The 268,592-nt window shown below is 43.0% G+C and overlaps 7 protein-coding genes, 4 non-coding genes and 1 pseudogene across 16 annotated transcripts; 5 read left to right on the top strand and 7 right to left on the bottom strand.

Moving 5' to 3' along the window:
* Window positions 1–17,759: 17,759 nt before the first annotated feature.
* On the bottom strand, window positions 17,760–41,896 carry LOC131895910 (cytochrome P450 2C44-like). The gene is given in 10 exon segments (XM_059246464.1): window positions 17,760–18,293; window positions 20,116–20,242; window positions 25,656–25,837; window positions 27,027–27,168; window positions 28,259–28,435; window positions 28,928–29,088; window positions 29,811–29,960; window positions 37,679–37,767; window positions 37,769–37,839; window positions 41,705–41,896. Coding segments are annotated over 10 exon segments (1,458 nt in total). The 5' UTR covers window positions 41,885–41,896; the 3' UTR covers window positions 17,760–18,114.
* A 12,696-nt stretch (window positions 41,897–54,592) lies between these two features.
* On the bottom strand, window positions 54,593–91,599 carry Erlin1 (ER lipid raft associated 1). 4 transcript variants are annotated; one of them, XM_059257651.1, is made up of 12 exons: window positions 91,497–91,599; window positions 91,086–91,209; window positions 89,381–89,462; window positions 84,497–84,543; window positions 83,306–83,367; window positions 80,230–80,355; window positions 77,544–77,617; window positions 70,678–70,736; window positions 69,065–69,156; window positions 62,286–62,375; window positions 60,897–60,976; window positions 54,593–56,820 (listed from the first exon to the last, which is right to left on the bottom strand). In XM_059257651.1, the coding sequence occupies exons 2-12, from the start codon at window positions 91,196–91,198 to the stop codon at window positions 56,599–56,601; spliced, it is 1,047 nt and encodes a 348-aa protein (XP_059113634.1). In that variant the 5' UTR covers window positions 91,199–91,209; window positions 91,497–91,599; the 3' UTR covers window positions 54,593–56,598. The 4 variants fall into 4 exon arrangements, with proteins under 4 accessions (XP_059113634.1, XP_059113644.1, XP_059113659.1 ...); XM_059257661.1 differs by lacking the exon at window positions 91,497–91,599 and adding an exon at window positions 91,364–91,490; XM_059257676.1 differs by lacking the exon at window positions 54,593–56,820 and adding an exon at window positions 58,664–60,008.
* On the top strand, window positions 57,914–59,691 carry LOC131895110 (zinc finger matrin-type protein 2-like; annotated as a pseudogene).
* On the top strand, window positions 72,719–72,825 carry LOC131902831 (U6 spliceosomal RNA). The gene has a single exon (XR_009377117.1). It is a non-coding gene; the product is annotated as a U6 spliceosomal RNA (small nuclear RNA).
* Window positions 91,600–96,748: 5,149 nt separating the features above from the next.
* Window positions 96,749–135,822, bottom strand: Chuk (component of inhibitor of nuclear factor kappa B kinase complex). 3 transcript variants are annotated; one of them, XM_059257636.1, is made up of 21 exons: window positions 135,644–135,822; window positions 131,851–131,945; window positions 129,882–129,996; window positions 128,137–128,206; window positions 125,844–125,932; window positions 124,655–124,744; window positions 124,398–124,522; window positions 124,109–124,216; window positions 123,352–123,487; window positions 117,594–117,788; window positions 115,478–115,580; window positions 114,658–114,781; window positions 113,845–113,996; window positions 111,313–111,374; window positions 108,740–108,849; window positions 107,374–107,423; window positions 103,346–103,442; window positions 102,728–102,875; window positions 101,341–101,457; window positions 99,321–99,420; window positions 96,749–98,075 (listed from the first exon to the last, which is right to left on the bottom strand). In XM_059257636.1, the coding sequence occupies exons 1-20, from the start codon at window positions 135,746–135,748 to the stop codon at window positions 99,352–99,354; spliced, it is 2,160 nt and encodes a 719-aa protein (XP_059113619.1). In that variant the 5' UTR covers window positions 135,749–135,822; the 3' UTR covers window positions 96,749–98,075; window positions 99,321–99,351. The 3 variants fall into 3 exon arrangements, 2 of the variants coding, with proteins under 2 accessions (XP_059113619.1, XP_059113608.1); XM_059257625.1 differs by having other exon boundaries at window positions 101,324–101,457; window positions 135,644–135,821; XR_009378207.1 differs by lacking the exon at window positions 96,749–98,075 and adding an exon at window positions 100,524–100,754 and having other exon boundaries at window positions 101,324–101,457.
* LOC131902821 (U6 spliceosomal RNA) lies at window positions 127,698–127,804 on the top strand. Its single transcript, XR_009377107.1, has one exon. It is a non-coding gene; the product is annotated as a U6 spliceosomal RNA (small nuclear RNA).
* A 1,462-nt stretch (window positions 135,823–137,284) lies between the features above and the next one.
* On the bottom strand, window positions 137,285–165,843 carry Cwf19l1 (CWF19 like cell cycle control factor 1). The gene is made up of 14 exons (XM_059257641.1): window positions 165,736–165,843; window positions 162,975–163,059; window positions 162,034–162,112; window positions 160,954–161,055; window positions 158,314–158,528; window positions 156,665–156,783; window positions 155,211–155,295; window positions 153,369–153,509; window positions 152,374–152,485; window positions 151,037–151,116; window positions 143,251–143,460; window positions 142,393–142,512; window positions 141,617–141,714; window positions 137,285–139,399 (listed from the first exon to the last, which is right to left on the bottom strand). The coding sequence occupies exons 1-14, from the start codon at window positions 165,756–165,758 to the stop codon at window positions 139,255–139,257; spliced, it is 1,614 nt and encodes a 537-aa protein (XP_059113624.1). The 5' UTR covers window positions 165,759–165,843; the 3' UTR covers window positions 137,285–139,254.
* LOC131903224 (small nucleolar RNA SNORA12) lies at window positions 142,697–142,841 on the bottom strand. Its single transcript, XR_009377468.1, has one exon. It is a non-coding gene; the product is annotated as a small nucleolar RNA SNORA12 (small nucleolar RNA).
* Window positions 165,844–168,502: 2,659 nt separating the features above from the next.
* Bloc1s2 (biogenesis of lysosomal organelles complex 1 subunit 2) lies at window positions 168,503–176,615 on the bottom strand. Its single transcript, XM_059246456.1, has 5 exons — window positions 176,536–176,615; window positions 176,105–176,221; window positions 172,939–173,058; window positions 171,505–171,609; window positions 168,503–168,958 (listed from the first exon to the last, which is right to left on the bottom strand). Exons 1-5 carry the CDS (start codon window positions 176,588–176,590, stop codon window positions 168,927–168,929), a joined length of 429 nt encoding a protein of 142 aa, XP_059102439.1. The 5' UTR covers window positions 176,591–176,615; the 3' UTR covers window positions 168,503–168,926.
* Window positions 176,616–177,898: 1,283 nt separating this feature from the next.
* Window positions 177,899–209,910, bottom strand: Pkd2l1 (polycystin 2 like 1, transient receptor potential cation channel). The gene is given in 17 exon segments (XM_059246447.1): window positions 177,899–178,129; window positions 178,617–178,672; window positions 178,675–178,696; window positions 179,299–179,422; window positions 179,671–179,789; window positions 180,626–180,752; window positions 182,216–182,337; window positions 182,554–182,652; window positions 183,885–184,005; window positions 184,296–184,477; window positions 184,636–184,806; window positions 186,186–186,414; window positions 186,580–186,804; window positions 187,832–188,085; window positions 188,464–188,591; window positions 209,085–209,198; window positions 209,694–209,910. Coding segments are annotated over 17 exon segments (2,532 nt in total). The 5' UTR covers window positions 209,908–209,910; the 3' UTR covers window positions 177,899–177,904.
* A 22,595-nt stretch (window positions 209,911–232,505) lies between these two features.
* Window positions 232,506–232,611, top strand: LOC131902847 (U6 spliceosomal RNA). The gene has a single exon (XR_009377132.1). It is a non-coding gene; the product is annotated as a U6 spliceosomal RNA (small nuclear RNA).
* Window positions 232,612–238,777: 6,166 nt separating this feature from the next.
* Window positions 238,778–259,843, top strand: LOC131906815 (acyl-CoA desaturase 3). Its single transcript, XM_059257613.1, has 6 exons — window positions 238,778–238,865; window positions 248,373–248,655; window positions 252,540–252,670; window positions 254,110–254,315; window positions 256,182–256,414; window positions 259,535–259,843. Exons 2-6 carry the CDS (start codon window positions 248,373–248,375, stop codon window positions 259,732–259,734), a joined length of 1,053 nt encoding a protein of 350 aa, XP_059113596.1. The 5' UTR covers window positions 238,778–238,865; the 3' UTR covers window positions 259,735–259,843.
* The last annotated feature ends 8,749 nt before the right edge of the window (window positions 259,844–268,592 follow it).

Here is a 268,592-nt window from a genome sequence, read left to right as displayed (position 1 = left end):
TAAAGAACTTGGAAAATTAAATCTTTGCTGGAATGCACTGGCACACACCTATAATTCTAGTACATAGAAGCTGGAGGACTGCTAGAGTTTGAAGTCAGTCTGGTCTATGACTTCCAGGCCAGCCAGGGCTAGCTGATCAGACCTTGTCTCAAAAACCCCAAATAGGGGCTAGAGAGATAGTTTAGCAGTTAAGAGCAAAGGCTACTTTCCAGAGGACCCAGGTTTGAGTCCTGCACCCACATGGTAGTTCATAACCGCCTATAACTCCAGTTCCAGGGGACCTGACAGCCTCCCTGGCCTCCATAGGTACCGGTCATGGTAACAGACAGACATGTGGGCAAAATACCCACACACATAAAATTTAAACAACAGTGTCTTAGGGTTTCTATTGCTGTGAAGAGACATCATGACCATGACAACTCTTATAAAGGAAAACATTTAATTGGGGGCAGCTTACATTTTCAGAGTGTTAGTCATTATCATCATGGTGTGACATGGTGGCGTGCAGGCAGACGTGGTGCTGGAGAAGGAGCTGAGAGCCCTATAGCTTGACTCAAGGCAACAGGAAGTGGTCTAAGATACTGGGCATGGCTTGAGCATAGGAGACCTCAAAGCCCGCCTCCACAGTGACACACTTCCTCCAACAAGGCCATACTACTCCGACAAAGCCACACCTCCTAATAGTGCTACTCCCTATGAGCTTATGGGGATCAACTACATTCAAACTACCACAAACAGCAACAATAAAATTAAACATAAGAACAAGTAGTAATCAATGAGTAAACGAGCTGAATAGACACTTTTCAAATCAAGATGTTAACATCTTTAATCATCGGGAAAATGCAAATGAAACCAAGACGGAAAGTCTGTCTTGTAGATGAACAGTTTTATTAAATAAGAAACACAGAGCCAAATGCAGAGTTAAAAGCCCCAGAGGTCAGAGCAGTAGTTAAGAGCTGAGACTAAAACCCTTTCTTACCCCTCGATGCCGCTGCTGTCTGTCCCCTCCGAAAGAGGCCTACTTCCTGTGTATCTGTCTTTTTATTGACTTTCTGTTCTGCCTTCTCATTGGTTGTAAACCCAACCACATGACCTCCTCATCATTGCCTGTCTATATAGATCTCTAGGTCTTCTATGGTTGGTATTGAGATTAAAGGCGTGTGTCTCCATGCTGGTGGTGTCCTTGAACACACAGAGATCTGCCTGTCATGTGATCAGGATTAAGGGCGTGTGCTACCACTGCCAGACTTCTGCTATGGCTTGCCATTAGCTCTGACCCCCAGGCATTTTTATTTATTAACATACAAATAAAATCACATTTCAGCACAAATAAAATATCACCATACTGTCTCACTCCAGTCAGGATGACTAACATCAAGAAAAGAGCAATGCTGGTGATAACATAGAGAAATATAAATCAGTCCCCAGCCATTCTGGAGATAAGTATGTGTTTCTTACAAAAAAATTAAAATCATGTCATATGACCCAGCTATCACACTCTTGGGTGTATGTCCAAAGGAGTCTAAGTCAGCACAATAGGGTGAAACTTTTACACCTGTGTTCACTGTGGCTCTATTCACAACAGTCATGTTGTGGAGTTAGCCTTGGTGTTCAGCAACAGATGGATGGATAAAATGTGATAAACATACACACAGTGGAGAATTATTCAGCCATAAAGAATAAAACTATGTTGCTTTCAAGAAAGTGATGGGCCTGGAGATCATACAATGTTAAGTGAAATAAGCCAGATTCAGAAAGTCAGTTATTATATATATTTTTAAATCATGTGTAAAATCTTATTTTAAAAAAGACGTTAAGCTGGGCAGTGGTGCCGCATGCCTTTAATCCCAGCACTCGGGAGGCAGAGCCAAGCGGATCTCCGTGAGTTTGAGGCCAGCGTGGGCTACAGAGTGAGTTCCAGGACAGGCTCCAAAGCTACACAGAGAAACTCTGTTTCAAAAAACCAACCAACAAACAAACACATTAAGTAGAAGGAGGTTATTAGAGAATTGAAATAGACATTTTACCAAAGTATGTATGGTCAGTTTTTTAAAATGCTCAATATTATTAGTTATTAAAATCCAAGGTTAGACCAGATATCCCTTTACCTACCCCAGAATGACCCTAATATAGAGGAATGTTAACGGCAGGGGTAAGGATAGGGACAGCAGGGCCCTCACAGTGCTCATGGGAAAATCAGGTGGTGCAGACATTTTCGAAAACAGTTCAACAGTTTCTTGAAGATTAAATATGCATTTCCCATATAACCCAACAATTCTATTCCTGGGTATTTACCCAAGAGAAGTGGGACCTGCATACCCATAAAAGCTCGAGTATGAACGTCAACAGCAGCCTTACTCAGAGTGGAAGTCACACCAGGGGATGTTGTTGGATGATAGAAAGCCAAGAGCTGACACCTTGTGCAATGTGGATGTGTGTTAAACGCTATGTCCCACAGGGAGGCTCCACTGTGTGTGAATCCTTTCACTTGAGACGCTGACAAAAAGCTGACATCAGTGTGAAGAAATTGGCTGTGGGTTCCAGACTACCCACAGCTAGGCATGGGGTGAGGGGCAACTGTAACTAGACACAAGGTCTCTTTTTAGAGTCATAAAAGTTCTAAAACCAGATTGGAACGATGGTGGCTGTGGGTGTCCAGCTGGAAATGTACTCATATGTATCTTTTAAAATTTAGATGTATTTATCTAGTTAGTAGGGGGTGGGATGCTCGCATGCCATGGCTCACATGAGGAGGTCACATGACAACCTGTAGGAGCTGGTTCCCTCCTTGTACCACGTGGATTTCTGCATCAAACTCAAGTCATCAGTCTTGGCAGTGAGCACCTTCAGCCACTGAGCCAGCTCACTGAACCTGCGCGCGCGAGATAGGGTCTCATTGTATAGTCCTGGCTGGCCTCAAATGCACAGAGATCTGTGGTGATATTTTGTTGTACTCTAATAAAGCTTGCCTGAGGATCAGAGGACAAAGCCAACCACTAGATTAAACATAGAAGCCAGGCAGTGGTGGCACACACCTTTAATCCCAGCACTCGGGAGGCAGAGATCTGTCTGAGCTACATGAGATGGATCCAGTCTAGGACAGAAACAGAGCCAGGCAGCCGTGGTACACACCTTTAACCCCAGTATGTGGGAAACACACACGCCATTAATCCCAGCACTAGGAAAGTTGTGATAGGGCAGAGAAAGGCATATAAGGCGTGAGGAGACAGGAACTAGAGAGCTTTTGGCTGAGGACTCAGGCATTCAGTTAGAGAATTTGTGGAGTTGGCAAGGTGAGAAGTGGTATGGCTTGTTCCTTTGCCTTTCTGGTCTTTCAGCATTTACCCCAGTATCTGGCTCCAGGTTTTTAATAAGACCATTTAGGACTCATGCAACAGAGATCCAACCTGCCTCTCTTATCTCCTGAATGTTGGGATTAAAGGCATGCACCTCCATGCCTGGTTGCACTAATATTTTTGTACTCTCCACTTAAACCAGGTGAGTTTATGGCATGTGAATTATATCTAGTATAGCTATTTTTACAATGGTAATATAAAAGTAATTAGGTAAACTCCTCCCCATAGAAATAAATACAGCTTACCTTACAATTCAGTGGCTCCATTGATAGGCTTCTGCTCAAGAGTGTAAAGGTTTGCACTCAAGAATGTTTATGCTAGAATCATTCATAATAATTCATAAGTGGAAACTACACAAATGTCCATTAATTGGAGAGTAGACATGTAAAATGTTAGCTAGACATGGTGGTACACACTCAATCTCAGCACTTGGGAAGCTAAAGCGAGGGATTTTAGAGTTCAAGGCCTGCCTGGGCCACATAACAAGAAACCATCAGACAGGGTTGGGGATGTGGGAAGCAGGGCATGGAAAGAAGGGAAGAAAGAATAAAGGAAGGAAGGAAAGAAAAGTGAAATGTATATAAATGCAATTGAATTCTATTTATCAATCAAAAGGAATAAAAGCCTTGGTCCAATGTGGAGGGACTTTAAAAACATTATGCTACATGAGAAAAGAAGGATGCAACATTGTACAATTCTACTTACATGAAATATCCTGTGAAGGCAAGCTGAAGAAATTAACAGTGTTTGCCTGAGGCAGGAGAAAGGAATGGGGATGGGCAGGAGAGACTACTGGAGTGATGGGGTGCCCTAAGACAGGGCGACATGCATGGGTTCATAACTTGGTAAATCTACTAAAGTCATTGACTTGCCCCTTGAAATCCTGGGCCTTGCTCTGGTGGCCCATCACAAAACCTCCTCCTTCCAAGCACACATCCTTGCCTGAATGCCACTCCCCTGGGGAGCTCAACTCTGCTCCAAATCCCTCTCCGACCCTGAGAGTTGCTGCATCAGCCTCCTACAGCAGTGTTCATGCCTCAGCCTGGTGTACGTAGCTCACATGGAGCCTGAGGGGTCAGGACCAAGCACAGGCTTGCCTGGCCCACTGTTCTGCCAGCACCACTGTCTCTGGCTCCACCCAGGTGACTGCTGCAGGTGGCATTTGTTGAGCAAATGAACAAACAGGTCCACTCACTGACTTCCCTTGCATCTCCATGCTCTGCCCTTAGCTAACGTGCTCAAGGGACTCCCACGCTCTACAACCCACCGATAAAGGTAACACTTCCCTCTTGGATATTCTGTGTGGACAGCACATAGCCTGGCCAGTGAGGCTCACAGATGGCCCCAAGGGTGGCCCCAAGGTCAGTGCTAAGTTTTACCCCTGGACATCGCTGATAAAATGTGATAATTTTCCGGTGTGATCTTGTCACCCTATATGGTGAAGGAAAAAATCCAGAGAAAAGTTTGAGAGGACAGTCATCGCTACTGCTGTCACACACTGGCCCTTGATCTAGGGTATTTACTGTCACTAGTGAGGGTGTGGCTTGGTGGCCCCCAGATAGCTCCAATTATTCCTCTGTAGGAAGACTCTGCCTCTCTGGGGAGTGTGCTGACAATTCTTTATGCAGACTTCAATCATGTTAAATAGACGGCCCCTGTTCTCTAGGAGAGGGAGCCCCCTGATTTTTTATAGGGAACATTCTTTGTTAGCAGATTATTAGGGCTGAATTTGGGATAGCTTCCCCTGAATCCCACAGAATTTTAGAGTATGTGCCTTGAAGCTCCAGGGCCTACAGTGTCCCTCAAATCCACTAGAAGCAAGAGGAACGTGAACTTCAAGGGTCAAAGGTTAGATGTGAAATCTAACTCTGGTTCCTTTCTTTGCTCCTTTGACCTTGAGGAAAACTTCTCTGAACTTCAGTCCCTTCAGCATAGCACGAGGAGATACAGTTCCTCCCTCATGGACTGTTGTGTCAATCAACTAAGATGATGGATGTATTCACCAATTTGATTACCACGGTAGGCCAGTTCAGGGACCCTCACCACTGTTGCTAGTAGTCTAATCTGAGGTCATCCTTGTGGATTCCTGGGAATTTCCCTAGCACCAGGTTTCTCTCTTACCCCATAATGTCTCCCTCTATCAAGATATCTCATTCATTGCTCTCCCACTCTGTCCCTCCCCCCACTCGACCACCCTGTTCCCTCATGTTCTTATCCTCCATCCCCTCCCCTCTATTGCCCCCTCATCCCCAGTTTACTCATCGAGATCTCTGTTTCCTCTTCCCAAGGTGTCATCACAGAGCCTTCATCCAGTATGTGATGGAAGCAGATGCAGAGATCCACAGCCAAGCACCAGGCCGAGCTCGGGGAGTCCAGTCGAAGAGAGAGAAGAGGGATTACATGAGCAGGTGGGGGTCAAGATCATGATGGGGAAATCTATAGAGACAACTGAACCAAGCTCAAAGGAACTCACAAACTTTATACTGACAGCTATAGAACCTACATGGGACCAGACTAGGCCCTCTGCATATGAGAGACAGTTATGTAGTTGGGTTTGCTTGAGGGGCCCCTGGCAGTGTGATCAGGATCTATCCCTGGTGCATGAGCTGGCTTTCTGGATCCCATTACCTATAGTTAGACACCTTACTCACCCCTGATGAAGTAGGGAGGGGCTTGGTCCTGTGTTAACTGAATGTACCAGGTTTAGCTGTCTTCCCATGGGAGAACTTACCCTGTTTGAGGAGGTAATGAGAGATAGGTAAGGAACAGTGGAGGAGAGTGGGAGGAGGGATGAGAAGGGGATCTGTGGTTGGTATGTAAAATGAGTAAGAGAAAAGAAAAGAAAAAGATGACGGATGTAAGGCCCTTTCCAGAACCTGGCATATGTCAAGTGCTCAGAAAACAGTAAATGGCAGCAAGAGATGGCCAGAACAACAACATCAGTAAGCATCTGATCTATTCGGGATCCTGTACAGGCGATGGAGCAGTTCACCATGCATTCCACAACTGTATGTGGAGACTTCGCTGAGCCAAAGACTGCATGTGATGTCATTTTCCACCAAGGGACAAACCAACTGAGAGCCCTGTGTGTGTGGTACTTGTAAACTTACAAAGAGATGGGCACAGTCAAGTCAGAAAAAGCACTCTAGCCTCCCAGATGGGCAAGCAGGTTCACAGCACCCAGTTTTGGGGGGGTCGAGAAGGGATTTCTGGAGGGTGTGCAAGAGTTATGATTTCTAGAGTTCTGTCCCTTTTTGTGGTGGGGATGGGGCATAATAAAGGTGTCCAGTTCCTGGCCTGTGTGGAAGCTGTGTTTCATGGCAGGGGAATAAAGTTTGCAGATGAAAATAGATTGCTAATCAGTTATCTTGAGATGGGGAGACTGTCCTAGGTCAGCCAGATGGAGGCCCCTGTAATTACATGTGTCCTCATAAGTGAGACAGGGAGTCACTGTGTTTGTGGTTATTGTTTTTTAACCAAAGCAATAGGAAATGAATATTTTCCACAAATATCTTAAGCCTGAGCTAGAATTCGAGGTCTTAATGGAGAGATTAAGTAGAGAGCTCAGTGGTCTAACATCTTCTCCAGACCTTGACTCAAACCTTGGGAAGAAAGCTTTGCAGATGATTGTGTTCCCAAACCAAATAGTGCTTTCAGAGTTCCCGCTTCTCTTCACCCTAATTTCAGACATTTCCCTCTTCCTAGATTCTCAGTGTTCCCAAGGTTGTCCCTGTCTAGACCTTTGGATCTCCAGCCAACCTTAGACATGCGTCACACATTGCCTTACAGGTTACTAAACCCTTCCACATACATCCCTCACAACAGACCAGCAAAGAAGACACTGCATTTTCCATTTTAGAGGAGGAATCTGCTCAGAGTTACATAAATAGTAAACAGGAGAGGGAAGTCAGAGACTCCGTGCCCTCTAGCACAGTTAGAAAAATATATCCTAATTCAATAGATCCCAGTGAACACCAGTATAGAGCAGAGTCAGCAAAGCACCAGAGAGACCAGAGCAAAGGGAGGATGCTCCAACTGCAGAAGGCAGAGAGGACACCTACCCTTAGGGAGAGAGGCCAGAGACAAGTATCCTCTTCTGCAATCCTTCCTAGAGTCTACAAAAGAGAGGAGGCAGGGAAGGGAGCTGTGTAGGAAGTTGAATCAACTGTCCTACTTCGTTTTCTGTTGTGGTAAGTATCATGACCAAAAGCAACCTGGGGAGGAAATGGTTTATTTAGCTTACAGGTGACAGTGTATTATCAAGGGAAGCCAAGGCAGGAACCAAAGACAAGAACTGAAGGCAGGAACCAAAGGCAGGAACTGAAGCAGAAACCACAGAGGACCCCTGCTTATTGGTTTGCTCTCATGGCTTGCTCAGCCTGCTTTCTTATACAACCTAGGAGCACCTGCCCAGGAATGTTACCACCCAGAATGGACCACAACTTCCTCCATCAACTAGCAATCAAGAAAATGCCCCCAGAGACATGTCCAAGAGCCAATCTGATGGAGGCAATTCTTCGATTGAGAGTCCTCCCTAAATGTATCATGTTGACAATGAATCTTGGCTAATTTTCACATCAGTCTTGCTTAATCTGACTCAAGGCATCTTAGTTTTAAATATTCTTTCTTTGTATCCTCCAGCAGTGACTTGTGGAGCAGTCTCAACGCAATTTAACCCTGATCAATGGGCGTTAGTGAACTGGACCTATAAATGAATCAAGAGTTTAGTCAACTCCCCAATCACTCTTTTTGAGAAGTATGTGGGTTTTGAGTGTCATGAGAGTGAAGGGCTAGGGTAAACTTGTACATGGGAAGGGATTATTGGTTCTTCATTGTCACCCTGACCTTTTGGAATCAGCCCTTGAACCCGCCACTGCCCCATCCCTCACCCTGTCTGCTTAATGTGGCTGGCAACTCCCTGATTTTTCTTTCATACTTCAACTTCTCTGAACTCAGAATTGCACTTCCAACTTCACATCCCACTAGGATTTGCCAATGGCACCCAGGACTAACTGTCACTCCCACGGCAGTCCTCAGAAACAGAGTGGAACCTTACCAGACAGGATGTGCCAGGCTTTCTTGGGAGACCATCATACCCCATTTTCCTGTGTGTGTAAAACTGCTGTTCCTTGGGTGTGGGTTCTGAACTATATAAAAAAGGAAGTGAGCTGAGCACTTGGAAACATCCATGTCGTCACCTTTCTCTTCTCTTGACCGTGGATATGATGTCACTGGCTTTTGAGGTTCCTGCTGCCCTGACTTCCCTGCTGTGACAGATAAAACCTGAAATTGTAGCCAAACTAAACCTTTTCCTCCCCAAGGGACTTTTTGTCCGGGCACTTGATTACAGCCACAGAAATGAACCTGGGATCCACTAAAATGTATTTATTAGTATTTGAATTGTATTACATTTAAATTTATAGTGTGTGTGGAGCAGTGTGCATGTGCCATGGTGTGTGTGTGTGTGTGTGTGTGTGTGTGTGTGTGTCTGTATAGATCAGAAGACAACTTGGGTAAGTTGTTCTCTCCTACCATGGAGGCTGCAGGGATTGAACTTGGGTCATCAAGCTTGGTGGCAAGTGCTTTTACCCAGAGAGCCATCTCCCTCACCTCACACTAAAGTTTGAATGATTTACCTAGATCATATCATTTTATTCAGCAAATATGGAGATAGTTGGCCTTCTGATTCCAAATCTGAGAGTTTTCTATTGTCTTCCCAGGATGTTGACTCAAACATCACATTGTGCCTATTAGCATTTAGGATTATTACTCGTCAATGAGAGATTTAGCTGCATATAATCTGCATCCTCCTACTACCTTGAGGCTGGTTACATTGCTTTGTCATGGTTTTATTTTTCTCTATTTTTTGCTTAGCTCTTCTAATTCAACCCATCTCCTTTGGATGATATGTGTCTGAGCTCATTTTCTGTTGTCTGGAATAATTTCTCTTCTGCTGTATTTTTCTCTAATAATCTCCACATGCGTCCCGTTCTGGTTATTGCTCGTGTTCTGACAGCATGGGTTATTTAAAAATAGGGCAGATAGGGTTAGGGAAGTGAGAAGGCATTGTCCCAAATTCAGCTCTCAGCTATGTCAAACAGCTCCCTCCAGACGTCTCACGCACTGCTGCATCTTTTCTCAGAGCTCAGGAGGACAATGTGGCTCAGGATGACAGTTGACTCACCACTCAGTATTGTAATCTGGTGGTTCTGAATTCCTCCTCATCAGCCAGCTTCACAAAGACCGGCCTTTTAGAAAAATAACGATGCTGTCTGCGACAGGATGGATGACCCTTGGGCACAGGTACAGATAACATACATGTTGTCTGTCTCTTCCTGGTCCAGATCCTCTGTGGGTTCCCCCTGTGTCAACAGCTGCTCTTTCATTCTATACAGTGGTCACCACGCCCACGGCCACATACACTAGGGTTAGATTCCGCTGCAAGCGACAGGAAACTCTGACGAAGTTGGGAGCCTGTGTTGGCCTGACTCCAGCTAACCTGATGTTCCTCCACTCTCAATGCGCATTTCTTCCCTTCTTGCCCAGGACAGTTCCAAACTTGTCTTCTGTTCACATTCGGCCCCCAGGAAGGAAGATGCACTCTCTCTTCACGAAGAAAACACCCAGCCTTGCACTGTCAGTGCATGAAAAGAGACTGAGCGTCAGCTGCCGAGCTTATTTCTGAGACTTCCCCCCACTTCCTCATAGAGCCATATCATAACCTTACCAACTAGCAGGTTTACTCTGGGATACCTACCCAAGACTCATGGGAATGTGTCCACCCAAAGACTTGTACATGAACACGGTAGCATTATTTGAAACAGCACCAAATCAGAATCCAGACAAATGTCCATCAACTAACGCTTAGATAAATAGTGTGTCCTATCCAAACAACACATCATAAGCCAACAAGAAAAGAAATTAACTTTAGGCAACAACACAGGTGAACCTCAAAAACATGCTGAGTAAAGGAGTCAGACAAAGGGGAACACTTAGTGGATGACTTTATTTACAAGAAATGGTCAACACAAGCAAGTCTGTAAAGCCAGAGGGTGGACTAGTGGTTATCGAGGACTGGGGGTGTTGGGGATTGGGGAATAGTAGATAAAGGGTACAGCATTTCTTTTGGAAGTAATAGACATGACCTAAGATTGTGTTGATAGTTACCTAACTCTGTGAAAATAATAAAAACATAATTTGTTTGTTTTGAGACAGTCTCTGGGAACTTGTAATTCTCCTGCCTCATCTTCCCAGGTGCTAGGATTTTAGGCATATGCTACCATGCCTGATGTCCCCCCTAAAACCGTGCTTGTTTAAGTGGCTAAATTGAGTGGAAATTATATTTCAATGAACCTTTAAAAAGAATAAACCTCAGAGTTTCTGTTTATTTTCTACAGGTTCAAGCTTGGTCACAAGGCCATGCCTACATGTAAGGAAAGCAGATATATTCACAAGTTCCAGACAATGATGTGTCCAGTTAATCAGAGAGTCTATCATGAATGAGAGAGCAGACATACAGGACACTTGCCACCTCCCCCCATCTCGGTAGGATCTAATACCATGTCCATCTCCCCATCCACCACAGAGGACCACTCCACGAAACCATCAGGAACACGACACTTGGTGTTGGGGAAGATGGTCTGTCCTCCAGCATCTGTAATTGGATGGGTTGGCTCTGTGTCCTCACATATTTTGAATTGAATCCACTTCATTTGGCTGGCAGTTGTTTTCTTGGTTTTGTTTAATAACAAGTTTTTTTTTTTTATTTTATAGAAGGCAGAAGCTTCTCTTTTCTTTGTGTTTCTATTTTGCTTTCAATTGGTTTCAAGAACCGAAGCAACTCACATATACATATATATGTGTGTGTGTGTGCATGTGTGTGTGTGTGTATGCATATATATATATGAAACAAGCATTTTAGAATATATATGTATATGTATACATTATCCTTGACACAAATTCTCTAAAGTATCTTTGTAAACCTTCTCTTTTAAATGCTTGCTGTTGCCATCTCAATGTGTGACATCCTCGAAGTTTGTTGTTGTTGTTTTTGCATCCAGCCCAGCTTCCGGGCTGTGGTTTCCAAAGCTCTCTCTAAACAGCTTGCTCCTCTCCAGATAACAGTCCCTGCCACTCCGCCCCCACACCACCTGTGTCGGTCGGTCGTGTCTCTGTTTCAAGAGAAGTTCTGTACAAACTGTGGAATGCTGTGTGTGTGTCAGTTCTGCTGCTTAATGTGGGGGCTGAGATGTTTTTCTCTTTTGCTGCTTCTTCAGGGACCTCAGCTGTGACCGTTTGAAATCTGAAGGTGCCCTCACTCCCTCTATAGCTGCTCCTCTGGGGAAATGGCACCACCTGTTGCCCTAGTCAAAACACTGGAGCCATTCCAGTCCCCGAACCTCTGTGCATCTGTCTGGAAGTATTCACCGGTGTCCCTTACTTCCCCCTCAAGGGTACTGACTCTTTCTGATTCAGCCTTGCCTAGATCATGATGACAGCCTCCCACTTACCTTGTGCCCAGGGTTCCACTCCCACCGACTATACCATGCTCTCTGTACCTTTTCCACTGTTCAGACCCTTGCCTCTTCACTGTCCCAGGTTAGGTCTAGAATTCTTTACTGGTAGAGGCCTTCCAGGACTGGAGCTGTGCTGTATTACCTTTCCACCGTCAGATTGTCTGACTCCCCTCAATATCCAACATCTTCCAAGCCTTTAAGGTCCTTTTGAGTGTTAGGACCACTCTTCTCTCTCCATTTGGAAGTTAACACCTATTTGTGTTAAATAATAATAATAATAATAATAATAATAATAATAATAATAATAATAATAAACTCAAGCATTATTTTCTGAAAACTAGCCCTATCACTTTCCTGGTCTGGTTTCAGTGTCCTTCCCTGGCATTCCCACAGAACTCTGTGGGACATGTCACAGACCCTGGCTTCTGCTGTTATTGCTGGCTTGTTTGTCTTCCTCAGTTACAACACAAGGTGCTTAAGGACTGTTTCTGGATCCCTAGTTCCCAGCCTACACCAGCATGTTACCAGTCTTCAAAATGAAAAGCAGTCAAAAGCAACAAACTCATCTCTGCTTTTACACTGTGTTAACTTTAGAGCCGGCTCGAAAATGACTATGTGGAAGTTTAGAATCCAAGGCTCTTCCAGCTGCCACCACCAACCCTGCTTCCAAGATTGTGATCTTGTCTGTCTAGCCAATGGGAAGCTTGTGTGGTATGGACTCTGAATCCATTCTGTGTACCAGGCTTGCCTAATCTGTAAACAGTCTGTCCTGCAGTAATCTTCTCTGTCAGGGATAAAGAGCTTCTTTCTGACTTTGGAAAAATGAATGTGATGTATGTTTACTGATTTGACCTCAGTAAGGCTATCAGGGTATCAGGTGGAAGGTTAATGAAAAACCAGGACCATAGCTCTAAATGGTCTGGTCATTTCAGAGAAAGGGGCCATTACGTGCCAGACTTTGAGTTGTCCTATTAACTAGAGTAGGTAAATGGATCTCATTGATTCTAAGATGCTGTTTTTATTGTTGTTTGACATTTTAATGTCTCTGAAACAGAGGTGTGTCTTTAAATAGTTGCCTCCCTCAGCCCAGAGAAATACAGTATTCTATTAATTTATTATGTATCCATTGTTCTGCCTGCATGTATGCCTGCATGCAGGAAGAGAGCTCCAGGTCTCATTACAGATGATTGTAATGTGATTGCTGAGGATTGAACTCAGGACCTCTGGAAGAGCAGCCAGTGCTCTTAGCCTCTGAGCCACTTCTCCTGCCTAGAAATACAGCATGCTAATAAGAAAGTACAGAAACCAAAATTGTCTAGACGTCTCTATGGTTGGGGGATAAAAGGCTACATGGGTCATTTATATAGTCTCTTAGCAATTTCCTGACGAGTCCTGACCCCTAAGGCAGGACAGCCCCTAAAAGCCATGCTGGACTTGGTTCACAAGCTTAGATTCAGTGCATTTGGATTCCAAGGGGACTAAGGGTTCAGGAGCAGCACCCTGCAGGGCCAAAGGAGAGCTGGAGGTGACATGTCACTTCTATCCGACCTAACACAATAGCGCCTGCTCTGGGTCCTCTTGCCAGTCAGTCCTTTAAAATTAAAGAACTCATGTCAGCTGGGTGTGGTGACACACATCTTTAGTAACAACACCCAGGAAGCCAACGAAGGAGAATCACATAGTTGAGCAAGCCTGGACTTCGTGTTATGACACCCTTCTCCCCCAAAAAGAAAGACTAGTGTCTCCTGACTTGAGAAGATCTGTGGAATGGATCTCCGGAAGTTCATTCAACAGCTGAGGACTGAAGTCCTCTTGGCTGTATCGTGGGCTGGAGAGCAGAGTGGGCAAACCCTGGGGCTTTGTGTCAGCGTCTGGACTTTATGCCTGAGATCTGCGCAAACCTGGTCAAACTCCTTACTCTCTGGGCATCAGCGTTTGGTTTTTTTTTTAACCTTATATCTCTCATAGCATTTTGGGGGGAGGTGTAAGAGGCTGACAGCAACCTGCTTAAAGAGTGGAAGATGCTATTTTTGACAGACCCAAACTTCCCTGTGGGAGAATGCTTTCAGGATCTCTTGAGGATGTTACGCTGTGTCACAGGACATTCTTTGGAGCGAAGAGGCACTGTAAATGTATGGAATAAAATTAACTCTCCAGAACTTTATAATTACCCCTGACTCGCACTTAGGGAACCCATTGTCTGCACTGTCTTATCATTGCCTCTCTGTTCCGCTGGGATGTTTTTCATGGGGAATTGGGATAGGTGGGAACTAAGAAACCAAACTACCTGACCTAAAAGGGAAGAAGAAAAGGGGAAGGAAACAGGAGAGGAACGTCAGCTCGGAAATAGGGAACTGGATGGGAAGGGGCTCAAGTCAGAGAAAGAGAAGAGAGAGCCTGAATTTTTACAGGCTCTGTAAAAAATTTTAGCTTTGTGATGTGTGGTTATCCTACCCTTCCGTGTGTCCAAGAAATCTTCACATTAGGTCTTCCACTGGCCTGAAACTCACTAACTTAGGCTAGGCTGGCTGGCCAGCAAGTTTGAGGGATCTACATGATCTGCCTCCCCAGGACAGACATTACAGTGCCATCACCACATCTGGCTTCTTTAGACAGGTTTTGAGTTAAACTCAGGTCCTCATGCACTGCTAACACTTTACCAATCGTGCTATCGACCTAGCCTAACTCACGTTTTGAAGCAGATTTTGTGCTTTTGGAAAAAAAAAATGTATCAAGTATCATGTATAAAATACTATAAAATACATGTGGTTTTTAATCTGTTGATTTAAAAATTGATTAGCAAAAGAAGAAGAAAAAGTTTTGTGTTTGTTTGTTTTGTTTTGAGACAGGGTCTCTCTATATACCCCTGGCTAACCTGAAACTCACTCTGTAGACCAGGCTGGCCTCAAACTCATAGAGATCCACCTGCCTCTGCCTCCTGAGTGCTGGGACTAAAGGCGTGCGCCACCACGCCCAGGTGAAAAAGTATTTTTTTATGCACAGTGATGCTGAAGTCCAGTTAAAAGAAAAATGAAGGACTTGATCTCAGAGAACTCAGTGGCTTATTCTAAATGTTCAAGCACATGGGAAGAGAAGAACCTGAGGGGGAAAGGCAAAATTCCCAGGAGCTGAACAAATGATGATAGGAAGAAAGGAAGGAACATTTATGTCAGCTACTGTAATAGCCTGGCCAGGTGCGTGTGCTGTAATCCCCAATCCCAGGATTTGGTGAGGGGTGGGGACAGGAGGGGCAAGAGTTCAAGGTCATCATCATTTGCCAGTTTGAAGCCTAGCTGGGCTACGTGAGACCCTATCTTAACAAACAAAACAAATACACACAAAGCCACAGTGATCACTAGATCCAAAGTGTGCGGTTTCAAAATCTCACATTTACCACTTAAGTACCTCAGCTATACATTTTTACACACGTAAGTTACACACAGCATAGCATTTACTATCTCCACCACGGGAAGCAGCACTTCCCAGTGACATTGTGTCCATTTGCATTATTGGGCAACCATTGCTCACCACATCCAGCGGGAACGTTTTCATCTTCCTCCGAAACTCTATTCCCAATAAAGGCTCGCTCCGTTCCCCTCTTCCCACTTGCTGACCACTAGCCTAGTTGGTCTATGCCTAAGTACCTCTCTCTCCTAAGTGTAATCGTACCTTTGTCCTTTTGCAACTGGCTTATTCCCGTTACCGTCCTGGAGGTTCTTCTGCGCGGTCGAATGTGTAAGAATTCGTTCCCTTTTGAAGGCAGAAAGGAACGAACTGCATAGACGTGACACATGGTGTCCGTCTGCGTTTCTGCCGATGAACATTGGTGCTGCTTCTACCGTTTGCTGTTGGGAATAATGAATGGAGCTGTGAGCAAGAGTGTGCTAGTAGCTCTCCAGGTACTCAGGCTCAACTCCTTTCCTTATATGTGCCTAAGAACTCAGCTTTGCTTTAAAAAAAAATACACTACAAGATAGGGGCTAATGTTATTTTCTTTTTAAATATGTGATTTCTGTTTTAGATTTGTTAAACTTTATGTGTATGTTTGAGTGCCTGCATGTATGTATGTATACCATGGACATACTTGGTGCCCACAGAGGCCAGAAAAGGGCATCAGATTCCCTGGAACTGGACTTAGAGGCAACTGTGAGTTGCCATGTGGATGCTGGGGACTGAGCATGGGTCCTCTGAAGAGCAGCAAGGGCTCTTAACCACTGAGGCATCTCACTAGCTCCAGATTTAATCTTCTTTTTCAGAGGGCTCTTAGGTTCACAGTCAACTGGAGTGGAAGGTAGAGCAACTTTCTCCACGCTGCTCGTTCCTACACATGCATAGTCCCCCACCTGCACCCTACCACCATTCCTCACCAGAACAGCACACATAATGATCCTTCATTGTGGCATCACCATCACCCAGCCAGTGGTTTTCGTTAGGGCTCACTGTGGGCGCTGCACATTCCATAGTTCTGGGTAGACCTGTAAAGTTCTAGCTCCATCATTAAGTATTACACAAAACAAAGTTCTCTGTGCTTTCTCTACCCACAACCACTGACTTTTCACTGTCTCCAAGGCATTCTCATTTCGTGTCTTGTATAGTATCCCATTGTATCCCAAACAGCATCCCAGTGCTGGGATGTACCAAAACTGACTTATCCATTTGTGTGGCAAAGAACAGCTGGGTTGATCTCAAGTTTTCACAGTTATAAATTCAAGTTGCTAGAACTGTGCACAGGTAGGTATTTATTCATAATTACGTTGTATGTCTGTGTAGGGGTATGCGCATATGTAAGAGCAGGCATGTCCACAGAGGCCAGAAGGGGGCATCAGATGCCCTGCAGCTGGAGTTGCAGGAGGTTGTGAGCTGCCTGATGTGGGTGCTGGGAGCAGAACTCAGGTCTTCTGCAGGAACAGTGGGTGCTCTTCACCACCGAGCCGCCTCTCAGGCCCCACACGCGTGGTTTCGATATAGCCAAATCTTTTGGATCATAGCGACGAAGGCAGTGTCGGGCCATAGGCTGAGCACACGCTTAGCTTTCTAAGAAACAGCTAAGTTGTCTTCCAAGGCGGCTGCGTAATTTTGCCTTCCAACCAGCAGGGGCCGTGCTCCAGGTTCTGACCTCATTGGCATCTGTGGTCCAGACTTCAGCATTTATGACTGCTGTGAACTGGGACTCATCTTTACTGCGTTTCTTTGATGAGGTGCCATGTGGCACAGCTTCTTACTGGCTTACTTACCAGCTGTGTCTTCGGTGGGGCGGCGGGGGGTGGGAGGTATCTGTTCAGCTCTTATGCCCCGTTTTTAACTGTTTCAATTTCAAATTGAGTTTCCAGAGTAGCTGGGGTAATCATCCTTCATGAGATGCATCCTTGGAGAGCATTTTCTCCAACCTGTGGCTTGTCTTTTCATTCTCCTGCCTCAGCTTTATCTTTATAGTCTTTCCAGTGTCCCCAGATCAGTCGGGTCTGCTTGTTGGCTTTTGACCCAGTGGGTGGCAGCTGCTGCTCACTGACCTCATCTCTAGGGCAGCTGTCATTGCTGGTGTCCCGTGCAGCCGCTGTTCCCTTGAAAGGTATAGTCTTTTTGCCCCCAGTCCCAGCCCTGTGACTGTCAGGAGTCCTAACACTAGGTGTGGTTTAACTTCTTACAGATGCTCTCTGAGCCACATGCAGACCAATGGCTGCACACAGATGGAGGGGGACCAGGAAGAGCTTTGTGACAGCTGACCTATTTATCTCATCTTTCTAGTGGATTATCTACAAGTCAAGAAGAGGGATTTTTTTTTTTTTTGAGACAAAATGAAGTCAAATATGCAAAGAAGCTCTATCATTGGGGTGAAAATTTATTTTGCAGATGTGGTACAAATCATATAAATGCTTTGAAGTGAGAATATAAAAATGTATGTAGGCCATTATATTAATTTCTCTGTTGTAAAAGTGACAGAAAATTCGTTCATTTCCAAAGCCATACAAGAAGCTCTGCTGCTTGCTGATGGGTCTGACGAAGGCCTTCTGGGGCGACAGTTCTGCTGGGGCCTGGTTTATAGAGGAGGTGAGGAACACAGACACACGGCCTATGTCCCAGAGCTTTCAGGACCTAGACTTCTATGTCAAGGAATTTGTAGACTGAGACAAATGCCCATGTGGTTTGAATGAATAATGTTTCTGGCCTAGACAGTACTTAGAATAGAGACATTAGAAAAAGGGACCAATTATTTCAATTTAAATGATTAAAAGGACAAACTCTTATCTAGGAATGAGACACAGCTTATAAGGTGGTGGAAGATTGATAAGCCTAGTAGCAACAGGCTTGATATCTAGGTCCCGAGGCTCCAGAGACATTAGGGAAAACTTTTGCAGAATGGTGGTGAAGAACAGGAACAGCTCCATACAGGCCAAACTCTCGCCGACACAGGACCGCTTCCCTGGAAGGGGAAAGCACCACATTAGCTCTTTTCATGTTCACATGAGACCTGCAAGCCACTGAAATGCCCATCAGAATGCTCCGGAGGATAGTAAATTAGCACTTATCAAAGTACTCTAGGGGCTGGAGAGATGGCTCAGTGGTTAAGATCACTTGCTGCTCTTGTAGAGGACCCAGGTTCCCAGCACCCACGTGGTGGCTCACAAACAACTCTAACTTCAGTTACAGGGGATCCAGTGCTCTCTTCTGACCTCCTCAGGCCTTACATGCACAAATATACACATACACATAAAATTTTTTAAAAAACAAAAATTTTGAAAAACACTAAAGAAACAGTCATCTTCAACGCAGTAACACTTACAAGGGGTTATCTGTAGGCGCTCGCAAGGTTTTGAGGCCAGCACTTAGGTCATTATTTATGACACGATGACACTGAATGACACCTAGCCCTGGCTCTATAAAGGATTAAGCAAATCCTTGTGGATCTGTTATACAATGCAGCCGGAAAGCATTTTCACGGAAGATTAGCATCTTTTATCACAGTGTACTATGTGAAGCAGATTATTGCAGATTGTACAGAATAAACCAAGTTTAGTATAAAAACCTACACATTACATAAACCCTGATACTGTTCGAAGTGTCTGTAGTGAGAGAGCAAGAGATGGTCTCTGTAACGGGAAATTCCAAGTAGTTTTTACTTCCCTCTCTTATTGTGGTTTCTTGAATTTTTATGCTGAACACTCATTATCATTGTAATTAGAAACAATGCATATTAAACTTACTGATTGATTGATTGATTGATTGATTGTAGATGTAACCAACCGTCTTATTAAATAAGAAACACAGAGCCGATTCAGAGAAGAAAGCCAAGAGGTCAGAGCTAAGAGCCTTACCCTTCCTGCTTCAGCTATCCTGCTTCAGCCAATAGAGCTCTCCGAAAAAGGGGCCTACTTCCTGTGTGTATGTCTTTAAATAGTCTAGATGTTCTGCCTTCTCATTGGTTGTAAACCTAAACACGTGACTGCCTTGTCACTACCTGTATGTACCGCCCTCCAGGTCCTTAAAGGCGTGCGCCACCACCGCCACGCACTTGCTATGGCTCTAAAATTCTGACCCCCCAGGCAACTTTATTTATTAACATACAATTAAAATCACATTTCAGTACAAGTAAAATACCACCACATTTGATTGATTTTTGCAGGCCTAGAAATCAACCCTCGGGCCTTATATACTGTAGACAACTGGTTTACCATTACAATCCCAAGCTCCCCAAACTGTTTTTTTTTTTTTTTTTTTTTTTTTTTTTAATGCTAACCAAACAGATGCACAGATCAACAATGAGAAAGAAGACCTGCTGGCAATGCCAAGTCGTTTTCATGACCTAGCAGGACATATAAATAGAGGCCAGACTTTGAAGAAAGAAGATGGAGGGGACTGAGGCTCTTTGATGGACTCTGGCTCTGAGGATCAGAAGATTAGTAATAGTTAACAGTTAAAAACGAAGACATCTGCATCTGTGTTTTGGAAAAGTTAATATTACAAGAGGAAATCAATAGATAAAATCTGCAACAGTGAGTTACTTTATCACCAGGCAATAGGTGACATCTGAATTTGAGTAATGTTTGTTTTCTTTAAAAACCTGCCCTCCCAGCCCACAGAATAGTTCCTGGAAGACTTACCTCATGTGACTGGCGGATAGACTTAAACGTCCCTCTAGACTTGGAACATTGTGACAGTTTGATCAGTGGACTTTGCATCAGTGGATCACTTACTTATGGCATAATTCAGTGAAGCTAAAAATTGCCTGAGACGTGTGTATTTACCAAGGGAGAAGGGAACAAAGTAGTCTGTTTTCTTGAAGCAGCCATTTTTATTCAGAAAGTGTCCTGGGTTGGGAAACTCCTTATGATTCAACAAGATGGAGGACAGTAACGGGAACACAGCAGTGGCCTGGAGTAAAGGAGGGAGATCACAGTGATGTTTTGCCACACGTTAGCTCAAAGCAAACACTCCTATTAACAGTACATCTAGTCGGGAAAACACTCACACGCTTCCCTGAAGACTGTCTCAGGTTATAGCTACTACACACTCTTATCTATTGACAGGATAGCTCTTTGTGGTAAGAGTGACAGTCAGTGTTCAATAATAGTTGGTGAAATCTGAGGCTTGCAGCTCACATTGTCCACACACGTGCTTTAGTGGGGCTTCTGCCTCAAGCTGAAAGAATCACTTTTTTATGTTTACTTTCTTTTTCTTTCTGGATTCAGACACAAGTGAAAGGAAATGAGATCCTGAGCCTGGGATCTATATAGACTCCATTTTTCCTCACTTGTAAAATGCAGTAATAGAAACAGCCTTCCCTCCTCACCTGGTAAGATTTTTTGTGAAGCTTAGATTTAGATTCCAGCTTCTTTTTATTATTTTTTTTTCTCTCAATATAGGGTTTCTCTGTGTAGCTCTGGCTGTCCTGAAACTCCCTCTGTAGACCAGGCTAGCCCTGAACTCAGATATCTGCCTGCCTCTGCCTTCCGAGTGTTGGGATTAAGGGTGTGTGTCACCACAGTCTGGCAGATTCCAGCTTCTTAGACTGTGGGTTATGATCCCATAGAAAGTCATAAATGTACGGGTCCTGGTTAGTCTTTATGAGCTTGACACAGCTAGAGTTATCTGAGAAGAGAGAACCTCAACTGAGAAAATATTCTCATCAGATTGGCCTGTGAGCAAGCCTAGGGGGCGTTTTCCTGATGAATGATTGATGTGAAAGTGCCCAGTCCACTGTGGGGGTGCCACCCCTGGGCAGGTGGTCCTGGGTGTAGGAGAAAGCAAAAACTGGACAAGCCAGGAAGAGCAGGCCAGTCAGCAGGATCCTTCATGGCTTCAGCTCCTGCCTTAGCTTCTTCCCTCAATGGACTGTAAACTGAATATAAATAAACCATTTCCTCTCCAAACTGCATTTGGCCACAGTGTTTATCACAGCAATATAAAGCAAACAGTGAGGGTGGGCACTGTACATGATTTGGCAACAGTGAAGGGCTTCTGAAGACACAAGGACCAAAAGCATAATCAAAATCGCACATGTAAAGAATCTGAGGCATGCTGGGCAGCTTGGCACACGCCTTTAGTCCTAGTACTTGAGGGGCAGAGCCAGGCGGATCTCTGTGAGTTCGAGGCCAGCCTGGTCTACAGAGTGAGTTCCAGGACAGGCTCCAAAGCTACACAGAGAAACCCTGTCTAAAAAAAAAAAAAAAAAAAGAATCTGAGGCATTGCAGGAAGTGCTTATGTGTGCTGCATCCTGCAACATCATGCAGCCATGTTCTGAACACAGCATGTGCCCTGCACTGAGCACGCTGTCACACCACACAACAACAAGGAGCATGGCCCCAAACACCTCGACTGAGATGCAAGACTACTGTATGCTATGAACAGCAGTGTTCTTCTTATACACCCAAGGTTTTTGTTCTTACACAAACAATGGTTTAATTATGGAAAACAAAGTCTTTTCAGGTTTTTCCTTCTGTCCTCCTTCAGCCTGCAAGTCTAAACTTAATGTATCTTTAAGTTGTACTGTGTTAGAAAGGATGTTTGGTTTTAAAAATTGCTATTTAAGCCACTGACTTGAGTGCCATTAAGAAATTAAACTAAGCTGGGCAGTGGTGGTGGCGCACGCCTTTAATCCCAGCACTCGGGAGGCAGAGGCAGGCGGATCTCTGTGAGTTCAAGGCCCACCTGGGCTACAGAGTAAGTTCCAGGAAAGACACAAAGCTACACAGAGAAACCCTGTCTCGAAAAACTAAAAAAAAAAAAAAAAAAAGAAAGAAAAAAGAAATTTAAACTAGGGCTGTTACACAGAGAAAACTTATCTTGAAAAACAAAAACAACAACAAAAGAAATTTAAAGCAGCTTTGGTTTGGGTTTAGGGCAGGATTTTTCAATAACTTCAAACGGCACTAAATATCCTGCTGCCTTTTGTGTGCTGTCCATTTATGCAAAGTGGCATTCTCAGCATTGACAATTATAGAATCAAAATACCAGTTAGCTCTGAAAGTCACCAGAGATGCTCTCCTTCCCACAGTATCAGATATTCAACCCATATTTCAGTCTTTATCTAAAAATAAACAAGCACATTCATCCCATTAGTGTGCAAATTTGGCTGTCTTTCACACATTGTAAAATTACATGTATAGCAAAAATGTTTTCAAGTAATTTTCTTTATGATTTATCACCAGGAAATGTTTAATATGGGTACCTATGTCATAACCCTATATATAAAGGTCAGTCTCCCTGGTAGAAAGGGGGTGTGAGTGGGGAATGTTCAAGAAGCTCCAGCTTAGATGACAAGATGCTGATGGTGACGACTCTTTATTCTGGGACTCTTTATTCACATCGGCCGGACACTGGGCTGAGATGTTTATAAGTCTCCTTCAACTCTCGTGACAACTAAGGACAATGGACGGATGCTTTCTGGCTCACTCCTGTAAACAAGGAAGCTGAGGTTCAGAGAGGGGAGAGAGATACTTGCTGGAGGCTGTACCTGCGGCAAGCAGCACAGCTGGGTCACGTTCTACCTCATCATGGAGTACCCGACTTAACCGAACGCTTGCTCTTTCTGCAGTTACCTGGTGCTCCCTTGAACATTTGTGCAAGAGTTGGAAATGATACTGCAATACCTTGTGTGCATGTGTGTGGGTTCCAGCACTGAACTCAGGTCATCACTTGGCAGCCACCCCAGCCGCCTCTCCCTCCTTTCCTGGACTGACTGTAACTGGCTCCTATATTGATGTAGTCACTGTCACCAGGTTATGATTGTCCTCAGGAAGACGCCTTATGAAGTGAAAAAGGTCATACACGCTCCCTACTCTTTCCACACAGCTCTTGTGGTGTTCTGTAGCTTGCATGAAAAGTAGCAGAATTTTTAACTGTCCATTTTTAGTGAGCATCTTTTAAATGAAAAATTTCTAATGCTCAAATATAAAATGCATTCTTTTCAGTTAGTTCTTTGAGCCGGGGTCTCAAACTCACTATGTAGCTGAGACTGACCTTGAACTCCCGATCCTCTTGCTTCCATTTGCCAAATACTGAGATTTCAAATGTGTGCCTTGGCATCTGGCTTTTAAATATATATATATATATATATATATAAAAGAAATTCTTACTTCGAGGAAAGTCTACACAGAAGGTAGGTTCTCAACAGCGGGCATGCTCACCAGGTGCTGTCACACAGCCTTCTGTAGTGGTTACCCTGGTTACCACTACCAGCAAGAATCCCATCCCTTACAAGGGCAGAGCTCCGCCAGGTGAGGCCAGCCTGATCCACAAGAGAGTTCCAGGACAGCCAAGGCTACACAGTGAAACCCTGTCTCAAAAAGAGTTTTCTTAAACATCCTGTCAATATACTATGATAAGTTAAAATATGAATCTTTATAATTTTTATTTTCAATCTATTCCATTCTGTAGGTATATTTTTATATATTCACTAACCATTCATAATTACCACATACAAAAAAAAATAAAATGTGTAATAAATTAAAAGAACTATGGTTTTGTGTTTTATCATTTTGTAGCATTTATCTTGTTTGTTTTGTCTTTGTTTTTTGATACAGGGTTTCTCTTGTAGCCCTAGCTGTTCTGGAACTTGCTCTGTAGACCAGGCTGGGCTCAAACTCAGAGACCCACCTGCCTCTGTCTCCCAAGTGCTGGGATTAAAGGTGTGTACTGCCGCCACCACTGCCCAGCTCCTATCATTTATTTTTTTTAATTACATATCAAAATTGGAATCTGTTAGTTTGGTTCCAAAAAATACAAATGGTTATTTTTATATATGTAATATGCATACATTTTGCATATGTAATGTAAACTTGTAATTTTATTTGGGAATAATTTGTTTTCCTGGTCTAATACAGAATAAGTCTTTTAATTTATTCAAAAATTGTATAATCAGCATTCTAAACTTAACAAAAAAATCTTTCTTGGGAGGTAGGGGAAAGGAATGGAAGAGTGGGGAGGAACTACAGCCAGATGTAAAATAAATAAATAAATTTAGTTAAAAAAAAGAAAAGAAAAGAAAACCAAAAACCTTTCCTGCCAGACATGGTGGTGAGTTCTAGAGACTGAGTTCCAGGACAGCCAAGGCTGTTACACAGAGAAACCCTGTCTCAGAAAAACAAAAAAACCCTGTCTTTAAATCTTTTTTTTTTTTTTTTTTTTTGGTTTTTTGAGACAGGGTTTCTCTGTGTAGTTTTGCACCTTTCCTGGATCTTGCTCTGTAGACCAGGCTGGCCTCGAACTCACAGAGATCCGCCTGGCTCTGCCTCCCTAGTGCTGGGATTAAAGGTGTGCGACACCACCGCCCAGCTGAATCTTTAAAATTCTGCAAACTTCCTGCTTACCCTTGAGTACTTTTTTCTTGCAATTTTTGTTATTAATGTAAGCTTTTTCTTAGCTGGTTTGGTGGTGTATACCTGTAATCTCGGCACAGCAGCGACTGAGTTAGACGGAATGAAACATGGAGGCCAGTTTGGACAGTCTATCGAGAACTTGTTCTATTGAAAAGGAAGGAAAGGCCCAGTGATCCTCCTGCCTCTGCCCGCCACAGTGCTGGGTTACATGTGCATGTCATGTCCGGCTTTTTACATGGGTGCTGGGATCTGAACTCAGGTCCTTGTGCTCATCCAGCTCTCGCCCACCGAGTGTTGGTTACATGGCGTTGCAGGTTGGTGACGTAATTAAGGACATAATCCTTACACCGAGGCCCTTGGTTTTTCTTGTGATGTGTATCTTGGTTTTGGATTACCACCGAGTTTCTGCTCCTAGGCCCATGTCAGCTATACAGTATTTGTAGACTTGCACTTTAGCAGACTTTTGGACTCATCTTTTTAAGACTGGACGCTGGTTTGGGCCTGGCAGTGTTTTGGTCACATTTTGGTAGATTTTCTCCACGTTATGTGCTACAGAGCCATTACATGTAGATGCGGCAGCTTGCTGCATCCCTAGCAAGCACACATTAACTGTCAGCCACAGCGACAGTCCAAATGTCTGAGTAACTGGAAATCAAGATCCAAGACAACGACGTGGCTTAGCGTTAACACTGCTGCACCTTCCCATTGGCACCCTTTCTCAAACACACTCGAAAAATCCGGTGAGCTTCTTACTCATCAACGCCACTGCTCATCTCTACATGGGACAGGAAGACAGGAAGGGGTCTGGGAAGCTTAGGTCTGCCTCCCATATTCTAAGTAATCAGAGACGAGGCCGAAGCGGTGACAGAGTCCCTGTGTTCTTCTGGTGACTCCCTGCACAGAACTGAGAGCGACTCCCCAACAGCTCTTCCTTCCCAGTCAATCATCTTTTCCAAACACATCTAACCTTGGGGATGACGTAGTGTCTGAATTTCGTGTCGTTGACCACAGCATGGGGCAGACTAGAAGGAAGGAGAGGGATGTATCTTTGAACCTCATGCAACACAGCATCGGTGTAGGGCATCTTCACTTTGTCCTCCATGCCGGGCGTGGGGGCAATCACACGATCGATTTCTTCATGAACTTTAGCTGCAGAGACATTGAAAGGGCTACTCAGGCCTATATTACTTCCACGGAGTGATTGAAAGTGGCCCAGAGAAGGCTTTGTGGGAGTCAAAAGTGTGTTGCTAGGCATCCCTGTTTTGCAGCAAATCCCAAATGTTGGAAACAAAGGCTGGGGCAGTAATGTGCACAGATGTATTGTGGTTAGGAAAAGACCCAGGCATTCCCAACTGATCACGTGATTCCCAGCAACTCAGCCATAGAAGGAAAATGTTTGCTCCTTTTTGTACTGGTAGACTTTATCAGCTTCTCTCGCTTTCCTGTTATCTCCTGTGGAAATGGTAATTGCATTTTGAGCAGTAAATACTGACTACCTATAGTTAATATCTGAGAACAGGCATGAGATTATCCAGCTTCCCTACAAACTATAAAATCGTGTTTGTGACCCACCTGATGATCTATAAGCAGTTAGTGGTTGCTGTAGAAGGGAGATTTTCCTTCAATGGTGCAGCTACTGATAGGCTGCCCATTCTCCTGTAGTAACCCTCAGCCTTTTCTATAAGTAGCCCTAACTAAACTCATTGGTACACACACACACACACACACACACACACACACACACACACACACACAGAGCCAAAACCTAACTCAAAACATGAAAATAGGGGAAACTAGGGTCTACCTGGGAAAAGGAAGGGGATCAACAGGAGGAGTGGGAAGTGGGAGAAATGAATAGGATCTAAGTACACTATATACATGCAGGTAAAAGTTATAATGAAACCCATCATTGTAAGTACTTAGTGTATAGTAATAAAAAGAAACATAAAAATTACATCGGAGCTTATAATCCCCCTTGGGGAGTTTGGTGCACTTTAAATGTGGGAGAATAGAAGCCTGCAAGATGAAGGAACTCACATGAGGTCAACACACCACGTGTTAGCAGGTCCAGTGTGGTTTTATCATGGAGCCCATTACATCTTTTGCTCATTATGGCTTGGGTTTTGTTTGTTTGTTTGTTTTGGTCTCTTTTTCTAACATATGAGGTTTGAGATTCATAAGTCCTATTTTTGAACTTAAGTGAAAGTCTTTTAGTTCCTAAATTTCTCTCTTTCTTGTCGACACCATGGGACATAATTCTGTTCCTCAAAACCAACGTCCTTCCCAGAAAGCGTCACAGCCCCACCCTCCTTCCTACACCATGGACTTATCCAGGCACCTTGCACCTTGGGGTACTTCACAAGGAGCAGAATCCCAAATCGGAGGGTAATACTGGTTGTTTCAGTGCCTGCTGTAAACAAGTTGGACCCACAGATTGCCAGGTTCTCCAGATCAAATTCAGATTTCAGGTTGTGCTTCTCCTGTGGGTGGTAGAGTTATGGGCTCTGTGAGTTCAAGAAAAGGCAATGGTTTCTTAAAATCCCCATACATAAGATTCCTTTTGTTTGCTGTACTATTGTGAATCGAGCAATCAATCATGAAGTTGAATCTTCTGGGCTCAAATCTCAGGTTAGTCAAGACACAGATGTGTGCCCCTGGTGCATTACTCCATCTCTTCCCTGTGTTTCACAAAGCTTTAACAGAGACTGGAGCATTAAAGGAGGAAGTTCTCGGAACAATGCCTCATACACAAACACTTGGTGAGTGATAAGTTCTTATGCTGTATTTAATGAAAGAGACTAGTTGATAAGCTCTGTTGGAGGCCAGTGTAGGAAGGTCACTGGGGCATGACTAGCCAGCTTCCCTTTTTCTACCCAGTGCTATGGCTCTTCTGTGACTTGTTTGCTATGTGGACCAGGCTGGCCTTAAACTCACAAGAGATTTACCTGCCTTTGCTTCCTGGGTGCTGGAGTTAAAGGCGTGTGCCAGCACACCTTGATAGTTTTCTTTTTTTCCAGAGAAACACATGGTCCCCTAACATTCACCAGAATGAACAGGCTGTTGCAATGAACCTCTTTGGTAACTGGAGTAAGAACTAACACAGGGAACTCTGTGATCAGTAGAAGGGACACGGTATTCTCTCAGACATCCTTTCTAGGGAACCTGGCTATACAAGTCGTGTGTGTGCTTACAATACAGTTGAGTGGGGTTTTCCTCTCATCTATACAGCTGGGGGAACTCTCACATGGACAGTGCTAATTTTCAGAACTCACAAACTGTTTTTCAGATTTGGAGCTCTAGATGTGATTTTAGAATCGTGCTATTTTCTCCAGTCACACTGTGTTTCATGCTCAGGCATTCCAAGGACCAATGCTATGCAACGGCTGATACTAAGTACACATAACATCGCTTACAGTTCATTTATAGCGTATTTGCTTTCAAACCCTTTATCCAGCAAGCCATAAAGCCCCAGAATTAAAACAATTACCTTCATATGTGACTGCTTTCCTGCATCTTCATGGGGGGCTAAAACACATAAAGGAAAGAGGTCCCCCTCCCCAGGCTCCGCACCTCCTCAGTCTTGCTGAGGAAACAGTTAATGTAGTCCGGGGGGTTAGCAGGATCCAGGGACTCCTGGTGCCCTTTCACTTTCTCCAAAATGAAAATTTTAACATCACCAAGTCTTTTTAAAAATCCCTTATGCTTTCCAGGGATATGCTTCATAAATGTTGGCCATAGATTGTACATCTAAAAATGAAAGTGAGCAAAGACAAAAACTCAAAACTTCACCTGTGAGGAGTGGTGTAGCGAACAGAGGGGGGTAGGGGGGTTAGCACAGGCAGAGAGGAGTGACCCCTCTGTCCACGGCTTGTGCTCTGCTCAAGCTCCGCTCAACCCGAATGCACCGAGGGGGTTTCTGTGGAAATGCCTGGGAGCGGATGCCCTTCCTCTATCCCTCCTCCCCGCTTCTTTCTCTCTTTAGTTTACAGTGCTGGGCCTCACAAACATCAGACAAGTGCTCTACAACTGAGCCGCACTCCCAAACTATGAATTTTTCTGAACAGACCGGTTGGAGCAGGCAGAGGGCAAACTTCCGTAGATGCTGGGCTAAACACAGCATAAAGAGAGGGAAAGGCACTGTGCTCACAGGTCAGGGGAGCCCAGGGCCTTGGACTTTGTAATAGGCTTCGAGTCAACCAATAAGGACAGTGACAAACAAGGGTAGAAGCTGGGTCTTACCTGGCACCATACAGAGTTCATTCGGTGAAAATTTTTATTTAAAAGGTCCACGAGAGTGAGGAATGTCTTATTCTTGTAATGGAAACGCTCATTGAGGAGGATGGAGCAGATCACGTTGCAGGGAGCACAGGCCAGGATGAAGGTGGGATCAAAGGGCTGAGGTGGTGGGGGAAAGAATTTCAACACTGAGATTCATTGTTTGTGGTGCTCAGGATTGAACTCAGGCCCTTGCCCATGCCAGGCAAGCCCTCTCCCACCGAGTTATAGTACTAGCACCTCAACAATGAGCATTCTATTCATCCTGTATTAGGATTTCAGGAACTGGCCTCTCTTTCAGATTTATACATATGGTTTATTCCTCAAAGCTTCCTTTATTAGGATGTAAGGATCTTATTCATGTTAATTACACATGTGTATGTTAGCATATACAGTATGTATGTTGTTAGTATACTCCATTATTCTCATTATAGCATGAGATACTATACACTCTATATAGTGTAATACTATAATAATAACAACACATTTTGTTATTATATGTATAATAATAGCAATGAGCAATATTATGGAACATTTCTAATATATTGGGTATTATGCAAATGGTTTTTACTATGTCATTAAATCTTTCTATTGATTTTGACTTGTAGCCTGATTTTTTTCAAATAATGAAAATGTATCTTAGAAAAGTTTAGTAATTTGTCCAAATATACATCTAGTAAAGTGCTGTGGTTAGAAACTGAATCCAGCTGAAAGCATCGTACAGCCCTAACTAACAGCTTGGGGATGATGTTCCTATTCTGGCTGATGTCTTCACAGATAGGGCAGACCTTGGGCCAAGGGACTCCTAAAGGAAAAGCAAGGACTAGGGACAGGCTACAGGGTTCACCTTCCATTTGTCGTAATTCCTCCACAAGGCACTGGGCATCCTCCTGCACCCTCTCTTCCAGGCTTCTCTTCCCCATCCCAAAGTTCTTCATGGTCATGAGGGAGAAGCGCCACAGTACCTTCCACCTCTCTCCACTACTGAAAACTAGTCCTAAAAAAAGAGACAGAATGTACATCTAGGGAACATGTCCTGTACCACAGAGGCCAACTTCCCTACAGCTCTTCTCTTGCCTACCCTGACTGCTGGTGCTCCTTATCTGGATTCAGAGCTGGCAGTTCGAGCCACGTGGAGTACAGTTCAGCTGAAATGTCTGTCATAGAAATGCAAATCTAAGCAATGGTCAAGAGGAGTCAGAAATGAACAAAGAGGGTTGCTGGTGGATGAGGAGCAGTCCCAACTGTGGGAAGGACTTTTGTCTGGCTCTGTTAAAGGCAATCAAAACCATCATGTGATCTCGCGGAGTTCTGTTTTGATACTTAATCTGTCTCTAACTTGTGTATGTTCTGTGTGTACTTTTCTATATTAGAAGATAAATACATCTGAAATAGATCAACATAGGAATTACGCTTCTGTCCTCTGAATTTACGCTCTGCAAATGTTAGCCTTATTGACGGAAGAGGAAACCAGGCTGAGTGGTGGCTCATGGTTAAGAGTGCCTGCTGCTCTTTCAGAGGACCTGGGTTCAGTTCCCAGCACCTGCATTGGGTGGCTCACAATCCCCTGTAACTCTAGTTCCAAGATTTAGTGCCCTCTTTTTGGCTTCTGCAGGCATGCTGGTGATGCACAAACACTCATACAGGCATACACACACATAAAAAACAAATACATCTTTTGAAAAACTAAGAAGAAACAAGGATCTGGAATGCAGCATGGTCCATGACAGTAACTTTTCAATTTCTTCCTCTCATAAAGCCAGGTGAGTATCCTGATTTCCCACTTTAGTTGGGGCTGGCCAATCTAAACCTCAGGGGCATCCTCATGTCCTCTCTGCCCTTTGCTACACTTGACTTTGGTAAGCCCTGCTGATTCCAGCTCCAAAATGCCTTCCTTATCTTTCCCTTCTTGCCAGATCATACTACACTATTACACTTTAGGTTTAATATTTTTAGAAAATTTAAAAGTTCCTATCAATTATGATTAGTCTGTTTAAGGTTACTATAAAGAGATGATACCTGAGGAGTAGCTGGGGGTGTAGGTCAGTGTCTTAGTTACTTTCCTAGTGTTGTGCCAAGGTACCATGACCAAAGCAAGTTCCAGAAGAAACCGTTTATTAGGGGCTTACAGTTTCAGAGGGTGAGTCCATGATCGTCATGGCAGAGAGCATGGCAGCAGGCAGCAGGCAGCAGGCATGGCACTGGAGCAGGAGGGAAAGCTCACAGCTTGAGTTAACAGCCATGAAGCAAAGAGGGAGCTAACTGGGAATAGTTTCTGAAACCTCAAAGCCTACACCCAGTGACATACCTCCTCCAATAAGGCCACACTTCATAATCCTTCCCAAACAGTTCTGCCAGATGGGGACCAAGTATTCAAACATGTGCCTATTGAGGCCACTCTCATTCAAAGCACCACACTAAGTTTCTAGACTGTTGACCTAGAAGGCACGAAGCCCTGGCTTTCATAAAACTGGACACAGTGGCACTTGCCTACAATCCCAGCACTCAGAAGGAAGAAGTGAGGAGAGCGGGAGTATAAAGTCATTCTTTGTTACAAGCCAGGGCTGGACACTGAGGAGAGACAAGAACGAGGTATGCAGGGGGAGAACACAGTCCTAAGGAGAGGCTGTTTGATGGGAAAATGGGGTTTATTTAGCTCATGTTTCTGGAGGTTAAGGGGCATGGGGCCAACATTAGCTCAACTCTGGGATGGCCTTGAGAAGGATGAATCCCATTGGAAGGAATGATAGAGGGTCTCTTAGTTAGGTTTTTATTTCTGTGAAGAGACACCATGACCATGGCAACTCTTACAAAGGAAAACATTTCATTGAGGTGCCTGGCTAACAGTTTTAGAGGTTCAGCAGTCCATTATCATCATGGTAGGACATGGCGGCATATAGGCAGACATGGTGCTGGAGAAGTAACTGAGAGTCCTACATCTTACAGGCAAAAGGAAGTGGTCTGAGACACTGGGTGGTATCTTGAGCATATATGAGACCTCAAAACCTGCTTCTACAGTTACACACTTCTTCCAACAAGACCACACCTACTCCAACAAGGTATACCTCCTAATAGTGCCATTCCCTTTGGGGGCCATTTTCTTTCAAACCATCAAAAAGGGAGAAATCACCTCTTCAAACAGGAGGCCAAAGACAGACTGGGTCCCACCATCCTTTTCTGGGGGCACACTCTCAACTGCCGTAGGGTTGAGATCTCCTTCCAGGCTGTCTTAATAGTCCCACACAGCTAATGTGGGAGCCAAGTAGAGACTCATGAACCCTTGAGAACAAACCGTATCTACACCATAGCAACCTCCAGAGTAGTTTCTCCCCTCATTGCTCTAAATCTACAGAGTTTCTGAATTATTCAGAATCAAACTTTGAGTAATACTAACACGAAAGTCTTAAGCTTTCTCACTAAGTGTGCCTGTGTTGTTCAGCACCCATTTCCCCATTTTGCTTGTACTTCTGTTCCTGGCCTATTTGTGTATTCGATTCTCTAGCTGGTTTGAATGTATTGCTACCGAGGGAACCCAGTCTCATTACTGTGAGAGCTTCTCTAGCATTGCTTATCTTCTGAGTACACAGATGGCAGAGGGTTGGATTCTCCTGGGCTGGGAGTATATGACAGGAAATACGGAAGAGGCAGAGGGCCAGTGCACTTTCTAGGGACTGGCTGTAATAATGAGCTATGTGAAGGACACTTGGGTTCAGGGTACTATCTAACAAAATTCAAGGTCAAGGCTATAGCAACGCTCAGATCAGAAATCTTCTATTACCCTATCTTCAGATTGAATGTAATCTATGATAAACCCATGCTTTGATTGAGCAGTTGGTGACTATCACCCTAAAGAGGCTGGAAATTCTCATACTGCATGTCTATATATAAAAAAAAACCATGTTTATACACAAGTGGTACACAGATACACATTCAGGCAAAGCATACACACACATAAGATTTAAACTTATAAAATTTAAGGCTTTTTTTAAATTATCAGAATATGCTGTTTGTGGTGGTACACACCAGTAGAATTTGCTGGAGGAGGAAGAGATAGGAGGATCACAAATTCAAGGCTAGCCTGAGCTACACATAAAAATAATTACCAGAATATCACCCATCGTTGTGAAATCTCTAAACCTCTAAGAAGACAGCCATTTATTTTAAACTGTGAACTTATTTTTATTATTACTGTGTTTATGTGTGTATGATGGGTGTGCATGAATGCAGGCACATGCATGCTATGTATGCATATTGTGAAAGGATAACTCTGGAGTCTGTTCCCTCCTTCTACCACAGGTTCCTTATAGCTTGTTAGACTTGGGTGGCCCTTTTTCCCCATGAGCCATCTCGCTGGCCCTTAACTTTACAGTTTAGTGAACAAACAATAACACCTAATTCCAGGGATCAAATGAATAAACTAAGGGTTTGAATGGTTGCCATTAGCAATGGTATAAACGTTTAAGGATCAAAGAGGTAGGCAAAATACTGAGTAGATAAATGCCAGGAAATATTTCAATAATTTGATTAGCTGCACACACATTGCAGCAATCTGCAGTAGTATTATAGTTGTTCAAAGGCATCAGAAAGCCAGTTAGTATTTTAGCAGATATTCCATTTAGCAAAATATTATTCACTGACTTGTTCCCCTCCCCCAAAACACTTTGGTAAGATAACCCCCAGTATCGTGAACATGACCTAACTTAGACAGGGTCTTGTTTTTGTTTTTGTTTTTTTGGTTTTTCAAGACAGGGTTTCTCTGTGTAGCTTTGGAACCTGTCCTGGATCTTGCTCTATAGACTAGGCTGGCCTCAAACTCACAGAGATCCACCTGGCTCTGCCTCCCAGGTGCTGGGATTAAAGGCATGTGCCACCACCGCCCAGCTAGACAGGGTCTTAACAGAGGTAGTCAAGTTGAAATGAAGTCATTGGATAGTCCTTAACCCAACGTGACAATCCTTATAAAATGGGGGCATTTGCATGTGCACACGTGTACACACACATGGTTTCATATGAACATGAATGCAGAGGTTAAGGTGATGTAACAGATTCTCTTGCACAGCTCATAAAAGGAACCAACTTGCCGGCACCCTGATTTCATACTTCTAATCTCTACTATGGGACAAGGCTCTTTTGCTTTAAGCCACCCTCATGTGGTGCTTTGCTATGGCAGCAGTAGGGAGCTGAGACAGAAGGGAAAGGAAAACATTAACGCTTTGTCCATTTTCTCTCCCCACACAAGGTGGGGAAGGAAATATTCATTGCTTCCTTCTCACTGCATGCAGGTAAGGCACAGTAAGGAAAGTTTATAAACTCGTTTTCTCAAAGTTGCAAAAACTGCAACTTTCCCCCATCTCAGCCCAATCAAGCCCAGCAGCTTCCACATCCAATCAGAAATTAACAGAGACACCAAGAAGGCCCTGAGCTGAAACTGATCTGAAAGTTTCTTCCCTGAGGACTGACTTTCATGGTACTAGAAAGAACCATGCAAGCTTCCAAAGGAGGGAACCAATCAATAGTCCTACACATCTATGGTGCCTATGAACCACAACAATGACCAGCACGGAACGATAACCTCCTGTGGGATAATGCTTTTGTACACTGGTTTAATAAAATGCTGATTGGCCAGTAGCCAGGCAGGAAGTATAGGCGGGGCGAGCAGACTAAAGGAATGCTGGGAAGAGGAAGGCTGAGTCGGGAGTCGCCAGCCAGACACAGGGGAAGCAAGATGTGAAGGCAGAACTGAAGAAAGATACCAAGCCACATGGCTAAACATAGATAAGAATTATGGGTTAATTTAAGTGTAAGAGCTAGTCAGTAATAAGCCTGAGCTAATGGCCGAGCAGTTATAAATAATATTAAGCCTCTGTGTGATTATTTTATAAGCAGCTGCGGTACCATGGGGCTGGGCAGGACACAGAAAATCTTCCAGCTACAATAACTCTATAGATGCAGTAGTGACATACACACCTTGGCAATAACCAAGAACTCTCTAATTGGGTGGAAGACTATTCAACAGGAGGGAAGCATCACTGGTACTAGAAAACTCACCAGCTACTCAGGGCTAGAGAAATCATGGGTGCTGGAGGAGACTCTACAACTGGCATTTCACTAAGTCAGCATAATCCCTAACAACAATCTAAACATTTGTTCTTACATCCACAGATAAGTGTAGCCCTCACCTCTCATCAAGGAAACTTCTTTGCATCAGACAGAGACCATTACAGAAAACCACAACCAATTAAAATACAGAGTTGCAGAGCTCAGTCCTAACTGATACATACCTACAACGCAATTCTGTACCTAAAGCTGAGGGATCATTTTGGAAGATGGAATAGAACAAGGAGTTTTCTGTGAGATTGTATGTCCTAGGGATGTCAGAAGCTACATCCACAAAGTTTCACCAACATGGCTGATAAACATGACCTGTACAAGGATAGCCCCAACAGACATGCTAACATGAAGGGGAAAGACCATGAGGCTCAACCCTACATAAAGAACTACAGGCTGCTAAGGAACGCTGAGAATGGGAGAAATAGTCTTCCCCAGGGAAGAGCACACCAAATGGCTATCCAATACCAAATGGTCAGCTCTGAAAATATATACAAACGAGTAACATTGTTCAGATTGAGCATGTTGTATTTATGTATTTAGGCGTGCATGCACACACACACACACACGCACGCACGCACACACACAAATGTATGTAACAACAATTAATGAAAACGGGGTCATGAATTTGAAAGAGAGCAAGGAGAATTATATGGAAGACTTTGGAGGGAGGAAAGGGAAGGAAGAAATGATGTAATTATATTATAGTCTCAAAAAATTAAAAATACTAACAGAGAAGGACACAACAGCCAACGCAATCAACTTGTTTTGACAAAGGGAGGCGTGGCTGCTGCTGCAGTTGTACTTTGACCTTGAGTGAGAGTGGCCCCAAGTCACTCCCCTTGTACGACTCATAGTGTATTATATATAGTTAGGGTTCACAATATACTTCCAAAAGAATCATTTCTATTTATCTGGGATTCAAAGTTTATCATTTTAAATGGCTTGAAAGAAACTCTTGGTTTTTCCTTTCTTTTCTTATTTTCTTTTCTTTTCTTTTTTTTTTTTTGGTTTTTCGAGACAGGGTTTCTCTGTGTAGCTTTGCGCCTTTCCTGGAACTCACTCTGTAGCCCAGGCTGGCCTCCTTGAACTCACAGAGATCCGCCTGCCTCTGCCTCCCGAGTGCTGGGATTAAAGGCGTGCGCCACCGCCACCACCACCCGGCTTTGGTTTTTCTTTTATTGTGGAACATTTGACACATAAAAGGAATGTCTAACACATGTTTAAGTCTTGAATACAATAGTAAAATGAGTTCTCTGTGCATCTGTATCTAACAGAGAATGGAATGTGACTGGGATGATCATGTCTACTCATTCGCTCCTCCCCCATCTTCCTCTCTCCTTCAGCTTCCAGTAGCTGCTGTATCTGGTCACTATTTGCTGTTGTGGCCACTGTGCTCCCTTTGCCCCATGGGAAACTGCACTCCACTGCCTCTCTCCAATACTAGACCTGTGCGTAACGACTCCTGTTAGAAAAGCTTCTTATGTGGTTTCAGCTCAATCCTGTGCACAGAATTAAGTTACAGGTGACTTCATCTGACTTGACGCTCGTCTCCAAGGAGCTAGAGACTGTTGTATAATGAGATGATGTTAAAGCTCTTCATCGGTTTTTCTTCTTTTTCTTTTTTGAGCTTCTAAACCCCATGAGTGTCCTTTGTATAAGAAGCCCCCCTTTTTTATTCACTGCAGATTTTCTAGATTATGCCCAAGTTTATTATAATGAACTGATTCATAATGAGCCCTGAATAATTCCAAGATGAGGGCTAGCTATGCCAGAAGACAAGACAACTAGGTTGAATCACTTGATTGAGTCACTTGATATCCTGAACTTCCAACCTCAAGGTAATTTAGGGGGCTCTGGAGATAAGAGTTATAAGCTATGTGACAAAACATTTGTGAACTGGAGAGATGGTTCAGTTGGTGATGTGCTTATCCCGCAAGCATGAGAATTGAGAATCTGAGCTTAGATCTCCAGTACATAAAAAGCTGGGTGTAGCAGTGCACAGCTATAATTCCAGCACAGGAATGGGAGGGGCAGAGATAGGAGGATTCCTGGGGCTTGTTGGCCAGTCAGCCTAGCCCATTGGCAAGCTCCTGGTTCAGTGAAAGATGCTGCCTCAAAAAATAAAGTGAAAAGCAAGGACAACACATGACCTATGGCCTGTAAATGTACACACACACACACACACACACACACACACACACACACTCCTCCATCAGTCATGCTCATGTAATGTTATCTCAGGCTACACTCTGCACACCAAGGCTAAGGTGAGCATCCCAAATGTGCTTCATCCTTTAAAAACCTCTGCATTTGGGACCCTCCAAGATCTGTCCTACACATCTGCTCAGTATGTAATGAAATTGTGACCTGGAACCTCCAAGTGTCTGTCTGTCATTTGTAATGTGGTCAGTCGTGTTGGGAACTATACCTATCGCCTATGGAATCTTTAATAACTCTGGGCATTGGAGTCCCATTGCAGCGTTGCAAGCTTGTGGTTAGCTGCTAAGTGCAAAACAGACATGGAGTAAGTTAGTAGTCAGATCTCTTTCCCCTAAATATCCAGGTATCAAGGGCAGTTAGCCTGCAGTTTGGTTTGAAACATACCATGTCCTTTCTGGCTATCTTCAACAATGGGAAAAGGTCCTCTCCCAAGAAATTCAGCACCTTGGTCGAGAAGAGCTTCTTTTACCATTGTATCCATGTAGGACCACAGTAGGCCAGGATCCAAAGTACAGAGTGTAAATAGGTCCGTACTCTTTGGCCAGCTGGAAGAAGAGAGAAGCCCTTGGGTAAATAGTATTGTGAAATCTTTCTACTGGACACTTGTAAGAGTTTTCACAGAGCTTGGCCTTTGCTCCATCAGTCTCATTTTAGAAATTTAACCTTAAGTATGTGGTCCTTTCACTCCTTCATTGCACATGCAACCTTACTAAGTAAAAAAAAATCTATTGAGTGTGTATACTACATCTTTAGTTTAATATAAATGATATCCCCTTCTAGATCTTTCCCCACATTTTTTATTAAGTTCTCCTTTGGCATCCAAAACTATACTCCTTATCACTGTCCTAGAATTATGCACCATTCGGATTTACAAATGTCATTTATTTGGTTGTTTCTTTTTTAAACTTTTCACCATGTATATTTGCTGTACATAATACTGTTATATAAGGGGATTCCCATTCATGGATAGAATGCATGTTGAATATATCCTGCTCCAAATATGAATGTTTCCTCCCTCTCACTTCCACTAGATTTTAAATTCTGTAATTGCTCCTTGATGTGTGTCTTTCATTCCTTCACTCATCTCCCAGCTTCCACTCAGACAGTGGAAAATTCTGTCACCCTAAGCCACCCTTTTCTATCCCCAAAGACACAGCCTGCCAGTCCTTCTCCTCCCGACCCCTGAGTCAATGGCCCTTCTTCGTATCTTCCAGAGACCTTCCACTGCCACCACAGCCGCTGCTCACTCACCAGACCTGTGCCCACGTGCATAGTTTTCTGTTTCTACAAATGACTCTTTATGCTGGGGGTGGGCCATTTCCCAGCTTGTGCACTGGATTCTAACCCCCTCAAGCTACAGTGCAAAGCACAGTTCTTCAGAGCATAGTTCCAAAAAGCTGTCAAATCTGCTCTTTACTTTCTCTCCCCCAGTCTTTCTTGTAACCTCAACATAAGCCCTTACCAAGATCACTGTGCTGAAAACTTATTTTCCAAGGCTCCCTTAAAAGTTCTACTTTGCTACGTCTCATGTTATTTTACCAGCAATTGGTGTCTGACATGATTAAAATATTTCATTTAATGTATCCTTCCTTTGGGCTCCAGGACACCCCACCCTTTGGTGCTTCTCTTACCTCACTGGTTCCTCCTGCTTAGTCCCCCTGAGACTTCTAAGTATCTGGGTGACTCCTTTATTGGGTCTCTTGAGATTATGCCTCGGTCTACCCATCCCAGTATGATCTCATCCTATTTCATGGCTTTAAGTACATTCTGATTTCCAAATTTTAAAAATGTAAATTTGGGCTCAGCCCCTGAATTTCAGTTTTATATGTTAAATTCCCTGCTCACATACTCACTCCAATAATTAGTAGGTCTTTGAAATAACATGTCTGACTGAGCTTTTTGTACACTCTACCCCCCAATACCAAATAAATGAAAAATACCTGCTTCCAGCCTCTCCCATCTTATTCTGTAGCAACCTGCTGAGTGGAAACTTGGCAAGCATTCTTCATTGTTTATCTTGTACCTCTTCTCAAACCTGTCAACAGGTCCTGTTGACTCTGTCTTCCAGGTACAGTTAGAAATAGGCACTTTCCTTACCTCCTCTGTTCTCACACTAGTCTGAGCCACCGTCATCTCCCCCCAGATTATTGCTGCACAGGTAGCCTGGCTCTTTCTTAGCATCTTTACAATCTGCCCCTAACTACAAGTTTGCAGAGCCACGTGGTTAAAACATAAGTCATATTATGTCACTTCATCCAAAAGCTTTGATGTCCTCTCTTGGAATAGAAGTAATGTTCTTATAGCAGCCCTGAAAGTATCATGAGATCTACTCTTCTGAATCTCTTTAGCACTATGGTCCACTTCTGCCCATTTTCTTCTCTTGTTTATTCTGCACTCACCCCTTGATACTCCTTGACTCTACTAAGCACCTTTTGCTACAGAGTACTGGATCTTGTTCCTTTTGCATTGAATATACTTTTCTCTGCTTTCCTTTATGGCTTTTTCTGTCACCTTACGTAGCTGGAGTTTTCCTGCCTGGCCCACAGTCAGGACAAATCTCTGTCACCAGCCAGTCCCATAGCCACTCAGACCCAACCAAGTAAACACAGAGACTTATATTGGTTACAAACTGTATGGCCATGGCAGGCTTCTTGCTAACTGTTCTTATATCTTAAATTAATCCATTTCTATAAATCTATACCTTGCCATGTGGCTTGTGGCTTACTGGCATCTTCATATGCTGTTTGTCATCGTGGCAGCTGGCAGTGTCTCTCTGCCTCAGCCTTCCACTTCCCAGAATTCTCCTCTCTCCTTGTCCTGCCTATACTTCCTGCCTGGCCACTGGCCAATCAGTGTTTTATTTATACAGAACGATATCCACAGCAACCTTATTTGGCAATTTTTTCACAAAACTAAGCATATGACCCTGCAACCATATGTCTCTCAGTATCTCAAAGAAACTGATAACTTAGGACTACACAAAACCTGGATGTTTGTAGCCATTTTATCTGTAGTTGCCAAAAGTGCATAAACACAGAAACTGTAGTAATTCAGACAGAAATGATCTGTTAGCCATGAAAAGATGAGGAGGAATTCTTAGGTGCTTATTATTAAGCAGGAGAAACCAACTTGGAAAGGTTACATGGTATATGACTCATGTACATGACATTTTAGAAAATGCAAAACTAGGGAGACAGTAGAACTGTGGTTGTCAAGGCAGCACAGGGGATTTCTGGGACAGTGAGACTATTCTGACATTTTAAGGGCAGATATGCACCATTATACATTTGTCCCAAGTCCAGAGAATGCATACAGGGAGAACTCAAACATAAACTCGGGACTCTGGATGATAATGATGCATCAACGCAGTTCCTCAATTATAAAAGGTTCCATTTGGTGTGGGATGTAAACAGGTGATGCCATGCATGGGAAGAAGGAGCGTTCTTTGTATCTGGAGCTCAATTACTCTTTAAAACTCAATGTGCTCAAAAAGTAAAGTTGAGCTAATGAGATGGTTCAGCAAGTAAAGGTGCCTGCCGAGTTTGGTGACCTGAGTTCAATCCTTGGGATCTACATGGTGGAAGGAGAGAGCTAAAGCCTTCAAGTTGTGTTCTAGCTTCCACACGTGTGCCATGGCATGTGCTCTCAAGCACATAAACACATATATGCACACATACACAAACTAAATGTCATAAAACAGTTTTCAAAGTGACGTTTATTACAATGTTTGCTTCTTTCCATCTCCACATTATCATTTTCTCTAGTGACGTGCAAAGACACGACTTGTTTTCATCCTGAGTCACTCGTATTAGAAGATGCTTGTCAAGGACGGGGATTTTTCTACTGTTATGCATTAATATTTCCAGATCTAAAAGACATCTTATCATAAAGCATGGACTAATCTGTTCATCTAATAAATATTAGTGCAACGATTTATAATCAGAAAAATCCTTATACAGTTTCTCCATTTTGAAGAATGTATTTTTGCACAGTGAATTTAGGAAGATATTATTTCTCCGACTAGCCAGGGCAGACAAGCTGTGTTAGGAAGAGAATGGGTCCTCTTTAGAAGGAGAATCACAAAGCTTCCCTCAGATAATCTTGTATAAAACAATAATATACACGTTTACATTTGTCAAATTTGCCTTTGGTATTATATGTTAATGGCGTCAGCCTTTCATTTAATGTATGTTCTGATCCAGAATCTTATTCAGAAGCCAATCTCTCACTACCTGCTCTAAAGTGATCCAACCCTAAACAGATGAGGATTATTTGCATTTCTGTAGCCCCCCAAAGGAACATCCCAAAGGGCCTATGTGGTGAGCAGAATTAAGGAAGGAAGCCTCGAGAGCAGAGTGCAGAGGTGAGCATTTAACCCAGAAGCAAACAGCCAAGGATGAAAGCACTTACCTTGGAAAGAGATGCAGGCATGTCCTTGAGGTTTAACTGCAGTATATTCCCAACAATGGGAAGTGGGGTCAGGCCAGGGGGCAGTCTTCCCTTCGTGCGTGTTTTTGGCCACACTGAAAGCAAACCAAGGCAAATCAAAGAAACCACAAGAGCAAGGGTTGTGACTCCCAGCAGCTCCATTTCAGCCCTGGGATGTTCACCACCTTCGCTTGTAAGGAAGCAAAGCTTATGCAGGGGGTGTTCCTTGTTGGGCAAAGGCTGCTCTGAGTTTTGGACTTGGAAAAAAAAAAACCCGGAATGGGGTTGGGTTTGTTTGTTTGCTGAAGCCTGAGCTCAAGAAGGGCTGTTAATTTTTACTTTTACTAAGAAAATCACTAACTTTCTTTCAGTTTTTGTATGTTTATGTGTGTGTGTGTGTGTGTGTGTGTGTGTGTGTGTGTGTGTGTGTAGGTCAGAAGACAATCTTAGATGTCACTTCTCAATCCCCACCTTGTTTAAGACACATTCTTCATTGTTTGCATTTGCATATGCCAAGCTATCTGGCTGTTGAACTTCCAGGGATTCCTGTTCCTGCCTCCCATCTTGCCAGCTGACCACTGGGACTACAGGGTGCATATGACCTCACCCAGCTTTACATAGACGTGGGGTTTGAACTCATGGTGTCTTACTTGCACAGAGAAGGCTTTCTTCTCTGAGCCATCTCCCTGGCCCTTTTAATTTTCAAAGACTCAGTACTGCATATTCTTTTTCTCAGCTCTGAGAGTTCATTACATACAAAGTTGCATTTTACTTTTCATAGGTTTCTTAAAACTGTTAAGTAATTACATTCACAAACTATGAAAAAAAATCTAGGTTACTTGCCCTGAGATGGTTTGGAAGAGTTTCCTCGGATATCAGGTCTCTCATCAGTTAAGTCTTTTGCGTCCATCAACAAGTAATTGAGCAAACAAAACACGGTATAAACAAAGGAATGCCATTCGTCCTTAAGAAGGGATGAAATTCTGATATGTGCTACAAGGTAGATGGACCATGAAAACTCTATGCCAAGTGAAATAGCCGGATACAAAGGGCAAATTCTTATATGATTTCACATGTATGAGGTATCTCAAATGGGCAAATTAATATGCAAGAGAATAGATAAGAGAGGTTACTGTGGGTTGGGAGGTACAGTTTTTTTTTGGGATGTTGAAAAGCTTCTGAAAATGTTGGTAACAGTAATGGTCATACAATATTATGCGTGTGCTTAATGCCACTGAATTACATACTTTAAACCTGGAAAAATGTTTTTTTTTTTTTTTTCCTTTAGATGAGGTTTTGCTATGTGGCCTTGGCTGCTTGAACTTATGGTAACTCTCCTGCCTCAGACTCCTGAATGCTGGAACTGTGGGTAAATGCCACCATACCAGACTAAAATAGTAAAATTTATGTTGTTGTGTATTTTACACAATAAATAAATAAAAATAAAAGAAAGTGTTAATAGCTGAAAAGTGCTACCTTGTTTTTATTTGTATCTAAAATAATCAATCTCTGTTGAGCCCAGGCTGGCCTTGAACTTACCTTCCATCGTAGCCTTCTGAGCACTGGGATTACAAACATGTATCCATCTATGTTTAGCTCTTTAAAATAATAAATCTTTTGGTTATTGTTTGAGCGTATGGCTGTTTCATAGTCTAATGTATTGTTTGTTTGTTTGTTTGTTTTTCTGAGACAGGGTTTCTCTGTGTAGCCTTCTCTGTCCTGGAACTAGCTCTGTACACCAGGCTGGCCTCAAACTGGCAGGAACCTGGAGGCATAGATCCACCTGCCTCAGCCTCCCGAGTGCAGGGATTAAAAGCATGTGGCATCACTGCCCAGTCTAATTTACTGTTTTTAAAAATCTAAAAATCACAGTCTGCAGTAAAAATAAAAGCTATATGTGTAGCACTAGAATTCTTGGTTCCAGCTTGGCTCACGCTCGCCTCACAGCCAGCTCAGTATTGCCCACAGCAGATCATTCTTTACTTTCAGCTGACAAGTTTGTTTGTTTGTCTGCTGAGATAGTTGATTCGACAGTGATAAACATGCTTAGAAAAAGCTGTTTTAAAGCTATCTAATCTATCAGGCCCTAACTACACTCTTGGAAAGCCTTGTTTCCAAGTTTTCTTTAAAGTCTTTGGAAGAACTCAACAAGGTATGACAAGATTTAGGAGGCCCGCCATGATCTATGCTGCCCTTTCCTCCTGACCCCTGCCTTTGGGGCTCCTTTTTGGTGTCCCCATCCTTACCTGTACTAGAGTTTACACTGAATTGTTTTCAATTCCTGAAAAGTTTTGGCACTGGGGTTTTCATAGTATCAGCTTAACCTTCTCGTAAAAAAGGTTACAGCTCGTGATATACTTCACACACCACACAGCTTGTTCTTTTATACTGACTAGCCGTTTTCAGTACAGAATAGTCATTAAATGAAAACTTAGAATGCTTTCATTACTCCTAAAGGAAATGTCACTCATTTGCAGCCACTCATTTCTCCTCTCAGACTAAGGCAACCAACTTACCTTTATGTGTTTTATGTGCATAGATCAACATAACATCGATTAACATGTTTGAACGTTTTATGTAATTAGACTCTTACAGAATCTTGCCTTTGGGGTCTACTTTCACTCAGCATGCTTTCAAGGTCCATCCACACTGCAGTGTATGCCACTGCCTCACTCTTCTTCATGACAGGACAATGATCTGTCCACTCCTCAGATGTAGGATATGCTTCGGTGTTCTTGGATAGATAGCCAGAAGTGGAATCACTAGGACATATGGTAACCATTTAACATTTCGAGGAATAGTCCAGAAATATTCCAAAGTAAATTACAACCTTACCAGCAATGTATAAGGATTCCAATTTCTTGCTATCTTTTCTTATTGTCATTATAGGTAGCCTAGAGAGCATGAAGTGTTACCCTATTGTACTTCCCTAATAACTAATGGCACTGTCTTATTTAGGGTTTCTATTGCTGTGATAAATGTTGGAATTCCCGGCCACTGCTCCAGTTACATGACCGCACATGCGCAGTTCAGTAGCCCAGCAAGGGGCCTTACATCCTACGTCATCTGTGCACTGCGTGATCACGCAATCTGCGCATGCGTGGCATAGCTCCATAAACCCATGTGCGCATGTGCAGGGGAATCCATAAGAAGCGGGACTCAGACCCCTCCCCTTCCTCTTCTCCTCCTTCTCCTCCCTACTCTCTCTCTCTCTCTCTCTCTCTCTCTCTCTCTCTCTCTCTCTCTCTCTGCACATGTCTTTCATGAGCCTGGTCACACTATCTTCTGTCCCTCCCCTCTCCCTTCTAATAAAACTCTTGATAGTGAGTTTTGTCATGCCTCGTGACCTTTCTCGCACGGTAACAGCACCACTTATTAAAACCAACATTGGTGCTGTGACGAAGCAGGTTCTCCCGGCACTCTGCATCCGGGACCCTGTACTGAGGTTTCTTCGATCTGTGACTGCCCACTTTTTTCATTTACATGGCCACTGGACTGCTACGCACCACACATTGGCTGCCCAGATTGGTGAGTTTTCCCTTTCCAATCTCTCACCTTTTCCCACGACTGTAGCCTGAGATATATTTCTCACGTTGGACCCCCGGGGGTCCTCAGGCTGTGTACCATGGCTCATTCTCTCTTGATGAAGCATTGAATGCTGTTGGACCCCCGGGGATCCTCTGGCTACGTACACCTCTGGCCCTTGCTCCTCTCTTGACGAAGATCAGGGTAACTTGTGCCAGTAACTTGTACCAGTCCACAGATCTTTCCCTACTCTCGGGGATACCTGAGATGGGAGTCTTGGATCCCATTTGTTATTTTAATTTTTTATTTTTTTTTCTCTCAGCTGAAGTCATGGGACATAAAGGCTTTCTCCTCTTGGTTCCATTCCTCCTCTGACAAATGCCTTAAATATCCCTAGGTACCAGTAAATATGGCTGTGTAATGGCTGCTTGAACCCTGATATTTCACAGGAATCATCTAACTTCTGCCAGCGAATGGGCAAATGAAAAAAGTTACCTTATCCTCACGCTTTTATCTAAGCTCTGAGCCCTCCCTTTCTGATTCTCTCTCCTGCCCACGTACATTCCTGAGCCTGAGGAATCTCTGAGTTCAAAGAACCTCCGCCTGTCTGACCTCTGCTCTGCTCTCTGGTACCGGGCGGGCTGCTCCTGCCCGACTCTGGCTCCCACTTTCACTCTTACTGTCACCCATTCTCAGCTGCCCTGAGAAGCAGACAGGTCTGGAAGCAGGCTAGGATGCATGCAAATAAGTTTACTATCAGGACCCACATTGGGATTCTAATAATCCGGATGGCTCTCTAGCCAGAGATCAGTTTACAACCTGCCTCCTGGCGGGTCTTCCTAAAGCTGTCCTCAAACCAGCAAATTATCAATAAATAAATAAATAAATAAAAAGTAATTCAAGATACAGAATAAAATCCGTCTCATGTCTCCCAGAGCTTCCCGACATTAGGGCTAACTTAAGCATCTGGAGAGGCAGAAGTCTCAGCTGTGGCATTTAAGGTACCATGGGAGAGATGAGAAAGCCCATGAACAGAATTGCCAAATGCTGGCACATGCTATTTGAGTGGCTGTGTAAAGGCTTCCAGGTCCCTGTTTTAAATGTGGTAGAGAAGGCCAAACAGGCTAGTGCGTGCCCTGCCCCTCAGGTCATCAATTGAGCCTTGTTCAAAGTGCCACCTAGAGGGATATTGGTCAGCTGACTGCCCTTGTGCACCTCATGGCACGGGGACATCAAACAAAGACCTCCAGCAGACCTCCTAGGCTTGGCCACAGGCTCACAGGGAACCCAGGATGCAGCATGGGGTGATCCGTTTCTTCCTTTTGGACACCAAGCCACTTACTCAATCCTGAGGGAGTTTTGGGGTCCCACCTCTCCTTCTCGTTTCCCTATTGTCAGGGTAGGGGGACAGCCTTTCCCACCTCACCAGACCCCACCATTTAATTGTACTTTCAGGGGTACCTAATGGGAAGAGAGTTTCCAGCTAAGGTAGGAGCTTTCATTTCATTTGCTCCCTCCATGGGCCTCACTCCAGACCGGTCAGCAGTGCTTCTCCTCCTCATGCACATAGACAGGGCCCCCGATCTCTCTCAAGTTCCAGAGGACATCAGGATCCACTGCCTTGTCACCAATTCCAGAAGAATGTGGTCTAACCCCACAAGCTTTTCTCTTCCTGGTTCTCTCTTGTAATTGACCACACAGTTAATTGTTACAGGATCACCATAGAGCTGGAGTCCAAGGACCATCAAGTATACCCAGGTGGTAAGGAATAGTAACAGTCCAAAGGTATTTACACCCCCCAGACCCAAAAGGGTCTGGGCTCTGCAAAAAAACAGATTTTAATATAACAATCCATTACTGTTAGCCCTCAGCAATTGATCACCTGTGTCTCCTGGATGCTAAACTAATAAAGGAAACAGGTGCCTTAAAATCTGTCTCAGCTAAGGCTTATCTCAGGTAAAAATTAAAAACATGTTCCAAATCTCTCTCTCTCTCTCTCTCTCTCTCTCTCTCTCTCTCTCTCTCTCTCTCTCTCTCTCTCTCTCTCTCTCTCTCTCTCAACACTAACCAATATAAGCAGAGTACTAAACACTACAATGTCATAGTCACCAGCCCAAGATTAAATTTCCCATGGCTGCTTCTTAATATGTTTAATTTTTTTTTTCTAAGCTCCAGAAACCATCTTGAATCCATCTGGACAGGTTGGATCTGCTTCAGATAAGTGCAACCCAAACTTTCCTGGTCCCAGACCCCTCTCCCCCACTCTGGGACCCCTCCCCCACCCTGGGACCCCCACCCAAAAAAATAAAAATAATAATTCCTTTTTTAAGCTTTTCTCCGCCTCACCAGCACCCTCTCAGACACAGGCGGCCAGAGTCTCAGGCTGAGAGGGATGATGGACAGCTCCAAGGCAGCAGATGACAGCCCACCATCCCAGGACACCTGTCTATCTCAGAAGCCCCCTTCCCTACTCCCCAAGAGTTAACTGACACCCACCGAGTCAGCTGGAATCAGTTTTAAGAGGCACAGCGCCCCTATTCCTGTTCACCCACCTTTTTTTTAATAGTAAGCAAAAAGTCTGGAATGTTGGAATTCCCGGCCATTGCTCCAGTTACATGACCGCACATGTGCAGTTCAGTAGCCCAGCAAGGGGCCTTACATCCTACGTCATCTGTGCACTGTGTGATCACGCAATCTGCGCATGCGTGGCATAGCTCCATAAGCCCAAATGCACATGTGCAGGAGAAACCATAAGAAGCGGGACTCAGACCCCTCCCCTTCCTCTTCTCCTCCTTCTCCTCCCTACTCTCTCTCTCTGCATGTGTCTTCCATGAGCCTGGTCACACTATCTTCTGTCCCTCCCCTCTCCCTTCTAATAAAACTCTTGATAGTGAATTTTGTCGTGCCTTGTGACCTTTCTTGCACAGTAACAATGCTGTTTATTAAAACCAACAATAATACACCATGACCAAAAGCAATTTGGGGAGGAAAGGGTTTGTTTCACCTTATAGCTTATAGTCCACCATCCAGGGAAGTCAGGGCAGGAACCTGGAGGCAGGCACTGACACGGATGTCATGGAGCAACACTACTTACTGGCTTGCTTGCTGTGTCTTGCTTAGCTTGCTTTCTTACAGTATCCAGGACCACTAGCCCAGGGGTGACACTGTCCAGTGGGCTGAGCCCTTCCACATCAATCAAGAAAATGTACCACAGAAATGGGGGCATTTTCACAATTGAAGTTCCTAATTCCAAAATTACTCTATCCTGTGTCAAGCTGACTTAAAAGTAGCCAGTGCAGACATTCAACACTTAAAAGAAATGGCTTTATGTGTATGAGCATTTGCCTGTATGCATGTTAAGTACACACATGTACAGTGTCCACAGAGGCTAGAAGAATGTCAGGTCTCCTGGTACTATAGTTACAAATGGTTGTGAGCTGCCATTTGGGTGTTGGGAACCAAACTCAAGTTCTCTGGAAAAGCCATCTTAAGTGCTCTTAACCACTGAGCCATCTCTCCACCCCCAACACTGAACACTTTACATGCTCTGTGTACGTTCTTAAAGAAGCATGGATTGAGATAGTTTGCACATTTGAATATTAGGTTATTTTATTCTTGGTAACCCAATGTGATTAACTTGTGCTTCAGTGATCTGTTTTTTCACTATTCTAGCACTATGATCTTCCCATTTAGGTAGTCTTATCTTTAAAAGTCCACCTTCCCACAAGACTGTTGAGTCTAAGAGAGCAGAGACTGTCTTATCACTGGGTTGACTGTAGTGGGTGGCTGTTTGAGCCACGCCCTGAAGCTGTTACACCTGCCTATGACCCTGAGGTACCTGCCCCAGGGGCGTTGCCACTGGGATTCTTAAGACCTGATGCACATAAGCCCCCTCTCTTGACTACCTTGTGGTTTTGGATGCTGAGATCTTGGACCAAGCTGTTCAGTGTGGGACATAGCTCAGCTTTCCTGGATCCTATGATAAATCTCCCATGGTTTTGAGTTTACCCCCAAATAAACTCCTTTGATCATTAAACAGACGCGGTGGATTAATCACATTACCTGGCCCCATGATGGGCACAAACTGTAGCCAGATGTTTCTCTGATCCTGCCCGGCCCTGAGGTCAAGGTCCAGATGAATCTCTCCCACCCACAGTCCCACAGCCACTTATGAAATAATTACTCAGAAGCTTATATCAGTCACAAACTCTATGGCCTATGACTCAAGCTTCTTGCTAGCTAGCTCTTACAACTTAACCCATTTCTATTAATCTGTCCTGCCATATGGCTTTGTGGCTTACCAGTACTTGCACATCTTGCTTCTCCTGGCAGCAGCTGGCAGCATCTCCTCCAACTCCACCCTTCTCTCTGTATCTCTGCTTGGATTTCCCGCCTGGCTGTAAGCTTTCTTGCCATAGGCCAAAACAGCTTTATTATCCAATGGGAGCCACACATATTCACATTACACAGAAAGATATCCCACAGCAGTTGACTGTTGATCTGTTAACTTTTTCTTTTTTGGTTTTTTTGAGACAGGGTTTCTCTTTGTAGCTTTGGTGCCTGTCCTGGATCTCACTCTGTAGACCAGGCTATCCTCAAACTCACAGAGATCTGCCTGGCTCTGCCTCCCAAGTGCTGGGATTAAAGGCGTGCACCATAACCGCCCGGCTGGTCTGTTAACCTTATTTTACATTTAGGTTTCCTGACACATGCAAGGTTATTTTCTACACTTATGTTGGAATTTAACTTCATGTTCAAACTGTTTCTTCTGTTATATCAGGAAGGTTTCTGTCTCCACTGAAAAAGTTTTCTTGGGGGTCACCCCACAGAAATTATTTATGCTCATTTCTAACTGGCTAAAGGTTGTCCCAGGGGGTATTAACTCTTGTGCATACCTGGGTTGAGCATATATGGTCTTGGAGAATTCCTAAAGTAAAAACCCTTGAGGTGCTTGCATGAGGTGAAATGCAATCAGGGGAAAGTGAAGTGGTATTTGGCTGAACTGTCAAATAGAGACATAACTCAAGTTCAAGAGGTGCGGCTGAACAGCACTGACAGGCACAGGGGGAATCAACATGCAGTTTGTGCGAATTTCCCTTATGTCTGAATTCCAACTCAGCTTACTATATAACTATTAAGATGCAAATCCTGGCTGACTAGCAAATGGAGAAATTTGGAGGGCCATCTCGTTCAAGCAATTCTTCCAGTCTCTCAAGTTGTGCACCAAACACTTACTCTATGTAGGTTGTCTTCAGTGAGAGCTACGACCTGGCCAGGGGACTTTTTCAGTTAAGGTAACATTACGATACTGGCAACAGGAGGACCACCTACCTGAATACAGGTGGTATGCCACAGTATCCACAATGCCCGTTTTTTACGCTGTTCAGTTCCATTTGGTCCATATAGAATGCTGCTTTTCCAGGCTCCAAAAGGCTCATGTTTCTGCAGTCAGCTGTTATTTTGACCAGCTCCTTTAGAGAGCACTTTTTCCTGGCCCTACAGAGGGCAGAGAAAGCCAACCCATGGGTCACAACTTAACAAGTTAACTAACCACTCATCATTTTTCCTGGCCTCCATTTAGACTATACCCTCTGAAATCTCTCCTAAATTCAGAGCCTCCATCGTCCCAATTGCTTCAATGAACAAGGCTAAGTACGGTGGTAATGGCCCTGATCTATGGTATAGATCAAAGCTTTGCTTTGCTACTTATTTTTGGTTTTGTTTGCTTTTTTGAGACAGGGTTTCTCTGTGTAGTCCTGGCTGTCCTAAAACTAGCTCTATAGACCAGGCTGGCCTTGAATTCAGAGACCCGCCTGTCTCTGTCTCCTGGGTACTGGGATTAAAGGTGTATACCACCTCTACTGAACTTACTTTATTACTTGTTATTCATGTGATTTTTGGGTCCAGTGACCCTTCTAAACCCCAAGTGTATGATGATAGCAGAACCCCTTAAGGTTGTGAGGATTCAGAGAATGCCTGCAGATGAGGACCTGTGCCAGACAGTAAACAGAAACTGTTATTGACAGGGGCTTGCAATGAGAAGGTTCTCATGCTTCCTAGTACTGCTGAGGCAAGAGAATCCAGGAAATTGCATTTTAAATTTAACACATTACTTCCCCCTGCCTCAGACATTGCATAATCACCATTTCCAGCTGGCAGCCTTCCATCCACCCTTTGAAACGGCTCAGACCACACATTGTTTCCTAGAAATAACCAGATTCTGTTGCTCTTCACTGACCTGCCATGCTACTCACCACTCTTATACTTGTGCCTGTTATCTGAACCGACCCACCCAACCTCCAAAACTAGATGCCTTTTTTGTTGCTTTAGCAGCATAGTAGGCACCTAATACTTATATGAGAGTGCATTTTTCAACATTAAAAAAAATAGAAATAGGTTAAAAAATGGATTACAAGAAACAATGGTGGGCTGGTGAGGTGGCTCAGTGGTTAAGAGCACTGGCTGCTCTTCCAGAGGTCCTGAGTTCAATTCCCAGCAACCACATGGTGGCTCACAACCATCTGTAATGAGATCTGGTGCCCCTTCTGGCCTGCAGGCAAAACATGCAGACAGAACACTGTATACATAATAAATAAATAAATCTTAAAAAAAAAAAAAAGAAAAGAAACAATGGCAAAGACAGGTAATATTTCCAAAGAAATATGGTTATCATGGTCCCTTTGTGCTGTAACAATATCTGAAACTGGGTAATTTATAATCAATATAAATTTATTGGCTCTTGGTAATAGAGACAAAGAAGTCTGAGGGGACAGCAGTTGCTTCAGCAAACATTGGTTTTCTCTTGTTCTTTACAGGTGCTAGGCTAAGGATTCTTCAAATCCTTAAGTTCTGTTTCCTTTTAATATCCCATCTTTCTATCAGTTTCCTCTTGCATTTTGCTATCTGCAGCTAAAAGAAGCCATGCAGCTGCTTCAAGATTATACACTGAAATGTTTTCAAGTAGGGTATTTACTCGCATGTGCCGGGCTCTGGGTTCAATCTCCTGTACAACAAAGAAAGGAAATAATTTCTTCCACTAGAAATCTCAGAAAACAATCTTAAGATTCATCTTCTAAAATGCCACCTTGCCACAGACATAGTGCCCTTCTTTTCGCTTGGAACACTGATAACCTTTACCCCAGCTCTCAACACTCAGTTCCTATTTCTGCTTCCTCAGAACAGTCGTCAGCATTCCATCTGTGGTGTCTTAAAAGCCACTTTCCCTACAGCTCTCCTTGCTGAGCCCTCCTGAGAACTTCCCTTGACATTCTGCTCACACAACCCAGGCTGTTTCTAGCCTGCTTCTCCAAACCCCTTTCATTACCCAATTCCAAAACGATGTCCACATCTCCAGATATTTATTACAGCCACACTCTCCTCCTCTGGAACCAGTTTCTTCTCTTTGTTCATCCTGCATCGCTCTAAAAGAACACTGTACACTGAGTAATTTATGACAAACAGCAATCTCTGACAGTTCTGGAGGCTGGAAATCCAAAATTGAGGACAATACCTGGTGAATGCCTTCTTGCTGTACGTATCATCTCACAGCAAAAAGCAGAATGTAAGAAACAGCAAGAGGGTGAGAGGGGGAAGGGAAGAAATGGAGGGAGGTAGCACATTCATGGGGACAAAGTCCCCCTTTTAAAAAATGAACTCATCCTTGCCATAAAGGTCTTCATTCATTCACTGCCCCCACTGCTCAGTCTCCTCTCTGGGCTCTCTCAACACTGGTGACTGGGGGCTGTTCTTAAACCGTAGGACACAGTAAGGAAACAAGTAAAATGTCGTTAGGAGTTATGGTCCGTGTAATAAAGGACACTAGGAGTGAGAAATTGACAGTTTGTTTTCCAGGCTTACACAAAGACAAGAGATCAAGAGAAAGCTAAGACACTGGCCAGGGCTATTGGAATGTTCCTCAAGGTTGTGACTGATGTTTAGAACTAGTTATCTTACCTCAGCTCCTGAAGATAAATATCAATGTAGTTTATTTCACACTCACACTCATCAGGTACTGTGCTTATTCTCTACTGTGGGGATTTCTGGTCTACTCAGATGGAAACATATTGATTTCTACAGATTAGATAAACTGACATACCCTAGCAGTTACCATATGGAAATTACTATACTAGGTACAGCAACTTACTTTGCTAAAGATCTGACCTGCAAGGATGAATAAATAGTTTAAGAGAAAGTTGGTAATTTTCCATGATTATTTCATAAGTCTTCATTCACATGAACTTAGCCCAGCTTCTAAGTCCTTTTGTTAAGACTACTTATTAGTTGATCAAGTCTTAAGGATTAAGCATCATCTCAGGGGTTAGCAATAGATACCATCCCCAAGCAACAATACAGTCCCGGTCACTGCCCTTATAGAGCCTGAGTTTTTATGTGATAACAGACTCTAAGCAGGTCAGGAGGCAGGATGCATGTTCATGCAGGTTAAATACAAAGTGCTAACTCTGAGCACACAGTTCAGGGGGAACTCTCTGAAGTGATGAAGAATCATTAGGAGTTAGCAAAGGAGCGCTGCTGCCACCAGAGAAGAAAAGTATGCCAGGGTAGAACAAAGGGAAATAGGGGGAATGCACATTCATGGACCTTAGAGGTGAGTGGCTGGGAAGGTCAGCAGGGCCAGATTGTAAAGCTCCTCACCTGCATACACTGGGTTTAATTATTTAAATGCAAGTAGAAGTCACAACTGCTAACTCACACTTTGTCACAGGAGAGGGCAGAACTCACCTTAATGCCAAAGCCTATAGGATAACAAGTTCAAATTAGTAGCTACAGCTTCCTGGTCTGTGGCAGCTAATGTGGGATAATAAGGGGGGTGGATCCCAGAGGTGGAACAAAGGGACTCCTTCCTGGGATCTCCCAAATAGTACCTGTTGTCCCCAAAAGCACTGTTACAACTGTGTCCACAAGAGATGTTCCCTGGGAGAGAATCTAGGTCCAACCCCAACTCTGATAACCTCCTAACTAATGAAGTTAGTTATGCCACAACACTACCACTTACAGTGTATACAAGCTGCCTCCTCCCGTTAAGGTAAAACCGTTTTCCTAGTACAGGCGCTAAGGGGCACAATGGCTGCCTTCCTTCTTCAATGCCCTGCTCTTGACTTATCCCATAAACAATAGTAATGCTTATCAAGTTCTAGGAGTGAGGAAATTATTTTAAAAAAAATTATACCTGGTAGGCATTATTTTGGAAAAAGCATAAGCCTCTAAAGTAGCTCAATCAGCAAACAAACTTGCTCTCTCTAGTTGAAACGGGCAAGAACAGTCTTAGAAACATGTTAAAACAACAGAAAAGCATGAACACATACGGGGGAAACAAAATACAGTCACTGATAGGAAAATAATTTTATTTAGGTTCTTATTTTTAAAAAGGTAGCTTTCACATATAAATTTAGACTTAAAGAGTACAGTGTATATTTACCAAAAGGAACATCCCTGAAGGATGGCCAGCCTTAGTTCACTGAGTGGGCACAGGGAAGCTCACTCCACAGGGAGCTCAGGTGGAAGTGCTTTCTTTAATCTTTCACAATGGCACTTCCCTGTTCCTCAACCCGGCCAACAGGACCTGCGGCTGGTATGAAAACCCACAGCCATCACTTTGGGGCAATAGCATTTCACTAATGGGAATAAGAAACATCTTTAGAAATGAAAGCACAAAGCTCAATGATCCAGATATCCCACAACAATCATTATTTATCTGCAGCAACAATATGACAGGTATATTTATATAGTTTAAAAATTCTTGTAACAAGGGCTAAAGAACATAAACTTCATGTAAGGGTAATTTATATAATTAAATGAAAAAAATTATTTTATCCATATTACAAATGCCTCTACACTGTAAGGCCTAGGGAAAAGACCCATTCAAATCTGGGCTTTCGTTTTCCAAAAAAATGTTTGGCACAACCTTTCAGCCCAGATCAATGGCTGAGAGGTTTCAGGAAGTGGCCCCACTGCTTTTCTGTCTGGCTTCACACAGTATACACAAGAGCTGTCAACAAGTTTGGCAGACTCAGGCCTACCTGTGCAGCATAATGTTCCTGGAAAATTAATGATAGGGGAAAAATGGTCTGGATGAAGTAGATCTCCTATAGCCACAGGTTAACTTTGTCATCTTCTCATGGAAAATAAATTCAATGGCTGTCAAGGAAGTCAATGGAATTCTGATCTCCTAGAGGTGAAAGTTGGAAAAGCAACTTTGATATCAGCATCCCAGGGTCAGAGGGGAAGGAGACAAAGATGACCAAGGATGCTTTCTAGGTTACTTGGTTCCACACTTTGTGAACTACTTTAAGGAGAATCAGTGTGTTAGCAACCATGGCAGCCCTAGAACCTTGGCCTTTAGACAGAAGTGCTAGGGCAAATAATGTACCCCAAATCCAGTTTTAAAAATAAAAACTTCCTGCAATTATGATATAATACTGTGCAGCAAATTAGGGATTGCACACTGCTCCTATTTCTGGTTAAAGCCTTGTCCCAGCTTTGGTCAGCCAAGACATCTAAGCAGTTGTCTGTGGCTAAAACCAGGCACTTTAGTCACACATGGGCTGAGGCAATGTTGTTGACATCATACCCAATGGAGGAAACACAGGGCCCCACAGCTTTGATGCAGTGCAGGTTTTTATCTCCCTTAAAATTCAGCTGCTTTCTCTATCTCTGAGTTTACTACTGCAATAAACCAGTGATCAGGAATCTCTGTGAGAAACCTCTGGTTGGATGGCAAAGTGCATGTCCCTGCAGGCCACCAACCTGACTGTAGGAAAACAGAAAGGTACAATTTGTATCAAGTAAATGGTTGCTCAACTGGAAGATAATTTCCTAGGAATCCAGAGATCTGGCTGTTAATCACATGAAGGAATGCTGGGACTGGACATTCAAGAGAGCCTGGCTCCCAAGTGTCATCAGTCTTCTTTAATTTACCATCTTCTGGTGGTCTTTTTTCTGGCCTCCTGGCTCTTGAATGTCTGAGCACACATGTCCCTAGGAGCCAATGTAAACATTATTCAATAGACCTCAGCTTTTGAAAAAAACACAGCTTGTTATATAGTGTTTGACATTCCAGTGCAGGCAGTATCTTAGCGTCACTTTCCCTCATTCATGAGTACTGGTTTACAAAGGAACACACACAGGATACTTGATAAAACTGTGGCTGAAAAGACCATTTGAGTGCCAGACAGCTGGTCCTATTCTGCAGTCAGCTGGCAAACCAGGACTATGACAAGAGAGTCACAACAGAGCACAAATTCTCTGTGAATCTGAAGAGTCCATATAACCACTGTTCCCACTTAGCCCCTTGGGTCACATCTTGATATGGGAGAACATTTCCACCTCTTGCATCAACCTGTGTTCTCCTTGTTTTGGATGGGGCTCTCTCCAGAGGGTTCAAGAGCCTCCTCAGGGGGAAGGGAGCCTTCTCTTCCAGTCCTAACATCAGAATATTTCAAAGCACAAGAGGAGTCCACGAACATGTTAGGGATGTTGCTGCCAAAGTAGATCTTACTGTTAGAAGCAATGGCCTGGTACTTCTTGAGCTCCAGATATTCCGGGGTCAATTTGTGCTGTGTGGGGTAAACAAGAGCAATGGAATTAGAATAGTTTGGTGCAACAGTCATCTCTTCTTCCCAGTTGTTCTCCTGAGTAACATGATTCAACTTGGAATGTTTGCCAGTGACCCTTATTTTACTTCGGAGTGTGGCTAAGTTCTTAACTAAAATTCCTTTAACAAGCTCTCATCTTAATGCAGGATAAGCTGTATTTTTTTTAATAGATTGGGGATTAAATAATATGTATTTCTTTTGTGACTTATTAAATGGTTTACATGCATTTTCTATCTCATGTAGCTTTCCTCAACCAGGAACTGACACAGAATTTCTACTGATTCTCTTGAGAGAGGTACACAAGTCAACAGATCAGTGTTAGGGCTTCCAAGGAAAAGCCTAGGTTCACAATAACCAGATGTCTTAGTGACTCAACTTTTTCAACCAAATTTGAGAATTGGAATATGTCAAACAATCACTTAATCAGGCACCCTGACTTTATCCAGAAGCTGGCTGCTTAAATCATTTGTGGTAAGACGGATGTCTGTCAACCACCAGAACTGCTCCTACCAACATTTAATTTTTGAAACAGGACCTCACGTATCTCAGGCTGGCCTCAAATTCGCTATGTAGCTGAAGATGACCTTGAACTTTTAATATCCCTGTTTTTGCCACCAGATTACTGGGATTCCAGACATCTGTCACCAAACCCAGGTTTATGTAGTGTTCCCAAACCCAGAACCAAGCATGCCAGCCAAGTACTCTATCAACTAAGCTATATCGTCTGTCTCATTGTCAGTACTTTGTGTAAATCACAGTGCAAGATATATCCAACCAAACTTGTTTTTGGTTTACAACCCTTTCCTTGTTCCCCAGAATATGTGCTCTAGTGTTCCTCAGGACCACCCTGGTAGTCCTGTCTTGAGTCTTTCTTGTCCTTTGCAGTGCCAGAGCGCTCCCTCTCAGCACTTTAACATCTTTCAGTCCCTGCACTGCTACCCTCCAGCTGATTCTTATCCTGTCAAAACATTGCAATTAAATCTAGTCACACTGTACAACTAAATTACTTCTTAAAGCCCTTTTAATACATGCTATGTGAGTGGCATTTCTCAAGATGGCATACAATGACGACCCATTTCAGAATAAGTTTGATCTTAAGAGTAAAGTCTTTTATTTTTAAAAAGACACTTTATTTTTGTTTATATGTATGTTTGTATGTGCATATGTGTAGATGGCTGTGAAGGGCAGAAGACAGATCTGACCTCCTAGAGCTGGAGTTGTGAGCCACTCAACATAGGTGCTGGAAACTGAACTCTGGTCTCCTGGAAGAGCAGCAAGTACTCTTGATCACTCAGCCATCTCTTCAACCCCAATAAGAAGATCCTGATGCTTCTGTCTGGCCAAATTCTCCTACCACCAATATGAACTGTTAGATATGTGAATTTCCCATCTTGTTTTTATCTTGACAAAATTCCATTCTGTTTCCTCTGATATTAAATCTGTTTCTAAATTTATACTGGCTTCCAAAGTTCTGACAATGTACATTCGGCCAACCTATCCTTTTTTTAATTCCACTTTTTCTAATTTATGTCTTTCCTTTCTAAATTGATTTTAATCCTTCAAATTGTATGATCTACTTAGCAATCTCAATATCACACACATATGAAAATGTGTGTGTGAGGAGGAGGTGTTAAGAGACCAAGTACGATAGGCATGCAGCAGGAAGGGCTAGGAGTGCAAATGTATCATAACACACTGTAGCTAGAGTTTTCCTGCCTGGCCCACAGTCAGGGCAAATCTCTCTCACCTGCCAGTCCCACAGCCACTCAGACCCGACCAAGTAAACACAGAGACTTATATTGGTTACAAACTGTATGGCCATGGCAGGCTTCTTGCTAACTGTTCTTACAGCTTAAATTAATCCATTTCTATTAATCTATACCTTGCCACATGGCTCGTGGCTTACCGGCATCTTCACATTCTGTTTCTCATCGTGGCGGCTGGCAGTGTCTCTCTGACTCAGCCTTCCACTTCCCAGCTTTATTCTCCTCCTTGTCCCGCCTATACTTCCTGCCTAGCCAATGGCCAATCAGTGTTTTATTTATTGACTAATTAGCAACACATCTGCCATACAGAACATCCCACAGCACTTCCCCCCCCCCCTTTTTTTTTTCCAGTCAGGGCAGAGATTTGCCCTGACTGTGGGCCAGGCAGGAAAACTCTAGCTACAACACACCATAGTCTTCAACATGGAAAAGTATCTTGCACTTCGCTGGGAAGATGGTGTTGGGCAGCAGGACAAGAGAAGTGGACAAAGATGAATGAGAAGCTCTCAGAGAAGAGGCTCACAGGAGAGAGAGAAGAGGATGGAAAACCAGTGCTGGCACTCAAGCGGGAGCTTCTGTGGCACAGGACTACAAGGTGAACTTGGAGTCAGAGCTTGGGAAGACAACTGTCATTAACAAGATGACCCCACAGTCTGAAATGGGAGGCTACTACTGCAATGTCTGTGGCTGTGTGCTGAAGGACTCCATCAATTTCCCACATCACATTGATGAAAAGAAAAATCAGCAAAACCTGGGTATGTCTGTGGGTGGAACAACATTCCACTCTGGATCAGGTGAAGAATGTTTTGAGGTCAACAAGAAGATGGAAGAGCAGCAGGAAGATTATGATTCTGAGGAAAGGATGAAGGAACTCAGAGAAGAGGAGGGAAAGGCCAAGGCACACAAGAAAGAGAAACAGAAGGAGAAAAGGAGGGCTGAAGAGGACTTGACACTGGAGGACGATGATGATGAGATGGCAGCTGTGATGGGCTTCTCTGGCTTTGTCCACCAGGAAGAATTACTGAGGTGTTCTCTTTGGCCCAACTTTGGCCTATACTGGACCTAACTCTGAGTGTGTGCTGAGGTGGGGTAGGGTGTCATTTCGTTTTTTGGGGTACTGGAGAAAGTCCTTAAGAGTGTTAATGGGCAGGGTTAGAGGGTGGGTGTTTGTGGTTTCCCTCTGTGTGGGAGAGGGCACAGGATGTAGAGGGGATGCTGTGGCAGATCCTGTCAGACTCAGTATATTACTGGAGTCACAGAAGCTCTGCCCATCTGCTTGCCCTCTTAGAGGCCTCTTTCCCTCGTCATCGATCCGACCTCTTGTCTGAACATCCTCCTCTGTCCTGTGTTCTGCGTGTGTCTTCATCTTGACTCTTGTGCAGCCTGGAACAGAAGGGCTGTCTGGTGTAGCCGTGGCCAGCTCCCCCTCCCATCCTGCCCAGCGGTTCTCTAGCCACCTGTGCATGCACGTGACTTCTGCCTGGGTCAAGGTGTGTATGGGTATGTGTGCATGAGATGTCACAAAGAGGGGGCCCGAGCTAGAACCTCAGAGCATTGCTGCCCTGGGGCCTAATGTTCTTGGGTTTCTTGGTGCATGTAACAGGAAACTGAAGGAGAGGAGTGTTTGGTGTGGCTTGTGTCTATGGAATTTTAAACCTTGTTTCTTCTGTTTCACTTCACTGAGGATTTCTGTTGTCTTCCTAGGAAACAGGTTCTAATGAAAACAACAAAACAAAACAACCCTAAAACCAAACAAACTAACTTAGTCTGGTAAACCCTGGTTCTTAGACACTGTTCAACATATACAATAAAAGACACCGACTAGGAAAAAAGAAAGAAAGAAAAAGTGTCTCATTCCCCAAATTGCAAGTATGTCTCTGATGGGAAACCCTGCTCTAAGTTCAGCTTCTATCCTGGAAAGCTATCTATCTGGAAAGCTAGTCTAAAGGAGTTTCCCTCTTGTCATTCTCTCAAAAGATCTTCAACTTTTCAGAGCCCTTATGTAGAGTACAAATGAACAGTTTTGTGACATCTGACCTGTGCTTATGCATCTGCTTATCATTTATTCCAGCTCTTACTTTTAAAATAACAGAGAGCATTCCCTCCCTAACCCATGGGTATCAAAGTGTCTTGCTAAGTAAATGGTTGATGATGGGTTGTCCACTACCTTTTTCTGACACTAAATACAACTACTTCTACTGCATTAGAACCCATGAAAAGTGAATGCAAACCAGCAACAGTCACTAGGGAAATGGCATGCAAAGCAGTTACCTTGTTTGAAGTGGCATATTTGTGTGCAGCATAATACTCAGCATCTGCTTTCGCCTTCTCTCGGGCCAGGAATGCAGCATCTAGCAAGTAAGAGTCATGGCAAGTGTGAAACAAAAGAGAATTGCCACTCTACTTCCTCATCTGGGTAAGAGTACCTTTTCTACTGCTTAATATTTCAATTGTTTGCCTCACTTTAAGTTATAATATTAACAATTTTCAAAATCTCAATCTTCAGGACAGCTCTTTTTCAAGGGGAATATGTTCAGCACTGTTAAACAACAACTTTCTGAGTTCACTCATTTTCTGCTCTAAATGGTTCCTTTTTCTTCTACCTCCCTCCAACTTCCAATCACCCAAAGCCTTACCCTCCATCCAGGCAGGGTTCAGGCATAATTACCATGTCTAGACATAAAAGCTCCACTCTATTTATTGCATTATTCCCATCCTCACCAAATTTCATCTAGAATCAATTAACACAGAGATAAACAGCTGTATTTTTGAACATTAAAAAATTATTTTAGCCGGGCGGTGGTGGCGCACGCCTTTAATCCCAGCACTCGGGAGGCAGAGGCAGGCGGATCTCTGTGAGTTCAAGGCCAGCCTGGTCTCCAAAGCGAGTTCCAGGAAAGGCGCAAAGCTACACAGAGAAACCTTGTCTTGAAAAACCAAAATTATTTTAATTTGTGTGTGTGTGTGTGTGTGTGTGTGTGTGTGTGTGTGTGTGTATCCATGAGAAGAGTGCCCCCAGAGGCCAGAAGAAGGTATCTGATCTCTTGAATCTGTAGTTACAGACAATTGAGGACTACTTGACATGGGTCTTAAAACTGAACCCAGGTCCTCTGCACAAGTAGTGTGTGTTCTTTATCCACTGAGCTATCTCCCCTGCCCTTACCTTGCACATTCTTAAATTTTTTCACTTTATTTTATGTACATGGGTATTTTACCTGCATGTATCTCTGTGCATTATGTGTATACAAGAGGGTGTTGGATCCCCCTGGGACTGGAATTATATAAACGGTTGTGAGCCACGAGGGTCTGGGGATTGAATCTGAGCCTCTGGAAGAAAAGCCAGTGCTCTTAACCACTGAGCCAACTCTCTGGATCCTTGTTTCATAGATCCTTAGCAAATGATTTTGAGGAATTCTTATATTTCATCAGAGAATAAAGTGAGAGCTAATTAACTCCACTGTAAAAAACGAAATGAAAGGCTGAGCAACTAGAGTCACAGTCTAAAACAGAGCTAGATTATAAAGTGCTTTTTGTTTTCTGTCTGGAGTATCTGGCCAGCTACTTCCTCCAGACCAGAATATCCTACAGCTTTCCCCGACAAGACAAGAAAGCACTGGTCCTGAAGCAGAGGCAGTCCAGACACTCAGACTCCAGCCTTACCTTCAATCTCAGAAATGCGCTTTTCGGTCTCCTTCTCCATCACCTTCTGCTGAAAGCGGATCTTTGCCACTTGTGCGATCTTCTCTGCTTCTACGACAACAGAGACGCACACTCGGGGTCAGCAGCACAGCGGCTAACGCCTCACGAGGCTTTATGGCTAACGGCTGCTGAGGTGCTGTCTGTTCTAGAAATGGGGGGGGGGGGGTCCTTTCTTTCTCTATTGTCCTCTTGGTAGTGAACGCTTTGTGAGAAGGAGGTTACAAAAGGGTTAACAGTTTCGGTCTTTCGTGAGTCTACAGCAACGGTTCACTAACTAATGGTAAAACAATGGGACAAAAATGGAGCAATCAGCCTCGTGGCGATACATGGCAAGTGCATCAAGTGGCAAGAGAACAACAGGACAAGGAACATTCAACCAAGGAGGTGTTGAGTAGGAAACAACACAACCTGGGAGGGATACGCCAGGAAGCATGAAGAAGACACACAGATACAAATGAAAAACTACAGGGCCAGACAACAAGAGAAGACAATGAAGAAAGCCTGTGTTCTGAGTGACAGGCTAAATAGTTCAGTTTTAATATATTCAGGATCTACTATTAAGTTGCCATCAAGAATATGATATAAGGAAAAGAATATCAAAGAAGGAATAGTCTTACTGCTGTAAAGATAAAACAGAAATTAGTTACGTAAAGAAACAAGTATTCATAATGAGCACAGTGGCTGCCACACCCAAGTACTCACAGGAAAAACGAAACACTTTTAGTAAACCTCTCTCCAAACCAAAATTCCCAGGACCAAACAAGAAAGACTAATTACACTTGACATTCTATCACTGTAATTTAAAAAAAAAATCTCAATTTTCCCTTTCAGCCAAAGATGTTGAGGACATGTGGTCCTCTGTGGTCACAGGTTTCTCATCTGAAGATTCAACCAAATGCAGATTGAACATACTCAGAAATGAAACAAAAACGTGTATACTGAACATAAACATTTGTTCTTGTCATCGTTCCCTGAATGGTACAGTATAACAACTGTTTACATAGTACTTGAATTTTAACAGGTAGAAGTAACCTAGAGATGATGTAAAGTGTATGAGAAAATGTACCCAAGTTAGATGAAACACATTCCATTTTCTATAAGGGACTTTGTAGACTGTGGTGTGGAACCCCAAAGGCCCCAGGAGATACTTTAACATATCTTATCTCTGGCTTCTGGGGAAAAACATGTAACAGAGAGAAAAATTCCAAATAGTTTCCCTTTTTTCAGAAGGCAGTATCCTTTAAAATTATCCCAGAACCCAGTAGAGTGAAATCAGTCTGTATTATACTAACTAAAAAATAAATTACAGGCTGGACATTTAGCTATAAGCATAAGCTCAAGATACACCACTCTCCATTTCGTGGGAAGAAACCAATGAACAGCACAACCAGACTTGGGAGTTCCAGAAAAGTCGGAGTAGACAAATGAGAAAATTCCTTTAGGTAACACCTTAAACTATTAGGTAAAACATAACAAATTTGTCTTTAACTGCACAGCAAGTTTATAAGACAGAAAGAAAGCCCTCAAGTGACACAGCAAAGGAAGAGCTGAGACTCTGTATGGTAGCAGCTCTGGGGTGGTTATTTCACAAGAAAGAGAAGCACTTGGGCAATGCTCCAAACAGGACCAGATACGGCCTTGCACATTCCAACTGACTTCCAAATAAAGCCAAGACCTCTAGAGACTGCAACTCTAGGGGAATGGGGACTAAAGAACTCCACCTGCTAGCCTCAGGAGAGCTGGAGAACTACTAAAGTTACTTAAAAGCAGGAGGGTTTTAAAAGCAGAAGAATGACTATCCAAAAAGAATAACTGGTTCAGTGGCATGCCTGTAATTACATACAAGAGGCCAAACAAAAATGTAACATACTGCCAAAATGATAAGAAAAAGTAAAGTTAGTTTGTTACAGAACTGTAGTCTCAAGTACCATCCGAGGATGAAATGTGAGCACCTTTGACCAAGGAAGACTGAACAAGCTTAGCCTTCACCAGAAAAAACAAAACAACAACCAACTAGCAGAAAAAAAGGAAACTGTCTGCAGCAGAGGAAAAGGTCACTTAACACTCTCGAGTTGAATGAAATGTTCACTCAAAGAGTCCCTCCCGAGTGGTGAGGAGAGTAAGCCATGGAAAGAGAAACCACAGGAAAAGAGAGGACAGAGCAACAAGAGCACATGAGACTGGAGAACAGGAAGGAGAAGCAAACGGAGCATCTCCAAGGACTGGTCAAGAGGAGGGCAGAGAATAGCGTTCACTTTGGTTTTTACTGATTCAGACAGACTTAACATCCCACAAGTGATGACCAGTTGTACATTCCAGAAGTAGAATGTAAACCTTCCAGTGAAATCAAAGAAGAAAAATGAATAAAGACAATTCACAATGAAAAAAGACGTAGAGAAAAGATGCATGGTAAATAGCATATAATTGAGTGATAATATACAAATCTAAATACAGTAGCAACTACAATAAATATAAAAAGACTACAACTCACCAGTTAAAAGACAGATTCTCACATTGGATAAGATAACAAAATCCAGCTATATGCTGTTATAAGAGACACACCTAAAACATAATGACACAGAAAAGTTCAAAGTAAAAGAACGGGAAGACATACCAAGAAATAGCCAAGAGAAATCCAACATAGCTATGTTATCATCAGACAGCATAAGTCTTATGCCACAAAATATGTTTAGAGATAAAGAATGTTATTATAAACCAATAGGAAATCTCCAGAGATTAACAATCTTGAGTGTAAATGCCCTCAATGATAGAGACTCAAAGAAAAAATTGTAAGTCAACAAATATTGTAACAGGAAAATTTAACACAATGTTCTCAGTAAACTGACAGTACCACAAGACAAAAATGAGAAGAACATAGAAGATGCAATCAATCACCATAGAAACCTGAATCCAACAAATAGAGACTATATACTCAGCCCTTTTCAGCACAACTAGGTCATTTACGGAAAAGGGCTGCAGAGCAAATTTCAACACACAACAACTCATCCATACAACAGACGTTATCTTCTGACTGTAAATGACACTGAAAATCAAATGGTAGACTCTCAAAATTCACTGAACCAAAAACTGAAAAAGTAATACATATAACTCATGGATTAATGATGAAATTATAATGGAAATATCTTAAAGAAAACTGAACACACATAAGCAAAGAACAGCCACCAAACAAAACCCCCAAGACCAAAGCAGTACTCAGAAGAAAACTGATACTCCTACAAGCTCCCACTAAAAACAAACAAAAAACAAAAAAAAGAAAAAACTGAAAGTCAACGAATTAAGCATCTAACTTTAGAATTTTTTTAAAGAACTAATGAGTAAATTCAAAGTATGCAGAAAGAAAAAACTAACAAAAATTCATAGATACCACTGGAAAGAAAGCATAAATCAAGCAAGCCAAAACTAAAAAGCAGTTCTCTGAAAAATAAATAAATAAGAAAGATCGAAACCAATCCAACAAAAAAGAATATACAACGGAACAACGTAAGGGAAGGCAGACTATGGCGAATGTGCTCAAAGCCACAGTGGATTCTGTGAGTCCATTTCCCCATCTGAAGTATTATATAAAATAGACAATTTTCAACAAAAATACAATTTCTAAACCTTAAAAAGAAATGTAATAGAGAAATGAAATTAGGTTGGATGTTACCAAAGTACAAGCAAACAAAACAGCACAAACAATACTAAAGCAAAATGTTTTATGTATCCCATGAAACCCATGAAAAGGAAACAATATATATCATATACAAAAATGTTCTAGTAAATAAATGCTCTTCAGGTTATTCTGAGGTTGGAAGAAACAAGGCACACAACAAAAAGCAAACTCCTAACCCCCCAAACAAAATACAAATAAGCAAAGATGATAGAGTATATAAGAAAACTAAGCTGATCTCATTTATAAAAAACAAAAGTAAAAATTCTTTAAAAATTATCAGCAAATCTTACAAGAGATTAAGGTGGACCTTTCATATCATAACTGAGTGGGTTTAACAGAGTAACAAGAAAATTCAGTAATATAACATCTAACAATACAATCCATCATATTAACAGCCTAAAAATCATAGGTTCAACTCAATATATACAAATAACTTAGTTTTAATAGTAATTCTTAACAAGGGCTCTTGGCAAGCAAGAACAGAAGGAAACTTCATTAAACAGTAAATGTTAAGACAACAATTGTTATTGGAACTATTTAGACATAAAACAAAAAAGCCTGCTCTTGTGTACACTGTATAGGAGGCCATAGCTTAAAGCACTAAGACAAGAAGAAATGAAGGGTGTGATGTTCATATATAGAAGAAAATAGGATTATTGATATCTAAAGACAACATGATTACTCACAGGGAAACCAAAGACACTGTTAAGAATACTAGGCATTTTCAACAAAATTGCTAATTAAAAACCAATAACATATCTACAAACAAAGAAACAAAAACAAAAAACAGACAAGCGAGAACAAGTGCCTTTGTAAAAGAGCCTACTTATTACAGAAACAAAAACTTTAAAAAGCTACACAGGAATGCATTGCTTTCTTCAGAGACAAGGTTTCTCTGTGTAGCCCTGGTTGTCCTGGAACTCGCTTTGTAGACCAGCTGGTCTTGCACTCACAGATCCGCCTGTCTCTGCCTGCTGGAATTAAAGGAGTGTGCCACCCCACCCAGCACCAAGGGAATGCATTTCTAATAAATCTCAGGGACTTTAAGATTACAGCCCTTCCCCCTTTCCAGTTTTCATGTGTGTGTGGGCACATGTGTGTGGGCACACGAATGTCGGTGCACAGGCACGTGGAGGCTGAGGCTGATATTAGTAGTCATCTTTGGCAACTCTTCCATTTGTAAAGGTGGGGTCTCTAAATGACACCAGAGCTCGCCTATAAAGCTAGTCTTGCTAACCAGCTTGCTCTGAGGATCCCGTCTCTGCCTTGTGAGACTGGAATTAAAAGTGGGCCATGAGGCCCCCTCCATATTTTCATGTGTTTCTGGTATTCAGAACTGCAGTCTTCATGCTTACACTTTACACCCGAGTCATCTCCCTAACTTTAAACTATGGTACTTTTAAAAAGACATTTCTCATAAATAGAAATATGAGATTTGTAAGACTCAGTATCAACTATTTCCATTTTCTCCAAACCAGTGTACATTCAATGTAATTCCAACAAAAATCCAGACAGAGTATTTCACAGAATTGAGCTAGTCCTTGTAGTCTCATGGCTGAATACAGGGCCTAGTATAGTCCAAGCTAACAGCAGGATTAGTTAAGAACAGTCAACAATTACAGCCAACAGGAACAGCTAAAGAAAACCTCCAGATAGCATGAGGAACAGGAAAGCTACAGAACAAGGAGTTAAAACAAAACAGAGACCTTAGGATCAGAACAAATTATATGTAATATCTTACTGTATAACATAAATGACATTCAAAAAGTGGAAATAAAGAACTACTCAATAGTATGAGATAACTGGATTGCCATTTGGAAAAAGTAAAGCCGAATCTCTGTCACATTAAACATTAACATAAATCCCTTATGGATTAAAGGTTCATACACAAAGAAGCAGAAATTTAAATATTTTGAATAAAATTGATACCTGTGGAGGCAAAATAACTTGTAAATAAGATAAGGCACAAACCACTGGATTTTTGATGAACTAGACTATGTGAAAATCAAATTTATATACCTCAAAGATATCTCAGTTCAAAGATAAGCCACAAATCAAGAAAAGATAATTTGCAATGCATAAATATGGGGAAGGATCAGTACTCAAAATATATAAAGAACACCATAAACCAGCTCAAAAAAAAAGCAGTCAAATAACTGGTTTAAGATACTAGAAGGATAACAGACCTTAAGGGGAATAAAAACCCAATAAACCATTTTACCACTAATCAGGGATATTAAAACTGAAAGTATGTGATACTCTGTCCATCACTGAACTGACACGAATGTTTGTCATCTGGTAACTCCAAGAGGTGAGGAGGACATGGAGAAAGGAGAATGCATTACAGCAGTAGAGAAACCAGAACTCAATGCTGAAGACAGGGAAGACGGAGGAACCAGGGAGAGAAGAACAGTTTGGCACCAAGAGAAACCTGATCATATGCACACATTGTGACTCGGCAGTTCTGCTCTGTGGAATGTTCTCTACAACAACCTACCCCAAAGTACCTTTTTTCCTTGAATTACAATCTAGTAGGAGCCAACAGATTACAAACTAAAATAAAAATGAATTATTAGAAAAGTGAAATTTAAAACAAAACATAAAATTATAAGCTCTAAAATTACTAGATTCAACAAACAAAAAAACTGTGCGAAGATGCTTTAAGAACGTCTTAAGTTCTCTCAGTAGACAGGCACTGTCCCACGCCCCCATGCTGACCCAAGCTATCTAGGAAGACTCCTGCATGTGTGCACAGAGACGCTGGAAAGGACAGTCACACAGCGGTGCTACAGCAAGAACAAACGAGAAAGGAACTCTTCCTCAGGAGTTCACAAGAATGAAATTATACTACAGACTGAAAAGTAACTAGGCTAGGCTTCATAACCTACTAGCTTCACTTACTTTTAAAGGTTTAAGGACATCTGGATATATAATGAAGTTTCCAGAATTCTCCACTACACATAATGCTGTCTTGAGTCCCCTCATTATCCAACAAGAAACTGATAAAGAACAGGACCAAGTCACAGTAGCTACAGTCAGAGACACTGATCACAGAGAAATCAAGTACCTATAACCGCCCTTTTCCTCTCGGTCTCAGCTTCCTTCTCCACAACCTTCTGTTTCTGTGCAGCTATAAGCAGCTTTGTTTTCTCTGCCTCCCTGCGAAGTAAAACATCATACAAATCAGAAGAGGTGCTGTCTCTCCCTTCCCTCCCTCTCCCCTCTGTGCGGTACTGGGGATAAAGCACGGTAACATGCAGCTTTGAGAGTGTAGCTCAAGCTTCTCGTGTGTGGCCTTTTGAATAAGGATAGAGAGGGGAGAGAAGGAGGAAAGGAGACAGGTGGGACAATGAGAGGTGGAGAGGGAAGGGGAGAACCCACATAATTCACTGATTAGTAGAAGCAATCATATCTAAAGTTTAAGACTTCCTGATCCTTGGATAACATTTCTATTAGCAGCTCAGATTCATAACCTACCTCCCAGCTTGATACGTTATGCTTTGTACTCTTAAGTACAGCTCTACAATGAAACAGGAGAGACAAACTGCACAACAGAAGACAGACTAGGAACAAAAAGGACTCAGGTTTACTACACCACAGAGCAGTATCACTATTCCTCTGGATCCTGAATCTATACACCTGCTATATTCTCTGTGTGTGTGTGTGTGTGTGTGTGTGTGTGTGTGTGCATGTATGTACTAACATGCTTGTGTGTGCCCTGGGGACTGAACTCAGCCTTGTGTATGTCAGGTAAACAGGCACTTTGCCACAAGTCACATCCCCAGCCCTCATCTATTGTATTCCTGGTTTTTGTTGATACTTTAAATTTAACATCATCTCTTATTTCTTCTCAAAAGCCAAAATTTCTAAAGATGTTTGTCTCTTCTTTTCACCCTGAGAATATTGCTGTTTCAAATATTTTAAGTATTATAAAGAGATCCTCTAAAACACTTAGAAACTAATCCTGTATCAGGTAAATAACTTCTTTCTAGCCAGTTCTGGAGACATAAAAAAGAAAGATACCCTGAAGACAACTCAAACTCAGGCAAGATCCCTCTACAGGCAATGTGTAAAGACCCAGATTTGATTATCACACGCACACACAAAAAAAAATCCCTAAGCTTTATACCAAGTTAAGTATCTATTCATTAAAAAAAAAAAAAAAAAAAAAAAGGCCCCTTTAAAAAAATGTGTATGGGTGTTTTGCCTGCCTTCTTGTGTGTGTACCATACATCTGCGGTGCCCATAGAGGCCAGAAGAGGGCGTTGGATCCCCTGGGACTGGGCAGCCAGTGCTCTGAACTGCTGAGTCATCCCCCATTCTTACCATTATATAATAAGGTAACAAGAAAGGCGTTCTTTTCAACATTAACAGGCTTCCCTGTTTTATTAATATTTCATTCAAGGCTCTATTCATAAATAGATTATAGCTCCTTCTGTCTCAGCAATTATTTCACAGCAAACTGCATCTTTGAGTACTGTTCTGGAAATGTCCATACATAAAGAGAAATCTAGTATTTACTGGGCATTATGATACAAAAGGTAACATTACTAAAGTACAGAAAACAGCTATTTATCCAATCCCAGATTGAGCATTTCCTTCCACGGTTTCCCTAGACTGCTATATTAATATGTAAATAGCTCTAACAAGAAGTATTAGGAGCCCATGAGTGTTACTCACATTAACTCAAAATTTCTTCTTATGGCTTCTGGGATTTTGGGTTTTGTAACACGCACAGCCTTTAAAAAAAAAAAAAGAAAGAAAAGTTAAAATATATATGATAAATAAGTCTTCAAACCAGACATGGTAGCACACATATAATCCAAGCCCTTAGAAGATGAAGGCAGAAGGATCAGGAGGGAGTTCAAGGTCAGACTGGGCTACACAGGCAGACCTACCAAAAAAACAACGAAACTCCAGAGTCAATGACAAGGCTTTAACCATACCTCCTAAAGATGAGGTCCTCAGATCACACTAGCTTAAATAACGCTAATTTTCGTAGGGATCCCACTAGCAAATCTACTTTGAAGGCTGTCAGACCAAGAGTCAAAGATAACTACCTGCTTACTTAAGTGGGGTCTGACCTCAAGAGAAAACCACCTTACTCATGGAGGAAATAAACCAGTTTTCCTTAGAAGACCGTTTACAAAGCTCTGAAGTTGGGTAATTTTGCTTTCCATTTCAAATTTGCAAACAAAGAAAAAGAAGTCAGTCAAAGGAGCAAGGTTGAGAGGTAAATTATGTCAAAGGCATATGAAAATCTTGTGTCCGGCAAGCAAATGCTCATCACTTTCTAAAGTTGTAATCTGTTGGTACTAGGTGTAAATGCAGCTCAAAGCTTTAGGACAGGGGCTCTCAATCTGTGTGTGGGTTGTGATATCTTTAAGGGTCACATATCACATATCCTGCATATTTGTGATTCGTAACAGTAGCAAAGTTATGGAGTAGCAATGAAATTATTTTATGGTTGGGGTCACTACAACATGAGGAACTGTAGTAAGGGGTCATGACATTATTAAGGTTGAGAACCACTGCTTTAGGATAATAAATAGCAACTCAGAGCTTGCATTCTTTCTTTCTAGAGTCTCATTTAGAACAAAGTTTACCTGTATTTGTAGACATTTTTTACTGATACTTTGTTGTTCTAATCAAAGTGAACTTTGGCCTGATTAACAGTATCTACTTGGAATGTGCTGCTTTTGAAGGCTGACTTTCCTACACTAAGAACTTATCTCTGGAAACTTTTGCATTTACTAACTAAACATCCTGCACCCACCACTGATACTGCATACTCGTAAGTCACGATTTAATCTCCCTTTGAAAACTGGCTAAATGTTGAAGTAACAAAGCATTTAAGAACATGAATCTTTTTTTTTTTTTTTTTTTTTTTTTTGTTTTTGTTTTTGTTTTTCGAGACAGGGTTTCTCTGTGTAGCTTTGCGCCTTTCCTGGATCTCGCTCTGTAGCCCAGGCTGGCCTTGAACTCACAGAGATCCACCTGGCTCTGACTCCCGAGTGCTGGGATTAAAGGTGTGTGCCACCGCGCTGCCACCACTATTTTTTTTTTAACTTTCAAAACTTCCAATTTTTTGAAAGACATTTTTACACTTATTGCTGAGTCATTTCACCAGCCCATAACTTTCAACAATCCTTTCTTTCTCAATTCACTCAGGGTTAATTTTTTTTTTAACCCTGTCTACAGAAAAAACAAAACAACAACAAAAACACTCCATCAGTATCTAAGCTGGTGGTACAGACCAAGTAAAGACTGTTTATTTTAAAAGACTAGAGGGAAAACCCGTAAGTATTTGTTTAAGTATTTTATAAAATGAAGGAATTCTTTATTGTAGAAAAAAAAATCACAAAGGGATTTTAGTCCCTAAAAAACAGCATCAAGGGTTGGATTCTCAATACCATAAAAACAGAAACAGCATTTGTCACACTCTTGATGACCTAAAAACCTCCAACTCTGAGGCCTGGAGAGATGTTCAATGGTTAAGAGATGCAGAGGACCCAGGTTTGATTCCCAGCACACACACAGGGATTCAGAACTGGCTGTAACTCCGGTCCCAAGGCATCCAGAAATCCTCATTGTGGTGCATAGACATACATGTTGGCAAAACACCCAAATACATAATTTCTTTAATTATAAAAACAAATAACCCAACCTTTGCATGGCCTTAGAAGAAAACCACTCATTTCCTCATTTAAAAACAAAACTAGTGCCTGCTTTGGCAGCACATATACTAAAATTGGAACGATACAGAGAAGATTAGCATGGCCCCTGCGCAAGGATGACACGCAAATTCGTGAAGCGTTCCGTATATAAAAAAAAAAAAAAAAAAACAAAAACAAAAAACCAAAACTAAAGGGGCTGGAGAGATGGCTCAGCAGTTAGGAGCACTGGCTGCTCTTCCAGAAGACCTGGGTTCAATTTCTAGTGTGGTGATATATTGTGTACCCTAATAAAATTTGCCTAAAGATCAGAGGACAGAACAAGCCACTAGATTAAACATAGAGGCCAGGCAGTGGTGGCACACGCCTTTAATCCTAGCACTTGGGAAGCAGAGATCCATCTGGATCTCTGTGAGTTCAAAGCCACCCTGGACTACCTGAGATTGACTCAGTCTAGGAGAGAAACAGAGCCAGGCAGTGGTGGCACACATTGTTAATCCCAATACTTGGGAGTCACACGCCTTTAATCCCAGCACTTGAAATTTCACACCTTTAATCCCAGTATTTGGGAAGCACATATGCCATTAATCCCAGCATGTCACTGTGTGTCGCTGCAAAGGTGTGTGGGTTCACACAGATTTGTGAAATGAAGACTCAGGGGCACCTTAAGAATGGATCTAGCCTTTTATGGCTGCAGAGGGGGGAGAGGGTCTAGCCTGGAAGGACTGAAGCATTTTCCCTTCGCCTAGGGCAATTTTACTTCTTTCTCCATTACAGTTTAACCAGTTAATTTCCATACGCTCAAAACAACCTGAAAGGAGCTCCCAACAATACAATGCCAAGTGCACATCCCTCAATTTCTCAGGTACCATGGTTTTCTGGGTTTCCTGAACCAAGTTTTGCATAGGACTTTGTATCCTTGCGAGACTCTGAGACAAGATTCACATAGAGGGCAAAAAGGGAAACAAAAGGTGTCTTGCTAAACAAAAGACGGATTAGGGCTAGGTGCTACTCTCTGGAGCCAGGCTAGGTGCAGTTCAGCAGGAATGCAGCCACAGATTCCCCTTCTTATGTAAAAAAAAAAAAAAAAAATCAATTATCTTGAAGGTTATGCAGCCTCACAGTAAATCTAGCCTTCTTTCTATCTATATGTCTTACAATATTACGTAGGAAGGAAGTGATGGCTGGGTGGGAAAGGTATATAAGGTGTGAGGAGATGGGAACTAAAGTCTTCTCAGGCTGAGGAGTCTTAGAGGTAAGACGTGGCAGTGGTTTGTTCCTTTGTCTCTGTGATCTTCAGGCAAATTTTATTAGGGTACACAGTATATCACCACATCCCAGCACCTACATGTCAGTTCACAACTGTCTATAACTTCAGTTCCAGGGGATCTGACGTCATCACACCAATGCACATAAAATAAAGTATTTAATAAACAAGCAAAAAAACCTAAAGACCAAACAAACACCACCTCTCTTCTCTGCTCAACCTCCACCACTTACTGGTGGAAACTCCTCAAAAAGAACAGGATGAAGGCAAGCAACTTCTTCAGTCTGTGAAAACTCACATAAGTTTCCTACTATATTTGACTGCACCTGTCTTTGGGAGAAGTACAGGTATTCTGGGTTAAGCAACATCTGCTTTGGTTGAGTTCCTTATTTTATTCTTGCTTAGAGGGCTCAGAGAGATGGTCTAAGGCAGTGGTTCTCAACATGTGGGTTGAGACCCCTTTGGGGTTGCATATCAGAGATTTACATTACTATCCCTAACAGTAGCACGATTACAATTATGAAGTGGTAATGAAATAATTTTATTTTATGGTCGGGGGTCATCACTACATGAGGAACTGTGTTAAAGGGTCACTGGCATTAAGAAGGTTGAGAAGCACTAACATAGTGGTATTTGCTCCACCCATGACCTTGGGCTATACACCCGAAGAAGGCGGTGCTTCTGGCCAACCTACTTGATCGCTCTTTTTTTTTTTTTTTTTTTTTTTTGGTTTTTTCAAGACAGGGTTTCTCTGTGTAGTTTTGGTACCTGTCCTGGAACTCTCTCTGTAGCCCAGGCTAGCCTTGAACTCACAGAGATCCGCCTGGCTCTGCCTCCTGAGTGCTGGGATTAAAGGTGTGCGCCACTGTACTTGACCTCTTAAAAGGAGAGAAGAGAGGGGTCACATGTTTCCTTCTTCCTTTTTTATTTTATCCTGGTGACTGGCTGTGTAGCCCAAGGTCATGGGTGGAGCAAATACTACTACACATTGGTCTAAGGGGATCTACAGTTTCTGCCTAGGAAGGGCAGCTTGGTTCTTGGTGGCTGTCTCTCTCTCCCTCCTTATACAATGTACTTAGGAACAGGGAAGTTTTTCAGTGTCTTCATAATTGTCAAACACTTTAGTAACAGCTCCTCAAAAAATGCCTTAGAGGCCAATGCCCCTCAGAGCAGGGGTCACAGCTCCTAGTGAATGGGCTTCTTACCCGACTTCTGTAGCAGCTCCTTGGCTTTAGAAAAAATGTCTACATCCAAAGAACCCCCAGTACACCAATAATAGGGAAAGATGAGCAATATGTAGGACATAGTGCTACTTGGATGATATACCCTTCTGAGAATAAGAGCCTCAGACAAGGCTATTCTGGTTCTGATTCAGCCAGGAAATAATGCACGGTGAACTGTTCCCAATCCTCCTTATTGGAATTGGTTTCATGGGTCCTGAACATTATGAACAGTTGAGAAGGACATCTTGTCTGGCTCACTTAGACAAAACTCCATGGCCAGGATGAACCAAACCATTTAATGTCTGCAGAATGCAAAATGTTACCCAGGCTGGGCAAATACAGATAGCCAGTCTTTGGATGCTAAAGAAGAACTCATAAATCCATGATATGAGTCTTGACCAGAATGACAACCACCTTAACATCTTTCATACCATGATTTGGGTCCATGAGAAGATCTGTTGCAAAGATGGATAAAACTGTGCTTCTTTTACAATAAATCCTATTAGCTTTGCAAATACAGTTTCTCAAACTTTCCAGTGAGATAATTCTTCTCCCTCTCACCAAGGCCAAAGGCATTATTACCCACTGTGATTTTGTTCCTCTGGATGTAGAATGGGTGCTTGGGGGCTTAGTGGGGAGGAAAGTGGAATGCTAGGCCTCTCTTTAGACTGCCTGGGTCTTCTTGGCCCTGCTGGGCTACAAGGGGTGGCTGCAGAGGTGGACAATGAACTGCATAGGTCCTTTTTAGGTATCTATAGGTCACCCAAACCCATGGCAAACCTTGCTGAGCTCCAGTCTAGAGATTAGTAAGGTACAAAAAGTAAGGTGGCTGAGATGCATCCTGTGAAGGATTCCATGGATTGCTCACTGAGAGAATTAACATTGTGGAAATGGCTGTGTAACTAAATCATCTACAGATTTAAAGCAGTGCCTAAATTTCATATGGAAGAAATATCCACCCACCTCCCTTCCCGCCACCACCAACCAAAGGAATTATTAGTAGAAACAACAAAGCTGAGTTTGTGTATAAAAATATCCAGAACTTATGCAGAAACACTATACATCAGTAAGAAAAAGAAAATCCACCAGAAAAATGAGCAAAGGATGTGAAGCAGACACTAGCTGAAGTTGACTATTGAAAAATATCAAAAGATGTTTAACTTCATTAAATATAACGAAAGAAATGCAAGTCAAAGAGAGAGAACCACTCATTTATCTATATGGAGAAAGCTTGCATATTTCATTGAACCCAATGCTAGTGACTGTATCATAGGAACACTGATGATAATGATGTGTATGTGTGCAATCTCCTTGAAAGACAATTTGTACATAAGGAGAATGTGTCATGGTTCATTATACTAATGCTGATTAATAAAAAAATGGGAACAGAAAAATGGCTAAGTAATATGAGGAAAGGAATTCTATGTAGCTACTGAGATTTCAGCTGCATCTGAGTAACATCATGCCTGGCATGAAATATTTTTCTCCTTTTTTTCATGTAAATTTAATGAACATGTCAGGATTACCCTAGAACCTTAATTGAAATAAAGTCCTTAGGCATGCTCTCCTGAAATAGCCTCTTGCTGTGGGATGGTCTGTATGTTAAATGTGTTGCTCTGATTGGTTAATAAATAAAACACTGATTGGCCAGTAGCCAGGCAGGAAGTATAGGCAGGACAAGGAGAGAGGAGAATGCCGGGAAGTGGAAGGCCAGCAGCCGCCATGAGAAGCAGATGTTAAGGTACCGGTAAGCCACGAGCCACATGGCAACTTATAGACTAATAGATGTGGGTTAAGATGTAAGAACTAGATAGCTAGAAGCCTGAGCCATCAGGCCAAATAGTTTATAAGTAATATAAGTCTCTGTATGTTTACTTGGTTGGGTCTGAGCAGCTGAGGGACTGGTGGGTGAGAGAGATTTGTCCTGACTGTGGGCCAGGCAGGACCAGAAAAACTCTAGCTACAGCCTCTTATTCTTATAACACTCTAATAGCAATCACTGCCCCATGGATTACCTGTCAACTAATACTCTGTGACATCTATTCGTCTAGAACTGTTGTTTAGTTCTTCAATTTGAACTCCCTTTTCATGTTATTGAAGGCAATGTAGACTTTTATAATGGTTAATAACCATTACTGTGTTTAAAAAGAACTCATACTTAGTTGAAATATAAACTTAGTTCTTCATAAGAGCTTTGGATTATCCTCCTAAAAATTGACCAGAAAATACCATTCAGCACGCTTCTCATTTTCACAAGGATGTAAAGTCACCACAGTGATTTGATTAAGGAACTGCATAACCAATCACATGAAAGCATTCAACTGGAAGCTCTAGAAACACCCCCCCCCCCCCCAGAATGTCCCTAGAAATTCCTGAGCTTACCTGAATAGTGAGACCTGGGGCCATGATGTTTAAATCCTTCTGCAATGCCTGCTTCAGGTTTTCATCTATTTGATCTGTTTTTGAAGCCAAGAACAACAAATCTCATGATATTTGGTTATTTTTAATTAACACCAAAACAAAACCAGTCAGGAGAGACGTTGATTCTAGTCTTACTCTTTCACAGAGCTTAAACAATTTGATAAATAAAGTATATATCAAGTATAAGTGAGATGAATACAAAGCAGTTTTCTTTTTGAGAAATAACCTATTAAGGAAGAAATATGACAAACAGCCATTCGAGGTTTACCTGCCAAAATGTTTATTCAGTAAGTTCAATTTAACTTTGGATCAATGCATTTACTGGATAACTTATACTTTTACTAGATTAATAATCATTGGCTAAAAGCAGTTTTTGAATAAATGAAGAAGTCTTTAATTTGTTAACGCATGCCTTATTCCTTTTATAAAAGCTCAGACTGGTCTAAACTTACAATCCCCTTAGTTTCTTAGGTGCTGGGATTATAGATGGGATTATAGATGTACCACCACATCTGGCCTATATATCTTGATTCTCACAATAAACTTTTAGTAAATCTTTACCCAAATGCCCAAATAACTAAATGTCTTTTCTGTTGATTATCACCTTCCTATCACTTTGGACTTAAAACAAGAATTTAGAAAGAGAGGCAAGTGTTTGAAACAAAGGTAAGTTAGACCATAAGGAAGCTGTAACCTGACTTGATCTTACAATGGTTCAATTTTTAATCACCTCAATGGTAGTTTCACCATTACTAAAGCAGCCAGCCAGTGATGTGATAAGTCTGGCATCGCAGCAGTTGTCAATTATCAAAAGCGAGCATTTAGTTTAATTACAGTTTATTTTTTTGTGTGTTGTTGGTGCTTTCCTTCCGATACGGGGAGCCTGGGGATTGAACTGAGATCATCAGGTTTGACTGCAAGCCCCTTTACTCACTGAGCCATCTGGTCAGTCCGTCAACTGGTAAACTTTATGTTGATTAGCCATTCCCATACCTCACGCGGAGAAATAAACTAAGAATTCCAGGAAGGAGAGGTGAACACCAAAGGTGACAAACCCAGTTCTCTGTCAGACCTTTCATTACCTCAAGTGAAAACTTTTACAGAAGAAAGGTAACACAGCAGGCCTGGTACTGTAGCCCTTTGTACTTGGAAGTTTGGATCTGGGCAGGACTCCCAACACCATGCCAGAACTGGTAAAAGGTGCCACACTGTGCCTGTTTATACAAAGTGGTTCATGCTGAACACTAGCTTTCCTCAGGGAACCTAGACGTTTGCTATGTGGTTGGCAGAGGGTGTCTATATGATCAACCTCCAGTGAAATTGCTAGATGCTGAGTAGCTAATGAGTTTGCCTAGCAGTCAACACTTCACATGTGCTTGTACCTTGTGACTAAGGGAATTAAGCACAGCCTGTGTTGACTCCACTAGAAGAGGATTCTATATGTGGTTTTCTTTTGACTTCACCATTATAACCTTTTACTTTTGCTAGTTTTTAACTGTATCCTTTATGTGTAAGAAAGTGAATACAACTACATGCCAGGTCCTGCCTTCCTCCTAACAAATCCTGAATCCCAAATGCATGGAAGTGGATCTTAAGAAACACTCCTGTCTTAGTGTCTATTGCTGTAATAAAACACCATGACCCAAAGCAACTTGAGAAGCAAAGAGTTACTTCACCTCACAGATTACAGCCTATCACTAAGGAAGTCAAGGCAGGGCAAGAACCCGGAGGCAGTAATGGAAGCAGAAGCTACAAAAGAACACTGCTTAGTGGCTGACTCAGTCTGCTTTTATATAGCACTCAGGACCTTGAGCCCAGGAGTGGCACCACCCACAGTGAGCTGTGCCCCCTCACATCAATCAAGAAAATACTCCACAGGCTTGTTCACAGGCCAATCTGGTGGGGGCATTTTCTTAACTGAGGCCCCCTTTCCCAAATGACTCTAACTTGTGTCAAGTTGATTATACAACTAGGCAGCACACTCCCAAACATATACTTCTAAGGTTCAACAAAATATAGTGAAAACAGAATATAGCATGTGAATAAAGATTTTCTAATTGCTACCAAGTTATATAAGAAATTATTTAAGTGGAGCGTGGTGGTACACGCCTTTAATCCCAGCACTTGGGAAGTAGAAGCAGGCTTATCTCTGTAAGTTTGAGGTCAGTCTGGGCTATACAGTAAGACAATATCTCAGAAAAATAAACAATAAAAAAATGAGAGCGAGAGGGAGACAGAGAGAGAGAGACAGAGAGAGACAGAGAGACAGAGAGACAGAGAGAGAGAGAAGAAAAAGAAAAACAAATTATCACTAGATAAAAAAAGAGTATTTTTTTTGGGGGGGGGGGGTTTCGAGACAGGGTTTCTCTGTGTAGCTTTGCGCCTTTCCTGGAACTCACTTGGTAGCCCAGGCTGGCCTCGAACTCACAGAGATCCGCCTGGCTCTGCCTCCCGAGTGCTGGGATTAAAGGTGTGCGCCACCACCGCCCGGCCAAAAACAGAGTATTTTAAAGATGCTTGCTCTATTAAAAATTCAGAGAAAATGCTCAAATGGCCCAAGGTTTACTAACATTACAGCATTAATACTTAAGTTAATAAGATTTCTAATCACTGTCTACTTATACATTTAAAACAAATTAATACTTACCAAATAATTCTATGTAAACTTCTTGAAGTGTGTGGGCACTACAAAACTGGTTCAGCTCATGGTGGATTTTATTGAAGATTAAAGTCTTGTCATAATCTGCAGTGTAGTTCCTCACAATGTCAAACACTGAAGGAGAGTACAACCCATGTTGAGTGACACAAACCCATGTTTGTGTCACTCAACAATGACCCAAGTATCTTCAAATTCAGCAATGATAAAGTGTTGTATTATCCATGAGGAAAAGTATCAACAAAATAGTGAAAATGTAAAGCACAACTCACAGACCTTATACTTCTTGGGCTCAATTTAACATTTCCTTACATTCATAACATTAATAGAAGATCTCAAATTCTATACTAAGGAAAGGATAGATTGTCAACACTAAGGAAGGAATGAGTCAGATGTGTACTTGTGCAGCAGTGTGAAGATGAACTGAGAAGCAGGAAAGTACAAGCAATTATTGCAAAGCAAAACTTTACTCAAGAGATAACTGAAGGACAGCAAGAGTAAAAGCTGCTGTAAATATAAACATATGTGATTTAAAATATATAAAAATATGTGTATAATTTTTTAAAAGGTGATTTTTACTTGAGCAGACCTTATGGAGACCAGTATGGAAATTTTTAACTGCCACAGAACTCAGCTGTCCCACTCCTTAGGTATATTCCTGAAGGACTCGACTTCAACTTCCATACTTATTGTTGTACTATTCACAACAGTCAGAAAATGGATCTAGTCTAGGTATCCATCAACAGATAAATGGATTTTTTAAAGTGTAGTAAATATACACAATAGAATTTTATATAGCTATGAATTAAAATGAAATCATGACATTTTCATAATGGATGGAACTGGAAACACTATGTTAAGTGAAACAAGCCAGATTCAGAAAGAAAAACACTTCAATTTTCTCTCATACTTAGAACCTAGATTAATATTATATGTGTGCATATCATACAACTAGAAAGAAGATGAGAGGTGAAGGAGAGATCTAAGGAAGGGGAGAAAGAGTAATGAAATACACATAACATAAAGAAGAGAGGATTATCTGGAATAAGGGAACCAGCCAGAGGAGACAGGGGATATGGGAAGAGAGCCGAGGAGGATGGATGACATGCATGGAAATGCTGTAATGAAATCCACTACTTCATATGTTAACTTAAGAACTCTCAAGCATAGTTTTAAAGGCTTACACTAAAGTCTCCGGATACCAGGGACGGAGCTAACGTTTACCAAGCTTTACATTAGGCGACTTATACACACTGGTGCTTATTTCACATGCCTCCCCCCGCCCCCCCATTTTCCATCTTAGGAAACTAAGAACCAGGAACTTTTAGAAATATCCCAAAGGTACATACCAGACCGTGTCAGAACCTGTGTTCTATCTATAAAACATGTTGCTTTCTGCATCTATTTTCACTCCCAAAAACTTGCTCCAGTGGCCTTCCTACATAGGATATTAGATGCAATTGGATTCTAGGTCGTAGTTAATGGAACAGTTGTTGATAAATAACTCCTAAATACATGCTTCATCATCTTCCACATGAACCAGTGATCTAAAAGTGTGTCTATCTCTAGGGAGAGAGCCATCATCAGCTTTCCTCTTTTTCAATTCTGAATCATAACTCATTCCAGTGATTTGTGATCAGGGAACACATAGCCATCTGCTGGTATCTGTGGGGGGATTGGTTCCAAGATCCAATGGAGATACTAAAATCTACAGATGTCTAAGTCTCTTATATTAAACTGAGTAGTATCTGCATATAAACTTCATATTCACCTGTATACTTCATCATGTCTAGGTGATTACATAATATCTAACAATATCATTTACCACATAAATATTTACTACACTGTATAGTTTGGGGACTAATGACAGGAGAAAAGTTCATATATGTTAAGTATAGATTTATCTTTTCTCCTGAATATTTTTGATATGTGCTTGGCAAAAGCCACAGATATAGAAAGCTGATTGAAGATGAAAAACCATGAGGAAAATAACTTCTAAAAAATACCATTTAAAACCACTTGACAATAATATACTTGCAACTCTTTACTCTGAATTTTTTCCACTATCTGTGTGTGTACAAGTGGTGTGAAACTTAACATGACCCTGTATTTCAATATCTGTTTCCCCCTTCCTATCACGTCCTCTAAAGAACAATGAAAACACCTTAAAGGCAGAGGCTGCATTCTTCACTTTTTCAATGCTCTTGCAAAACACCTGGCATAGCTTTACTTGGCATGAAGATTCGTTAACAAGGATGAAGACCAGACACTCAAAACTTGTAATTAAGTTTCTTGTGTGTATGTACATGTGATGCACATGTACCTCTGAGAGTATGTACACACACACACACACACACACACACACACACACTCACTCATGCAGGCCACAAACCAATCTCAGGTGTCATTCTTGGGTCTCTCACTAATTAGGCTAGACTGGCTAGCCACTGAGCCTCAGGGATCTTCCTGTTTTTGCCTCAGCACTGGAATTACACGTGCACACCACGATGCTAAGCTCTTAGGTGCTGATGATTGAATTCAGGTCTTCATGCCTGCATAGCGAGCATTAACTAACTGAGCCAGCTCCCTCCACAGCCCTGAGTTTTAAAGAACATGTATTCACTTTATCTTCTTTTACTAAGAAAATGCTTTCTTATACTTCAGACTTTCAGATTGCTTTGCAAGTTATGGCAAAGCTCGACTAGAAAAGATTTTTCTACAAAAGAGTGTGACCCAAGGAAATCCATCAGTTATAGATCTTTAGGATACAAAAAATTCTTCCTCACTATAATTGGATACAATGCCACTTTCTTTTTCTAGAAACACTCACTTTTAGAAACAGTAAATTCAGAGAGGAGTCGCTCTTAAGACTACGAAAAACTAATTCTGTCCATAATTTCTGACATGTTTCTACCTCTATTTTCTGGAAATATTTTCATGACTATTCTTTTATATTCATCAGTAATCACTGAGGTGGCAAAAACTTAAAAAAAGTACCTCCCTACTCCTCCCTCAGTTATAAATATCCTGGTTATAATTATACAAACACAGCAGATAGGTAACATACCTGCATAAGGAGCCAACATATTAACCACTTCTATTCGGTCAATATAGATCATGACCCCACCACTAAAACAAATGAACAACAAAAACAGAATAAGTATGAGCCAGAGCTACAATAAGAGCAATGAAGTACAATTAAGAAGTTATAGATAGACTTAGGGAGAACTTGATAATCTAATTTAAAACCTAGGGAGAACTTGATCTATTAACTTAAAACATCAGAGAGCTTGGTCCCTTTTAAATGTATCTGCCTTTCTACAGATGTCAAAGTTACCCTTTTAAGTTTGTAAAAGCAATACTTTAAAGTCATTTAAACTAGGCAATTAAAGAAATGCCTGTACTTCACATTCCTCACTTGATACAATTTAATGTAGTAAGTGTATTTTAGTGATACCCAAGCTTTGTTTCCTTTTTTGCCCTCAACCTTTTTAGGGCAGCAATTCTTAGAGGCCTTTAGGCCAAAAGCATTACTCAGGGACTTCATTCGAAACATAAATTCTATTAAAGACCTACTGACTCAGAAACTCATTTAGATGACATTTAACATTATAAAGTGAAGTGGAATGATTTTGTTTTAAGTAATCTTTTATTGAGCATCAATTCAGAGACAAGTTCTGGGCCACATACACAAATTCAAATTCTTACAATAACTGTAACATACGTCTTACTCCCTGACTTTAGGGAACTAAGCTTAGAGATGCTAATCAAGGTACCAGCGGAGGGCGAGGGCTATGTGAAGCCTATACTTTCTGCTTCATTTTCCTGTCAATTAAAAGAGTAACACAGGTGTGGTACTGCTCACACAGTTAGTCTGCTAGCTCTAAAACTCCACTCTTCTCTAATACCCTACGAAGGAATGCTCCTCTTTACAGCTTCATCCAAGTAATTCACAGCACAGAAATCTAAATCTCCATTGCTGCCATGCCTATATGGAAGTGTCTTAGCCAGGCATGGTGACATACCTATAATCTCAAGGTTTGGGAAGCAGAGGCAGCAGGACTGTTTCAAGTTTGATGCCAGCCTAGTCTACATACTAAGTCCCAGGCCAACCAGGGCTACATAGTGAGAGTCTGTCTGACTCAAAAACAAAGCAAAACAACAAACAAACAAAGGTTTCTAAAATGACTACTGCTCTAAAAACTTCATTAGAACTAAAGAAAGTAAAGGGTGATGGGTCACAAAGGAGGAAGCTTACCTTGTTCCACAAGGCACATTTTTAACTTCATCTGTTTGTAGTGTTGTCTGGGAAGGAAAAAATAGCTCATTAAAACTTGCACGCCTTTAATCCCAGCACTAGGCAGGCAGGGGCAGGTGGATCTCTGAGTTTGAGGCCAGCCTGGTCTACAGAGCAAGTTCCAGGACAGCCAGGGCTACACAGAGAAACTCTGTTTCGGAAAACAAAACAAAACAAAACAAAACAAAACAAACAACAACTACAACAAAATACTGCTGATCTGGCCAGGCATAGTGCTGCATGCCTTTAATCCCAGCACTCTGGAGACAGAGACAGGTGAAACTCTGTGAATTCGAGGCCAGGCTGATTTACATAGTAAGCTCCAGGACAGCCAGTAATACAGAGAGACCCTGTCTCAAAAAAAAAAAAAACAAAAAAAACAAACAACCCTGCTGATCTCAGAAAGGAATCTCTGGAGAGCTGCTGCCTCCAAAGATCAGTTATCTAGTTAACCATTTCTCTCTGTATCTATAAAGACTTGAGTACTACATGTTTTATTAGGAAGGCTAGACTCAAAATGCACTAGGAAATATTCAATGTCCTATCAACTAGCAGGCAGGAAAATTTTTTCTTAAGTATCTTATTGCCTAGAGCTGGCTTGAGATCGCAAACTACACAGCTCACAAGTAACACTATGACTAAGGTCTGTGCTCTGAACTTTGCTTCTTGACTATTACTGTTAACAGTGATGATAAGTAACTATTTTTGCACACAAGTAATTTACGAACCAAAGCTACCCTTGAACTCAACAGCAAAGCTACAGTCAATGTTTTGCTTCAGGACCTATTGCTCTCTCACATGTTCTGTTCAGTTTGCCTTTTAATATAAGTGCCAACACCAACACTGCTTCCTCCTTAGTGAACCAATAATCTGGTTCTTAATTGCTTTGCCACATCACACCTTTCTTTGTATCAGAATGACCTCATATTGTGTATTCTAAGGTTTCAAATAGTTAAGCAGTGTATTTCAGACACATTACACCTTGTTAAGCACACAAAATATGCTATTTTATGGAATATGGTCCCTGTTACCTCAAAGTCACAACTTAGCATAGGAAATAAAATTCTTACAAAGAAACCTATCAGTAGGTACAAAAGTAACTGTATAAATTGAGCTCTTAGGTATTGTTACAAGGAATGAAATACTAATTTTAAAAGCTCTTAAGAGAGATAGATAGCTTGGCAATCAAAAGTACTTAACACTCTTTCAAAGGACCTGGGTTTGGTTTCTAGCACCCACATACGGTGGCTCACAACTGCCTCTAACTCCCATTCCAGAGCATTCAATGCCTCTTCTGGCCTCTGCAGACACCACAGCATGTGGTGCACAGACAAGTAGGTAAACACAAATACATATACATTTCAAAATAAAAAATTTAAAAGATCTCTGAAATTAAGTATTAACAGGAAGATCTAGCCGGGCGACGGTAGCTAACACCTTTAATCCCAGCACTCGGAGGCAGAGGCAGGTGGATCTCTGTGAGTTCGAAGCCAGTCTGGTCTACAAAGTGAGTTCCAGGACAGCCAGGGCTACACAGAGAGACCCTATCTCGAAAAACAGAAACAAACAACACAGACCTAGAAATGGAGAAGTAAAGAACTTAAGAGGGACATCTTCAGTTTCATTAATGTCCTATTCAAATACACACTGCAGAAGACAGAAGCACATACCCAAGGCAGACTGGTCTGCCTGAAGCAGAAGGCGCTACTCAGATGAGTGGTAAACTCTGGGAAAAGAACAGTGATATTAGGCTGAGGCCTTGAATATTTGCTGAAGTTTAAGTGCTCTTTAATCCACGTTATATACAATCATAAAATGAACCTTTCAAAAAATCTGTCCGAGCTGGGAATGGTCACGCAAACGAGCTATGTGGGAGTCTGAGGCGGGAGGAGTGCAGGTTTCCCACTACCTTGGGAACAGCAGGGTCCAGTCTGGGGAAAGAAAACACAAGACACAGGCGCAGCGGTGGAGACCCGCCTAGAATGCTCAGGGCTCTGGGTTCAAGCCCTAGGGTTGATCTCTTGGCACTGGAGGGGGAAAGGGTGTTTTCCTTAATTCCTCTGATCATGTTATACAGTTGTTACTCAGCTTACTGAGAGGCAAGAAAACCACCTAGAACACTAAAGAAGTGACTTGTCTAGGATTAGTTAGTAAGGCCATGAAAACTGAAGATGTCAATCTTGGAGACATAATAAAGGAAAGATGTGGTCATTGGTTGAATATACAATTCCAGCAGAGAAAGAATAAAATGTAATTCTTCGGTTGAAAGATTAGTGTAATGGTAATATTAGAGATAACGCCAGACAAAGTGAGGGGAGAAGGCTGATAAAGACACGAGTTCAGTATATTTTATTTCTTTCAAAGCATTAAACTAAGGCAATTTTCACTATTTTGTACCAACTTTCAAACCAAGAAAAACTAGGAGTTAAACAGTAACTTTTCAATTTAATATCATATTCTATGCACTTCTATACATCTAATTATTTTCCCAATATGAAAGAAATATTATGGGGGCACACTGTGGAATCAGAGCCCTCAGAAGACTGAATTGCGAGTTTGGGTTTAGTCTGGCCTAGGCAGCAAATTCTAGGACAGCCTTGGCTACACAGTAGACCATGTCTCAAAAACCACAAGAGGCGAAAAGTGAACATTTACTTTATAAAGTATAAAAAGGCTGAAGATTTAAAATAATTTCTCTAAACACTGCTTTGTCTCCGTACCTTATACATGGGATTTCACATTCATGTATATTAGTCCTTTCAATTATCAATTCTGTTACACCGTTTGTTTAAATAGACCTGTATCTTCTAATATGTTCCTCAAATCCCAAAACACAAATTTATGACTGTTCTTAAGAAAAGTTTCAGTTTCTTAAGGGGCCGGAGAGATGGCTCAGCAGTTCAGAGCACTAGCAGTGATTCCAGAGGACCGGAGTTCAATTCCCAGCACCCACATGGCAGCTCAACCTGTCTGTAACTCCAGTTCTGGGGCTTCTGACACTCTCACACAGACATACATGCAGCCAAAACACTAATGCACATAAAACAAAAATAAAATAGTTTCTTAAAAAAGTTTTATTATTCTTGCCTAGAATGCTACTTTTTTTCTAACACAGAAAGAACATTCCTATTTTGTTACACTGACTCTAACACTTAATTTTCAATTAATTAATAATAATACTTTATGTTGAAATCTTTTTATTAATTTCACTTCATCTCTGACAACTGCATTACTATCATGCACAGTATATTTGCTTTGTACATATAATTAAAAATCTATTTACTATTATTGTCTATATCTACTTTATTGCTGCACCATACTTCTTAACAGTGAGTTTCAGAAAGGCAAAGACAGATTTACCTGGCTTTGAATAAGACCTGAAAAGACCCTGATTTCTGAGTCTGATGATGCTGTTGCTAACTTCAAGACTATTAAGAGTTTCTGGTGAGCTAAGATCAGAAGAGGAAAGAGACTGGGAAGAGCCTAAAAAAGGCTGCAAGATTAGGGCAGGACAGAAAGGGGAAGAGATGGTGAACGAAGAGTGACAACATTAACCAAGACATGAAGGAATAAAAAGTACAAGAGGAATTAGGCATTACTAGTCACTGGATACATCTGTCATACCAACACAAAATAAAATGTTTTTCTAGGGGAGAGGTTTTGTAACCTAAAAATTTCCCTTTTTTCTTTTGTTTAAAACTGTATTAATTCAGCCAGGTGGTGGTGGCGCACACCTTTAATCCCGGCGCACACCTTTAATCCCAGCACTCGAGAGGCAGAGCCAGACAGATCTCTGTGAGTTCAAGGCCAGCCTGGTCTACAGAGTTAGATCCAGGACAGGCACCAAAACTACACAGAGAAACCCTGTCTCGAAAAAACAAACAAACAAACAAACAAACAAACAAACAAACCAAAACCACCTGTTTAATATGTAAATTGTATTGCTGTACATAAAATATGGTTTTAAATTAAAACTCAAAAAAAGTTATGAATGAAATATGGGAAGTCAATCTGGAAATCACGGTGACTAGGGAAAGAATATCATGTTTCGCATGTTTCACTTTAATAGGTACAATTCTTCCCTAAACCCTAAAAAGGGACTGGAAAGAAATCTGGGAGAGTTCGGTATTCATGATTACTCTCACTTAGCAGAAAGCTGAAAATTTAAGTGATAATATTAATAACATTGACTTCTCCTGTTTCCTGAAAATGTGCAGCAGATGGTAGATAAATTCAAAGATTTATGATCTCTCTGAGTTTGCAAAATTAGAGCCCAGTCCTACTCTGCCATCTTGTTATATCAAATATATTTATTAACTATGTCATATGGCCAAGATACTTTATGCAAGAGTCAGACACTTATTTCAAATATTCTGAAATGCTGTTGAAGTACCACATTCACTCAGGTTCCTCATAAATTTGTGTTTAATGCACCAGGCAAAGATGTGAGGCTGCAAAGCTGTGTATAAAAATCCATTCTTCCATGTTAACAGGAGCCTAGGAGTCTGCCTCTATGGAAACCAAATAGTTCTAAACCAAGTAATCACTGATTTGTATTCCTAATTATGTCTTCAATTCTTTTATTTTGAATAAAGTAACATAAAACCTGCTGACACCATTATACAGATGACAGAAGTCAGTGTTGACAAGCTGCCTAGTCTACACTTCATCAAGGCAAGGAGGTTTGAAATCATTACTTGTGCTATGACAGTTGTACTCTGAACTTTCACTCCACATTTAAGTAAATACCAACATTTGCTTAGGCAATAAGGAAATCCATCCCCACCCACAAGTGTGGTAACTCCAGTCACACCTGTCTATCTGGAATCCCTAGGAATCACTCACCTGCACAGATCTGAATGTAGTAATGAAAGGCAACATGATATGATAGCCTGGTCCACTGGGGCTAGTTAGTAAAGCTCCTCCCCTGCAAAAAGATGTTTCAGTTGACAAATAAGAACAATTCTCTTTCCAACTCTAAAATACTATAATAAACATTCACTATTATTCAAGTTACTAACCTACTAAACTTACAACAGTTACTCAAGACAGACAACTGCTCCTTAAAACATCCACCACACTTAAAAATGTGAAAATGCATCAAAGTCAACTGCCAATATTGCACCTTGTTTCATAAGCTCCACCAACCACACCTCTGGGTCTCCAGCACGCTCTTGGGCTCAAAAATCCTCTCCGGTCCTTAGCTTCCCGACAAATACTTATGGAAAAATTCTAATGACTCTCAATTAAAGTACCTTAATTGCACATAACAAGAGGCAAAGTCAAAACAATACATTTAATCACTAAGTTTTTAAAAAGAGGAAAACAACCTTTCAAGGAAGAAGAAAATTTCTAAGGTTAATGGTTCTTTTGATATATCATTAAAATTCTGGGAACAGAGTTTCTGTATAAAGGCAACAAAAAATAGCATGGAAAGATGGACAGCAAGAGGGTTGAGAGTACAAGTGAGATGTAGACTTGTCCATCAAATTCTGGAATATGTGAACTATGAAAACACCCCCTGGCAATCATGAAGAGTAGGTGTTAGGGACAAATACATCAAAAAAGTTCTATTTTACACAATGAACAGTAAATTCACACATTAATCCTTGTCCTGAACATACGAACAGGATTGAAAGTCATAACTAAAAAGATAAACTGTTTCAGGTTCATCACTTAATTTTGGGGGCGTGGTGTCTCGATCTATTCTTTGTGGTTTTCCTGTTGTAAGGACAATGACAAACATGTGGTCCAGGCTGGCATTTCTCATGCTAGAATTCCATCTGTTAAGACATACCACCAAAATTGTACTTCTTCTAGAACTCAGGATGGATCTAAAAGTAGAAATACCAGCTTGAGGTTGGGGGGAGGGGGATGATGGAAATAAGCAAAATCTGCTTTTTTTCTGAATAAACCGCTATCTCAATTTCTCCACAAACTGGCTTTTCTTATCAGTCTATACCAAAAGGAGCTGGTGTTAATTTATACCAAAGAAAAGCTAAGCCAAATCAACTAGACGGCAATATAGCCCACGCTCTTCCTCACCTTGACTTGGGAAAAGTGAGAAAGGTGGCCTGTAAGTGTGATTTTTGTCTCTTGACTTCACGGACATAACACTGTCATGGTCATTAAGACTTTGGGAGACATAACGAGATACTGGGAGGTTTTTAATTGGGGGAAAAAAAAAAACTTAGGGAGAAACGTCCTAAGTAGGACCAGCGATCCCGAAAAGCATCTACAGTGGCAAACTAAACACCTGTACAGTTGTACGGTCTATAACGAGTTAGAATTAGTCATCTTGGTTGCTGTGACGACTTCCTTCCCTCCTAAGGAGTCTCCACCTCTGCACAAAACCAACTTGGCACTGAACCGCCCGACACCTGAAGGGTGCCCTGCCAAAGGTCAATTCCCAACAGCTGGGATGAAACCACTTCTAGGGTTGGAAGCGCTGCCCTGACGCTGCGGAGGGAGCCACTTCCCAGACTCCAGGGTGACCCCCGGACCCGTTCTCTGCGCCCCGGAACCCGCGCTGCCTCTGCACGGCGCTCACCTGTAGTACACGGCCAGGTGTCCCTCCTCGATCTTGTGGATGGAGGCGTAAAGCAGGACCACCACCAGCCCCACCACTGCAGCCACCAGCACCCGGGCTTGAGTCATATTCATCCTTGTTCCTCCTGGGCAGGGGAAGGAGAGGAACCTTCGTCCCCTGAGTGACAGGCCAGTCCCCCACCCCGTGAAGAGCCCCGCGTCCCGTCGCGGGCTGAGGCGGGAAGGAAGCCCCGCGCTCCGGCCCCTGGCTCTCCCTCAGCCAGCGCTCCCCTAGCGAACCTCCACGCCGGCGGCCGCGGCTCGGCGCAGGTCGTGACACCCCTTCCCCGGCTACCCCGGCGGAAGGCTCCAACTGGGGGACAGCCCTGGCCTCAGGCACCCGGACAACCGCGACCCCTCGGCCGCGCCTCACCGGTCAGTGACGCATCGCCCCCGCCCGCACGTGCAGCCGCCTCCCGGCTCTGCCAACTGCGGCCAACAGCCGGCCCCGCCCACCTCCCCGGCACTGCGGCTGCGCGGGGACGCACGCGACGCAGCCCCCGCCCGCGACTCGTGAGACGGTGAGCGGGCGGGACAAAATTGGCCTGGGCGCACACAGTGCGGCGCTTCCTAGCCCCTTACCCCCATGGGGCTTGAGCCCTGGGACAGGGGCTGGTCCTGGCGCTCCAGTCCCGAGGACTCAGCCCGTCAGCGTAGGGGCTGTCTCTCCATCCTTTTGTGGTTTGTACGTAGCCTGACTGTCAAGGTACCCATGTTCTTCAGGTACACATCCTGCACCGAAGAAACCACCAGGCCAGTCTCAAGGAACGGGGTTCAGTGGAGGAAGCTATTCGATCTGTGTTAATCATTCGAGCTTGGGTTGAATGTTTTGTGCCGGAACGCTACACCAGAGTGCTTCCTGAAGGCCACCCAGAAACAGGGACAGAATGATCTATGTTGAGTGTTGAGGGGGTTGGGATTGTCCTGTCAGGAGGCCAAAATGAACTGAAGCGCTTGATTTTCCATGAAGCCAGCATGGTGGAAAGGAGTTGTATGGTAGGCTAGGCTAGAACCAGATTTAGGAAGTCTGGGATGCGTTTTTCCTGCTGATAGAAGAACAGAATGGCAAAGAGGCTATTTTTATTTGTATGGGTGTTTAGCCTGCAAGCATGTCACCACGTGTGTGCCTGGTGCCCTCAGCAGTCAGAAGAAGGCATCAGATCCCCAGGAACTGCAGTTACAGACTGCTGTGAACTGCCACATGGGTGCTGGGAATCAAATCAGTGTCCTCTGGAAGAGCAACCTATGCTCTTAACCTGAGCCATCTCTCCAGCTCTCTGAGACTTTTTTCTCACTGCGAATTTTAAAATTCCATACCACATGGACCTGGTGAGATGGCTCAGTGGGTAAAGGAGTTTGTGGACATGCCTGATGACTTCATTTCATCCTTAGATCCTACATAGAAGTGAAAAGTGGAACCGACTCCATGAAGTTGTCCTCTGATCTCCACACATAAAGCCCTATGCTCCACGTCACACAAACAGACACAATAATAACAATCATATAAAGTTTAGGGAAAACCCCACACCATGTGCATGTACTACAAAACAACAAAAAAGAGAAAGGAAATGGTAGAGTTTAGAGCTATATAAACACATGGGGAATAAGGACATCCCATTTCACTAAAGGCAGAAATGAGACAACTGGACAAAGTCGACAAGGTTGAAAGGAATTCTGAACTCTGGTGCAGGAAAATACCAGAAAGCAGTCTGGCTGAGAGTGAAGACAGACAGAAAGCTGGGAAACAAATGGTTAAAGAGCAGCAGGCCCAAGGCACCCCAGTCATGCCCATAAAAATGGACCTATGGCAAATGCTTGTACCAATGATCTCATTTCATTTGTTTATTTATTTAGGTTTTTCGAGACAGGGTTTCTCTGTGTAGCTCTGGCTGTACTGGAACTTGCTCTGTAGACCAGGCTGACCTTGAAATCACAAAGATCCACCTACCTTAGCCTCCCTAATGCTAGGATAAAAGGCATGTGCCACCACTGCCTGGCCAACCGATGATTTTGATACTTAAAAAATGCATTATTTCTGGGGAAAAAAATGAATAATAATTACATGTTCAAAGTCCTAGGTAAATACCTTTAATGAATTGCCTGAATGAACTTTCAAGTCAGCTAGGTGGGGTGGCACACTCCTATAATCCTAGCTCTTGGGAGACAAAAGAAGGAATATTACTAAAGTTTGAAGCTAGCCTGGTCTGCACTGGGAGTTCCAGGCCCACCAGGTCTGTGCAGTGAGATCCTGTTTTAAAACAACAGAAATAAAACCAAAACACTCTCTGATCTTTCCATGTAGGTTAATATCTTCTGAGCAAGAAGTACCCAATAAATGTTTATTATTAAGAGCATCCAGACTCTAGAGCTACTGAATCCAGAGATTGCCTATCATTCAGTGGACAGGGATAGAATTACCATCTTTTAGGAAACATTGATACCTGATAATTTAAAAGACAGAAGATAGCCATGCACATACATACCTGTAACAGAGACTGTGCAAACTGGGGCAAGAACAAGTTTGGACTAGGCTAATAGTGAGACCTTGTCTGGAAACAAAAACTGAAAGATAAAAGACAGCTCCAAGCTTTCAGACTTGGATGACTAGGAAAATGACAGACAGCATTAATAAAACAGGGATGGAAGGACTATGTCATCTGTTTAAATGATGAGATCTTAATGTTTTGAGACACGGAGAGTAATACTAGCAACTCTTAGGGAAAAACATTGCAGTAAGGAAGTTACTCAATACTTTCCAGTAAGTCTATTTAATCCCAGAGAAAGTACAAGGAAGGCCGGGGAAATAGCTCAATTGGCAGGAGTTTGATTCCTCAGAACCCATGTAAAATGATAGGCATGATGGTTAGCTGGCTTTCTTGGACCACAAGCTCCCAAATCATGACACAGACTTATTATTAATCATGAAAGCTCAGCCTTAGCTTAGGTTTGGTTCTAACTAGCTCTTTTTAACTTTTTTTTTCATTCATTTTACATACCAACCATAGATCCCCCTCTCATTCCTTCTCCCATTCCCCCTACCTCGATCCACCCCTCATCCCCTCCTCCAACAGGGTAAGTTCTCCCATGGGTATATTCAGTTGAGGCAGGACCAAGCCCCTCCCCACTTCATCAGGGGTGAGCAAGGTATCCGACCACAGGTAATGGGATCCAGAAAGCTGGCTCATGCACCAGGGATAGATCCTGATCACACTGCCAGGGGCCCCTCAAACAGACCCAGCTACACAACTGTCTTCTGTATGCAGGAGGTCTAGTCTGGTCCCATGCAGGTTCCACAGCTATCTGTCTAAAGTTTCTGAGTTCCTCTGAGCTTGGTTCAGCTGTCTCTGTAGATTTCCCATCATGATCTTGACACCAAACCCCCCCTTCCCCCCCCCCGCCCCCCCCCCCCCCCCGGCGGTTTACAAGAAAAGTAAACTCCATATGGAGGTTCTTCAATGCCCATCATCCTTTTTAAGTAGATTGGTGCTGCCAGGAACAGATGTGTCTTACTGTCGTGAAAAGCCTTAGGTTATTAAAACATCTTAAATGCTATGTTCTGTGGGTCTCTGAAGTGTTTGAAGACCATCTGTCTATCTAAAATATATCTATTTGACCTTGAAAAGAACATGGCCACAAATCTGATTGTTAGATGACTAACTACTAACCTGTACTTCTTAATTATCCTAGTTTGTAATTTCAAGGACTAGAAATTTACATTAGTTATTAAATGGGCAGCATAGGTACAATACCTTAAGCAAAAGTAGAAACATACATTAAGCAAAAATAACAAATTTGTATCAGTATGCAAAAATCCATACCAATGTATTTAATAGTTGCTTTTTAGTTTAGATTCAATAACCTACCCTTTTATCCTATCATTCTTATCTCTTTTTCTTTTTAGAAAGAGGTTCTTGATTCTAATCTCCCTTACTTAGTTTCCTCTCTTACCATGAACAATAACAATTTGAAGCCAACCCCTCTAAATGATGATAAACATCCATAACCCACCAAACAACTAAAAACCACCCACCTCACCACTTGGGAATGTGGGAGTCATATTCTTAAAATTATTCCTGCTAAACCGGGCGGTGGTGGCGCACGCCTTTAATCCCAGCACTTGGGAGGCAGAGCCAGGCGGATCTCTGTGAGTTCAAGGCCAGCCTGGTCTACAAAGTGAGTTCCAGGAAAGGCACAAAGCTACACAGAAAAACCCTGTCTCGAAAAAAAACAAAAACAAACAAACAAACAAAATTATTCCTGCTGTCTGGGGGCCACGGCATCTTTAGGGGATCCTGAGATAATGGTCAAGTCCTGGGAGGGCTAGCTGTATTATTTTTTGTTTAGTCTTTGTGTGATGAGAAAGTATAGAGCTTATCTGAGGTCTTGACTGGACAGTCTGTGAGGGTGGACCATCTCAGCTAACAGCTTCGAAGCTGTTCTGGATGCAGAATTTTGAGGAAATTGCAAGAGGCATTCTGAGAGGCTGGATCACCTGGGCTAATTTTCATTATTGGTGTCTGGCCCTTTTTTCTGAAAACACACAAACTTGTAAAGGTTATATATATATGTGTGTATATATATATATATATATATATATATATATATATATATATCTACGTTAACACAAGTATGGAATGTGTGATGTGCACAAGTCAGCTAAAGTTTTTTGTTCGATGTTTGAGCAGGTAAAGGCATCTGTCAACTTTATAAGTACGTTTGACTGCATAAGCCAGTAAACTGTCATGAGGACTCTGTAGCCAACAAGATTTACCATGTCTCATCCAGTCTCAGAGCTGTCCCCATGTCGAGGGACCAGTATATGTGTCACCTGTCCTTTAGTCTTTCTTCGTTTTTTTCCTTCATGTCTGTAGCTAAGATCCTCAGGAGGTCTCCTCCAGTTAATCTGATCTCTTATTTTTAAATTTTTATTTATTTATTTTATGTGTATGAGTGCTCTATCTGCATGTACATCTTTATTTCAGAGGAGGGCATCAGATCCCACTATTAATGGTTGTGCGCCTCCATGTGGTTACTGGGAATTGAACCCAGGTCCTCTGGAAGAGCAGTCAGTGCTCTTAACCACTGAACCATCTCACCAGCCCTGATCTTTATTAATTTTGAAGAGAACCATAACTTTTTGTTTCTTCTGGAAACAAAGGCATAACCTCATCCCCAATGAAACATATTTTTTGACTTCCATTTTGAAGTTAAGACATTTTAAAAATACAAAGGCTGGTTTAATTTAGGAGTTTCCATAATCCAATGTCTCTCAGCAGCTATTGTTTTTTTTGTACGTTAACATTTTCAAAGTCAACAAAATATCATACAGGATCCAGACAGCCTGTATATTTTTCATCCTTACATGCTTTTTTTAATATTACTTTACTCTTTCTTGAAAGATTTCACTTTATTATTTTTAAATTATTTTTTTTCTATGACTGTACTCTTTTTTTTTTTTTTTTTTTTTTTTTTACTGTACCTGTTTAGAGGTTTTTCCAGTCTGGACTGCATTACTGAAGGCCGGTAGCCTTCTCTGACCACGTGAGCCAAACCTATCTTATCACATACCCTTTTACATTTTCTCAATATGTAATATGCTTTTTAGTAATGAGTAGTGACTCAAAAAACAATTAAAAAATCATTTAATATGCAAAGTGAAAAATTAGGGATATAAAAGCATTTCACATTTTTTTTAAAACAAAATAACACCTTCTAAATTATTTAACAGAAGGTAGAAATCCACAATCTTTTATCTGAAATCCCTAAATCCAGATGTTTCAGAATTATGAAATTTTTCAGATTTTAGAAAGGTAATTCAGTGCATATACCAGACTACATTAACCCTCAGAAGAGTTTGTGGCAGCACCCCCCAATAATCAAACACATTAATATTTATGCAGCAAAATAAATGAATATTCACACTAAATGGGATAAACAGATTCAGTGTCAAGTCAGCATAGATCCAGAAACAATGAATTTTGTTAGCAAGCTTAGGAAAACCTTGTTTTCAGAACTTCTTGGATTCTGAGACTATAATTACAGATAAAGGAATGCAGACCTTTTGAAACTTGTATGACAAGACACAAAAGATTGTTTAAACAAGTGACCCATTTTTACAAATGCAAAAACATACAACCTTCAAATACAGTATAAATTAACAGGCATCTCCTCTTTGATATTATTAAATGTACACCTTAAATACATATACATATAGCACACAACACAAATCACTATGGTCAGTTGACATCAAAGGTACACATGCACAATCCCTTATGTAAGAAAAGGACACTATTCCATGTGTGGTTAAAGAGAGGATTCATCTAACTCCTTATGACGTCAGGTAGAGCACTTGCTGAGAGCAACACAAGGAGGCAGGCTAGTCTTCAGGAAGCACAGTTTTTCTTGTGAGCAGTCTCTTCCACAGAAGCGCGAGTAGACAACCTTTACTTAAAATGAACACTGGATTCGGCAGGGGTGGTGCACGCCTTTAATCTCAGCACTCAGGAGGCAGAGGCAGGCAGCTCTCTGAGTTCAAGGCCAGCCCGGTCTACAAAGCAAGTTCCAGGACAGCCAGAGCTGTTACACAGAGAAACCCTGTCTCGGAAAAAGGGTATTTTTCATCAGCTAAACAAATAGTATTTTGTCAATTTTAAAGGTAAGTAAGTCACTAATGATCTCCCTAGATAGCTGCAGTGTTAAAAATAATTAGCTTCACTAATTTGTAATAAAATTCTATCTGTTCAGAGGTCACAATCATTATAAAAAAATTAAGATTCCGTGCTTGTAAAGTCATTCGTGGTTTCTGGTCACAGCCATTTCTTCCACTGACTGGATGTGAAGAATGGCTTCAGGGAACAAAGATGAATTTCGAATATTCGCAGGAACAACTTTCATGGCTTGAGGGCAGTGAGCAAATGACAGGTCATTCTGTTAACCAGCTCCAGTCAAGACTCTAAAAGCAGGCATGGAAAGAAACAATCAGACGCTGTTTGAATGTAAAGTTCACTTTTTAAAGTTGTTTTAGTATTTGGACACTTTAGAATCAAAATTTGAAAAGTTAAAAACTATAGAAGTTACAGTTTGATTAGCTCACTTTATCTTCTGGTAATATCAAAAATATTTCTTTTCTTTTTTTTTTTTTTTTTGGTTTTTCGAGACAGGGTTTCTCTGTGTAGCTTTGCGCCTTTCCTGGGACTCACTTGGTAGTCCAGGCTGGCCTCGAACTCACAGAGATCCGCCTGGCTCTGCCTCCCGAGTGCTGGGATTAAAGGCGTGCGCCACCACCGCCTGGCATCAAAAATATTTCAAAGTTCTCATAAAAATTTGAGTAAAATATTTATTCATAAGTGGAAAGAGTTGGCATCAAGTCCAAATGCAGCAGTGAATTTACTAAGATTTTAGAGTAGTTTCTCCCAGTTTTAACAAAGCAATAGTTCATAGCAACTACATCTTGATACAACCACTTTTATTAAGTATTAGCATAACTGATCTTATATGCATCAAATACAATGATAGAGTAAAAAGGTACATTCATTCCATTTCAGTAGTCACACTGTGAAGAAAACTTCATCTGACCACACTGCTACGGTTGATATTCACTGATGATACAATGCTACTACATATCAGATGGTTAGTTTTGTGGATTTGGCACAACCAGAATCACCTGGGAAGAGACTCCCAATAACAGTCAGATCAGGCTGGCATGTGGGCATGTCTACGGGTGACTGTCTTGATTCCATTAACTGATGTGTAAACACCTAGCCTAAAAGTGGGCAGCACCATGTCAAGGGCTGGGCCCTGTCCTGTATAAAAATGAAAAAAGTGAGCTGAATACTCTCAGGAATGCAGACGTTTATTTCTCTCTGCTCTTGACTGTAGACATTATGTCTAGCTATTTCTAGTTGCTGCTGTGACTTCTCTACAGTAGTGGTATGTAACCTGTAATTTTAAGTTGAATAAACCCCTCTCCTCTAAGTGGTTTTTTGTAAGGCTAATTTATCACAGCAACAGGGATGAAACCAGGATAAACGTCTCTGCATAACAAAAGATGGAAATTTGAGGTCCAAAATATTTCTCAAATGTTCTTTCCTCTGAGTTCTATTCCCTATATATATCCCAAACGCCAGACACAGCCAACATGGAAAATTAAACCTTTTGTATCCAACATAGCTAAGACACATATTCGTACAAAACTTACCATCATACTCCTGCTCTGTTCCTCATTTGCTTCATGAATAATAGTACTTAAATGGCCAAGACAGTTCAGATTTTCTTCTATCATTTGTGCTAAGGTCTCTCTGATGGACAAAAGAACAAAACCATTTCAAGTTCAGCAAAGAGCAGCTGAGTGTTGCTTCCGTTCTGGTCCTCTAGGTCAGGATGACCACTTTCTGCACCTCAGCACCCCAGCAAAGCTGACTGAGGCAATCTTCAGTTTCTTCACCCCTCCCACTCAGAGACAACATCCTGCTTCATCCACCCACTTCATCCACCCACTTCTGCCTACTCTAGGAAGTCCCCTGTAACTTATCAGATTTCCTTTGGAAACAGGGGGCACTGGTAACTCCTCACCTCTCCCTAAAAATTAAGGGGAAAGACCCCCTTGGTCTAGACAAATGACATAGCATTTTGTTGTTTTGTGTATTTTCTGGATTGTTTCCTTTTCCTTTTACGGACAGTAAAACACCAGCATACTCACTTCACACACAGACAAAGGGGAGAGATTCCTGGTCTCCAGAGTTCCAGGAAAGAGAAAAACTGACTGGAAACCACAGACAGTAGCAATGAGAACAGGCCAGCTGACTGCTGAGAAGGACAGAGGGAACCCGTGAACCACAAAATCCTCTGGATACTTGGACTTGAAGGAGGCTGATTCCAGTTTCTCCCCTCATGCTTTCCTCTCTCTTAGGTCCTGTCATCATCCTTCACCAGCCCACAGTCCCTCTTCTACCACACCATAGGTCATGGTTAACAGCCACTGTTAGCTTAGAACTAAATATTCATTCAGTTATTATCCAACAGAAGAAAATGTCATGGTAACTATTTCCTAATCCTTGGTAATTACATACCACAGGTACATTATAATTAAGATCAGCTTTCCTTTATCAGAAAATATATTTTAAAAACACATTACACCACTGCAAACAGCTACCTGCTCATATTGGAAGTTACCTACAGAGCTGAGATTTTGAACTAGCATCCCTGCCAAGCCTAAATGCCTTTAATGAAAACAAAGGGTTAGGATGTACTAAATTTTACTTCCTTCAGTTCTAATAGAGTATTTCCTGAAGTCTACAAGTCACAACCTCTGCTATACTTGTATATGTACTCATATTGAGCCACATATATAGTGACCCCCAAGACATACACTGCAACTTGCTTTCTTTAAACAATAAAATACCTGATATCAGCTTGCCTTCCTGCCATGTGCTTTTTCTTTCATAAAAGCAGAGTACAGAATGTGCAACTGCATGACCTCCTGAGCAGTGATGTAACATGGGTGCACTTCTGCAAAACTAATTATGGGCAGACTTCCGGGAAATGCTTGGTGCTGTGGAGGTCTCCGTGAGTTGTGAGAAAAGCGACAATACACAAGCTAGCAAAGAGCCACTTGAACACGGCACACCTTATGCTGAGAAAATAACAGAGATGGACAGTCATTCAGCTTTTAGCAAGAGAGTAAGAACTAAAGACAAAATGCAGGGCTGCAAATCTGAGTTCTTATTTGCAAAATGATTTAAAGCACTAAAAATATCAGATTTAAGAAATACTAAGTTAAAAAATAATCTCACTACTTTATTAAAAGAACTCAAGAATCAAAAAAATAAAAACGGCAAAAAGTGTAATTTCTCAGAGATATGGTTAAGGAAGGGGAATGGTTTAGGTAAAGGAAATTGATAAGCCAGGAACAGAAATGGCTTAGAACTTGAATTGAACTAACAGTTATTAGCAACACTTACTGAAATTTATTTCCAAAGCATTTTACATACACTGTCCAACTGAATTTTCACATCAGTCCTATAAGACATCCTTATTTTAAAGTGAAAATACATGAACATTAAAAAAATAAATAAATTACTCAAATGCTGAATTAGTCAAAACTGAGCCCTGTTCGGAAGGCACTAATAACCACCATGCTCTACTCTCTTGCTCCTACCCGACTCTGAAATACAACTATCTGTTGTTACAAAGTGAACCCACCCATCTTGAGGAGTTACCACACGTGTCAGAGGATGTTCACGGTCTGCTAACATAGGGGGCATCCATGCTGAGGCTGGAGGGGTTACTGTGCCTTCTAGACTGGATCCCACAAGAGAGCGGGCAGAACTCTGTGTCTGAAGGGGAAGAAAACAGCACACACGTACAATAAATTACAAACAAGCAACCTTGATTCATACCATTTTTTAAAAAGCACACACGTACAATAAATTACAAACAAGCAACCTTGATTCATACCATTTTTTAAAAAGCATACTGTTAAGACATATACTTCAATCATTATTTATATGCACAACTGACTACTTGTGAACAAAACTATTCTCTCCACTACTAACTATACCATCACTGGCCCTTTTCTTCACTGATTAAAACTGAGTGTATCTAACATTGACTGAATGAATCTAGTTCCTCTAATCCAGCTTGGGTTTGGAACAGCTGAACAAGGGTCGACTTATCAAGTCAGATGCATTTACAACCACAGCAATCCAGGGCAGGGAGAACTATAAAAAAGAGGGACTGAGCTGGGTATGGTGGCTCACACTTATAATCCCAGCACTTGAGAGGGAGGAAAATTACAGTAAGGTACAGCCCAGCTTCCAGCCTACACTAGAGTGAGCTCTTGTCTCAAAAGAAATAAAGCCACACACATACCACCAGCACCACCAGGGTTGGAAAGGTGAATGAAAATACAAAATTCCTTGTTGTGGAATAATCTTTGTACACTGTAAATATGTATTTCTCTCATTGCTTAATAAAAGAGATGACTGGCCAATAGCTGGACAGGTAGAGGTCAGGTGGGACTTGCAGACAAAAAGAGAGCACCAAGAAGAGGAGTCTCAGAGAGAAGAAAGATGAACATGCTGTGTTGAAAAATGGTACTGCCACATGGCAGAGTGTAGGTAAGAAATATGGGTTAATTTAGGGTCTGGAGAGATGGCTCAGAGGTTAAGAGCACAGGCTGTTCTTCCAGAGGTCCTGAGTTCAGTTCCCAGCAACCACATGGTGGCTCACAACCATCTATAGTGAGATCTGATGCCTTCTTCTGGTGTGCAGACATGCATGCAGACAGAGCACTGTATATATAATAAATAAATAAATCTTTAAAAAAAAAGAAATATGGGTTAATTTAAAATGTAAGAGTTAGTTAGTAACAAGCCTGAGCTATTGGCTAGCCATTTATAATTAATAGTAAGTCTCTGTATGGTTATTTGGGAACTGGCCGGTGGGACAGAAAAGTCCACCTACAAGTCCTACCTCTATAATCACTCAGACACAAAACAAGGAATATGTGCACCCAATGTAAAATATAAATATTCAAAGGACATAGCTCAAAGTAATAAAAACCACTCTGGCAAAAGTGCTGAGTATTATTCACTAATTACTTACACAGGCAATTTTAAGGAGATGCCATATTTCTTTCTGCCTCTTTCCCTGCATAAACATGACAGTATTGTCAGCTTCTTTGATGTTACTGAGGGCCACTTCCACCTCGGGGAGTAGATCAATAATCTTCTGTTTACAGCCCAGCAACTTGCTGAAGAGAGTAAGTCAGTGTCAAACAATTGTCACATCTCTCAAGACTGTATAACACACCCCCCCAAACCCAGAGGAAAAGAACCTCAACCAGCATCATGTCTATGACTGATCTCAAAAGCAATGACTATAGGGGCTGGAGAGATAGCACAATGGTTAAGGGTACTGGCTGCTCTTCCAGGGGATCTGGGTTCAATTCCCAGCACTCAAATGGCAGCTCACAACCATCTGTAACTCCAGTTCCAGAAGATCTGATGCCCTCTTCTGGCCTCACACACGGGACAAACATGCAAGGAAAACACTCATGCACATAAAGTAAAAAGTAATGCATATACTCAGGGCTTATAAATGGCTATGTTTTCCAAGATACTAACAGAACTATTATTTACCAAAGAAGAATATTATACTTTAAAAGGAACACAAACACATTTAGGCATTTGGCATTTCGGAGGAAATAAAGCAATTTTCTACCTCAGGTGACCAAACAGTTCCTTGAGAACACGGTCCTGACTCTGCACAGTGTGCACAATGATCTTCACCATCTCTGTGCTGTCACTGTAGGTGTGATCTAGAAAAGACTTTAGTTAGTGCAGTTATAACCTCTCTTTTGCAGAACACATCCACTTCCAAACAAAAGATTCCTTAAAAAACTTAAAAAGGAATGCTGTCCTTGAGGTGTGCTACTGCTGTTGTCTCGAGCTCTCAGAAGCTGTGAGATCTACAGAAGACGAATGGTTCTGTCATGGTGCAGAGAGGGGCTCCTGAGACCTTTCCATGATTTATCCTTCAATCCCCCAAAGATTTATGAGCAGCTAACAGCTGCTGGGGTGGGGTGGGTGGCAGCTAGGAGGCCTTATCCCCCTGGAAGGATCTAAAAACGGTTATCAGTTGCAGAAAGACAGAGAAAAGACGGGAGAGATTTTTGTTTAGAAGTGTACTGAGCCACTGAAGCTCCTGTAAGTAATCCTAATGAAACTCAGATTCACCAAACAAGACTATGGTCAAATTATTACTTTGTCTGTCACTGGTGTCCTATCTTGTGTGAGTAGACTGTTCACATCTCCCCATAAAAAGCTTATACAACATCATTTAAATTAAAACTTAGATTTAAAATTTTAAGGTTATCTATAAAGAAAATCTAAGGGGTTGGAGGTATAGTTCAATGATAACTATACACAAAAAGCAAAGTTATGGGGCTAAACATAGTTGTCAAGAGCCCTTGCTGCTTTTCTAGAGGACCAGATTCACATCCATGTTAGGTGGCTCACAAATGTCTATAACTCCATCTCCAGGAGAATCTGATGCTCTCTTCTGGCCTCTGTGGGTACCCCCACACATGTAGCATACACCCACACCCACAGACATAAATATTTTCTAAAAGGTAAATTTATTCATGGTTGTGTGTGGTTATTCTTTAGAGACTCATGTTGCCTGTGTTTGAGATGAATAGCCTGGTTGATCTTTAACCTGTACTAACCCCAATTCAGACAGAGATGGCAACCTTTGGTCAAGAGACTAGCTTTCTTACATGATTAACACTGCTTTTAGAACAGTGGGACAATCAGGCTTTCACTGCCTGTTTACAGCTCACAAAAACTTCATCTGAGAAAAAGCTGACTTAAACTAATCCTGATGTACTAATAAAAGGGATCAGTGGACACCCAGAAATTCACCCCAAAGCCAACTGTCACCTGGCAGATGTCCTCAAATGGGATGGTTGTTGGTTACACTGAGTTCTATACTTTATAAATGACACATCTCAGTTTTTTAAACTACTATCATTAGTTGTTGTATTTCAAAGTATGACAACTTAAGTTTAAAAGGGCAAAAAACTGATGATGTATCACCCTGGTATTTTCTTCGGCAATAAGCCTAAAATCAAAATACCACTATTGCTAATACTTGCTATTAACTGCACAAACTTTCTCATTTAATGTTTTTCTGTGTTACACCCAAAAGGAAAACTATAGGAGTTTCAAAAGAGATTTGAAAGGCTGTGGGACTGGAGCTTAGAGGTAGAGCTAGGGCCTGCCAAGCATATACAAGGTATATATATTGGATCCCCAGTACTGCAAGAGGAAAAAAAAAATCTGTACTTTTTAAAATCATTCCAGAAGCCATTTCCACAGCTCAGCTTCATTCCCAGAATCTCTGTCTCTGTCTCTATCTCTATCTCTCTCCCCTATACCCTCACCCAAGCAGATACAGGGCTCCAAAAACACTTTTCTCCAAACAGTAGTCCTTCATAAATTCTACCAACCAAACCCAAGAAGTTCTCCAAAGAATTAGCTCTTTACTAGTAAAGACCTCAGAACTTCAGCCTTTGCCAGAAGAGGACAAAGAAAATCAGTTTCCAGCCAGGTGGTGGTGGTGGCGGCGGCGGCTGTGGCGCACGCCTTTAATCCCAGTACTTGGGAGGCAGAGGCAGGTGGATCTCTGTGAGTTCGAGGCCTGCCTGGGCTACAGAGTGAGTTCCAGGAAAGTCACAAAGCTAGACAGAGAAACTCTGTCTCAAAAAAACAAAAACAAAACAAAACAAAAAAAAAAAAAGGAAAGAAAATCAGTTTCCACTGTCTTCAGATTCTACCTCTTGCAGGAAAACACTTCTAAACAACCTGACCACCAATAAAGTGAAGTGCCTTTCTGACATGTATTTCGTGAGTATTTGTAGCAATAAGACAAGCAAATTCTACTGTAAGAAAAACTGGAGAGATGGCTCAGCAGTTAAGAGCACATGGCCACCTATAACCCCAGGTCCAGTTTTCCAATGCCCTCTTCTGGCCTCTGTGGGAACTGCACACACATGGTGTACTGACAAACAGGCACAACATTCACACATAAATTAAAAATAAACTCTCAAAAAAAAAAAATTAAAACCAGTGCTTGAGAACATGCTGTTTTTTTTAAAGACAGTGTAAATATTATATAAAGTGTCATATGTTGTTATATGTTTATAAATCTTCAAGTGTAAAACTTGAAAACTATATAAGTTATATAAAACTTTTTAAAATACAATACATACATTTGGGAGCATAGATATCCCTTTTTATTACTTATGTAATCCTTCAAAATAAATATGTTTTTAAGTAAAAGTGTTTTGCATGTATATACTACCTTATTGTCTTCAAAGCATTTCATAAACACTCTCTCAAATATACTGCCAAAGCTTACTGAGTTAGAAGGCTAGGTTTTGATTCATTTTGCACAAAAGGGAAATAGAAACAGAGAGAAGTGTTGGAGATTATTTGGTCAGTAAAATACCCAATTGAGAATTCAAAGCTTCTGGTTTCCAACCAACACTCCTTCCAGCAGACAACGCTCTGTATTTGGCAGATGTTCAGTACGAATTGTTGCCCCAAGGACCTATGAGTGACCTGCGCTGGTGAAGGCATGGTTTTTCAAGACAAACTGCTTCTGAAGAGACTATGGACTTCTTCTCTTACTCCACCCAGAACCCATTGTATTGAATTCTTTCCAACCTCCCTAACTTAAGCAGTATTTCCCCCATCCCTTTTACACATTTTTTTGACTGTTTTTTTTTTCCTTTTTGTTAGGGGAGGGTATGTCTGTATGGAGACCCAAGGTCACCTTCAAGTGTCTTCCCCATGGCTTTCCACCTTTCTTGTTGAGCTAGGGTAGCTCACTGAACCTGAAGCTTGCTGTTTCAGCTGGCCTGGCCACTGAGGCCCAGGAGGAATCCATCTGTCTCTACTTGCCCAGTACTGCTGGGATCGCAGGGGTGTGCTACTATGTGTGGCTTTTATGTGAGTGCTGGGAATCTAAACTCAGCCTCTCAAGGTGGTGTAGCAAGCACTTTACCACTGAGCCATTGCCCCAGTTCCTTCCTTTTCTTTTTTGTTTGAGTTTCTTTTTTCTCTTCTACTTTTTTTTTTGAAAAGATTTATTTATTTATTATGTATACAGTGTTCTGCCTGCATGTGTACCTTCACACCAGATCTCATTACAGATGGTTGTGAGCCACCATGTGGGTGCTGGGAATTGAACTCAGCACCTCTGGAAGAGCAGCCACTGCTCTTAATTTCTAAGCCATCTCTCCAGCTCCGCCTCTACTTTCTTTTCACTTCACTTCAAAAACTTTTCTACTTCAATATCCTTATTACCTTTCTGTTCTCTTAAGTTCTTATAAATTTAAAGCTATTATGACATAATTGTTGCAATGAGAATACCAAAACAGGATCTTACTCTGAAGTGTAAAAAAATAAAATAATATAAAGCTGCACAGCACGCCTTTAATCCCAGCACCCGAGAGGCAGGGCCAGGTGAATCTCTGTGAGTTCGAGGCCAACTTGGTCTAAAATATGTGTGTGTGTGTATATATATATATATATATATACACACACACACACACACACACACACACACACACACACACATATTATATATATACACATATATATACATATAGATATATCTATATAGATATATCTCTATATATATCTATATATATATCTTTAAATACTGTGAGCAAAGTGTCTTACCTGTAGGTCTATGCTTTAACTGCTTATAGAGATCAATGGCACGCTGTTCCCTACAAAAGAGAAAAAGAAAAACTTCTCTGTATGTGGAAGTAACTGATAATACACAACTTGAATATTGGTTATTGAGACAAGATCCAATTTTTAAGCAAGTACGGATCATCAATGAGTATTTTACAGAACATTTCATTGTATAGTAAGAATACAAGTCCTTAAGTCAGGTGGTGGTGGCACAAGCCTTTAATCCTAGCAGTTGGGAGGCAGAGGCAGAAGGTTCTCTTGCGAGTTTGAGGTCAGTCTGGTCTACTGAGCAGAGTTCCAGGACAGCTAAGGTTACACAGCGAAACCCTGTCTTGAAAAACAAAGAATACAAGTCCTTAAAACATGGAGCTTAAAAGAAAAGAAAAGAAAAAAAAACAACTGTGCCTGTGTGTGTGTTTGTCTCTGTGGTGGGCATGCTTGCCTACTCCATGGGAGGTGGTTAGAAGACATCCCGGCGCGTAAAGCCCTGCTGTCTACCTGAGACAGGCCTCTGTGTGTGCTGCTGCCAGTGCTAAGCCAGCTGGCCTGCAAGCTTCCTTCTGCTTCTGTCTCCCTCTTCTGTGGAAGCACCGGGATTGCAGACATGCTCCTGCACCTGCCTTACAAGTAGGTCCTGGGGATTCAAAACTCAGGGCCTCAAGCTTGAGCAGCAAGTGCTTTGCCATAACCTTAGTCTCCAAGACATACAGTTTATATACTGTGTACTGCTCTGGCCTCCCACCACAAATGGAACATCCATACCAGAAACATTTAAAAGGGAAAAAAATTACGGCTTGGGAATAGAGAAAAAAATCTGAAGTTTCAAATCTAGACACTTAGAAAATTAACCTCAATAGGAGTTAAGAGATTATATCTTGGACCAAAAGGGTAGTAAACAGGAAATAATTTCTAATTTAAATATACTTTTTAAAAATACATGAAAAAGAGACTTTTTTTTTTAAACAGTAAAGAACAATTCAGACAGTTATTTCCCAAACTCACTATTACTAAGAAATAGCTTCCTTTTAAAATATTGTAAGGGCTGGAGAGATGGCTCAGTGGGTAAAGGCACTTGCTGTCAAGCCTAACAACCTGAGTTCAATTCCTGGGCCCACCATGATGGAAGGGGAGAACCATCTCACAATTTTGTCCTTTGATCTCTACACGTACACACTGTGCTGTGTGCATTTCTCCATGAAATAATGTTATTAAAAAACCATAGGGATATATTAGGAGTAAGAAAAACCATGAGCTAGACCATGCAGAGGCTTAATCCTACCAGATATAAGTAGAAAGAACAACACAAAAAATTATAGAATCAAGACCAACAGCACAGATACATTCTTACAGAGATTCCATCAAGTCTCCCTGGCGTCTTCCATAGGGGCTCTTCTGAAGCTCCATGATTTCAGTGTGCAAAGACATAATTTGATCCTCAAGGTAGCCAATGACACCAACCTAAAATATGATACAAAGAAAATGCAGTCTTATCACCATATAAAACAAGGCTCAGTGGTGCCACACCTCTCACCACAGGCCTGAAAGAGCTGGCCCTGAGGGCATGGGCCTAGGAGAGCTGGCTTTGCCCCTCGTCTGAGGGGGTGGTCACAATGGCCTGGACTGACCAGCTCAGCTACCACCCAGACCCACATCCTGGGCCTTGGGTTGGCCCACCTTAACAGCTGCCCCATCTATGACCTTCTGGAGTGCGCAAAGGGACTGGTCCTATGCACCATGACTCGGGGCAACAACAGGATAACCGAGAGGAGTTCCAGTGAGGGTCGAGTGATGAAGGTGTGCCAGAGGCCTTGAACCAGACCAATGACTCACTGCAATGAACATTTTGCTGGTGGGTCTGTTTGGACAAAAGGGGTACACTGCATGACACACTGCAGCTCCTGATGTCACTAGGATGAATGAAGAGGTGTTGGAAAGATGGAGGAGCAAGGTGGGATTTTGTTTATTTTGTTTTTAATTAATTTGGGGGACCTAGTGCAGGGATGAGGGGCAGATACGGCGGGACTAGGAAGTGAGCAGGATTAGGGTGCATGATGTGAAATTTCCAAAGAATCAATAAAGAATTATGTTTAAAATTTAAAAAAAAAAAAGGCCGGGCGGTGGTGGCGCACGCCTTTAATCCCAGCACTCGGGAGGCAGAGGCAGGTGGATTTCTGTGAGTTCGAGGCCAGCCTGGGCTACCAAGTGAGTCCCAGGAAAGGCGCAAAGCTACACAGAGAAACCCTGTCTTGAAACCACCCCCCCAAAAAAAAAAAATTTAAAAAAAGGCTTAGTTCTTAAAGGTAGACAATGATCTGTTATGCCAGTAGAACTGAATATTTTACTACAACAAAGCAGTTTTGTTAAATCGTTTATTTAATGAGACAGTGGCATTATGTAGCCTAGGCTATTCTTGAACTGTAAATTCTCCTGTCTTACTTTCCTGAGTACTGGGATTCTAGTGTAAAGCACCACACTAGGCAAGACAATATTGAGTAATTCTTTGAGAATTTCATAGGTGCATACAATGTATTTTGATCATATTTACTCTCCATTACTCCTCCTAATTCCTCCCAGATCTAGCTCCCCTTTCACCCCTCCCAACTTCATGTCCTTTTCTTTTTTAAAATAACCCACAGGGTCCAATCTGGGGTGCTCATATACTAATGAGTGTGAGGCCATACAGTAGGGCATGGTCAAATTACTGAAGGCCACCTCTTTAAAGAAGACTGACTCTCCCTCTCCTAGCAACCATAACTGTTAATAGCTTCTCAACTATGGTGAAGGCTTTTCTATGCTTCTGAGAGTCTTTCATATAAGAACACCTTATGCCAGGTACAATGGTGCATACCTTTAATCTCAGCACTCAGGATGCAAAGGCAAGTAAGCGCATCTCTGTGAGTCAAGCCAGCTTGGTCTACACAGTGAATTTCAGACCAGCTGGGGCTACACAGTGAGACCCTACCTCAAATAATAATGATGATGATAATAATAATAATAATAATAATAATAATAATAATAATAATAAATAAAAACATACTTATTCCTGTGTTTCCCTTCTGACCACAGTCAACTAGTACTAGTATTTGCTTTGGCCTCTGGAGAAGCAAAATAGTCTAAGCGCCATTCACAAGACAAATGGCCATTAAATCACTGCCATTTCTTACATATCAGCCCCACGACACCAACTGCCCTACCCACATACTCAGTGTAAGTATGAACTGGCACCAAGGAAAGCAACAACAGTCCAGGACCACGGACACACAGGATAAGCAAAGAATTTGCCACCTAGGGAACAATCTGTAATTATGGAACAACATCAGCTATAAATAGAACTGACCCATTTAAACTAGATGTGAAGTCATCTTATCTAAACCAGTCAGAAAAATAATAGTAATACATTCCATTTATTACTGATTTCCATTTAACGTTCATAAGCCTATTAGAAAAGACCGCTGCCCTGCTGTGGGATGTCTTTTTGTATGCTGTGAATATGTGTTGCTCTCATTGGTTGATAAATAAAGCTGTTTGGCCAATGGCGAGGCAGAATAAGGTTAGGCGGTACATTCAAACTGCAGATGGAGATGACAAAAGTGGAGCCATGGGCAGATACTTTGAGCCGCTGCCAGGAGAAGCAAGATGTGAGAGAACGGGTAACGCCACGAAGCCACGGGGCAAAACACAGATTAATAGGAATGGGCTGCCCCTGCACTGCCCCTAATACATTTAATATGGAAACTGGAGTTCAGTGAAGCTAAAAAGTTTGCCCAAAGCCTTTGGTTTTAAACCCCTACCTTCCTCTATATAAAGCACATACTAAATATTTGCCTAAATTTCAGGAATGATAAATATTCTCTCTATGCCAAACCAAAGATAATTCCTAATGGAGACATTAAGTACACAGGGTGAGATCAATGACTTTACCTCAGCATAGTGAATGGCCTTTTCTTCCATTTCTTTCCATGCTTTCAGCATTTTTTCTGATGCTTAAAAAAAAGAAAAGAAAAAGAAACATCAAGTCTAAATTGGTTTTTTCTGAAACAACTGTGTCTTGTAAACACTAGCCTGGCTATTTCCTTGCTGTATCAGTATCAAAGCCACATAATGGGTTGAAGTGTGTCTCCCAAATGGATATGCTGTACTCCTAAGCCCCGATGCCTTAGAAGGTGAGCTCACTGGAGACAGGGTCATTTACAGAGCTTATCACCTGTGTCTATGCTCACACGGAACTAAGCCAGGCCCTTACCGCAGTGTGACTCTCTCCCAGTGCCCTCAGAGAACAGACTTGGGGAAGAGGGGTACACAGAAACACAAAAGGAGAATGCAAGGTGACAACTAAAGCTATAAGCAAGAGAACACCAAGCACGGCTGATAATCCCAGAAAGCTAGGAAGGAATCTTTTTTGCAGGTTTCAGAGGAATCACAGCTCTGCCAGCACCTTGATTTTGGATTTTAGCCTTGAAAAATCTGAGTTTTTACATCTATGCTGTTTTAAGCCACAGCGTTCTAGGAGAGTAGTATATAGTTTTTTATCTGAAAAAAATTATCTTTAAGTAATACATAAACATGTTTCAGAAAAGTTAAATGTGGGATGTAGCTCAGTGGTAGACTTGCCTAGCATACACAAGGCTCCGAGTTTGGCTGCATGTGGTTGTGCACACATTTAATTCCAGCACTTGAGAAGCATAAGCAGACAGATCTCTGAAAGTTCAAGGCCGGCCTGGTCTACATAAGGATTATGTTCCAGGCCAGCCAGGGCTACAAAATGAGACCTTGTATAAAAAACAAAAAACAAACCAACAATATTAGGGTCAAGGTTCAATCCTCAGTACTGTAAAAATAAACAAATAAAAACTATAAAAGTATATAAAAAGAAAAGACTCTTCCCTCTACTCCAAGTGTTCTCACTAATGTAACTGTTAGAAGAAATAGTCTCTATTCTCTTATAAATAAGACAGTCTATACATGTTTTTCCCCACAACTTAGTATCTCTATGGGATTTAAATGAGAATGGCCCCCAAAGGCTCATATATCTGAATGTTTGGTTCCCAGTTGGGACTGTTTAGGAAGGATTAGAAGGTGTGGGTGTGGCCTTTTTTGAAGAATTGTCAGTGGGAGTGGACTTTGAGGTTTCAAAGGTCCACGCCAGGTCCAGTCGTGTTTTCTCTCTGCCTCCTGCCTATGGATCAAATGTAAGCACTCAGCTACTGCTCTGGAGCCATGCCTGCCCGCCAGCCTGCCAGTCACCATGCTTCCTACCATGATGGTCATGGATTCACCCTCTGAAACTGTAAACAAACCCCCAATTAAATATTTTTTTTTAAGTTGCCTTGTTCATGGTGTCTCTTTATAGTACTAGAACAGTGACAGTCACTGTCAAACACTCCACTGATATTTTACTATCATCACATCTAGATCTATTTCACCGTGTTAACAACTGTATAGTATGCCTCTGACAAGTCAAAGATGCTTCAATGAAATAATAGGGTTTATCATTCGTCAGAATGCCTATAGTATGCCAACACAGAAATAGCACTAGAGAGCAAACATATTCACTAACTGGACACTCTGATCACTTATTCTGAGATATCCATACCGTTTTCAAGTACATATATAAACAGTATCTACTTCCTTAAAAAGATATGTCTCATGGAGTAAACAATTCAGTTTATTTGAATTTTAACTCTTTACAAATCCTGAGCACATCTAAAGGCAGATAAGGTTGGAGTCAGGAGACGGCACAGTAAGAAAACAGTAGCTAGAACTCCACAGCAGATGGATAAGGAAAAAACCATAATCTTGGGATTATCTGAGTTTTTTTTACAAAAAGACTTTTTACAAATCCCCTGGCTGTGTTATTCCACTTGAGTTGCTACGCTGCAAGAACAAAATCAGACACAAAAACCATTACACTCTAGGTGGCAAATAAACAATGGGAATTTATCTCACAGTTTTGAAATCTGAGAAATCCAAGATCAAGTTCTGGTTCCTAGATGGCTGCCTTCTGTGTCCCTTATGGCAGAAAGGGTGGGAGAATCTGACTCAGGCCTTAGGTTCCACCATGACATAATCATTTCCCAATTCTCCCCATGATCTTAGGGATCAGGAATTCAACATACAGGCTGGGGGAAGCAGACACTTCAGTACACAGCACTGGCTGAGAAGTCATCTCAGTACAGACTCTGTATGCATTTTTAAAATAAGACTTGAAATTCAGAGTCTTAAGTCACTTCTGTATTATTTAGCTTTTCTAGAGTTAAGTAATTTTATTATAATTTTAAAATAAGCTGCTCAACTAAGGGATTAAAACAGCTAACTAACCCTAAATACAAAAATGGTTTGACAACTTAAGTTATCTAGTGTGTTGTTCTGGTGTGAATGTGTCAACAAGATAAAGAGCAGATGATTTCGAGAGACTAGACATTCCTTACAAATACATTATAGCCAGACACTTACATATCCCATAAGTCATCTGCTCACTATATCTCTCCAAGTCAAGCTGAATGCTTTTGTGAAAAAACTCCAATTTAGCTTTGAGTTGCTGTGATGCTGAGATCAAAGTATTCTTCATTTTTGTCAAGTTAGCATTATATCTAAGAAGACTTAACCTAAGCCATAGCAAAACAAAACAAAATTATCAACATTCAGAAACATTGAATAACAATTTGCAAACATACAATATCCAAACTCCAAAACCTAAGTTTCTATTATCAAGTCAGGAAAAACAGCTGACCTGCTTCCTGCCTGTGATGTCTGTGATAAGCAATCTTCTACTAAGGCACTCAGGAACTACTATTTTCAAGTCATTGTAGCCGAATGATTTTAGATCATTAATAAGAAATCTGAGTCTGGTCAGAACACTGCATTTCAGTGGAGTCAGGGTGATGGTCCAGTGGGCAAAGTGCTTCCTTGCATGCCGAGGACCTCAATTTAGTACATGGCAGTGTTTGCTTGTCACATCAGTGCGCAGCGGCATGAGGAAACAGGCAGCTCCTAGGAGCGCATGGGCCATTCAGTCTAGCTGAAACAGTGAGCTCCAGGTTTAGTAAGAAGAGATCTTGCCTCAAAAATTAGGTGGGAAAACAATAAGGGAAAGATAGCCAACATCAACCTCTGGTTTCCACGTGTGCATCCATTCACATGCACATAAACACATTATTAAAAAATGCTCAATATTTTAGCCTTGTCCCCAGTCCTGCTCAATGAAAACTGGCAAGAATACTTCTTGAGTACATGATACACGTATCTTAAACCACAGAGCCCACTTACATGGCTGCTCTCTGGCCCTGAAAGAGTCTGCTGTAGTCCTCCTTTAGCCCAGACACATAGTGCACTGCTTCAGCCCACACTTTCCGCAGCTGTATAACTGGAAGCTGTATCTTGCTGTCTTGAACTATAAGCAAAATGGTAATAAGGGAGGTAAGCTCCTTTCAAAGACATTATGGTTCATTCTTGGTTACTTCCTTTCCAAACACTATTCCCATAGATGTTAGAAAGGATCTACTGCCTGGCTCTAGATAGAGGGCTGTGTGTGTGAATGATATAACCACTTCCCTCATAGAGCTTGAGATTAATCCTGTATTTGCTTCTCTCCAGCCAAGAAGTTTCCTTTCCTCTTTGCTAATCCAAATTCTATTTTTCTTTCAAGCTTTGGATCAAATTCCATCTCCTCCATAGTCCACCAGTCTATTCCACTCCTGAAAAGTATCTACCATCTCCTGAACCAGCTCAGCTTCATCAAATCTGCAGGTAAGCGGTGTGGACATGTCTGAGCGCACATAACAAAGGACAACTAAAGCTAAGCGGTGTGGACATGTCTGAGCGCACATAATGAAGGACAACTAAAAAGCAGGTTTGACCACAGGGGCCCCATTCTCCTCTCTTGGGCTCAGGAAGGGAAGCCTGTGCCAAGCGAAGGGTCTGGTGGTAATTGAAAGTCCACCTATACACCTTCATACTACACCAAATCCATTACCACCACATACAGACACCTCAACCAGGAGACACGGAACAAAACACTAAAAGATCATATTTACTAATCATGTAATTTCAAGATTAAAGTTCAGCCAACTAGCTGGACTTTACTTACCAATATAATTTACACAATCAGATAAACTTCTGGATGCAAATGGTCCTTCATATACAGTCTTACTTTTATCAAACAAATAAACCATGTAGCTATCACAGCCTCTCTGAAAAAAAGAAACAATTAAAATGAAAAGATTCTTGAAAACTCTAGATTTTACAATTACTTACACGCCAGATTTCCTTCTTTGAAATGCAATGAACAAATCAATGTGCATTCGCATATAATTTATAGACATGAGGCCTAAGGGTTAGTAAAAAAATATATCGGGCCAAAGTGAAAAGTGACCACCGGACCCAAAAGGATAAATACAGCAGGTGTGGAAAGAGGATAATGGGGTTCGTGTGACAAGGAAGCAGGAGGACTGTTTGGGGATAGGAAGACCAACAAAAGAAGGGCAAGATGGATGAGGGAGGAATAAGAAATACTATGGTGAATACACATGCATAAAAATGCCATAATGGGGGCTGGAGAGATGGCTCAGAGGTTAAGAGCACTAACTGCTCTTCCAGAGGTCCTGAGTTCAATTCCCAGCAACCACATGGTGGCTCACAACCATCTGTAATGAGATCTGGTGCCCTCTTCTGGCCTGCAGGGATACATGCTGTATACATAATAAATAAATAAATCTTTAAAAAAAAAAATGACATAATGGGCTGGAGAGATGGCTCAGAGGTTAAGAGCACTGGCTGTTCTTCCAGAGGACCTGAGCTCAATTCCCAGCAACCTCATGGTAGCTCACAACCATCTATAATGAGATCTGGTGCCCTCTTCTGGCATGTATATACATAATAAATAAATTTTTTTTTAAAATGCCATAACAAAACCCATCATTTTGTCTGCTAACTTAAAAAGTTAGGAAAAAGAGAAAACAATAAAGTTTTTCTAGTTTTAGCAACTAAAAGCCAAAAGAACAAATACAAAAGGTCATATCAGTGAATGAAACACTCTGTGGTTACCAAAAGGAAAAGATTAGGTACCAGAGTAATCAAAACACAGGGAAGGGTGAGGGGCCAGCCTTGGCTACACAGCAAGACTCTTTCTCAAAAGGCCCAACAAGAATGAAACAAAGTGTTTACATACCCTGTAACACTGATAACACTAAAAACATACTGCTAGAGTTGGGGAAACAGTTTATCAGTAAACACTTGTTATACAAGCATGGAGACCTGAGGCCAATCTCCAGAACCCACGTTTAAAAAAAAACAGTTGCGTCTCATGATTCCACCAGCTTAGCCTAATCAATAAGTTCTAGGTCAATGAGAGAGACTTTCTCAAAACAAAGAAGATGATTATTAACAAGGAATGGTGACTGAGGTTGACCTTTGGCCTCCATAGGCACCTATGTCCATATACATCCTCATAAACATATGCACCTACACAAACACATAGCTATACACATACATGCATGCAAATCTACAGAGATCGAAAGTAGATTAATGGGATGGGTAGAATGGAAATGTAAGAGTTAACGGACATGAGGAATAGAAATAGTTTATACTGATTAAAATTTATTTTTGTAAAGTTGATGAATTAATTTGAATGAGTAAATTATATGGCATGCAATATATGCATCTATAAGAAGAAAGAAAATGAAAGGTTATAAGAAATTTTTTTTTGAGACAGGGTCTCTCTACATAGCCCTGGCTGGCCTTGAACTCACTATGTAGACCAGACTAGTCTTGGAACTCACAAATGCTGGGATTAAAGGTATGCACCACTATACCCAACTGTGTATGTGTGCATCTAAATTTTTAGCCACAGTTTCTACAGCATAGCAGAGTAACTACAGTCTATAGAAGAGTTATATATTTGAATATAAGTAAAGGAAAAGAGTTTGCAAGTTCTAACACACAGAAATGGTAACAGTCAGGGGGATGAAATGCTTAGCTCAGTTTAATCACTGCACAGTGTACACATGTATTGAATTACTATACAGTGCTCCACAAATAAGTACAAATGTCAGTCAACTGAAAACAAAACAAAAACCTGTGCAGGAAGCTCAGGCCTGTGGTTCCAGCTCCCTTCGGCAAGAAGACTGTGAGTTAGAGGCCATTATGGGCTATACAGCAAGACCCTGATCCACAGCCCTCCCTCACCCCCACAAAAAATCTCTTACAACTCCATCTAGAACACACTGAGAGGCTGGTTTCCGAGGATCCAGAGAAATTCCTGTCTCTGACAGAAGTTCTTGAGAACCGGTACTTATTCCCGTTTCACGCTCAATACGAGACTGCAGTGAATGAAAACTTTCATCACATGGTAACAGAAAAGAAATGATTTTTGCAGAAGTCATATTTAGGATGTGCACTATCTGTATAAGTAAGAAAAAAAGTGTTTATTTACCATTTATTACATAAACAAATAAATAAAATAAAATTGTTTATTACATAAACAAATAAATAAAATTCTGTAAAAGATACTAAAGGGAGAATCTAAGCAACAGGCATTACTTCTGTACTAAATAAGGTTTACTCCTCCAAAGTAATAAAATCTTCTTTAATTACAAAAATGACATTTTACAAGACAAAGACTTGAATTTGTTTTTCTAAATATATAAGGTTTGGTTTGTGGGTTTTTTGTTTGTTTTACTGTCCTGGAACTTATTATGTAGAGCATGCACCTGCCTCTGCCTTCCAGTGCTGGGATTAAAGGTGTGCGCCACCATGCCCAACCAGATATTAGTTTTATCTAATAAAATCCCCAAGTTCTAAGGATGCACAAAATCAAGAAATAGAAATGTTAGCTTAAAAAAGTTACTTAACATTATTACAGATTTTTATCAAGTTTCTCCTAAATGCCAACCAGAGTAAAGCACTTTCACACAGCACCCCCAATACTTACATCTTCTAATCCCCCTTTTAAAAGAAGGAGAAATGAGGCTTCTAAGGTGAAAATTTTGTTAGGGACCACACAGCTGATAAGTGGTAGAGCGTGGATCTGAACTCTTTTTTTTTTTTTTTTTTTGGTTTTTCGAGACAGGGTTTCTCTGTGTAGCTTTGCGCCTTTCCTGGAACTCACTTGGTAGCCCAGGCTGGCCTCGAACTCACAGAGATCCGCCTGGCTCTGCCTCCCGAGTGCTGGGATTAAAGGCGTGCGCCACCACCGCCCGGCTAGGATCTGAACTCTTAACTACCTCGTGTTGCCTCAAAACAATCATCTGACAGAAACGATGGGCTTCTCTTTCAACAGAAATAAGCATTATTATTCTCCCAAAGCAACCAAACCCTAAAACTGTAGTCTGCCTAAGGGCCCAAAGACAAAAAGGACAGTCTCATACTCACTTACAGGCTCAGTCAAAGAAATGGATGAGAAATTCTGGCATAATTAATGGTAACAGAAAAAAAGCGCTCTCTCTCTCTCTCTCTCTCTCTCTCTCTGTGTGTGTGTGTGTGTGTGTGTGTGTGTGTGTGTGTGTGTGTGTGTATGTGTGCGTGCACATGTGCATGGTTGAAGAGAGTGCCTAAGAATGTGAGCATGTGCGAGTGCACTCGGGCTAGAAGAGAGCTTCAGATCCCATGCATCTACAGTTATGGGTGGTTTGTGAGCTGTCCAATGTGGATGCTGGGAACTGAACTTGGGTCCTCTGTAAGAGCAATACATATCCTCAACAGCTGAGCTATCTCTCCAGCACTGAAGAATAATTAAATACTTCTGTTTTGCCATTATTTTTATCTTTAAGCTTTTCATAATAGTTGGGAAAATGCTTATCTACTTAGACTCTCTGAAATGTTTTCTTAAAGAAAAATATTTCAACAACTATTTTGTTGCTATGAAATAAGACAGCATGTCTTCCTGGTACATTGTATCTCAAGATACCTTAGGAAAATGTCCATTAACACTCAAGTGTTTTATAGTTCATGCTTCTGTGTTTTGTTCATTGTATCCCCCGCCTAGAAATCTCCTATTCTTCTCTTTCCCCTATTAACTCCAATTCTATAAAATCCAGTCCTAATTCCAGCCAAGGAAATTAAACTTAAATCCTCCCAAGTTTTACAAACAGTACTCCAGTTTCCTTATTCTGCACAACCTCTAAGATTGATGCTTTGAGAAATATCAATTTACTCAAAATAAAGAGAAGGTAAATACTCGCTCAGGTTCACTGACAGGTAAACAGTGGTGTTGCAAACTGTAAGTTTATGAATCACAAATAACATGAGATGGACTCAGATCCCTTCAGACTAGAGAAGATGATGAGTACTAGGCACCACGCAGATGTTGCACAGACATCTGAGCAAAACACTCATACACATCAAATAAAATACGTAAGTCTAAAAATAATTATTTTAAAAAGCAGGGATAATGTTACAATTACTATAAGTTGAGTAGATCAGTTATGTAGAACCAAATATTTTTAGAGACAACACAGAACTAAGAGGCTCACCAAGCCCTGTAATGTGTACACACCAAGGAATGATTTTTCTTTGGCACAATACAAGAAAACCAAATCAAGAAGCCAGTATCAGGCCAGGTGCGGTGATGTATGCCTGCAAATCCTAGCACTCGGGAAGCAAAAGCAGGCGGATCTCTGAGTTCAGATGAGCTGGTCTACAGTTCCAGGACAGCCTGGGCTACACAGAGAAATGATTTGGAAAACAAAAATAAAAAAGAAGCCAGATCTTTTCAGAGTCAGTTAAGAATAGTATCAATATGCCCTCAAAATCCTACTGAATAGGGCATGTCATTCGTCTCTACACATTTATAAGTTCTCAATCTGATTTTAAAGCCTGACTATGGATCTTAGCTCCTTAAATCCCATATAGGAGCACAGAGCTGAATGTCCAGGTCATGGAGAATTTGGCACCATAAAAGGTTTCTGAATGCACAACTGTTAATCCAAAATCAAATGTATAACCACTCCGAAGCCTTCTTGGCAGTTCCCATCAGCGCATGACTTCACTGGAGCCTTGCATCTGAATATAACAATGCGCAGTTTGCACTGCGCCTGCCCTCCCTGAACATGAAGCCAATGAATGCTTCCTGAAATATCTCATCTGAGATCTTAGGTGGCTGCATGCAAATGGACTGCAGCATCTTTTACTGTACATATCATCTTCTTATACAAAAGCATAATGGTTTAATTACAGAAAACAAAACTTTTTAACATTTTCTACCATTATCCCTCAGCAAGTAAGTATTGAATTAATGTATCTTTAGATTGTATTTACTACAGACCGTATCATTTTTTTAAATTGCTGTTTCAATTTGATTTTAAAAACTATTAAATGAATTTTGGTTTGGGATTAGAACAGAATTTCCAATTTCTGCAATGTTCATCAATTACTTCTGCCCCTTTGTACTGAATATTTATGCGAAGAAGCATTCTCAACAATGACTATGAAACCAAAGCATCAATCAACAGAAATTGTTGATGAAGTTCTCTGTCCATCCAATCAAGATTCAATTTTTTATGTAAAATAAGCAAATCCATCTCATTAATATGCAAATTTTCTTTAATCTTTAATAAACGATAAAATTATATATACATATCAAAGAACTGTTTTAACATAAAATTCTTTATGAGTACATGTCTGAGTTCACATGTATTGTGTATACCTATATTCTCTAGCCAGGAAAACATTTCTCAGACAAAAAGTGTTAAAAGTTTAAGCAGCTCTGCTGTACTGTCAGTAGGAAAGCAATGCTGACGGAGCTGTTTCCAGGCATATGGAAATAACAGAACTATCTATACCTCCCATTCACATCAATAAATATGTACCGAGAACTGATACATGCCCTCTCAGTCCTGAATGCCAGCATATGCAACTAATAATAATACAAACACAGCATTGAGGAAGAGAATCTAAGAAGAGAGCTGTAAACAAGAGATGAGAAATCTTAGAGAACACAGAAAATATTACGTGACTAATTGTATGGCCCTGATTGAGGAGGGAGAGGTTGAGAGAACAGGTATGAGGCACGTCGTGCTGGTTACAAGCCGATCAGTTTAAATGTAACTTGGCAAGCAAAAGGAAATGTGTTAGTTTCTTGGACATAGAAGTAAAAACGCCTTCTCAGAAGACAAGAAGTTCACGTTGCATTAACTGTAGGATGATGAGAAAGCATTACCGGCGGCCATGTCAGGGGCTCAAGCTGCAGTTAGTAATGGAACTTATGGACTACAGCCCAGAGGATAACCAGGTCATGATGGGTGCATCCTGGAGAGGAGGCAAAGCCCCGGGAGGACTGTCTCCAGGATGCCCCTGCTTCTGCCGTGCTTCCTGCTGCTGCTGCAGTCGGCATGGTGCGACTACTACGTGAAAGGACCCATTGCATCTAGTACAGTGTGACTGTTCCTTGGGAAAATCCCACTCCTCACTGGGGATTTTTTTTTTTTTTTTTTTTTTTTTTGGTTTTTCAAGACAGGGTTTCTCTGTGTAGCTTTACACTTTTCCTGGAACTCACTCTGTAGACCAGGCTGGCCTTGAACTCACAGAGATCCACCTGGCTCTGCCTCCCGAGTGCTGGGATTAAAGGTGTTCACCACCACTGCCCAGCTCTCACTGGGGAATTTACTTGTGGATCATAATGAAGATGATTTTTACACAAGCAATGATGATTAGTTAGATCTATGATTTAATTGGACTTTCTGAGTTTGCCTAAAAGATACAGGTGGTTAGGACAGTTAGTAAAGATGATTAAGGAAATGGTTTAGGTTATTCTGCCAATTACTCCAATAAGAATACAAAACAAGCTAAAAGTCACCTTCCCCTTTGGTAGATGTGAGATTTGCAGAAGATGGAAAATAAGAACAAAGACGTTTCATACATTATAGACTCATGAATTCTGCCTGTGGAAAAACAGGCTGATGACTAAAAAGAACAATTATGTCCCTACATCCAAGGTTAGGTCTGAGTTCCTTGGTCATGTAGCTTACAGAACTAATCACAGGCCCCAGTATGCATCTTGAAAAAACAAAGTTGTAAAAGGAAATTAAATGATCCTACTGTGTGCAAAGAAAAGCAGATGGTTACCTAGAAGAGCACTTGGTTAAGGTTCTGTAGAGTAGAAATAGGACAGGAATCTGCTACACCGAAACCACAGACAGCTGCCTGCCAGTGCAAAGGAACTGGCTCAAACAGACTGGGCTTGCTTAAAACCTTGTTAATCAATTATAAAAGAATCACTGCTTTCGGGTGAAGATGTTATGGTGGGAAAATTAATACAAATAAAATGTTTTTTAACTACTTGTGGGCTTCTAAGAAAAACATGTAACTTGTGATCATAATTTTATTTCTTTCTGTGTAAAGATTTTAATTTGTTTTTGGAAAATATGTAACTTGTGGTTGTGAGGTAATCTTTTCTTTCATAGAAATCTTTGTCTCAGGAGGTATAAAAGGGGTAAGAGAAAAGTAAGAATAGTAGAAGAAAAGCACCAAGGAAGATGTAGAAGGAAAACACCACCATAAAAGAACAGAACAGAGTAAGAACAACCAGCAGAGAGAAAAGTAAAGTGAAGAATTAAGTTTTGGCCCTCAGAAAAAAGTCTCCCGTGTGTGTATGCAGTTCTGCTGACACCACACCTCCTTTGCAGTTTCTCTGACCTGCTGAAAGCTGGCCTTTCAGCAGCAGAGTACAGACATGAGCCACGTGGGAGCCTTCCTCACCAAGCCCAACCCAGTACAATTCAATCTAAATGAGAGATGCGGTAATGGCACCAATGGATGTAGTACAGGGAAATCCTAAAACACTTGAGCAGGCTAGACCATACGAAGACACCTGAAAAACCTAGCTAAAGAAATAAAGTATCCACTCTAAGGATATAATGTTCATTTTTAATGGACACCAGGAAAAGATTGCTAAAGTAAAATTCATGCTCATTTTCAACCTGTTAGGGCCAATGCGGGTATTCTAAAACGCACCCCGTGAAAACTGACCTTTAAGTTGAGAATGTGATCCATTAATACAAAACATCTTGGCTGCTTCAAAGTAAGATCAATAGGTCCCCCTCTCTGCTGTGGGTCCCAATTCAGCATCAATTGTAGCCAGCTTTCCATGGGCTCTACAATTAAACTAAAAAATGAACAAAAACTGTGTGAATACCATTATGTTCCAATTAAACAGGGAACTTCACAGGTTGCCCATTTCCTTGCCCATGACTTATCAGTACCATTTATATCTTACTTTCAAATAATTCATGTAATGACAAGGAACAAGATTTCTTCATAAAAACGGTCCCAAATCCCCATGTCACTTTATGACTGGCAAATCCAAAAAATGAGTCTACCTCCAATCTTCAGGAAAGCCACTTACTTCTTCATTCTTTGGACTTTTTTAGCATCTAAGGCAATCCATTGATTGGCAATGGTTCTCAGTTCCACAACGTCTGTGCTACCCAATAGGATAATCACTAATCACGGTGTTATTTATATTTACGACTCATTTAAAATTGAGTTCCTCTATAACACTAACCACTCTCCTCTCCAGCCCAGGCAGCATTGGGAAGCAAAGCCAACAAGCATGCTAAGCGAGCACTGTACCACTGAGCCATCTCCACCCCTAACTACCTTTCACATGCTCAGTCTCACGTGACAGACAGACAACACTTTCATCCTCAGGCAAAGGTCTACTGGATAATGCTACTTGAAACAGGTAACTAACTATTCTCAAAACTGCCTGACCTTCCACACTTACCTACAAAGGTTGTTTGGTTGAGGTAAATGGCTACTAAACCTAACTTCTCCAGTCATCTCTTCACATGCAAATATACACTTTGGATCTTTCTTCTTAATCTTCTCATGCCTATAAAAACAAGACACCTTAGTTGATAACTTGATTCTCACAGATACTCTCAAAGTTTCTTGCCATTTAATTTTATTCAATTCTGTGTTAAAAGACAGTTTCACCACTATAGAAAGAGAACAGGAAACAACTGAATTTTTCCATTACCACTAATTATGCCAAAGTTCTCATCATTTCTTACCAGGTAAACGGCTGCAGATGATGCAAAAAAGGCCTATATCCAGCAATACATTCAAACACCATGGTCCCAAAGCTCCAATAATCCACAGTGGCTGTGTACGGCTTATTTTCAAAGAGCTCTGGGGCCTTAAAATAGAAAGTACTTTAAGTGCCAACACTGAAAGAAAAGACTACTACTGTTTTGAACTACTATAGTCATTGCCTTAAGAAAGAACAATGAGAATTTTAAGTAATCAAATCAAAGAAATTTTGTCTCACCAAATACTGTAATGTTCCCACGAAGGATGTACAGAGACTTCCTTGATCAACATCTTTGGCATAACCCAAATCAATTATTTTATGCATTATCTGTGAATATTAAGACATAATACACATTAAATTGTTGAAAAATTTGCAAAAGAGAGGTAGGTTGGGAGTGTAGCTTAGTGACAGATTGCTCCCATTGCATGTATAGGGTCAGGGTTCAATCCTAAGCACAGCAAACAGTAAAAAGGTGAGCCATTGAAATGGCTCAGCTGATAAAGGTACCTGTCACCAAGCCGGATGACCTGAATTTGATCCCCAGGACCACACGGGAGAAGAACAAAGTTCTCCCATGACCTGCACACAGGTCACAGCACAGGTATGCACTCATGCACACAAAATAATAAAATAAATGTAATGGAAAAAAGAAAGGCAATAATGTTTTTATAAAACTGAAAGAGATGGCAAAGAACCTGGGCTCTGGAACAATACAAAAGTGTGAAGTCTGATAGCCTGATCACTATTTAACTAGTTGTGTTAATCTTTTTGTTACTGTTAATTTTTGAGGCAGGGTCTCCACTGTAACCCAAGCTGGCATCAAACTTACAGCAACCCCCCTGCCACAACCTCCCAAAAGCTGGGATTACAGATGTCAGGTAATATGCCTGGCTAACCACATCATCTTAATCAAGTTAATTCACCTCTGGCAGGTTCCTACACAATTAGATCAACATTCCTAGTCCAGAGATGAGCAAGACAGAAGCGTCTCTAAGGAGCCATTGTTCTGTAGAGAAGACAAAATCTAAGCCTGAAACTAGTTGAGGGGCTGAAGAGTTGGTTAAGCAGTTAGGAGCACTGTTGTTTTTGCAGAGGACCCGAGTTCAATCCCAAGCACCCACATAGCGACTCACAACATCTGTAATCCTGGTCCCAGGGAGTCTGGTGCCTCTTCTTGTGCCTCCACAGCACATGCGGTACACATACATATAAAATACAATAATAATAATAATAATAATAATAATAATAATAATAATAATAATCTAAACGTAAAAAGCCCCTACAGTTCAATACAGTGAGGACCACAATAGAAAACTTATACAGTACTGTGTATATAGAACTAATAAGGACACTAAAATCTCTAAAGACTTAATATATCAGGAAGACTATAACAACAGGCATGAAACAGTCTTCAGGTTTCACTTACCTTCCCACCAACATCTTGAAGAACTATATTTTCAGGTTTTAGATCTCGATGTATAATTTTGTTTTCATGCAAATATCGAATCCCAGATCCTAAATAAAATTTCAAGTGTATTATGAAGTAACAGAAAATATTGTTTAGAAAATCATCTCACATTTTGTTTGTTTTTACTGTTAGTGTTTGTGAGACAGGGTCTCGTGTAGCCTGTTTGGCATGAATTCCCTATGCAGCTGAGGATGACCTCCAATTCCTAATCTTCCTATTCTACCTCCCAAGTGCTGGAACTGCAGATATGCACCAGCACACTAAGCTTTTTTTAGACAGGGTTTCACTAATAGGCGTACTGGTCTTGAACTCACAGAGATGCATCGGCCTCTCTTCCCAAGTGTTAGAATTAAAGGTGGGTGCCACCATGTCCAGCCACGTTCAGTTTTTACCTCACTTTTTGCACAGATCTACACTGATGCACAAATTTGTATGTCCAGAGGCTTGGAGATGGCTCAGTGGGTAAAAGTGAGTGCTCTGGAAAGCATGAGGACCTGAGTCCAAATCCCCACCCCCACATAAAAAGGCAAGGAAGGCTGTGTGTAACAATAACCCTAGCAGAGTTGAGAGAGGGAGAGGCTATCTCAGGAGCTGCCTGGCCAGCCAGCCTAGTTAAAATGTTAAACTTCGAGTTGAGTCAGAGACCCTGTCTCAAAACAATCAAGTGCAGAAAAACAGAACACCTGACATGCTGCTCTGGCCTCCACATGCATGCTCCTGTGAGTGTGCACCAACAATCACATCCACGTACTGCACATACAACACCACACACCCACACACATTAATATGATCCATCAAAAGTGCATCACCAACATTAGAATAGTTCAGGTTTTCTTCACCAAATGTTCAGTAACATCAAATAAACACTGAAAAATTACAATATAGACCCATTTAATTTATTGAAATCAACATTAAAAGCAAATGAAACAATTAATTCTTGAGAAACTCCCTGTAAGCCCTATAGCCTTTTCCTCCAACCTAAATCACATCCCTAGCCTCTGCTGCCCGTGACTAGGAAGAACAGCAACACCAGACACACACACAGAAGCTCATGTCTGGCTTTTGAGGTTTCTCAAAGGTCTAAATCTACTTACTTTAGGGATTTTTCAGTATTAATTCTGATTAAAAAGAGAATTTCAGGCCGGGCGGTGGTGGCGCATGCCTTTAATCCCAGCACTCAGGAGGCAGAGCCAGGTGGATCTTTGTGAGTTCGAGGCCAGCCTGGGCTACCGAGTGAATTCCAGGAAAGGCGCAAAGCTACATAGAGAGACCCTGTCTTGAAAAACTAAAAAAAAAGTAAAAGAAAAAAAGAAAAAAAAAAAAAAAAAAAAAGGGAATTTCATCCCAAGATAACCTGAGGACCTATCCCTCAAAAGATGTAACTCCACTATAAACAAAACTACTATGAGAGTGTTGTGGGGAGGTGTGAGAGGGGATGAAATGACTGCTATTTCATATCATTTTGTTGTTGTTGTTCTCATTGGAACATCTATTAGACAAAGATACATAGCCAAAAAACAAAAACAAAAACAAAAACAAAAACAAAAAAACCCACCCAAATAGAAACAAATGCCAAAAATATATTACTTTTAACTAACATCATTAGAAATGGATTTTTCTTTCTCTCTTTTTTTCTTTTTTCTTTTCTTTTTTTTTTCCCCGAAACAGTGTTTCTCTGTGTAGCTCTGGCTGTCCTGGAACTTACTCTGTAGACCTGCCTCTGCCTCTTGAGTTACTGCGAGTAAAGATGTGCACCACCACTGACCAGCTTTTTGTTTTATAATTTTTTATAAATGTTAAAAATCTACATGTGTGCTCGCTTCGGCAGCACATATACTAAAATTGGAACGATACAGAGAAGATTAGCATGGCCCCTGTGCAAGGATGACACGCAAATTCGTGAAGCGTTCCATATTTTTGATAATTATGAGTTGCTTGTTACTTTTATTTATCTTGCCTAAAAATTGATACATTTCCCACACATACTTGTTAATTTGAAAATTAGATTTTATACATAATAACATTTTAAATTTTCCTTTTTAAAGCTTAAAAAACTTCTAGCTAAGAGGCAAACAAATGTATGTATTTTATATTTTTAATAAATTATGCTTCAATTGACAAAAAAAAAAATCTACATGCTTTGTAGACTATACAGACAGTTCTCCTTAACTTCTAAGCAGTACACAGAAGTTTTTGTGGACCAAAGGGATATTGAATAAATAACAATGACATTTTAATATTAGTTACATACCTATGTCACTCAGTAAAGAAAGTATCTGGCTTTCTTTAAGTCCACAACAATTTTCTGGTTTGTTGAGTAGCTAAAGAAAAACAAAAATAAATAAACAAGTAAGTCTACAATTTTATACTATTGCTGAGTAGCAATAGCAACACATATTAATCGCTTACTGTCAAAGAATATTCAAATGAAAAAATAAGTCACAATAAAGGAATTATAAGGATTGGGGCATGTGGTACATGTCTATAAGGCCAGCACTTGGGATGGGGCAGGAAGACCATGAGTTCAAGGCCAACATGAGCTACACTGAAAGTCTGTTTCAAAAATAGTAACAATGACAAGAGGTGTAAGAAAAAAATAGTCACCAAATCCATACTGAGGTTGAGTGATTTCATGAGAGGCTCATAAAAAGTAAATAAAAGGGCAATTGCACTTGAAATTGAAAAATGCTGACAAAGATAGATACATTTAAAATTAAATAGAAAGAATAATTGTAAGACAGCTCTTCTGTTGTTTTCTTTCCTTTGCTTGTCCCCCTTTCTTTCCTTCCTTTTTCTCTTTTTTTTTTTGAGACAGAGTTTCTTTGTGTTGCCTTGGCTGTCCTGGATCTCCCTCTGCAGACCAGGCTGGCCTTGAACTCAGAGATCTGCCTCCCAAGTGCTGGGATTAAAGGCACTCACTAACACCACCTGGCAAAAGACAACTTTTTAATAAGCCTCACAAATGTATTTTTATTTAAAAAGGTCAACATAGTCCCACCTTGGAAACAGCAATAAAAAAGCATGTTCCAAGCCAGGCACAGTGGCACATGCCTTTAATCCCAGCAGTCACAGGCAGAGGCAGGCAGATCTCAAGGCTAGCCTAGTCTACAAAGCAAGTATCAGGCCAGCCAGGGGTACACAGTGAGACTTTGTCTTGAAAACAAACAACAATAAACCTGGGGTGTATGTAGTGATTAGTTTGTTTGTTTGTTTGTCAAACGGCACAAGCTAGGTCATTTGGAAAGAGGAAACCTCAAAAGAGACAATGCCTCCTTCAGAGTGGCCAGTAGGCAAGTCTATGGGACATTTCCTTGATTAACAATTGATGTGGCAGGGCCCAGGCCACTGTGGGAAGTGCCACCTGGGCAGGTGTTGATCCTGGGTTGTATAAGAAAGCAGAATGGCCGGGCGGTGGTGGCGCACACCTTTAATCCCAGCACTTGGGAGGCAGAGGCAGGCAGATCTTTGTGAGTTTGAGGCCAGCCTGGTCTACAGAGCGAGATCCAGGAAAGGTGCAAAGCTACACAGAGAAACCCTGTCTCAAAAAAAAAGCAGACTGAACAAGCTATGGAGAGTAAGCCAATAAGCACTGTTCCTTCATGGTTTCCACTTTAGTTCCTGCCTTGGTTTCCCTCAATGATGGACTGTGATCAGGACATGTATAAGCTTTTATTTTCCCAGGGTGCTTTTGGTCATGTCTTTATTACAACAATAGAAGGCACTAAGGCTGGGTTAGCAAGTATTTACTGGAAAGAGCCAAACATTAAGTACTTCAAGCTATGGAAGCCATATAACCTCTGTCACACTACTCAATTCTAGAGCTGTACACAAGCAGCCATAAACATGCACAGTGCTGTGCCCCAGCTAAAGTGTATTCACAGACCAGGTGGCAAGGACAGAGTTGTCTATCCTTAGACTCAATGGTCGGGCCACAGGATTCAGACACTGCTAATGCTTGTGATGTACTACTTCAGTATCTCCAAACATCCACACTACCTTCCGGAGATCTCCTCCAGAACAGTACTCCATTGCCAGAAGAGGCACGTCATTAATTAAAAAATTCAATTCCTCTGGAACATCGCAGGCCTTTACGACATTTGCATGGTTCAACCTAATAAGGAGAAAACATTACAATAAAAAAAAAGTTTTCCCATGAAGAGGGACTGGATTTGAAATAACTGGGGATTAACTAGTGAGATAAGACTGGTTTTATTTACAAAATTCTAAATTCTGATTTACTGCATTTAATCTTAGCTAAAAGGCTAAGATGCTATTAATTTCTGAATTGTCTGATTAAAATAAACAAGTTTTACAAGGAAAATATACCTCAAAGTACCATCACTGTTACTATATTTCTGTGTACCAAACAGTATGTTCTTTACATGTATCAACTGATTTACTTGTAACAATAATCTTAATACAAGTATATTTGTTAACAGTATCATCCGTGAGATAAAAGAAGCACAAATTGGTTAGTCAACATAAGAAGACATGGCAAGTCTGTTATCAATGATGATTTAAATCTGACAGTCTGGGCACCAAAGCCTACATCACACTGCCTCTTCCACAATCACAATCGTCACCCTAAAAATCTGGACATTCCCTTCCAGTTTTAAATGTAAATACAAATACAGTTTTTTCAATAAATATGACTCACATTATTTACTGACTTCAACCATTCTTAAAATTTTTTTTTAAGGTCAGAAGAGGGCACTGGACCCGCTGGAAACAGAGTTACAGATGGCTATAAGCCACTGTGTGGAGACTGGAAACTGAGCGTGGATCTTCTACAAGAGCAGTAAGTGCTCTTAACTGCTCACCCCTTTCTCCAGCCCCATAGTTCTTTTTGTTTAATGTAACAATTTATTATCATCTTTGTGATCATCCTCACAATGTAATGGAGCCCAAAACAGTAGCGTCTCATGTCCCAGGAACTAAAGAGACAAGTGCATGAGGGTTTGATAATTTATAGTAAGTTTGCCTGGTAATTCCGCCACAGAGCCAAGTGTGAAAGCCAAAATAAAATGAGTTGAGCACAGACTAAAGTCAGAAAATGCTTGTTTCAAATCCAGCACCAGCTGTATGTGTGTTTCATCTTTCTCATCTACAAACCAGGGCAATATTCAAATACCCAGCTGTGATGACCACCACAGGATGGTCTGTAAAGTAGACTACTTATGGAAGCACACCGTTAGAGTTCAGATCCACTGTCCCCTCAAAAGTTCCATTCTGTTCTCCTCAAGCATACACACTATTCTTAGTGACCCACTGCTAACAGAATGCAGTGAGAAAAATGAATATGACTTCCAAGGCAACTTCCTAAGTGATATATCAGTTTTTTTCTTATTCTCCCCATTCAGACCATCGTTCTGGGGAGAATAAGGTTGTCATGCCATTAAAGCATGGGCACTTCCCTGTGGAGAGACTCCTTTACTGAGGAACTATTGCCTCTGGCCAATAGCCACGTGAGTGAGTCTGGAAGTTAATACTCAAGCCTTTGCCAAGCCTTCAGATAACTGTAGCTCTAAAGTCAACATTTTGAGCTGTCTCAGGAGAGGCCTTGAGCTCAAACCCCAGTTAACTCAGCCATAAACTAGATACTAAATAGTCACAGTTTAAGCTATGAAATTTTGGAATAACTGTCTATAAAATAATAGACTCACTATTATTATTAATAAAAGTTAAGTAGAAAAAGAAATGAAGATTTATATACTAGTCATAAAGTTGCTCAATATTCAGAAGAAAAACTTAAGGAGCCAGGTTGAGAACGTTATTTGGCTGATTTAAACTATAACTTTCTTAGCCATAACGTGATAAAACTATCTACAGTAGAACACATACATTCAATAACAAAATCACATTATGAAAAAGATCTTGAGAAAAGTCAACCCCTGGTCTCTTTCCCTACTATTGAAAATGGAGTGGCTGTAGAACTGAAGAAATCGAAGTCATGGCACACACTTACTTTTTCATGATCTGGATTTCATGGCACCATCGTTCTCTGTTTTTGGTACTTAACTCTAGGCGACAAGACTTAATTGCGATTTTGATATCAAGTTCCTGTCAAAATAGAAAAATTGATAGAAAATATGAATAAATTAGGTTCTTGTACAGATTTACTTACAATCAAAGAAATATCAACCCAGGAAAATAACACTCCTTTTAACTTTACTAATTAAACATATGATCCACAGCTCTCCTTAGCCACCATTAGTTACATGAACCATTATACTATTAAATCAATGATTTGAAGCTATCAAATACACCATAGTGTATAAGCAAAAACTGACTGCGGCAGACCCTCCAACAGGTCTCTTCAGAAGAGTATATACTTTCAATAATTTAGAACTACTGCTAGACCAAACATACTACTAGAAATATACGATTCCATTTCTCCAAGATCTCCTTCTCCAAGCTTAGTCAAGACAAGAAACAAAGACCCCAAACTCTAGTATAAACAGAAAGAAGAAAGTAATTCAGGGCCCCCTAACCTTAAAAAAGCAAGAAATAGTTTTCATATCTCCAGTTTAATGCAAAACCTCCAAAACTAGGTCCTAACCTCTGCATTTCAAACGACATGGAAAAACATCCAAGAACTGTACTTCTGTTCGAATACCTATAAACAAACCTAAGACCTCTTGCCTGTGACTAGTCATTTCACCAATTCTGCCCGAAAATAACACTATCCCATGCACATTTCAGAAAACAGCCAGCCTGTATCATATTCTAATACAGTAGAACCAAACAGGCTATACTGCGTTAAGAGCTCAAAAGAGCTTCACAGACGTGACATTTCTGACACCAGCCAAAGGTGTGGTAAAAGCTGTATGAGTGGTGAGAGCAGTTTCCAGGGGCTGAAAGGGGAAGTGGGGAGCAAGGCTTAGCTTGGCTAGGAGAGTAGGAATTAGGAAGCAGGAGGAGAAAGAAGTCTGAAGGCAAGGCAGTTTCCAGTGCAGGGGTTGGGGGCTGACGGAGACTAAGAGCTAGCTTTACCACAGAGCTCACTCACTTCAGCTTTCGTTATAAGATAGGTATCTGAGAGCAGTTACAACCTATATAAAAGTTTGCCACCATGGAGACTCCAGCACAGCTAAGACAATCAGCCCCAATTTCTAACAGGAATAAGACAGGAAGTCATCTATTCTATATAGGTCCCAACCACGAGAGATCCTTCAATGCCTTTATATTCCACCTACTCCGTGAAACTCAATCTTCTCACAGAGAATATTCTCTGGGGAAGTTTGTAGTTGCCTAACAACAACAAAAAGACCCGTTTTTTAAAAATGAAACTAAGTTGGGTGTGGTAATATGAATCTATAGACCCTGCTTTTTGGAAGACTGGGGCAGGAAGAAAGTTTATAAACACTAAGTTAATTTCTTTACTTTTTGGAGCGTTTAAATTGGATTCCTAATTTGCATTATGATTCTCCAAGCAAAGGACTAGTATATGCAGTGTTTACCCAATGTATCTGAACATTGTGAAGTTGCTCCTCGGTATGCAGGTAACAGCATCTAGGACTTCCAGAGGATGCAGAAATCTGTAGATGCCCAAGTCCATTACATCAAATAGCACAGTATTTACATATAACTTACATACATGCTCTCTGTCTGTATATATATGTTTAGTAGATGCATTCCCTGTGATCCCAAGTCCTACCTGATCCGATTATGTTTAGTGTATGGCAGGCTGAATATACAGTACTGAGGATAGAACCCAGGGCCTTGGGCATATACTTTACCACTGAGTTACATCTCCATCCCATATACACTTTTTTTAAAGAAAGGGTCTCTCTGTGGCCCATGGTGGCTTTAAACTGAAGGCAATCCTACTACCTCAGTCTCCCAAGTGTTCCTACCATGCCTGGCTTCTACATTCTTTCTTTAATGTATTCCATGGAACTAAGTTTCTCAAACACCCTTGAAGTTCTACCCTATCCTCTAGGGAAAGTTTTCCAGCTAATCACATTGCCAGTACTTTCAGGGTCTAGGGTCTTACACTGAGCTTACGTTTATTTCTGAGACAGTCTTTTCCTACATAACTCAGGCTGGCCTTGACCACAATATGAAGCCCATTCACGCTGGCCTCAGTTCAAAACCCTCTTGCCCCGGACCCTAGGTGCTGGGATTACATTTGTTTTTTTGTTTTGTTTTGTTTTGTTTTTTGTTTTTGTTTTTTTTGTTTTTTTTGTTTTTGGTTTTTCGAGACAGGGTTTCTCTGTGTAGCTTTGCGCCTTTCCTGGAACTCACTTGGTAGCCCAGGCTGGCCTCGAACTCACAGAGATCCACCTGGCTCTGCCTCCCGAGTGCTGGGATTAAAGGCGTGCGCCACCACCGCCCGGCTTGGGATTACATTTGTAAGCCACCAAGACCATCTGTGCTTTGTTCTACGTCCATCCATTCCTGAAAATGGACATTTCCTTCAGGGTGGAAAATACTGCTTTTGTTGATATGGGCACCATCAGTGCCCAATACAGAAACCAGCTAAATCATTTCACGGCTTTTCTCCTGTCCTGAGAGGTACGCATGAAATACTGGAGCATCACTTCTACAAATGAGCTTACTGAAAGCAGTAAATACACCCGGAAGATGTTACTAAAACGCCTGTACTCGGCTTACTGTCTTTCTAATTAAACTTATTCCTCACATACGGTTTTCCAGAACACCATTTTCTCTTACAGTTCCTTTTTTTAAGTCCAATTAGTGAGTGATAACTACAACAACATAACCACAGGACAGTGGAGAGCTATTTCAGGGCAATTACAGTACTTACTCTAGCACTTACTAAAGATCTCTATTACTATCTCACTTAACTCTCAAACAGACCCAGGATGTATATACATTCTTCCATATATTTTACAGACAACAAATCCTATACTTCAATGATTAGTGTTCAAAAATCTGTATGTTACAACATTCTTCAGGAAAGCAAAAACCCTCAATGGTAATGCACTGCTTTGTGTGGGTATTAATTTTCTGGGGAAAAGATCCATAGTTTTTATTGTATTATCAAGAGACTCATGACTGAAACATGATTACCTGGGGCTGAGGATGTAACCCAGTGGTAGACCATTTGCCTAGCATGTCAAGGCCCTGTGTTCCACTCCGACCATCAACAACATTAAAATAAGCAAGGTGACTGTTAGTTTTAAAAATCTTGTAAAAGTACGAGTAACTGCTGTCGCAATGGTTAAATGTTTTTAATTAAATCAAAGCAAATTTCCCGAGCCTGATGTTAGCTGTCTTTTACAGAACAAACCCCATAGTCTATTCCCTTCCCTTTGAAGCAAGATCGTTTTCACCACCTTACCCGCACACTGTTCCTTGCCTGGGATGCTCCAATTCCAAAGTCGGTCAGTGTTTCCAAAGGTTCAACTCTGGACACCAGGAAGGACCTTCCTTGTTTATTCAAGCGTGCGCGTACACACACGCACACAGAGACACTGGACATTCATACCTACATCTCGTCACCACACACACACACACACACACACTCACACACACACACACACACACACACACTCACACTCACACACTCATACATACTCCTCGCATACACAGCTGCAACCGCTTCACCTCACTCCCTGTCCAGGGACCTCAGCCACCCCTGCACTCGGCCACCAGGCTCACACGCACAGGATCTCACCGGCCCCTAGCACTGCCCAAGGTCTTCCCGACCACCTCTCCCACCTTGACTGACAGCCGGGGTTCCAGGGACGCCCGGACTGATCCAGCGCCACTGCTCCCGCCCCCCGCCTCACCCGGTGCTGGTACAGACAGACGTTCCCGAAGCCGCCGGTGCCAAGCCGCTCCCGCATCTCCCAGGGGCCGCCCGCGCCCGGCCGCAGCCCCGGGGGCCGCTCCATGGGGCGGGAGGGCCAGCCGCCTCAGGTTTCGCCGCCGGTCCAAGGCCGGTTCCGGGCCGCCGAGGCTCGCGCGTCCTTCTCCTCGCGAGACCTCCGCGTCACTTCCGATAACTTCCGCAGGAAAAGTCCCGCCCCGACCTTCTCCTGATTCAGGGTTCTGGCACCACGCCAGGCTGAAGCCGGCGATGCTAATAACCCCAAAGTGTAAGACTCAGCGTAGAATCAAATTCTCCGTGTCTGTATGCAAGCCGATGTTGTGGGTCACTGGTAATGAGTGGTATTCGATTCGTTGGTTCTATTTTCGTGTATTCCATGGAACTGGAATGTCAGGCTTGATGGTAATAGCAAATGAGACTGAGCACACATCCCTTCTGGGATTGGTGCTGGCGAATGGGCTGGGCACCAGCGGGCTGCACTGTGCTCTTTTAAGTACCCTGGGCATCATCCAGGCTCAGAGGACCTTCGTGTGTGGGATTTTTATTTTATGTTTTGTATACGTATTTAAATGAGTTTTGAGGGTCTCATACGTGTTTTTATTTTAAAATAGATCTCTCCAAACCCTAAACTTCCTATTTGTCCCTACTTCGTCCACATTTCATCTTTTTCAGAGCCCTGCCCTCTGCCCCTCCAACCCTATCACCTACTGGTAAAGGCCACCATAAACATGGAAGAAAACTGCGCTAACCGGCCGGTTGATTCATTGGCCTTCGAAGTGCACTATGGTCTCCTGCACATCTGTTCAGAATCTCTTCTATAATCCCAACCACCCAAGGATGTGTTATTCCAGAGTGAAAACTCTTCTCCTGGACTTGTGAGTTTCCCTTTGGACCTCGCGGATCTTGATGCTTCTCAGCCTTGCTGTTTCAGATTTGCTGAAGCAGTGGTTCTGGGTTGGAATTGTTACTGAGGTGCGCTACGGGCTGCAAAGACAAGCTTGGGGTGGTCTCGGTCCAATAAGGCATACTTCTGAGTAGTGCATTGCTGACATTTGAGTGGATTATCTGCTTCATGGAACCTAGGTGTTTTAAGACAGGGTTTGATATAGTCCAGGCTGGTCTAGAACTTGCTATTCCTCCATCTGATTCAGGCTTATAGCACTTTACCAGGCTGAAGCTAGGGATGCTAATAACTCAAAAGTGTAAGCCTCTGCATAGAATCAAATTCCCGATGTCTGTATGCAAGTCAGTGTTGTGGGTCACTGATAATGGGTGGTATTCGATTAGCTGGTTCTCTTATTTTCATGGATTCCATGGAATTGGAATAGCAGATTTGATGGTAATAGCAAACGAGCCCCTGAGAACACATCCCTTAGAGCAGAGCAGACTGCCATGTGTCAGTATGAAACCTCATTTGCTGTGTATGACAGCTATGAGTACTAGGAGTGTCCAGTTTCCACAGGTGGGATGTAATTTCATAATTCATACTCAGAAGTGTGAGAGATATTAAAAACTACAGCCAGGATAATGTTGACTGGACAATCCAAGTTGGTTCCTACAGTTAGTTCACTTTTTAAATATTCTATTCTTAAAACACAACTCAAGGTTTGTTATTTTATTTTTGTTTTTTGAGACAGGGTCTCTATATCCCTGACTGACTTGGAACTCACTATGTAGATCAGACCTCAAACTCACAGAGATCTGCCTGCTGAATGCTAGGATTAAAGGCTTGGCCTTTTATTATTTATAACTGTAGAATGGTTTATCCCAGGCTCCATAATCATCAGGTTTCCAAGACTGTTTTTTGTTTTTATATACGAAATGGAGGTCAAGAGATTTTTGAGAATTAAGTGAAAATGTATCTGGGCCTTAAATGGCCCATAAATAAGAACAATTATTCTCTTCTGGCTTCTGATACGCAGCATTCTCCAGTGGTCACACTGCACCTGCTCCATGGACTTACTGGTCACTGGATCACTGTTTCCTTAAATCTTAGTCACCTTTATTGGGACTAACTGTACTTGCCCTATCTTATTTTGTAATTTCACTATGGTCTATACCCTGATGAACTCTAGAGCCCTGTCACCAACCTAGATCTGCATGAGTTTGAGAATTATCTAAGAGCGCTCTGGATACATCTGTTAGATAAGTCAGCTGTCTTAAACATCTAAAATGCATGCATAGCTCCAACACCAATCCTGATCTGCATGAGTTTTAGAAGTACCTAATGGCAATCTGGACATATTTACTGGATAACTCAGGTATCTTAAACATCAAAAACAAAACATTCAAAGAAAAACTCATTTTCTTAAATCTGCCACTTCCTTCCCCAATTAGACTATAAACTCTGTACAATAGGTGCCATGTTGGGGCACTCACTGGCTATACTCTTGGAACTTAGAAAACTTTCTAGCATATCAGAGTTAAATATCTGAAAGATGGAATGGACTTTTATGTGAACAAGATGATGGATGCTGTGAGAAAACAATAGCCAAGGCCATGCATTTCCCTTCCCCAGACTGAGCTGCCTGTGTTATTCTGGGATAACTGCTAGGCATAAACTCTGGTCTCTATTATACACACACACACATAATTTCATTTCAGTGGTGATAAACAACATAAGACATTTGCTACCCTTAGAAAAGCTTTCCTTTTTATCATTTACAAGATTTGGGGAAGGTTATTTTTGCTTTTGGAGGTAGGGGTTGAGATGGGTCTATGGTAATATTTTATTTGTGCAATCCAGTAAAGTTTATCTGAGGATCAGAGGAAGAAGCCAGCCACTATATTAAACATAGAAGTCAGGCAATGGTAGCACACGCCTTTAATCCTATTGCCTGGGATCTGTCTGGATCTCTGTGAGTTCACGGCCACACTGGGGAACAGAGCCAGGCGTGGTGGCACATACCTTAAATTCCAACTCTAGTTAACCATGGAGGTCTGTACAGACAGACAGGAAATGACAGCTGAGCAGGAAGAGGAAGTGATGTAACTGGACAGAGAGCAAATGAGAGCAGAACAGAAAGGCATATAGGCGTGGGTATACAGGAAGTAGGTCTCTTTTGGAGACTTAGGTGTTGGTGAGGTGAGGTTAGCTTGTGGTTTTTCCTATTCCTCTGATCTCTCAGATTTTCACCCCTATATCTGGCTCCAGGTTTTTATTTAATAAGACCATTTAGCAAATTCGTCTGCATGGGTCTCACATCATAGCCCAGACTGGCCTGGAACTCACTATGTAGACCAGACTGGCCTTGAATTCACAGCAATCTTCCTGCCACAACTCCTCAGTTTCTGAGATTACAAGCATGAGCGACTACACCCAACCTCAAAGGTTCAAAGAGTTGTGAAGATATGAACAAACACAGCTGTTCTTAGAAATATGTAGCAGACATTCTTTTAACATACAGTTGCATCTCAGAACGATTTTTCCTAGGCCTCTTGCTGCAAGCAGGTTCCATGGGAATATCTGGAAAAGAGGCAGGGAGGCAGCCCCCATGGGAGACTGCAGTTTCATTGTAAAAACAGGCTATAACAATTTCCTGTGACATCCACACAGTGCCTTCCCTTTGCCTAGTCATCCAGGGTGAAGTCAAAAGGTTCAAAGTCTTTCCGGAAGCGGCGAGCCAGGGTCTCCTCCTCTTCCTTACTGACTTGGCACTGCCTCCAGTCAGCCTTGTCAGGAATATTGAGGATGGCTTCACTGGCCAGCACCTCCCTGCAAAGAGCACAAAGAAGAGAAAATTCGAGTAGCAACTGAAACACACCATTCCTTTGTTCCTCTCCAGCCAGCTCTCCTTGGTCGCATCTAAAGAGTATGCAGATTTCTTACTACTCATGCTGGTCTCTGGCCCTGACTGACATCTCTGCCGTCCTATCTACTGAAATCATTGCCATATTAAGTGACCTCTCCCACCCCATTTATTTCTCCTTCCCAGGAACAACTTGGAACCACGATATAAGTACTTAGGGAAAGAATACCACATACAAACTAGACGACAGGCCCTGGTGTCAGAAAAATCAGAAACTGAATTTCATTCCAAGCTCTGTGACTTGATGTGTGACTTGAATACGACTGCCTCTCTTATCCTTGATTTAAGGCTCACTTACAAGAGCACCTTCCTTACAGGATTTGGTGCAGTACAGAAGCCATACAACCAAAGCACATTCCCAGCAGCTGTTGTATCTTTTCTTAAACTGTAGCTTGACAGTCTGACTGGACAGTGAGTTTGCTGAGGACATGGTTCAGTCACGTCAGACCATTCTGACTTAAAATTCCTCTACCTGTCCTTCTAGGCGACTCTCATTTGTATGAGTGCACCAAGAGAAGTTCAATGTGAAGAAACAATTTATACAGATACATATACATGCAGCTTCTAATTTCTAATGGTTTATATTACTACTTTTAATTTATTAGAAACAATTCTATATGGCTCATCTCAACTTTGAAGGTACAATAAATAAAAAAGTGAAAATGAATCACAGTAGTCCTCTGAAAGTCAAAGGATCTAAGCTCAAATTTTGATTTGCCTGGAAACCTGGAACATGTTTCTTCATATGTAAAATGAAGATATAACCATTTTCCCTATTAAGTATAAAAGGTATCAACTGTATATTACAGTGTTGAAAACATAAACAACTACCATTATCACAAACCATTTTGTGTACTATACATGGCTGTGTGTATTGGCATCATATGCTTATGTCCCTACTGTGCCTATCTACATCTGTTGCTAAGGCAACAAGATTAAACCAGATATTTGGAGCATTTAACATACTTGTTCTCATTTATCCACTATCTATTTGGAAATAAAAAAGACTCTTATTTGCTGGACTTGTCCAATGGGGCGAGGCTTTCCAGATCCATCTAGGAATGGCTAAAGGCTTACTCAAAGCCCGGGTCAGACCACTGGGAGTGGCTGGAGAAGAGCTGCAAACCAGAGCTCAGCATCAGATCGCCCACTGTGTGCATCTTCTACTTCCCTCCATACAGGCTTTCAGAACAATGCAGAAGAACAAGGTTATTCTCATCTTGGTGTTCACCAGACTAAGGTTTGAACCTTCAACTGTGTGACCATGGCATGCTACTTAACTCATCTTAAGGTACAATATCCAAGAGTAGCCACTAGCCAGATGTGGCTATTTAAATTTAAGCTCTAATTAATTAAATAAAATTAAAAATGCAGTTCTTCAGTTCCATTTTCAATTTTTTTTACTATGTTTATTTATGTGTATGGGTTCATGCATACTATGGCACCCATGTGGTCAGAGAACACATGGGTAGGAGTCAGTTACCTCCCACCATGGAGGTCCCAAAGATCAAACTAAGTCACCAGGCTTGGCAGCAAGCCATCTTCATCTCACTGGCTACTCAGTCCCATTTTCAAGTATCCAACAGCTACATGTAACTTGTGATTATTGTATTAGTGCAGCTTTATGGAGCATTTTCATTTTGTATGAAGTTCTGCTGGGCACTGCTCCAGAGCATTATTCTTCACGCTGGCAACTGGGATTACAGGACATAAACAACAGAACTGGAAGGTTAAATGAGATAATGCATGTGAAGTTCTTGCCAGTGTCTGACCCAGCACATGCTCAATGGTAGCACTTCGTTCCAACAGGAGTGCTCTCATCCTGTCTTTTCCCTCTTGGGTCTATCTCTTAAGCTCACTTTCAGGCCTTCCATGGCGCCTTACATTTAGCAGAAATAAACCCTTCTTTCTCTGAGTTTCTAAAGTACAATGTTCCTCAGGATTCAGTCATGGTACTGTTCAAATTCTACATCACACACTGTTAACACTGATCTGCTCTAAAACCGCAAGCTTCTTGGGATGGACCATTCCCTCGTTGGTTTTTCTTCGACTGTCCATGCAGCCCATCACTGTGTTCATTATAGGTCTAATGAAATACACTAAAAAAGTAAAAACAAACAAACCTTCCAAATTGCAAAGGAAAATTCTTTTTAATTCTGTGGAAAAGCTTTTCTCCTGTGTCGAGTTCAACATAAAAATACGCTGCTCCTGGCTGTGCAATCTGAAGTAAACAGAGTTGTATGAGGACAAATAAGATCAAATTTAAAAAGCTCACTCATCTCCTGCAAACTCTTAATTTAGCAAAGAAATTGGTCTAGAAAAAAAAAAAGTGAGACAGTATAGGAGCTAGAGTTTAAAAAGCCAATATATTCACAGTGGTTGGTACCCATCCGTCTAAATTCCCATTTTAGAAGGTGTCTAATTTGTTTAATTCATGTGTGTTTATATATGTGTGTACCTATTCTCATGTGTGTGATTACATGTGTGGGTGTATCCACGTGCCTGGAGGCCAGGTGACACTGGGTGACTTTTTCAATTCTCTCCACCTTATACTTTGAGATGGGTCCTTCACTGAGCCTGCAACCTTTCAATTTGGCCAGAGATCATCTTGTCTCTACCTCCTCAGCACTTGACCTTTACAAGGCTGCTAGAGATGAAACTCAAGTCCTCACCGAGCCATCTTCCCAGCTCCATGAAATGTCTAATCCCTTATTCCTAGGAAAGCACTAAGACTCTTATAATGACGTCTTCATCTCTAGTCTTATCAACATCCTGTATTCGAGTACCAAACAGCCCACTATTCAGTATTTTTGGAATAGCTTGGCAGTACCTCTGATTCTACTTGTCAAAACCCAGATCTTAACTACTCCCTGAGCATCACCAGCTCTTCCTGCTTCACCTGCTTGATGTCTGAGTGCTCTGGAATCTCCAACAGCTCTATCTGTTGCTCCTGGGCCTGGGTAATGAAGGCTTCTTTAATGTCATCTGTAACACAGCAGCTGAGGGGCACAGGAATGACCTGGGTTGGTGTGGGAGGAATAGAAGAAACTCTTTGAACTGATTCCAAAGAAGTTATCTTTAAAGTCTCAGAGGAGTAAGAAATCCATCACTGGGGTGGAGAAACACCCCTCAGCATAGACTCTCCTCAGGCCACAAAGCCTCCATCGGCCTGGCTGTAGGACTTAAACTTATGAGAACTAGTCACTTATGGGAGCCAATCTGTCATCAGGAAACTCTCAAGAGAGACTCTTTGTCTCTAAGACTTTGCTGGCTCCTGCATAATGTATGTGGCAGAGTCAGGCCCATTTGAACACTTAACAAATGTGCCAGAAAGACACTACCACCAAAGAAACAAATCACTCAACTCCCAATGTACCAGCCCCATGCTAGCTGGACACTTATTTCCTACTGCTAAGCCTTCATTCATGCTGGACTTCCACACAAAATATCCATGTCTTACCCAGCATGTCTTTATCTGCCTTGGAACCTTTCTTAATTACCCTCTTTTTCTAAACAGGGCATACACCATCCTGCTAGTCACTTACCCCCAGCATGAACTTCCTGATGATATCTCTGGGATTATCAGCAGACACTCCTAGCCCTCTAAATGACCACTATTTGAATATTATCATGAAAATAAGATTAAATGCTCTAAGTATTAAATTAAAATTCAATACTGAGGTAATAATTATTTAAATATGTATCAATCTCAAGGTCCCCATGGTGATTTCCAAGTTCTTGGGCAGAAAACACCTACCTGAAGCTGGAGGTGATGGCTCCTATAATTTCTTTCAAATAGAACACAGCGCTTCCCTCGACTCTTAAAGAAGCGTTTCAGAGTAGCCTTATACTTCTCCACCTCTTCCACCACCTCTGCCGAGAGCTCCACAACTGACTGGTAGTGTCCAATAGGCAGGATGAGGACATGGTCATCAGACAAGCCTCCTTTAGCCAGGGCGAGGTAGCACTAAAGAAGAACCACAGAAGCAAGACAGCAAGGCTACATAAACATGTTCTTCCAGGGAGAAACACCTGTACATACACAGTGAGCCTGATGTACAGGAGAAAATGCTCAAGATGTGCCCCCCACTCACCCACCAGACAGGATGACGGGATCTTGCTGTGTTGTACAGGGCAGCCTCAAACTCACAATCATCATCAAGCATCCCAAGTACTGAGACTATAGCCCTGTATCACTACACCCAATCCAAGATATGCTTAACAAAAATTATATTTTAAAAGATTGATTTTTAGCTGGGCGGTGGTGGCGCACGCCTTTAATCCCAGCACTTGGGAGGCAGAGGCAGGCAGATCTTTGTGAGTTCGAGGCCAGCCTGGGCTACAGTGTGAGTTCCAGGAAAGGTGCAAAGCTACACAGAGAAACCCTGTCTCGAAAAAACCAGTATATATTCATATATTGATTTTAAAGGTTAGACCAGGAGCTGAAGAGATGGCGCAGTGGTTAAAAGTACTGGCTGCTCTTCCAGAGGACCCAGGTTCAACTCCTGCCATCCCACTGTGGCTCACAGCCATCTGTAATGCCAGTTTCAATGTGCTATTTGGCCTCTGCAGGCAAGAGACATACACATGATGCAGCAACATATCCACATTCATACATACATTATTTTTAAGGGTTAGAACAACATTCTTAAATGTCTTCTGAAGAATGGGATCAATTCTAACAAATTTCCATGAAAACATCAAATCAATCGAAGGGTTTTAGCTTTAAACACTAGAGTTCAAAGAGACCAGAACCAGGATCTAAACTTTAAAACAATTTTCAGTTACTTTCATCTTCAGTTACTATCTCTTCAACCACAGAAAGATACTACTTCTTATTTGAAAATGACTACTTCCTCCCCCGCAGGAACATGCAACCCCTTATCTCTATCCCCAATACTCTCTCAGGCTCACAACGTTGAGCATGTGTGTTCCCACAGCTGCTAAGTTCCACACGGTGAAAGAAGAGCACACACACCAGAATGGTGTGTGAGGAGAACCCTCAAGTCAGACATACCAAAGAGGCAGAGCACTCTATTTTCCAAGGATTGCCAGTCTTTAATAGCAACACACACATACATTTCAGCACACAAAATAAATCTCTAGAAAAATAAAACTCTCCCTGCCCATCAATGCCTGAGGCCCTAAGAGTAGAGAGCTGCCCCTGTCCCCCACCAGCTGCAACACCCAGGAGAGCAGGCCCTGTACCTCCTCTGGGCAGCACAACAGAGCCAATCCTGTCGGTGGAAGTATGGGTGAGCCAGCCCCTAAGTTCTGAGCATGGGAGAGCTGTCCCCATTACTCATTTGCCATGTGGCCACATGGGAAGGGGAGAGATGCCCTCCCCTACCCCCACTGCCCCCACTACCCATCAATGCCTGAAACAGGTGGGAGAGCAATCCCTGGCCCTCATCAGCTGTAGCACTCTGGAGAGTGGCCCCTGCACCAGGCTTGGGCAAAACAGTAGAGCTGGCCCTGAAGGTGTAGGTGTGGAAGAACCGACCCTGAGGGTGTGAAAGCAGAACTGGCTCCGCCCCCTGTTCATCACTGCAAGGGTAGAACTCCAGGGCAATGCAGGAGAACTCATGCTGGTGGTGAGGACAAGGGGGATAGCGGGCTGACCAACTCTGCAACTACCCAGGCCCAGAACCAGGGTTATGAGTTGGCCCACCCCAACATCCACCTCATGCATGATCTGCTGGAGCATGTGAAGGGGCCGGTCCAGCAGATCCAAAGCTGCAGGATCTCCATGACACAGGGCAACAGCAGGATAACCAAGAGGAGTTCCAGTGAGAGCTAAGCATAGATAATGTAGCAGAAACCAGAGGCTTCAAACCAGACCAATGACTCTGCAATGAACACTTGCAAGTGAAGATATATGGATAAAAGGGTGTGACTTACTGTGTCCCACTACAGCTTCCATATCAAGACTGATTTTTCCTTTTAAATTTTACTTTATTTTGGGGGAAGGTTACAAGGGCTGAGGGCAGATAGGAAGGGACGGGGAAATGAATGGGATAGAGATGCATGATGTGAAAGACACGAAGAACAGATAAATCAAGAAGATTAAAAAAAATTAAAGTGTTGATGGGGAGGAATGGGAGGAGAGGAGGGAGGGGAAACTGTGGTTGGATGTAAAATGAATGAATGAATGAATGAACGAACGAATAAATAAATAGTATTACCAAACTCTGTCTAGGTGTGATGATAAATAGAAAACAAACTGTAGTGTTTAAAGTAAATAAATAAAGATAAAAACTAAAATGTAAATCAGGTGAGGTGGCTCATGCCTCTAATCCCAGGACTTGGGAGGCAGAGGCAGGTGGATCTCTGGGTTTGAGGCCAGCCTGGTCTACAGAGTGAGTTTCAGAACAGTCAGGGTTACACAGAGAAACCCTGTCTCAAAAAACAAAAAAAACAAACAAAAAAGGTAGAAGATTAGTACAATTTAGCCTCAGTCCAGGCAAAAACCAATAAGAATAAAACAAAAACCCAAATCATCAAAAACGCTGTACTGTTCTAAAGCCATTGTTTGAAAGGAAGATGCTCTGAGCAGGAAAGGGCCGAGGAATATCAACACATGCAAATACGTAAGTACTTAAAAATATACTAGATATAAACCAAAGCACGCTCATCCTTGATTTATCCAACAGAGAACTAAACACATCCACAGCTGATTTCCCACATGACTTAAGTTCACCAAAACCTCAAGGAGCAGGGCATGGTGAGACACACTTGTAGTTCTACCTACACAGGAGGCTAAAACAGTAGCATCTCAATTTGAGGCCAGCCTAGGTAATGGAGGAGGGACCTCATTACCAAGAATCAAAACAACACCCTCCCCAAATCCTCAGAGGCATTAAAAGTTTTATTAATCCCCACTTTTGATTGCTTTTGTTAGAAAGGGTTACTCTAGAAGCCCTCATCTTCTAGCCTTTTCTTTATGTCACAGGTCAATGTCATGAACATCGGCTTTTACATTGTGAAGTACATTCTTTAGCTATTTAAAGTCTAGACTAAATAGCTGCCATAGTACCTCCAGTTCTTGTGAACCATTTCCCACTTTCCCAATCTGTGCCCATGCTTTCGAGCTCTCTAACTGTCCTATACTTGAGTGATCTCTAACATTGTATAAAAGTACAGTGGATACATGTAGTTATCTGTATAGATGTATAAATGAATGTTTCTCCTGTAGGATACAGGGACTTGCAATAGCTGTTCTGGACTCAGCACTCTCCCCTTTACCAGTCTGTGGCCACACCATCAGCATACTTTACATACATCCCTGAAGGAAGGAAGTCACAGAAAAGGTAGAGAAAGCCAAGAGGAAAATGTAATAAAAGACAAGAAGAACGGCTGCAGGAAGAGACTGTAAGCCCTCTGCTAGAGACTCAGAAGCCCAGAAAAAAGAAGACAGTGCAGGGTAATGGAGGTGACCACTAGGCAGGTACTAATCTAAGATAAAATGCTCATGTGGCCTTCTACTTGGGGCTCGGGCTCACTCAAAAGCACGACTGAAGATGTCTTTTGCTGACTTCAGACAGAGGAACAGGTTTCCATCATCATTCCCAGGCCCATTTCCTGGGTCCGAGAATGTGGAAGAAAAGAAAGGACATTTCTCTCCAAGGTCTGGAAGAGCATAAGGCCAAGTCACCCAGCCTAACCCTCCTCCTCTACCCAGGCTCTTGAACTTTTAAGGCTTCCCAAACAAAGGGCAGTTCAAAGCCTGCCTCCCTACAGGCTGCGTGAGAGAAGAATGGCATAAAGTAATCTAACGAGGGGGAAAGCCCAAAGCCGATCAAGAAGGGCACATCTAAAAAGTAAAAACCCCTCAAGCTTGCTCCCAGCATTCATCCTCAGGCCCCAAGGGCCAACTGTGTGCATCACAGACCTTGATTCCAGAATACCTCCCTAGACAGTGCCAACCGTTAAGATGCAAAACATAAATGGGAAATTCTAGGCCTCCTCAGTGTGAAAAGAAGTGAAAATTCAAAGTCAGGCTCCAGCTGTTCTCCAGGAGGCCACAAAGAAAGGCGCTTTCAGGCTGTCAGGATGCACTGAGGAATGTCACCTTTAGAAACCCAAACTGGAAGAAATCAACGAGAAACAGATGAGCACCACCTGTCTGCAGAAGCTGTACACACTAAGCAAGCCTTAGGAAACATCCAACTCTAGTCATGGGGGCTGGAATGCAATTCTAACTCTGCTGGTTAAGCGGGCTTCACGGTAAGTCAAAGAAAAAGACAATCATCTTTACAGACCCTGAATATTTAATGTCTAATTGAGCCTCTGAGGAAAAGGATCTGAGAAATGTGAAACTGAATGACTTCCCTAAGACACAAGATTTTCGGTGGGGATTTGTCTAGCCTAGTCACCATACTCAGGATCATCAGCTCCATAGACTGAGTCAATGCGCTCTAATCATGTGACTAAAATCATTATCCTAGATACATCAGGCATGGTATATAGTTACAAAGCTACATAGTTGTGATGGCTTGATTGGGAACTTGACTACATCTGGAATTACTTAAAACCCCAAAATGAAGGGCACACCAGTGAGGGATTTCTGCTTAATTTGAAGTGGGAGGATCTATTTCTAATTGGGATCTTTGAGCCGGGAAGACACAACTTTAATCTAGATCTTTTTTTTTTTTTTTAAATCTACTTATTATGAATACAGTGCTCTGCCTATATGTATGCCTACACGCCAGAAGAGGGCACCAGATCTCATTATAGATGGTTGTGAGCCACCATGTGGTTGCTGGGAATCGAACTCAGGACCTCTGGAAGAGTCTGGGCCATTTCTCCAGCCTCTAATCTAGATCTTTAATCCAGATCTTTGGAGCTGGGAAAACCCACCTCAAAGCTGGGCCACACCTTCTGCTGGAAGCCCACATAAGGACCTGGAAGCAGGAAGCTTTTGTTCTTTGCCTGCTTGCTCTCCCTTTGCTAGCAAGTCCATTCCTTCACTGGCATTAGAGCCTACTTCTTCAGGATTCCAGTGTACACTGAAGACGAGCTGCGACATCCAGCCTCATGGACTGAGCAACTACTGGATTCTTGGACTTTCTATTCATAGTTAGCCATTGTTGGATTAGCTGGACCACAGTCTGTAAGTCATTCTAATAAATACCATATATACGCGCACACACACACACACACACACACACATATACACACATACATACATATACACATATATACAGACATATACATACATACCTATGTGTGTATATATAGATATAGATAGATATAGGTATAGGTATACAGAGAGATTCATTCTATAAGTTCTGTTACTCTAGAGAACCTTGACTAATAAAATCCTTGAGTGCCAAACTGAATTTATCATTTTAGTCTTTTTTTATGCTTAATGAACTTCAGTTCCTAGTGGCTTTGTTGTATTTTTTAGACAAACCCTCACTATGAAGGACAGCCTAGCCTAGAACACATTATGTAGTCCAGGCTGACCTTAAACTTGTGACAATCCTCCTTCCTTAGTCTCCTGAGTGTTGGGATTACTGGAAGAACCAGAACTCTCATAACGTTATTGGTGGGAGCATAAAATAATATCATTTGGAAATCAGTCTAACAATTTCTTAAAAAGTCAAAACAGAGCTGGAGAGAGCTTAGCAGTTAAGAGCACATACTGCTCTTGCAGAGGACCAAAGTTCAGTTTCCAGACTCATATCAGGTGGCTCACAACACTGGGTTAACAATATCAACGTTTTAAATCTTATATGTGTAGATAAGCAACACGTGACTCCCTTCTGTACTTACTATTTAAAGCAAGGAAAACAGTGAGAAATTAAGAAATCAACTCAATACTCTAAGAAACATAGATTAATCTAAGAAATATACAGAAGATTCATCCTATAGAGGGAGACAGGAATGAATGAGTGCTTGTGAAACTGATTCCATAAAACTGTAACGTCTATAATCAAAAAGGCAGGACATGGGCGAATGATGTATCTCAGTAGCAGAGTTCTTGCCCAACACGCACAAGACCACGCACAAGACCCTGTTTCCATCTCTGACACTATCAAGAAAGGAGGGGAAAGACTTTAGGCAATATCAAATGAGATGTGGAAGAACCAGAACTCTCATAACGTTATTGGTGGGAGCATAAAATAATATCATTTTGGAAATCAGTCTAACAATTTCTTAAAAAGTCAAAACAGAGCTGGAGAGAGCTTAGCAGTTAAGAGCACATACTGCTCTTGCAGAGGACCAAAGTTCAGTTTCCAGACTCATATCAGGTGGCTCACAATTTCCTGTAGTTCCACCTCCAGGGGATCCAAGGCCTGAATCCTCAGGCACCTGCACTTACATGTACATATACCAACAAACACACACATACACATACTTAAAAACAAAATATAGTATAGGCAATAGTGGCTCATGCCTTTAATCCCAGTACTTGGGAGACAGAGGCAGGTGAATCTCTGAGTTTGAGGCCAGCCTGGTCTACAGAGTAAGCTCTAGGACAGCCAGGGCTACATAGAGAAACCTTGTCTCGGGGAAAACAAAACAAAACAAAACAAAAAACTAACAACTTTTAGGTTTAAACACAGATTTGCCAAATTAAAACATGATTTCATGTTTTCCATTCACAAACATGTGCAAAAATTACATTATTCCTCAGAGTAATAAAATGGTAACAAACTAAATGTCTATCAAGTGATAAGTAAATAGACAAAAACAGTATATCTATAAAACACTAATTGGCAATAAAAAGGAATAAAACATTTATATATCAAACACAATATGAATGAACCTTAAGAATATGCTAGTCAAAGAAGCCATACACAAAAAACATGCATTATATGATTTTAGTTAAATGTAATGTCTAAACCCCACAAACCTTAAAAAGACACAAAATATACAAGCGGTAGCCAAGGCTGAGGATGGAAACTGAGATTACTGTAAATGTGTCTAAGAAATTTTATTGCACTGATGGGAATGTTCTAAACCTCTATTTTATTTTTTATTTTCTTTCTTTGAGACAAGAGTCTCTCTGTGTGGCCCTGGCTGTACTGGAACTTGCTATGAACCAGAGCAGACTGGCCTTGAACTTGAGATCTACCTACCTCTGCCTCCTGAGTGCTGGAATTAAAGGTGTGCACCATCATACCTGGCATCTAAACCTCTATTATGTGATGGTTGCATAATTTAATAAGCTTACTAAAATATCAATGAATTATACACTTAAAATGGGTAAATTTGCTGGGTAATGTTGGGAGACAGAGGCAGAAGGAACTCTGGGAGTTTGAGGCCAGCCTAGTCTACCCAGTGAGTTCCAGAACAGCCTGGGCTATGTAGAGAGACCCTAGGGAAAAGAAGGTGGGGAGGGGAGAGGAAGAGAGAAAGGAAGGAAAAAAGGGAGGGAGGGAGGGAGGGAGGGAGGGAGGGAGGGAGGGAGGGAGGGAGGGGGAGGAAAAGAAAAGAGAGTAAATTTGATAAGCAGATCATATACCATGTGCAATTAGTAAAAACCAAGCAATAGGCATTTTCTTCTCTGCTACCTGTCTGTGGAAGTAACTCACATGTGTGCCAATGTTGACCACCAAATGCTTTTCCACTTCAGGGCTGGCAAGGCAAAACCAACAAGGTCCTGGAGGCTGAGCTTCATATGAAAGAAAGCCAAGTGTTATTATGCTCCAATCACAACAGGCATAATCAACCTACAGAATTTATCCTGGTGGCTGGCGAGATGACTTAGCAGGTAAAAGTGCTCGCCACATGAGCCTGACAACTTGAGGTCCATACCCACACCCACAGTGGAAGGAAAGAACTCACTCCAGAGCTGTCCTTGCACTTCCACATGCACGTCACAGCAGCCGTGCATGCGCACTCACACATGCCGACAATATTAATAACTTTAAATAGAGAACTCATTGTTATCCGTCATTGTCTGATCTATACATACCGCAAAGACTGCAAAGCACTGCCCCGGTGGGCTGGACTTGTGCTTCTCACTGTGTCTGCCCTGTGTCTGGCACCATTTTCAATGAAACTAACCCACTATTTGAAGCCTTCTGAATTGATAATCTACAGGTACGTGATCCACAAATAGATCACACTATCTGATCTAAATATTGGGAAAAAAAAGCAGCAGGAAATTGGCAATAGGCTACAGTAAAAGAACACTGACCTGGGTGGGGGATTGTCAGGCACCCCAATTCTAGTCCCAGCCATGACATCATCTAGCCACATAACCACAAGCTGACCTTCCTAAGGTCAGATTCACCTCTTTAAAATAACAGAGGGAAGAAAGAGGACCTCATGAAAGCTAGTCTGAAAGTCCTTCCTCTCGGTTTACTGACAGTTCTATTACTTTACAAACTCTCCTCAGTTTTAGACACTCTTACCATGTTTTACAGAGACAAAAGGAGCTTCTTCTATATTCTTTTTTTAAAAATAATTTATTTAGGGCGGGAGGGGGGAGAACAAGGGAATCCATGGCTGATATGTAGAACTAAATTATATTGTAAAATAAAATTAAATTAAATTAAAAAAAAATAATTTATTTAACTTTATTTTATGTGCATTGGTGTGAAGGTGTCAGATCCCCTGGAACTGGAATTATAGACAGTTGTGAGCTGCCATGTGGGTGCTGGGAATTGGACCTGGGTTCTCTGGAAGAGCAGTCGGTGTTCTTAACCACTGAATCATCTCTCCAGCCCTCTATATTCTTATAGGAAGAGTCTCAAACAGCCTCAAAGTCAGGCCATTTTCATACTATTCTATTTTCACTTTGCTCCTAGTAGCTCCATAAACTTTTCTTTGCCAGAAGATGCTCTTAGCAATGCCATGTTCCAACCCCCCCACCCCCCCTAACCCCTGCAAAGTTACTGCTCCCAAAGGAGACCAAGGTACTTACGAGGTCTGCGAGGCTGCTTGGCCTGAGGAGGCTTGTTATCTCTGCCTGTGGATGACCGCTTCCTTCCATGCTTTTCATTCAAATCGAAGAAGAACTGACAGGCAGGTTCTTCCTGGAATGGCCAGTGGGGAGGAGTATGCTATTCAGCTAGCTTTTACACAGTAACCAACCACCAAACAAAAGAGAACTTTCCTGCCACTCACATCTGTTTCCTCTCAGCCCTTCCCTGACTATTCTAGGGAAGAGAAGTATCTTCCCAGCTCTGATGTCTGGACTCCCACCCAGTCCCATATCTCAGCACACCTATCCAACCACTACCACATTTATCTCTTCTGAAAAAAAAAAAAAAAATGTATAGAGCAATTCTTCCCCAAAGCAGAGCAGTATAAACCCAATTACATTTTCTCCTTTCTCTCCCAATAATGACACACAGTAGCCCTAAAATTTCAGAGATGAAACAAGTCTGAGCCAACTTCAACTAATGAGATGAGAGGGTCAAAGAGCCATTAGGAGCAAAGGTAGAAAGAGGAGGCAGAACGTGGTTCTGAGAGGACAGAGAAGTCCAAGAAAGCAGACCTTGCGTCCTACCATGAAAACGTGACTGCCCTTGCTTTAGTCAGGGAAAAGCTAATTTCTAAAGGTCTGCTACTAAGAAACTTCTTCAAAGTAAATTTCTCTACTAGAAATCATAAATCTCTGCTACCAATGGACTCTTGCCTGAAAAAACTGAGAATAATCCACTTCAGACAAGGAAAAAAAATATGAGTCAACTTAGGCAAAGACTCAACATTGAACTGCTAACCTCAAAATACAATTAAAAATTTGAGCTTAATTACAAACTATTAGGATCTTCTAAAAATTATCATGATTTGCCAAGAGGAAAAACATTTATGAGTCTAGAACTGAACTTGTTTGATGTATGAAACTATAACCAGGAAAAGCATACATACAGAGGACAACCTGGCCCTGAACCCCAGCCCACAATCAAAATTCACCTGAGGGGCAGGAATTTGTTTTCCTACAGCTGCTTCCTTTCCAGATTCTCGGTAAGGATTCTCAGTGACATCCGGAGGCTGCTTTACCAGTTCTGCTACAGCCATTAGCTTCATGGGAACAATACTGAATGCATAAAGATACTCCAGGAGAAAAAAAAAAAAAACACAGAATAACGTTAGAGAAAGTACTGTTATTGTCACTGTGATCAACCCAGGTTATGATGACAATTTCACAGAAAGTCTCCGACATAAGTAAAATCACAAGCCTGCTTGTGGCTCTGAGAATACACAGTAGTGTAGCAAATGCCATTCTGGTGGCTTCTGCAATGGCTAATGAGGGCGGGCTCACACAGTAATGAGCAACCAATCAAAGGCCCAGACCTTAGACAGACACGGTCCTTCACTTGGATAGGGGACTGTGACAACCCTCACCACAAGGCTCAGGGGGACTTGTTTTGTAAGCTTTGAAGACACTCTGTTCCTGTCACTGCATCTTTTGTTTATGTGAACTTTGTCAACAGAATCATCTTCTTAATGAACACACCAACTGGACAAAGTAAGCTTTCTCTCTGACACTACACAGTTCTCACATATGCTGATTCATTGCCTTGGGGATGAATAGCAAACAAGAAAATAATTCATATATACTTTATAACTCTTGGGCTAATAGCATAAGACAGAAAACTTTAGGCATAAATATATGCTTTACCTCAACACAATATGGAAATGAAACTTGAAGTTACAGGGATACACTATCTTCCATTTAACTGTACTGGGGAAAACTGATACTACCCAATCAGAGTACAAGAAAAGGGTAAGGAATAGACTGGGACAAAATGTTGAGGTGAATGGTGCTTGTCAAGTTAAAACTGCACTTTTGACTACGCGACATGAGCTGCATTGTGCATCTTTGAAACTAAGAACCTGAAATCACAGAGCACTGCTCAGCCCGAATGGTCAGCTTAAGACATCACAGTCTAGACCTGCCAAGAACGAGCTTCAAAGCTTAAAACATAGAGAATGAGCACGAGGTTACTTATGTTTAAACACTGTCGATAACATGCTATAGAAAACAACTGCTTAGAGAGGAAGGTTATTCTGTCTATTTTCTCAGTGGATATTAGCTGTCTCAGTCAACAGTCTAATTTTCAGCCCTAGCAAAACATTCCCAGAGAAGTGAAACATACTACCTATTTGCCGATTTATTTCCTTTCACCATCTGCACTATTTTCTAGATTTCAGGTAAAACTAATAATTCAGAAAGCCAAGGAAGGCTTAATATACATACACACACACACACACACACACACACACACACACACACACACACACACATACATGTTTCATTTTGTTTGCTGCTGCTGGTGTTGTTTTTGAGACAGTGTCTTACTATGTAACCTTGGCTACCCTGGAACTCACTATGTAGACCAGGCTGGCCTCAAACTCAGTGATCTGTCTGTCACTGTCTCCCAAGTGCTGGGATTAAAGGCATGTGCCACTGCACCAAGCTTTAAGAATATTCCTGAGAGGATTTTATTATTTCAGCTAAATGAAGCTGCTAGAAGCAAGTAAGCCTTTCATCTGAGGCAAGCACATGTAACAACAGAGGCAAGCACGTGGATGTGAATGGAAAGGAACACCGTTCTAACTCTGCCTGTCCCACTGAGCCACGCCTTTCTCTAAGACCTCCGACAAAGCCACCCAGGACCCCTGGCTTTACAAAGGAGTCACTGAAGCTGCTGGAGCTTCCGGTTGGAGGCCAGAAGGTCTGAATGCCAAACTAGAGGAAAAACATTTCCACGCAGACAGTGAAGAGTAACCCACAAACACTCAAATCTTTACCTTTTTCTTTTCCAGATTCCCAACATTCGCCAGCGCTATGAAGCGGGTGGCATGCTGTGCGCTTTCTTGTAGAACAACATGGTTTCTAGATTGTATTTGAAAGATAACAGATCTCGGTCACTTTATTTTATTTTACAGAGCAGTGGGTTTCATTATGGCATTTCCATATAGGAACCTTTATACTTTGCTTTAATTCATGACCCTCCCCTTGCCAACCACTCTGGTTCTCTTCCTTCCCTCAAATAGTTCCTCCTCCTTCTTTCAAGTCATTCTAACAGGGACTATAGAGGTGGTGAGGGTCGGGGAGAGGGGAACCCTTAAATGCTGCTGGTGGGAATGTGAAATCATGCAGCATTAGGGGGCCTCTCACATACTAAGTCAGAGCCACCATATGACCCTGATGCACCACTCGGCTTCTAATCAAACATGTACATCCATGGTTACTGCTACACTCTTCACTTGGAATAGTGGAACTACTTAACTGTGCAACAGATGAATGGATAAAATAGTGCACACACACAATGGAATTTCCAACCATAAATAAAAACAAAAGCATGACAATTGCAGGAAAATGGACTGAACCAGAAATCATTATGTTAAGAGAACTAAACTACTCAGAAAGACAAATATTACACATTTTCTCTAAAAAAAAAAAAAAAAAAAAAAAAAAAAAGGAGGGGGGGTGAGCCAGGCAGTGGTGGCACACCTTTAATCCCAGCACTCCGGAGGCAGAGGCAGGTGGATCTCTGTGAGTTTAGGGACAGCCTGGTCTACATAGTAAGTTCTAGGACAGCCAGGCCTACATAGAGAGACTCTGTCTGAAAAAAAAAAAAACCCACCACCACCAACAAAACAAACGAACAAAAACAACAACAAAACAGGACCTAATGATCTACAATGATCACCCAGCACTGTAAAGATAGACCCTAAACTTTTAAGGAGTCTTATAGTCTAACCTCTTTTATTTCAAGTTAGGAAACAAACTCAGAGAAAATGAGTGACTTATGAGTGTGGTGTCTCAATGGGAAATGTCCTCCAGAGGCTCATGGGTTTTTTGAACACTTGGTGGTGCTATGTGGGGAACCCTTGAGAGGTGGAGCCTTGTTGAAGGAAGTATGTCATGAGTTTTGAAGGTTTATACCTTGGCCCACTTCCTGCTCTTTCTTTCTCTGTTTCCTACGTATAGATAAAATGTGATCAGCCAGCTTTCTCCTCCTGCTACCACGCTATGCCTTCCCCTCCATGGTGGATTCTCCTGGAATTATAAGCTAAAAGAAACCTTTTTTTCTTCAAGTTGCTTCTGGCCATGACATTTTACCACAGTAACAAAAGTGGAGCTAATACAGTCAATCACTTGTTCCGGTGCCTTAGTACTAGAAGGAACCAAGACACATGACTGAAAGTGAACAAGGTGATGGGAAGTTTGTAGAAAAGCCCCCTGAGGTGTTACTCACCGGTACGGAAGTCTCTCGTAATATGACTTTTCCAAAGCAGCAAAGTGATACCTTGGTTTCAAGCTTGCAGCAAGACTGGAGACCAAAGCTGAGCCACATTTTTTTGTATCCACTTCTCCCTAGTAAATGGGAACTTGGTTATCCACACAGGCTCAAGAATTATGAACAAATGCAAAGAAACAAGAAAGCATTTTGAAATATCTTTCTAATTCATACACAGATACAAATGTGGACTGCAGGATTTGCAGTGAATTACATACCTAGGGCAATGAAACACATAAAAGTATTGGACTATTATAATTTCAGAAACAGCACAATCGTTGGAAACCAGTGGGTACAAGGTAAAGCAACCCTTCCATAATGACCTCTAAAATACACATTAAGAGCTCTTTTTGAAGACAAGTCTCTCCCTACAGCCTATAAATTATGTCTCCATAAATAAGCTTTAAAGTGCACCTATGTATCTGATAGAGTAGTAAGTCATGGTCAATGTAGAAAATAAACTGAACTGTTACATTCAGAGCTCCCAGGGCCCAGCAAACATTCAGGGACCTCATATGCATATAAGCCTTCCTTTTGTTTCAGTCAAGGAAGTGGCACAACCACACCTTTGTTAAAAAGCTTATAAACACCTTTAACCCCAGCACTCGGGAGGCAGAGGCAGACAGATCTCTGTGAGTCTGAGGCCAGCCTGGTCTACCTGGCAAGTTCCAGGACAGCGAGGGCTACATAGAGACTCTGTCTCAAACAAAACCAAACAAAATAAAACAAACAGAAGCTTGCAAATAAAATATTTTGTCAGGGTAGACTTGCTCACAGAACATTCCTAGCTTTTGTCTTATGCTTTCCTGCTTCAAGTTTTTCCTAAAAGGCAGGTGACTGACCTTGAACTTAGCTGTAACATCGCAAAGATTACCTAACTATATTGTTTTCTTTCCCATAAAAATCTTTTATGGGCCAGGCATGGTGGCACACACTTTTAATCCCAGCACTCAGGAGGCAGAGGCAGGTGGATCTCTGTGAGTTTGAGGCCAGCCTGGTCTATAGAGTGAGTTCCAGGACAGCCAGAGCTGTTACACAGAGAAACCCTGTCCAGAAACAGTATTCTGGAATGGAAAGGGGAAAATAAATGCAACTGGGGAGATGCCAATAGCTGTAAATCTTTCCACTGAGAATTAATAAACTTGCAAAATATATAAAGAGTAAGGTAAACGGAGGATACTTATACAGAACATAATTTCAGGAACCATTCACTTATAATTAAGATTCAGCAATCTCATCTATAAATTACACTTTTATGAGATCAACTTCTGTTTTTGTCAGCAGATGTAGCTTTTAGAATCTTGAAAGTTTTCATGAAACATTTTTTAAAATTTATTTATACAGTGTTCTGCTTGCATGCCAGAAGAGGACATCAGATCTCATTACAGATGGTTGTGAGCCATCATGTGGTTACTGGGAATTGAACTCAGGACCTCTGGAAGAGCAGCCAGTGCTCTTAGCCACTGAGCCATCTCTCCAGCCCCCATAAAACATTTCTAATAAAAGATACTAAGAGTTAAAATAGTCAAAAGAAAAAGAATGTTAAAAGCCCAACTTAAACCAGTGCAATTTGCTTTAAAATTTTCAACTGAACAAACACTACTCACAGAAGAATTCCCAAAGCTCCCCACATACTTGGGCCATGGGGACGTGAGCAAGATATCAACACCCTTAAACTGGGATGCCGAACACAGCATTGTTCTCAGAGAAGAAACGTCCTTGGAACTAAAACTGTAACTTGGGACTGGTTCATCTAAGGACTCTGTCCCACTGAGATACGCAATCTGCAGCCCCGAGCTTCCAGTGAAGACACCTTTTCGACCTGGGTTCAAAGAAAAATGAAGTTTTAGTCAAAACTGCAGAAGGAAATGTAGCACGTACTCTCTTTCCCCATGCTTCCATCTCCTGGCTCTCTGTCTTTCTACACACCTGAAGGAGTGTAACTCCCACAGCCCCACCTGGCTGCCAGTGACCCAGGCCCTGAAGGAGTGTAACTCCCACAGCCCCACCTGGCTGCCAGGGATCCAGGCCCTGAAGGAGTGTAACTCCCACAGCCCCACCTGGCTGCCAGGGACCCAGACCGCCTGATTCTGACAACATTCCTGTTCCATAGGTTGGAACAGCTCTTATGTGGTGGCTGCTGGTCACAGACTGAAACTGCCTGTGGCCTCTTACCCTTCTCTCAGATTCTGTAAAGCTGATGTCTGCACACTGAACTGTCCTCCAGTACCTGTTTCCCCCACCCTGATGACAACCTCTCACCAAGATACTATCATCTCGACTGAAAGATAAAAGAGAAGCATTTTTGCCTTCTTTAGGATGATACCTCCCCGTGTGTACCACTCACAACTGAACACACACTCTTCCCAAATTAAATAATACATAAACTATTTGTACACCAAACATCATTATAAGCTTCTAATTAACTTTTTCTGTCTGATTCACACTATGGAACACAAATAAAAAGCAATACATATATGCTTATCAAATTAAAGCTTTCTGAACCTAAAAAAAAAAAAAAAAAAAAAGATACTATCATCTCCTTGCTTCCCCTCACTCTATTTCCTTAACAACTTGACCTTTTTCTTAGCTTTATTTTTCATCTTTATAGTACCAACTCCCCAAATTTTATACTAATGGATCTACTCTAGAAAGAACTATCAAGTTATATACAATTGTGATGCGTCAGGCTATCACAGGTCCACCAACAAGATCACTGTGGAAAAGACGTGGCTCAGTGGACTTCACCTGACAAAATGGTTGACAAATACAGTGGTGTTCCTAATACAAATGGAAAACCACACAGATTGTGACAAGTCAGACCCATGTTCATATCTATAACAAACGCATTTCAAAATGTCTGTCTCACAGCTGTAGCTAAAAATCACTAAGCAGAGGGGCCAGAGAGATGGCTCAGCCATTATTCAGAGGATTTGGGTGTGGTTCCTAACACCCAGATGGTGGCTCACAAAAATCTGTAACTCTTGTTCCAGATCTCCAACAGCACTAGGCACACATGTGGTACACACACATACATATATGTAGGCAATACACCCACACAGAGAAAATAACACTAACTCCTGTTTAAAAAGCAGGCCTGGTGGGATGACTCAAGGAAAGGCGCTTGCTTTGCACATCTAAAATCTGGAGCTCAAGCCTTAGAGCCTACATAAAGGTGAGAAAAGAGAACCAACTCCACAAAGTTGTCCTCTGAGCTCTACACATGCACTGTGGCAAATGTATGTACACACACACACACACACACACACACACACACACACTGATGAAAATATGTAAAAATAATAAGCACGGGGACTATAGAGACAGTTCAGTGGCAGAGCACACACTTAGCAAATGTGCGAGACCCTGGGTTTAATCTCCAGTAACACAAATAATAACAAAATAATACATTTTAAATCATATAAAAAATGTTTCCTTCACTTTGCCTAAAGGAGTTTCATGTGACTGGAGAAAGCGGAAACTGCTTCTACGGGGACCACACTGGCATGTAGGACTAAAGGCAATGACGGGGTACTGTGGGAAGGGTAAAGAAGGGCACTTCTGACCAAGGAAATACAGAAGCTTTCTGGAGACACAAGAACAATGTGAAGAAGCGTTGTAGAAAACAATGACTTGATGGCCCGAGACAGTAAGCTCGCAGCAGAGGTGGGAGGGAGGGAGCAACAGGAGAACTTGACCACTGCTTTTATTCTGACACTGAAGAAATGCAGGGGCTGTGAACAGCTTCAACCTATGTGGCCCTGAACTAGGAACGAGGACAAAAGGAAAGAAAAGGCTCAGGGATGATCATGAAAAATCTGAGCTGCCAAAGCCTTAGACTGAAGCCTAGAGTAAAGCTAGCCAGCCAAATTAGCAAGTAAGGTATATGCATGCAGCAAGACCTACAATAAGGACGCACTTTCTTTTATTTGAACGTAATGTACACCTTAATACATGTTCTCCATGTATTGTGGGCAAGGTCACTCTAGACGGTTGAAAAACTGTGTACAGGGCTACAGTAACAAAGGAGACTGAGGGCAATAGAGAAACAGTAAAGAAGAAACATCACTGTTCAGAGAGGTACAGATGCAGACTTTGAGGAAAAAATCTTCCCCAGAGGGAAAAACAAAACAAACTCCTATTTTCCCAAGCTTTAATGGCAGAAGGATCCAATCAAAACTCCTCCTGAGGGACCAATCCCTGGAAATCTTTTACTAAATTCATTATAACAACGAATATTAACTCACCCAGGTAAGTGATGTTTTCAGCTAATTCATACCCATCAGCATCCTGGAAATACTGTACTGTCTCCTGGTTGTTGGCACCAAGTACATACGTCTGAATAGGAGCTAATGAGGGAAACAGATGTGGCACCATATGGTTACTGGATCTGCTCTGAAATGTCTCCTCATGGGTCACATAGTCATAGCAAGAGTAAAGAGCCTGAGTTCCTTCCTAAATGTAGAGCCCCACCACTAAGGAGTCCTAATCCAACCCTGTGGCTTAACTACTAAGTGACAGCACTAGGCCAATGAATTATCATCTTAAAGTATAAGGTCAGTGTATATACAAATGAAGAAAACAGCCTAAAATAAAAGCACTTGACAGGGATGGAGAGATGGCTCAGCAGTTAAGAGTACTATCTGCTCTTCCAGAGTACCCCGGTTCAATTCCCAGCACCCACATGGCAGATCACAACTGTCTGTAACTCCAATTCCAGGGGATCTGACATCCTCACACAGACATACATGCAGGCAAACACATCAATGCACATAAAAATAAATCTTTTTTTAAAAAAAAAAAGTGAGCTAGGAAATCAGCTCTCTGGAAATAAAGAAAATAAAGTATTTTTTTAAAAAGCACTTGCTGAAAAAAAAAAAAAAGCACTAAAACTGAAAATAAATGAAAGGGCATGCTCAGTTGCACTTATTCAATTCTTGCCAGTCTAAATGAGTATTCTTTTGGTAGAACGAAACTGGAAATTCAAAATGTGAAAAAAAAAAATGGATTATACATATGTATTCTTTTCAGCTCAATGCAGGGCTCAAGAGGGACACACCACTCTTCATTATTTGTTCTGTTTCAGACAGTCTAGCCATGTAGCTCAAGCTAGCTAGTCATGGATCCATGATACTTCTACCTTGGCCTTTCAAGTGTGCGCCGTAGGCATGTGCCGCCAGGGGCAAGAGAGAAATTCTCTGAAAGCAGCTCTGCTCACCAATGCATGAGAGAAATCTTCAGCAACTAATATGTGAAAAGCAACCCAACAACTACAGCCCCTGACATTTTGTTAGAAATCACACATTAAATAAAAATAATTCCTGTACCTTTCTTGTGGCCAGTCTTATATTCCTCCCACTCAGCATCTTGGGTAGAGCCAAAGAAATTTCCTACACACAACAGCAGCTAAAATGAGTTTTTTAAAAATATATGAGATTAAAACAAAACAAACAGTACATTTTCAACTGTAATATTCAGTTAATTACTCTATTTAGTAGTCTCAAACCAAGCATTTACTCTTCATTTAATTTGTAGAATTTTAAAACATCCTTAAGAACAGTTAATTAACTGGTAATTCTATGAATTACTAAACTTTGGTGCACTGACAATCAAATCTAAGTTGGAGGGATGGGGAGAGAGTGGGGGATATGAACTTTGAGAAGGCAGAATTTATGTGCTTTCCAAAGACTCCCAGGGTCTCTCTATCATTTCCTTCCTGGGAATACACAGCAGTGTTGAAACAGACATGTAAAGAATCCCTCTGTGAAATACGAAACTTAAATATTAGACTTCAGAAATATGGAGCATAAGAACACATTCACTCCCCACTGTATTTACTAACCTTTAACACAATGAACAAATTCTCCCACACCTACAATACTCTTCTGTATTCTATGGACTCATAATCTACTTGGCAACCATATACAACATTCATTTCCAGTTCTTTCTTTTGTGAAGCATCTGCACGTGTTACCTGATTTAATCCATAGCACACACTCATGAAGTAGATCTGTTTACCAAACCCAGGTGTTTGGTTTGGTTTGGTTTTTGGTACAGTAAGAAAGTAACAAGATTGCAATTCAAACAGTGTAAAGTGGACAGTAAATAGCTCTCCTTTCTCCCATCAGTCCATAGCTACTAAGTTCATATTCAAAAAGAAAATTCAACCTAACAACAAAATGGAGAGTCAATCACAAAATTAACAAAGGATCCCACACTTTAATGTTTGACTACAGTAATAAAATGTGAGTAGAAATTGTCATCTTACGTCAAAGTTCCCACTTTTCTTCTGAATTGTTCGAACTCTATTGAATAAAACATCAAACTTTCCTTCAACATCGCCACAAGCCAACCTGTAAACAAGAGAGAAGCATTATGGCAATTCAGGAGACACAGATGGATCTGCTAGGCTTGTCTTCTTGATTAGCGATAGGACACAGGCTTTGCAGTCTGCAGGTATCTTCTATTTGGGGACTATTTCAAATATTACTAGCCACCAGGTAGATTTTCCTGGAGATCTCACCTACACCTCCAACGCACCATATCTAAAATTTAGCTCTTCTTGTCTTCAAAATTGAGCCAGCTCTTCATTCCCAAGATTTGTGGCTAGGTTTATCACCAACATGGTCACTAAGTCAACAAGTCCCTTATTTAATCTTTTCTCCAAACATTTTTCATAACCATTCTGTTCTCCTCACTTCCACGGCCTGTGCCTACTGCACAGCTCCAGGCATCCACTGGTAAACACAAACCGAACAACTACACTATGCAAAGTTCAATGTGCCAAATACTACCCCAAGGACATATTAGAATTATAAGAGGAGGAAGGCTCATTTAAGCAGAGTTTACAATAAGGGAAGCTCCAATCCTAATTTATATGGAAGAAGCTATGAGGGGAGGGGAGCATCGTGTTGCGGAGCTGGAAGGAGAAAACATTACGAGCTGAGGTTGATAATGTGGACTACACCAGGCTGGGAAGTAACTTGTCCTGACCTCTAATTTATGACCTTTAGAATTCTGACTTACATAGTCATTTGTTTGTTTTTATTTGGGGGAAGGTATTATACTGGGGAGGGCATATGTAAGCCACAGTACTCATGTGGAGGTCAGAGGACAATCAGAGTTAGTTCTCTCCATCCACCAGGTATGTCACCAGGCTTGGCAGGAAGTGCCTCTACCCACTGGGCCATCTCACCAGCCCTTACTTATTGTCTTAACATGGTTTAACTCAAAGTACTATAGTCTCTATTGTTCTGTCAGTATGTCTCTCTGGTGTTCTCTTATTGGTCCTACCACTGAACATTTTCAAGCAGCATAATGATATGATGATGATATGATTATACAGACTTCATCAATACTTTTAATAACAGTGAATGATAGTCTGGAGGAACAGTTAACTACAACCAAAAGTGTAAACAAGGGCAATGGCCAATGGAAACAGGAAGAGAAAATCAGGTGAGAAACTTAAAGAATTTGAACACAAACTAAGGAGAGAAGTAGAATGGGAAAGGAGAGGTAGGAATGGAGGACAACAAGGCTGAGCAACTGAGTTCTGCTAAGGCAGACTCAGACAAACCTAGTTATCTAGTCTGGGATACAAGGCGGACTTTACAGATCCTCTCGTGCCTTCTCTTCTTTCGATTCATTCAACATACAGCCATCAGTTTAATGTTCCTTCCTCAAAATCATCACCAGGCACTCATTTCCTGTAGAAACAGTTCTCCTCAGGTCCTGGCCCGTCTTTCCAGTGCTTCCAGTTAGTCTTCCTAACTGAACTCTTCCCAAACTGCCCAGAGGTCACTCTCTGACTCTCTATACTCTAGGAAAGTTCTCTCTCCTAACAGCTCCACTGTATTCATCCTCAAAGCTTTTTCCACCCATCAAGGCCTAGTCAATCTCTGGAGCTTTCCCGGTGAGCTGAGAAAGCCACTCTTGCTCAAAATCTCAGAAACCCATGTACCATTTCAGAACAAACTCTGTCATAACTACTAAGCAATCTGATTTATTCTCTAAGCACCTCTAGAAATCTTTTCAGCCCTGCTCCGCTAATTATCAATTCCCAGGAGGCACATTCAATATTCATTATCTGGTGTGGGTCCTTTTACCATGTTTCCTGATCCCAATGATTTTAGACGGAAATCTGTGACCTTACAGTGGGAGTTCCTCACAACTAAAACATCACCAAGCCCTGCCGATTACACTTGCTTAGTAAACCATCAATGCTGAACTTTTTTCCCTCTGCCCTCACGCTAACTAATCCTAGCTTCCTTCTACTTTGGCTCTGATTTGTTTCCCACCTTTCAAGCAGGATCACTTTCCACAACGAAAATTGGATCACGCTAAGGAGCCTTTAAACATGTCAATGACTTCTCTGGGTTAACGACAATATTTACCAGAGTCAAATCTTCATTTTCTCAGGAAGGCCTTAATTCCTTCCATTAAGCCAAATATCATCACATATCCTCCAGAACCGTCAACCTTTTCTCTACATTTTCCGCATTCGTTGACACTTGTTCTTCTGGTCAAGACTATCAGCTATCAAGGCGGGAACTCGTTTGGGTAACGCTTGGCACCATGTATGACACACTGCCGCTACTCAGTAATCTTTCTAAATGAAGTCTTATCTTCGCTAACCGACCACGCCACAAAAGCACGCCGAGGCAGGGGCAATAATTATCCTGTCTGCCAATACCCATCATTGCACCTGATGTCTGCAAGTATTCGGCTAATCAATAAAAGCCACGAGGGGAGAAATGAAGGGGAGATGGTGTGTCGCAGGTAGGGTAGGCCTAAATGAAAAAAGGAAGTCTGGCTCCGCAAGTTTTTATCTCTCCGGAGAGACTCTGAAGATACTAGGGTGGAAAAACGACAGGACAGCAGGAAGCCTCGACTCCAGCTCCCAGCAGCCCCGCGACCTCCCCGCCGTCTGCCCCTTCCGGTCTGGAGAACGACCCCCGCATCGCCGCCGCGTCTCTCCTCCTTTCCTTTCCCCACTAGGTTCCTGAGTCTTCCGATGCAAGGTAACTCACAGACGCAGCGGCTGCTGAGCCATCGGCGATGACAGCCGGCGCTGGAACAGCCACTCAAAGCTGGAAACAAGAACACGCGCTGAAGGTTAGAACGCCAGAGCGCGGAGATATGACGTCACGCAGAGCAGCCAATGAGAAATCACCTATCTACAGGGAGTGCGGAGGAACGAAAAGTCTACGCGGCTTTGCTTCAAAAGGAAAACCAGCCGAGCTGTGGTGGCTCACGCCTTTAATCCCAGCATTCATGAGTTCGAGGCCAACCTGGGCTACAGAGTGAGCTCCAGGACAGGCTCCAAAGCTACACAGAGAAATCTTGTCTCGAAAAACATACATACATACATACATACATACATACATAAATAAATAAATAAATAAATAAATAAATAAATAGACAGACAGACAGACAGACAGACAGATAGAGAGAGAGAGAGAGATAGAGAGATAGATAGAGATAGAGAAGAGAGATAGATAAAAAAAAATGGAAAACCAACTCTGGAAAAAGTGAAAGGGATGGAGAAAAGAAAAATTAGGTTTTTGCTTTGTTTGTTTTTATTTTTTTTGTTTTAGAAACATTTAGAGTTAGTGAATTGGTGGTGTGTTGCAACTTTTCTGTAGATTCAAATCTATTTGAAAAATGAAAACTCACCCATAGGAATAAAAAGTAGCTGAAGATGGCTTAACACATTCTAAGCGTAGGAATCATAAGAAATAGATTTTATATATACATATATATACATATATTTTATATATACATATATATATATGTGAATTCTAGTTTTTGGGGGCTGGAGAGATGGCTCCACGGTTAAGAGCACTTTTGCTTTTGCATAGAACCTGGATTCCATTCCCAACACTCACATGGTGGTTCATAACCATTGGTAACTCCAGTTCCGGGGGATTCAATACCCTCCTCTGATCTCCGTAGGCATCAGGTACACATGTGATGTACATAAATACATGCAAACAGAACATGGGTACACATACATCTTTTCTTAAAGAAAAGGGCCCATTATAGAATTAAGGATAAATGATGATGGTCTACAGCAGTCAGGAGGTGGAGAGAGAACTAATCTCTCTTAGTGTCTTAGTCAGTGTTCTATTACTGTGAAGAGACACCATGACCAAGGCAACTCTTATAAAAGGAAGCATTTAGTTGGGGCTTGCTTACAGTTTCGAAGGTTTGGTCCCTTTTCATCATGGTGGGAAGCATGGCAGCAGGCATGGTGGGCATGGTGCTGGAGAGGTAACTGAGAGCTACATCCTGATCCACAGGCAGAGCTATGGCTTTTGAAACCTCACAGCCCACCTCCAGTGACACACTTCCTCCAAGGCCACACCTCATAGCCCTTCTAATCCTTTCAAATAGTGCCACTCCCTAGTGACTAAACATTCAAATATATGAGCCTATAGGGGCCATTCTGATTCAAACTACCATATTTGGGAATGACATTGAGAACATCAGGCACCTTGCGAGCTAATAGCATGCTACTGTAGATAAGGTTACATTTCTTCCCAATCAGACTGGTTCTTTATTAACCCGTATCATCTGATACCTTTAGGCAACTGAATTCCCCAAAATTCCCCTCCCCCTCCACAGATACTAATAGGATACACATCATAAAACACTTTATTATATGAATGCTATTCCCTCCCCTCCCCATCTAACACACAGGCACTGTCTTAGTTAAGGTTCCTATTGCTGTGAAGGGACACCATGACCATGGCAGCTCTTATAAAGAAAAACATTTAATTGGGGCTGGCGTACAGTTCCGAAGTTTCATCCACTATCATCCTGGCAAGAAGCATGGTGGCACACAGGCAGACATGGTGCTGGAGGAGGAGCTGAGAGCTCTAGATCTTGATACACAGCAGTAGAAGGAGACTGTATCCCATACTGAGTGTAGCTTGAACATGTAAGACCTCAAAGCCCACCCCCACAGTGACACGCATCCTCCAACAAGGCCACACCCACTCTGACAAAGCCACACCACCTCCTAACAGTGCCACTCCCTATGGGCCAAGCATTCAAGCTCATGAGTCTATGGGAGCCAAACTTATTCCAACCACCCCAGGCACACATACACATCTTGTCTATCACATTTCCAAAATGGAACAGATGTCAGGGTGTCATCTCACCCCCACACATCTGACTCAAGAAGAAAGAGATAAGAAACTGAGTCTTGTGGCACCAGCCAATGAGCTCAGCTTCTGAGGAGGCTGAAGCAAGAGGGGCCAAAATATAAAGCCTATTGAATACCTCAAAGCAGGGGTTCTCAACCTTCCTAATGCTGAGATCCTTTCCTACAGTTCCTCATGTTGTGGTGATCCCCCACAACTGTAAAATTATTTCATTGCTACTTCATAACTGTAATTTTGACACTCTTATGAATTATAATGTAAATATCTGATATGCAGGATATCTGACATGTGACCCCAGAGGGGGCCAATGACCCACTGGTTGAGAACCATTGCCTTAAAAGAGACCCAGCCTTAAAATAAAAAGTAAAGGGGCTGGGGAAATAGCTCCCTGGCTGAGCACTTGAGTAGGCATATTCAAGGTCTAGGTTCGATCCCTAATTGAGGTAGGAGTGGGGTGGAGGCAACCTCTCATACACTAAGTTATAAAAATACTCCTTCACTCCTTCTAGTCCATCTTTAAGACTAGGCTTGGAATTAGTTTAGGAGTTCCTGTTACTTGCAGTGTTATGAAAAAGCAAATTACTGACACACAGATAGTAATAAGTTGCAATAAACACATTTGTTTTGTTTTCCTTTTTAATTTAGAATCTTATTAACAATACATTAGCATCATCAATAAACAAAACACCCCAGCCATTGGGAAAACAATGTGCTAACTGACCACTACCAGGGAAAGCTCTCTCACTTGACTGCTGGCAAGCCCAGGACACCCTGAACTCTAGAGTCTCCCTCTCGAACGAACGGATGATGAAGCATTCAAGTCAAAGCTGAGGAGGAGGAGTTCCAGGTCTGAGCTTGTGAGGTGCCGCCTCGGAGGAGACCCGGGAGCGGCCACAGCCCTCCAGTTCATCCAGCATCGCATGGCTTTGGGATTCACCAGCACAGAGTTCTTTTGAGGAGCTGTGATGATTCATCAGCCTCAGGATTTAGTGGTTATAAGACATTCTTCCATATTAAAAAAACAAACCACCTGATCCACATGAACACATTTTTCATCGCTTCTCCAACTTCTTGTACTTGGCTTCTGTTTGAGGAAAAAGAGGAGTTATATCTTTCAATCCTAGCTCTCACAAAGACATTTATTAGGTCTTCAAGCAAGTTCAGATATACCTACTATATTCTTAAGAAGACAGCGGCTTCGATCTCATCATCTACCCAAATACAGAGATCACAGACTTGCCCAGCTTGGAAGAGTCAAATGTACACACCCTGACTGAGAGTCCAAACCACAGTCACTAGGTCCTAACTGTGCCAAGAGCACATGCTTCTATAGCTCAGGCAGAATGAAGCAAGATCTATTGGCGATCTATTGGCACTTGCCCTATTGGGAGCCTTACTAAATCTTGAAACTGCCCTTCCAGAAACAATCCCTGGTGCCCTCTAGAACCAGACTGGAACACCCAGGAAGTATAAATATACGTTTTTGCTTTTATGTTCATTTCGCTACTCTTTTCCCTACCCCTAGCCCCACATCTACCTAGCCTAGACAGGTCACACAAATCCCAAGCTGAGCCGGGCGGTGATGGCACACCCTTTTAATCCCAGCAATTTGGAGGCAGAGGCAGGTAGATCTCCAGACTCGAGGCCAGCCTGATCTACAGTGTGAGTCCTGGAGGACAGCCAGGGTTACACAGAGAAACCCTGTTTCAAAAAACCAAAAGCAAACCAACAAAAAAAGGACAAGAATAAATCTCAAGCTGGCCTCAGACTCACTGTGCAGCCCAGGCTGACCTTGGACTTCTGATTTTCCTGCCTCCACATTCTGAGTGTTGGAGCCACAGGCCCACACCAATGTGCCATCTGTCCAGTGCCGGGTATAGAACCCAGCACTGAGCATCCATCCCTAGTGTTCTAGATAGAGGTCAGGATGTGGTGCTCTTAAACAGAGGACTTCATACATGGCAAGCAAGCATTGTACCAAGTGAGCTGTATTCCCAGTCCTTTCATGTTTTTTCTTCTTATATCTCACTTTAGGAAAGCAGTTTGCAAAAATACAAAAGCCTAAAGATACAGAGATTGAAAATGTCATCAAATAAGCCTGATGTTTTTGAAAAAAAATTTTTTTCATTTACAAATTTTCAGACAGCCTGAGGTGGCTCATCTTGAATTCCTGATCTTCCTGGCTTCACCTCCCAAAGGATTAAGGCATATGCCACCACACCCAACACTTTTTCTTGTCTTTTAAAGCCTCAGTAGCTCTTGGGGTGATGCCTTCTACGTGGTGAGGTTCACAGCGAACACTTATTAAATACAACTGTGAACGGTGAAACTGTTGATAACTACTGTTAAACAGCCACTGACAAACCACTGTCTTGAAGCAGTCAGCAAGTGCAATGATAAAATAAAAGAACCCACAAAAGCTATCTAGGATGAAAACACACTCAGTACTTTTTACCAAGCAGATAACAGCCAGAGCCGGCAAGCAACAGTGAACGTACCAGCCTTCTCCTCAGAGAAAAGGCAATTCTTCAGGAAAACACAAAGAACCAGTAATTCCACTTTTAAAAGGCATATGTGTCTACATTACTAAGGATAATTCAGTGTGGTGAACCACAGTTAAGATCTTGTCACTAGGGGCTGGAGAGATGGCTCAGTGGTTAAGAGCACTGACTGCTCTTCCAGAGGACCCGGGTTCAATTCCCAGCAACCACATGGTAGCTCACCACTGTCTGTAACTCCAGTTCTGGGGATCTGGCATCCTAACACACACATACATGCAGGCCAAATACCATATGCATATAAAATAAAATTCAAAACCTACAAAACAGAGCTTGGCACTGTAATCAGACACCTGATGTATGGCTCTCCCATGTATTTTATCATCTTTGTACACTTAAGGTACTTTGTCTCTTAAATCACATTTTTCTTCCCTAGAGGATGGGAATTTTTTTTTAAAAAATTGTGGGCCTGGTGACAAATGCCTTTAATCCTAGTGTTCACGAGGCAGAAGCAGGTGAGTCTCTGTGAGTTTGAGGCCAGCCTGGTCTACACAGTGACTTCCAGGACAGTCAGAGCTATCTAAGGAGACTCTGTCTCAAAACAACATCAACAACAAAACCAAAAATCACCTCATAGATTATTGGGAGAATAAAGAATATAATATATGTGAATCATTCAGAACAGTGCTTGATAAATCAGTAACTACAGAAAATGCTATTTAGTAAATAATTAATTCCTCAAGTTTTGTTTGTTTGTTTGGTTTTTTTTTGAGACATGCTTACTGTATAACCTGACCTGAATATGAATTTCCAATCTTCCTGCCTCAGTTTCCTGAGTACTGGGCTTATAGATGTGTATTACCATGCCTAGCTGAGTACTCTTTATCAAATTAAAACAAAATGACTGGAGAGATGGCTCAGTGGTTAAAAGCACTCATTGCTGCTGCAGAGGACACAGGTTCAGTTCCATGCATCCACATGGCAGCTCCAAACCATTTGTAACTCCAAATCCAGGGGATCAGATGCCCTCTTCTGACCTCCAGAGGTACTGCATGCACATGGTGCACATATACACATGTAGGCCAAACATTTATAAACCTTAAATGACCAAAATACAAGTAAAAATAATTACCCAGTTTTTTTGAGTAAGCATCCAACTTGTAGGCTGCCTGCTCGAGAGCTGCCACCTGCTCCTCAATCACAGTGATCTGATCCAGATACGGCTGTAGTCCGGCATCTTGAGAAACAAACCAAATGTCCGTATACAGCGTCAGCAAGTATAGAGAAAAGAGCAGAAAGTAAGAAAGCTAGCGTTTCCCCTGCTACGCCCAACGAAGACCAGGGTGGGTGACATGAGTGTCATTAGCAGAGCAGATGCTCTGGAAAGACACAGCTAGCTTATCAGTACATCAGTGACCCAGCCAAAGTAAGTCATTCTCCTTTTCAGATTCTCCTTCTCTGTCAAGTTCTTATTCCTTAAGCTACTGTTCTGCTCCGGAGTCAGCATCTTGAGCATGCCCATACTAAGGATGTCCTAGTGACAAAGAGCATTTTCCAGTGGAAAAATGTCAGACCACTCTAAATTAACATTTTCAATTTATAGATTTTTTGCTTATAAAGTAGTCGTTTGGGGCTTTCTTTCTTTTTTTTTTTTTTTAAGATTTATTTATTTGTTATGTATATAGTGTTCTGCCTGCAAGTATGCCCGCACACCAGAAGAGGGCACCAGATTTCTTTACAGATGGTTGTGAGCCACCATGTGGTTGCTGGGAACTGAACTCAGGATCTCTGGAAGAACAGCCCGTGCTCTTAACCTCTGAGCTGTAGATATAATGGTCTTATTAAATAGGAAACACAGAGCCAAATGCAGAGTTAAAAGCCCAAGAGGTCAGAGCAGTAGCTAAGAGCTGAGACTAAAACCCTTTCTTACCCCTCGATGCCGCTGCCGTCTGTCCCCTCCGAAAGAGACCTACTTCCTGTGTGTCTGTCTTTTTATTGACTTTCTGTTCTGCCTTCTCATTGGTTGTAAACCCAACCACATGACCTCCTCGTCACTGCCTGTCTATACAGACTTCCAGGTCTTCTATGGTTGGTATTGAGATTGTGTCTCCATGCTGGTGGTGTCCTTGAACACACAGAGATCTGCCTGTCATGTGATCAGGATTAAGGGCGAGTGCTACCACTGCCAGACTTCTGCTATGGCTTGCTATTAGCTCTGACCCCCAGGCACTTTTATTTATTAACATACAAATAAAATCACATTTCAGCACAAATAAAATATCACCATACTGAGCCATCTCTCCAGCCTGGGGCTTTGTTAAATCAATTCTCTAGACTTTCATCTGCCCACTTTCCTTCTAGGAATATACTGACTAAAAGCAAGGTTTAGGAGCAGAAATAACCATCCCACCGAAGCACACTCTCTTCAGAATGGAAAAAATACCCCTTGGTTGGTAATGCTTTTTGGAACAGGAGCTCCCAGGAGGCAGGAATACCCTGTTCCCCAAGCATTGGAAAACATTAAGTACAAGCAGTACTTATTCGTGTGATGGAAATTAGTACTCACATTTCTGGTTTAAGTCCTTTAGGTTTCTGCTGATGTTTATAGCAATATCTTTCATTTCAAGGTACTTCAAGCTTGTTAGCTTATTCATATTTTCCAGGAGTTTATAGTCTTCACTGGTGGCTTTAAAAAATAAACAGAGAATGAGATGCCTTTAGGGTTTGTCTGAAATTACTGGAATACAGAATTCTAGGTCAAAAGAGTTCAGGGAGGGAATGTAGAAGTTTAAGGGAGGACCCCCAGGTTACTTTCAACCTGTGACATTTATACTTAGCTTATACCCTGAATATCTAAGTAGAAACTGAGGCAGCAATCAACAAAATAAACTAAGCAATGTCTAGAAGAGTTTGTGTCATAGTTAGAAAATGGTAAACTCATGTCAAAGAAAAGAGAGGGGAAAGAATAGTCTTGGTACTTCTATAGAATAAAAAATATATACTGTGGTGGCACACACCTTTAATCCCAGAACTTGGGAGGCAGAGGAAGACAGATCTCTGAGTGAGTTCCAGGACAGCCAGGGCTACATAGGGAAACACTGTCTCAAGTTAAAAAAAACAAAAAAAAAACAACAAAAACCCCAAATTATTTATATATATATATATATATATATATATATATATATATATATATATAATTTAAAGGTTTTCATCATATTATATACAGCATCAACTAGAGATATAAACCTTCTATGCACATATGTGTATGTGTATATATGGCATCAACTAGTGTGTGTGTGTGTGTGTGTGTGTGTGTGTGTACATAGGTGTGTGCAGGCTAGAGGTCAATGGGTCTTTCTCAATTGCTATCCACCTTATTTCTTTCCTACAAGATTTCTCACTGAAATGGAAGCTCATCAATTCTGCTAGACTGGCCAGTGAGTTCTAGGAATCCTCCTACTTCTACCTCCCCAAAATTCAGGTCTTCATGCTTTCAAAACAATCAGTCCCTGGAACCCAGATGGTGAAAGGAGAGAGCTGACTCCCAAAAGCTGTCCTCCGACCTCCACACATGAACTACGGCACGTAACTACATACACATGCATGTGTGGGCTTGTGACATGCATGTGCATGTGCACACAAATTAGTAAATTAAAATCTTTCTTCTCAAAAAGCATTTGTACAAGTAAGAATGACCATAGTGGAGAAATAACACTGGCTTAACTTAGTTTTATAATCACTTAGAATCTTTGGAACTTTAAGTAATTATCTACAAAAATTATTTGGGGCTGCAAATGTAGCTTACTAGACAGCAATGGCTTTGTATATGCAAAGCCCTGGGTTCAATCCCTAGCAACTCACAATGAACTGCTCCATCTCCTGATGTCAGTCTAGGCCCTTAAGATGTCCACCAGTAAGCTCTTCCTTGGCAATCCTGTTCTGCATAGCCTCCACCTCCACATGATGCCTCCCTGCAAAGATCAGTCTCTGAGCTCTGGACTCACATGCACGAGGCACCTGAGTATCTTCAGATAACCCACCCAAGCATTTCAGTAACAGCTACAAACAGCCAAGCCCAAACTGAAACAGTTTCCCACATAAACATGGTTCCTCTTTTCAGCTTCCGTATTTTGGTTGATGGTCCCACCCACACTGAAAACCTCACAAGTATCTTAGGCTGCTCAATACCCACCTCAACATACCTTGTGAAGTGTCCTGCTGTCATGTGCTCACACCCACACTCTCCATTTCATTCTTGTTATTTCTTCACTTTGCCTCAGACTCCCACTGCTTTCTGAACAACTGCTCCTCTGTTCCTATTCTCCTCCACATCTGCCCTCTCACTGCTATCAAATAATAATCTCTAAAACAAGGGCCACACACTTGGACGCCAGCAAAAGAATGTGAATGAAGTGATGCAAGAGTTTATATAATAAACACAAGGAAATCATTCACTTCCACCGAGGAATATGTTCCCTCTCAGCCCAGCACCCTGTTTACTAATTTTAAGGCACTGGTACAGAAAAATATTTCTAAACTGCAACAAATGAAAAACAACAGTAAAAGAACATGGCAAAGGACACTCAGTCACACTAAAGGAGAGGAACCAGTGAGTAGTGAAAACAAACCAAATCATACGGTCTTTTTAAAAGTCTGCTAAAATAGGCTGGGATTAATGGTGGGCCCTTCCATGTGGGCTCCTCATAGTGGACCCACGCCAAAATAAACTAGTCTTAAACCACTGCCACAGGTAGGTAGGTACCTGTGGGCTGTGAGCACTGAAGAAGGTTATATAGTTTATAACCATAAAGGGCTTTAGTGGCTAGTTAGATAGATTTAAAAAAAAAAAAAAAAAAAAAGTCTGCAAGAAATGATTAAGTTACTATTGCCAAATCTTTAGAATCTGCAGAGATAACCCACAAATCTGAATTTGGTTACTCGGTTCCTCTTGTTCAAAAATAAATGAATAATCAGGCTGATAAATCGGTGACTTACAACCCCTCAACATCTCTATTAAGCCTTTCCTTATAGACTCTGGTTCACAAATTAAAATCCCAGACAATTTCTGGGGTTGGGGCCTGTGAGAAGGCTCAGCTGGTAAAGGCACTGGCTATGAAGCCTGCAGTTCTGGGGGTGGTACTCCTGACCGACATGGTAGGAGATAACCAGCCCGCACAAGTAGTCATGTGACCTTTGAGTGCGTGTATACACACAAACACACACAAACACAAAGTAAGTGTGATTTAAAAAAAAAAATCTGGAGAAGCAAAACCATGTAAGTGCTTACAACAGACTCCACTTTCTAACTCTACCTCATACAGACACAGAGTGCAGGCACACTGAACTGAATCTAACTGTGTCCCAAGAGCGGATCACCAAATCTTCACACTAACCTACTGGCCTAATCAAATTGCTTGCTGATCCCAACTCTTTTACTAATTGTATCGTTTCCCCTTTTCCATTTCCTTCACAATCATGCTTAAAACACACCTCCCCTACGGAGGCACTTCTTGACTAATAGTGCAGAATTTTTGTTGTTAGCTGTCGTTAGCTACATTAGAAGAGGCCTGCGATTTGTGTTTCTAAAGTGGGTCCTGAGCTACCCTAGGGAAAGAAGAGGTGGGGCTCTTTTCCTCCCATTCAACCACTGACAGGCGCCACTAAAGCACCTCTCAGGTTTCTGCAGAGAAAACGCAACTGCACGCCCGGGATCAGCCAGGATGGCGTCTCACCTGTCAGCTCTCCAGTCAAGTATGTGGCCATTTTGGAGAACATGTCTCGGCAGAGCTCATTGATGTCAGCTTCGGCGGGCTCCTTTGCTTCCTCGGCTGTCTCCACCGCAGCATCATCTGGTCCAGGGAGTGAAGGAGGGCGGGGTGGGAGTGTGTGTGTGCGTAAATGTTCTATACCCAGACCTAACCCAGCCAAAGCCAACTCTTCCTACGTCCCTCCCGACCTATGCTCATGCCGCCTTCGCTCTCCACCTGCCGTGATCTCAAGCCCTCCCCCTCGCACTCGTCCACCTGAATCGCCAACTCCATTCCCTTGCTCAGGGGCCAGACCTTCATCTCAGTGCCCCGACGAGGCCGACAGGTGCACCCGCGCCTGCATCCGGACCCAGCCCCCCACTAGCCGCTTCATTTCCATCCACGCCGGGTAGTACCTCTAGCCGGCTCCTCGCGTCGCGTCGCAGGGACGCCCTCCGCAGCCGCCGCCATGCCCGGCCCAACTCCGCTTCCGGTTCTGAAGCGTCTGCGCGTGCGCACCGCGAGCGCCCCGCCCCGCCCCGCCCCGCCCCGCCGCGCGCTCGCACCCTCCCGGCTTTGCTCTTCTTGACTGAGTCACGCCTCAAATAATGACCTTTTATCAAAGGGCCAAGCATGAAGGCGAAAGTGAAGCTAAGCCAGGCTATTGTGAATCAACCCGCTGGTGAGAATCACAGTACCTGGTGTTGAAGATGCGTTCATGTCTACGGCCATACCCTAGAACGGTCACCTGGCTTCAGCCTGTCTTGGTGGTGGCCCCACAGCGCACCCATAATTTGTCAGCTGGAGTTATTGAAGATAGGTGCCTCCTCCCAAGACTCTAGCACCCTGACGTGTTTCACTCACCAAAGAATGGCTCAGGGAATATCCATGCTTTTGCAAGTTGTCTCCCACAAGCTTTCAGCCTTGATTCCTGATCCTAAATATTCTCTCCTTTCCCCTTCCCACAAGCCTTGGATTAATATCAACTCTCTGACTCGTGTTTCTTAAACTGCAAGCTAGTTCCTAACGCTGTTTAATTGAAAGCGCCTTTCTTGAAGGAAGTGTTCATCATAGTTGACACATTGGTTATCTTGATTGTATTTAGTTTTTGCACAAGTCTCTTAGGTTTATGGAATACTCAACGGGATGTGAGAACAAGCATGAGTGAAGGGTTTGAATGAGAAGACGTACTGAGGAGCAATGGGAGGTGCAGGAGAAGGGCTCACAGGAGAGGGAGAAGCGGTATGAATTTTCAGGATGCAGGCTCCTGAGCATCCAAAACCTTGGTGTAAGAGTTTCTTGTCTTATTCTTAGTTATCCTCCACTGACTCATGCTAGCACACACACACACACACACACACACACACACACACACACACACACACACACATACACCACAGATACTCCTCTCCCCAGCCTTCCTAACCTATCTCCTCTGCAGGACTCATTCTCCCTAGGTGCTTCATCTCCACTCTTTTCTGTGGTAATCATGGTATCTTCCATTTCAAGCATTCCTATGAGCCAGAGCTTCTTACTTCAAGACTCCTGGGACAGCCAAACTCCTTGACATTGATTGGCTCCCACTCTTGTACCTTCCAGAGAGTGCACTCGAGTAGCTTACGTTTCTATCCTCCTGTCTTCTCTCTATAACCCCAGAAGCAAATGCAAAGACCTGTTCTCTAAAGGTTTTTATTGATAGTAACCTTGGAACCCCACATTGTCCTATGATGAACAGAATCAGAGACCACCACATAATATTAGTCCAACGATCAATGAACCCTGACGTCACTTCCTTCCCTGACTCCCTTTGGGTTCTGTTTCCAGGTTTGAAGTCCTCTTGGTTGGTTCTATGTGTTCAGTGGAACATCGGAATCGGAGGGTGGGCTCCTCCAGCAGAGCCCGAATTGACTTCACCTTTGAGGGTGTCCCTCTTAACTCCTCTGTCGGAATCTCACCACACAAGAGTCTACTTTCCCCCAGGGCTTCCTTTCCTCTCTTACAGGGAAACTCCATAGGGGAAGAGAAAACCCCCTCCACACACCCATGCGTGCCAATGGCAGATCTCTAGACACACATAGGAGAAGAGTGTGACTGACTGCAAAGTAGGGAGACATATCCATTGCCTACTCTTTGGGCTTCTACCTTTTGACCAATCATGGCTGTCTGAGTTCTTTAGGAGAGTCATTGCCATCTCTTCCTTTTTGTTTATATTGATGTTAATCACTATGGCAGAAGTAAATGCACAGCAAGTGAGAAGCCAGGTAGGAAATGCTACTTTTCAGAGCTGTGTGACTACATATAGAAACACCAAGGGCCAAGCCTATACATGCTGCCCAGTTACACACAAAAACACTGGCTCAAAAGGACAGATACAGGGTGGGACTCCACAGCAGCTGTCATGAGACATGATGCCCTAGAAGTGGGGGGTACATGGAGAAGAGGCTTCTGGGAAGGTATATAGAGAGAACTTGCTGTCTGATGTTTGGGGATCTCTTCCATTCTCCTGCCCACCCTGGACTCCCAAGGGGGTTGAAATGACAACTAGGACTATAGGTTCTTCCAAACAGCTAGCTCCTCCTGTTGGAAGAAAAAGGAATAGCTCATTTGAAGGAGTGATTAATTTTTCTCTGAATCTAAATACAGAGAATCTAGATTGCTATAGACTAATGTCTGTGTCTCCCCAAAGTCTTATGCTGACATGATCAATCCCCAGTGTGACAGTACTAGGAAATGAGGGCTTTGCTGGGTGATGAGGTCATGAGTGTGGAGCCCTTATAAAGGGGATTAGTGCCCTTTTTTCCTGCCGCCGTATGAGAACCCTTCAAGAATTGAGCAGTCCATGAAGCATGAAAGAGGCTTTCACAGGGTTCTGAACCTACTGTTACCTTGTCTTAGACTCCTCCCACCCTCCCAAACTCTGAAAAGTGCATTTCTGTTGTTTATAAGCAATCTAATCTTTGATAGTTTATTATAACAACTGGAAAAAAACTAAAACAAAGGCCCTCCTCAAAGGTCAAAGAACTTACGCAACTTCTGGGCCTGCCCTCCACCTCCGCTGATCTATGGCCATTGTGAGCATTGCTCCCTAGGTCTTTCTAGAATGTTCTCCCTAACTGAGTGGGAAATAAGATGGATTCCAGCTGTAAAGAACTCAGAAGATGCAGTGGAAGGGTACTCACCATTCCTGGGGAGGGAGCCAGGTCCCCTTTCCCCTCCAGCATTTTCAGCTTTGAACCCACAGCATCAACCCGGGACACAATTCCTTCCAGAACACTCTCCACTTGCAGAACTCTCCTTGTGAGCCTGTGTAGGATTTGAGAGAGACAAAGGAAGCAGAAATATGTGTCTGGATATGCACAGGGGTGTGTATTGGAGATAATACAATGGTGCTTGTCTGGATGGGAATGAGGAATGTGAGGCCCAACCTTGAAGGGAGAATCACAGGGGAACAGAAATCCCCCCTGGACTAGGAAAGGGAATTGGGAAGGTGTGGAAAGATTCTCAAGCAGAGATGTCACAGCCAGCCATCCCTGGACCCTGCCTCCACATACTTGTAAAATTCTTCTCCAGAAACCCAGCATCCTCCTCTCGTAGCTTCTGTGCCCAATTCACCTGCTGGGCTACATCCAATGGACTGGCCTAGGTTCTCAATCTCAGCACTGAGGGCCACCTGATTGGGAAGATGGATGTTAGAGAGGATAAGATGAGTCTGGGAAGCTTTTCTTTATACATAATTTATTTAAATTTATTTTATGTACATTGGTGTGAGGGTGTCAGATCCTCTGGAACTGGAGTTACAGACAGTTGTGAACTGTCATGTGGGTGCTGGGAATTGAACCCAGAACCTCTGGAAGAACAGCCAGAGCTCTTAAGTGCTGAGCCATCTCTCCAGCCCCGATTCTGGGAGGCTTTAATCTGTCCTCTGCTGTGAACAGGCTCACAGTCTCTTTGGGCTCCCTTTCTTGTTGTTGTCATTCCCTGTCTCTGATTGCACGCCCTTGAACTTTGTGACCTACACTGAATAGGGATGGAGCGGGTATAGTAGGATCAATTTCAATTGCGTCCTCTGAGTTCTTTACAGCTGGAATCCACCTTATTTCCCACTCAGTTAGGGAGGACATTCTAGAAAGACCTGGGGAGCAATGCTCACGACGATTCTTCTAGAGGATCATAAGGGATGATCTTGGGGACTGGTCCCTTTTGCAAAGCAATGGTTCTGACCCTTGGCTACGTGCTGGAATCACCTTGGAAATTTTAGAAAGTTCTAATGTTTCAGCCCTACCACCCAGAGCTTCTGATCTAATTGGTCTAGGATATGTGGCCTGAAGAGTGAAGCTGTTTAAAGACTCTCTGGAATATTTAATATGCAGCAGCTTGAGAACCACTGTTCTAGAGAGTTCTTTCCTGCTCGTTTTTGGGAGGGTTTATCTTGGGTATGCTGGAGAGGGAGGACAAGTGAGCAATGTGTTCATCCTTCCTCCCTGTCACCCAGCCCTGCTTACTTACCCTCTCCTCTTCCAGATCTTGTCGCATCTGTGCCTGCTCCTTCTCATCCAGAACCTGATTCCCATCCTGATCAAACTTGGTGAAGGCAGCCGTGAGCTCAGATATCTCATGCTCTGCATGCCCCAGTCTAAGGAGAACAAGGCGATGAAGTAACCATAGTCACTCAAACATGGCTTCCCCGCCATAATCACTCAAATATGGTCTCCCTGCCCTTTTACTAGACTCTTGTAAGAGTCTTGATCTCTAGGTCTTGCTTTCTGGGGAAGAAGAGGGTCACACAGGAAAGCCAGGATCTTCAGAGTCTAGTGATTCTACCCCCAACAAGTTCTTTCACTTCTTCTTCATGTCCTGACTCTTGCTGGCTAGGTTAGGGCCTTAGGATCTCACACAGAGATTATCACGTTTCTTTGCTCCTAGAGAGCCTGCTGCTACCCCCACAACTCTAGCTTCCCTTACACTCCCTACTCCTGAAATCCATCCTCCATAAAGAGAATAACTGACATTTTAAAATGCAGGTTTAATATCTGAGCATGGTGGAAGATGTCTACAAGTTTTAGGTACTTGGGAGGCTGAGGCTAGAGGAAGAATCAAATCAAGTTCAAGGTGAACCTGGGTACTAAAGTGAGACCAAACTCCAAAGTAATAAAATGTAATAGAAAACACACATCTAAGAGTACCAATTCCTTGCTTTAAAGTCCCTCCTGGGCACCCTATTCCTTGGATACAGTGGTGATGTTGAAGGTCTTTCCCAACATGGCCTTTGGCCTCGATTCCCCCTTTAACTCACCATTCATTTGATATCTTAGCGGTGCTCAGCTATCACACTGGCCTTCCTCTGCTTGTCCATGTGTAAGCTAGGCATTCTTTAAAATCCTTTTCAGTCATCACCTCTTCCTGAAAGCCTCCCTTTAATCTCAAAGGGGATTGATAGCTCTTTTTACTCCATGCCTCCCTCTCTTTAAGTCACTGCTGTTCTTTTTTTTTTTTTTTTTTTTAAGATTTATTTATTATTATTGTATACAGCATGTATGACTGCAGGCCAGAAGAGGGCACCAGATCTCATTAAAGATGGTTGTGAGCCACCATGTGGTTGCTGGGAATTGAACTCAGGACCTCTGGAAGAGCAGTCAGTGCTCTTAACCTCTGAGCCATCTCTCCAGCCCCGTCACTGCTGTTCTTGAACTTAATCTGTCTTGGCTTATTTGCTTACATGCCTTTGAGCTCCTAAGAGACAAAGATTTTTGCCTCATTTAATTGTGTCATCCCCTACTCAAGCCTGATCCACAGATGGTCCTCAATATATTTGCCCAATAATTTGGGTGGGGTGTATATAATAATAGGATAACTATACGGTTACATTAGGTATAAAAGTTGTTCAATAAGGTCCAGAATATATATAGACGATGGTCAGAGATCTGGAAAGCAAGGTCATAATTCTGAAAGTCAGGATTAGAAAGACTCATGAGTCAAGGTCAGGAGCCATAAGTCAAGACCACAGGCCCAGAGATCAAGGCTTATCAGCAAAAGATATGTAGTTGAAGGTCACAAATTAGACTAATTTCAAATAAGGTTGGATCTTCAGTTGCTCACTCCCTCAAAGTGTTGGTGAAATCTTCAAACTGGATCTCTGGTTCCCCACCCTTCAGGACCTTCTGCACATCTGAAACCCGTTCCTTCCTCAGGCGCAGCCTTAGTAGGGTCTTCTTGTAGCTCTGAAAGGGAAAGGGAGCAGGCAGGAGTCCCCACATGGTCCTCACGGCCATCGGCCCCCCACCTCCACCTAAAAATCTCAAGCCCCCAAGAGCAAGTCAAAGGCTCTCAAGAGCACAGACACCTGCCTGCACCAGGCAAGAACACACTACCATGGCGCAGCACCTTGGAGCCAAACCCAGAGGGAGACACGCTCCTCAAAGACACTGAGGAGTCACCTGCTTCAGGAGGTCAGAAAGCTGTAACTCATCCTTCTGGCCAGCCAGCTCCTCCTTGACCTCTGAGTATGTGTCATTGATGATGGCCAGGAACATGTTCTAAAGGAAAAAGTATGGACATGGGTTTTTTTATGTGTAGCCCTGGCTATCCTAGAACTTGCTATGTAGACCAGTGTGACCTCGAACCTACAGAGATCTGCCTGCCTCCACTTCCCCCGCTGGGATTAAAGGTGTGCACCACCATGCCTGGCTTGTAACCCAGGTTTTCACCTTCAACCCCACTAAAAGCACTGAGCCTTCTTACTCTATGTCCCACACACATGTTTTTTTTTTTTTAAACAAAAAACAAAAAAAAAATGCTCTGAATCTCAGCACTGCAGGCCACCCATACCTGCCTCTCGAGAGCCTGAAAGTCCACCCTTTGGCACATTTCTGTTAAGGACAGATCATGTTCCTTCATGCCTGAGGTTCATTCTCAGATGCTGCAGTGACCTTGCTAAACACCAAGATATCCCAACATATGCCATGGACCTCCCCTACACAAGGGCCCACCAATGACTGAAGTTGTCATTTTTCAATGTGAAAGCACAAATGTGCTCTCTTCTTTACCATTGATCCCAATCCCATGCCTCTGTCTCCATCAGTTAATCAAATAAGGATACTTTCCTTTTATATTAATAAAAACCACACTCAGGGACTTGGAGAGATGGCTTGGCACTTTAGAGCACTTGTTGCTCTTACAGATGACCATAGTTCAGTTCCCAGCACCCATGCCATAGCTCGAAGCCATTTGGAACTCCAAATCTAGGGAGTTCAACTCTTTTTTTAACCTCTGCAGGCACCAGGCACACACATGCTGCATATGCATACGTCACACATATAAGCAAAACACATACACATAAAATAAATAAGTCTAAAAAATAAATCTCAGATATTTCCCCATGGGCAAGAGAGAGCTACCGGCAAACACTGGCAATAGAAACAAACCATCATGAATGCCACAGAGGAAAGGGCCTCTTGGAGAACAGGCACAGAGGCTTCTAGCAGTCTCTCCTGCTCCTCATGAGGCATTTCCCCACTTCCTTTCTATCCTTGGAAGATGAGAAGTCGGTTTTCCCGGGAGAATGCGCAGTTTCCTTTATGTTCCTCACACTACCGCCATCTGGTGTCATTGTCACCTTAACCAGCTCTCAGAAATCCCAAAAGAACTCCACCTCCACACACTTTCCCCCATGCTGTGAGAAACCAGTTATAATCCTAAGTGGGAGGCCCGTGGGGTCAAAGCCCCACCTGGAGGCCCTCCTGTCCCCAGCCCTCAGAAGGACCCTCACCAGGAGCACGAAGAAGACGAAGAAGACATAGGTGACGAAGTACACAGGACCCAGGATTCGGTTGGCATTGTTGATGGCATTGTAGTCAAAATCCCCAAGGATTATCCGGAACTGAGTGAAACTGAAAAATCAGATCAGGGCTTCACCCAGAGCCTAGACAAACATTTGCCCCAATTCATACCCCATCCACTTTCCCAACCACAAACAGACCCCTCACTGCATCTAATGCAATAAATGCAATATCATAGACACAGATGGCCGGTAAATGACTTGAGCACAAGCCTGAACTTTAGGGCACTCTCAGAAACTTTAAGCATTGACACGCCCATACATGTGACCCTCTTCCCCAAGCTGCACACACCCTGGGAGCTGGAGAGAGAGGGGCCCAGGGGCGGGGGGCAGGACACACACATGCAGTTGACGAAAGTGCTAAAGTTCTCCACTTGGGTCCCAAAAATCAGGTAGCCAAGCTGGGCGTAGGCGAAGAAGACAATGAAGAACATGACAGCGAAGCCCAGGATGTCCTTGGCACAGCGAGCCAGTGTGGAGGAGAGCTGGGTCATGGTTTTGTTGAAGCTGATGTACTTGAAGATCTGCAAGGGTCACGGAGAATCAAGAGAAAAGATGAAAAGCATGGAACACTCCAGGGACCGATGGAGGCCCCAGGAGGCACCAAATCAGACCACGAGACCCACGTGGAGGAAGGTAAGTGAGAGCCTTGGGGCAGAGGTGGGAGGCGAGTCCCGGGTACCTTGATCCAGGCAAAGAAAACGTTGACGGCATTCATATTGTTGTACTGTGTCTGCCAGAAGGCCAGGAACTCAAAGTCTGCGTAAGTGTCTGGCTGCTGCAGGAGCTTTCCCATCAGTCGGTTTACTTCCAAGGTTCGGAATATGTGGAAACCCACAGCCACAATGGAGAGCTGTCACACAGGAGTCATGGGGGGTGTCAGAGAAGTCAAAGGAACGTTAAGGGAAGTTCAAAGATGAGCTCCCAGAGGAGAGCTGGGGCAAGAAACATTCTCTGCTGAGATGTTCACTAACTGAGGTCCAGATGGAACAGCGTGGGTGACCAGGGAGCAGCTTAAATTCCCTACAGCCCAAGAGAAGGCTTTGGGGCCATAGGAAATAGGAAGGTTGTAAAGAACTATGGGGAAGTGGTACTGAGGAATATGATGTCTCCGCATCCCCATCACTCCCAAGCCTTGGTCAAAAGAAATAAATGTGTGGGCCAGTGTGGTGATATTTTAATTGTGCTGAAATGTGATTTTATTTGTATGTTAATAAATAAAGTTTGCCTGGAGATCAGAGGTCACATAGCGAGGCCACATAGCCATAAACAGGAGTCAGGCAGTGGTAGCACAGGCCCTTGGTCTGATCACATGGCAGGCAGAGTCTCGGTGTGGTCAAGGACACAGTCAAGCATGGTGACACGAGCCTTTAATCCTAGTGCCAACCACAGAGATCTGGAGGTCTGAATAGACAGGCAGTGACGAGGAAGTCATGTGGCTCGGCTTAGCGCCAGTGAGAAGGCAGAACAGAAAGGCAATAAAAACACAAGTTAGACGGGAAGAAACTCTCTGGGGGAAGCAACGGCAGCAAGGTGGTAAGATAAGGTAGTTGTGGCTCTTCGCTAGTTCTCTGATCTCTTTGGCTATTGCCTCTGTGTTTGGCTCTGTGTTTCTTATTTGATGGGACTGTTTAGAAATTCGTCTACAGGCCAGTGAGACGGCTCAGCAGGTAAAGATACTTCCTGCCAAGCCTGGCCACCTGAGTTTGTTTGGTCCAGGGGACCCACATGGTGGAAGGAGAGAACCAACTCTTATAAGGTGTCCTCTGACTTCTACAAACACACTGTTGCATGTGTACATGCGTACGCAGGCACACTTGCACACACAGGCACACATGCACACACATCCACACAAATAAATATAAAAATAAAACAACAAAACAAATGTGTCTTGTTAGTAGGAAGGAGATGACAAAGAAGGGCCAGAGTATTCAAATATAAAAGAGAAACAGTAGGATTCTTAAAAGGTCAGGTCATAAAACAAAAGGCAGGAGAGATTCCAAAAAGATTTGCATAAAGGAAAAAGGAGGACCCATTCATGGGTGAGGAGGAGGGGAGACGTGCATGACAAGTTTTCCCAAAGTCTGAGCCAGGGAGCATCAACCTTTCTCTTGGGGAGACTTGGCACAGTGCTTCCACTGAGTCCAAAGGAGGGCTTGAGTCTCCAAAAGGAAGAACTTGGACCCCCTATCAAAGGTCTCTCCACCCTCCAGTATGTCTCAAGTCCCTCACCAAGATGATCAGCAGGTCCAGAATGTTCCAGATGCTGTTGAGGTAGTGAAGCCGATGCAGGTGGATTTCCAGGATTTCCTCCACCACATAGTAGAAGATGAAGACACAGAAGATGACCTCACAGCCCACGATGAAGAAGTCCCAGTTACTCACGTAGCGGATCAGCTTAACTGTGCGGATTTGCCAGGATGGGATGGCCCCTCCTGTGGCTGGGAACTCTACCACCAGTCTGTGAGGAAGGTGAGATTGCTAGTGGGGACCTGACTGGGACAGTTCCTCCTGTCCCCCTGGCTCTTCACGTCCACCACAGGGTACCGGGTCAGGAAAGGTCTCAAGCACATCAGATGGACCAGGAACCGTGGACAGAGAGATACAGTGGGGGAAGGGTCCTTACCTCAGAATACAGAAAAGGTTGATGTTGGCATTGTAGACGGAGAAGTCGATGAAGACCACCCGAGTGCCCCTGTCTAGCCATAGCCCCTCCTGAAGGCCTTGGAGGGCCTCTGCACTGGCTTGTCGGGATCCTGGAAGGTCCAAGTAGTAGCCACCCCCGCTGTAGCTTGTAAGCCTGGCCCAGTGAGAGGAGCCCCCCAGCTCACTCTGTGAATGGTATGTCCACCTGCAGAAGAAAAAACGCCATCTGTACAAAGAGGTCAGAACCAGGCTAAACACTCAGCCCCTAAGGAAGTTATGAATGCCTGGCTTCACAGTTCCACATGCATTGTGTATCTATATATACTTACTGCACTATACATGTATATGTGTGCATGTATTATATGTGATACACACATAATTTTGTGAGAAACGTATCTTATACACCTTGTATGTAATGTCACATATAGTGCACATAATATCACATACAATAGATGCACATATATCATTTTGTTTGCTACTAACAGTTGTTTGGAAAGAGAGGGAAAATACTGCCCATATTTTGCAGTAGAGGAAATGGAGACTCAGGGAATCCCAAGACAGCTATCTATCCAGTGATATCCCTGAAACTCAATTGTAAGCATCTCCCTTTTTTCACTATGTAAAATGCACTGTTGGGCCCAGGCTGTGTAGTGTACATGAAGGAAACACTTGGGCCATAAATCCAGAAATGGTTTTCTAGTTCCTGTGGTTCTGTAGCTGGCTGGCCAACCCCAGGATACCTTATTCTAGCCTCCCCCACCCCCATTTCTCTCCTGCTTCCTCCTTTCCCGTCCTCCCTACCCTCCTCCTTTCCCGTCCTCCCTACCCTCCTCCTTTCTTCTCTTCCTCCCTCATCCATCTTCCATCCCTTTCTGCTTCCTGCATCAGGACCCAGGAGTCAAACTCTCTGACCATGGCTTGGACGGCTGCATGAACTTCATTCATGGGCCACATACCCCAAGGGACTCTGCCTTCCAGGAAGGGTGGAACCGGCGCCTATGTGTGGGAACAAGGCCATGTCTTTTCTGCTAACCTGCCTCCTCCACACCTGAACAACACACACCAAAATGCGTGTCCTCAAAGAGGCATTGTTGGGACTTAGGGAGTGGTCTCCAAGTCTCCTAAGATGCCCACCCTTCAGGTTTTTAAGTTTCATACAAGTTTTTCCCACACCCTGGGCTGATGGCAAGCTCAAAGGGGTGGCCCTGCACTTTTGGCAGGGGCTCACTCACGCTGTGCCATTGAGGGACCCAAAAGGGAGCTGATCTTCCTTGTCCGGAGAGTAGACATCGTAGCAGTTCAAAATGTCCTCACGGAAGTCCTCGTGAACCACGCAGGAGTCGTTGCGCACCCGCAGCTGCCGCAACCTCGGGGCTCCCAGCAGCAGGTTCTCATAATAGATGAAGGAGTGGGAGCCACGACCCAGGCTCTGATTGTTGTACCACTTTGTCCAGTATAAACTGTCCAGGAGTGGGCCCTGAGCAAACTGGACCAGAACCTGGGTTGGGCCTGGTCCAGCCTCCTCCTAACCCAGTGCATGACATTTGCCCTCATTCCCTGGCCTTCAACTTGCCTGTTTTTGGACCCTCACAGCTGACCTTCTGAACTTGACTAAAATACAGTTTAGAATATTGTGTTTTGAAGTTCAGCTTCCCTTTCTGACCCAAACGCTAGTCCTACTCTTGCTAGTCAACCTCCAGTCGACACCCCATCTCTCTCCAACCTCCAGCTGCACTCTGGTCCAAGCTGTTCATCCAGCTTTATTCTTTAATTTTCCCCGGTTCCAGACTGACCTCCCTGGACTCTGGCCTGTCTCTCAGACCATTAAGAAGGAGAGGGAGGGGGAAGGCAGTGTCATACTTACGTCCCAGAAGTCTGCCATGCTGCTGATGGTCCGGAAGGAGACCCCAGAGTCTGATGGGGTATGTAGGAACAGCTCAGACATCACTTTGGTGTAGTAGTAGGCACTAGCGCTTGTCATTCCGTAGGTCACTAGAATATAACCCGAGAGGCGTGTCCTCAAGGTCCATCTCCCCAGAGGAGTCAAGAAATCTCACTGTTTCGGTTGGGATCCCACCAGACCTTCCCCCTGGAATTGTCTGGGGAGGGTGATGGTGCCACTAGGGAAGCCAGGGGATGCTTTAGGGAAGAATGTGACTGCAAGGTCACCTAGAAATGCTGCACTCTACTTGGTAATTCTCTGTTGGCATTGCCATTCTGAAATCTCACTTTTCTCCCTACACTCAGATTAACTGCTTAGTTCTTATTTGCCAGAGCCAAAGGATGTCTGCACTGGGACATATTTCCTGTTATTTGTTCTTGATTTTTGACTCTGAATTCCAGAGTAGGACTCAGGCTAAATATCTTGCAATGGAAAGGAAACCTTCTAAAGTCATTGATTCATAGCATGAGCATCAGCATCTCCTGTAAACAGGGTTCATTGCATTGCAGATCAGAAAAAAGCTGGCCTTTGCTCTGAATAATAGAGCCTCACTCGACCACCCTCACGCCCACAGACCAGCCCTGTGTGCCAAAAATAGAGAAGCTCCACATTTTCTTCTTAAAGGCAGGGTTTAACGTGTATATACCACTAATTTCAGAGGTTGTCCCCCAATCTGGGCTTGTCTGATGTTTCCTCAGGATTAAATTCAGGTAATGGGTTTGAGGGAGATGTGCCTCAAAGATACAGTTGTCTGCTGATATCTAACTACTGAAGTTAATTCTATTCCCTTAAGATGAAGTTTGCCAGGTGTGTTGGCAAACGCCTTTGTTTCCAGTACTAGGGAGGCAGAGGAAGGTGGATCTCTGAGTTCAAAGCCAGCCTAGTCTACAAAGCAATTTCCAGGCCAGCCAGGGCTACAGGGAATCCCTGTCTCAAATGAACAAACAAACAAACAAACAAACAGTGTCTGCTCTGTTTCTTCAATATAAATTTATGGTTTTCCTTTTTAGAATTAATATACATTTGGGACAAAGTTTGACACTATGTAAATTTCTTATTACTCATTCCTCTTTCACCTATGAGATTAAAGTATTTATTGATGAATGTTGTCTGTTACTAAGATGAATATCAAATGGTGGGTTTCTTTTCCATCAATTACTTCTTCTACATTTATTAGCTGATTGTGGTGGTTTGAATAAGAATGGCTTCCAGAGGTTCACATATTTGAATGTTTAGTCACCAGGGAGTAGAACTGTTTGAGAAGGATTAGAAGGATTAGGAGGTGTGGCCTTGTCCGAGTTGATATGGCCTTGTTGGAGGAAGTGTGTCACTGAGGGTGAGCGTTGAGGTTTCAAAAGCCCATGCCAGGTTCAACCTCTCTTTCTCTCTCTCTCTCTCTGTGTGTGTGTGTGTGTCTTTCTCTCTGTGTGTGTGTCTTTCTCTGTGTGTGTGTGTCTTTCTCTCTCTGTCTCTCTCCCTCTGCCTGCAGATCGGGATATAGCTCTCAGCTATTGTTCCAGCACCATGATGATAATGGACTAAACCTCTGAAACTGTAAGCAAGGTCCCATTAAATATTTTCCTTTATAAGAGTTGCCTTCGTTATGGTGTCTCTTCACAGCAATAGAACACTAAGAATCTGGTGTTCTTTTCAGGAAGAGATTTTATTTATCAGTTTGCACTTACGAATGCTTGGCTTCTTCCCCTTGGGGGTTCTGATTTGACATTATTATTTCTCTTGTTACTCAGTGGTATTTTTGTTTGTTTGTTTTGTTTTTGAGACAGGGTCACTCTATGTAGTTCTGGCTGCCATGGAGCTTGCTATGTAGACCAGGCTAGCCTTGAACTCACAGGGATCTGCCAGCCTTGGCATCCTGTGTGCTGGGATGAAAGACATGTGCCACCACACCTGGCTGGGTTTGGGGTTTTGCTTGTTTGTTTGTTTAACAAGATGAAAGACTGAAAACAACACATAGTATGAGCTTCTGAAATAGATCCTGGGTCATATTCTCTCTTTTGTATAACAGCTATTAGTAAAATAGTTAGTGAAATTGTAGTAAGGCTTGTTCATTAAACAAAAGTACTAGATCAATGACAATATCCTAATTTTGACAAGAGAATATTCACCATCTTAAGAAAATATACATTAAAGTATTTGGGAATAATGAGGCTTTACCCCATTATGTCCTCAAATTTATTTTCAAAATACAGTGGGGGAGGGGACAGGGCTATGGAGCATCTTCATATTTGAGTATCTAGGTGAAATGTATGAATTCTTTATATCTTCATTATAATTTTCTGTATGTGTATAATTACGTTCAAATTTTAAAGTAGGACTTCTCAGACTCTTGTGAGCAATTCCTTTAAAAAGTTTTTTCTTTTTTAACAGAACTCAGATACTAATATCTGACAAAGTAGACTTTAAACAAAAATTAGTCAGAAGAGATAAAGAAGGTCAATTGATATTGATTAAGGAAATAGTTCATTAAGAAGCTATAACAATTCTAAACACATATACACCAAATATTGTTGCACCCAATTTCATAAAGCAAACATATATAAAAGCATAGATTGGCCTCAACACAATAAAAGTGTGTAACAAAAAACAGTGACTAAAGGAGTGGAGAAACAGCCTACAGTAAGGAGGGAAGTCTTTTCTTTCTTTTCTTTTCTTTTTTTTTTCCTTCAAGATAAGTTTTCTCTGTGTGCTCTGGCCATCCTGGACCTCACTCTGTAGACCAGGCTGGCCTCAAACTCACTGAGATCTGCCTGCCTCTGCCTGGGATTAGAAGCGTGCGCCACCACCGCCACCTGGTGGAGGGAAATCTGTACTAGCTGTACATCTGATAGAATAAAATATCTAGAATACATAAGGAATTTTTAAAGTTAAATAGTAACACAATCTAGTCAATAAATGTGCAAATGAAATGAACAAACTGTTCTCAAAAGCTGAGGCACAGATGGCTCATAAACATATGAAGATATCCTACATCTTTAGCGTCAAGGAAATGCGAATCAAAGCTACACTGAGGTTCCATCACACTCTAGTGATGGCTGGATGGCCGTCATTAAGAAAACAACAACAGTGAATGCTGACGAGAATGAAGTGGAAAAGGAACCTTAGTTACTGCTAATGGAGTATAAGTGAGTCCATCCACTGTGGAAGTCAGTATGCAGGCTCCTCAGAAGATAGAAACTAGAACTACAGTGTGATCCGGCTGCACCATGCCTAGGAATATCTTTAAGGGGATCCAAGTCAGTATAACACAGAGTCACCTGCAGATCCATGTTTACTATATCACTATTCAATGCCAAGTTACACAACCACCCTACACATTCATCAACAGACGAAGGTATAAAGAAAATACAGCACATGTACAATAAAGTCAGCTGTAAAGAAGAGTGAAATTATGTCATCTGCAGGAAAACTGATGAATTGGAAATTATTATACTAAGCAAAGAAAACTAAACCCAGAAAGAAAAATATCAAATATTTTCTCTCTTATGTGTATCTTAGCTTGACATTACACACACATACGTACGCACACGTACGCACACGCACATACACACACACACACGGGGAGGGGGTAAAGGGGGAAGAGACTAGAGGAGGGAGAAAAGGGTAAAAGGGAAAGTTATTGAGGAATACTATTACCAAAGTTTTTGGTATACTTGAATGAAGGTATCTTTATGAGGGTTGGGAAAACGTTTCAGTGGATAAAGGTACTTGGAGCCAAGCCTCATGGCATGAGTTCAGTTCCCATGACCCACATAGTAGATGGAGAGAACTAACTCCCACAAGCTGTCCTCTGTGGCTCATTACACATATATGCCGTGACATGTGTAGGCACGCACACACAAAATAAATAAGTACATGTTAGAAAAAAATGAAAAAGAAATGCCTTTGTGAAACACACCACTATGTATATAAATATACACCATTAAAAATAATAACTTTATTTTTCAGATCTTGGATCATATTTTTCCTTTACACCCTATTTAGGAAGAGAAGGATTTGGGTGAACTAGAGCTTGTCTAGAGTGATCCCTGGTTACAGGTACAGAACAGACATCATAGTTCACTGGGGAGGGCCACCAGCAAAGAAGAAAGCATTGGCCCTCGGCATTATCCCTTTCCAATCTGTTAATAATGGCCAAGCCATGGCTTTCCTCCTAACGTGTCTGTGATCACCTTTCCCCAGTACGTGGGGGAAGACAGGCAATGTTCTGAGACAGGCTGCTAAGAGCCACCTCACAGAACTGAGAGCCCAGTGGACTCTCCCTGCTGACCTTGCACTCAACTGTTACACTGGTGAGTGGCCAATAGATGCTACTCTTTGCTGGACAAACAGTGGAAGAGGGGTTAGTTTCTTTTATTATTTTTAATTATGTGTATTTGTGTGTGCCTGTTGTGGGGGTATATGCAGGTGCCCAGGGAGCCAAAGAGTTGGATCCCCCGGAGTTGGAGCTATAGGTGTTTCTAAGCCACTTGATGTAGATGGGAATCAAACTCTGGTCCTTTGGAAGAGCAATCTCCCTAGACTCCCATGCAAGAGCTTTTTAAAAACACCAAAATACAGAGTAAAAATGAAGTGAATCATTTTCAAACTGTATTTGACCCATGAGCAATATAATAAAATAGTTGAAGATAACTTTTGTTTAATAGGTTTGAAAAGAATCTGGAACATTCATTGGTTTAAAAGAGAACAGTAATTCACTTAAGACTTGGGTGAGATCAGTGAAGCCAGACCTTGGCTCACCTAACAGGAATTTCAGTTGGCCAGCGACTTTACAGTGTGAGGTCAGTCTCCCTCGTGGTCATTCATTCAGAAAACTGAATGGGGAGACCTGGGCTGTCGCTGAGTAGTAGAGCATCTGTCTATGGTGAACCAGGCCTGGGTTCAATGCCCGACTTCTGCAATACCTTGGAAGGAAGCACAGTTTAAAAAATAAACATCAAATTTGGAGGTTGCTGGGGTCTGAATCCAAGCGAAGATAAGAAAAGCCCAGAGCTGCTCCAAGGGACAGTGATTATAGTGCCTGTCACATTTGCTCCTTCTGTATCTTACCCACAAGCAACCTGTGGTATGTGACATAGAGAAGCTTGTTAAAGGGCATTGCCGTAGCACTGTGCGGGGCTCAACATGTGTGTTTCTAATAAGTCCCCCTGTGCCATCGATGCTGTAGGTTCAGGGGCCACATGTGGAGTGCCACTGCTGTGACCTGTGGCAGTCAGGTGCTCAGTCACACTTGTCCTTCATGGAGACATCAAGAGGCCGTGGGTTTCCCCATCATCTAGTTCAGTGATTCTAAGATTAGGGATGGAAAGGAATTATACCTCTTCCAGGAGGTCTTAAAATCTCCCTGGAATTTGAAGTTTCCCCGGGGGAAAACTACAGAGTTCATTGCCCGTCTGAACCACTAGATGTCAGAGCAGGGGCACTGGGGCGGAAGAACACTGCAAACCACGTGTTGCCTTTTCTTAGCATCTGCATTGCTTCGGATCGGTTTCTACTCAGGTAATACGGATGCCAAGCCGACTTTCCTATGAAGAAGCAGCTTGTCTGCCTGGAACACTGGGCTCAGATGTCTCCGATAAGGACTCCATCTCATTGGCATCCTTTTCTATCCAAGAAGAGAAGTGACCAGAGTGCCCACTCCTGCCTGTGCACACCAGTTCTGGGTGCATCCTGGGCTGTGCACTTGACATGCTTTTTCATTTCGTGTGACAGTGTGTGCTATGGCGGCCCCCATTTTCCAGCCTTGAGAGAGGTTGCCAGTTGCCCCAGGTAAAAAATTAATAAAGTCAAAATTCAGATGCAAATCTGCCCACCTCCATAGTAAGCTGATTATGAACTGCTCTGAGAACTGAACTATATTTAAGAGTGAACTCATGAGGCAAAAACCCAGGCTCCATAAAAGACAGCCCTTCTGAGCCACTACTGTCTTCTGATATGAAATGGTTGCTGTCCCCAACACTCCTTTCACTGCTGGGTGTGTCAATAAAGGACTGTCTGCTGCTCCGCCTGATCTGGGTGGAGCTGGCCTTCCTGTTCCTTCAGGATCTGATGAAGGAGTGCATTGTCCTATGTATCTCAAACGGTGACACTAGACCAGGGAATGGACGCACTCAGAACTGGACCTCGACAGCTGAATGCCAGTATGTCAGGCAGGTTTTAGGGACTAGATAATGCTAGATAATGACTTCATGCGATGCTGTGGAAAGATCAGAGACCAGGAAAAGGAGTTACGGTCAAACACCAAGAGTAGATAACATCTTCCTCCTCTTCTTCCTCTTCCCCCTCCTCTTCTTGGCTGTGATGCATGCTAAATCATATTTCATATTCATGGCCTCGAGCCAAATTCACAGGTGCCCAAGCGTAGTTATAAAATAATCACCTTGATTGATACTTGACATCCCCCAGGCTTAGTATACATTATCTACCACAAGGCTGACAAAAAACCTGGGAAAGTAGGAATTACCATCTCCATTTCATGCAGATAAACTAAGGTCAAGAATGCTGTTAATAGTGAGTTCCAGGATAGCCAGAGATACCTATAGAGAGCCTGTCTCAAGAAGTAAAACAAAACAAAACAAAATGTAGTTAAATCATTTCTTCAAAGATCACAAAACAAACAAGCAGAGCAGACATTCAGACTCATGTCTCCCTTACCGCCAAGACCAGGGATTTTACCGCCATTCTTCACTACTTAACTGGACTGCTCTACCGCTCTAACTCTCCTTGGATACTCTGATTCTCCTTCTAAAACTCAGGGAGGGGAGATGGATCCGAGAGGAGTTGGAGGAGGCAACAAATATGGTCAAAACTCATCACATGAAATTCTCAAAAACCTCATTAAAAGAATCAACCCAAACCCCTAGGACGGTGCAAGTTTATAAGGTTCCTCATGAGCAAGCTCCAGCAGCTGAGTCAGAAAGTGAGTGGCAAACGCACAGGTTCACCACCTAAATAGGAGCTTTAGATCAATCAAGACATTCTAAGCTTTACTAATGGGACCCTGCTGACCAAACTATCTGTGGTGAAATTCTAGGACATGCCTACTACTCATCCTGAACATTCCCAAGCTTTTTTAAAAATAGGTAAATCTAGATCTTTAGAATACAAAAAATTATATATATGCATATATATGTACATATTTACTTTATGAGTATTAAACATGGATTAAGGGAGGCAATTGTAAGAAAAGTACCTCTAATTTTTAACACTTTAAGATCAATTTTATAGTCCATATGCTGCATATCAAAATGGCCAACACGAACTCTCCTGAAGTTTACATCTTGTTATTAATTGGAGTACTTTTCTTTTTTATTTCTTTACTCAGCAATGAAAACTATGTAAATTACTTGTGTTTTCTTCGTTGACTGCCCAGGAGCCTCAGGCTTTGTACGCATCAACAATCTTTAATTTATTATACGTTTCCTGGTACAATTTCTTTTCCTCTCTTATCTTTTCCTAGTTCTTACGCTATGTCCTTTATTATATTCTAGTGGGTTATATTTTGTTATAGCTGTGCTTTTTAATGGACATACACATGCCCCACCTATGTCCCTTTTAGACATGGGCGGGGCATAAAATACATTGTTGCTAAAGAAGCCTGAGTGTTGAAATCATTATTAACCGCTGTCATCAGGAGCTTGGGTAAGAACCTGATTTTATCCGCTCCTGTGCTTGGAGACGGGACAGTCTAGTCCTGTCTTTTGAACTGCTGGGAGACGAGCCCAGCTCAGAGCAACAGGCACAGCGATTTGTGCTTCTTTCCCAGGAGCTGCCACACGGGCCACCAAGTGCTGCAGCATGCCTCCCTGCCCCTAATTACGACTCAACAGAACACAGGTGTGCCCTTCCAGCCAGCCTCTCCTTGGGCAGGATCAGGATGCGTTCCCTGCACTAACTGACAGTGACCTTTGGAGAGCTGGGTCACCTCTGGCAGCAAGTGTACAGCTCTTTTATGAACCTACTCTACTCCTGTGTCAGAAATTGAGTGTTTCAGGCTAGTGAGGTGGTTTAGCAGGTTAAAGTGCTTGCTGCAAAACCGGATGGTACTGGCTATCTCCTGTGACCAGGAAGGAGTGGAAACCAGCCCAGCCACATAACCTTTGACCTACAGTCTGTCCTGCCAATGGGACGTGCTGGGGTAAGGGTGGCCTAGAGATTGAGGGAGTGGCCAACCAATGACCAGTATAGACTAAGACCCATGCCAGGAGAGTAAGCCCACCCTGACATTGCCTGGAGCACCAGGATCCAGAGGCTGGATGGCCCAGAGATCTAGGACAGAACCAGACACAACTGGAGAAAAAAAAAGTCCATGTAATGATGCCTAATGATATTCTGCTATCCTCATAGATTGGTGCCTAGCCTAATTGTCATCAGAGAGGCTTCACCCAGTAACTGATGGAAACAGATGCAGACCCACAGCCAAAATTAGGCAGAACTTGGGAAACCCTGCAGAATAGAGGGGAAAGGATTGTAGGAGTCAGAGGGGTCAAGGACACCACAAGAAAGCCCACAGAATCAACTAACCTGGGTTTGTAGGAGCTCATGGAGACTGAACTGACAACCAGGGAGCCTTTGTGAGACCAATCTAGGCCCTCTGCATGTGTGTTACAGTTGTGTGTTTTGATCCTCTTGTGGGACTCCTAACAGTGGGAGCAGGGGCCATCTCTGACTCTTTTGCTGGCTTTTAGGACCTTGCCCAGCCTTAATACACAGGGAGGTGCTTAGTCTTATGGCAACTTGATAGGCCATGCTTTCTTGATATCCATGGGAGGCCTGCCCTTTCCTGAACAGAAGTGGATTGGGAAGTAGGGACAGGGGGTGGGGTGGGGGGAGGGATTGTGAGGAAAGGAGGAAGGGGAAACTTTGGCTGAGATGTAAAATAAATTGAAGGAGGAGGGAAGGGAAGGGAAGGGAGGAAGGGAAAGAGGAAAAGGAAGGAAGGAAGGAAGGAAGGAAGGAAGGAAGGAAGGAGAGAAGAGAGCAGAAGAGAAGAAAGAAAGAGAAGGAAGAAAGCACTTTTCCATGTTATCCCCCACACACACAAAAAAAATCCAATGGTGAAAGCTTAACCCCCTGAAGCCTGGCAGAAGGAGAGAACTTAACCCCTGAAAGTTATCTTCTGATCCTCACATGCACACTTGGCACATGTGCACCCACAAAACACACACACACATACACACACACACACACACACACACACACACACTAATAGCAATAATAAATAAAATGTTTAAAAATAAAATGGATAGTTTATTTTTTCTAACTTTGTCATTTTAAAAAATTCAAATAAATAAAAAACAACACACCAAAATTAACCAGACCCAAAGTTGATACAACTCGAGGAATGTCTATACAGTTAGAATAGGCATTAGAAATGGAAGCTGTGAAGCTTCACATTACATTTTACACTTTCAATATCAAATACACTTTATGCACTTATCCACCGCCAAAACAAAACAAAACAAAAAATCAGTGACAGAAGTGGAATGTTCTCCCCTCTTTCATAGCTCATGCCAATTTATCCAGAAATGAAATGGCAAAGCTATGGCCATTTCATTTTTGACAAAGGAGGCAAAAACATACCTTGGAAAAAACTTAAGCAACAAATGGGGTGGGTAAACTTGATTCCTACCTACAGAAGAGTGAAATTAGATTTATACCTTTCACCTTGTACGAGAAAATCAATTCAAAAGACATCAAAGACTTTAACTTAAAACACTGGAACTTTCATAGAAAACACAGGGGTTACCTTCAAGACATTGGGCTGGCAAGACTATTTTCTGAACAAATGACCCCTTATGACTCTGTGTGGTTATGAAGCTTGCTTTTTTTAAACATTTTAAAAATTGTTTTTAGCTATGTGTATGTATGTGTTGCAGGGGGAGGGAACAGGTACGTGCATGTGTGTGCATTCGGCCTGTGGAGGTCAGAGGTGTGGGACCCCCATACACACCCAGAGCTGGAGTTAAAAGTGGCTGTGAGTCACCTGAGGTGAATATTAGGAATCGAACTCGGGTCCGGTAGGAGAGGAACACACGTTCCTCATTGTTGTGCCATCTCTCCAGGTCCCTGCAAAAAGTCTAAAATAGAACACTAACAGCTGAGAAAATATTTGCAAATCTCAACAGACGGGATTACATGAAAGGAAAAGGATTCTGTACAACCAAGGGAGCAATCAGTGGAGCATTATAACAGACAGCCCCCGGAGTCGGGGACATCTTTCCCAGCCCCACTTCAGACAAGGGACTCCTTCCAGCATTTGCAAAGAACTGCAGAAATTAAATAGCAAAGAAAGAAAACATTTTCAGACCCAAAGCCCATTGCTCTTTGCTAACAAGCTGAGGAGAATGGCAGGTTTCAGAGCTTCTCCTGCTGCCTGGAGGTCTCTTCCATGCCCACCCTCACAGCCATCCTGTGTAGACCACCTCCGCTGTGCCACGTTCTCTGGTGGCTGGAGTTGACAGGCCTAGACATCTCTCAGCACCTCTGAAGGCTTCTTCGTGAGCCCCTCTGGGCACTTGGCTTGCTGAGAAGTTCTCTGGAAAGACTGGCTATTTCTTGACAAATTGGACTCAGTGTGGCCTTTATCAAATACATAATTAGGGTTGAGGAGAGATGAGGGCAACTATTTTCAAGTTTCTGCTTTCTTGGAGGACTAGCATCCAATGTCAAGAGTCTACCTTTTCTTATGCCTTCCCTACAGCCTCCGATAATACTTTCACAATTCCTTCGCTAATCAGCGTGACATCTTGTCACAGTAGGAAAAACAAAACCTTTCACCAGTCTCTCCGGTGACTTTGAACTTGGGAGGTTTACTTTGGGCAGGACCCTGATTTCTCCATTTACGTTTACCATTGTTGCCCCTGGTGCCAAGCTACAAGGTTTCTTCTCATGTTAACTGGTACAGACTGGCAGTTCCTTCGAAATGCCTTTCCCGCTCCTCTTCATAATAATATAATGTTATGTGGGCTTCATTTCTGTCCAACCAAATGCTACATTATGAAGCTTTCATTGTATCTAAGTGTGATAAACATTTAAATAAGTTCTAGGCAGCAGGATGGGAGTGGAGGGACAGACTTCCACTTACAACTTCTGATTCGTGTCATGGAAGTGAAGGACATGCCTCCCTCTCTGGCTTCCTACTTCTTGTGAGCTGGGGTGTATGGCAAAGGTCTTGCATATTCCTAGCCTGCAGCTTTGGGGGTTAATACTTCATCCTCCAACAAATAACATAGCCAGGTAGAGAGCCCACTGTCACAATAAACAAGCCAGCACATGGCGGTGACTTCGGGGCTGCCTGACAATGCTTCCTTAGGCTTCAATGGAGCCTCTGAGACCTGCAAGACTCCCAGGTCTCCCCCGGCCTCTTTGTCCCCCACATCTTGTCATGGTTCTGAATCAGCCTTCCACCGCAGCACCCATCACAAAACATCAGAGTCCCTTGTTCCTCAAAGGCAGATGTGTCCGGTATATTTCAAGCCCTTAACAGCCATCCTAGGGTCTCGTACATAATAAAACTTCATAATGTTTGAATGAATGAGTGTGTGAATGGCCAGGATCTCATTCTTGTCTCATCCACTTTCCCCTCCAGACTATGAGGTAATCTCATTTGAGAGGCTGGGGATGTAGCTTGGTGGCAGAGCATATGCTAAGCAAGCATAAGGTCCCAGGTTTAATCCCTAGCATTAAAAAAAAAGGTGAGCCAGGCAGTGGTGTCGCACACCTTTAATCCCAGCACTCGGGAGGCAGAGCCAGGCAGATCTCTGTGAGTTCGAGGCCAGCCTGGTCTACAGAGCGAGATCCAGGACAGACACCAAAACTACACAGAGAAAACCTGTCTCGAAAAAACAAACAAACAAACAAAAAAGATGATTAACACAATGCATGTAAACATAAATAACATTTGTACTTATAACTACTATATTCTCTAAAAAGAAAAAACAATTGTCTTTTACTGAAAAATACAACATTGCATTAGAATTTACATGTCCCTGAGTGCTCAGCTTAGTAGAAGATTACTCAATTCTCATGTCAGCTTTAGTAGTCAATGTGTCACAATCTGTTGCTTTAGCTGAGGTGGAAGAAAATATGACCTTACACAGTTATGTCATTGGGTAAGAGAAGCCCTTACACTGTCCCTGAAAAGGTCACAGAAAGCCCCAGGCTCCTCTAAGCACACCTTCAAGAACCGTTGCCCTATCCCTTATTTCTGGGGCCAGAACCTCCACCCAGGCCTGAGACGTCACCCAAGCCTGACAGCTGCCGCCACCACCCAGAACACAGAGTTTGTTATTAGAACTCCTCACCTGTGTACTTTATTTCATAGTCTCAAAGATCTTTCTACAGACTACCTCCCAACAGCCTGCCATTCACACCGATGACTCCATCTCACCCATTGCTAGAATCCAGCCAAGACTGGGGCTAAGGCCAAGATACCTTTCTCCCCCTGGCTTTCCAGCTGCCAGCAAGCTCCAGACCAAGAGCCTGCTGCCATGACTCCCTAGGTGCCCAGATTTCTCTCTTTCTGGAGTGAGGTTGCCAGACACCCAATATCAAAGGGTGCCTGTCTTCATTAGGGTTTCTGTTTCTGTGATGAAGCGCAGTGACCAAAAGTATCTTTGGGAAGAAAGGATTTGTTTCCTTCTACAGCTTGTAGTCCATCATCCAGGGAAGTTAGAGCAGGAAGTCAAGGCAGAAATGGAAGGAAGAGCATGTGTAAAGGCCATGGAGGGATGCTGCTTACTGGCTTGCTTCTCATGGCTTGCTCAGCCTGCTTTCTTATAGCACCCAGGACCACCAGCAGGGATGGCGCACCCTACAGTGAGCTGGGTATATCAACATTCATCATCAGTTCAAAAAGCGAACCACAGTCTTTCTCACGGGCCAGTCTAATTGGGGCATTTTCTCAGCTGAGGTTCCTGCTTCCCAAACAACTCTGGATTGTGTCAGGCTGACATAAAGTTGTCAGCAGACCACCTGGCACCCTGCCAATGCTGACATGCACCCCTTTTTACCCCTTTCCCCGCTGCCTGCTGGAGAATCAGCGGCAGCCTGGCTGCAGACTTCTCCGAGATCTATAAAAGGCTGTCCCTACTCTGTCTCACAGGCCTGCAATCATCAGAGTCCCTGCCATGATGTCCATTTATGACACTGAGGCCTGAACTCTCCTCAGAGCCTCCACCATGCAGCGGTCTGTCTGTCTGTCTGTTCATAGTGTTAATAACTCTTCTAATAAACCTTTTTGTTTTTTTATTTTTGAGAATTTATTTATTTTTATTTTATGTGTATGAATGTTTTGTCTACATGTATGACTAAGCACCACATGCATTCAGCATACTCGGAGGCCAGAAGAGAGCATCAGATACCCTGGAGCTAGAGTTACAGGCAGGTGTGAGCTGCATATTGTGGGAGCTGGGCATTGAACCTGGGTCCTCTGGAAGAGCAGCCAGTGCCCTTAACCACTGATCCATCTCTCCAGACCTAATAAACCTTTTTCTTTTTATTCTAAAAGATAATCTGCCTCAGTGTCCCTCTTGAACCTTACACCCCAGACCCTTCACTCACGAGCGAAGTTCTCTGTGAGTTGTGTTGTTCGGTTTCCATGCTTTGCTTAGCAGAGCGAGCACTCGGATTGGTGCCAGCTGATACCAGCAACGTCTTTTCTTTCTGGCCCCTTCTACCAGTGGGGCCAGAGCCCTGATCTCACCTACAGCAAGCCAGACTGGAGATTTCAGCACCTGCCTGACTTGCACCTTAATGTAGAATGGCAACTGATATTCCTCGAGAGCCTGAGACAGACACTAAGTATCCTCTTTGTTTTCTTCCAACTTCAGATAAGCAGGTACCAGCCTCTCTTGAGTAGTAGATCAAGGCTCAAAGAGATTTAAGCATCCTAAGCTCTCTGGCTAATAACTGTTGGCACCATGACTCGAATCAGGTGGCCTTATCAGGCCATCCTAGCAGCCACACAGGGGCTCACCTGCAGACTCTGATTGGGTCTCCCCCACATAGTCTGTTTCTTTCATCATCAGTTCTAGAAATGTGCAGTTAAGAAGGACAGTTTTTCCTAATATCCTGATGATGCAAGATTCTGCCTGAAACTTGATTCCCACTGAAAGATAGCAGAGCGGTGGATTGGTGAGAAGGCTCAGCAGATAAAGGTGCCTGCTGCTAAGCCCGACAGCCTGAGTTTGGTCCCTAGAACCCACGTGGTGGAAGGAGAGAACTGACTCTGTCCTCTTATCTCCACCGTGCCCCACATAAATAGATAGATAGATAGATAGATAGATAGATAGATAGATAGATAGATAGACAGACAGACAGACAGACAGATAGATAGACAGATAGACAGATAGACAGATAGACAGATAGACAGATAGACAGACAGACAGACAGACAGACAGACAGATAGATAGATAGATAGATAGATAGATAGATAGATAGATAGATAGATAGATTTTTTTTTAAAGGCGGAGGGAGGCGAGGCAGGCACACTTCCCTACAGCCAGCAGTGACAAGGGGCAATCAACCCACACTGGTTGATGAGTAGACAGGAGTGGTGAAAGGCTGAGGTCTCTGTCCTCCTCCCCAACTCCTGGTGACCAGATCCAGCCTAGGTCATGGCTCAGAGACTCTCCTATATAGGGACAGTCCCAGGTGCACCTTTGAGATAACAAAAATGTTTCCTAAAACAAACAGCCATTGTTTCTAACAAAGGCCTTCAGTGTTTCCTCCATCAACAAAAGGCCACAGCCGTCCTTCCAAGAAGACAAAGGGCTGGAAGAGCTTTCATAAATCTCATGATGGGAGGCGGGGAGGCTGAGGAGGGGCAGGACCATCATTCACTGCCCTGTATGTCTCTGCTGGACAATACTTATGACAGGATGGACTCCGCTAATATGAGCCTTTCTGAACAGCAGGTCATTCCTGCACTATTCATAATGACAAGAATGACATTTTCCTCATCTTTTGGCGTGGAAATCATGATATCGATCCTTTACAGACTTGCCGTCATGGTCAAGTGAGGTCATAGGTGTGAGTGCTCTTTGTGGGGTTTCCAGGGCTACATAATGACATTATGAGGAGATTGATGGCTCCCCCATGCTGCCTGACTAAAGAAGATAGCTCTGTGTTAGCCAGATGAGTCACCAGACAGTCAAGCTGCTAGAGCAAAACACAAGGGACAGAACATTGGGTCGGCACGGCTGTCTGCAACTGTTAGATCCTGGGGCTCACCCCAGGCCCAACTGGTAATGTCCAACTTCAGTTCATTCTAAAATGACGGTCCTAGCAGGTGATTCCTACCACGAGTCTAACAATTCTTCCTTCCTAAAATCCCCCTCTCCTCCCAGCAAAGTCTGTCTTAGGCAATTTATACAAAATGGGTATGAATCACAAAGTAGACATAAGAAAACTGTCTATCTCCACTATGAATCAAAGACAAGAAAATTAAGGCAGATGGTTGTATCATTTTATACCTACTTAATACTAAAAATTATGAATGAGAACATCCAATTTTGATGAAGTCTTACACTGGTATGATCTTATAGCCAGAGTGCTGTAATAAATACATGCAGTGCTTACACAGAGGCCAACAGCAGCACACAACACCAAGAAGATATTCCCAACTTTGGGCTTAATCTCCTCAGCAATGCCCAAGGAACAAATTTAACAAAAGCAAGAGAAGGCAACAGGTATGGGCATGCTTACCCACAATAAATACTCAAGCAATAAGAGAAAATTTCAGTTAACTGTGATGCAACTGTGATCATAAAATTAAAATATATCAACTACTCAGAAATTCAGAAAGAGTATTGCTGATGTAATTATATATGAACGTGTATAATGTGTGTGTGTACGAATAAATGTTGGTAGTACAAAGATTTTTTAATGCCTTTGGACAGGGTGGAAGTGAATTATAAATAAAAATGTTCTTTGGAGACTGTGCCTCGTGTTTAAGTGTAGCAATAGAAGAAAGAAATGGAGACAGCAGCATCCTCTTGAGATTTAATTCTGCTTGGGTAGGGAAGGGAGTCGATTGACTGGATCATGACGGGAAATCGCCTCGTCATGAGAAACAACGCTTCTAATCACTGAGCTAGGATATGGATTGGTGTCAATAAAGTAACGTTTACATCAAGTATTCATTGTACTGGTTCAAAATCTCATCCTTGGAGAAGGCCCAATGGCTGTCGAACTGGCTTCCTGCTTCCTCCTCTTACTTTAAGTCCCCAGGGAAGCTCTTTGACACAATGACACTTTTCCTTGTTTGTGAAATGGGAGTAAAAATTGATCTAGTTTTGCAGAAACCTTGGGAGCAGTTGGTGACAGTATATGTAGCTCCAGAAACTGATCAGTAAAGCCCTGCTATTTCTGATCTTGCCAATGGTAGTGGTAAACTGAGACCTTTTGGAGAAATTGCTAACTTAAAGGTCTGGAGTCTCTAGAAGGATCCTCAAATGATACTGTACCTGGTGGAACCAAATACAATATTTAAAGGCATTTCCATATGTATTATTTCTTCATTTTTATTTTATGTGAAGTGTTTTGCCGACAAGTATGTAAATGCAGCACGTGCATGCCGTGTCTGTGGAGTCCTGAAAAGGAAATCAGATCCCCTGGACTGGAGTTACAGACATAGAACTGTGAGCTACCATGTGGGTACTGGGAAACAAACCTGGCCCTCTCCAACGGCTACCAGGTTCTTAATGCTGAGTCATCTCTCCAATTCCCTTCTTTATTTTTACAATAATAGATAATACTTGCATGAATATATGGGGCAAGGTAATGTTTCATTACATATTTATGCTGTGTATGCTGACCAACTAAGACGAATCAAAACAGCCATTACCTCTAACACTCATCAGTTTTTGTGGTTAAAAATGTTTAAACTTCTTTTTTAGTTATTTAGAAGTTTATAGTGCTTTCTAATTAAGTGTAGAGGTTATTTTTGTTGGACTACTCACTATGTAGTCCAGGCTAGCCTCAAACTCAAGTGATCTGCCTTCCTCTGCCTCTCAAATGCTGGAATTAAAGGCGTGTACCAATTAATATTCCTGTCTTAATGAAGTTACCTTCTAATACATTTTAAAAAGTAAGGACCAGGGGTATCAATCATCAATGGGGAATTTGTCTGGCATGGATGAGGTCCTGGGCTCAGGATTCAGTAATGTAAAACATCAACACAAAAATCTGAGCAGAGTGCCCAGGCTTATCTTCCCAGTACTCAGGAGAGAAAGGAAGGATGGAGTGTTCTGGGCTAACCTGGGCTGCCTGTCTTCACAAACAAACAACAGCAAACGAACTGAATAAACTAATAAAGGTAGGTTTTCCTTTTGTCTTTTGTTTTTGTTTGTTTTGAGACAGGGTCTCCCTATGTAGTTCCAGCTGTCCTGAACTCTGTATATAGAATAGGCCTACTTCAAACTCACAGATATCCTCCCGAGTACTGGGATTAAACGTGTATGCCACCACGCCAGGCCTGATTTTGTTTTTGTTTTCTAAAGCAGTTTTAGGTTCACTGTGGTGAATAAAAGGCACAGTTTCCCATACTCCTCTGGCTTCCATGTAAATACAGCCATCCCTGTATGAAAATCCTAAACAGAAAGATACACTGGTTAGACAATGGTCCGGACACTGTAACTGATGCATGGAGACCACCTTTAAAAACCCTCTTTCTTCATCTCTCTCTCCCTTCAATCTCAGGCAACCATTGCCAGCTCTTCATCTCTTCCAGAATACTATGCAGCTGGAATCATGCATCACATAGTGTTTCCACACTGACTTCTTTCTTTAAAGATTTTTGTTTTTATTTATTTTTAAAACCAGGCTGGGGGGGGCATGTAAAAGTGTTGTAATTCCACTAGAGAATACAAAGATAAATTACTTCCAGAGATTGAGTGATGTTCCTCCTGCATGATATCTCCAGAAGTAATCTTGTTATAATGTATAGAAAGGCAGGCATGTAAAAAGGAAGTTGAGATGAATTTCGTCAGAAGACTAAGAGCATCAGGGTCTGAAGTGGGAGAGCAAGGCTTCAGGTCTAAAGAAGCAGGAGAAATGTATCATAGCCACAGGCAGCCATGAGGGTAGGGGTAGGCCAAGGGAGAGGCAGGAGAGCCGGTCCCTTCAGTTTAGAAAAAAATGAATAGGTTTTCAGGGGGCTGTTTGTGTAAGTTCCATACCATGTGGCCTCTGTGAGGATAAGAGTCATAATTCAAGGTTGTCTTGTGTTTGGGTAGTGGGAGTGGGGCCCATTGGTAGCTGCACGCAGGAGGGAGAGAACTCAGCTCTGTGAGGGCTGCCACATTGTAACATGCCTGCTTACCACAGAAGTAATGATGCCACAGGGTACTGTGCACATCAGATGCCCTTTGGTACATTTCTTCCAGTAAAAGGCATCAAACTGATCAGGGTTGAGATGAGGCAACTTTGAAACTGCTGTCACAACATGATGGGCACATAATCCTGTTGGATCAGGTAGAGAGAGATAAGGACACAGAGGCTCAGAGAAGTTGAGCAACTAGTTGAAGGTCTCCCAGATGAGCCTAAATCTGCAAATTCAGAGCCCAGACTTCAGTCTCTGCATAAGCCACCCCTGGTCACTATGTGGCACTGAGTCCTTTCATGAGAAAAGGAAGTTCCTGAGCTTGGAGAACAAATTTGTTCTTAGCTGCCTAAGAACAAATAGGACACTACACGTTCATTCCCGCACTTAGAGGCTGCCACTTTGGAGAGAACAGAGAGGTATGCAGTGCAAAAGAAGAAAGATCTAGAAATGAGGTTAACTCCTGGAGCAGAAAGTCACAGATATGCCAATATCTGGCACAGAGAAGGGAGTTCCATAAATAAAAGAAAGCAGAGCTGTCCATGGTAGAATTGGCTTCCTGTGAGACAAAGAAATCCTCGAAGATATCCCCAGGGTGGGACTGGAGGGGTACCAAACAGAACCCTATGGAAGGGGTCATGATGAAGTGATACTGAACCATTTGTGTCTTTGGCCTGCACACCATCTGAATCGTCCTCTAGGATTCTCCAATAGGAAGTAAGCTCTAGTCTCTAGGATTCTCCAATAGACAGTGAGCTCCAGTCTCTAGGATTCTCCAATAGACAGTGAGCTCCAGTCTCTAGGATTCTCCAATAGACAGTGAGCTCTAGTCTCTAGGATTCTCCAATAGGAAGTGAGCTCTAGTCTCTAGGAAGTGTCTAGTCAACAGGAAGTGAGCTTGGTTCAGGATGCAAACGTGAGCCAGTCCCAGACCATTGGCCCACATCAGAGCAGTGAGCTCATAAGATAACAGACAGACAGGGCTCAAGCTTCCACCCTTTCCAGCCCCATACCCAGGAGTCGGGATGGTTCACTGTGACTCTGGAGAGCTGGAAAACTGCTAACCCTATTCAAAGCTTGTGCAGCTTGATGACAGTTATTTGCAGAGAAAGGCTTTCTTTGTGAGCCTTGGCAGCTGTCACGGGTACAAGGAGGGGAGGAACCTCCTGCCCTGACAGATGGTGACAGCGGAAAACACATCAACAAACCAGTCTCTGGTAGTCATGTGCTCAAAGGGCTTGAATGGGGCCCACAGCCCTTGTCCCATCTCCTCTGCCTCACATTGCATGGCTTACTGTAAGAGGGAAATGTTCCGAGCATCAAAACGTAGGCCCCAAAAGTGAACCTGCTCAACCACCGAAGGAATGCACAACTATTGGTAGCTGGCATAGATGACAGTTCCCATCAACACCCGCATTATCAGACCTTCAGAGTCTCTTGCCTGTGATTTGTGCATCCTGGAAAGTAGAAAGCCAGCAAGAGGGCAGATGCCAACTGGTTAGGGAGGTGCTGCAGTTGGGGGAGCGCAAGCTGCGGCATTGGTCAGCATGCAGAACACTGCTGCACGAGGCAGACAAGACCTGCTGTGCAACTCTTGAATGAATGCAGAAGCGATTTCCTCACCCACAGGCCTGTGCGTCCCAGCATTCTCGTCTTGCGTGTTCCTTGATGCCATCTTTCCAGTCTACATTTATGGTCTTTCTACTCCCTTCTCTGAACCTGGACACCAAGGTTCCCAGCTAGTGTCTGTCCCAGCTGCTGTGTGGGACAGGGCACTGCCACACCACTGAACCCCGTCTCTCTTCTCAGGAACCCTCTATGACCTGAATCATTTTTTTTTCTGCCCGTAGAGAAACATGGATCAGCTGTTATACAATAACCAATCACACAAAACTCACGAAACCCCCTAAACATTTCCACCTGTCAACACACCATGGCTGTTGTTGGCTGTTGGCTCAGTATTAGGTACTTGAACTTGAAAATTGGGTTACCCAGGAATTTGGGAGAAATGTCCTTCCATTAACAACCTGTCTACCATCTAGGTTTCCTCCACTGAACTCAGTGTGAGAAGCCATAGGAGTTGTATATTGGTGTGTACACAAAAGTCCCAGGATCTACACACGGATGTTCAATCATTACCTGCATACTTGTGTACAAACATGCCACACATGTGTGCCTCTCACAGGCAGTGGCTACTCACACAGACAGACATCCACGAGGAACACGATGTACACCACAAGCTCCCTCAGGGTGGTCTTGACATAGAGTTCTCTGTTCTCAGCTGTATTCTCAGTCAGGGTTGTTCCCCAGAGTCCTACGGGCATGAAAAGATGCTCAGAGTCCCCGACAGCACCTCTTTCCAGTTATCCATTCCTACCTGTCCCTAGACCTCACCCCATCTCCACTCAGCCCTTCCTTGCCCATCCTATGACCCCTCAGACCTGGTTACTCCACCCACACCCCTGCTTGCCCTCCTTCAAAGTCCCTGTGGGAGACAGGGTGAGAACGTTGGATCAGAGTGGAGCCGTGAAAACAGTGGGCATCTGTTTCAGGTAGGGCCTCCTCACCTCAGTCCTCCATGTACCACACTCCCCACAGCCTCTGGGTCCCCAAGTGATGACTGCCGAGCGACCTTTCTGGTAGACCAGGAGCCTGGTCTCTTGTCCTGGGACAAGCAACTCTGACACAAACAATTTGCAGACACCAAGAATTCTTCTTCTTTGGGTCATTTTTGTTCCCCCATCAAACCTTGAGGTGGCCCCTCTTCTGACTCTGACACCCCAGGAGGACCTCTCCTCATGCCCAGTACCTCTAATGCTGTGACAGATGTGGAAGCAGCAGCTGGACATCAGGGCTCTCTGGGGTCTGTCTTCAGGCTTCTTGGGTTGAGGCTGGGGGAACGCCCCACTGGAGACAGTGCAGATGCTCAGGGTCCCATTTGGGGAAGGGGGGCTGCTGTAGGCAGGATTGTCCCAGGCTCCACTCCCCAGTGTTTGCAGCTCCTGCCCCTTGAGATATTCCATAATATTCACGGGGAAGGAGGTGGGGACTGGGCACCACAGGTGCCCACTCTCCCAGGTAACACAGGGACAAAGGCCCAGCCTGACTCTGGCAGCAGAGGGCCCAGGGAATGGTGTCTAGGAGCAGCTGTTCTGTTCAGCCTCTCCTCTGCCTCCTGTCTGGGTGAGGGAGCTGAGCTCACCTAGGGGAGGGAGTAGGAAAGACATGGGGCAGGATGGTAATCAATCCTGTCAGATTCCTCTCTCTCTCTCTCTCTCTCTCTCTCTCTCTCTCTCTCTCTCTCTCTCTCTCTCTCTCTCGAGCCAGGGCACAAAAGAAAGGAGCTGTTAGGGAACTAGAATTGAGATTTAAAGAGGGGGGAGAAAGGGGAGTGGGGAAGGAGGGAGGGAGGGAGGGAGGAAGGGAGACAGGGGAGTGCTGGGGTCAGATGGAGCCCCAAATGGAAGGTCCAGACTTCCCGCTTCTGAGCTGATCCAAGAGCAGTATGGGAGCTAGGGGAAGGGAGGGCTGCAGAACTCTGGGGTGGGTCTGAGTTGATAGTCACTAAGAACAAACATCTCCTGAAAGGACTAACATGGATTAGGGTGAGGACCAAGGCCAAAGGCATTCCTCCCCACCCGCTCAGTGATCTCTCGGCCCCTCACTGTGCCTCCTTGAGCTGGCCCCTAGAACTGGAGAAGGCGGCTCCCACTGCACCATTATATCTCAGTGAGAGGCAAAGGCAAAGGGAAGCCCCACCCAGATCTTAAGAGACAAAAGGGTCTCTGCTGGTGATGGGGACGGGACAGGACTGCAGAATTCTAGGTTGATTTTGCTTTCCTGAAGTTTGGCTTCGTGGCTTATTGGGGACCCACACTCATAGAGATGTACTTCTTAAGAATGTGGGCCTCAGTTTAGGGAAACAGGCTATGGTCTGGGAGGAAGGACATTTCACAGAGCCTAGGGCAAGGGGGAGGTGACTTGGAGCCTTTAGAAGAAGATCTCTGTACCAGATGATCTGGTCGTCTTTTCCTGGGACATGACATAGCATTAGGTTGAGAACTGTAAACCTGAGCATGAATTGAGTCTGAGAGCTGCTGAGCTTGGTCTGCATTCCCTCTTCCTTGACTTTCTGAATAGAGACTTGGCACAGACCTCTGATCATATGCTTATGGCCATCTCCAACCTTTGCTCGCCTGCCCAGGTTTACCTATAAGCAAGAGCTTTGGTCCAGAACAGTGTTGGTGCCGTAGTATTGATGGTTATTCTACAAATGCTTATCAGAGATGGCTGCAGGGGACTCATAACCATGAATATTTGCTAGGGCTACTTTAGCACACTGGCTTTTGAAGCCCACCTTCAAGTTTAGAAAGCACAGCAGCCCGGAGATCTCCAGTCCTAAGTATTCCCAGGGAGAGGTCTTGACCTGGTATAGACTCCACCCCCCTGATTAAACTGTGTCTCCTAAGTTCTAAGACAGGGTAGAAAAGGTAGCTCTCATACCCCTGAACCTATCATGAATCTCCTGTCCAAGGCCCAGACACTGGAAAGGGGTGACACCCTCCATTGTCTGCATCTGGGGACCATCTGACCCTCCTTAGAAGGACAAGTGTCCATCTCTCCATTCTACCAGCCAGTGAGATGGCTGAGGCGCCCGCTTTCCTTGAAGAAAAGGGTGAGGAGCTGGGCCAGGGAGGAGCATCTTGTGTTGGATCAGCTGAGTAAGGAAGGGGCAAGCTGCTGGCTCTCAGCCAAGAGCCTTTTGAACAATTGCACAAGGACTCCAGACTTATAAAACTGGACCCTGGGACAGGGTCAGGAACAGGATGGCAACAGTGTGGTCCCTGAGAGGCAGAGAGAGGAGCATGAGATGGTTTCCCACTCCCTTGGGCAATTCTGAAATCTGGAGGAGGCCTGTGATCAGCGGAGGTCTGAATGGACTTGAGGACGTTCCTCATGTGACAAGTCTCCCCACTCTGGGAGCTCCAGACCATGACTGATGCTTTATTCATAGTCACCCACCCGACACCCATCGATTGTTTTTCCCTGCTCAGTGCTGAGTCCTTGGGTGTGTGGATCAGACCACACCGCCCTACGGGGCAGGCTGGGTAGCATGGGTTGAGAAATCTCAGAAGGCATCCTCGTTCCTCTGCTGTTCAAACTTACTCAAGAAGTCACAAATCAAACAGAAACTTCATGATGTTTTTGTCTGATACTTCTCCAAGTTCTCAAGCCTCATGGGCTCTTAACTCACCCTGTTAAGAAGGGCAAACAGTGCGGCTTGGGGAAGCTTCAGGCTCAGGCTCCCTCTTGACCTCAGACTCTTGAATGTGAACAAAACTCCTGGATCTAGCGCTGGCTCTCTAACTCACCAGTGATGTCTCTGAACAAGAAGCTATCGAGGCTAGTTTACTGTCCGCAGAGTGTTGAGGACAATAGCATCCCTTGACCTGGAGGGCTGTTTCAGGCCTAAAACACCAAATAGAGACTTTATAACCTGTGTTCTTAAAGCACAGGCCAGACGTCATGTCTTCCCATACCATCCATTCCTGTGTAGTCAGTCCACTCTTGCAGTTCATGGTAAGGTGGGCACTTTGGGCCAGGACTGTGCTGACATTGTCTCTGAGTGACATGGAGAACTGGCTGTGTCTGCACAATGTCATCCTAGCAGTTAGCACCAGAAGTCTGGGGTGAGGCCCATGGGCTGGAGGGATTTGAAAGTTGTTGAATGAGAGAACTCCCGAGTGGACTGATGACTGGCCATGTGGACCATCAGAACCAAAAGCACACCGGTCAGGAAGCCCATTGATCCGCTTGGTGAGTGGCTCCCACTTCTCCACAGGCATGACAATTTGGTCTGGTGCTATCCTAGTATGGAGTGGGAGGATGGCCACCCGTGTTTGTCACCAGCACTTTCCCATTTCTCACCATGGCCACCCTGAAAAGCTTCTTCAGAGTTGCAGGTTCACCAGACTCGGACACGCTGGGGAGGGATATGGTGACATGTGTGCTGAGTGTGAGGAGAGCCACATTGGGAGGGACGGCAGCTCACAGTGGCTCAGAGCAAGCAGGGTGAGTGAGCCAGGAAGTGGGCAAGTCATGAAGGGAAGCTAGAGGGAGATGGCATTGCAATCAGCTGTCTAGGTGAATGACATTAGCAGAGACAGAAAGCATGGCTACCATGTATCCACCACTCAGAGACAGAAAGCATGGCTACCATGTGTCTACCACTCAGAGACAGAAAGCGTGGCTACCATGTGTCTACCACTCAGAGACAGAAAGCATGGCTACCATGTATCTACCACTCAGAGACAGAAAGCATGACTACCATGTGTCTACCAGAGACAGAAAGCATGGCTACCATGTGTCTACCAGAGACAGAAAGCATGGCTACCATGTGTCTACCAGAGACAGAAAGCATGGATACCATGTGTCTACCACTCAGAGGCCAAGCACATTACAGCATATTATCTTAGTTAACTCCCACATGGGATAAGTTTTTGTTATCAGATAAAGATACCTGGGGATCACAATAAGAACCTCTTCTGGAATAGGGGTTCAGGGAAGTGACAAAATAAACTGTCCTTCCTCTGAAAGGAGCTACAAAAGTGCTTTTTCTGATGTGGCCACCAGGTGGCAGCAGGAGGGGGTTCTGCCTCAGCACCGATGGAGGGTCTCCTGAAAGATGCAGCCAGGCCAGTGTGGAATGCTTCTACTCACAGGTCTAGGGATCTTCCCTCTCCCCTGCTCCTTGCTGTTTCCTCCTCTTTTCCTATGGGGGATCTGAGGGCTCTTGTCTGGATCCAGCAATAAGTCTTAATTCCCGGGGACTGGTCATTCCAGAAGCTTCCTAGACATCTATGAGGAGCTCCTTCTTCAGAGAAGCCGACTGGTGTGCAAAGCTTTTAGTCAGGATACCCCTGTGAGAAAGCAGGAGGTGGGGCTAAGTTCACTGGGGGATGTGGAGGTGGAGAGAGTGTGGTGTATCAGTCCTGGTGCTCATGTCTGTTTCTGAGTGAGGGAGACAGAGGGAAGGAAAGTGTGAATGGCTGTGGTGTAACCTAAAAAATGGTTGGTAGAAACTTCAAGGAATCAAAACAATCATCAGGGGTCCTGGGTGTTAATATTCTGACCAGCCCCTTGGAAGCCAATGTTGGTATTCTGACTCACCCCTTGGTGCCGCCCTGTGTCTGACGTAAAAGCCTCATTTTGGGGAAAGGCCCTTCCCCTTCCTCTCTCTCTTCTGCTTTTCCTCCCATGAGGTGTGCACCCCTCGACCCCCCTCCTCTCTCTTCTTTCTCTCTTTCCTATCTTCTCTTTATCTCTCTATTATAATAATATATTTCCATGCAGATACAGGGACTGCGTTGTGAATGACTGTCTGCTGCCACCCCTCTGCCATGCCCGCATGGTGTGGGGCGCCCGCCAGCCTGCTGCTGCATCTGCTCAGTATGTCAGCATGTTTCCCTGCACACATTGGATACCCTCGGGGTCTCCCGTGCGCGGGGTATATCGTAACATTGGTGCTAGTGATTCAGCAGAGGTCCTCTTGGCGCATTTCTCCTGCCCACCGGCAGTCTGAGACACGCTAGGAGCCCCGGAACCTTCAACACTCACTTCATCCAACACCGGCATAATCTGTAAGCCCCCCCCCCCTCACTTTGATAAGCCTCCCTTTTGGACATTTTCCCACAACTGAGGATTTGCTCATCTTTCGATCATGGTACTGGCATCACGTGTCTTTCAGGCTTTGAGACCTCCGGCCCCTGTCCCCATGCGATGGCATATGGAAACAGTCTTTGCCCACTCAATTCCACGGCCCACAGCCTTTGTTACAAGGGTCCATTGGCTATCTTGAGCCGTTCATCGGCCCTTGCTGACCCTCTGGGATGCTGGAGGTCAATCTGCTGGGCCTTATACCTCACTGTGTGAAATGTGCCTATGCACACACACACACACACACACACACACCCCGCCCCCACCACCATTGCTACCCATGGCTTGGGTTCATTCCTCTGCAGCTGCTCACGCCATGCTGCAGCCCGAGGGGATCCCTCTCTCCCACCCAGCTGCACTGCTATTCTGTTTCCTGATCCCCTCCACAGCACTGCCTCCGAGGTCCAATACATTAACTGTAGAAGTTTCCCAAAAAAGCTTTTCTCTTTCTTTCACAATGTCTATTTCCTATGTGCAAATGGAAATGTATGATTGAGATGGCCATATATATATATATATATATATATATATATATATATATATATATATATATATTTTCTGACTGACTTTTAAATGCTTCAATTTATCTGTTCCTTATCTGCTCAGTTTATTTTGGAAAAAATAAAAGCCACATGAACACATGCTCAGGAGCCATATTTCATAGGGGTGATCACGTGGTCAGGCGGCACCATCTTAAATAAGGGCAATCATGTGGTCAAGCCGCCATCTTAAATAAGGTCCAAACAGTTAGGTCATATTGTGCTGTGGGATGGTCTGTATGTTGCTCTGATTGGTCAATAAATAAAACACTGATTGGCCAGTGGCCAGGCAGGAAGTATAGGCGAGACTAACAGAGAGGAGAATTGAGAGAACAGGAAGGCAGAGGGAGACACTGCCATCTGCCGCCATGACAAGCAGCATGTGAAGATGCCCGTAAGCCACTAGCCTTGTGGCAAGTGGGCTGTCGGACTGCTGGAGCTTGGTGAGACCTGGAGAGAAAAAACTCCAGCTACAATATTGCCTCACCACCATCTTTACTAGGGGCAGCAAAAAGTCACTTCCTGTCCATGGCTCCCGAATGGGCAGGGCACCTGGCCCCATCTGGGAGGGGTGGAGGTCCAGTCAAGGCCTAGCGTCCATTCCTCTGCGGCTGCTCATGAGGCTGGGGCCTGGAGATGTATGCGCTCCCCTCTGGGGCATCAGCAGAACCACAAGCAGGCGGTATCATTACATTAAGATTTTAAAATTTCAGATCTTAACATTAATACAATTCTGATACAGTTTGGGTCACAAGCTCAGATTTTAAAATTTTCCTTGCTTACTCATTACCTGCTTTTCTACAATTTGGATTTCAGTACTGATTGATAATACTAATTTTTCTAAATTATTTATTTATTTTTTTCCTCACCTATCTATTCTTGAGTATGGTATTTCTTTCCTTCCTGGTCTCCCTTTCCCAATCACTAAGACCATGGGCCAGAATGTTCAAAATAAATTCATAAAATTTTAGCTCTTGTGTGGTGATTTATTGTGTCCCAAATATTGTGCACCCTAATAAAATTTATCTGATGATCAGAGGAAAAAGCCAACTACTATATTAAACAAAGAAGTCAAGCAATGATAGCACACACCTTTAATTCTATCACTCAGAAGGCAGAGATCCATCTGGATCTCTGTGAGTTCAAGGCCACACTGGAAACAGAGCTGGGGTGGTGGTACATACATTTAATCCCAGCACTAACCATGAAGGTCTAGAGGTCTGTACAGACAGACAGGAAGTAACAGAGCTAGGCAGGAAGAGGAAGTGATATAGCTGTGTGGAGAGAGGAAGTGAGGTACAGAAAAGAAAGGCATATAGCCATGGGGACACAGGAAGTAGGTCTCTTTGGCGGAGGATCTCCAAGTGGTAAGAATGCGGCTCGCTTCTTTCTGCTTTTCTGAGCTCTCATCTTTTTACCCCAATATCTGGCTCTGGGGTTTTTTTTGTTTTGCTTTGCTTTTATTAATAAGACCTTTTAGCACTTTGTCCAACACTCCTGGCTCTAGTCTGTCTGTTTCAGCTTCCATCTGGCTGACTGACATATCCAGGCCTTGGCTATTGACTTCAACCTGTGAGACATGGACCTGCTGAAGGCTGATGTAAGATAAGTCCAGCCAAATGTAATTATTTCCTTTCTCTATGACTAGGTCAGATGATCACATGCCTGGATTCCCTCCTTACTTTTAACTATTCAGAGTCCTGACCACCTGCACCCCATTTCAGCTTGAAGCAGCTATGGAGGAGAATGTATCATCCTATGCTCCCTGTTCCCAGGACAGGCTGGAGGGTGCCCATCGATGTACCAAGAAACTGAACCCAATATTGCAATAAGACACTTGACCTCCTTTATGTAGAAATAGGGAAGTATTGTATGACCTTAGGAAACAATTATTTCTATATAAGTCATTCAGGATTGTGGTCTAGCTGTATGCAGGGATCAGAACTATAGCTACAGGGCATTAAAATGGTGGTGGATTCAGATATCACTGCCAACAGCTTAAAAAATGTCTCTCCTTACTCAAGGTCTATTCAGGCTTAAGAATGTAAGCCTCTCTGTCCTTGCTAACCTCATGAAGCTGCAACTAACAGGGAAACCTATATATTCAGATTTAATTTATATATGCTCTCAAAGTTAATTTAATTTATACATTAAACAGATTTTGTTCCCCTAGTCCTCAAACACCAGTAGAGATATTTGAGAATATGGCATTTAATATAAAAGTCTTTTTATGATAGAGAGACATGTCAGCTCCTGGAAGCATCCTGTATCTCCTCCAAGAAGATGGATGGCCACAGAAGAACTTCTGCCCAGAAGCTCATGGCAAGGCTGGCCACGCAGCAAAAAGCTGAGATCCTGCCCAGACTGTGAATAAGTGGAGCAATGGAGGACCAATTGTCCCATACTGCAAAGTCAAGGTGGGTCAGTCTCCCCAAATTTCTACTTCACAGAAAAAAAAATCTGTCAGATCTTCTGGGCTTATCAGTCAGAACAAGTGCTGACTTTGGGGCCTCTGTCCCCCAACAACCACAGAGAGACTTGGGATTGCTGCCTAGGTAGCTGGAAAGCTGTCTCACTTCTTCTTAAATTCATCCTTCTCAGATGTGATGATGTTTGATGATTAGGGTACCAATTTAACAGCCCCAACCCCAAGATTATATATATACGCTCTCAAATTACAGACAGGTATGCCTCATTCACAGACTTCATGGTACAGGATAGTCTTGTTTCAGATATAACTCCAGAGGTTCAAAGTTTTAGTATTGATAAATGCAGCTTTGATAAACTGATAAAACATTGACTACAAAGAGTAGTTAAGAGTCCTTAAATGGATTTTTAACCCCCTTGCTATGATAAAAATCTATTCCAGCTGTCTTACAGGTTTCTGGGGAAAGTTCTGCTACTGCATCAAGAAATCTGGTCTGATGAAAACTAACCATCTCCAGAGCCCATGTCTGACCCCACCTATTTTTCGAGCATATTTTGCAGATTCATTGTTCCCACCTGACCTCCAGAGAAACAGCAGATGCCATGGCTTCTATACCCCTGATTTGGCGTGCCATTTCCCCCCAAGTTCCTGGAACACCACTGCTGCAACCTGCCTCCTCAGCTCCCTCAAGGAACATTCCTGAGATCTTCTGCCATGCGTGACTCCCGGTTCCCTCTCCACACTTCACCCCTTGCCAGCTTGAAGCAGTCTTGGGAATTCAACAACCTTGTTTCCCCACTTGCTTCTATAACTCACCTTTTTATAATCATCAAAATGGAAGAATGTTAATATTCTGACCTGCCCCTTGGAAACCAATGTTGGTATTCTGACCCGCCCCTTGGCACCGCCCTACATCCTGATGTAAAAGCCTCATTTTGGGGAAGGGCCCCTCCTCTTCCTCTCTCTCTTCTGCTTTTCCTCCCATGAGGTGTGCATCCCTCGACCCCCCTCGACCCCCCTCTCTCTACCTCTCTCTTTCTCTCTCTTCTTTCTCTCTTTCTTATCTTCTCTTTGTCTCTCTACTATAATAAACCATTTCTGCGTGGATACAGCGTCTGGGTTGTGAATGACTATCGGCCGCCACCCTGCCACCATGCCTGCATAGTGTGGGTGACCTGCCAGTTTACTGCTGCATCTGCCCAGCATGAGAGCATATTTCCATGCGTGCGTGGGATAACCTTGGAGTCCCCCACTCCATATAACACTAAGTTCAGTGGTTAAGAGCACTGACTGTTCTTCAAGAGGACCAAGGTTTGATTCACAACACCCACATGGTGGCTCACAACTCCAGTTCCATTGTCCTCTCTTGGCCTCTGAGGGCACTAGGCATGCACATGGTGTACAGATATACATGCAGGTGAAACACCCACACACATACAATAAAAAATAAATAAATAAATCTTTAAAAAGAAATAGACCATCAGCAGAGTCCTACACCCCCCAGGATTGGGCTTGAGACTCTCTGCTTCTGGGCTAAGAGCTATCAAGGCGGATGTGGCCCCAGCTAAAGCATCTTAGTGGCTCTCCCTGCAGTTGAAGGTCTGTGTGTGATAGAGATCTTCCACTTGTGGCCTCCATGCTTTAGAGAAGCGGCAGCCTCAGTTTTTGGAAATGTCTACCAAGTGCCATGCCTGTCCGCCTCTGAGAGGACAATTCACACCTCATTGCCTTCTGTCAGTTCGTCCCCAGTAACCAGGGCAGAAGTCCCAGCAGCCTCCCTGAGTGAGACTCCTGCTGTTCTTCTGAACACCCAGACACACTCACCAAGTCAGCCCTAGCTCTTCCCACCTCTGTCTTTGACTCCTTGCTATAGTCTTTAACTGTGAATGCCTGTTAGCTTCAGCCCCTCCACCCAGGCCCACGCACTAGTGTGCCTGGGGAGGAGCCTGATTAGCCAACATAAGGTCCTATATCCTTTCTGGACACCCAGTTTCACAGGTCACTCTACCATGGTATCAGAGTTAACAAGGTCACACACTACCCTGGTGTGCTGACTAGTTTTATGTCAACTTGACACCAGCTAGAGTCATTTGAGAGAGAGGATCCTCAGTTGAGAAAATGCCTCCATAAGATCTGGCTGCAGGCAGACCTGAGAGCATTTTTTAAATTAGTGATTGATGGGAGAGGGCCCAGTCTATTGTTGGTTAAGCCATCTCTTAACTGGTGGTACTAAGTTCTCTAAGAAAGCAGGCCAAGCAAGCCCGAAAGAGAAAACCAGTAAGCAGCACCCTCCATGACCTCTGCATCAGCTCCTGCCTCCAGGTTCCTGCCCTGCTTGAGTTCTTGGCTTGGCTTCCCTCAGGGATGGACTGTGATGTGTATGTCAAATGAACCCTTTCCATCCGAGTTGCTTTGGTCATGGTGTTTCATTACAGCAACAGTGACTCTAACCAGGACACCTAAGCAAGGCCAAGTGGGTGACAGGGCAGCCACAGCTTTTCCAGGTGGCCCAGAGGATCTGGTAGCTACGGATATCAGTAAGTGGATGCTGGCATTTGTCTGTAGAAAAAAAAATGTAAACAGAGTGATGAGGGATGAGAATGCCGGGTGCCTGGCTTGTCCTAGGGTGACCACAGTCAAGGTCACAAGCTCACTCGAGCTTCTGTGAATGCTCTTGAGGGGGGAAGCTCTGGGGCAGCCTTGAAGGTCCCACTGAGTATGGCTTTGGGTTCAGCTCCTCTCCCACTGCAGGTCCTCAGCTAAAGGGGGGGATAAATGCAACTGACCCTCTGCTGTTTCAACAGAACACACAGAGCACCAGGACCCGCAAGACCACATCTGGACCAGATGATATTGCAAATCCAGAGTAAAACACTCCTGAACTTTGAAAGGGAATTTCCCAGCCCCTGGCAGCTAAGCAATGAAATGCATCAGGGTGACAATCGCCTGTGTTCTGGAGGCCAAGGGTAAAGCTGGTGGCATGGGTGTTTTCCTTTCTCTCTCTTAAGCAGGAAGAGATACGAAGGCGAACAGAGCTGGAGAGGGGAGTAGAAGACACCTGAAGTTAGCCAAGGGGGACTTCCCTAGAGGTCAGGGCCACAGTTTCCAGGGTGTCTGCAGCCTGGAGTGGGCCCATGGAACAGGAGCAGTGGTGGGACCCAGAGGAGTGAGACCTAATGAATAAACTTCAAAGTTTCTAGTTAGTAATTCTGCTCTCTAGTTGGAAAGAACCGTGTACTGGGCAAAATATGCAAAGTCTTTGCATACATTTAGTAGATGTTAAGTTCTGGTATCTTCTCACCATGGCATTCCCAATGCCAGGAACTTTTCTGATCCTTGCAAAACGGCTAAGGGGTAGATAACCATGAGCAGATTCTCAGACCTCCTAGCACAGTGCATACATGAAGACATTTTAAAATGCTGCTCCATCACACTACCTCAAGCCCATTCCCTTGTCCTGCCTGATTCTAGAGGTTTCTCTACTGAGAAGGCCCCCTCTATCCCTTCCCCATTTGATGCACTGTGGCCGTGTTCTGTGCCATCACATGCTGGCATGTATAGTTTGCTTTGGGGATGTGTCCCCTTTGTTTTAGAAATTTGTGTGTTCAAGCTGGGTGTGGTGCCACACTCCTGTAATATCAGCACTTAGGAGGTGGAAATGGGAGCATTGGGAGTTTAAGACCAGCCTCAGCTACACAGAGAGTTCAAATCCAGCCTGGGATACATGAGACCCTGTATCAAACAAACAAACAAACAAAAAAAAACACAATAGCAAAGAGACAATAGGAACCTGTGAGCTCCTGGGGTGACAGTGAGCTTGGCTTAGTTGCCCTACATGGAGAAGAGCATTGACTTTCTGCTGGGCACAGGGAAGTCTCAGTCAACATTCAGTCCATAGGCAGGTAGTTGCCTTGGTGCAGGTGTACGGGGGGGGGGGGGGGGGGGGAGGTTGGGGGGGAGAAGTAGAAAGCCCCCAGCTGGGAAATTCTCGGGAGAGCACACAAAAGGAGGAGGAGCATTAGGCTAGGTTAGATTGTTGAGGGGGTTCCTGTAGAGCTGCAGCTGGTTTGACTCCGGAGTGTTAGCACCTAGCTTTGAACTGCCTTTGGTAAACCTTTTTGTCTCCGGTACCTTCTGCTTGAAGTCTTATCTGAGAGTTTCCTAGGGCCTCAAAAGCCTCTGCAAAACTTGGTTGGGGAATAACCTGGAAAACTGTGGTATTCCTTAACAACAACAACAACAACAAAACCCTTTACTAAGCTACCGTGAGTCAGTCCATGAGAGGCTGATTCCTCTGCAGCTAGAAAGGCTAAACATTTCATCCTTAGAGTGCCTCTGCTTTTCTTTCCATGGACTCGTGTGAACCCACACCCGATGTCCATTAGGTTAGGTCAGGTCAGAGACAGCTGCTCTCCGTGGTCTTCTCAGTATTGAGTCAGTGTTACGTGAGCAAGGGTTACGTCAGAACAGTGAGTTGCTGTAGGGTGAGGGAAGCAGGGGACGGCTGGCCGGCTGTCCATGTTCCTGTGACATCTGAGTACATGGAGAGAAAGCATGGAGGGGGGGGTGACTGTGGAGGGGGCAAGATTGGGCCCCTAAGGGACAGCAGTGGCTGGATTCTGTTTCTTGTACCTAAGGGAGAAAGGGGAATAGAACTTCAGGATTCCAAGAACACCAGTTCCTCTTTCAGGGTTCTGTGGCCACTGTAGGAAACCAACAGGAGGAGTCAGTCACTGGAGGCCCAGGGTCTGTGTCAGCCTGTTGTCTGTGTCCATCCGTGTGGAAAGTTTGTACACAGCACAGGCTCTGCAGGCTGGGGAAAGTCCCCTACAGGTTTACACAGGAGGGAGAAAGTGGCCTGGGGCCTGGAAAGAGAGAGGTCAGGCCACCCTTGGTCCTATGCTGAGACCTTAGTCCCCAGGTCTGAACTGCGCAGGCTGTCAGCCCTTGACCATATACCCTACTCCGGAGACATCAGTCATCCCAGTCACACTGACTCTGGTCTGCTGAGCTGGACCAGGGCTCAGAGACAGGTGGTTGAAGCCTGACAGAGACCACTCCCCAGCCCCCACACCTACCCCTCCCCCCCCCCACACACACTGTAGTTTGTAGTGGACAGGGAAGAAGTGAGGAGAAAAGGATGGGAGAGAGAGGGGAGAGAGATTGTGGACGACTCTGCATTGTGTGGACAGACAAATGTCTCATAACTCAGGGACAAGTTCACTGACTTCTTCACCATAGATCCTTTAGCCTGGGCCTGAAAGGAGATGTGAGCCAAAGATATTAGTCAGTGTCTTTTCTTCTGCTGGGCTCTGAACCACATCATCTGTTCCTTTTCACACCTAACACCAAGGGCCGCTTGGGATTGCACACTACTCTATCATCCAGAATGTCTCCTTGCTTCTCCCATGCTAGTCCGGCTTGTACCTTTTTCCTGCAGTTGATGACATCCTGGGCTAAACTCCATCAGCTGGAGACACGGAAGTTTCCTCCAAACAAGGCCCATGACAAGTTCCTGGGAAGCCCATCCTTACCCCTGTGGCTGGGATCCCATGGATGTCCCATGCTTATTCACAGAATGCCTGATCTATCTGCTCCCAGCGTAGAGAGCCTATTGCTTATTTTGTAACAGCAGTCTTAAGCCAGAGTCCCACTCTGTGAGCTGTAGTACATCAGCTTTGGTCATTCACCCCAAGAAAACAAAATGGTGGTGAAAAGATGAGGAGTCATTTGACATTGGCCACATTGACTGGCCACAAGGCCAGTTTGGAATGGCAGAAATCGAGAATTTCAACCCACCTTTGAGGTGCTGACCTTGACAGTAGCTTCAAATAGAGGAAGAGTTGAGACGGAGGAGGAAGACAAAAGCGTACTTACAAAGCCTTGATTAAACTGCAGTTTGGTTGATCAGTATGTCAGTTCTAGTTCTAGTCATGGGTAAGTCCTTGTCCTCAGGAGGATAACCCAGTTCCTAAGAGGTAACTGTTTCTGTTTGGGGGGTGGCCTCAGCGTATCTAGATACATCTCTGCTGTTCCTGGGATCCAAGATGGCTGTAGGATCCAAGATGGCTGTAGGCTTTGGACAATGACTGGAGCCTTTGCAGGGATTTGGGGAAGGAAGCTGACAATAAAATGCCTTTGTTGCCTTGTGCCTTTGGCACTATACATTTTTACCTCTATTTAAGATATTTTATATATTGTCACAATTTGGAGGTCATTATCCTTATACTGTATATCTGTTTACAGACTGTTTACCTTGTTAATGTGAAGCCTTAGTCCTTAGATTAGATAGATAAGACTTACAGATTAATAGTCACCCATGCTTGTCATATCTATAGTTATGTTAGTTAGGTTTTCCAGATTTATAGAAACATATGTCATATGGATAGCTGATCTTCATAGACCTAGAGAACATGGCATTTAAATGTTTGATAACTTAGAATTCTGTTAACATGAGACACAATTGCTCCTGGCAGCACCAATCTACTCTGGAGAGAATGTTGGGCTTTTAAGACACTCCATTTGGAAGTTTGTCTTCTTCTTGCACAAAATGGCCTGCTGGGCAAAGAACTGCCCTTACCTCGACTGCTGACAGTATGAACGCTGTCCTTTCCAGATGAGGAGGACACAAGGAAAAAATAACTACTAAACTCTACCAAGATAGGGTAAGATGGTCTCTCAAAATTTCTGCTTCTGAAAATGGTCTGTCAGATATTCTATGCCTGTAGCCAAAATGGATGCCCCAACTGTGCTGAGAAACTTCAGATGACTGTCCAAGCTGCCAGCTGTCTCTGTCTATTCTCACAATTTTTTGGAAATTGCTTGCTTGTGTCTTTTGTTTTCTCAGATATTGTTATGTCCTTCTCAGGTCTTTGATGGGGTTAAAGACTAGATCGTTACAATTATAATCCTTTCATATTTTAGCTAAGAACATTTCAGATACTAAAGTTAGATTTTTTAGAATAGGACATTATTGGAGTAATCTCTGTAACTTGCCATTTACCTATGTTCTGGACATCTCTGGATTTTAGTATGTGTCTCTTCCTTGATGTTGTTCTTGTTGGTTGTATTTCTATTTTGTTTATGTTATTACCTTTCTCCTCTCCTGGACAATACTTGATAATGTTCCTATTGTATATAGTTTTATATTAGGTTAGAACTTTCTTATTTAGACAAAAGGGGGAGATGTAGTGGATACCTGTTCTATGACCCTGAAGCACAGCCCTAGAGACACAGCAGATAACTGCTCTACCTGCCTATGACCTTGAAGTACACGCCCCTAGGGTGTGGCCTCTCAGCTACCCTTAAGACCTGAGATGCACATAGGCCTCTCTCTTTGCTCCTTCATGGGACTTGGATGCAGGACTGACTGAGATGGCTGGAACCATGTAAGACTGTGCCCAGAATTCCAGAACCTGTGACAGTTCTGTGCAGTGAATTTTTCTCCCCACATAAATTCCTTTGCCTTTTAAGCAGACTCTGTGGATTTCTGGCTTTAAGTTGCTTCACCAATAATGAATAGAAGAGCTTTTGTGTTTGTTTGTTTGTTTGTTTGTTTGAGATATAATCTCTATACCATAGAATTCACCCATTAAATGAAAGAATGTCATGACATTTAGCTTATTCATAGATTAATCCCCACACCCTCAAAGAAACCCTGCTCCCCTTAGCCATCATCCTACAACCAGCACTACCTCCAACCTACTTCTAAGTTTCTAGCAACTTCTAATCTACTTTCTGCCTCTATAAAGTTTCCTTTCTGAACATTTCCTACAGACACAATCACGCAATAAGTGGTTCTTTGAACCTGGCTTCTCTCACTCATTATTTGGCTTTCGACGCTACTTTATGTGTTAGTATATGTTCCGTTTTTATGGTAATACTTTATTTTTGTGAACATGCCATTTATCACTACCCTTTACTCAGTGGATTAAGACCTGTGTTGCTTCCATTTTGGATGCTATGAAATTCATTGACACAGTTGTGTGTGTGTGTGTGTGTGTGTGTGTGTGTGTGTCTTGTTTTCATTTCTGTTGAGTGTATACCTATGAGTAAAATTTGCAAGATCATGAGCAGTATTTTTATGGAACGAGTAGAGTGGAAGATAGTTTGTGTGGTGGTTTGAAATGAAAATGCCCCCTGTAGGCTCATAGGGAGTGACACTATTTGAAAGGTTTAGGATCTGTGGCCTTCTTGGAGTAGGTATGGCCTTGTTGGAAGATATGTGTCACTGGGAGTGGGCTTTGGAGTTTCAAAAACCCAAGCCAGGCCCAGTGATTCTCTCTCTCTCTCTCTCTCTCTCTCTCTCTCTCTCTCTCTCTCTCTCTCTCTCTCTCTCTCTCTCTCTCTCTCTGCCTCCTGCCTGTGGACTCAGATGTAGAACTCTCCAGCACCATGTCTGCCTGCATGCTGCCATGCTTCCTGCCATGATGACAATGGAATGAACTTCTGAACTGTAAGCCAGCCCCAATTAGATGATTTTTCTAGATCTTTTCCCAGAAACAAAATAAAGCAACAGCAGTGAGAACAAGAGAGGAAGAGGAGAGGAAGAAAGAAGGAAAAGAGAGGAGAGGGGAGGGGAGGGGAGGGGACAGGACAGGACAGGAAAGGAACTGGCAAGAGTGGGTCATGATGACTTAGATTATGCTAAGCAGAAAGGGAATTTAAGTCTGAAAGGGACATTCCAGGTCAAATCATGGAGTAGTTTGAAGACCTAAGTAAAGGAGTCTGCATATAAATGCAATGGTAACAATTGCCGCACACCGTGAATCTAACTCTGTACCAACCTATTGAATAATCAGAGTAACCTTGCAAAACAAAGTATCATTCCCATCACACAGATGATGAAATTGAAGCACACAGAGCTAATTGCCCAGGGTTAAGCTGGTGTCTCAGCAGGTTCCAGAACTAGGAGCTCAGCCTGGCCTGTCTTTTACCTTTTTCCTTCTGTAGAACTGGGTTATGCTACTGAGATCACATAAATGCACAAGACTGTGTCCTTCTGGGCTAGAAAGATGGCTTGGCAGCCATTTAAAACATTTTTTGTTCTTGCAAAGGACTAGAGTTTAGTTCCCAGTACCTGCATGGTGGCTCACAACCATCTGTAACTCCAATTCCAGGGGATCTGATACCTTCTCCTGACCTCCTCAGGCACCAAGCTCAAATACAGTGTACATGCATATCTGCGGGCAAAATTCATACACAAAATAAAATAAATAAACCTACAATTTTTATTTTTTTTTTTATTTTTTTATTTTTTTGGTTTTTCGAGACAGGGTTTCTCTGTGTAGCTTTGCGCCTTTCCTGGGACTCACTTGGTAGCCCAGGCTGGCCTCGAACTCACAGAGATCCGCCTGGCTCTGCCTCCCGAGTGCTGGGATTAAAGGCGTGCGCCACCACCGCCCGGCTATAAACCTACAATTTTTAAAGAGTGCATCCTGTTTGTGAGTATCACTGTACCATGAACACGTCTTCTGGCACTCTGATCTAGACTCCAGTTTCCAGAACGTTGAGAAATTCATTCCTGTGCTAACCACAAGTGGCTGGTACAACCATGGGCAAGCTTTTTAATCTTTGCCCATCTCACTCTCCTCCTCTTTACAATGGATCCAGGGAGTACCCATCTCCCAGAGCCCCAGGGAGGGCTCAACTAATGGTCTCTTGTGAATTGGTTTGCATGAACCATTCTATGCTTGCTCTCTATTCTTATCCCACACACTGGTCCTTTGGGCTGTTTCGGGTTAAAACGCCTGTCTATGCTTCCTGTCCAAATTTCTGGGAATAGGACTCAGTGGTAGAGTGTCTGCTTAACATGTACAGCAACCAGTGTTCAATCTCTAACATCAAAAACGCAAAACAAAACAAACTCCCAACTCAACAGGCAAGAGAATTTCACTAGCATGTTCTGGAAGTATGGTCACAGAGGTGGAATTGCTCCCTGGCTCCTGGTGGTGCCCTGCAGAGCAGGCTTAGTGACCAAATGTGGGTTCATATGCAGATACACAAATTTGTGTGTTTGTCTGAAGATGTTGCTAGAGCTCCTGGTCCTGGAGTCCGTAGGCAGAGAAGAGCTGTTGGGGCCATCTGCATGCCACTTCTGGACAGCATTAGCTAAAGGGAGAGGCAAGTTCCACCCACACCTTTGGCTCACGGCCTGGGCTTGGAGACTAGGTTCCCCTTCCCAAAGACTGCGGGAAATGGAAAGGCAGGCTGGAATCACAGGTGAGGGGTAGCATCTCGGTTGCCTGTTGTCTCTTGTGCATCCGCTCCAGCATTTGTGGTGTGTATGGACTCTCCTTAGGCTTGGACCCAACCCTCTCTGTTGGACCATGAACTTTTCCTCTTCTAGAAAGGAATACCCCTGTGCTCCTGAAGTCACAGGGTGATGGGTGGAGGCCAAGAGGGAGGAAGAGCAAGAAGATGACACAAGAGAGACCAGCAGATGACATTTGACCAAGAGTAACTGTGGGTTGAGATGGCACCAAATCCCCTTTGACCAATGAAAGACAAAGCCAGAGTTGACAAAGTACCATAGCATTTTCTCACGGCAAAGAGCAAGGGTGGGGGCCATTGGGATGTTGATATCCGAGGTATCCCATCACTCTGGCTTAGTCTCCTTCTAACTGTATTCTGTCTCCTGGCCTCTCCTACCCTTAGGCCAGCCAGCTCTGCACACCTTACCCCTTATTGGCAGCAGATAAAAGGTACGTGAGGAAACAGGACCAGTCACTCAGTGTCAGCCAGAGCCTTTAAATCTGTGGCTTTGGGAGAGTACACATACACCAAGTGTGAACCCGGACAACCACCCTGTGTAAAAGGCGCAGGGGAGGCTTTCGTGGCAGCACCTAGCTCGTTTTTCTGTGTCGTTATTTGGGAGCTGGCGGTACAGGGAAAGGCTGACTACAGGCAGAAGGCTACTCTGTCCTGCAGGCCCAGACATCACAATTTTCATTCCTTGGAAGACTTTCTCAGCATCCAAGAGCCAGCATGCCAAGACACTTGCTGCAGGAAGAGGTAAGCGTCCATGCCGTGGGTCCCCATCAGTGTGTGCAGGCCCTGACTGAGATGCTAGTAAACTATCTGCTATGAAAGAGTTAAAAATTCTGAGAGAGACTTGTCCCTGCCACTGGGCCACATTCCGCTGTCTGAGGATGTGGACTATAATCTGCAAACTTGATCCGCCAACATTTCTTTCTTTCTTTTTTTTTTTTTCCGTTTTTCGAGACTGGGTTTCTCTGTGTAGCTTTGCGCCTTTCCTGGATCTCGCTCTGTAGCCCAGGCTGGCCTCAAACTCATAAAGATCCGCCTGCCTCTGCCTCCCAAGTGCTGGGACTAAAGGCGTGTTCCACCACCGCCCAGCTCGCCAACATTTCTTTCTTGTTCCTTTTTCATGTGTGTTTGTGCTCTGCATGTATGTGGATGCATATCTACATGTTCATAGGCACATGTTGTGTGGGGGTGTAACTACATGCATGTGTGTATGAGTGTAGAGACCCAAGGGTGATGTTGGGAGTCATCCTTGATCTTTGTAAGATTCATTTATTTTCATTTTTTATGTGTATCAGTGTTTTTTTTTTTCTGCACGTATGTATGAGCACTGTGAGCATGCCTGCTGCCCATAGAGGCCAGAAGCGGGTATCAGGTGCTCTGGAACTGGAGTTATAGATGTCATTAGCCTCCATGTGGGTGCAAAGGACTGAACCCGGGCACTCTGCAAAGCAGAAAAAGTTTGTAACTGCTCATCTCAATCATGCTTCCATCTTACTTACTGAGGCACATCTTCTCAGTCAAGCCAGAGCTCTCTGATATGGATTGTCTTGCTGGCCAGCTTCGCCATCCACTGGAACTGCAGGCTGGCTGCCATGGCATTTGTCGAGGCATGGTGTGTGTGTTCACACAGATCCATAGAAAGAAGACTCAGAGACACCTGAAGAATGAATCCAGCCTGTCATGGCTGCAGGCGGGTCCAGCTTTACATGACTAAAACACTTTCCCTTCGCCGAGGGCATTTTTATTTTCTCTCTATCTACAATTTAGCCAGTTAATTTCTATATCTTCAAAGCAACTGGAAAGGAGCTCCCAGAGATAAAATGCCAAGTGCAAACTCCATGATTTCTCAGGTACCACGGTTTTCTGGGTTTCCCGAACCAAGTTTTGCATAGGCCTTTGATCCTTGGGAGACTCTGAGACAAGATTCACATAGAGTGATAAGAGAAACAGAAGGTGTTGGTTAAACAAAGGATGGATTAGGTAAGACTAGGCGCTACTCTCTGGAGCCAGGCCAGGAGTAGCTCAGCGGGAATGCAGCCACAGGCTGCCCTTCCTAACAGCACTTCTGAGAGCTCTGGAGACCGAGCTCCGGTCCCCACGGTTATGCGGTGAGCATTTTACTCACTGATTCTTGTCTCCAGCCTCCAACTTGTGTTTCTTACGCTTGCCAAAAATAAAAATTTTGACAAATTTGTAGATCTAATTGGGGTGATTTCCATTCCTCACCTGTTGAGCGGCAGCAGACCCCTGGATTTGCAAGATGGGAATAAACAAAAAGAAAAAGAAGACCTTAAAAATGCATTTGATACACATTTGCTGCAGCCCGCAGCCTCGAGGTTTGTCCCTGGAGAAAAGCTCTGCATTCTAGCCCTGTGTGGTTAGCCTATCAAGATGGCCGCTCTCTAAGAGAGTCTTGACTAGGAGGAGACTTAGTTTATATGTGTTTCTTAGGTGAGTCACGAGGAACTCAAATGGACACAGAATTTTAAAAGAAAAAAAAAGAAGAGCCAGGCCATGGTAGTACACACCTCTAATCCTAGCACTCAGGAGGCAGAGGCAGTCAGATCTCTGAGTTTGAGGCCAGCCTGGTCTATGGAGTGAGTTCCTGGACATCCAGGACTACACAGAGAAACCTTGTCTCACAAGAAAATAAACTAAGAAGAAAGGGAGGTGAAGTTCATAAAATATACAGAATTTTATGAGGGAGCAAACAGTTGAGCCCACAAGGTAATTCAGAAACCTGTTTGAACTCATCAGTTGAATGGCAAAAGACTTACCTTGAAGAATTGGTTTCTCAACTTAGCAGCTTCGTGTGTGTGTGTGTGTGTGTGTGTGTGTGTGTGTGTGTGTGTGTGTGCATGTATGCATATGTGTATGTACATGTGTGTTTCTGTACATGAACGTTAGAATATACATATCACAGAGCATGTAGGTCAGAGCATAACGTCAGGGGTTGGGCCTTACCTTGTACCTTGTTTTGGGTTGTTTGTTTTTTGTTTGTTTGTTTGTTTTGATGCAGAGTCTATTGTTTTTCCACTTTATACACCAGGCTAGCTGGCCTGCAAGCTTCTGGGAGTTTCCTGTCTGCCCCGCTCACCTTTCTGGAGGAGTGCTGGGGTAGCAGACACTCTGTTGCTGGCTTTTCTGTGTGGGTTCTGTGGATTAGAACTTGGGTCCTCACACTTTTACAGTGGGTACTTTTCCCCACTGAGCCTTCTCTGCAGCCTTATAAAGGATCTTTGAAAAGAGGTGAAAAACTTTTGTTAGGCATCTTTTCAGAAACTTGTGAGCAGCGATGGGTGCCCTGGTTGACCTAATTTGAGTCTTTTTTTTCCCCCAGGGCTGCAAGTGAACCCAGGTCCTGGCCTACAATAAGCCACTTTGGCTGGTATTTGCAGGTTCCAATGTCTGATATTTAGATGTATAGGAGAGTAGCTGGATGGTGGAAAACTCATTCCTTAGAAATTAAGAGGTTCCTTTTGTACAGTGAATCTTGGGTCTCCCAGAGCTAAGACTTGCAGGAGGTGACACCTTGGAATTTGGTCCTATCATACTTTTTTACAGTATTCCTTCTTTGCAAGAGTGTTTTCCCAAGGCCAGCAGGCACAGCTGTGTTCTGTTCCCGAGTATCTTCTGCCTGCGGTTAATTTTAGTCGATGTCTGCCTTAAGTGTTCTTCCGTGCCCAAAGCATGCCAGCCAGTCAACGTGTGAGTTAGTTCCGAGATCTCTTTGGTATGCTTAGCCAGTGATTCCTCCCCACCTAAGTAATGGATGTATCTTAGAGGGAATTGCACAAACGCAACATGGGGGACGTGTCTCGCACCCAGGACCCGGGAAGATCCTCAAAGCTGCAGTTCACATGCATGCGGTGTAGGAGCCCCCCTACATCTTCCCAACCATGGCCTCATTTCAATTGCATGGTATCAACTGTGATCTGAAAATATTAAATAGAAACTTCCAGAAGTAAAGAATCCAAAATGCTAAGGTTGGCTTGAACTCAGGATCCTCTTGAGTCAGCCTCCTGAACGCTGGGAGTAAGCACACTGCCACCATGACTGGACCCTTGATTTAAATTGTGCGCTCTTCTTGTCAGCAGCCCTGCGAGTCAGAGATGCGTACCACATCGTCAGTCACAGCAGCTGGGGGGTTTTGAGAGACCTCTACTCAGGGGAAGCCAGAACTCTTGACTTTGTGGCAGAAAAGAACTTCAGGATGAGTCGGTAGGAAGCAGGGTTGGAGTCTATTTTTATTTTATTTTAATTTATTTTGAGACAGGATCTCTCTGTGTTAGACTATGTGGGCTTCTAAGTCACTGAGATCCGCCTGCCTCTGCCTCTCCAGTGCCAGAATTAAAGGCGTGCACCACCACACCTAGATGAGTTGGGGTTTATTAAGAAAAGGCTTCACTGCTTGTGTGGCGGCACACATCTTCAATCCCAACACCTGGAAAACAGAGGCGGGCAGATCTCCATGAGTTTGAGGCCAGCCTGGTCTACATAGTGAGTTTTATAGTGAACTACATAGTGAGACTGTCTCAAAAGATAACAAAAAGGATTTTAACATGGGTTTAGCTTGAGGGAGAGAGAGAGAGAAAAATAAAAAACTGTGTATGTCTAACAGAAGGGCTTCTCAAGCGAGTCTACTTTTAAATGTCTTGTCAATATCCAAGTGCTCGCTTCGGCAGCACATAGACTAAAACTGGAACGATACAGAGAAGATTAACATGGTCCCTGTGCAAGGATGGCATGGAAATCATGAAGCGTTCCATATTTTTATCTGTTTCTCATAACTGTCAGTTAATATTTTTCCAAAATGTTCTACGGGAACCTGAGTTCTGCTCCAGATCTTGTGTAGAACCAGCCCAGTACTAAAAACCCAGACAGTGGCCACCCTCCTAAAGCTAAGTAGTGGATCAGAGAAAAGGAAGGGGGTAACGGGTAGGGAGAGGTCACTAGGAACAGAGGTGTGGGGTTTTCCAGCCAAGGCCATTTACATAGGAGAATCCACTGAGGCTTTTTCAATTGACAGTTCTTTTCCCTGCTTCATCTCTCAGCCTCAGGAGAGGTATTAGCAGTATTATCTCCATTTATAGCCTCCCCGCTGTCCTGAGCCAAATCTGCCACTGGAGGTATCATTCCTATATTGTTCCTCCTTTCTCCAAGAGGTGAGAGTGGGGTGGGGGCAGAGCCTTGGTCTCTGAATGTCCAGAAACTGCCCGATCCACTTAACCTCCAAACTTGGGAAGGTGTGCTGCCACCTGGGTGTTTTGGGACCTTCCCTGGAAGGAAGTGACATCTTGGCTTCTGCCATTTTCCTCCTGGTTTGGTCCTGCCCCACCCTTCTATTTTGTGTTGAACTTGGCTGCTTTTTTTTTCCATATTGAAAAGATGACATTGCCTCAAGACTCAAAAATAAATGAGAATTGGCAAAAAAAAACAAAATAAAACAAACAAAAAACAGTAGCCAAATTTGGTAGCTTATGAGATTACACTGTTCAAAGAATTTCTATGGAACTTTGATTTTTTCTTTTACTAAATGAGATTCCAGAATACTTTCTGAGGAGCGTTAGATAGTTACATACAAATAAGATTAAAACAACAACAATTAAAACAATAAAGAAAGAAGCCCTTACTGTACTAGGTCACAAGGGAATTAAGACACCTATTTACTGTAAACAAAGTTCATAATCTTGTTTGTAAGATTCTCAGAAAGTTACGTAATGTGAGAAATCCACCGGTTATTGGGGAACAGACGGGCAGGAAAGATTCGTCTGACTACAGTAGCCGGCCAGCAATAAGATTGCATAAGGCTTTGGCTCTGAGCATGGCTCACTGCTCTTTCATCCTTCTTCTTTGAAATATCTCTATGAAAAAATAATATTGCTGCTGGGCATGGTGGCCCATACCTGTGACTCCAGCACCTGAAAGGTGGAAGCAAAAGGATCAGGAGTTCAGGGTCATCCTTCAAAATACAGTGGCTTTGAGGCCAGCCTGGGCTACACGAGACTAACAAAACAAAAACAAAAACAAAATGATGATGATGATGATGATGATGATGATGAAGAAGAAAGGAATGAAGGAAGAAAGGAAGGAAAAGAATGTTGACTCCTGTGCAGCAGACAGTCTTCACAGTGAATTTTGTTAGTTATATCAAAATCTTTAACTCTTAGCTGGTTGATTTCAACCACACTTGGGACTTCCTTTCCGAATCTCCTTAATTTTCCCTGTCTTGTGATCTTGTCTCCTCCTGAGTAGTGAGGTGAAATCTCTGTGGCCATACTGTTGCCTCTGAAGTACTGGCATGGTCTCAAGGACAGAGAGAGACCAACCCTCAACCCACTGTTTCCAGTTTCTTGTCCTCACTTGAAAAAGAAAAATCACCCAGAAGAGGGCCCCTGAGACTGCTTTAGTGACCAAGTGAGAATGTCTCCTCTAGGAAGGAGTACTGGCTTTCTCAGGAAGAACTGCACCCTTGAGATTTGGACAGCATATCTCACAGTCAAGAGCAATGAGAGAGGACTATGCTTGGAGAGGGTGTGGAGTCTTCAGATGGGTTGCCAGGGGGACTCCTGGATAAGGTCCACTCCTCTTTTCTGTTCTCATGTGGGGTTCTCAGATGTGTTGTGTGGTTGTGTGTATGACGGGGCCAACCCAAACTGCAACGCTAATGTGGAAATGCCAGTCTAGGGAAACACTGTTTCACTGGTTATCTGGGTCTCCATGTTGGTCCCAGCCAATGTGGGCAAAGTCTTGTTTCTCACTAAGTGACATACTGCTGATATGTCTCTGCTCTGGGATCAGCCTTTCAAAGAACTAAAGTGAAATCTCTCAGTGCAATTGTCTCTTTCCACGTGTGGTAGTTACTGTATGCTGTTGTCTCTGTCTGGACTCTCCTTGGCTCTCTGATCCTTGTGATCTATCAAAAGAATTCAAATTGAGACAGGGAGAGCATAGTGTAGAATACTGTTAGAATTTACAAGTAAAATGGTTTACTCTCAAGGAACGAGAGTGGGGTGGCAAGGGGACCTTCTTACCAAGCTACCTTTAGGTAGGCTTTATACTACTTCAAAGGCCTCTGAAGAGGCAGCTTGTCTCCAGGGTTTTTCTCTGATACTGACTGACTCATTTGGATGGAGTCTCACAGGAAGGGACTATGATCTCTTCTTGTTCTTTATCAGACAGCCTCTGGCTAAATAATTATAAGGTTTATATTGCTGCCTACTACTGACCTTCTGAACAGTTCAGAATGTCATGTCTCTACCCAGGACCTGAGGTACTAGACTCCATTCTCTGGCCATCAATGAGTCCTGCAAGTTCACTCCATGGTTTTACTAGGTGCTGATTATAAGCTGGGGGTGAGGAATGTCCATTTCCAGTGGCCTCCACTCCACAAATATCTAACTAGCTACCTAAGAATCTCCACTTAAGAGTTGAGATTCTAAAATCCTTTGGGAGATGGGAATTGAGCGGATCTGGCTACTACTAGCTGAAATAGATTGTAGAGTATTTAGGGTCTCTACCCTTCCTTTCAGGCCTCAGAGGATGATAAAAGGGACCCAGATACATGAGTTAGACTGCCACAGTATCATCTAAAGGTGGACTGACTATAAGAAGAGTTGACAAGAGGCTGGAGAATGGCCCAGTGGAGAATAGCCACAGTGCTATTGCAGAGGACCTGGGCTGGACTCCCAGCACCCACATGGCGGCTCACAAGTGTCTGTGGCTCCAGTTCCAGAGGATCTGGAAATTTCAGGCCTCGGCAGGCATTGTAAGCATGTGGTGCACTTACATGCATGCAGGCACATACTCATATACATAAAGTAAAAATAAATAAAATTCTTTTAAAAGAGAAATAAATCACTATTAGGATTATAAGCAGAGATGTAACCCTTTCCAGTGTGGAAACCTTGAGATCCAGCTCCAAAAGGGGTTTCTTCTACTAAGAAAGGAGAGTTGGCTGCTATCCAGTGCATCTTCCTGGCCTCCAGCCACACACAGTGGCAAAGGATGTGATGAAGGCCTCCATTTGGCATTTAAAAAGAGTCATTTGCATATTACAGAGTCACTGGCAGGGGCGAAAAGCCGGTCACAAGGGACTTTACTGGTTAGATGTTAAAGCCTCCCTCAGGCTTCAGGCATGAGAAAATCCAGTTAGGAAATCGTGAGAGTCCTCCAGGTGCACACGGCTGGTGTGACTATGAGGTCCCACCTAGCATACTTCGGATCTAATGGGGGAGCATGTAGAGAATGAATCCGTCTCTTGCTTCTATGTGTGTATCTTAGCCCAGATGTGGCAGCATATATCTTTAATCTCAGCATTCAGGAGTCGGGCTGGTGTATCTGTGTGAGTTCGAGGTCAGCCTGGTCTATATAGTGAGTTCCAAGGACATCAGGGCAATGTAGAGAGACCTTGTCTCAGAAAACAAAAACAAAACAAAACAAATTCTTAGTTCTTTATGGTTGGTGTCTTTACCAATTGCTTTCTCCAGAGACAAACCCCAAGACCATGTAGGTGGTCAAAAATTAATCTTTACTCTTTCTTTCTCATTTAATATCTTGTTTTGGTATGTTCTCTTTGCTTTTTTTTTTATTACATTAACAGTGTGTGTGTGTGTGTGTGTGTGTGTGTGTGTGTGTGTGTCCATCTGAATGAGAATGTCATGGCACATGTAAACAACCTGCAGAAATCTATTCTACCTTCCCACCATTTGGATCCAGGGGAAGGAAATCAGGCCCTCAGCTTTGGCAGCAAGTGTCTTTACCTGCTGAACTGTTTTTCTAGTCCTCTGTTTTCTTTTTTATTAGCATATTGTAAATGGAGGCTTTTCTCTGTCCTGCTCTGAACTGTAGCCATTTCCAAATAATCACTCAGAGGCTTACATTATTATAAATGTTTGACCAGTAGCTCAGGCTTATTACTAACTAGCTCTTACATTTAAGTTACCCCATGTCTATTAATTTATATATCATGTGGCCTGTGGCTTACTGGTGCTCTGGCATCTTGCTCCTTCAGCAGCTGCTGGCAGTTACCCCAACTCCACCCTTCTTCATGTCTAGTTCAATTGTACCACCTAACCTAATTCTGCCCAGCTATTGGCCAAAACAGCTTTATTTATCAACCAATGAGAGCAACACATATTTACAGCATAGAGAAAGATCATCCCACAGCAGCATATGTTAATTTATACATAATGTACTTCATTATGACATTTTTTTTTTGAGACAGGGTTTCTCTGTGTAGCTTTGGATCCTGTCCTGGAACTCTGTAGACCAGGCTGGCCTCAAACTCACCAAGATCTGCCTGCCTCTGCCTCCCAAGTGCTGGGATTAAAAGAGTGTGCCACCACCACCCGGCCATTATGACATTTTCTTTCTTTCTGTTTTTTTTTTTTTTTAAGATTTATTTATTTATTTATTATGTGTACAGTGTTCTGCCTGCATGTTCCCCTGCAGGCCAGAAGAGGGCACCAGATCTCATTGCAGATGGTTGTGAGCCATCATATGGTTGCTGGGAATTGAACTCAGGACCTCTGGAAGAGCAGCCAGTGCTCTTAACCTCTGAGCCATCTCTCCAACCCCATTATGACATTTTCATACATGTGTATAATGTATTTTGATAACAATTACCCATTACCCTCTCTTTTTACCCCCCCCCACTCTATTACCTTATTCTTCCTAGCCAGTCCTCCTTCTAATTTTATGTCTTTATGGGTATGTGTGTGTCTGTGTCCTGATAAATTTAATCAGGGCTGCTTATATGAACATGAGTAAGGGGTTATTTACGGGAACGTGGGCGATTACCACTGGCCTACACCAGCATAGAAAATGCCACCCAAGAACTGCCAATAGCTCCTCTGGGAGGGACATGGCCTTAAAAGTGGTGGCACACATCTTTAATTCCAGTACTTGGGAGGCAGAAGCAGGTGGATCTCAGTGAGTTTGAGGCCACCCCGGTCTACAGAGGGAGTTCCAGGACAGCCAGGGCTGTTAAACAGAGAAACCCTATCTGGAAAAAGAAAAAAAAAAATGCCTCACCCACAGCAACCATAGAAGGGGAGCCCTGTAAGCACCCCCATCCCTTTCCTTTACATTGTTAAGGTCAGCCGAGGCCCCAGGGACTGGGAGGGAACCTCATGGCTCCTTTAGTTTTTCTTCCGTCACTTGTGTCATCTGCCGGGGGACATCAAGGTCTTGCTGTCCATGTGGCTTGTCTTGGAAGTTCTGAGGACATCTCCCTCTGCAATGACTCTCCTCTACAGAATGTACCCTGATTAGACTTCAACCTCTGGGGTCTCCATAGTGTTCCTGATGAAGAGGATGGGGGACTTACTTGAAGTATAGGGTCCTTTCCAGAGGTGTCTTCTCACCTCCTGGGAACTGGATGACCTGGGGCAGGGGCCAAAACACTGGCCATCCTTTTACCTTCTTTATCCTCATTGGCTTCAGTGTCTAAGTAAGGTTGTTAATCACCCAATGGTCGGTTATAGTGATCTTTTAAAAAAAAAATTTAAGGAATTGTTTTAGTTAGGATTTCTATTGCTATAAAGAGACACCATGACTACACAACTCTTACAAAGGAAAACATTTAATTGGGGTGGCTCCCTTACAGTCTCAGAGGTTGAGTCCATTATCATAGTGGGACATGGTGGCGTGCAGGCAGACATGGCTCTGGAGAAGGAGCTGAGAGTTCTACATCTTATTCCAAAGGCAACAGCAAGTGAACTGAGACACTAGGTGTAGCTTGTGCATAGGGGGCCTCAAAGCCCACCCTCATAGTGACACACTTCCTCCAACAAGGCCACACCTACTCCAAAAAGACCACACCTCCTCATAGTGCCGCTCCCTTTAGGGGCCATTTTCTTTCAAACCACCACAGAAGGTTTTTTTAAAGATTTATTTTTTTTTTTAATCTATGTGTATACGTCTGTATGTGAGTTATGTGAATGTGAATTCCAAGTGCTGATGAAGGCCAGAAGAAGGCATCAGATTCCCTGGAGGTGGAAGAGCAGGCAGTTGTGAGCCACCGGATGTGAGAGCTTGGAACCAACAATCCTTTGCGAGAGCAAGAAGTGCTCTATCTTGCCGTTTCTATTGCTGTGGTAAAAGATTGGATGGTTAATTGGCTCAACATGTTGTGTATCATGTCTTGATCCTGCCTTGAATTTGTTGAGTCAGTCCATCAGCAGGGGGCCTGGTGGGGGCAAACAAAAGCCTATAATACCTTTGTTTTAAGCTGCCAGATTTTAACTCTCAAATTAGGAAGGTGAAGACGAAGCTGGTCGTCTTGGAAATCCGTCACCTTTATTACCTAGTCACAGCCCCTCTCCCCATCTGTATGCCTACCAGAGAGTTGGTCTAAATCCTAATTTCTCTCTGAGGGGTAATTACCTATCTAGGTGAGTAATGGGCTTTATAGAATTGACCTTTATGGAAAGGGATAGTTTGCCCTTGTTCCTTCTTAGACAGAAAGCCTTGGGCTAAATAATAATCTGAAAATAACATTTAGCTGGGTATGGTGGCACACACCTTTAATCCCAGCACTCAGGAGGCAGAGGCGGTGAATCTCTGTAAATTAGAGGCTAGCTTGGTCTACATAGTGAGTTCCAAGGCAGCCAGGCCAGGGCTATATAAAGAGACCCTACCTCAGGGGAAAATTAAGTATTTGACAAGTATTTGTCTAGGTATGGGGAACCCCCCCCCACACACACACACAGAGAGATGACCTTCAGACACAGTTTATAACCAATTGAAAGTCTTTATTCCGGCCAGCTGGGAGTACAGTAAGGTATTCAGGTATTTGGACTGAAGTATAGTGTGTCCAGAAACCATGTCCTGGCATCTCACTCCTTCACAGAAACAATCAGTTTAACAGAAGCTAAGACAGACGGTTAGCTGGAGGGGGTTCCGTACAAGCAGACAGTCTAACAGAAACTAAGATGAGGTTCCTGACCTCCTGTTCCTAGAAAAGAGCTGGGTAATTGTCCATGGGATTCACCATCAAGCAGATCAAATTCTAGTTAAACCTGAAATGCCCTCAGCAAGAATACAAGAACCTCTGTACTGTCTTGTCCTGTCACAGTCTATTATGGACCTACCAGACAGTTCAGCAAGTCATATCCCCACATAGGACCAGATAGAGGACTCAGAACTTGAGATTTATTTGTTTGCTTGTTTGCAGATTTAGTCCATGGTTCTACAAGCCATTTTGAAGAAGAGTCTAACCACAAGGACCTCTATGCCTGCTGATATTTAAGTAGCTGCCCAATACTATCCAGCCAGACTCATTTCTGATTCCAGAATTTTAGGGAAAAGCCTCATCTCTATGAGTCCCATTGTAAATACCCTAACAGGAAAGGAGAGATGCTAAACATACAACATTGTTCTTTGCTTTAGCTATGTACCCCAAAGAGTTAAAAACTTGCCAGGAATCCCATCCCAAGGGAAGGGAAAGGTTGTCTCCTAGGAAGAGACTTCACACAGTGTTGACAAGGATGTGTCAGTGCTGGGGAAGGATCACATCTAACTGTACTGTTTCATTACATGTACCTCCTTCCTCCTATTTAAATACGAACTTTTATATTTAATAATATAAATAAAACCCTCATGTCAAGACTCACAAAGATGGACTTGGGGAGCACTGTGTGGCTGGACTTAGGGTCACTATGGATTTAGAGACACAGACCGTGGCCCAGTAAGCCAGGTTCAGCTACCTATTCTCAATAAGCTAATGAAAAGAGTCAAATTAAGCCAGGTGGTGATGGCTCATGCCTTTAATCCCAGAACTTGGGAGGCAGAGGCAGGCAGATCTCTGTGAGTTCAAGGCCAGCCTGGTCTATATAGTGAGTTCCAGGTCATCCAGAGTACATAGTGAGGCCCTGTATCAAATGCACTATTTAAAGATATTTTAATTAACATAAAGCATTTTTTAATGATATCTCATTTTCTATTACCCTTGACTACTAAAAAAACTGAATTCTTCTTAGGAGGCACCAAGTACAGATGTTTATTTTTTATGGCTACCCAAATTATGGTAGAGGTCTTCTCTGTGTCTCTTACATCCTTCCGCTATCAACAACACAATTCAAGCTTCCTTTCCAACAGATGTTCACACAGTTCAGTAGGATTTGAGTTGATAAACACTAGGCATATCACACAAATGTCAATCACCCAAACGCTAGGATTAAAGGTTTGCACCACCACAGCTGGCTTAAAAATTTAAATTAAATTACTGAGATGGGTTTCTTTTCCAAAAATATTCATATATGCAATGTATAAATACGAGATATTTATTAAGGCCACAGTTTACCTAAAACAATAGTGTTGATATAAAGACACAAGTGTCTTCCCCAAAGGGACAGGAGATGATAGTTTATTCTGGAGCCAAATATGAGTGACTATGGCCTAAGAACACTGATTTAGGTCACCCCAGTTTCCATGTTCCAACATGGAATTAGTTTCGTGAAGTTTTCACAGTAACAGAACAAAGGAAGTTGTAAATCAAGACACTTTCTAAATGCATTGGTGGAAACATCGGAGATGTGGCTTACAGTAAAGCGAACTCTGCCCGAGGTCCCAGACGCTGCCTGGCAACACTCTTCGTCTTAGGCTTGGTGAAAGCTACTGCTAAGTTAACGCATTTCAGAAGGTTTTACCTGATAGTCACAGGATGTTAGACCAGACCCAGATGTGGAAAAAGAATTGCTAATAATGGGCTAAAGATAGCCCTTGGAGGATGTGGGGATGTAATCAGGCCATACCCAGATTATCATTATTGTTGGTTTAAGCACCCAGGACATGGGTCCCAACTAATTTGCAAATTATATTTGCTCTCATTATAAGATCTTGTCACACACATGTGTTGGTGGTCCATGTGACATATTAAATCCTTTCTAAATATCAGGGCTGTAACCCACCCTGAATAAGTTGAAGGGAGCCCAAATGGTAGTTAGAGAAATGCTCCCCAAACCAGGTACAGGAGGGTGTGGCCAAGCCACCGGATAAAACAGCATTAATCCCAGTAGACATCTGGCTTACCAGTGTGGATACAATTGCCAGTATAACTGCTGGGTTATTTGGGACAGATTCTTAAATTAAAAAAAAAAAAAAAAAAAAAAAAGGTCGCATTTAAAGTATCCAGGATTTTCCCCTTTGGCTACATGCTCCTCTGTCCAGGCTCAGCCCCTGTTGGCCACCTTCTCACTCTCGGCTGTCAAGTTCTGCGTGGCCACTACCTTGGCAACTGGCTCAGACAGGAATGCTGCTTGGGAAGGGCCAACTCAGCCAGCCAGCCAGCCCTGTCCCATTACCCTCCGTTCCCCTTGGTATCACTGTCTACCTTCTCCCTTTAAAAGCTGCCCCACCCACTCCCCTGACCCCTTGATAATTTTCTAACTTCTGTGGCTATTCCAAATGAAACACACGTATCTAAAAATTCTAATCTAACACCACAAAAAAAGAAAGAAAGAAAGAAAGAAAGAAAGAAAGAAAGAAAGAAAGAAAGAAAACATGACATCTGTCTTCTGGATATCTGGTTTACCTCACTCAGAATGACTGTTTCCAGTTCCATCCATTTACCTGCAAACTTCATAATTCCCTTCATAACATCTAAACAATACTCCATTGTATAAATATACCACATTTTCATTATCCACTCATCTGTTGACATATTTTGAAGCTATTGTGAATAGAGCAACAATGGACATGAATGAGCAAACGTTCTGTAGCAGGATGTATCGTCTTTTGGGTATATGGCCACGAGTGATACATCTGGATTGTGTGTTATATCTGTCTCTAGCTTTTGGAGGAACTTCCACACTGACTTCCACAGTGGATGAACCAGTTTGTACTCCCATGAGCGGTGAATAAGTGTTCTTCTTTCCCCACATCCATGCCAGCATTTGTCAGCATTTTTGGTTTGTTTTATCTTAGCCATTCTGGTTGGCATAAGATGAAATCTCAAAGTAGTTTTATCTTGCATTTCTCTGGTAGCTAAGGATGGTGAATGTTTTTAACATTGTTTTCAAAGATTTATTATTTTTTATTTCATGTTGTCTATATGTACATATGTGCACCAAATACATGCCTGGGGTCCACAGAGGTGGGAAGAGGGCATCTCATCCCCTGGAACTGTAGTTATATATGGTTATGAGCTTCCGTGTGGGTGCTGGGAACTGAACACAGGTCCTCTGCAAAAGCAACAAGTACTCTTAATTGCTAAGTCATCTCTCCAGCCCCTGTTGAACATTAAAAAAAATTCTCAGCCATTTGTATTTCATCCTTTAAGAACTTTATACTTAGTTCCATGCCCCACTTTCACATTTGATTTTTTTCTTTCTTCATTAATTTTTTTTGGTTATTAAATAAGAGGGTCTCTATGTAGCCCTGACTGTCCTGGAACATGCTAGGTAGAATAGGTTGGCCTTGAACTCACAGAATCCCCCTGCCTTTGCCTCCCAAGTGCTGGGACTAAAGGCATTTTTTAATGCTTAGTTTTTGAGTTCTTTGTATATTCTAGATACTAACCCTCTATCAGATGTGTAGCTAGTAATGATTTTTTCCCCATACTGTGAGCTGCCTATTTACTTGAATGGTGGTGTCCATTGCTGTATAGAAGCTTTTTATTTTCATGATGCCCCAGTTGTCAGTGGTTGGTCTTAACGCTTGCATTACCAGGGCCCTGCCCAGAAAGTCTGTCCCTGTGCCAATGAGTTCAAGCATATTCCCCTTCTCTTTCTACCAGTTTTAGGACATCAGATCATATGTTGTGGTCCATAATCATTTGGAGTTGAGTGTTGTGCAGGATGAGAAATAAGGATTTCATTTCACTCATTCTTCTCCATTTAGCTATCCAGTTTGACCAGCACCATTTGTTGAAGATGGTGTCTTTTCTCAAATGTATATTGTTGGCCTCTTTGTCAAAAATCAGTGGCTTAAGCCAGGCAGTGGTGGCACATGTCTTTAATCCCAGCACTCAGGAGGTAAAGGAAGGTAGATCTATGAGTTCAAGGCCAGCCTGATCTATAAAGCAAGTTCCAGGACAGCCAGGGATACATAGAGAAACCCTGTCTTAAAGCCCCTTCCCTCCAAAAAAATCAGTGGCTTTAGGGATGTGGGCTTATATATACACACTCAAATTTATTTCATTAGTCAATGTATCTATTTTTATGCCAGTACCATGAACTTTTTATTACTATAGCTCTACAGTATAGCTAGAAATCTAGAATGGTGATAGCTCTGGCAGATTTTGTTTTTTGTTTTTGCTTTGTTTTATTTTTGTTCTGTTGTTGTTCAGGACTTCCTCCTCCTCCTCCTCCTCCTCCTCCTCCTCCTCCTCCTGCTCCTCCTCCTCCTCTTCCTCCTTCTCCTCCTCCTCCTCCTCCTCCTCCTCCTCCTCCTCCTCCTTCTCTTCATGTCCTGGTTGTTTTATGTTTCCATATGAAATCTAAGATCATTTTTCTAACTTCTGTGAAGCATTGCTTGGGAATTTTGAGGCAGACGGCACTAAATTCTTAGATTGCTCTTGGTAGGATGACCATTTCCACAGTATTAACCCTGCCAATCCATGAGCATGGCGAGTCTTTATACTGGGATCTTCTCTAATTTCTTTTTCTATGTCTTAAAATGATCACTGCATAAGTCTTTTACTTCTTTTGTGAGGCTATCATGGGTGATGTTGTTTCTCTGATTTCTTTCCCTTGATACCTGTTCTTTGTGATTGGGAAAACTAATGATTGTTGTTGTTAAACAACTCTAGAATACTTAATCAAAAAGGTTCTACTAAAGTCCTCTTTTGAGTTGGTGGTCATGGTTGTTCCAGAGGCCCCTCAAATATTATAGGCTATCGCTATTGCCCATGGTTGCTTCCCAAGTGTGGAAGGTAAGTCCCTATCACTGAAGACACCATATTAGACAGTGACCACAACAGAGTGATCATCAGAGACTGGCATTTACATAGTGCCTATCACATCATTCAGTGGTCATCACAGTGTGGCCATGACACAGTCACATTCACATGGCAGCCACCACATAGTGGACATAACTCCGTGACCATAACACAGTGGTCATCACACTTCGACGATATTTAGAGCTACAGGCAACTAAGGACTGATGAGAACAGAGGAAACAGTCTTCCCCAGGGAAGAACACACCAATTTTAGATATGTATATAACAATGATTAATGTTGTCACCTGCTGTATACACCCTGCCTTCCACCTGACCGTAATGGAGCAAAGCCTCACGCAAACAGCAGTGGAACCCACGGAGAGTACACAAACACGTGGAAACGAAGCAACATGCTATAGAACGATTGTTGGCCTAGGATAAAAACCAAGAAGGAAAACTTAAAAATCCTAGGACTGAATGAAAACGAAGCTACAACGTAACAAGATGTGTGGGACACAGTGAAAGCAGTCCTAAGAGGAAGGCTGATAGCCTGTGTGCCTGCACCGAGCAATTCAAGAGCTCACAAATTAACAACTTAACGACACACCTCAAGGCCTCGGAAAAACAAGAACAAATGCCGAAAAATGTAGCTAGGAAGAGATCATCAAAATCAGGGCTAAAGTTAGGGAAGTAGAAATAAAAAGGCAACACAAAGAATGAATAAGAGCTGATTCTTTGAAAAGAGTAACAAATTTGACTTTTAACTGAATTAACCATTAGAGAGAAAGAATCCAAAGTAAAAAGTTTAGAGACGCAAAGGGAGAGATTACAACCTACATTGAAGAAATGTACTGCTTTTAACGAAAAAGTTCAAGCGTGTGCATGGCATATCCTGTAGATGTGTTAGGTCTATTTTGATTTGTAATTTGTTTAACTCCAGAGTTTCCGTGTATTTCTGTTTTTCTGGATGACATTCAGATGAAAAAGATCTGCCATGTTACGGGTAGTCCTGCTATTTGAAACCCTGGTGTCCATCTATTTGGCTTAATTAAAGAAACACTTCATTAGCCGAGTGGTGGTGGTTCATGCCTTTAATCCCAGCACTTGGGAGGCAGAGGCAGGCCAGAACTCTATGAGTTCAAGGCCAGACTGGTCTACAGAGTGAGAGGCACCAAAACTACAGAGAAACCCTGTCTCAGAAAACCAAAAAAAAAGAAACACGTCATTATTATATATACCCCCAAACTGGATGTGTTGGTACGCACCTGTAATGCTAGCACCCAGTAGAGGGACGCAGGGGAATTAGAAGGTCAAGGTTATCCTTGGCCACATACTGAGTCTGAGGCCAACCTAAGCTGAGAGTCTGTCTCAGACATAAAACAAGCAAACAGACAGACAGAACCCAACTATGTAACTCCTGTCTATTGATGTTTTACAAAGGCACACTTCTAACAAAATAATATAAATAGTATTTTTTTAAGATGCTAGAATATAACCCACAGGACAGACAGATTTCAACTCCTGAACAGATTCCTACTGAGGCTAACCTAAGAGCATTCTAAACCACTTGATGCTTGAATTTGACACAAAATGACCTTTATTGACACTGACTCCTTAATGTCTGTCACTTCCTGTCTTAGGTTTCTATTGCTGTGACTTAAACAGAGAGAGAGAAAGACAGAAAGAAAGAAAGAAAGAAAGAAAGAAAGAAAGAAAGAAAGAAAGAAAGAAAGAGAGAGGAAGAGAGAGAGGAAGAGAGAAAGAAAGAAAAGAAAGAAGATCAAAAGCAACTTGGGGAGGAAAAGGTTAATTTCAGGTCGCACTTCCATCACTGAGGGAAGTCAGGGCAGGAACCTAAAGGCAGGAACTGAAGCAGAGACCATGGAGGAACACTGTTTCCGGCTTGCTCCTCATGGCTGGCTCAGCCTGCTTCTTATAAGACTAAGGACCCCCACAGAAAGTTGGTCCCTCCCATAGTCATCATTAATCAAGAAAATGCCTTACGGATTTCCCTACAGGCAATCTGATGGAGGCATTTTACCAATTGACGTTCCTCTAGCTTGTGTAAAAGTAACATCATTATCATCATAGTAATACTAATACTACTACTAATAATAATAATAAACCTCAACCAGGACATTCTCCAGTATGGAGTCAGATCAAACCAACAAGGACATATCTGGAAACATGGAATAGCCAAAACCAAACCACTGGTTTATCAGTGCTGTCTTCAGAGAAAGCTGTTCAAAGACCAGGGAGGAAGCTATGGGAACCCAAATGAACTACACTGGGCATGGTGGTGCTTGCCTGTAATCTGGGAAGCTGGGAGACGACAGCAAGAGGATGAGTTTCAGGCTAGCATGCACCTCATTGCAAGACTGTGTTTCAAAGCCAGCAACAGAAACAGTCACTGGTGCCAACCCTACGGAAAGTGACTAAGACCGAGAGGTTGTGTGGGGGGAAATGATTCTTACACACAGTTATTAGACACAAATTTATGTGTCCCGACCTTGGCTCCTACTTCTATTCTGTTTATATTTGTTTCAGAAAGTGGCATATTTCAGAAATTTTTACAGCAAATCCAGAATATCACCCTAATTCAACTGTCTAAAGAGGGAAGCTTTAACCGCCCTGGCAAAAAAGGAGATAGTCTAAAGAGACACATGTCCCTCCCTTTGGCCATCAGTGTAGAAAGATAAATCTTTCCTGCCTGCTGGTACCCGAATAACCAGTAAGAGGCTTAATACTAATTACAAATTGTTTGGTTTATGGCTCAGGCTTCTCGATAGCTAGGTCTTTCATCGTTAATTAACCCATTTCTATTGATCTATGTTTTGCCACATGACCGTGGTATTACCAGTCTGCTGGCATCTTGTTCCTTGGGTGGCGGGCTGGCATCTGCCCTGACTCTGCCCTTCTTCTCTGTGTATTTTTCATTGGATTTCCTGCCTGGCTATAACCTGTCTTGCCACAGGCCAGAGCAGCTTCTTTATTAATCAATGGTAGCAACACATATTCACAGCATACAGAAAGACCATCCCACAGCACATCAGACTACATGAAAATGGTCCATATGGCCCTTCGCATACATAAAACCCAGGAATTAAATCTTTAAATAACATCTTATTCAAAGAGTCCACACTCAGAAGTCAGAGCAAAAGTTGCTTCCCAGGATTCCTTCTAGAGTTTCTCTAGAGAACCAGAGCAGAGATGATGAATCCAAGTTCAGTCTTAACCTTGTGTCCAGATGGAGCTGGTTTCTGAGATTTCCCCATTATTGTCTTTTCTAAGTTGTACTGCCATCAGTTGGTAGAAATGTGGATGGCACCTTGGATACTTGATTTCCCAATTTTTGTTTCCCAAGCTTTAAAGGATAATCAGGCTCTGCCTGAACCTCTGTGTGTACATATAGGGCTTTCTTTGGCTTGCCAGTGATACAAGAGGTTCGTTCTCCTCTCCTACTGCCCCTGCACCTGTTGGTTTGACAGCAACCAATCTGCACACTTTCTGCAGACCTCTTCTTCCACCAGCCCTTAGTTAAACCAGACCCTGGGATGAGGGCTGGACGTCTAATGCACCCTCTGCCCGCTGCATGCCAGAGGGAAGTGCTTACTGCCGTCTGCTCTCCTAACTCTCCACTCCCTATCCCTGTAGATGACCTCTTCCTATACAGCCACTACCACCATCACAGCACCTCCCTCTGGAGTCATGCAGAAAGGAAGAGAGAAGATAAAGACAATGCCCCTCTACCTGGAAGAAGACATCCGTCCTGAAATGAAAGAAGACATACATGACCCCAGCTACCAGGATGAGGAGGGGCCCCCGCCCAAGCTGGAGTACGTCTGGAGAAATATCATCCTCATGGCCCTGCTGCACTTGGGGGCCCTGTATGGGCTTGTGCTGGTTCTCGCCTGCAAGGTCTACACCTTGCTCTGGGGTAAGTATGTTTCTTCGTTCTGGGCCAGTGTCTCAAGTTTCTCCCCTCCCTCTAAGGAAAGGGATTTTGCAATGGGCAGTGGCCCCTCTGTGTCCAGCTTTCCCTAGCTTTTCTCTGTGGTTCTTCATAGAACTAACTGAAAACAGCCCAGTGGGACTGGGAAGCAAGAGTGTCTGTTTTGTTTTCTTCTTCTTCTTCTTTCTCTCTCTCTCTCTCTCTCTCTCTCTCTCTCTCTCTCTCTCGCTCTCGCTCTCGCTCTCGCTCTCGCTCTCGCTCTCGCTCTCGCTCTCGCTCTCGCTCTCTCTAGTGGGACATGTTCTCATGTAGCCCAGGCTGGCTGGGAACTCACTCCATAGCAGAGAATGACCTTAAGTCTCTGATTTTTCTGGGTCTGCTTCCCAAGTGCAGACATTACAGCGACCATCACCACGACTGTTTTGTTCATTTGATTTTTCAGAATCTCACTCTGTCACCTAGGCTGTCCTGGAATTCTCTATGCAGTCCAGGCTGGCCTTGAACCCATGGTAATCCTCCTGCCTCATCCTGCTGAGATTATATCCTGAGCTACCATATCTGGCAAAAGTAGCCTGGGGTGTTTCCTTGTTCTTTGTTGGTAAGTGCAGGACCCTGGGCATACTGGACAGGTACTCTACCCCTGTGTCCTCTCCTTAACCCTTGGGGGTACTTTACATGAGTGTTGGGGACCAAGCCCCGAAACCATGAGCAGGACTCACTGAGGGATAGCACCTCGGCAACGAGGCAACCAGCCCCAACCAATTTTCTGTGTGAATCCCTTGCTTGGCTGCCTGTCCCAGCCCTTCCTGCCACAGGAGAACCAGGCCCTCCCTGGGAACATGGGGAAAGGTACCTTACCAACTCCATGAGCTAAATGTTGAGCTCAGTCAGGGGACACAGGAGATGCTGAACAGGAGGAGAAGCCATTGAGAAGGAAAGTTCAAGAGAGGGTTGTTTATCCACACAACCATTCAGACCTAAGCCCCTGGCCGGACCAGGCTGGTTGTCCTGGAGCGGGGTGAAGCAGGCTCCCGTAACAGCCACGTGTACAGTGAGTGGCTCTGCCACTCCAGGTAGGTATTCCAGTGCAGCACATACCAGTCAACACGATGGTCTTTGAATATTTACATTACAGAAATGTTTCGTGTTCTAGTCTCCCCCGAGCCTGCAGCTGCCCCTTTCTCCTGAAGCCGTATCATGCCATGGGGCTAAGACTTCCTAACACCAGTTGTCTTTACCCTCTACCCATCCTTCCTGGGCAGGGACAGGCATGCCAGAGAATAAAGCCCTGAAGAAGGCTTTGGCCAACACAAGCCCCGACTCTGGGGCCTCTGCAGACCCCTTGCTTTCTCTGAGGGCTGGTGAACCAGCCATTTTTCCCAGATACTCCTGGAAAGTTTGGGGGAACAGAGCCAGGTATTAGAACTCTTTGACAACTCTCTCTCTCTCTCTCTCTCTCTCTCTCTCTCTCTCTCTCTCTCTCTCTCTCTCTCTTTCTATTGGTGTAGAAGAGCTGGTATTATCCTTCTGTCCTGGGCCTCTTCCATCTTGTAGGTGGTTAGATTTGGGTCCTTAAGCATTATCTTGGGAAATCCACCTAATGTCCCAAGAAAATACAACTTAGGAAATCCCCTTTCTTGGGATCTCGGTTTTTCTAGTTACCTACTAAGGCAATGACACATTATCGGAACCAGGAAGCCTGGGGGTGAGAGGAGTCTTCAGGGTAGTTTGATTCCCGGCAAGCAAGCTCCCTCCCTCTCCAGCCTGGGTACTCCTCACAAGCCTCATTCAGTTCAGTCCCAGGTTTGACCAAACTGCCTGTTCTTGGCTGGCATTGGTTGCTACTTCAGGAAAAAGATACCATCCAAAGCCAAGACTGTGGTCATTGACTTTTTGGTACCCTTCCCTTCGGTGTGTGCCAAGATTCTGGAGAGGAAATTTGGCACATGGAACCTGCATGGTAAATTGTTTTACTCTTGTCCCCGGGCTCTGGTCGGTAGCTTAAGCTCATAGAATGGCAGTTGTGAAATGTGGGTTAGCAGAACTCTTCAGGAACAAGAAGGACTGAAGTCTCAGCTGGAATTGTCTTCCTTCAGTTTTTAGAGGCTTTTATTGTTTTACCCCAAAGGAAAATGAATGACTGTATTTGCGCCATTTTCCTGACTCGGGGACTTTAAAAGCTTTTCTCTCCTTTTAGAACCACTCAGTAGAGACCTCTGCACTACGGCCTCTCTGACGACACTGAGAGCCAAAGTACAGAACCTTCCCAACCCTCCCCTAAGGGGAGAGCAGTTTCACCTCCCATGTGGACACTCACAATCCTTCCTGGGGACAGGGAAGGGATCTATGTGACCTGCTATTGGCAGAATAAAAACATGACTCAGTGTGTGGGCATTCCCACTGTTAAGACAGCATTGTCTGTGGAGCCAAGATACCTGGGCAACCTGCAGCATGAAGCAAATTTGGACACTGTTGGTCCTCCTGCTCTGGCCAAAGCCCTTTCCTCCTGTGATTTCAGGGCTCACCCTCCCCTGGTTTCTCTCTACATGCACAGCCAGATCCCCTATATGGGAAGATCTCAGCCACCACACAGCCAGAGGCTGGAGATCTTCTGGGGCCTAACATCCCAGTTCAGAAGAATATGGCCAGCACTTTCCTGAGGACAGATGCTGTCTCTGTGGTTGTCCTTGGGATCCCATGGAAGGAACAGAATGGGACACAGAAGGCAGAAGAGTAGAGTAAAGGACCACTTAGGAAACGGTTGCCTCTTGACGCAGGACACATGGCAGTTTGTACAATGTTTGGTGTCCCCAGTCTTGGCTAAGTTCTGAAGCCCCTGAGGTTCCATGGTTTCCACGTGTCCCCTTGGGTATCTTACACTGCTTCTAACAAGGCCTCAGCTCCATGGCTATTGCTACAATCAGAGGAACATCTGGGTATACCCAGTGACCTCTCCTCATTAAAGAGTACCCACATGGTACCTCCTGATCTTATGGGTTCTAAGTTAGGGTGCCGTGTTACTGAAATGTACGATATGGCTGGAACTGGAGCAGATTCTTGGTAGAAGACCTGGTTTCAAACCGTGGGTCCACTTTTACCAGTGCTGTGGCTCCGGATTAACACTTAGCTTTTAACTTCATCTACATACTCACCCCAAGAGTCATCTCTGATGACAAGGAGTATCCAAGTACAGAACCCTTCCAGCCCTGCTCTTGAGGATGCAGCTGCCATCCATGTCTTCCCGTCACCTCCCACGTGGCATTACTAGACTCCAACCCATTAGGATATGCAGTGACTATGATAATGCTAGCAATCAGGAAAGCTCGAACCTCCATGGAAACGTGACTGTGTGCAGGGCTGGCTCACCCTGAGACCCTCCACAGTGCTGAAAGCTGCAGTCACAACAGGTGAACGGGCTCTATGTCCCATGAGTCTCCTCTTCAACCGAGGAGTCCTTCTATTGAGCTCTGACTGCCATTTTCCAAACATTCTTGATTATGGGTATTTAGGTCTGGAAGAGTAGATGACCTTGAACCCCTTGGAGAAATGATCTGAAGGTTAAAGTGCATAGGACCTGGAAAAACATTCCTATGGTCCAACAGTGAAAGCTAGACAGTGTTGACGACTTGCCTTCTTTCCACATCCTGCCTTTCTGCTCACTTGGTGCCTGGGTCTTCCTGACTCACATCCATTCCTAGGGGGAGTGCTTTGAGGTGATGATGATTTTTTGAGGTGGTGAACGCTATGATGTCTCGGAGACTTTCTCCTTCAAACCCAGAGAAGCGTACTCTGGTATCAGGAGAGTGTTCCGACATGCGTCTCCCGGCTGCACACTTACCAGTCAGCTGACTCCTCTGCTGTCCCAGCAGCATTTGTCTGCTTTGTGATCAGTATTGAGGGCATCGGGGCCGGAGCTCATCGCCTGTGGAGCCACCGGACTTACAAGGCGCGCCTGCCGCTGCGGCTCTTCCTCATCATTGCCAACACCATGGCTTTCCAGGTGAGAAGCTGCCCGTGCTCATTTTTGTCTCTACTCTATGGGTGAGCCAGGGCAGACTGGAGGACATGAGCACCCAGAGAGGCAGTCTTTGGTGGGCCTCTCAAGTGCGTGCTTGCTACAGAGCCCCCCACAACATGGGACGCCTCCGAGTCACTGGGAAGGGGAACAGGAAGTGAGTAGAACAGGTTCTCTAGCATAACTTTTATTTTTACCTCAAGTTCCCTGGGTTATCACATAGTGTGGCTGCTGTGGTCCTTTGTCATAAAGGACCATGGAACATTATCAAGACACTGATGAAGGTTTCCTAAACACTCAGCTAACAAGAAAATCATGCTTTGCTCTGACTGTCTTAGGACCCTACTATAATGAGGTCAGAGTGGGATGTGTCACAGACTCAAGAACACTCTCATTTCAGACAATAAGAGCAAACATGTCTATAGTTCCATGTGCTGGCCACTGTGCCAGCGTTTGACACAGGTTAACTCTTTTAGTCTTCATGGCCACACCAGGAGGTAGGCCTTATTGTTCTACCCACTGAACAGATGAAGAAACTGAGTCACTGTGCCATTAAATAGGCTGACCTTGTTGCTCTGTCAAGGGCTAGCATGATGGACAGGTCAAGTTCTCAGGATGGTGTTTGCAATGGATAGAGTGTAGGAAATTAGGGAAGGGGGACTCACCGAGCCATACGCTGCTGCTTATAGTGTGGGGCTTGACTTGGGTGATGAGGCAATCACGTCGGAACATGGATTAGTTATTTTGCCTTGACAGTAGCTGAGGTTCTTATCACGTGTGTGTAATCACCTCTGCTCTGATCATTATTGTAGTGAAGGCTCCCAGTTTCTGCCTTTGGAGGACAAAGAGAAAGAAGAGAAATGCTGACACGTTCTTAAAGGGATGGATAAAGTTTAGCAAAGCCCCTAGGTCTTTCTGAAATGTGTTCAGGTTCATCAGTTACACGTTAGTCCTGTTGGGTTGGGTGGCATGCCATTTGTGAAGACGCTGACATCGACTTTTTGTGCCTTTACCACAGAGCAGGACCTTGGCGCCCAGGGTCTTCTGCTTTATGCTCTCTCTGCCCCCAGATCAGACATCTCCAGGGGACCCTGTCTCATGTCGCTTGTTTAAAGAGTCACTGTGTTCTCTGCTAAAGAAACCCTCTGAGCACTGGGACTCACCTCCCGTTTCCCACCACACAGCCCTGGGAAGCAACACTGCTTTTCTTGAGCTCTGGGCCCTTGACTTGCTTTCCCACATAAGCTTTGGGGACAAGTGTGCCGGAGAGGGTGCTCCTCCAGACCCCCTCCCTTACTAGTCAGACTCCTGGAACTCTGCGAGTTAAACTGAGAGTTCCAGGCCCTGGCAGACACCTAGGCCGTTGCAGTACCCTGGAAGGGAATCTCTTCTCAGTACTGGGGTCCTCTTTCCTGTCCCTCCAGAATGATGTGTATGAATGGGCCCGAGATCACCGCGCCCACCACAAGTTCTCAGAAACACACGCCGACCCTCACGATTCCCGGCGTGGCTTTTTCTTCTCTCACGTGGGTTGGCTGCTTGTGCGCAAACACCCGGCTGTCAAAGAGAAGGGTGGAAAACTGGACATGTCTGACCTCAAAGCTGAGAAGCTGGTCATGTTCCAGAGGAGGTGAGTCAGGGGGATGGAACTTCTCTTAGCACTTAGAACACCTGAATGAATGTCTAGGTTTATATGATCAAAACCATCATTTCAGCCAAGTGTGAAGATGCATGCCTGAAATCCCAGCACTGGAGAGACAGAGGAAGACAGATCTCTGTGGATTTCAGATCAGCCAGAGCTACATAATGAGACTGTCTCAAAAAAGCAAAGATACTCTGGGGACTGAAGAGGTAGCTCAGCAGTTAAGAGTACTTCCTATTCTTCCAGAAGACCCTAGTTCAAATCCCAGCACTCATGTCGGGCGGCTTACTCCTATAACTCCAGATCCAAAGAATCTGACACCCAGTTCTGGCCTTCACAGACACACATGCACATGTGGCATATACTCACACAGACATACACACATATACATAAATAAAAAATAATTAAAAAAAAACCAGTCCGTCGGCCAAATGTGATGGCACACGTGTCGTCTTTAGTTCTAGTACTCTGGAGGCAGAAGCAAGTGGATCTCTGGGAGTTTGAAGCCAGTGTGGTCTACATAGTGAGTTCCAGGACAACCAGGGCTACATAGTGAGACCCTGTTTCAAAAAAAAAAAAAAACAAAAATAAAAACAAACAATTCATTTCAAATCCCAGTTTTTAATGGCTGGATGTCCACAGTCATGTGGTGTTACTCTGTTCCTTTCTTTCTGAACTATTTTTTAAACCAATTAAATGCAACAAATATTCACTGATCCAGGAGAGCCACAGACACAATGAATTCCATTGAGCCCTTAGGTTCCTGGAGATTATAGCCTATAGGGTGAGGAATAATAATACACTCACCAAGTTACCATGAAGCAAGGCAAAATACTGTCTGTACTGTGAGAGGCAAGAAAAGGCCAGAGATGGCTCCGGGAGAACAAGAAGGGTTGAAGAAAATACAGCATCAGAAACAACAGAAAGACAGTGTCCTGCATGTTTATGTACAGACAGAAAGTATGAAAATGAACTAAAGCCTGATGCATGATCCAGAAATACAGTCTGTTTCCTTGACCTACAAGATATGACAGGAAAAAAAGATGACAGACAGACTGATGTCATCCCGAGCGTCTTACACACAGATGGGATTAACGCAGTTGGCCATGAGGAGCTTGTTTCTCCAACAGCATGTGGCACAATCAGAGCTGTGCTTTGAAGGTCAGGTCAGGGGAGGTCAGGTGAAGAAAACGTTGAGCCTGAGCAGTGAGGAAAGCATGTAAGTTAGACCGTAGAGAGGATTCAGAACAGGGAAGCAGTGCAAGACGGGAAAGCTGGACGCAGGCCATGCCCGTGACTGGGAAGGTGAGGACCTGACTGCTGAGGGGACATCAATCAATCCTCTCTGGAAACCAGTGGTTCTAGGACAAGGCCTCTAGAGGGACAGAAGCTGCAGGTGGTCAAGGACATTCATTATGCTTCCTGGAGCTTTTGCAGAGGGAAGACCTTGAGGGAGGAGGTTAGCAGGAAATGGAGAAATGTCAAAGACCCTGATAGGAGAAACAGGGGAGCTCTGGGCCAGATGAAAAACACCCAGGCATCCTCACAGGCTGAGGATGTGGTTTGGTCCCGATCTGTTGGGTAACTGGCCTCATCCCTCTATGAATAAGAACAATGGAGACCTTGTTCTATTGGCAACTGGTAGGATTAGTTTAGGACAATCTCAGCTCAACATAGACTTATCTTGAAAGTGATAATAACACTCTGCATTGAAGATTTTCCACCCCCATTCTTTCTTGATGGGGGTCCCACCCCACACCTGCACTCATGGTGTATGAGGAAAGACAACAGCCCCTCCCACTGAGAAGAGCCAATCCTCTCTCCACAGACTCAGTGTGTGATCTCTCCATGTAGGTACTACAAGCCTGGCATCCTGCTGATGTGCTTCATCCTGCCCACACTGGTGCCCTGGTATCTCTGGGGAGAGACTTTTCAACACAGCTTTTATGTTGCCGCTTTACTGAGATATGCCTTGGTGCTCAATGCTACCTGGCTGGTGAACAGTGCTGCCCACCTTTATGGATATCGCCCTTATGACAAGAACATTGACCCACGAGAGAATGCCTTGGTTTCCCTAGGATCTCTGGGTAAGTCAGCAGTCTATGGCATTATCGAATTCAGTGGTCTCTTTTAGGTTTCAAACCTGGGACAAATGGCTGAGGTGCCTATTTAACATTTCAGAGCAGACCTGGCCACCAGGTCTTAGTCCTTACTTGTTACAGGGCCCTCCTGGCTAACACACCCTGCCCCCTGCCCTGAAACTTCCCAGCGGGGGGGGGGGGGGGGGCTTTGCTGGGCTGCTCTCCCCTATATAATCTAATCATTTTGTTTATCTGCTCTCTTTGCACCTTTGGGCCTCCTGGCTGCTGCACCTGGTTCCCCCCTCTTCCCTCTCCCTTCCCCTCCCCCTTCTCCTCACATGGCACAGCTCAGTCTGGTCACGTCCACTCAGGACTCTTCCAGATGACCCTGCCTCTGGCTATGCTCTCCCACATATCTCCAATGAGCCTCCTCCTCCACACACCTAGGAGCAGCCACGTTCTTTTCCTTTGCTATTTCTTCTTGCCATCCAGTCTCCTCACTTGGTGAGCTGCAAGGAAGATAGGAGTCATCTGTTTTTATAGGCACTTTGTTTCTCACATCTCCCACTGTAAAACTAGGGGTTGTGGTAGTGGGCAAAATACGACAGGCAGGCAACACGTTTTATGTTGAAAACGGAAAGGATAAAAAATACTGCCTTTGTTTGGAAGGTCAAAAAACAAACAAAAAAACCTCCCAATGATCCTGGTTACGTGTGCCTTTCTCCAGTCATCTGTGATTCATTTCTTTGGGCCAATCCTGCTAGGGTCAGGAGACTCGTGACTGTAACAGCAGTATCAATGGAGAACACAGTAAGCCTAGTGTGTCCTGACTAGCCATGCTATAAAAAGAAAAGGGAAATCAGGACTTTGTTCAATGGACTTAAAAGTGTGCCTTCTCAGAGTACTGCCTCACCTCCCCAATGTGTTTCACACACACCCCCCCACCGTGTGTTCTTCCATTCACCAATGTTTAAGTGACTCTTACCTACTGAAGCTATACCCTACAATTCCTAGACTGCCATAGAAACGGAGTCACGTGGGCTGAGATGTGTTCTGTAAATGAAATTATATGAACTTTCCCAATACAGTCTCTTCACGACTTGGCTGCTGGAGGTGGCAGCCAGCAACTCTTCTTGTCCTATCTCTCCACAGCTTCTCTTCCTTCCTCACTTCATCTTGTTTTCCTGTTTCCTGCCACTCTAATCTCAACTTCCTCTTCCTCTCCCCTCCCCCCTCTTCCCTTTTGCTTTGTCCCGACCCCCCTGAAGTACGAGGGACTACCCTTACAGCCTTGTGGAGATGCTCCATCACTGAACTACATCCCCAAGCCCTCTTTACACTACTCTACATTGTGAGTCAAGAGTTCACTACTCAGTCTAGGCTGGCCTTGCACTCACTCTGAAGCTCAGGCTGACTGTGAATTTCTACTAATAAGCTATTTGCCCAGCTCTTTTCTTGTTTTTATCTCGGAAATAGTCTTTCTAATTTGTCCCGGCCAGACTTGAACTTTCTATCTCCTAGTTCAGCCTCTAGGTAGCTGTAATCACAGCCAGTACCAAGGAACAATGTATAAATCCAGATCCCAGAGTCACGGGCTTACCTGTTTTGTTATATTTCGTGATAAATTTTTCTATGTTTTTGACATTCTATAAAATTTAGCACTTTATATGTTGATGTTGTCTAATATTCATTCCCATATATTTTTGTCTATGTACATAGAAATTATAAAAGGAAGTAAGATTTTAATTTTGTTTTGTTTTGTTTTGTTGTTTTTCAAGACAGGGTTTCTCTGTGTAGCCTTGCTGTCCTGAAACTCGCTCTGTAGAATAGGCTGTCCTTGAACTCATAGAGATCTGCCTGCCTCTGCTTCCCAAGTGCTGGGATTAAAAGCGTGTGCCACCACTGCCCAATGATTCTTACACTTCTTGAAGTCACAGTTTATATTTCTTGTAATATATTTGTACAAATAGCACATTTTCATCCAAATCAGGAATTTTAGAAAAGTCAGGTTCTCTAGAGTAATAGAGCTTGTAGAATGAATATATATTAGAATGACTTACAGGCTGTGGTCCAGCTAGTCCAACAATGGCTGCCTACGAGCAGAAGGGCCAAGAATCCGGTAGTTGCTCTGTCCAGAGGCCGGATGTCTCAGCTCGTTTTTCTTATAGCCAGAATCCAGAAGATGAAGGCCAGTAAAGGGATAGACTTGCTAGCGAGGGAGGTGAGAGCAAGCAGCAAGGTAGCTAACGAGAGAAAGCAACTGCTCTCTTACTCCATCCCTGTCGCAGTTCGACTGTCCTATTCCCTCATGTTCTCATCCCCCATCCCCTACCCTCCATTGTGCACCCCTATCCCCAGTTTACTCATGGAGATCTCATCTATTTCCCCTTCCCAGAGCAACACATGCATCCCTCTTGGGTCTTCCTTATTTCCTAGCTTCTCTGGAGCTGTGGGTTGTAGTCTGGTTATCCTTTGCTTTACATCTAGTATCCACTATAAAAGTAACTGTCATTCAAAAAAAAAAAAACCATAAGTTTCAGAAAAAATTAAATAGCAGATGATACAAGAAATTTATTAAAGGAGTTCTATTTTATGAGCATCCCCCTGCACCAGGGTCAAAGCTCTAGGAGCAGCAGCACCAGCAGCGACTGTGAACCAGCAATGGCTGAGAGAAGTCCCACCTCAGCCGGGCCCCAGCTCCTCTGACTTTTGGCTAGCCTTGCCTCTTGTAGCTGTCTACACTTACAGGGCACACCAGTCCCATGGGGAAAGGTGTGTTTGCTTTCTTACCTTTGTAAGAAACACAGACACTGATACATACCCAGTCCAGGAGCCCACAGAGTCTCAGAGCATATTGACATTCTAGCAATTTCCAATGTAAAATATTCCCCCAGAATAATCAGATTCGTATCCTGTTGGCCTTGGAGACACATTCCTTCCACAGTGCTTTCAAATATTAAGGGCAACCAGGGCTTCTCAACTCACTGTTTTAGAGTAGAAGGCAGTGGGTTAACCATTCACCAAACAACAGCCAAGTGTTCTGTTAGCCACTGGGTTAGAGGTGTGGAAAGAGCAGGAAGCAGCCATCACCGAGCCCCCTAACTGCTCTCCATGCTTCTGTTCCAGGCGAGGGCTTCCACAACTATCACCACGCCTTCCCCTACGACTACTCTGCCAGTGAGTACCGCTGGCACATCAACTTCACCACATTCTTCATCGACTGCATGGCTGCCCTGGGCCTGGCTTACGACCGGAAAAGAGTGTCCAAGGCTGCTGTCTTGGCCAGGATCAAGAGAACTGGAGATGGGAGCTGCAAGAGTGGCTGAGTTTGGGGTTGTCTTTGTTTCTATTCCAAAAGCCAGCTGGGCAGAGGTTTAATAATGTTATTCAAATACTGAAAAATACCATCAATGTTCTAAAGAGTCTCGTTTCAAGACAGTATTCTTGTAAAATAATTCAAATATTAAAAGGCAAAAACTCTTTTATGACATAAGCAGATACTTTTCCATCTTAGTCTTCTGTTCCCGGGGCTTTTTCATTGCTTACTCCTTCTCACCTCCTTACTTCATTGCCTTCCAGGGAACTGCAGGTGAGCAGTAGGTTAGAAGAGACCTTTGAAAGCTCAGCAAATGTTTTAAATTAAAGGACTCCACAGGTAGCATTCTTACTTTGATCTCTCTTGAGCTTCAAGGTAGATGTCTCAAGCTAAAACTCCAGCCAGGTCCTCCTGGACATTGTCTGTTAACTACCATCAGGCCATGGGAAAGATGAAAACAAACAAACAAAAGAAATGCACGCGCTTGCACTTGCATTTTGTTAAACTATCAGGGGAGAGAGTCAGCAGGCTGGCTATGACCCTTAAGTGGGAATGGTGTTCCATGGAAGAAGTATGAGGTTCTTTCTGTGACTGGACCCAGCTGCTTCCCAAGCAGACATGGAGCCCCTCCACACAGCATCCTTCCTTTCTGTCCTGAGTCCCAGAGCTTGGCAAGGCAATTTTTCCCATTTCAAGACAGAGATGGAGAGGTTGAGGGATGGTGTTGGTAGGCAGCAGCTCATAAATAACTTTCTGAAGAAAAGCTGTTTGGACTGAAGACTTTCTGAGTGGAGGACTCCATGTCCTTCTGGAACAGTCTCCAAGCTGGGTCTCTTTAGTAGTCCAAGTTGCTGCTTAGATTGATAAAATCCAGGCATCCCTCCACAGCATTTTGCTCCTTGCTTCATTCCTTCCTGTTAAACTTTATGTTCATGACTAACCTAGGTCAGTGAATATTTGTTGCATATAATTAGTTTAATGAAACAGCCAGAAGATGCTAAGCAGGCTGCTGGGGCGGGGGGATGTCCATCAACAGTCTTCCTCAACTGTGGACCCTGTATTCAACAAAATGACTGGCCAGGCAATGTGCTCACCAGTACAATAGCAGCGAGTCTGTTGGGGGTAAACCAACTGTTTCCTGTGTAGATCTGAGACCCACTCATTGGAAGGGAATTTACCATCAAAAAGCCTGTGGCTGGGCTCCAGAGAGATGGTTCAGCAGGCAAAGGGTTGCTCTGAAAGCTTGATGAGCTAAGGTCAATTCCAGAGACCATGTAAAAAGCTGAACACAGTAAGTTTCTGTAATTCCAGAACTCCTAGAGAGAGATGGGAGGGAGACACAGAACGGAGAATTCCCTAGAACCTTGCCAGCCAGCTAGCTGGGAATAGCTTGGCGAGAAAGACCCTGCCTCAAAAACAAGGTGGAAGAACTGGCTTCCAAAAGTTGTCCTGTGACCTACATGTGCACCCCACACATACACAGATCACACACACACACAACAATGATAGTAATTTTTTAATTAATTTTTTAAAGCCTGTAGCTGCTGTGGAGTTGATAGGCTCTTGTAGGCCGCAAGAATATATTATAGAGATTCAGCTTGAAAGGACCAAGGAGATGCCATAACAGGCTACTCAGTCTTCTCTCAGAGATCAGGCCTCAATTTCAGTTTCCTGAGACTTGAGCAAGCAGTTTCTGGGAAGGCCATGAAAAAAAAGACATAGTCCTTGCAGTAGCTCCCTTTCTGCATGTACTCTGAATGCTCAAAGTTCAGCCAGATGTTTACTGTCTGGGACCCCTCACCAACTTAAGAGTTATGTACATGAGTCAAGGACAGAGCCTAGACCACTGAGTCAGCCCCCACAGTCAGTACATGCTAGGCCAGCCAGCCTCCATGGCAGCTCAAGGACAAAGCCTGGGACTTGTGCCAGACTGTCCCCAAAAATGATAATTGTAACCCTCAACCAGTAAATTCAAAGGTTACATACCATCACCCAATTAAAAGAGAACAGAGATCTTCAAAAATAAAAATAAACCAATCCGAGTTACACCCGTGCAAAACCCCCAACCCCCCCAACCTCCCTGAAGGGCTGCGGTTTTTGCCTTTAAATAGCTAGCCTCACAAAGAAAGAGCAACTCCTCCCTGCCTCACTGTATTGGGTGTAGGAACGAGTTCCCTGTCTAGACTTGTATCTAGAATAAACCTTGCTGTTGCATTCTGGACATCCACAGTCTTTGGTGGTCTCTTTGGGGTCATGGTCTGGGCATAACAAGCTGTGTATTAAAGCTATACTTTGACTGGCCAAGGGCCTGTCAAAAGGCAAGCCATTTATTATGAATATTCGGTGTTATCCAGACTTTGCTGTTTCAGCTGTCTTCTGCTAGAAATTCTTGCATGGCCAAATATTTTCAGACCATTTGGCTAACAGTTCAGTTCCCCAGACCCGCTGAGCTTCCCTGCTGGAGTCAGTACTTGGATAAAGTCATGAAGGCAAAGACAAGCTGGGGGAGACACATAGCTTTGTTTTTTATGCAAATGAAGCTCAGACCATCTCCTTGCCTTGAGGCCTAGTGGCTCTCCAGAGCAACTGACTGAGAACAAAAGAGGCTTTTACATATCAAGTTGGAAGGTAGGATGGAGGAACATTCCTGAGGAGGCAGAGAAAAACTGGCCAGGGAGAGGACAGGCATTTTCTGTAGAGACAGACTGAACAGCATGGCGAGAGAAAAGAGAGGAAGACAGAGGTTCCGTAGAGGGTAAACAGATCTCTGCTCGAGTTTTCTGAGTGACAGGAGTAGAGAGTAGTGGAAATGGAGAATGAGGAAACCTAGGACGAAGATGAGGCTAGAAGCATAGGAGTTTAGTCGTTAGCAGGACTATGAGCTAGGGAACTGGACAGAACTGAAGCTATGTAGACTGGATTTCATCCCAGAGAAATAAAGTAGATGGACAAAGAGCTTGTTGTATCTACAGTTATTCCTGCCTTAAGTGCCTGATGGAGCTGTAGCTGTACTGATAGAATTTTGTCTTAGAGGAAGAAAGTTAACACACATAAGAACATAGTGTACATATATATTTTTCCCCCCCTCGGATAAAGCACACTGGATGTAGCAAAATCCCCGGGACCCCTGGGTATTCAATAATAGGTCTTAGTAAGGAAGCTACTATTACTGTTTTCCTAAATGGACATAATGTGTCCATCAAATTACCTTCTGAACAACTATGTTTTTGCTCAGCTTTGGTCAGAGAAGGTTCTTTTTGTAGTGGTCAGCACTACCTTCAGAGACTCACAGTTTGTTTGAGTACTGAGAATATGTGACTGAGTGCTCAGTCCTGAATGCAACATCCATACCAACTTTTCCAAAGTTCAGGGAATATCACAAAAGAATCAGCAGAGTGTTAGAGCCCAAGAGAAGGGCTGTGATGGAATAGAACACTGCCTTCCAGGCAGGGCATGGCCTTTGTACTCTTAAACTTACCTGCAAAATATCTAAGATCAGGCCTGCCACCATCACGTCATGCCTAGTAGTGGGGCTCATGAGAGAGAGAGAGAATGATAGCTTTTCTTTTCTTCCTCCCTCCCTTCCTCCCTCCTTCCCTCCCTTCCTTTCTTCTTCCTTTCTTCCTTCCCTCCCTCCATTCCTTCTTTTCTTCCTTCCCTCCCTCTCTCTCTCTTTCTTTCTTGGTGTAACCACTTCTATAAACAAATCTGTTCCCGTGGTCATGTAAGTAATTCTAATGAAACCTGATGACTATATAAAAATAAAAATTAAGTGAAAAGACATGAAAATAGAAGAGAGGGCTGGAGAGATGGCAGATGTTAAGAGAGTGCTTGAGAACTCTGCCCTTCCAGAGGACCTAGGTGCCATTCTCAGCACCCGTATGGCAGCTCATACTGTCTGTAACTTGAGTCCCAGGGGATCTGGTGCCCTCTTCTAGCCACTCTGGGTACCGCACAAATGTATATGCAAGCAAAGCACCATACATATACATACATATATAAATATTTGTTTAAAGACATGAAGAGACTAGTTGGGAAGATATAGGAACTAAGTAAGAACAGGAGACGAAGAAGAGAAGGTTAACACAGGCCACAGGAAGACACAGAAAGTCTGGCACAAGTGTCTTGGCAATGGATAGACAGATCATCCAGTGGCTTTCTAAGTTATGTTCCTCAAAGGACATAATTTCCAACAAGGTTAAAGACCAAGTGATGCTTACATTTTTAAATGTGGTTTAAAAGTTAAAATTCCATGAGCTGGTTTATTTTCCTTATCTTTTGTTTATTTTCCTTATGTTTTATCTTCTTTCAAAAGAAGATTTTGATAGTCTTCTTTTGTAGTTGAAACTGGAGGTTGGTTTCACAAGGCACACTGTTTTGATTTAGGGCCAAGATGGCAGTGCCAAGTCACAAGGTTACAAGCATTCTGGCCTGAAAGAACCATGTATCTGTTGTTTTCGACATTGGTGTTTGAGAAAACACAGCATTGCCCCAGACAGTTCTGGCTGTATTAGCTGTATTGAAGAGTCTTGACTCACAGTCAGTAGAAAAGGCAAAGCAGATCCCAGAATCAAAGCTTCTTTCCCTTCTGTGTTCCCATGATGTGACATGCTCTGCTCCACCATGCCTTCCCTGCTGGGATGGACCTCAGCCTCTAAAGCCGGGGACCCCAATCAATCCTTCCTCCATCAAGGTGTCGCTAATAAAGTTGAGTTCTTTGTTTGGTCGTATCAGCACAGGAGTAGTTATTACAGAACCATTAATTTGTTTGTTTGTTGAGACAGGGTCTCACTATGTATCCCAGGCTGGTCTTGAACTCACAGAGACCCACTGTCTTTGCCTCCCCAGCTGAGTTTTAACAGACATTTGCTTCACTCTTTTCCAATAACAGTCCACCCTATTACGTCCTCAGCTCCGCAAGGGCACCTTCCCCTGCTAGAAAGTCTCCTTGTGACCAGACAGTCAGTGCACAATGAAATGAAGACATCTCGCGGGTGTTTGGTTGGAACATGGTAAATGTCACATGAGTATGAGGTCACGTGAGTGTAAGTCCAGTTTTGTGACCTATATTAACTTCCTATGATGCAGGCAAAGACTTATTTTGCTCACTGAATTTGGCGCAGGGGATTCCAATAATAATCACAAGGCACAAGAAATGGAGTGTGTGCCTTGGAGTTGTTGGAGACAAAAAGAACTTCCTCCTTGGGGCACTCAGCTCTGTCCCACTCTACTACCCCCCCCACCTCCGCCCCCGCCCCAGGCTTCTGTATCCAAACTATAAAGGAGCAGGTGGGCTGTGCTGATTCCTGGTAGGTCTGGGTCCATGTGAGGACCTGCTCAAAAAACCCAAAGGGGTATTCATTCTGGGCCTCTTCTAGTAATGTTTAGGATCAGGAAAAGGAAAGCGAGTTCTTTTATAATGCCAGCAGAGGGCGCAAGAATGCTCACAGCGCCTCTTACTTTGTAGCAAATTGTATCTAGATGACCTAGAAGGCATCCCCACACACACAAGCTTTTTTCTTGGTATAGCCATTTAAAATGATGTGGTTTTTCCCAACAAAGAATTAGCCATTTTAACATGGACAATTATACAGACTAGAATCACACCCCCATACCACACTAGTCCTGGTATGGCTGAGTTTTCAGGCAATCTACTGGTCTGGATACACTGGTGGGTAGTCAGTGATCGGTTGATACTCAGGTCAGAAACATGCCCTGTTGGGCTCCTAGGAATTGTATCTTGGCAAGTTTCTTTCCTCCATCCTCCTTAAGACTTTGGTACAAGTTTTTATGGTAACTGTAAATCATTTAATTTTCATCTAAAGTAAAAATGAGGGGGCTTGAGAGATGGCTCAGTGGTTAAGTGCACTGGCTGTTCTTCCAGAGGTCCTGAGTTCAAGTCTCAGCAGCCACATGGTGGCTCATAGCCATATATTGCAGGATCTGATGCCTTCTCTGGCATAAGGTTGTACATGCAGATAGAGCACTCATATACATTAAATAAATAAATAAACCTTAAAAAATAAAAAAAAACAAAGTAAAAATGAGAAAAATTAAAGCGAATGATTCTGTGGTATTTTGTACACTCACACTGTTGTAGAACACACCTAGTTTCAAAACATTTCCCTCACTCCAAAGAGACACTACACCACCTCAACCCTTATTCTCCTCTCTCACCTCCCAAGCCCAGTCTCCACCCCTGGCAACAACCAATTGCTCTTTTTCTCTTGGTTTACTATTTTTCACAGAAATAGAATCTGGCTTTCTTCTTTCAGCATGATTTGTGCATCTGTTGACAGTGTAACACATCAGTACTTGATTCCTTTCCTTTTTCAATAGCATTCCTGCTGTGGGATGGTCTGTATGTCAAGTGTGTTGCTGATTGGTCAGTAAATAAATCACTGATTGGCCATTGGCTAGGCAGGAAGTATAGGCGGGACAAGGAAAAGAATTCTGGGAAGTGGAAGGCTGAGAGGGAGACACTGCCAGCCGCCATGAGGACAAGGAAGATGTAAGGTACCAGTAAGCCATGAGCCATGTGGCAAAGTAAAGATTAATAGAAATGGGCTAAATATAAGAGTAAGAGCTAGACAATAACAGGCCTGAGCTAATGGCCAAGCAGTTTAAATAATGTAAGAGTCTGTGTGTTTATTTTATAAATGGGCTCTGAGACTGGCGGGACTTGATGATGGGAGCTGGAGAGAAATTCTCCAGCAACAAATGGCGCCCAACGTGGGGCAAGAGTTTCCACCTAAAAACTTAGAAAAAAGATTCTAAAACGGAGCTAAAAACAGCTTCCTAATTGTCTCTCTCAAATGAGCGGCAGCTGCTGGTTTGAGCTACTGGCGGGTTCCTAGCGTGCGCTCTCGACCTGCCGCCGTATGGCGGGAATGAGGCCTCTGTGAATGGCACATTAAGCTATGTGGTGAATTTAGCCTTTGCTAGCACAAAACAAAACAAAACAAAACAAAAAAAAAGAGGTTTCTGCGCTACACGCTGCTTTGATAAAAGCATAGACCCACTGTTTCTGAGAGTTGATGGCTCCCAGAGCTGGCGGAAAACGGACTACCGCCATGTTGGGAAGCTGAAGTGGGCGAAACCAGCAGCCACAGCACCAGTGCCGTTTCAGGCTTAAAAGGCTACAGTTTAAAGCAATAGGCTCAAGCTAATATAAAAAAATAAGCCACGTAAAGATGGCTACCACACAGAGAATCTGGATTATGTTCTCTTTGATATTCTTAACTGCAGAAAAACATTTGATTGTAAAAGCTGTTGAGTTATGCCAAAATATATATTTTAAAGGTACCTTGACTTCAAAATTTGGATATAAGGATATGTTGCTTTGAAAAAGAGTCTCTGCTTTTGTTTCCACAGAAAGCCAGAGACTATGGATTTGTTCCAGATTAAGATACATCAGGTTTGACCAGCCAAGACCCCCTGAAAGGTCTCCAGTGACACCATGGCCCAGATGATTCAACATCCAGAATGGTTTCAAGGCAACTGGCTCAGACGATACAGCCTCATGGACTACTCCATGATCCTAAAATTTTCTTCGTGTCCCCATAAGATACAGCGCCCCCCTCCAACAGGAAGTAGTAAGAGAAGCTACGCCCAAATTCCCAAATATACCAAGCTGACTTTAGAGATAAAATTGGCTCACTCCCCCTCTAAACCCAGACATATTGCTCAAAAAAAAAAAAAAATGGTTAAGAGATTCTTATGTCCCAAATCAAAAGAGCCCTCCAGTGTGGGACAGACAAAAACCAATATTTTTATTTAAAGCAGGTTGATTATAAATACAATCTCTTTCTAAAGAAAAAAAGGGGATAGTTTAGATATGATAGGATGAAAGGGTAGATTAATAAACCTACTTTTAAAGAGTAACAACTTGTTTAAAATGTTTTACATCGCTATAGATTTTAGTTTATTGATACAAGTTTAAACTTAATTTTGTTATACTGTATATATATTTCTATTCTTGTTTGAGGTATTATGTTTATGTAACTCATTTAAAATTATAATGGATAATTAAAAAATAGATTAATAATTAGTCATCTATGATAATCATATTTGTAGCCATGTTAGTTAAGTCTTCTAGGTATACATAGTTATATTTCAGATAGATAGGTAGTCTTCAAACACTTCAAAGACCTACAGAATATGGCATTTAAAATGTTTTAAAAATTTAGACTTTCTGGACAATGAGACATGTCTGCTCCTGACAGCACCGATTTACTTCAGAGAGGAGGATGGGCATTGAAGACACTCCATATGGAGTTTATCTTCACCTTGACAAAAATAGCCATTTGGGCAAGAAACTGTTCTTGCCTGGACTGCCTGATCAACTGGACATACAGGACCCATACAAAGGTGACCACTGAACTTTGCTTGACAAAATGGTCCTTCAGGTTCCTGCTTTACAGAGAAAACTGCCAAACATTCTACAGGACACAGAGAAAAATGAATAAGAGACTCTAGGCCTGTGGGCTAAAGACAGATGCCCCAACTTTACAAGAGAACTTTAAATGACTGTCCAGGCTGCCAGCTGTCTCTGTCTACCCTACAAGACTCCTAAAAGTTGCTTACATCCTTCTCCATTTCTCAGGTAGTATTATATCCTTCTGAGGTCTTTGATGTGGTTAAAGACTAAATACAATTTTCCTTAGTTATAATAAAAGATAAGTTAGATATAAAACCTTAAACTCACAAATATAAGATAGATAGGATCTCTTCTTTAATATTGTAACTGTAATTCTTGCTTGATAATTGTTTTGTTATATGTAATTTTACTATGTTAAAGTTAAAACCTTCCTTTTTAAGAAAAGAAAAGGGGAAGTGCTGTGGGATGGTCTGTATGTCAAGTGTGTT

This window comes from Peromyscus eremicus, chromosome 1 (genome assembly GCF_949786415.1).
Source record: "Peromyscus eremicus chromosome 1, PerEre_H2_v1, whole genome shotgun sequence".
NCBI lineage: Eukaryota > Metazoa > Chordata > Mammalia > Rodentia > Cricetidae > Peromyscus > Peromyscus eremicus.
The sequence above is the reverse complement of the archived record's forward strand: the minus strand, read 5'-3'. Positions and strand labels throughout refer to the sequence as shown.

Coding starts and splice junctions, on each gene's coding strand:
- Erlin1 (XM_059257651.1), bottom strand. CDS start 91,198: ATGAATATGACTCAAGCCCGGGTGCTGGTGGCTGCAGTGGTGGGGCTG. Junction 77,618..80,229: donor AGTTTACATAGAATTATTTG/GTAAGTATTAAT, acceptor CTTCAAAAACAG/ATCAAATAGATGAAAACCTG. Junction 60,977..62,285: donor GCGCATTTCTGAGATTGAAG/GTAAGGCTGGAG, acceptor CTTACTTGCTAG/ATGCTGCATTCCTGGCCCGA.
- Chuk (XM_059257625.1), bottom strand. CDS start 135,748: ATGGAGCGGCCCCCGGGGCTGCGGCCGGGCGCGGGCGGCCCCTGGGAG. Junction 125,933..128,136: donor TTCTTTACTGAGTGACATAG/GTATGTAACTAA, acceptor AATTTTATTTAG/GATCTGGGATTCGATATTTG. Junction 111,375..113,844: donor GCAGATGACTTATGGGATAT/GTAAGTGTCTGG, acceptor CTTTTTTTTAAG/CATCAGAAAAAATGCTGAAA.
- Cwf19l1 (XM_059257641.1), bottom strand. CDS start 165,758: ATGGCTCAGCAGCCGCTGCGTCT. Junction 161,056..162,033: donor TAAGACTGGCCACAAGAAAG/GTACAGGAATTA, acceptor TTCCCTCATTAG/CTCCTATTCAGACGTATGTA. Junction 141,715..142,392: donor AGCACTCAGACATCAAGCAG/GTGAAGCAGGAA, acceptor TGTTTACTTCAG/ATTGCACAGCCAGGAGCAGC.
- Bloc1s2 (XM_059246456.1), bottom strand. CDS start 176,590: ATGGCGGCGGCTGCGGAGGGCGTCCCTGCGACGCGACGCGAGGAGCCG. Junction 176,222..176,535: donor ACGCGAGGAGCCGGCTAGAG/GTACTACCCGGC, acceptor TCCCTGGACCAG/ATGATGCTGCGGTGGAGACA. Junction 173,059..176,104: donor CTTGACTGGAGAGCTGACAG/GTGAGACGCCAT, acceptor TATTTTTTAAAG/CCACCAGTGAAGACTATAAA.
- LOC131906815 (XM_059257613.1), top strand. CDS start 248,373: ATGACCTCTTCCTATACAGCCACTACCACCATCACAGCACCTCCCTCT. Junction 252,671..254,109: donor CCAACACCATGGCTTTCCAG/GTGAGAAGCTGC, acceptor CTGTCCCTCCAG/AATGATGTGTATGAATGGGC. Junction 256,415..259,534: donor GGTTTCCCTAGGATCTCTGG/GTAAGTCAGCAG, acceptor CTTCTGTTCCAG/GCGAGGGCTTCCACAACTAT.